At 38.6% G+C, this 234,288-nt stretch overlaps 1 protein-coding gene across 1 annotated transcript; it reads left to right on the forward strand.

The window, feature by feature from the left end:
- Positions 1–14,092: 14,092 nt before the first annotated feature.
- On the forward strand, positions 14,093–210,396 carry LOC122802347 (probable ATP-dependent RNA helicase DDX60). The gene is made up of 7 exons (XM_044071984.1): positions 14,093–14,224; positions 83,777–84,032; positions 103,350–103,516; positions 147,263–147,421; positions 147,532–147,681; positions 163,681–163,800; positions 210,268–210,396. Exons 1-7 carry the CDS (start codon positions 14,093–14,095, stop codon positions 210,394–210,396), a joined length of 1,113 nt encoding a protein of 370 aa, XP_043927919.1.
- The last annotated feature ends 23,892 nt before the right edge of the window (positions 210,397–234,288 follow it).

Raw genomic sequence — 234,288 nt, forward strand, 5'->3', positions numbered from 1 at the left:
TTAGTCTTAGGGCTTGGGTTAAGGATAGTGGATAGCTAATAGGGATATCCACTATCCTTAACCCAAGCCCTAACCCTAAGGTCCTTGACTACCACACCACAGTATAGGAAATAGGTCCATAACTACTGCTCAGTGGAGGAAATACAATTTCCTGCACTGTGGTGCTCTAGTCACGGACCTTAGGGTTAGGGCTTGGGTTAAGGATAGTGGATAGCCCTACTGGCTATCCACTATCCATTACCCAAGCACTAACCCTTCGTTCTAGTGACTTTCGCGAAAGTGCCCTTTCGTTGAAGTGCACTTCCGCTTTAGTGGGACACTACTATCGTATTTTGAAATAGTGTAATTTTGATCTATGGTAGTAGACCCATTGCTATATATCATATAACCTTAGCAACAATATATAAATTATCCAATGTCTGCCTTTTTTAAATAAGAAACATCTTTATTAAACCATCACTTACATCATAGGCAATCATACATTTATATAAACAAAAACAAACCACACCAACACAATCCTAGTTGCAAGCAATTTAAATCATAAACTATACTGATGCACTCTCACTTGGCAAACATTATACATCACTTATAATCTACCCAATCATTTACAGGCACACATTACATAGCTCATTTAAGTCCTGCCTTCTTTTAAACCTCATTCTTCCCCTGTATGTATTGTTCCTACAATTCCTATTTTTTCTTATGTAATTTACTCCTAACCTTTTCTAAAGATTTCAATTCCAGTTGTTTTATATCTGTTAGTATATTCAGTACTTATAGTACAGTTGGTTTAGATTTTGATTTCCACTTTCTAGTAATTGCTTTTTTGGCAGCCTTACCATGTCTAGGCAATTCCGATGCTGTGTCATAGCTCCGAAAAATAATTTCCCTTGTTACATCAATTCGCCCACCAAGCATCTTTGACAATGTAGTCTGCAGGTTATCCTTAAAGTCTGCCAACTCATTGCACTACTAAAAATATGTTCCCAATTACCTCTTTCCTCCTGTTATGCTTCCAACATTTGCTATCTACCTGAGGAATATTTCTCGGGAGTCTACTTGGGGTATAAAAATATCTATGTAAACATTTCCAAGCAAAAATCCTAACTCTTCTAGATTTTGTTGCATATTTGGGAGACATAGATATATCATCTCATTGTTTCTTTGTGAATTGCTTATCCAGTATCTCTTCCCAATATTTTCTAACCTCCTCTGATTGCATCTTATGTTTATCTTGCAATATTTTATATGACCTACAAATTACTTCTTTTTAATGACAGCTTCTGTTCTAGATTCTGCTAAAAACTCTACCAGTGATGATCTTTTGTTTAGCGCCACCTATTTCTTTCTCTTTGCCTATACTCTGATATCAATTCTTGATAGGGAAGGCAATCTCTAACCTACAGTCCAATAAATTCTTGGCAGCTTCCCATTCTCAGCTTAATGATTCTCTCCATGGCCTTGCAGATAAGGCTGGTCAGGCGTATGGGTCTATAGTTCCCAGGGTCCATAGATGCACTCTGTTTGTGCAAGGGGATGATGGTAACTGGTCTCCTGTCAACAGGGACAAAACCTGTGATTAAAAAGAATATACAGTGTTTCCAACTTTTATTTTAAGCCGTTTAGGATGGACTCAGGGTTGTTATCAGGTCCCATACAGACTGTGATTTTGGTCTTGGAAAGAATGGTTAACACATATTCTTTAGAGATACTAGGTGGAAAACAAGGTGGGAATGTATTGGGCTGTATGCAGTGGGGACATTGGAGAGAAGATTTCACTGAACCTGCCAGCTAGCAGATTGGCTGTTTCCACAGGATCAGTATAAGTGGTATCATTCACCACAAGTTCCATACAAATCAGCATTATCTTTAAGGTTTTGGATGTAGACAAAAAATGCCTTGTGGTTATCCTTAACTAGGGATGCTAATTTAGATTTGTAGTTAGCCTTAGAGGACTTAAGAAGATGCCTTATTTGCTTGTTCAAGCTGAAAATGGTGTGTTTCCATTTCTGAGCTCTTTCCTTACAGTTCTTAGATAGCAGTATTTTCCACTTATTGTTTAACCTGTTAATGACAGATGTTCACTAAGCAGGCTTGTTCTTTTTAGAGGATCTTGCTTTGGTCCTCTTAGGTATAAATGTTTGTGTAGAGCATTGGTGTATATCCCGGGAGAAATGTCCTTATCATCTGTGGGGACAGGGGCTTTGAAGCTATTAATGCCATCTCTTATGAGGCTGTAGTTGGCTTCAGAGAAGTTTTGTAGTCTAATTTCACTTGGGGGGGTCTGCTGCATGTGTCCCTCTTCATATAGTCCAGACAGTTATGCCTCAAGTCATTCATGTCAACATAGACTATGACTGAGTCATACTAGTACTTGCTGTTGAATGATTTAAGTGGATATGTGATGTGGTGGATCCTGTTGCCAGACAGACAGCTGAACATGACCTTTTCCATATCCAGTCTGGTGAGTGGGACATCTGTGTTTCTCACAATGGAGTCGGCTTTGATCAAAACATTTAATATGCTGTGCTGCCTTAGATGTTTGTGTGGTGAGACACTGGAATTTGTTGGAGTAATGGGTTGTCAGTGTACATGAAACAATTGCTACATTGCCTCAGGGATCCCCAAGCCAACCAGGTTGGCTGGAGAAATGGGAAAAAAATATCCATCCATAATGCCAGGCATAGGACAGCTAAGTGTAACAGGGACCAGAGTAGTATTACCAGGTACGACTGAAGGACTGTTGTAGTATTCTTCAGTGTGAGAAACTAGTGTGTGAGATTTGTGTTGGTGTGGTCATGTATGGAACACCAGCAGTAGATTAAGGGAAAATTTGTCGATCTAGTCCTTTGTGTCTATAATCGCCAATGGTATCACGTGAAAGTGCACAGCGCAAACATGCTTAATAAGAAGCTGCAAGTTTAAACATAATTTAAACATTATAACATTGTAACCAATAATAGCACACAAGGTTGGGCCTTTGGCCAACAATCAACACTCAGGTACGCACTTGCAGCAACTGGAGAGACCTCAAAGATTTCTCACAAAAAAAATTCAAGGTTGTCAACACGTCATACGCTGATAGACTGAAATCACTGTCCCTATACTCTGTGTCATATAGACTTCTCAGAGGTGACCTGTGCCTTACATACAGAGCAATCTCAGACCCTGCACTGATGATTTATGCTGCACATTTGCAAATCATACTGTACACAATTCACTCGCTCTAGGGACTGTAATCTGGCCTGTGAAATCAACAGGACTTGCTGGAGAGACAGATGTCTCTCAGAAGTTGCCACTCCTCTGAAATAAACCCCCAATCCAAATTAAACAGACCCCATCACTGACCCTATTCAAGCCTAAATTGGACAATCGGATGGGAAGCCGGAAATTCACTGCAGGGGTTTCACCTGTGTCCCTATTGGATAGGGGCAGTTGGTACTGATTCAGATTGATTTGTTAACATAAACCATATCTCTTGGCCAAATTGGGAACAAGGGCTGATTTTGCCTAGGAAGGGTTGAACTTGGCTAGGCTTGTAAAGGCTCTAGGGCCATTAGCCTAGTAACCTCCTATGATCCTAAATAACTTTTGCTAAAATCATGGACTGAAACTAAATGCCAGAAATGCATTATTGTATCCTTTGTGAAGCTGTCTTCCCCAGGGAACTACCACATAGACAATACAACCCTAAGATTTGACCTAGTTGTTTGGGATGTGAAGTTATGTAGCCAGTGAACTAACTTTTGACCATGTGTCCATTGTTCTACATTTAATAGCTTACCTAGATCTAGGGTCCCTTTCAGTTTCCTTGTGCCACAGTAAGAGAAGGATCTGTTTGAAGACTACTACTTTAGATACCTGCTGCTGAGCTCATATAAGAAACTCTTTGGGGTTTAAAAAACTCTTTTGGGCTTTTTATTTCCTCCCTTTGCTTTTTCTGTCAGTGCTCGAATACTGTATTCTGATGTATTCTGTTTTTTGTTCTGACTAGAAATGTTGTATATGCTTCTGTTTTGACTAGTACACTAAGGCCTATATTGTTGATTAAAAGCATTATTTGGAAGTTTGTACAGGAAAACTTGCCAATATTGCATTTCTTTCTTTGCGGTTATAATTATTTGAGGTGATTGAGCAGGATTACAGCATGTTAAATGATTTATTTTCATTTAAGTTCAGTTTGGGCATTATTGTTTATATTAAATATTTCTAACAGGAATTTTTCATCAGTTTATTATTTATTTCTTGTGTAATACTATTTTAGGCAGTATTCATTCATTTTGACCAAAACCAAGCTTTTTTAACAAATTAGGAGTTTGTATTTTGTGCTTGGAGCAGTGTTACTGAAACATCATTCATTTTATTTAGTGCATATAGTAGCCCTTACAGAAATAGACTTCTTATTGCTTTTGGCACCATTTTATAGGTTAAACATTTCTGAAAGGAGCTTTTTATCAGTTTAAAATTGATCCATTCATTTGGACTGAAACTGTCCTTTATTTATTTATTTATTTTACAAAATCAGGACTGAAACTGTTGTCGTTTTATTCACTGCACTGTTAAGAATATTTTCCCCTACAGAAATAGACTTCATGTTGCTATTTTGAGGAAGAATAATGAGATTTGTCCAGTTTTGAATGGTCTGATCATGTAGCCAGTATTTCATATTGATATGGAATTTTTTTTGTCCCCTAACCTGAAGGACTTAGATATGGTGCCCCCCACAACCACCATCTACCCCTTGTGCACCTAAAAACATAGAAATAAATCAAGAAATATGCCTCAGCAGTAGCCTTAGGCAGGCTATTAGACCACTAACCTTTTTTTGCCTCCAGGTCCCCAAGTGTGGTGCTAGTACCACAGCTGTGTGTGACATTAGGGTCAGACACATTCTCTGGGGATATACCAATGTCTGGATTGGGTACAGGAGAACCAATGCCTTTAGCTTCAGGGGAAGTCAGGAGTGAAGAATATATTGCCAGTGTTGATATGTCACCACCAAGGCATTTTCCTCACATTGCAAGGCAGAAGTCCTTGACGGTGTTTCCACCTGAGATGGTAATGATTACTAGATCCATTTTTCATGCAGTTGATTTTGGTGTAGAAACCTGTGTTATGAGTAACCACGGTAACCTTACCCCCATTCAACTACCCAGGGATCCTGATTTTGAAAGGGATCCAGAATCTAAGGTTTTGGAAGTGTCAGGATCTGATCATTCAGTTTCCTTTGAGGATGAAAAGGTTCAACAACCCAAATAGATGTTTTCTGTTTTCCAAATGCTGGCTAGATTTAAGGATGTATTCATTTGGAAGCAATCTTCTGCTGCACCCCCCCCCCCCCAGACCAGTAGGGTATATGGTCTTTTGTTGAATGTGGCCAAGGATGTGGCAACCTTCCCTTCATTCCAGTGTTGGAAGATGTTTATAATAAAGCTTGTAGTTCTGCTCTCCTGAATACATCTGTGCCAAAACAAAGTGTGTTTCAGACGAGAAAGCACAAAACATGTTGTAGAGATGTTTTTTAATGCAGATTGTTTAAACTTAGTGTATACTTAGTGTAGATGTTATTGAATCTGGTCTTATATCTTTATCAAAGCCAGTCCCTTCAGATAAGCTAAGCAAGTGTCTAGATTCTCAGGGAAAGAAGCTGGTGCATTCCAACACCACAGCTTTTACAGATTTAACTACCAGTGTTTTATGTGTAAGTTTGTGTTGAGATGGGTCTACTACAAATTAACAAATGGCATTTTAACTAACACTTGCATTACTGATAGCTTAAATAGGGAAAGGAGGTGGTCAACCCAGCTGTCATGGTGGGAAATCCTTACCTCATTTTTCACATGTATAGGATAGTGTTATGCACTAACCACTCTTTTATGCTGAATGTGGTCTCAGAATTCACTCTTAATCAGTCTGTTAAAAAGAAAAGAATCACAGAAACATTCCATTAAAACACCAAAAAGTCCTTGACAGAATTAACAATAGCAAAGATTTTGAGTTTCCTTTTCCTCAGTGCTCATTCAAATCAGTTAGAATACTCTCCATTTTAATTGATGAAACACTTAAAACATGTGACACAGCCAGACAATAAAAAATACATACATATAAAAAAATACCTTAGTTAAAATAATTAATGCAATTTCTGTTGGTTTTTTTTTTTTTTTTTTTTTTTTTTGCTTAATATTGGTTTCAAACTCATTGCATTATTTATGCCAGGATAGACATCTGCTTGCAACCTTTAAATCCAAGAAATCTTAAGCAGAGATTATGCTTTAAGGATTTGACATAAGAATATCAAAACCAATGTTTTTAGTAAGCAAGGAACTTTTCCTTGCTTTAATTGTAGTTGTTGAGTAGACAGATAGTTGTTGAGTAGACAGTGCTACTGATACTCAATTCACCCATCCCCTATGTATATAAATTTGAGTGTTATGCTAGTTGTAATACAGCACAGATAGTATATTTAGCTACGTGCATAAAATGCCCCTCATTTTATATAGGAAAAAGTAATAGGAGATTGAAGGACCGTATAACTGAGCATAAATTGTAAATTAGAAGGGGAATTCAATCTACTGCACTGGCTAAACATATAGATGAGAACAACACTGTGCATACATTTAGGTTTAGAGTTATTAAAGTGGTTAATAAGAACATCAGGGGGGTGATATGAATAACGCTCTTGAAAATGCTGTATATTCTTGGATTATAAGGTTGCAAGCAGATGTCTATCCTGGCAAAAATAATGCAGTGAGTTTGAAACCAGTATTATGTAAAAAACAACAGAAGTTGCATTCATTATTTTAACTAAGGTATTTTTTATATGTACATATTTTTTATTGGCTGGCTGTGTCACATGTTTTATGTGTTTCATCAATTTAAATGGAGAGTATTCTAACTGATTTGAATTAGCACTGAGGAAGGGGAAGCCTGAAAGCTTTGCTATTGCTAATTCTGTCAAGGATTTTGTTGGTGTTTTAATTAAAAGCATAGAACATGTCTGTGATTCTTTTCTTTTTGGTCATTGAAGTTGTTCTATTGAACACAGTTAGCTGCAGTGGATTCTTTTTATACTAACACAGTAATTGGTCAGTATGACTCCATGTTAAGTGGGTCCTTCATCTGTTTTGGTATTGCATTTAATACTGCTTTCTTCCATAATGCAGGGACATTCTTTTCCCTTAATATTCTGTTAAACATCTTAAACATATTTGAAGCACATTATCTTTACTCTCTCTCTCTCTCTCTCTCTCTCTACCGAGTTTTACTGGAAAACCATCTAAGTGCAGAAATGTCTTGCTGCTTGGCCTTTTAGCTTCTCTTCTTTTTTTCGTGGGAGGTATCAGCTGTTTCTCTTCCTTATCACTTATCTTGGAAATTTCTATCTCATGTATAAACCTTTCTAATTTCACTAACCAATTTCTTCTCTCCTTTTTGCAGTATATAACTTCTTACAAAATTCTGTGACTAGCTTTCTAGTCATTTTTGGGCTTTTATAAGTATTCTTATTTTAATAACAATCAGTTTGCTATATTCCTGTCCACCCTATGTTGTCTCAGTTTCTGAGCTAGCTGGTTTTGCATTTTAAGTGCAGTCTCAAAGTAAGGTAACAGTTTATTTTGTCACATTATGAGAAATTTTATAATTTTCATATTTTTTCAATATTGCAGGACAGTTACATGGTGCAATTCTGAATGACACTTTATTTTGAAGTTATCACCAAGATAACTCACATACATACAGTTTGTATCTACATGGTCTGATTATCAAGGTATTATCAATTGTTTCAAGAAATATACAAAACATCTGCAGAAAATACATGGTTATTTCCCAAATCTAAAATCTCAGTTCACAAGTAGTATAAATGTCTATGTGTGCTGAACAATTTTCATATTTTCACTTTTTGATGCTGTTACAGTTCAGTAGTTATGCACATTTATTTTAAATGTTAATTCAGAAATATAAAAGATTCAAAGTAGCTCAGGATGCACCATTATTTCTATGTGGTACGTTAATAGCCAGCATTCCAGGGCTGCCTTGTAATGAATACGTTAAAGTACATGATGCTATTATTGTGATACAGTTGAGAAGAGAAACATTTTAGAGAGGCTTTTGAATGTGCGTTGCTGGCTGAAAACGTTTTGGCTGCGTATGAAGGTAATACATAATTTTCCATGTAATTAATATGTAGTGATGCCAAGGATCTTTTAAAGTAAAAAAAAAGTTACATGTGCAGTTTGGAACAGCTGAAGTGCTAGATGAACATTTAAACAAGTTCTTTATTGAATATAAGGAAGATAAAACAACTCAATGAAAGACTTTTTTTAGAAGGCGTGGGTTTCAGTAAATACCGAACAAAGAAAACTATGTATCTGTCAACTGTTCTTATAATTAATAGAGCAGGAGGAAATGTGACATACTGCAGAAAACTAAAATCCTGTTACTTTATGGAAATTTTCAACATTTAATTAATGAATGTCAAAAAAATGTGTTTAAACTGAGGAAAAGGGTGATTCAAGCAAACAGTGTAAAATATATATATTGAAATTCAATACTGTTGGACATTTTTTTTGGTTTGCTTATCATAAGTCTATTTCATATGGGCAAAAAGCTGAAGATAGTGATACCATTGTACAAGGTAGTAATACTGTGTTAGATACAGATGTTCAAGAAGTGGAGAGTGAAGTTACTTAGATGGAGCAAATCATTAATCCACAAAATGATATCAGATATACTAAAGAAAATGCTGGTCTGGACTTCTTGAAAAAGTATAAACTGTTGGAAATAAACTGTTGGAAACAGATGAAAGTGAAGAAGGCAATAAAGTAAACAGAGGGCAAAAGTTAGAAAAAGGTGATAATTCCATCTGGAAAAATAGGAAGTATAAGAAAAAGAAAATCTTGGAGGGCTCATACACAAATGTTTACTGAATATAAAAAAATGAAAAGGCTAATTTTAATATTATAGTAGATAATATTAACAGCATTGAAAGGCTTTAAGAAGAATTACAGCTTTAAGATCGTGTTAGCAAGTAAAGATGCATACAAGTTGTTTCTTAGAAATAATAATTTTTGACACATGCACAAAGGGAACAAATTGAGTACTTTTGGGGAGGACAAAACAGAATTTTATTTCATTTATTTATTTTATTTGACATTTGTTGACCAGGATAGTCCAACTTGAGCAAAAGTCCTTTTCAGCGGAGGCCCAGGGAGAAAAACTCTGCAGTATAACTGATCAAGAAAAGTTACAAAACTGAAGTGGGATACAGTAAAAAATATACAATAAAACAGTAAAAACAGTTAAGAGAATGTCCATAAAGCTGCACAGTACAATAAATCAAGAACATTACAAGACTGAGGTAAGACTACAGTAAAGATAAACAAAAAAAAACAGTTAAGTAAATGTATTAACGGTTTACTAGGATAATAAGCAAAAGGGACATTTAATATGAGTAGTAGGTTTAATATTAGGCAGTGACTACATATGGCTTATAGTTGATGAATATTCATATAAGAAATTCTGATGGAAATAGTTTGTATTGATTTATTTAGAATGCTGTTAGGGTAGTACATTGATCAAAATAAGCCATTTGCAGGCACAGCCCATGTGAAGAAATTCACAACAAAATAAAACAGAACTGGATAAATTCAGTTGATGTGCTTATTATTATTATGCCATGACATTTAATGGAAGTAGACCTAATGAAAAATATTTTCCCCTTACGGTTATGGTATATGCTTGTACATGAATGACAGTTAGTTGGCAAGAGATTGAACATATGAGAAAATATGGTAGTATAAGTACCAATATTATGTCAGTAGGAGATTTTAATGGTAATTTAAGGGTGAAAGGAAAGTGATGCTCATTGGATGGTAGAGTAATAAGAAAGGTGATGCATAATGGGCAGTTGAGTCTAGGGAAATAAGAATGTTTTACATATGTGTGAGGTCAGATAAAGACTGCGATAGAGTCTGTGTTATATTCTGATGCTTTGAAAGAAATGGAAAGGAGAAATTACTAGTGGGCTATACAGATCATATATTAATATGGGCCAGATTTGCAGAAGATGGTGAAGTTATTGGATATTGGAAATCGTAAAGAGGTTAACAGGAGAATGTAGTAAGTCGACTAGATTGTTTAATTCTGTGATGCAGTTATGATTAATGCACATTTCATTGAGACCATTGTAAAAGTCATGAAGTGAATAGTAGGTAGCATTTAAGAAAAAGAAAAAAATATAATCAGGATTACAGAAACGTATAATTGTGGGTTAGAAGATTTTGAACAGTTACTAGGGCAAACTGTTTAGGTTGTTTGGAAAAAGAGAGGTACATCTATCAACAGAACAGAGAGACACAGTAAAAATTATTTTACAAAGGTTCAGTAATTTATAAGTGGAAGAAAGCAGTCTCTTCCTTTGTAGACACATAAGTAAAAGTCAAAGATGGTAGGATTGCATTACTTAGAAATTTGGAAAAAGTATTACAGAAAACACAAGAAGGTATTCACAAGCTGGGTGTAGATTTTTTGAAAATATATATATTATGGAGCAACAGCATTGCAGAAGATTCCATATTTCAATTTCTTCTTAAAATCTATCCACCAGTCAATCTAAGAGAGGATCAGGTTAGGAAAAAGTATTATGTTGAACGAGATGGATGCTGTTTTAGAAGCTATTTGAGATGATAGTTCACCTGGGATATTGTATTAAATGTATTCTTTACAGAATAATAAATGTGAATTCATTTTTTAAATAAATTGTAACTGTCTTGATTATGTCTACATTAATATCCCAGTGTCCTTCATGCTGTCGTCCTGCCTAACATCTCCTCCACCTTCCTTCTCTTATTCTAAGTCTACCTTGCTCTTTTGATTTTATACTGATTCCATCCCTTGCTGCTTCTTGCTTTTTCTTCTGTTTGTTTCTACATAGGTACTTCCCTGTTTTTTCTTCACATTTGCATATGTTTAGCCTTACAGCAGAATGCTCATCAATGCTGCATATATTGTACTAGCTGCATTTCCTGCAGTTAGATACATTTAAACAGTGTTTTATGCAAAAAGTGTCTTATTAGACATCCTTGATTTTTTTTTACACTGTAAACTACCTTAGAGACATATCCAGCATTCCAAAGGCTTTTATTATCACTGTCTAGCACTACACCCAAATTCCATCTGGGAACTTTATGATCATTTCTCGTAAGCAGGGTGAAGTTTAAGTTCATAATATTTTCATCTTTGGTTCACCTCGCATCAATGATACATTGGGCCAGAAGTTGACTCCACTGTGTCCTAGCAGCTGCTGCTTCTTTAGCTTCCTCTCAAGTGATATTCAGGAAATGGAAGTCTGTTGTTACAACTCCTTTCCAGTTTTCTTGAGGTCTGCCTGGTCTTCTCTTGTATCCAGCAAGTTTCCAGTTGAGGGATTGTATAGGAATCCTGCTAGTATCCATGCAGTTAACATGACCAAACCAATGTTGTCTCCTTTCCATAATGATATTTTCAAGTTTCCCTTGTTGCGTTCTTTCTCTGACACTCTTATTTTTTACTTTGTCCTTCTACGATATTCCCAAAATGCATCTTAACCATTTATGATGAGCAGCCTCAAGTTTTCTCATGGCTGATGATGTGATTGGCCATAGCTCAGTGCCACATAACAGTGTAGCAGCACCGGTGCTTGGTGTTGCTTCACCTTTGTGGACAGTGCAATGTTTTTTGATCTCCAGATTTTGGATAGTCTAGTGAATGTGTGCTGCACTTGCTTTCCAAGTCTAACCAGAACTTCCTTCTCGCAGTAACCTGTATGAGAGATGAAACTGCCCAGGTCGCAGAAGTTCTCTGTTGTATCTAATATTGAGCCTCAGCTGTTATGTCTTTGTTGTTATATGCTTCTCTGACCAACACTTTACATTTGTCAGGATTAATTTTGAGGCCTACTTTCTACCCTGTTTCTCCACTGATGTGGTCATTGTCTACATTCGACTCCATGTTGTATCAATAAGAGCTATGTCACCAACAAAGTGCAAGTCACATAGCTTGTTGTCATTGAACCATTCCAGTCCCACTATAGTAAATCCTCATTAGCCTAGACAAAAAAAAACATTATTATTGTACCAGCAAAAGCAACACTTCCTTTACTGCCCATAATGTGATATTTTGTGTGCTTACAAAGGCAGTTTGTGTGATGTACATCAGGATGGAGCTGCAGTAACATCCTTGGGGAAAAAATAACACTTAAAAGTGTGATGTGCACCAATATATCTTATTAGAATTCACCAAAATGTTTTATTATAAAGTGCCTTTGTAAAACTGGCATATGGTATCTTATATACAGCTATTGAATCCACTGTTTCAGAGGGCTTTTGTTGTCACAATCTCACGCTATACTTGGTTTCCACTTGCGGATATTTAATCTGCATAGAAAAGGCTGAGTAAAATCTATGCCAAGACTATATGTGTACTAAATAATCATTACAGCAGAAATAAAACGTGGTACCTTAAAGTTTTTATGTCAAGACTATATGTGGGCTAAATTATCATTACAGTGAAATAAAACCTGGTACCTTACAGTTTCACAACAAAATCTTGAAGAGAGTCCGTGATATAGCCATTCTCAGATGGGCACCAAGAGCTTTGAGGCATATGCCTTTACTGACACAGTCTGATATTTTGCTTTCTACTAGTTTCTAATATTGTTGTTATACTAAACTTCCTCTTAGTATGAGGTTATTTAAAAGACCTCAAAGATGGATTAAAATGCTTTTCTACTGAGCTGTCATTACAAAGAAGTAAAAATTCAGTATATTTTCCAAATTGATTTCCATTTCAGCATACCATAGCTAACAAACCAAATGTTTAGTTGCCTGACATGTTAGTCAAATATAGTGCAGTGGTACACTGGAACTCCCTAATGGTAGTATAGGAGTCTAATGCATTTTAATAGTTAACTGATCATCTTGTTGGTCACTGTAAGTTTCCTAATTAAGTCTTAAATGGGAATGATATATGGCCATTTACAGATAAGCACCATATAAGTATGTATAAAAGTGTTCTCTGTGACAATCTGACATTTTGCATTATACCTGGTTTACATTGAGACTGCAGTTTTGAACTTTTGCTCAGTGTGTAGAGCACAGTAATGGCCTAGAGTAGTACTTTACTTCATTTTCGTGAGATCAGATGTAAAACCCTATATATTTCTGTAGACAAAACCCAACATCTTTGCTGTTTAACTCTATAGATTTGTAATAGAAAGGCTTTTGAGAAGAACTGATGATTGATGCCACTTTATATAAAAATGCTTTAACTCTAGCAACTAGTGGAACTTGAGTAGCCTAGTTAGTTTAAGGAAATATAGATATGAGTTAGTCAACAAGAATTTGTGATGCTGCAGTCAAGATGGAATGGCTAGACAAAACTGCTGAAACATATATAGCTACATTTGCCTGGGTCAGTGAGGAGCAGCCAACATCATGGCACTTTTGAATCCTTGTCTTTGAGAAAGATATAGAACATGCCTTTGGGTCAAGTTTACATTAGTGTATCCTTTCTCTTGCCATTGGGAGAATACTTAAGGTGAAGTGTCCCCAAAGTTTGCTGTTTCTGGTTAAGAAGTAGACAGCAAAAGGACTCCAAACTGGACAACTCTATCACTTTTGCCAACAATGGCCTTAGGGATTACTCATAGGGAATCACTGAATATATTTTCAGCCTGCCTGCTAATCCATTGAATTCCTTGAAACATTAACTGTAGATAAGAATCTATTACTGTGAAAGACCCACTACCAGATTTTCCTGGTCTCTCTGCTGAGGTGCCACACTACTGCAATATTACCAAAATAAATGTAAATGCAATCTTGGGGAATCTAGTATATTTTATTTATTTTTCCTTTGTTGACCATTTTAGATCCACTAGGCTAGTGGCCTCATTTTAGGGGAGACCCAAAATGGTGTTTATACTACTAGATGAAATTTGGCCAGAGAATCAAGGAGCTTCCCCTACCCTTTGGCATAGAGGATTGCATTTGAGTGTTGTGCATCTTACTTCCTGTTTCCATTCCAGGCACATAGGTAGCCTGGAGAAACAGGAGGAATGGTGAGTGATAGTCAAGTTGAAAAAGCAACTAAAAATGAAATACTGAGTAAGGAGATTGTAGAGCTGGTATCGCAAAATCAAGTAAATGAAGTGGAGGTGGAAGATTTATTTGTTCCGGAGGAAAAGGAGGTAATGGAGTGGAAGAAATGAACTGGAGAGTGCAGCAGTAGCAGGGATGGATTGGACTGTTTCAGATTAAATTGTTCAATAGTGAAATGAGAAACCAGCAGGAATATAGTATTACAACCCTTCAGTCTGGAGGGCTGCTGGATAGTTATTTAAGAGACCTCATTAATCAGAGTAAACCAGAAAGTGACGTAGCAGCTTCCTGGCATGACATAATGGAAAAATACATCAAGAAGAGGAAATCAAGAAAACAACAGCAAACAGATCATATGCACAAACAGTGAAGGAGGGAGAAAGAAGGGCCAAAGAGATGAAGGAAGCAAAGAAAAAGTTTACTGTACAAATTAGCACTAAAAAAGAAAAAGGACTTGACAGGTATGAAGTGTAGGACTTGCTGATTGCACCTTTGGGTGTTCTAGCTAAAGAGGTAAGAGCCTTCATTCTTATTAATAAGGAAATATTTTGTGATATACTATTTGAGAGTGGTCAGACTATGGAAAATTTTCTGGAAAGATATGAACAAAAAAAGAATGAAAATCCGATTATGTGGTGCAGTCTTTCCATAGAGAAACAAAAAAGAGACTCGTGATTCAGTTTACAACTGAAATTGAGGCAAAAGACTTAGAAAAACAATTATTGAATTTCTGTGAAGATGTTATGGACACAACAAAAATTTATGATGAAAAAGGTTTATGGACTGTGGGATGGGAATATGGGGTTATATTAAGAATGAAAAATGACAATGTGCTATACATTCTTAGTGTTATTAATGTGAATGGTAATAGAAGTTTTGTGAAATATACAGAGCTTAAACTTATTTCTGTGGAAAAGATAATCATTTAGTTAGTGAATGTGACAAACAAAAATGTTTCATATCTGGTAAAACAGGACATGAAGCAAAAAACTTGCTTTGAAATGTAAGACATGTGGTAACATTGGACATGCACAGTTAGAATGTGAAGAATATGTAAAAAAGTATAGAAAAAGAAGATATACAAAAAGCAGATCATGCAAAAAAAAAATAAGGGCAGAATGAAATGGAAATAAATACAAAAGAAGGGGAGAAAGAAAGGAAAGAAGTGTCAATGGACACAAGTGAAGAAAAATATGTGAACTGGAAGGTAGTGAGAGGAAAGAAAACTTCTATAGGGAAAGAGTGAAAGAAATAAAAAGAATACATAAAAGTATAATCACAAAAGAAAGCAAAAAAAGGTAAAGGATGAGAAACATATCATATTAACTCCTGTTAAAAGATGAAGACAGTGTCTTTAAATGTTAATAGAATGAAAAATGTTAAGAGAAGAATAGGAATCTTAGAATGGTGTGTCGTAATAAATGCTCATATTATTATTTAGAGGATAATGGATTATCAATAAAGAAAGAAAGGGTACACACAGAAAAGTTATGGGATGAACCTATGATGTGAACTTGTTCAAGAATATGTATACTATGTCAAAAAGTATAAAAATATTCAATGTTACTATAGCTGAATTAGGGTGAATTACAGTATTAGATGGAAGATGGATGACAGATGTGTGCAGAATTATTGCTATATAATAATTTGTCACAAAGAAAGAAAGAGAGATATGTTTAAAAAGATCCTTAACTATGTTTGTGATGATATGTATATAATACTAGTAGAAGTCTTTAACTGTAATTTAAGAACAAGTAAGAAAAATAGTAGTGATATCAAAATAGTAAATGAAATAATGAAACATGGCAGATTTTATATATATATATATATATATATATATATATATATATATATATATATATATGTAATGTGTGTGTGTCTATATATATATATATATATATATATATATATATATATATATATATATACATACATACATATGTGGGGCAATATGTATATTGGACTTGTAGAAGAAGGGAGATTAAAACTGAAATCAATTATTTTTTAGTATCAGACAGTTTAAAAATCTTACAGAAAATGATAAAAAAGACAGGATTTTCAGACCATATAGTGATATGGATAAAAGTACATGAGAAAGAACAATATATAAAAATAGTATGAATAAAAATTATAAGTTTGAATGAAAAAGAGTTAAAACAAAATGGAAGGAAAGAAATAACTAAGTTATGGAAAGACAACATAAACATGAAAATGTTCTATGAAAGTTTGACAAGTTGGTGGATATGTCTGAAGGAAAAATATAAAAATGTTTTAGAAGGTATGGAGAATAAGTGAAACAAAAAGAAAAAGTAAAATATAAAACATTAAGTCAAGATGATTTTCAAGAATTGATATACAAAGAAAGACCTTTTTTATGAAAAAGAAAAATAAATATATGAAATTAATTAAGTAAGGATTAAGAATTTACTATATAAGCAAAAATATTGTTTACAAGGAAGAATAGACGTAGTGCATTATTTAAACAAGTTAGTGAAAAAAACATAAAAAAGTAATGTGAGTTAAAGGTTAAAGATGGAATTATTAAAGAATACATAAGACAATCATTTATTAAAAAAGAAACAAAACAAAAATAAAAGTATGAAGTTAAGAGATTAGTTAAAGAAGATAATAAAAGTTTGGAACAAAAAATAAGCCTGAAAGAGCTAAATGAAGTATTAAAGGACATTAACTTGAAAAAAGCGACAGGATTGGAAGGTATTGAGTACTATATATATATATATATATATATATATATATATATATATATATATATATATATATATATATATATATATATATATATATATATATATATATATATATATATATATATAGGTTCATAGGTTCATACTAGGCTATCTGCTATCTGCCCTAGGGCATTTATAAGCCTAGCCAGAATGTGTTTGGCTTTCACCACCCATTTTAAATTTATTTTGCTATGCCCTTTTTCGAGGTTAGTATACTGTGCCTCTGTCTAACAGTGACACAGAAGTGATACCCAGGGTAAACCTACGATCTCCCATCCACTCATCAAGATTCCTCTTGAAGAGAGTCAATGAGGGACTCTGCCTAACCTGGACTGGGATTTTATTCCAGAGTGAAGGGAGCCTCTGGGTTATGAATCTGTCCCTCCAGCATTTATTTATTTCAGTGCTGAGGTTCAAGTCTCTTCAGTGCGTAGCTCGATGGGATTTGGATTTTCTGAGGTGCAGCATGTCCATTAATTCCAGGTTGGACATGGCTTTATACGTCAGGCACAGATCGCCTCTGAACAGGCGGTATGCCACTGAGTAGAGCTGGAGTTTCTTTAACCGGGCAGCATGTGGCATCTGTTTGAGCCCTTTGATCCTCTTGGTGAGGTACTTTTGGGGTCTTTCCAGTTGCTGCAGATGTCTGGTAAGGTACATCCCAAAAGGGGCATTGTACTCAATTATGGGCCTGATGAGGCATGAGTAAAGAGGCACGATGACCTCCCCTGATCTAGATGTGAATCCCTTCATGATTAGGTGGGCTATATAGAATGTTTTGCTAACCACTTTGGCCATGTGGTTGTCAAGAGATTGCTATCAACTTGGGTCCCCAGGTCCCTAATTACTTCTTCTGTACATAATGGATTACCACCTATGTGGCAATTTGTGGGCACTTTGTTTTTGCCAAAGGGGATGACTATACACTTTTTGGCATTTAGCTTGAGGCCATGGCTCTGGCACAAGTTGTCTGTTTCTATGAGGCCCTTTTGGAGGATGCTTGTGTTGGCTGGAGAGTTGATTATGGCACCCAGTTTGCAGTCATCTGCGAACTTGGTCAGCCATAGTCCTTCCATGTTGGCCTGTACCTCCGAGAAATATATACCGAACAAGAGAGGTCCCAGGACTGAGCCTTGTGGGACACCACTTGTAACTGGTTTGGAATCTGACATGGCTCCAGCAATTCTAACTATGTGGGTTCTGTCCTTGAGCCAGTTTGCAATCCATCTAGTGACATAGGGGTTTATATTTAAGCTGGTGAGCTTATCTATAATGCCCGAGTGGGGTATTGTATCGAACGCTTTTGCGAGGTCCAGGTAGGCTGTGTGGACCACCTTCCCCTTGTCAATGGCCTTGGTGACTGTTTCAAAGAAATCAACCAGGTTTAAGAGGCAGGATATGCCCTTAACAAAGCCAAACTGGGTAGTATCCAGTGTCTGTAGGTCCCCAATATCTTTATTTATGCGGTCCATGATGATCCTTTCCATAGCTTTGCAGACCAAGCTAGTCAGGCTTATGGGGCGATAGTTTCCAGGATCCGTTGAGGCACCACCTTTATGGAGAGGGACCACTGTTGCTGTACGCCACTCTTTGGGCACATATCCTGTAGTAAGGCTGAGATTGAACAGTAGTTTTATGTTTGAGTTTAGCTCTTCTTGGAGTTCATGTAGGACGCAGCCCAGGACACCGTCTGGTCCCATTGATGCTGTGTTTTTTGCTTTGTAGAGGGCGGCTCTTACCTGAGCATCTGAGATGTCAGGAGGGAAGCGCTCTGCTGGGATAGATATTTGCCCTTTTGGTGGGGAGGGGGGGAGTTTGCGCTGAACCTGTCAGCTAGGATGTTGGCAATGTCTGTGGGTTCAGTGTATTTTTTGTCATTTTGGACTAATTCTGAGCATATCTGGGAATTACCACCCAGGTTCCTAACATAACTAAAGAAAGCCTTGTGATTATCCTTAGTGTCCTGTGCAATTTTTCTCTCAAAGCTGGCCTTAGACAATTTATGAGTGCCCGTAGTTTTTTGCTAATACTGATCAGTGACGCCTTCCCTTTTTGGGATTTTGCTCTATCATTTAGTAGCTTCCTCCTTCTATTGTATAGTTTTTTTATGGCTGGGGTCCACCAGACAGGACATTTGCCTTTGGAGGATTGGGTCTTGGTTTTATTTGGGATCGCATGGTCCATGCATTCCTGAAGGTGTTCATAGAATGCGTTTATAAAGGATTCTGCGGTCTGGGCCGTATTTTCCACAGGCCTGGGGACTTTGAAGGATTCCACCTTGGTTTTGAGGAGTGTGAAATTTGCTTTAGAGAAGTTTTTTACTGTGGTTTTCTGGGCAGGGGGTGGGGTCGGGATGTGAATATCCAGTGAGATTGGTTTATGGTCTGATCTTACCAGTGAGGGATACACTTCTGGTCTGGAGCATAGAGTCCCCATGTTGGTGATGATCAGGTTCAGTATGTTTTCCCTCTTGTAGGAGTGGTAACAAGTTGTTCCATAGCATTTGAGTTTATAAATTCTAGGAACCTTTGGGCTAGGGTGTTGGAGCTAGAGTAATGCTCCCAGTCTATGTTTGGGTAGTTGAAGTCGCCCAATATAATTGTGTTTGGAGAGACCTTCATATTTTCCAGTGTTCTCAGAAAGGCCGAGTGGGGTTCCTGGGTTTGGGAGGGTGGTCTGTAGCAGGCTATAAACTGTAAGGCAGTTTTACCAACTGTTAGTTGCACATGGATAGTCTCTGATGCTTCGTGCTTTGCCACCAACCTGGAAGTGTGGGTATCTTTGATGAATATCGATACTCCCCCTCCTTTTCTGGTTTGGTCCAAGTTTTGGGGCCGAAAAGCATGATATGAGGTATAACCTGGTAGTGCTGGAGTGCTCTCGGGAGCCCTGAACCAGGTTTCTGTTACTGCGCAGATATCGATGTTCTCCATGCGAAGGAGAGTTTCGAGTGCGTGCATCTTGAGGTTTAGACTTCTGGCATTGAGTAGCATTACTCTTAGTTTCTTATCCCTTCTGATACCTATGGAGGTGGGTTTGTCTTTTGAGCCTTGCCTAAAAAAGGCACTATGGGGGTAGCAAGAGCCTTTGCCAATATCCAAAAGCCCAGGGGTGACAGGTGCAAGCCGTCCCTAGGAAAGCATCGTGGCTTGTCGAGCATATTATCCCAAGCTGACAGGCATTGGATCCCCTTTGACTGACACCAGTACTTAAGCCAATTGTTGAAATTGATCATCTTGTCTTCATATTGTGGCATAATTCCTGGTGAGGGTAAGATGCTACTCAAGGTCAGGGTCATACCGGCCTGGGCTACATGCTCAGAGAGCTTTTTTATGTCTCTTTTCATGTAGTCCAAGGAGGTACGTCTCAGGTCATTCACACCAGCATTGACAATGACTGAGTCATATTTGTACTTGCCTTGGAGTGACCTGAGTGCTTGTGTTATGTGGCGGATCCTAGCGCCCGACAGGCTGCTCACTGTGACCTTCTCCTTGTTCAGTCTGGTGAGTGGGACGTCAGTGTGCCTGATGATAGAGTCACCTATTACAAGTGTATCAGGTGTGTTGTTTAGTCTTAAGGGCTGTGACTGTTCGGCCCACTGGCTTTGTGAGATATGTGTTGCACGTGTTTTGTTTTGGGGTAGCGGTTGCTTGGGTGTCTGCTTTGGAGGTCTCTGCTGCTTAGGCAGATCTTTATTTAGAGCCTCCAAGTATGTTTTTGTGAGATTATGTGTTTGGTTTGCTGTCGTGGTAGGTCTATGTGAGACTGGAATTGTAGTGAGTGTGGTTTCCTTCTCCTCCTGACTGGTTATGCCAGTACTGAGTTGAGAGAGCTTAGCCTCCAGTTTGGCTATATGGTTGCATCTCTCACATGTGTTGAAATTTGTTGGGAGGAGGAGAGGGTTGTCTTTGTACATGAGGCAGTTATAACATTGCCTCAAGATTCCCAGATTCACCAGCTGGACAGGAGAGGAGATTGACAACTGACCTTTGGACATCCTAGAATAATATTGGGAATTCCTTAATAATTGAAAACAAGGGCCAGTGGGGAGTGAGGGTGTAGTGCTTTTAATTTTTAATGCTGATTTGCTTTAGCGAGCAAGTGCCAGGTAACTTAAATGCAAAAACGACAAACAGTAACTTTCTTTCAAGTGAAACAAGGAAATAAGTACAGTAAGCAGTGCAGATATCACTAGTGATCCACAGAAGCGCTGAGAAGCCACGTATTAGGTGGAATTAGCGTTCCAGGGAAATAACAAGCAAACAAACAACAAGCATATAAACAAAGCTAGATTCAGCAGGCCTGGATCTAGTCTATGCTACAGCAAACAAGGTGTACCATTTTCAGTAAGATACAGTTCAAATATGCAGGCACTATAAACCTTTAGCCAGAAATTCTCAGCTCAGAAGGGCAGAGTCCAGCCTCTTCTCCCACAAGAGTGCAGACCATGAACCTTCTTAATGTAAAATAACTGCCTGAAGCCTAAGTGCTTAAACCAGAACTAATACACTTTAAGAATAACAGACACTGGACTCTCAATCAGCAGTTCCCAACTTAGAAGGATGAAAGCTACCTGTCCTGCCACCACAGTGCATGCCACAAACCTTCCTAATGTAAAACAACTGGTCTGAAGCCCAAGTGCTTAATCCAAAAGACTTAGAATGATAGCTACACTTTAATCAAGTTACTACCAAGCAGTAATAAATACAATTGAATACTTTAGAGAATGCCTGGATTAGTCCTCAAGCTACACAATCAAAGCTAGATCCAGCAGGCCCAAATCCAGTCTATGCCACAGCAAACAAGGCCCACCAACTTCAGTAAGAAGCAGTTCAGATATGCATGCACTATAAGCCTTTAACCAGAAATTCCCAGCTCAGAAGGGCAGAGTCCAGCGTCTCCTCCCACAAGAGTGTAGACCATGAACCCTCTTAATGTAAAATAACTGGACTGAAAGCCCAAGTGCTTAAACCAGAATTAATACACTTTTAGAATAACAGACACTGAGCCCTTAATCAGCAGTTCCCAACCTAGAAGGATGTAAGCTACTTGTTCTGCCACTATAGTGCAGACCACAAACCCTCTCAGTGCAAAACTACTGGTCCGAAGCCCAAGTGTTTAAACCAAAAGGCTTAGAATGAGTTACACCAAGCAGTAATAAATACAATTGAGTACTTTTAAGATGATGCAAAAGTAAAATAAAGTAGGTAGAAACACAAGTACAGTAAAAGCAGATGAAATTTTTTTTTTTCTGAACAAGTGCTGAGATCAAAGAAACAGATTTGAGTGCTGAAACTAGAAAACTGACTAGTTATAAGAAAAAAAAACTAAGCTATAAGGCTTCCCTCCAACACAGAAGGGCTTGGGGGGGTCAGAAGCCTACAAATAGTCTATACCACTTAACAGGAAAGGCAGGAAACAAGCTTAATTTTTTTTCTGTTTCCCAGATGCTCTCTTTGTGCACAGTAGGAGTGCCTGAAATCAGAATATGATCTCACTGCACTCAGTTGAGTGAGCAAATGAGATGGGCCCAAAAGGAGTATCCAAACACAAATTTACAAGAGGGGTGGGCAGTTTCAAGGCCACTAAGATTAACACCAAAACAAAAACAGGGAGGGTGGGTGGGACTAACTGAAGAGCAGAGTCAAAACTTCCAGTTCAGTTAATATTCCTGCAACACACAGTTAAAATCAATTTAAATACTGTATTTGTTTGAAAAAAGTGCAGATAAAGGTACTTAAATTCTCTTATATGTCCAGTTGAATACAGCAAGTTCTTAGCCGGCCAAAGCTGAGGTTTTTAAGCAGAAAATATTTCACACTGTACCACTTAAATAGGCAAGGACAGGAAATCAAAGAATGTGGCTACCCCCACACCTGTAATTACCAGCAAATAACAAAATGCAGCAAACACTGACTAACTTCCAGTTCAGTTAATATTCCTGCAACACACAGTTAAAATCAATTTAAATACTGTATTTTTTTGAAAAAAAAAGTGCAGATGAAGGTACTTAAATTCTCTTATACGTCCAGTTGAATACAGTAAGTTCTTAGCCGGCCAAAGCTAAGGATTTAAGCAGAAAATATTTCACATACTGTACTACTTAAATAGGCAAGGACAGGAAATCAAAGAATGTGGCTACCCCCACACCTGTAATTACTAGCAAATAACAAAATTCAGCAAACACTGACTATATATATATATATATATATATATATATAAAATGAAATGGCAATCTGGCAAAAAGTAATATTTGTAGAAGTATTCAATGAATGCTTGGAGTTGGGAATAGTAGATGAAGAAATATGTACCAAAGTAATAATATTCTTATGGAACAAAGGAGAATAGGATGATATAAAGAACTATGCCACTAAATAACACAGACTGTAAAATATTTATGAGATTAATAAAAAGATTAACAAATAAAATGGATAAGTTATTTGATCAAACAGTATTTGGTAGAAAGGGAAAAGGAAATCAAGATCTATTATGGATAGTAAAACAAGTAATAGATAATACTATAAACTGAAAAGTAGAAGCAAAGATCATGATAGCAGATCTAAGTAAGGCATTTAATAAGATACAGTATGATTCTGTATGGGAAATTTTAGATACATATACTATAAGTATGAAAACAATGCAGGTGATTAAATCAGCATATGAAAGGACTAATGTTAAAATAAACATAAATGGATAGATAACTGAAAAAATAAAAATAGAATGTGGAATAAGACAAGGATGTCCAGCTACCAGCATTATGTTTTCACCCTTTTTAATTTCTCCAAGTGTTTTGGGCTTCTAATACCATGACAGCAATGGACCTTATTCCTAAGTCAAAGTATGATTAAAGTTCATGAAATTAATACAGTTTCAGTCTTTGATATTAGCCAGAAGTGGTCTTCACAGCAACCACAATGTGGCCAGTGTGATTCCTTCTGCAATTCATATGGAGTTAAATCCATTTAGGTATGATTGTAAATTCTTTTTTATAAGACTCATTATTCCTACTACTACTACTGGAACTGTTTGAGTATCTTTGTTCCACATTGCCGTCATTTCTGCCTAAAAGTCCTGGTACTTGTGACTTTGTATCTCTCTGTACGTAAGACACTGTTGTCAGTAGGTGTAGCAATTTCAATAATCAATGCTAATTTTGTCTTCTTTTTATGGACTACTATATCTGGTTATCTTGCATCTACTTTTTGCAAATGTTGGTAGTGGATGATCCCATGTGATATAAACTTCATCTTTTTCTATGATACTGTGTGGCTTATGTTTCCAGTGGTTTTCAGTTCCTTCAATATTGTAATGTTTGCACAATCCCCAATGCAGCAGTCTTGTTGCATTATTATGCCTTTCAGTATAAAGTCCTTCTGCCATTAGTGTAGTCAATGTGCAACTGTTTCCAGTTCTGTTTTACAAAACCTACATTTGTCTGTTTCTCCCACATGTTCAATGGACTTTCCAAACCAACTTGTACGTAGTCCACTATCTCAGGCCACCAGCATTAACCTTTCATCTTTTGGTTTAAATTCACGTCTCCTTTACCATTTCTGCATTCGATCCTGAGCAACATGAGGTTGTTCCAACAGTTTTCTGTATTTGGAACTATATTTATGCATTTTCCACATTTCTTGCCATCTTATCTGATCCTTCACTTTATATTATTTCTTTTATATTTAGCACATTCAGTTGCTACCTGATTTTTATCTACTTCTGGTTTGATTTCCATTCCTGCTTGATAGGGATATGCTTCTGCTAAACTAAGCAGGGAAGTCATCTTAGACTTGTTCTCCTCATGTTTCAAAACATTCACTACATTTGGGTCTTGTGAAATCAGCAGATATGTATGCAGTCCCACTATCTCAGATCTATACATGTAATAAATTTTGAGGAGGCCCGTACCTCCTTCAGAATTGGGAATATATAGTCTTGGTATGCACTAATATTTACAAATCATTTGCTTAGCATGATCCTTCTTGTTTTCCTGTCCAAACTATCCACCACCTTTTGAGGCCAGTCATTCACTCCAAAACTGTATGTTAGGACAGGAAGGGCAAATTGGTTTAAAGCTTGGACTTTGTTCCTAGATAACAGTGCTGTTTTTAGTATTAATTTAAGCCTTCTAAAATATTCCTTACTGAGTTTTATTCACATTTGTTCATGTTTTATTGCTGATCCTTTATCAGTTCCCAAATAATTTTACACTCCCTATTGCTCAAGTTTTTTTATTTCACATTCCTGTCCCAAATTTATGTTTTCTGTGTGCTGCAGCTTTCCTGCTTTAAATGTTGCTTTTGCACATTTATCAAGACCAACTGACATTCCTATATCATCTGATAAAGTTTTGACCACTTGCAGTTGTACTTTCAGTTTTTCATCTGATGATGTATAAAGTTTTAAATCATCTACAAAAAGAAGATGAGATGTCTTTACACTTTGTTGTTTTCTGGGAGCCAAATTATAGCCATGACCTAATCTATTAAGTAGACAGCTTAATGGGTTAAGGGCATGAATGTTATAGTGAGCAAGATTAATAAAACGACATTGCAGGATATGAGAGAACTGCAGAATTGCAATTACCTATAATGTATACAAATGCAGATGATATCATATTAATCACTAGAAATAAAGAATGGATGAAAGAAATAAATGAAAAATTAAACAAGTCATTGAAGATGATTGATTTAGATATAAATAAAGAAAAAAGTAAAGGCTTTAAATATAAGGGAAATATAGGAAACAACATTTAATGAAGAAACAATAGATGTATAGGAATAGTATTTGGAGCAAACATTTACAAGAATAAGCAGTGAGAAAAGGTGTTTCAAGAAATAAAGGATATATGTACTTTCTAGAAAATATTTAGATTATCATACAGGAAGAAATTACATTTGATAAATTATATCCTGTTAGGTAAAATAACATATATAGCTAACACCTATATGTTACCAACACAATATGAAAAAAAATGTCTACTTATTTTCTTTATATGGGGGGGGGGTCAAGACTGAACCCAGTCAAGAGGGGAGTAGTGTACATAAATGAAGAGCTAGGAGGATCAGGATTAATAAATCCAGTTGTCTATGGAGCATAATTGAATTTATATAGAGCTTTGAAAGGTTATTCTAATAAAACTAAGAATTTGACAGAGCTTATTACATACCATAATTATAAATATTTCTAGGAAACAATGAAAATAAGGAAAGGGCTCAAAAATGTTATGAATGAAGATGTAAAAAGATATATATCAAAATAAAATTATATTAGTGAAATTAAAAGTGAACAATAATGAAAGGAACAGAAAAGAATGGTACTTATCAGAATGTACTATTTGGTTGATCCTTGGAAACACTTAAATATAAAAAAGAAAGCAATAACAATGAGATATAAATGGTATAAGATGGTATATGAATGTAAAGATTTTATGGAGGTTATATATAGGTAATTTGCTTGTTAAGGCAACTATGTCTAATAAAAGGAAACAAAATAGAATGTGTGTTAATTGTGGTGAATATGAAACAACAGAACATATGTTTTTGAATTATTTGAGGGTGAATAAATTATAGGAAGAATTATATAAAAACAAAATGTTGGACGGTTTTACAAAAATTGAACAACTAAATATGGACATGATTGAGTGAAAAGAAAAAAAAGAAGACATGAAGAAAATTGATAGAATAATATTTTTTGTTGTATGGACATTACGGACTGAAAGATTACATGACACTAAGTTCAATGGAAATGGATATTAGCAGAAAGTTTGAAGAATATCCATTTTTGGTTGTGGAGGAAGGGTGTGGGAAGTGTATGTTAATATAACTTTAAGTGACATTGTTAAAAGTGTAAATAATTGTCTTCTTTTTCTTTGGGTTACTCCCATTACGGGTTGCCACACTGGATCATCTGTTTCCATTTCTTCCTGTCATCTGCATCTTGCTGTGTCACACTAACCAACTGCATGTCCTCAGTCACCGCATCCATAAACCTTATCTTAGGCCTTCCTCTTTTCTTCTTACTTGGCAGCTACATCCTTTGCATCCTTCCCCGGGTATCCTTCTCCCAATATAGCTAGCATCCCTCCTCAGCACATGTCCTCTCTGGCTTTTACTCATAACCATCCAAGCTGAGTTGACCCTCTAATATACTCATTTCTAATCCTGAAATAATTGTAAATAATGTAAATATGTATATAGTAAGCACACAAACACACACACACACACACACACACACACACACACACACACACACACACACACACGTGATGCCACTCAATAAAAATATAACTTTTTTATGTATATATATATATATATATATATATATATATATATATATATATATTGCTGTTATTGCTTATATTGTGTTTAAAAACAAATATCAAACACTTTTTACCTCTTTTAGCACTAACTTACAATGTTATAGGGGTGGCTCATGTATACATTAAGCATTTTTGATGGCTTCATATTAAATGCTACTTTTGATTTTAAAATGAACACTTTTATTACATTTTTTCCTTTTAGGCAGTGAACATTTGATGGTGCATACAATGTGCATGGGCCTAGTCTTTTTCTTTCTCTGTTTTAAAGGTTGAAGTTACTCGAGTGCACTCTTGCACACTCAAACTAAGTATTTTCTTAGATGCCACACTTTAACAAATCCCCATGGCCTTAGTACTTTATTTTTATTCATTTTTAACATTTATCTTTGTATTTCCAGCTTAGCAATTATTTTTTATGTTTTTCATCCTACTTAGGTTTTCAGTTGTATATCTATACACATGTTTATTCATATTATGATTTATTTTTGACACACAAACCCAATGAAGTATTTCTTTGATATGAAAAGCAGCCTTTGTTGAAAGGTATATATTTATTAATATTTATTCTGATAGATGTCTATTAGCAGATCTTTTTGTTAGCCAGTCAGTCATTTTTAGTTTATTTTTTTAAACAGCTTTATTGGAATCAGTAAAGAAATAAACAAATATTACCTAAGAAAATGAACAATTTTCAAACTGAGTAAGAGACAATAACTAAAAGTCAAACATAGCTAAACTATTTACAAAGATGTTCTCAATATAGAACTTGAGTATTGATATATGTCAACTGTTTACAAAATTATCAATTTTTTTAATAATTCATATAATTAATTTTATATATATATATATATATATATATATATATATAGAGAGAGAGAGAGAGAGAGCATTTCAAGTAGATCATGAGTTAATAGTCAACTTTTCCAAATAACAGACGTCAATAAGAAGATTTTTAAATTCTTGAAATGAGGGTGAAGTATTAGATTTCCATATCCTTGTAATGAGTTTTCTGACAACAATGTAGACCACATCAAAGGGTATTTAGTTTTCTTAATACATTCAGGAACTTGTCTATTAATTAAAACAAGAGATTTAGAAAGTGCAAAGTTATCAGTAAAAATGCTTGTAAAACGATGTTAATATCTTCCCAATATTTTTTAAATCTACACAATCATAAAACACGTCAGACCAGTCAGCATTTGCTTCCTTCTTATACCCCCAACATATAACACTCTTCTTGCTAAATTCACTTATAGTATAAGGAGTAAGGAATGATCTCTACAAATACTTCCAAGTGAATAATCTCCATTTAGGCGATGATGTGGTCACAATAGCAGACTGTAATATATTTAGCTTATCTTGGTCTGTAGGAAGATAATTATTGTTTGAAGATAAATAATTCCAGTGGCTATCAGAATATATATCCAAATCAGACTTAATTGCCTTATATATGTGACAATTTATTTTTAATAGGGGATTTTTGTTGTATGGATGACATCAAATAAGATAATAGTTTTGGTATTGACTTTTTTGTTAATGTGGACATTGAGTCAAATTTATTTAAAATATAATGTCTACCTTCTTATAAGTCTATCCTTAAAAATGTATCAAATTTGAATTCAGCCTTTAGATAATTAATGGATTTCAAATCATCATTTGTCATCATCTGCTACCAGAATATTAAATGTTTTTGTTGAAGTAATGACATTTTTGCATAATCAGATGAGAACATGACTCCTTGTGTGTAAGCTATGGGGAAGAGAAGAAACAATCAATCTTTATATATACTAAGTTTAAATATATAATTTCTAAATATTTTTAAAAGAAGTATCATATAGTTAGATTTAAAAGTGTGAGAAGAATAGACCGAGAAATAATCTTTCACTATCCAGATAAATGAGTTATTCACCAATGTTAGTTTCTGAGAATTGTTATTACAATTTGTATCATCTGACAATATTTCAATTTTTTTCCATTTTTCAGTGTATTCAACATCTATAAGAAGGGAAATAGTTTTAATCATTGATGAAATTGAATAGATTTCCAAGTTTGGCAAACTTATACCTCCATTATCCCAGTTTCTCATATGATAAGCTAGTGCAATTCTAGGCTTATTTGGAAACCATAAGAACTTTTGAATCATTGAATTGAATTTCTTGATTATTGAATTTGGAGGGGATAAAGAAATTGATTGAATAATGTAAAGTATCCGTGGTGGTGCAGCAGTAGCATTGTTGCCTCACAGCAAGAGGTTCTCTTGTTCGATTCTCGGCTGGAGTGCAGGGAGTGCCTTCTGTGTGGAGTCTGCATGTCCCCCCAGTGGTTGGGTGGGCATTTGAAAGAAATGCATAAATGGGCATGCCTTCATTGAAGGTTGAACATTGAGTTGGCACCTTGGCGTTCGTGAAAATCTACTGCCAATCATTAGCGGACTGGAGTTCCACTGTGGTGACCCCTAACAGGGAAAAGCTGAAAGACAGCAACAATATTTTAGGACGTAAAATCATTTTTATAATTGAGAGTTTTTTTTCCATAGAAAATGTTCTTTTTTTTTTCCATTTATTTATACAGTTTTCATTTGCAATTAAACTATTGTTATAATTTATTTGAATAATATCTTTAATATTGTTAGTAATTATGATACCTAAATATATTATTTGCTCAGATTGTGTTAAATATTTTTTGTATTTATCATGTAAATTCAACTTATTTGGACCAATTAAAATAATTTGAGTTTTATTATTATTAAATGTTAGTCCAGATTTTTTGAAAATCTTCCATATTTTTAAAGAGTACAGAGATAGATGTGTTATTTCCCTCAAGGGGTATAAGTATGTCATCCACAAACTTTGTAATTTGGAAGACATATTAGAATTTATTATAACACCTTCAGTATGTCCAACCTTATTAAGTTTGCTAATGGTTCCATAATTAAAGTGAACAGTAATTGAGATAAGGGGCATCCTTGTTTAGTTGCTTTAATTATTGGTACATTTTGAGATACACTTGTACCAATTTTAATATAAGATTTATAAAAGTCTTAGTACAATTTAATTCTCCCAATAGAATAATTAAGTAATCACAATTAATTGAATCAAAAGCACAGTACAGTTTATATCAAGACTAATTGGTGTTAGACTATTATTTATATTTTTAAAATATTCAGTCAAAGTTATTGTTCTTTTTATATTGTCTTATGTGTTTCTGTTTACTATAAAACCCATTTGGTCTTTATCTTCTAGAATTGGGTGAAAATGTTTAAGCCTGTCTGCATATACAGACATAAACATTTTATAATTAATATTTAGTAAAGAAATTGGTCTATAAGTAGAACACTTAGTGGGGTCTTTATTATATTTCAATATGGGAGAAATAAAAGTATATTTCCATGCAGGTGGAATTATATTTTTGTTTTGTGAGATGTTAAAAATTTTATGGAGTAATGTTAATGCATTGTTAGGCAAGATCTTATCAATTTCTGGAAATGCCATCATTACCAGGTGCTTTATTTTGTTTTAGTTTGGTAATTTGAGTTTGAATGTGCGTAAAGTATATAGGTTTATCTATGATGGAAGCGTGTTCTTCTGAAAGTCTTTTTTTAGTGTATTTATTAATAAAAATTTTAATTCCTTCTTTAGAGTCAGTTACCCTGGGTTTCTGATTAATATTAAGAAAAAAATCTCTAAATTTTATTAGAATATTCTGTAAATCTGACACCATCTTTTTCTTTTGGGGGGATAATATCTCATTAATATGATTAAACTTGTTTAGTCTTTTTGTTTTATTAGCTAGTATGTTTAAAGATCTGGGGTTGGTGGAAATGTTTATACATTTAAGTTTCTCTAAGCTGATCAAGGTTTTATGGTTTAAAATCTCTAAGTATTTATTGTGCAATTAATTTATTTCTTTTTTTTACCATTTTTGTCTTTATCTCCCTTGTTAAATTTCAAAGTATCTAATTTACATTGTATAACTTGTAATTCTTTGTCTCACATTTCCTTTTACTTGTTATACCAATCAATGATTTTCCCATATAGTTAAGCTTTTAAAGCATCCCAAATGTAAATTTCAGAAATGTCATTTGTAGTGTTAAAGTTTATAAAGTTCAGAATTTCTGAAGAGATGAATTCTTTAAAACCTTTTAATTTTGTAATGTAAGCGGGTATTCTTTTAATTTGAATATTATAATTTGTGTTGATTAGTAACTCAAAACTTATAGAATTATGGTCCGATAAGGGACATGAAATTACCTTTATGTTAGACTATTAGTCAATTAATTAGAAATTAAAAATATGTCTAATCTTGAGTATGTATTGTGTCTATGAGAGTAGAAGGTGAAAAACAGAGAATTTGGATCTCCGAAATTATTCATGACTTTTATTAAATATGTATCTATAATTTTATTTAATAATTTAGCTGATGCTGAGGTTCTTCTTTTACCAATAGTGTTGGAGTCTTTATCATCTAAAATACAATTAAAATCTCCTGCTATAAAAATATTACTTTTAGAAAGTTGCACAATCTGATCTAGATGTTGTTTAACTGTATTATCCCAATTCCAGGTATCCAGTAAATGTTGACAAAACTATATATTTTACTATTCAATTCTATAGTAACTGAATAAAACATTCCCTAATTGTCTTTATATACATCAGTTATCTTAGGAAGAGGTACTGCATTGCTCCATAGAATAGCAACTCCTCTTTTCTTTTGAGAGTGTTCTGAACTTGCTAATACTGTACAAGATGTGGAATATCTTCCAATATTGTTTGTTTATTGCAAAAATATTAATTGAGATTTATGAAGTTTAAGATATTTAAATAGACTTCCCCTCTTGTATGGATTATTTAAACCATTAATATTAATTGAAATACCTTTTAATGAAGACATTTAAAATCATGTATGTGTGTTAGAAATGTGTTTTTACCATAAAACAATGTAAGGAATACTGTCTGTTAATTTACACCAAATGTGAAACAATAAAACAAATAATGAGTCATTTGAATTATTTTTCAATACATAAAAAATAGTGAACATCTGAAAGGTTAACAACAAACTAATATAACATAAATACATACCATTATATTCACCCAAAACCCTTCTGGAGTTTAAGACTCCTAATTTGAGTAGCATTTATCACTCAAATTAATCACCAATCTAGTAGCAACATCTAATCAGCATTTGTCTATGAGGTTTATAATCTTAAGTATAAATATATGGCTTCTAAATTAATTCTTATCAAATATATTATTATTCAACCACAAGCGATATTAATTTCCTAGGAAAACTGAAACAGACCTATAGATAAAAAACAAGAGTATAATGTATATAACATCAGCCTAGTATATTTCAGTGTTATTACAGTATTTAAATAGTTCAGATGTGAAAACCTTGTAAGTTTCCAATTCAGCGAGGACAATATTAGCAAATAGGGGTGCACATAATGCCCCCATGGCCACCCCTATCTTTTGTTTAAAATATTGCCCCTCAAAGAGAATGAAGTTATTGTTAAGTATCATATCCATAACTGTTTGGAACATCAATATTCTGGAATGTGTAAAACCAGAATGCTTGTAAAGAAAATCATAAAACATACTGATACCCTCCTCATGTGGAATAACTGTAAATAAGTCATGGACATCAATTATGGCAAATATAAGATGTTCGTTGTACATATCCTGTTGAATTTTCTTAAGACAGTCCCATGAGTCCTGTAATATATGTGGGAATTGTTTTAATAAATCCTTCAGGTTTAAGTCTATATACTTAACCATAGAAAATGTCTTAGATGCCTTGGCATCCCAAAAGTGCATATTTAACAAGTGGTTCAATGTGCTTTTTTGTATTTTGAAGAAGTCAATGCTAACAGCTGACAAAAGCGCTAAATAAAGGTTGCTGGTTTCTGTCTGTGAGCCATATTGCTCTTTCTTATTTTATTTATACTTCTAAGCAGCAACAACAGAGTAACTCTATGGCACATTATAGATCTTAGTAAAAAAGAAAGCTACATGTTATACAATCCATTAATTTTTGGATTATTGAACAGTGTATAATTGTAATCCTTTGCCAAATGTCTTCACAATATATATCGGTAATAGAAACACTTATTATATGTATCTATATGTATTTATATATACATGCATTGTTATAAACACTTCAAGCCTCATTTAGGCTAACATATACTAAAGAGTGGCTTATTCAATTCAAGAAAGAAACATAATTGAAAGTGATTTTATAGTTCTGTAACAATTTTCTTTTTTTCTGACAAAAATAACTGTTTTGGTGGTTGAATTCAATGACATGTCAGTTTATACTTGTACAGCCAGATAGTCTTTTTATAATTTTATCATAACTGTAACTCATTGATACAATGTGTTTTAAACATATGTCAACCATGATACATTTGGCTCACAAATTTAAATTCCTTTCCTAATTACATTTAGTTTATGTATGTTAAAGCCTAAGTACATATCCTTTTGATCAACTTCTCAACGAGAAGTACAGGATGTCCTATGAGTTCTACTGCATTATAATTATTATATCCTCACTGAAAAATTTAATTCGGCTACTAAAGCTGAATACAAATTATAACATTGAAATATACTAGGCTGATGTTATATACATTATACTCTTGTTTTTTTATCTATAGGTCTGTTTCCGTTTTCCTAGGAAATTAATATCACTTGTGGTTGAATAATAATATATTTGATAAGAATGTATTTAGAAGCCATATATTTATACTTAAGATTATAAACCTCATAGACAAATGCTGATTAGATGTTGCTACTAGATTGGTGATTAATTTGAGTGCTAAATGCTACTCAAATTAGTATTCCATGTAGCAGCACTTTTCCAATGCTCACCCAATGCACCAAAAGAGATCTCTGGTGAAGGGACTGGGAGTTAGGTTAGCAAGGATGGTCAGTGAAGAGGAATTATTTCTAAAGGAAATAGGAATTTTAGAGAATATGCTACTAGGAAGAGGGTATCCCATACACTTTCTAGAACCCATACTTCAGGAAGTCATCACAAAGAGAAAGCAAGGCCATTTTTTACCCATATTAGGAGGGTATATAACAAAAATAGTAGTGGTAGGGTAGTCATACCACATATTACCAAGAGTTCTTTTCAACACTCTATGGTTCTTACTTTTAATCCACTTTTTGGTAAAAGCAAAGACATTTTAAATCACAACTGGGTACTTTTTGACATGGAACAACAATTTAAAAATAAATTGGGTGACTATCTGGTAGTAGTATATAAAAAAGACAAGTCAATAAAAAAACTTGCTTGAAACTAATGTAACCAATGTGAACAAAGGCAAGATGGTGAAATGTGGACATTGTAATCAATGCCTATACATTTTGGAGAATGAGTCTCTGTACATCAGGGGTTTTGGTAGGGTAGTTCTGAAGCAAAGGCTTAATTGTCAAAGTAGATGTCTGATATATATAGTGATTTGCCAACAGTGCTATACTTTCTACATAGGGAAGACTATTAATAGCCTCAATAAGCAAGTTTACCAACATTTATATGATATTAAAAAGAACAATGTCAAGAATGCATTATACAAACACATAAAAGAACACCCTGGTCATCAGTTTAAATTCAGTGCCCTTGAACAGATAGGAAACAACAATGGGGGGGGGTCTTTCTGACATTTTTTAGAGTATCGAGAATTAATGTGGTAGCTTAAGTACAATGCAACATACCCCCCCCCCCGGGCTTAATGAAACTGTTTCCATTTCTAGCTTACTCAAGTTAAAAGCTGAATTTCATATGTAAATAAAAATGTGATTTTATTAAGGACATTTTAAGCTAATAGATTGTGAAAGAATTGAGAGGTTATTTATTGTTATTTGGTTCCGAGAATTTGATTATTAGCTTTGTACAGGTTTTTATATGTTTTATTATCCCAGTTTGCACAACGCAGCTCTGTCTGTTCCAAAAACTGCTTTCAGTGTTATGTATAGAAAATTATGTTTTTTCTGCTGCTACTATTATAGGGAATTTATCATTAATTTCAGTTTTTTAAATAATATGAACATACACCTTTTAAAAGTAATTAATTAGTGTAAGTCATGTGATAAAATTGCATATTTAACAAGTGGTTCAGTGTGCTTTTTTGTATTCTGAAGAAGTCAATGCTGACAGCTAACAAAAGCGCTAAATAAAGGTTTCTGGTTTCTCTCTGTGAGCCGTATTGCTCTTTCTTATTTTATTTATTCAGTTTATTGTTGTTTTGCTTGTGTCCTGCCTAGAAGTATATGTGACTGCACACCTTTATAACAATCTTGCCTAAGGTATATGAGGAAGAAATAGAATATACTGACTCTATTTATTAAAGCGTCCAGGACTAAAGTTAATGATTAAAATTAGTATGTATTAAGTAGACAGCCAGCTTATGATGCTTTTCTAAAAGCACCACCATTTTTCTGAACTTATCTCATATGTACAACATGATAGCTTCTATTAGAATCAAAAACCTTCAGTGTGATCCTTTTTATTTAAAATAACTGAGAGAATATGATATTGTTTGAGTATAGTAATTTCTTTAACACTCTGTCGTTAGTGCTAAATGTGTTTTCTTTGCGACTGTGGATGTAGTTACTTTAATTCAGGGATTTGCTTGTGATCATTTGTAAATAAAATTTACAAGACTTTCATTGAGTATGTATGTTTATTTCATCTTTCTTTAATATTGTTATGTACTGTGTGAGTGAATTCATGTAGTATTCCATGTAGCAGCATGTCTTGAGAGACCAAAAGTCCCTAAACATTTGTGTAGATAAATAAAAAGCTGTGTCAGGTAAAGACTTGGTCAGCTTAAAATGATTTTCTCTTTTTTAATAAGCTGCTTTCCAGCTTTATTATTATATTTTTAAACACTAAATTGCATTTCCTGAAACTTATTAAAAATCCCTAATTTTATGTATCTGTTAGACATAATGATAGAATATGCTGCAGTTTTGTTTTAGTGAGACACAGGAATGCATGTATGCAAACATATCTCGACTGAATAAAAAAAATATATTTTACCTAAATAAACACAGTATTGACTTTTCAATCCCTTTTCCCTCATCCCTTCTATAAAAGAACGAAAAATTGTATATTTATATTCTTTTTGAGTCATTTAAAGTCAATTAGTTGAATTAAGTTCCCTTGGTATTCTTCGATGCATTCAAATGTTCCATTCAGAAAATATGATGACTTAATAGGGTTTAAGGTTCACGTTATCTTGATCGCTTCATGATGATACTTATTAGTGGCCATCCAGCAACTTAGAAGCTCGAGAGGCTGAGTCCCATGCTTGTTTCAATGAAAATGTGAAAATTGAGTAGCCCCAGTGGGAGGCAGTAAGTAAACTTGACTATTTGGACACACTTAAAGTCTCGAGCCACAAAACGGGACTCTAAAGTAGTTTAAAGACAAAGCACCAGCAAACAACAGAAAAGGAAATAAAAGGCCCTCCAAACTACCACCCACCAACCAACACAGCAATCACAATCACACCCAGTAGTCCAAATCACAAAATCAAACCCATTAAAAGCCGATAGCTCCCACAATGCAAGCGTAACACCATGCAATCATCACACAACACAGAAAAGAAGTCAAAAAAGCATTGAGCTAAAATCCATTCGTGTCCCCTCTTTTTTTTTTTAACTTTAAAAATATCTGACAGTGTAAACAGCCACACAGTCTACCCCATATACATTTCAATCCCTCAAACACACGGATGCAACAACATGTCATAAAACAAATGATAACCAACAAGGACAATGAATTGTATATCTTGCCTTCTTCACACATATAAATTCAATTAAAAAAAGAAGAGTCAAGGCCTAGAACTCATTAATATGCTATTCTATGTCAGTGCCACAGTTATAAAACATATATAAAAATACAACAATACATCAGAAAATTCTCACCTGATATTCCGCTTTCTTATCCTTCTACTTGCATTTCATTTCCCTTTTACTTTTTTTTTAATAGATATAAACTATATATTTTATTTACTAAAAGGTAAGTTATAAGGAGAAGATGGGAAAACATTAGGAGGCACAAAAAGCATTTCAGGAGCTGAACATAGCCAGATAGGTTCAGTGCTAATGTTACCCCCCTCTCACCCCCTAAAGGGCTCATCTCTGTACCAGAAGAATGCAAAGTTCCTGTAATCACAGCTGCACAGGTGAACACCACACTCTCCAAAGCCAAGAACACAGCATCCATGGGACCTGACAACATCCCAAGCTGCATTCTACATGAACTGTAGAACAAACTGGCACCCCACCTAAGTACCATTTTCAATCATAGCCTCACCTCAGGCTTTGTGCCCACTGAATGTCTTACAGCGACGGTTATCCCACTCCACAAAGGGGCAGCCACCACGGACCCCGGGAACTACCACCTCATTAGCCTGATGAGCCTGGTCTGTAAGGCTATGGAATGTATCATCATGGAACTTATAAACAATGACACTGGTCATCTCCAAACTCTGGACCCCACCCAGTTCAGGTATGCAAAAGGCAGATCATGTCTCCTAAAACTGATAGACTTCTTTGAAGCGGTCACCAAAGCCATAGATGAGGGTAAGATGGTTCACAGAGCCCATCTAGATCTCGCCAAGGCTTTCGACACCATCCCCCACTCTGGAATTATAGATAAACTCACTAAACTAGGTATAAATCCCTATGTCACAAAATGGGTTGCCAACTGGCTCACTGACAGAACCCACACTGTGAAAGTAGCAGACTCCAAATCCGACTTCAAACCAGTGACAAGTGGAATACCACAGGGTTCAGTTCTGGGTACTCTCCTGTTTGATATCTCCTTCTAAGAAGTACAGGCTAACACAGAAGGTCTGTGGCTAATGAAGTTCGCAGATGACTGCAAACTAGGATCCATAATCAAAACTCCTAATGATATGGACATCCTACAAAAGGGTCTCACTGAGACAGATGCCTGGTGTCAAAGCCATGGCCTCAAACTCAATGCCAAAAAGTGCATTGTTATCCCTTTTGCTAAAAACTCTGTACCCATGAACTTCCACATAGTCGGTAGTTTACTTAACACCAAAAGTGCGATCAGAGACTTTGGGACATAGGTGGACAATAGTCTCTCCTTTGATAATCACATAGCCACAGTAGTCAGGAAATCCTTCTATGTGGCACACCTTATCACAAAAGGTTTGTCATCCAGAAAAAAAGAGGCCATTGTTCCTCTCTACCCGTCACTCATTAGACGTATTATACAGTACAATGCCCCTTTTGGTATGTACCTCACAAGACATCTACAGCAACTAGAAAGGCCGTAGAAATACCTCACAAAGAGGATTACTGGCCTCAAACAGATGCCCTATGCAGACCATCTCAAAAAACTCCAGCTTTACTCCGTTGCATATCGCCTAGTCAGAGGCGATCTTTGCCTAACATATAAAGATATGTCAAACCCAGAGCTGTTGGACATGCTCCACTTAAAGAAATCTCAGTCCCTCTTAGCTACATGCTCTAGGGACCTAAACCTTGTCACCGCAATAAACAGAATATGCTGGAGGGATAGATTCCTGTCCCAGAGACTTCTCATACTCTGGAACAAACTACCTATCTATATCAAACAAAGCTCCTTTTTAGCACTGTTCAAGAAAAGTCTTGATGATTGAATGGGAGATAGAAAATTCACCCCGGGGATCACTTCTGTGGCTCTGCTCAACAAGGGCACAGGAAAATAATTTTTTGGGTGGAAAAAGCCAGGCTACCTTTTTGGCTAAGCTTATATAGGTCCTAGGGCCAATAGCCTAGTACCTACCTATGAACCTATGAACGTAGGTATACAAGGGAACAAATAAGTATTCATTTTTTTAATTTCCTTTTTTGTTCAAACGTTTTTCATGCCCCATTGTCTGCTATTCTTTTAAGACTTGCATCTTCCCACTCCATTTCTTCAATTTTGTCCAGTATTTTATTAGTTTTGATAAATTTTTATTTATTTATTTTATATTTGTTGACTGGGCTAGTCTAATTGGATATACGTCCATTTTCAGTAGAGGCCTGGGGAGAAAAGCTCCACGTAAAATATACAGCACATTAATAATTCAGTTGCAAGACATTAAACTTCAATTAAAGATACTAGTCATACAAAACATATGCTACAAAGTAAATAAGCATATGTGATATAAGAACGTAGAACAAAATAAGATATCCCATAATTTTTATTTTTTGTTTCCCCCTGGCCAATCACTGTGGGAAGGAAGTATTTAGAAGGATGAGGAGATTCCAGAACAAAGTTATAAGTAAGAAGCAGCAGGAGAGACTAGTTTAAAAAGAACAGAGTAGGGAGAAATTTGGTTGAGGGGTAGATACTCAGAGCAACAGGGGAGAAGTTCATTATGTATATCTTGGGAAAGGAGAGAGCAGTATCCAAGACATCAAATATCTTCAGTCCATTCTGGAGGAAATTTTTCAGTCTAGCCAGGAATAATAAATGGGTTTTTATTTTAATTTTTTTTTAGTTCTCTGATTAAAGGCAAAACCAAATTTCTTTTAGAGATGACCATAGGGGAATAATCATTGTCAAAATGAATGATGTTATCCTTTATTTTAATTGGTGATTTTGCCCAGGCTGTTTTTAGAATAATTTCTTTGTCATGATAGGAAATAAACTTTACTGTCAGAGATTTTTGTAGAATTATTCTTGCTGTTTTTGGAAGATACCATAGATTTGTGGGCTCTTTCAATGCTATAAGATAATGCTTCCGGGAGTTCAAGAATTTCAGGCAGTCAAGAAGTCAGGAATTTTTCCCTGTTGTTTCCTTCAATGTTGTCAGGCAAATCAAATATTCTAATGTTTCTACGTGACCTGTTTTCCAGGTCATCCACTTTTGATTGAAGAATTATATTTTGATTTAATAAAAATTCTATATTATGTTCACCTTCTTGTAATCTGCTGTCCATGTCATTAAGTGTTGATTTAATCCCAGAGATTTGGTTTTTTTTTTTGTTGTTGAAGGTCTTCTTGTAAGTTCTCCATTTGATGAGTACATTTCTCTTTAAAATTTTCTAATTTCAAGTACATTTTGTCTATTTTATTGACATTTCCTGGATGTTAGATAACAAGGATTGTAAGTCCTTTTTGATAGATGTTTCTTGATGGTTAGATTTAGAGAAGCTCATTTTGAAGTCTGATGATGATAGAAGTATATCCAGTACTTTTGACAAGAAACAATTAAAATTTCAAAAGTATTTTTGTATACTATCCTAATATATATTTAGGAGAGTGTAATAGTAAAAAAATATCAACTCTTAGGTTAGTTATATTCAAAAAATCCTGTCAATGAAGAATTGAAGAGACAGAGCCGAAAAGAACTGTTGCTACTCAGTGCTCATCTTGGCCACACACCCTCATTTAGTTCATTTCTTAATTAATAAAGTTTTATTTAATTGGTTAGCCTATACAAATTGTTAATATACTGGTCTTAGACTGTAATTTGTGTCTAGCTTTCTAGATTCAGTTTTAGGTAGCACTGTCTCTGATTACAGTATGGTGTTAAGGGGGAAGGGGGACTTGGCTAAAGGAATGATTTTAATGCTTTTATTGCTCTTAACAGAATCACTCTCTGTAACTGCTCCCGTGCTCCAAACAACCTGATTATATCTAAATAAAGAATGATTTTGATGCTTTTTATTATACTCAACTAGGATCACTTATTTGTGTGTTTCAATAAGGAGATTCCATTTTTAACTCAACTGCAGACTACCTACTGTTTTTTTTATTTGATTATTTTGTAGCACATATTTTAAAGTTATATAGGTTCATAGGTAGGTACTAGGCTATTGGCCCTAGGGCCTATAATAGACTATTGGCCCTAGGGCCTATATAAGCCTAGCCAAAAGGTACCCTGGCTTTCGCCACCCAAGAAAATTATTTTCCTGTGCCACTGTCGAGCAGAGCCACAGAAGTGATCCCCAGGGTGAATTTCCTATCTTCCATCCAATCATCAAGATTTTTTTGAAGAGTGCTAATGAGGAGCTTTGTTTGATATAGATAGGTAGTTTGAAAACAACACAGCCAACTAGTACTCGTGAACACAAAAAGACAGTGAAACTTGCAGATGTTTTCCTTTTCCAAAACTTTATTCCTTAAGCACTTTCATAAGGACTAGTATCCAGACTTCCTCAGACAAAGTTACACAAGCAGTCAATGACTTATATACTTATACAATTAATAAATAAAACAATAAAGCAATTATATTTCTTATATAAAGTATTTCATTTATTCAATTATACCACAAATATATATATATATATATATATATATATATATATATATTTTTTTTTTCCTACTTAATACATTTGTATTTTATATTAATTCAAGTCACTAATTTAGTGTCTAGGTATTTAGTAATAAAATCATGAATTATATATGGAAATACAAAGTAAATAGTTTTCCATAGGAGGAAAGGAATTGAGTTGTTTAATTATTCGATTGTTTTTTTTATATAACTGCTTTATTGTTTTATTTATTAATTGTATAAGTATATAAGTCATTGACTGCTTGTGTAACTTTGTCTGAGGAAGTTTGGATACTAGTCCTTACGAAAGCACTTATAGAATAAATTTTTGGAAAAGGAGAACATCTGCAAGTTTCGCTGTCTTTTTGTGTTCGTAGATAGGTAGTTTGTTCCAGAGTATGGGAAGTCTCCAAGATAGGAATCTATCCCTCCAGCATGTTCTGTTTATTGTGGTGACAAGGTTTAGGTCCCTAGATCATGTAGCTCGGAGGAATTGGGATTTCTTTAAATGGAGCATGTCCAAGAGCTCTAGGTTTGACGTAGTTTTGTATGTTAGGCAGAGATTGCCTCTGAGTAGGCAATATGCGATGGAGTAAAGCTGCAGTTTTTTGAGATGGTCTGCATAGGGCATCTGTTTGAGGCCAGTGATCCTCTTTGTGAGGTATTTCTGTGGCCTTTCCAGTTGTAGATGTCGAGGTACATACCAAAAGGGGCATTGTACTCTATAATGGGTCTAATGAGTGACGAGTAGAGGGGAATAATGACCTCTTTTTTGCTGGATGAGAAACCTTTTGTGATGAGGTGTGCCACATAGAAGGATTTCCTGACTACTGTGGCGATGGGATTATCAAAGGAGAGACTACTGTCCACCTGTGTCCCAAGGTCTCTTATCACACTTTCGGTGTTAAGTAGACTACCGCCTATGTGGTAGTTCATGGGTACATAGTTTTTACCAAAAGGGATGACAATGCACTTTTTGGCATTGAGCTTGAGGCCATGGCTTTGACACCAGGCATCTATCTCAGTGAGGCCCTTTTGTAGGATGTCCACATCTTTTGGAGTTTTGGTTATGGCTCTTAGTTTGCAGTCATCTGCGAACTTCGTTAGCCAAAGACCTTCTGTTTTAGCCTGTACTTCAGAGAAGTGGATACCAAATAGGAGAGGACCCAGGACTGAACCCTGTAGTACTCCACTTGTCACTAGTCTGAAGTTGGATTTGGAGTCTGCTACTTTCACAGTGTGAGTTCTGTCAGTGAGCCAGTTGGCAATACATCTTGTGACATAGGGATTTATACCTAGTTTAGTGCATTTATCTATAATTCCGGAGTGGGGAATGGTATCGAAAGCCTTGGCAAAATCTAGATAGGCTGTGTGAACCACCTTACCCTCATCTACAGGCTTTGGTGACTGCTTCAAAGAAGTCTAGCAGGTTTAGGAGACATGATCTGCCTTTTACAAACCCGAACTGGGTGGGGTCCTGTGTTTGCAGATTACCAGTGTCATTGTTTATAAGTTCCATGATGATACATTCCATAGCCTTGCAGACCAGGCTCATTAGGCTAATGGGGTGGTAGTTTCCTGGGCCTGTGGTGGCTCCCCATTTGTGGAGTGGGATAACTGTTGCTGTGCGCCATTCAGTGGGCACATAACCTGAGGTGAGGCTATGATTGAACATGGTACTTATATGGGGTGCCAGTTTGTTCTGTAGTTTATGTAGAACACAGCCTGGGATGTTGTCAGGTCCCATGGATGCTGTGTTCTTGGCTTTGGATAGTGTGTTTTTTACCTGTGCAGCAGTGATTACAGGAACTTTGCATTCTTCTGGTATAGAGATGGGCCATTTAGGGGATGACAGGGGGATAAAGTTAGCACTGAACCTATCTGCCAGGATGTTGGCAATATCGGCTGGTTCTGTATATTTAGTGCCATTGTGCTGTAACTCAGAGTAGATCTGAGTGTTGCTATTGAGATTCTTGACATAGCTATAGAAAGCTTTGTGGTTGTCTTTAGAGTCAGTGACGATTTTGTTTTCTTAACTAGCTTTAGAGGATTTTATGAGGGATTTTAGTTTCTTACTGAGGCTGACCAGGAAGTTTCTCCAATCATGGGATTTTACTCTCTTTTGCAACAGTTTCTTTCTTCTGTTGTAGAGTTTGTTTATGGCAGGGGACCACCAGATTGGCTTCCTTTTTTTGGAGGATAGCATCTTGGTTCTGTTAGGGATTGCATGATCCATGCACTTGTATAAGTGCTTATAAATTGCATTTGTGTAGGATTCAGCAGTCGTATCTGTATTGTTTGTCAGCATGGATGTCGTGAAGTTTGCCACTTCTGTCTTAAGAAGCGTAAAGTTGGCTTTGGATAAATTTTTTACTGTGGTTTCTCTAATGGAGGGTGGGGGAGGGATTTGGATGTCTAGGGTGATTAGCTTGTGGTCGGTTCTGACCAACGAGGAATTGACTTCTGGTGTGGAACATCGGGTGCCCATGTTGGTAATAACCAGGTCTAGGATATTGCTGCCCCTTGTGGGGGTGTGGATAAATTGATCCAAGGCATTGGAATTTATGAATTTCAGAAAATGTTGAGCACAAGAGTTGGTACCTGAGTAGTTTTCCCAGTTAATGGTGGGGTAGTTGAAATCGCCCATTATTAGGGTGTTAGATTGTACCCTAACATTTTCCAGTGTATCAAGAAATGAGGAGTGGGAATCCTGGGGCATGGTGGGGGATCTGTAGCAAGCTACAATTTGGATTGCGGTCTTGCCCAGAGTAGTTGCACTTGGATAATCTCAGATGCATTATGTTGGGCAACTAGCCTGGAGGTGTGGATATCCTTAATGAATATGGGCACGCCTCCACTTTTAGTGTTTCAGTCCAGGTTAGGTGGCTGAAAGGTGTGGTTTGAATTATAGCCTGGTAATGCAGTGGTACTCTCTGGAGCCTTGAACCAGGTCTCTGTCACTGCACACATGTCGATGTTCTCCATTTTAAGGAGTACCAGAAGTGATTGCATATTAGGCTTTAGACTTCTAGCATTGAGTAGCAATACCCTCAGATTTTTCTTGCTTGTACCTGTTATGGTGGTGAATTTGTCATTTGAACCTTGCTTAAAAAATAGGGGTGGATAGAGCCTTAGCCAGTATCCAGAATCCCAGGGGCGACATGTGCAGGCCATCTCTGGCAAAGCATCATGGTTTGTCGATCATGTCATCCCAGGCAGACAGATACTGGATCCCCTTAGAATGACACCAGAAGCTTAGCCAATTGTTGAAGTCAATCATTTTGTCCTTGTACTGTGGTATCATTCTGGGTGATGGCAGGATGCTACTCAGGGCTAGGGTCATACCTGCCTAGGCTACAAGATCGGACAGCTCCTCCATGTCCCATTTCATGTAGTCCAGGGAGGTACATCTCAGGTCATTCACACCAACTTGGACAATGACAGAGTCATATTTGTACTTGTAAATTTATAGTATTTGTATATATTTTTATAGTATTTGTATTTGTATTTGTAAATGTATAGTCATACCCTTCGGAAAAAACAAGGTAACCCCAAGCTACCATATAGGTGGCAATCCACTAAGCACAGAAGAGGTTATCAGGGACCTGGGGACCCAGGTTGACAGTGGCCTTTCTTTTGACACTCACATTGCTAAAGTGGTTAGAAAGACCTTCTACATTGCCCACCTGATCATGAAGGGATTCACATCCAGATCTAGTGAGGTCATTGTTCCCCTGTACTCTTCACTTATCAGACCAATGATCGAGTACAATGCCCCATTCGGGATGTGTATCACCCGACATCTGCAGCAATTGGAGAGACCCCAAAAGTTCCTCACCAAAAGGATAAAGGGACTCCAAAATCTGTCATATGCTGCCAGATTGAAGAAACTCCAGCTCTATTCAGTCGCATACCGTCTGCTCAGAGGTGACATGTGCCTGACATACAAGGCCATGTCCAACCCGGAATTAATGGACATGCTCCACCTCAAAAAATCCAAGTCCACCAAAACCACTAGAGCAAGCGACTTAAACCTTAGCACGGATATTACTAGGTCATGCTGGAGGGATAGATTTATCACTCAGAGACTCCCTATGCTGTGGAATAAAATCCCGGTCCCTGTGAGGCAGAGCACCTCGCTGGCTCTGTTCAAGAGAAATCTTGACCTGTGGATGGGAGATCGTAGGTTGACCCCGGGAATCATCTCTGTGTCACTGCTGGACAGAGGCACAACAAACTAATGGGTACAGTATTTTTTTCATATAAGGGGTGGCGTAAGCCACAAAACTTTGGGCTAGGCTTATAAATGCCTTAGGGCAGATAGCCTAGTATAAACCTATGAACCTATGAACCTATGTTGTGGAGTGACCTGAGTGCATGCGTTATGTTGCGGATCCTGGCACCCGACAGGCAGCTGACAGTAACTTTCTCCTTGTTTAGCCTGGTGAGTGGAACATCAGTGTACCTGACTATAGAGTCACCTATGACTTGAGTGTTGGGTACGTTGTTATGCCTTATGGGCTGTGGTTGAGTGGCACACTGAGTTTGTGGGCTATGTGTCATTTGGGTTGTGTTGGGTGGTGGAGGTTGCTTGTGTTTCTGCTTTGGAGGTCCCTGTTGCTTGGGCACATTTTTACTGAGAGCCTCCATCAATGTAGGTGTGTGTTTTGTGTTTCTATGTGTGTTTTTTTAGTGGTATAGGTTTTGAAGGACTATGTGCTTAGTGTAGTGTGGTGCAAGTGTTTACCTTCTCCTCTTGACTGTCTAGTTCAGTCTTAGGTGATGAGAGCTTTGCTTCCAGTTTGGCTTTATAAGTGCATCTCTCACAGGTTGTAGTGCTGGGTGGTAGGAGGAGAGGGTTGTCTGTCTACATGAGGCAAATTGCTGCATTCCCCAAGATGCCCAGATTCATCAGGTAGACAGGAGAAAACACCAGGAGCCTTAGGCATGCCTGGATAGGTGCTTATTTGTTAAGTACTAGAAACTGTTTTCCTCTAGACAGTGAGGAAAGTTGAGTGCTGTAGTAATTTGTAGCTTATTTAGTGCTTACAATAAGTTCTGAACAAATGCTGAGCTCAAAGAAACAGACCTGAGTGCTGAAACTAAAAAACTGGCTAGTTCTAAGAAACAAAATTAAGCTAGAAGGCTTCCCTCCAACACAGAAAGGCTTGGGGGCTTAGAAGCCCACAAATAGTCCTGGACACAGCAAATCTGTGTCCAGACTAGACTACCCACAGGATAGGCAGGAAATAAGCTTAGAATTTTTTTTTTGTTTTGTTTTTTTTTTTAAGTGGAAAGAGAAAAAGGAGGAGCAGAAACTAAGCTGACTGGCCTTCTGAAATTTTCTCCCTGTATTAGGTAGAATGAGGTAATGACACTAGACTGGGAAGAGGGTCCCAGATTAAATTTATAGTAGGGGCAGGCAACTGCAAAGCCAACAACTATAAGAACAGCATACCAATAGGGAGGGAGAGTGGGAAACAAATTGCAGAAATGTTTCTCACAGCAGGAAAGCAGCAGTGAGCCTTCAGGGGTGTCCAACCTTTTGGCTTGCCGGGACCGCATTGAATGAACAGAAATTGTCTTGGGGCTGCATATAAAATATGTCATATGTTAACTCTTTCACTGCCACAGGTGACCAGAGTCGACCTCCTGGCTGTAATGTAGGTGCATTTGAACAATGAATAAATGTAATAAATGCCTAATATTTGCCTTAAAATTCTAATTTGAATTTTCTAATCTAACAGTTGACTCTAACATCTTAGTTAATATATATATATATATATATATATATATATATATATATATATATATATATATTTTTTTTTTTTTTTTTTAACAAATAAACAGATATCCACTACAGCACTAGCATTTCTCACTGGGAAAACCACTCCAGCAGTCCAGCTACATAAAATGTCAACCTTAGCAGTCCTACAATACTATAATCTACAAAAATAAGCCAATAAAGTTGCAATAAAGTAAAGAATTCACATTATTGAATTAATAAAACAATTCTAAATAAGCTACAAGAGGATCTCATTGAAAAGAATGACTGGTGTCAGAAACATAGCCACAAGCTAAATGCCAAAAATATATCATCTTCCCCTATGGGGAGAGTGATGTCCCCACAAATTATCACATTAATAACAATGTTGTAAGCACGCAATCAGTCATGAGGTGCTTGGGCACTCACGTTGATAGAAACCTGACTTTTGACCACCATGTTGTCTCTGTTGTATGGAAAGCTTTTTACATGGCCCACCTCATTAGTATGAGTATCATTCAGGGACAAAGAGGTCATAACATCCCTGTATTCTTCCTTTATACGAGCCATTACTAAGTGCAATGCCCCTTTTGGCATGTGCTTCAACAAAACACCCTGCCAAAAGAAAGACTACAACCATTTCTGACAAAAAAAGGTCAAAGGACTAAGTTCACTTAGTTATCCAAACAGACTTAAAAGCTTCTTGCTTTCCTCTGTCTCTCACTGGCTCCTATAAATTTCATCATTGGCTTGCTTTCCAGGCTAAGAAAGATCCTGCCTTAAGAGACTTCCTCCACCTCAGAAATACTGGTTGTACTTGAAATGCTCACTACAAAGACCACAGCCTTCACTGCAACATAAACAAACCTCTCTGTATGGACAGGTTCTTGACACAAAAACTTCAGCTTCTGTAAAAAGCTCCTCTCATTATCAAACAATGTAGTTCAGCAACACAACAACTGGATGGATAGCCATAAATGTACTCCTTGATTAAGTAGCATAGTCTTCATCATGCCGGATGAAAAATCCACATACTAAACTTTCCTAGCTGGATGGCCAAGATCTAATATTGGTTACTGAAGTCTACTTGCCCAAGAAGAGAGGCCTATTTAACTAAGAATTCCATTTACAAATATATATATATTATACATATTAAGTCTTTCTCTCTCTTTCACACACTCACAAAAGGAGCCCCTACTTCTAAAATACGCAACCTTAGTAATCACAGGACACACATTCACTGAATGAAATTGTCTGAAAGTAAAAATATCAGAAAATAAAAATCATAGAGGTGGACTCATCCATACAATTTCCCACCACCAAAAGTTCCATCAATAAATTAGCAAACAACTGCTCAGCAAAAAGTAAATCAATAAGAAATCCATAAACTCTCTAAGATCATACTACATACTGGAGTAAACATATAACTTCCCTCCAATCTAAAGCCATTTGACAGTCAGACATTTTAATTTGTGCAGAAGTTATTCACAGACTGACAGTTTACTGAGCTGTCACATTAGCACTCTATGCTTATATCTGAACCAATGAAGCATACTTGTCAATTCCAAAAGAGTTAAAGTAGCTTAATAAGAAGGTTATTTGCAAGGTTACATGGCAGTTTATATTGGAAATAATCAAAGATATCAAAAAGGCTCTGTTTCTCATATTTACGCTGAAAAGTCTTCCAAGGTAAATACAACCTTTTGATTTAGCATGGAACCCTACCTCTCAACCTTAGAGAAAGAAATCTGTTGAAAGAGAAAAGTAAAAGTGGGACACAGGCCCAAAAACAGTTATGCATCACAGACACCATTGAAACAACTGTAGCTGCAAATATTATACACCACTTATAATCTTTCTATCTCATCATTGTCAATTAAGCATTATATGGCTCATTCAATCCTGCCTTCTTTTCCAACAAAGAAAACCATGCTTTGAAATGACAAATGCATTAAAAATAGTAAATAAAACACATTGCATCCACGTCCTGCAACTTCCTACCTGCAAACAACCACAGAGCTTTTACTGAATCTAGGGCTGCTTATTTCCCAGGAATGATAACTCTCTCTAATTAAGTCTAATGGGATACAATCTACCAGGATCTGGACTACCTGAAATAAATTAAATTATGGCCTGCAAATTGCAAGTGCACTTTGTTTAATTAAACTATATTTCTACGCCCCCTTACTGTATTTTTTCAGTAACATCCCAATATCCGTTTCCAGGACAAGACATTGGCAATGGTAGACTTGGCATCCTCCAGATCCCTACGGGACCACACTCATAATGCTAGCATTGTCCATTAAGTATCCATCCACTGCAAATGGCAAGAAGCTATGTCTTAAAAAAAAAAATCTACTTTTGGCATACCTAGTACCCAAGTATCAGGTTTTGAAACAAAGAAGCGTATTCCACAGTCTGTAAGTCTCTGTCTTTAATAATCATCTACTGTTGCAGCCCTCCCAACACACAAACACACAAACATACACATACACACTAAAACCCACAACATTTAAAAAAATGACATTGTGCCCACCTGATTTGCCAGTATTGATGATCCACCAAAGCTGTACTTAATGTTGTCCAATCTGCCACTGCTTAGAACCCATCAATGACAAAACAGTACTGGGTACTTTTTTGTTTGTCAGAAAAAACAATTCAACTTTATATGCTGCATTCCCACAAAGTCAATCCACTACTGACCCATTAACCCTAGGCTGCTGTCTCATTCTTACTCCCTGGAACTGCATTACCTTGGATGACCAATTTTATATCCTAAGTAAAAGACACAAATTGGAAGATGAAGCGAAAATCCATACAGTTGAGAGGTATGATTTCATATTCAATAGAACACTCTCTCTGTTAGGAAAGCCACAATTTAATGAAAGTGTACTTTTAATGTACAATATATTTGTGAGCTAACTTATTTGTGTTCAGTAGGTAGATTGATCATCATTAGCCTGTTTTTGCATGCGTGTCTCTGTCTCTCTGTCATGCACACATACACACACACACACACACACACACACACACACACACACACACACACACACACACACACACACACACACTTTTCTTCTTTCCCATGCACAAACATTCTGCTTTCATGCATGTACTCACTCATTCACTCCCTCCGTACTTAACTATTAACACAGGTAAGTGCTGTCCCTTTCAAAGGCAATGATGGCAAATCCATACACGAGTCCCTCTTCAACGAGAACACACATGCACTGATTCTTTGCCACGAAATAATGGCGTGAACACACATATCCTTCTTTGGAACAAAAAAATCAAAACTAGAATGGTGCTTTTGTGCATGCACACACCAGCAGAGTTATAGGTCACGGGCGTGAAAAACACAAAACAAAAAAAAGTGTTTTGGAGCATGCGTATATCGATGTTGCAGTTAGAGGTTGGGGGCTGCATGGAAGAGCTCTGAGGGCAGCAGGTTGGACACGTCTAAATGAAAGTTTTAAACAGCTAAAGGAGCCTCTAGAGAAAGCGCTTAACTGCAAACAAGTTATCAGAATCAAACAACCCAACAGATGCTTAATAAAAGTGGACAATTTCCAGTTAAAACCTCACACACAGTGAAACTAGCTAGAAATATATACAGTAGACAAAAGTGCTATAAATAACTCGAAAAAATAAGCAAAAAACAGGATACTTAATGTTATATATTATAGATCCAAGTTTGCTCAGTATCCTTCCTTTGATTAGCTCAGTGTGAAATGGCAGAAGCACTCACAAACTTAACTTCTAAGGTAACAGAAAGTTGAAACCTGAGACAACTTAAAAAAAAAAAAAAAAAAAAAAAAGCTCAAAAGAACCAATGAGGTGCTTAGTCTAAGATGTAGTCTCAGTGACTTCAGTCAGCCAATGACCTTAAAGGACCACTACGTATTGTTTTCCTGGTTTTCTCATTTGCGAGGTCCTTTCTTCCCCCATATTTTGAATGTAGCACTCACCTACACATCTTCTGCTACCATTAATAAAGTTCTTGGCTATTTTTTTCAGTAGTCGTTCTTACAGCTCCGGTACTGTAAGCCATCTTTAGGCAGAAAACAGTCTCGCAGAGCTGTAGAGAATGTATGGGCGCTCTAAACATTTGATAATAACGCCCGTTGTTATTTTTCTTTTTTTCCTCACTTGCTGGCCAGGAACCACCTATGAACCGCCTCCCTGAAGTCCTTTTGCCCTGTAAACGCCCCTTCTATGAACTATACATGAGATCTTTTAGATATGGCTCCTGCACCCAATAAAATGTGATGCTGACTGACTGTAGGAACTAGTCTATTGAGTTAGTTTCTGGACGCGTCTGTTTTGTAGAGGGATTGCTACCTTACCTTCTTATGCCGCAAGTATTTTCAGTGAAGTTTTTTTTTTACGTTACAAGAGGTATGTGGTTATTTCAGCTCCTCCTGTCCTTGCAATTATTATTATTTTTTTTGGTCCAGAAATATGTTAAGCTCTGCACTGATCATGTCTGTGATCTTTTTATGTAGTCTGTAATGACTTAGTACAACCAAAGACTTATCAGCAGCTAGTATAACTGTTTCATTACTTCCCTACAGCACATTTTTTCATTCACCCGATACTGAGGCTGAGGGTCGCGCTTGCTCTTCTCAACACAAGCAGAAAATATTGCACCTGGTTGATATACTTGCCACAGTACAGCTGGCATTTTTATTTTATCTACTACATTACATTCTGTAATGCGATCACTTCAAACATGAGTGCTTATGCAGAGCAACATTTCTTGTTTATAAATCTGCCTGCCTTTTTAACACTGACCTCCACTTTGCCGAAATGTAATGTACCATTTTCGTTTTACATGCCAACTTGGTAATCAGCGTCATTCAGAACATGTGAATACCCTGCATTTTTCCTGTGTCTATAGTAGAGCTGTAAATAACTACATTAGTGAATTTAACATTTTGTTTAGTGAATGTGTTTAATGCAGTTAATAAAAATATCATAATGCAACCATATCTATGCAGAGCTACCAGTACAATAACTGTAAATCACTGTCTGTACACATGGTTATTTGCTAGTAAACACAAACACTGCACCAGGTGTGGGAAATGAGAAAGCCTGCACGATGAGACAACCAGTGTTTGTACAATGCACTGTTCCTTTATTAAAGTTTGTTTGTTTTATACATACAGATATAATTTAAAAGATATATATATCCAGCTGTGTACTTTTTATTTTGTTGGTGCAAGGCATATCATTGCACTCTTTCCGTAACTGCCAGCTTCCATTATTTTGCATGTTTTGGGTCACTGCCATCCAAACTAGTGTTATGCAGTACACAGCATGCTGCTTGACATATAATTGCCAGACTTTGTTTCTCTGGAGAAGTACTTTGTGACAGAACAGGGCTATAGCCAAGAAACTTTTCTGCAAATGTCACATCCAGCGTGCTTTTTACCAATAGAGTGCATGCTATCCTGGATAAAATTTGTAATATGGCATGTTCTGCGTCTCAAAGCTGATGTATGTAATGAAACACTGATCTTTTTTGTATCTCTTCATTTTTAGAAGTATCTTTGCTAATACAGAAATGCAAGCCAACAGCGAATTACAGTAAATGAATGAAGTCAAGTGCTGTCTGTGAGCTTGAAAGGGAGACTCTCATGTGATTATGAGGGGAAGGTTAGGGAAGCTTGTTGTGCCTAAAAAGTGCATTTAAAAAGGCAACTGCATCAGTACCTAGGTACAATTTGTATTTGGAAGGATATTTTCCTGCAGTGTTTTTTTTTTTTGTTTACATTGCTGTTTCACAGGTAGAACACTGCAGACCAGATGGGGGAAGCATTCTGTGTGACAGCTTATTGTGGGGCTGTCATGTCTTGTTGCGGTATCTGTGAATATGGAACCATAGTAGCTATGGCTTGCCTCACTATATCACAGTCTAGCCACCTGATTTTTGTTATTTTGGTGCAGTTTACTTTTGGGTCGCTTGCTGGCAGAGCAGAACACTGAGCAACTTGACTTCTTTTGATACTCCCTTATTTAGGTCTGGTTGGGGATACACAAGTGATTTCCATTTCCTTTTTTTCAGAAATTGATGCAAATTGGTAAAGGGATAATAATGTTTTATATTTACCTAACATGTTAAGGCTATTAGACATTTGGTATTTGTAAGGAGCGGTACTACCAGGTTGCAGAGGATGGACTTCTCAAACATTTTTGGGTCCTGAAGCCTTTTTTATTTCCCTAGAGAGCCCTCGGTTGGGCACTAACATGCTTCATTTTCAAGCTCCTTCATTCTGCAGCATTTGACCCTCGGGGTTGTGCACTTTCCCATTTGTGTGTGCATTGGCGCTTTTGTGATACACCTGGCTAGTACTTGGTCCTTTTCTCCCATTATTTGGAGCTTTTTCCAGATTTCTTGCTGTAAGAGATTGAGAAGTTTAATACACAAACTTGTGTGTGTATATTATGTGTGTGCATGTGTGTGTGCATGTGTGTGTGTGTGTGTGTGTGTGTGTGTGTGTGTGTGTGTGTGTGTGTGTGTGTGTGTGTGTGTGTGTGTGTAAACATGTATACGTATGTGTGTTTTCATATATGGAGTGTGTTTGTGTGTATAAATGTGGTTCTGTATGTATTTTTGTGTGCGAAAACTAACCTTGGGAAGAGAACCACTTGACCACCAGGACAAAAAAAAAAAACAAACAACGCAGGAAATAAAACCCGCCAAAGTGGGGGGCTTTGCCACCGCAACCTCCCTAAATAAGTATATAAACTCTGAGATCACACTACACTGGGGAAAGGACAAGGTTCATCATAGTGGCCAAGTGGTTCTATTCCTGGGGTTAGTTTTTGCAGTTCCTGGTGTTCGATGTTTTGAGAATTCATCAATGTTGCCTCGACAATATGGTCTTCAATGCAGTCTTTCAATACTTTGAAGTAAACTCATATATATTTTATATATATATATATATATATATATATATATATATGTGTGTGTGTGTGTGTAGGTGTTTGTATATATACATGAGTGTGTGTGTGTGTGTGTGTGTGTGTGTGTGTGTGTGTGTGTGTGTGTGTGCATATATTTATGCATGTGCACATGTGTGTGGGTGTCCGTGTGTATATATATATATATATATATATATATATATATATATATACACACACACACACACACACACACACATGTAGAATATGCTTATCTATACATCAAAAAAAAAAAAAAAAAAATATATATATATATATATATATATATATATATATTTATTTATTTATTTATTTTTGATGTATAGATATGCATATTGTTCAGGTGTATATGTATGTGTGCGTATGTATATGTGTGTGTGTGTGTGTGTGTGTGTGTGTGTGTGTGTGTGTGTGTGTGTGTGTGTGTGTGTGTATATATATAGATATATAGATATATATATATATATATATATATATATATATATATATATATATATATAGGTCTACTTTAGTACAACGACATGCCAAAACACTAATGACCAGAACACCGAGACCAGAAGATCGACAACTGAGATGACCGACAGTTTAAAAGCCCGACACTGAGAACACCAACATGTTAAGGTAAGTGTACGATAGTGACAGACTTTAAGGTTAGGGGCTGGTTAAGTGAGTTAGGGTTAGGGCGCAGGTTAGGTGAGTGTGCGATAGTGACGGACCTTAGGGTTAGGGTTTGCGTTAAGGTTAGTGCATAGATAGTTGTGTATGTAAGGTTTAGTGTAGGTTTGTAAGGTTTTCGGTGTGCTTGTCTGTGTGTTTTTTGGAAAAGGTATTTGTTTTGTTGATTGTCCGGATTGTGGTTTGTCGGGCATGTGAAGTTTTGTGCTTTTGAACTGTCGATGGCGTGTCGGTGTTCTAAAGTAGACCCATATGTATATATATATATATATATATATATATGTAGATATACATATATATAATGGAGTGACGGTGGCAGGTAGTGACCAATTCATTTGGTAGGGTATATCATTGAGCTATGCTGCAAAATTGAAATGGCAGCAGCATGGGGGTGAATTAATTTGTTCGCACCCAGAGGTCTGCCTGCCACAAGTGAAGGCAATCCTGGGCTTAGGTCATCAATAGCTGGATTGCCCATGGATGTCACTGTATTGGGAGTATAGGTTGGCTGAGGAACACTGGTAATGTGCTTTTAGGGAAGATGCAATGGGCTTTTTAGAAAAATATGTGTATTAATCGGCTGTAAAGAGACAGTGTTTGAGACGGTTTGCAAAACAGCCATTGTATACTGGTATACTGGGCAAGTGTCTGTATGTGTGTATTATGAAAGCTGCTGTGTTTAAGGGACAACTGGGTCTGAACTGGGCTGGCACCCAACATTTTAAACAGCAGCAGCTAGGGTCACCCATAGCTAAGTCTGCATTGCTTTGTGGAGAGGAGAGACATGAGTGAAATCCCAGGGGTCTATTTTGTTGTTTCCCACCCGGCTATCCATGCCGTACTTACAAAGGGGTAAACAGGTACTCTGCTTGATGTGGAGAGGGAGCCTCTTCCATAGTTGAGGGAGTCTCTGAAACACAATTCTGTCCCACCAACAAGCCTGGTTGATGTCTCAGACCATGTTGAGGCAGCATGTGCAGGTTACTCAAGTGGAGCTTGACTTGCGGATGTGCAGCAGTCACATCAAGGTGTGGTCCATGATCACCTAGTATGACAGACAGAGGTCACCTCTGAGGAATCTGTATGAACCTGAGTAGAGAGATATCTCTGTATGGTAGATCTTTTGAGGCCCTGGATACTGCCGGTGAGGAACCACTGTGGTCTCTCCAGCTGCTGCATGTGCTTTGCGAGGTACATGCTGAAAGGTGAGTTGTACTCCATAAGGGGCCATATAAGGGAAGAATGCAGGGATGCTATGACCTCCTTGTCCCTGGATGAGATAACCTTACTTATGAGGTGGGCCATGTAGAAGGCTTTTGGTACCACGAAAGCAACATGGTGGTCAAAAGTCAGGTTGCTATCAACCTGTGTGGCACAATCCCTCACGAATGATTGAGCACTTATGACATTGTTATCAATGTAATAATTTGTAGGGACATCACTCTCCATAAAGGGGATGATGTTGCTTTTTTTGGTATTGAGTTTGAGGCCATGTTTGTGGCAACACTCATTTGTCTGAGTGAGACCCTCTTGGAGTATGTCCACATCACTAGGGAAATTGATGACAGCACCCAACTTGCACTGCTATGCAAACTTGTGGCCCACTGGTTTTGGCCTTCACCTCATAAAAGTATATCCCAAATAACAGAGGCCCCATGACCAAACCCTGGGGTATGCCACTTGTTGCAGGTCTATGGCTTGAGGTGACTTCTCCTATTTTGACTCTGTGGTTCTGTCAGTGAGCCAGTTTGTTATCCATCAGGTAACATGTGGACTGATGCCTAGTTGAGTGAGTTTGTCTATTTTCCATGAGAGGGGAATAGTGTCAAAGGCTTTTGCCAGTTCAAGGTAGGTGGTATGCATCTTCTTCCCCTCATCCATGGCTTTGGTGACTGTCTCAAAGAAGTTGACAAAATTTAGCAAACATGGCCTACCCTTGACAAGGCCTATGTCCTTGTTAATGAGGTCCATGATAATCTGTTTCATGGCCTTGCAGATCTGGCTAATTAGGCTGATGGATCTCTCATTTCCCAGATCGGTGGATGTTCAACCTTTGTGTAAAGGGATAACACTGGCTGTCCTCCACTCACCTGGGGCGAAGCCAGTACTCAGGTTTGGTTGAATATGGTGCCTAATGGTGACACGAGTTCCTCTTTGACTTCATGTTGGATGCGGCCTGGGATGTTAGCAGGTGCCATGGAGGCTGTATTTTTTTCACTTTGAGAGGGCAGTGATAACTTGTTCTCTCGATTTAAGGGGAAGGGGGCAGACCCAAGGGATGTCCTGGTTTACTGAAATGGGGGAGCAGAGAGGTTCAGGTTTCACTGAATCTGTCAGCCAGCAAGTTTGCTATATCTATGCAATCTGTATATGTGTTTTCCTTGACCACCAGTTCTGAACAGATCTGGGTGCTTCCTTTGAGGTTGAGGACATATGTCAAGAAGGCCTTATGATTGACTCTAGCTGATGTGGCCGCCAGTTTGGACCCTACGTTTGCTTCGGGGGATATCATTACTGCTCTTATTTGCTTGTTCAAGCTAAGGAGACATTGCTTCCAATTGGGCACCTGCCCTTCTTGGTTTTGTACAGCAATTTTTTTCTCTTTGTTATAGCAATTATTTATTGCAGATGTCCATGAGACAGGTATAAGTGTGTAAAAATACTGTTACATTGCAAGTCTGCCTTTGTGAACATATATATGTGTGTGTGTGTGTGTGTGTGTGTGTGTGTGTGTGTGTGTGTGTGTGTGTGTGTGTGTGTGTGTGTGTAGTATATATTGTGTAAATTGAGTTAAACACATCAGAGCAACACTTGACTGTTAGTTTGTTCAAGGTGAGTCTGGTGTCAGTGGAGTGTGCTTACTGTGACAAAGGTTTATTTTCCTGAGGTAATATCAGCAGCAACAGTCAAGTGTAGCTGTTTGATTGCTGCTTAGTGGAAAAGTTGGCAAGGCAGCATGCTCTGCTGGTAGTGTGTGTGTTGGTGTGAGACTGTGTTGGTGTGTGACTGTGAGCGAGTGTGTTGGTGTGTGACTGTGAGTGAGTGTGTTGGTGTGTGACTGTGAGCGAGTGCAATGTTGAACAATGTAGTTGAGCTGCACTGGCACCAACCCTGTTTAGGGATGACACGATGTCAGTGCAGTGGGCTTGCTGCAACAAGTGTTGGGTGCCCTGAACTGACATAAACTGCAGATTGGGTGGCCCACAGTCGTTAAAGCACTGTTTTGTGGAGGTGTGGGCAATGCCGCATGGTTCACCACTATATTTTGTCTCAGTGTGTGTGTTTAGCATGGGTTGTGTCAAAGAGAATGACGTAGCATGGCATGGATGTGACCGGCCCACTTAAATGGAGTGACTGTGAGGTGCCCAGATCTCACATGGATGTGCGATTGTTGAAAGAGAAATATTTTCCAAATTATTCTAAATACACAGCAAATAGAAAATGCAATAATATTTATTTTTGAATGGGCAAGCTAATAGTGTTATTTTTATTGGGTGTCCCGGGTGAACAACACTAACAAATGGTTTATTGTTGCATCGCCAGATACATTACAATTTTTTGAATTCCACAGAGTTTGGCTGATATTCATCTGTGCTGGTCACCTGAAATTGTCTAGTTTAGTATCAGTAATTATAAGAATGGTGCACTGCAGTTTGCTGTCCATATTCTTATACAGAAATGTGTATATGTAGAAAGATATTGGGGAAGAATCCTTTTTGTTTTTTTATCTTAAGGATTTATGTACTTTCTAAAATACTGAATCTTGTTTCACATTCATTGACTTCATTAATTTGTTTTTAACGAATATATATTTCAGATTCTAATTAATCAGTTTATGTGCATTTATTTTAGGGCAGTACTTCCTCAGCTGATTTGCTGCTCTTGCAATGGCTGGAGTTCAGCCCCATTTGCTATCTGAGCAACACAGACTCACAAACCTCACCACAGTATTAGCTTTAGTGTCTTGGGTACTTTCAGTTCAGTTAATTTCTTTGATTTATTTTAGTAAATAATCCTGTCATGATCTGAGTAATGTGTAAATCCCTCTTGTTTACTTGCGTTACAATATTAAACTTATTTACTGTAAGACCTGGAGTTATTTTCCAATGAGTGTATAAACTGATGGTGAGTGCTGCAGACGGGTAGTGGGACTTGTGCGTTGGTGGACAGGTATTGGGAGTTGTGTGTTGGTGGACAGGTATTGTGAGTTGTGCACTGGTGGAGAGGTACTGGGAGTTGTGCATTGGTGGGCAGGTACTGGGAGTTGTGCGTTGACGGAGAGGTATTTGGACTTATGCATTGGGGTTAGGTATCGGGAGTTATGTGTTGCGGGTAGGTATTGGGACTTGTGTGCTGCAGGTACATATTGGGAGTTGAGTCGCTGCTTTTCACTGTATGTAGTGGTATGAAATGTGTAAGGTGGATGTGTTTTTGAGAGAGTGTATGTGTGTATGTGGCTGTATGGTTGTGGTAGTGAGATCAATTAGGGGAGAGGTAGGATATGTGTGTGAATATGGATGGATGAGGGGTGGGTGCATGCGTGAGAACAGGACAGGAAGGTGTTGGATGCTTATTGAATCCATGTGTGCATGTATTTGTGGGAATGTGTGTGTCACTGCCATACTTATACAGGTTGTGCAGCATGAAAGACTTATGGGGAACGCTAGTCACTGGGGGCACACTTAAGTAATATCATACTCCCTTAAAGATCATAGAGTGCAAACACACATCTTCACACTACACCAGCCATTACAGAAGAGACCAAACACATAGAGCTACATATTCTGAGGCTCTTTAAAGTAACTTATCTAAATCGCAAAGCCTTTCTAGGTGTAACACAAGTACCCTCATCAAATTCACAAACATACAATGCAGGCAGCAGTATCCATGAAACATAAATCTAAGAGACGCAGAGTTTAATTTCAACTGGTAGGTGGGCATAACTGGCTTAGACAGTATAACGTTAAGGTGACATGAATGGACAATGAACAAATATGTCAGTATTCTGTAGAGTATAAGGACTACTCCTCAGGGAACAGCACAGCCATTGCCACTTTATGTTAATATACAGCTAGGCTCTTCATGTTAAACTTCTTGCATTCATGAATAGCAAATAATCCCAGTATACTGCTGGTCACTGGTACAGGTTTTGTATAGGGTCAATAGAGGGCCTTTGTCAGCTGGTGTGGATGTTCAGAGCTGGGATGTAAGGCAGTACTTTCAAGAACTGTATTTCTATTGACACACAGTATGTGTAAATCATTCATAGTCGCAGATGTTGTTATACCATATGGTCTCGGTCATTTTCTCATGTTTGCCATTTTATTGCCAAGCTGCACTTTCATGGTGACTGCATGATATTCCTTGGATGGTCTTGAGAAGAAAGGTGTCAATCTCTTCACAACATAAATAAGACTATTAGAATGCATCTGCTGTATGTTGTGCTATCATCAACCAAGGCTGCATGCACAGAGGGATGTAAAACAAGGGCCTTGTACTCCACACCTCCCAGACATTCTGTAGATGTTTTGGGCAGCAGAGTGGTTCATTTCTATGGACTCAGCAGTACATTAAAGTTTAGAGGTTGACATAATGGTTAAGGTGTTTAGCTTACAGAGACAAGGTGCATGCAAGGTCTGATTCTCATATGGGATAATTGGCTTGGCTTAAAATTGCCCACAAGGGTAGTTAGCCTAGTACAAATGTATGACCCTATGAACCTAGAGTTCATTCTTCTGCAACATTCACTAACTGTCTAAAGTCTGCATATTCATCCAGTCTTTGTATTTCATGCCTCCTAGCTACCTTGTACATCTCCTTGGTAGCATGTTGAGTCATTGGTATGATCCACGAGTCACAGTTACAGGGTCTGTGGTTCAGTGCTGATATAACTACATGTCCATCCCGATGGCACTCTCTCTTTCTTCCATGCCCAGTGCTGGCTGCCTTGTGGAGGTAGATTCCCCTGTTAGAACTTCTTAGGTCCTTTGTTTAAGCCAGCTGGCTACCCAGTAGTTTATGTACAGGCTCATACTTAGTGTAGTTAGCCATTCTAAAATGCCCTAGTAGAATGTTGCGTCAAATGACTTGGCCAGGTCGAGGTATGCAGTATGCACCATTACACCCTCATCCATTGCTTTGCTGACCTGCTTGAAGTAAGCATCATCTACACTTGACAAACCCGAAATTATATGGGTCAATTGTTTATAGATTATCTATGTCATCATTCAGGCTAGCAATGATTATTCTCCTCATTTTGCACATCAGGCTATTTAGGCTTATGAGTCAATAATTCGCCAGGTTCTCAAATGGCCCATGTTTATGCACCAGGACAACTGTTGCAGTCCTCCATTCATTTAGCATGAATCCAGTTTGGAGTGTGTGGTTAAACAGTGATTATAGTCAGCCTAACAGGTCATGTTTCATGTTGTGATGGGTATTATTGGGACCCACAGATGCTGTGTTCTTGGCCTTGGAGAGCCATTTGAGTACTTGCTTTTTCTTTGATAGCTGATGGAGTTATGGATATTGGCATTTCCTGAGGGACATCAGGCAGTGAGGGGGGATTAAATCTGGAGCTGAATTTGTTGGCCAGGAGGTTCACTATATCATCTGGCTCTGTACAGGTGGCATGGCATCATTTACACATAATTCAGTACATTGCTTTGTATTGCCTTTGAGGTTGACATAGGTGAAGAAAGCTTTGTGATTGTCCTTGGCCTTGGATGCTAATTTTACTTCAAATATGCCTTTTTTAGATTTTACTAGCTCACCGACTTGCTTGTTTTGGTTGATAAGGGAGTTTTACCTTGCTGGACGTTGTGCCTATTACTTTTTGGCATGCATTTCTTCCTTTTGTTGTACACCTTATTGATGAGATTTTACTAGGATGGCTTATGTTTTGATCTTGCTTTTAATGCAAGTAGGTACAGCTGTCTCTGTGCACCTGTTAATATGATTATACAGGGTTTCTATGAATGATTCCTCATAGGCAGCAGTGTTTTCATAGTTTGTGGCAGCTTAAAATTTGGCCAGAGTGTCAGTTATTAGGAGAAAGTTTGCCCTAGAATAATTCCTAAAAGTTCCAGGGTTAGCTGGTGTGTTTGTTTTTACCCTTACTTCAAAGAAGACACCCTGACGGTCTGCCCAGAAAGAAAAGGAAGTATGGGGTGGACAGCATTTTAACTAATATTCAGAATCCCAGATGGGGCCAAGTGCAGACCATCCCTTGCAGCAGTGTGGTCTGTCAGCCATATCCTTTCATGCTGACAAATATTGTAGCCCATTCAAAAGATACTGTACTCAAATTTATGCCATTTATTAAAGTCAGTAATTTTCTTTTTATATTACTGCATTATCTTTGGAAAAGGCAGAATGCTAGGCTCACACTGGCATGGGGCACATAGCCCAAGATCTCCATAATGACTATCTTAATGTAGTCCAGGGAGGTACTTCTCAAGTTGTTTACTCCCACTTGGACTAAGAATGAGAGTGAGTCATAGCAGAACTTCTAGCTCAACTTACATATTTTTTTTAATTTTAGCGTAGCACTGTAAGTTATCAATGCTCCCAGTGCTGTTACAAGTGTTTTCTGGCAGCACCATAATGATGTGGTACATAAACTATGCAGGATCATACCCTCTGTCTATACTAGCCATGGTAGCCTCCGATATAAATTTTCAGCACAATTTCACTCTGCAGACATCTTATATACACTCAGTACAAAATCTTGTGGCAGAGAAGCTGGGCAGGACCAGGACAGACTCTCATGAATGGAAACTGAATCGGGATTTTCCTGGAATTAATTCATCTGTGAGGAACATCTCCAATAAATCATTTCACCACCACTAATAGCCAGTTTAAAAATTTCAGCCCCAGGACTTCATGCAAAAAGACAGGGAAACCAAATATTCATTTTCTTAGACAGGAACGATCCTTTTCTAACAATATCCAGAGCCATTTTGAAGATACATAAGGACTCTACAAATATCATCGTGGTGACTCTTCTCTCACCCAGGCAACAGCAGTTTTTGTTCAGTTGGAAATCCAGCCATCCAGAATCCCTGTTTCCTATTCTGCACATTGGGATCAGTGTGTCTTTTCAGCAGTGACAGTCTTCTAGAGGCAATGTTTGCACCACCTGGTAGATGGTCCTTTTGTAGTATTTCTTAACACACCACACTCACATTTATGGCCAGTTTAGAGTGTTCAGTCCACCTACAGCATGTATTTGTAATGTGAGAGGATACCAGAGCACCCAGAGGAAACCCACATGAACACAGAGAGGACATGTAGACTCTGTACAGAAGGCCCCCGCAGCCAAGAATCAAATGAGGGAATTTCTTGCTGTGAGGCAACAACACTATCCACTGTGCTACTTTTGATATCAATACCATGAGACTGCAGGACAATTACCACATGCCTCCTCACAGACCAGAAATATTCATACAAGACAAGAGATATTGGCTACATCCTAACCCCAAAAAACCCATGACTAACTGCATACATGATAGAATCTTAATACCTTTTAGGCACATAATGTCTGAAAATATGCTGCAGGCATTAAAGGAAGCTGGAAAACCTACATTATGATTATTCTTAGCTGTGATTGCTAATTTTTTCTCAAAGTTGCTCTTAGAGGATTTTATAAGTTGTCTTATTTGTTTATTTAGGCTTAGGAGGTGCTTTTCTAGTGCTGGGTTCTCCCTTTGGTATTCTTAGACAACAGCTTCTTAAGCTTGTTGTATAGTTTATCTATGTGAGCTGTCCACCAGGGTGGCTTGTTTTTCTTTGAGACTCTTTGGTGTCTCTGGTCTTATCCTGCACAACCGTGTCTATACTTTTGTATAAGTGTTGGTACAGGACATCAGAATATAGTTGCCAAGACCATCTGTGGGGACTGGGACTTGGAAATCACTTATGCCAACCGCTCTGAGGGTATAATTGCTTTGAAGTTTTTTAATCTGACTTCACCTCTGATGGGTTCTGGAGTTGCTGCTACTTCAAAAGTGACTGACTTATGAACAGATTTTACTAACAAGGATTCTACACTTATGGTAGTGCAAGGTCTCTCATGTTGGTGAAACACCAGGTCAAGTATATTTGTGCCACTTCTAGGGTTTTGTACAATTTGTTACAGGGCATTTGAGTTACCAAAGTCAAGGAACTTTTGTGCAAGTAAGGGTTCATGTAGGTTGCCCACTTGATGGTAGGATAATTAAAAATCCCCGTATGACAAGCGTGTTAGGTTACATTTTGATTGACCTCTGCCTCATCTGATGCTATTATTAAGATTACTGTGAATATGCTAAGCCATTGTCTCTGACTTAGGGTTCACAGGCATATGCATCACACCTCCTCCTTCATGTTCCGTTGTTGAACGGTCGATTGAATGTTATCAACTGACGAGTCATGATGTCTGCATAATTAATTCATCTCCTCGGCATGATACCTGTTAGCTCGTGTTGCCCCTTCCTGTACCGAAATCCATAGTCATTGTTATTCATCAGGCTTCACAAGTTACGCACTTGTAGCTGCTAAGATACATGAATGGTGTCTTATCTGCATAACTGCTCTGTTTTTAAACTTAGAGAAACTCTTATAATCTTTGCCTTTATGCAGTGTTATTGCCATGGGCTGTTTGTACATTTGCAGGCTTTCCTGTACTTTGATGGTACTGCTCAGTTGTTCAAAACCCAAACTTTGCCCTTTGCACCCTTTTCTTTTTCTGAAGCCATGGCCCATCCCTCTTGTACATATGAGTTGATGTCTGTGTATACTCCTAAGTATTGTCATCACAATTGCTTTGTTGATGTTCCTGTTCAAAATGATCTGTGCTGTAACAACTAAATGTGTATGCTAATAAAATTTCAGCACAGTCACAGTTACACAGTGCACACCTTTCTTCTCCAGTTTTGTCAAGCAAATCTGAGTAAGATAAACACTGACAGCCATTTCTGCCCCTAAGTACACGACATCTGTCTTGCTAAATGCACTAACCTGAGTTACTTATTCACTGATTTCCATACAGAGTTGCAGTTACTGTGCAGGGCCACTTCCCCATCTCATCCTAATGCTGAACTTCACTTTCTTTGTTTCTGTACAACTGTTTGTAGAGGGGCATACACAGATATCTTTTATTTACAATTAGCAATTTACTAAATTGAATAAGAAGCATACTCCTTATCTGAATCTCTTCATTTAAAAAAGGGCTTGAGACATTTTTCCTGCCTTTGCACCAAGTGATGCTGTTGATCTGGACAAGAGATGAAAGTGATGCTGATTTCTCATGTCTATGGCCTAACAGCTTTGCCACAATGATCAACATTATGATGATACAGTTTTATGTAATGTAATGTGATCGTGAATTGCATTGGTAGCTGAATATGACTTTCCAGGTGTCTAGTGATGCATGATAAAAGTGATTTGACAACAAAGGATTAACATGAACAGGTAAAGCAGAAGTGTAATGATGAAGTGGTGATGGGGAATATATGCTGTTTGTGGGATAGTTGTGTGATGTTACAAAGGGCTACTATGTGGAACTGTTTATTTTCTAAGGGTTACATAGATCCAGTGAAATTATGTCTCTCAGAACAGTTGTAGTATTGCAAGGTTACAGCAGGATGCCTTAATAGTTGAACTGGTGATACATGGAAGGTTCTGAGATGGGCTTATGCCATGCAGACATCCATAATCTTGTTTAACAATCATGTTCGTTTATCTGTTAATGCATTCCCTATGAGAGTGAAATCTGTTATTTCAGCCTTTTCCAGTAACTGATTTCTTATTTCATCTGAAGTAACTACCCTCAGCAGTTGACGTAAGTCTGTCAAAGTCGGATTGTAACATTCTGTTATAGTTTTTAATTCTTCTTTGAATTTTAATGGATTTTCTCTAATATTTGGAAAGTTTTTAGACATTGTATGCAAATCTGCACATGTCCAAGGATGATGAACAAGTTCCCTATTGTTAGCCCCCAAAATTTCCCTGAAAGGTGCCAATAGATCCCCTACCACAGGTTGTAATCTCTTGTGGTACTCTGTCATGTGAGCATGTATGGTAAGATACAGGAACGTCAAATACTAATGCCCCTGTTGGGGAAGTAGAAGCTATCTGAGAAGGACAGGAAGAAGAACCCCCCTCGACTGCAGATGCCTGTTCAGAAGATGTAGATTGAACAGGGGAACTAGTCTGAGATGTGCCAGTGTCACGTGAACTGTGTCCAATGGACAGTAGACAGAAAGGTAGGGGTCTGAGAAACAACAGAGTCTTCTACAGGAGGTACCCATACTGGTGCATATGGCAGTGGGGGTGCAGTAGCTACTGGAGGATTATCATCCTCTTAGTTTCTGCTTTTTGTCCATCGTCAGTTTGTTCCAATCCTGCTGCTAAGACAGGATATCCCTTTTTACTGGTCTGTACTGCCTTTTTAACCTCATACTTGTTGCAACAATTTCTTATTAACATCCTGCAATTCTCTTAATGCTGACTCCTTTTTAAGTGCTTCACTGTACCAAGAATAAAATGATGTCATTTGTTCCCCACTTCCCTTGCTTTTTTTCTTCCAAAATGCCTTTCAGTGTCAGCAATTTAGTCTTGTCATAAGTTCCATGTAATGGAAATACCCCACCAGAACAATTCTTAGTAAGCTGAAATCAGTCATGCATATATTTACAACTTTCCTTCCCATAATTAAAATACATAAAATATGCAGATATTCCCTTTTCAGGGATTTGATCTTGCTTACTTATCTTTGATCCCATTTTTTTATTTTTATAAATCAGTAATAAAAATGTTAGTATTATCTTACAACTCCTGGATCCTGGCAGTTCCGAAAAAAGAAAATAACTGTAGTAATCCACATACCATACGGGAGGGAAAGGTAGGAAGTCTGTCAGCATGCAGCAACAGAGTAGAGGTTTCGATCAGCCTTTTCCCACAGCACCCCCTTGCTTTTATCCCTGCGTGAGCTCAAAAGTTACTGCTCCAGAATTGTGGTTGGGATAACGGGGCAGATAGGTACTGTGTCCAGAACTGACCACTCTTTCGGACACTCTGAGGGTACTTTCACAGAATCACACTCTTAAGGCCCAGTGTGCTTTTGGGTTCATGAATTTATTTCAACAACACATATCTCTTCATCCTATCATGCGGTAGGCTCATGAATCTGTTTAAATAGTATATAGTCTACGTCCCAATCATGCTATGGGCTCATGAACTTGTATAGTCTACGTCCCAATCATGCAGTGGGTTCATGAACTTGTTTTAACTTTACAGTCTACATCCAAATCATGCGGTGGGCTCATGAACTTGTTTTAACTTTACAGTCTACATCCAAATAATGCGGTGGGCACATGAACTTGTTTTAACTTTATTCTTAGCTTTTAACTTTTCCTTTTCTTTCTCTCATACATTCATACATTGACAGAATAAAAACATCTCTCATACTTCTTGCCTTTCAATCCTGAAGGTACCGCCCTCGACACAAGGCGCCTCCTTGTGTTAATTTGTCCTTTACTGTATGTGCACATACATTTACTATACTCATTTACTGTGGGGTCCTCCCATTATCACTTATATATCTTACAACTAGTCAGTGAAACGGAAAACACAGTCATGCACTTATACTACAAACACAGGCATGCACTTATACTACATACACAGTCATTTACTTAGATTTGCTAAAATTTGTCTAAAAAAAAGAAATGCAAACCAACCCTTTTCCCCTTACAAAACAGTTTCCCTGCCAAGGCTAGTATGTTTGCACACCCTGAAGAGCTGTTTAGGAACCGAATCTAATAATGCTGCATCTAGTGCTTGAGCAGGTTCTGCCTTAGTAAGAAAAGAAAAAAGGACATCTTCATCCAATTGCTGTGGGACAACAAATGTTTGCATGGCTAGGGAGTTATCAGGTGCATTTAAATACACTCCCTCAGGTATACAAAATATTGTGCATTGCAGTTTAAAAAGGAGGTCAGTTCCTAACTGGTCATGGAGTGCAGAGGTCCCCACAAGAAAGGCATGCTTAGCTGCCAATTCCCCAAGTTGAATGGGGACTGAAACTGGCTCGGGATAGTCTAAAGGGACTCTTGATACCCCTACCCCACACACAAAAGTGGTAGAAAAAGGAAGATTTTGAGCAGCCGATGCATTTAGCAAGGATGTAGTAGTCCCAGTATCTATCAAAAAGGGGACATCAGTATCTTGAACTTTAATATTGATGAAAGGGCATTTTTGCTTAACTGGTACCAACAGAAATAGCTGTAATTCCTGTTCATGGCTGTCCTAGGCAGTTTGTTGTGAGGCTGGTCATTGCATTGGGGTAGTCCATGTAGGAGGTTGCTGCTGCTGTCTAGTATTCTGTGTACCAGGAGAGGCGGTTTCAAAAAGATTAGTAGCTTGTGGTGTTGCTGCTACTGGCCGCATAAAAGGACAATCATCTCTCCAACTTTACGCATAGTTAAAACAAAGGTTAGAGTTAGGACCCTGTGGGGTCTGCTTTTGATTATTATGGGTCTGGACATTTGGGAATTGTGGAGGGAGTACTGCCTGTGTTTGGAGAAATCTAGGTCTGTTCTGTTCCACCTTACTCCTCTATTTCTACCTCTTGAATGGGGGAGAACATTCAGCATTTGCAACTGTGCATTAACTAATTGCTCCTGCTGCTCCTTTTTTTCACTAGTAAGGATATCTGCTAAGTACTGAACTTGAGTCATGAGCTCATGGAGTCCTAGGCCTGGCCAATTTAAACAGACTTTCTTTAACTGATCAGGAATAGGGGAAGCAAGCCATCTACAAAGGCAGCTGACACATCACTCACCACTGGCCCTTCAGTGGGCTCAGAGTACCTGGAATATGCTTCAAACACCAAAGTCATACGGCTTAAGTAAGGAATCTACTGGTTCATCTTCCCATTATACGGCCACTTTTATACAAGACCAGTTAGGGACTGGGGGCACGCGGATGTTATGGCTTTGAGCAAGTGCTCCCTGGCATTCTTAAAAGCCCATTTATCTATGTGTTGGGGAAAAGATCAGGTATTTGTGCATGGTCCCAAATACGTTTAAGTAAATCTGGCAGGAGGGCATATTCCAAGACAGCCCTAATTTCTTCCAATGCAGGATTTTGCAATTTAACATTGTGGGGTTGGGAGATTAGCATAATGGTTAAGGTGTTTACCTTACAAACACAAGGTCCAGGGTTAGATTCTCAGATGTGGTAAATGGCTAGGCTTAAAACGGCCCACAAAGGCAGTTAGCCTAGTACTAACCTAAGAACCTATGAACGTACCCTGCAAGAAACTTTGCAAATTTAGCTGGGTTAGTATGAATAGGTGGAAGGGAGTCGACTATAGTTTGAAAATCTACAGCAGAACAAGTACGTACTACATGTGTAACAGGAGGTACTGCACTGTCTCTGCCATGTGCAGGATTAGGAACCTGTCTCAGAGGGTGCAGTTGAGTAGCTGAAGAATTTGTTCCAAGACCAGTTTCCTCCTCCAAGGAGGAATTATCATCATCTCTATCTGGATTAAACTTGTCAGGACCAACATAACCATCCACATCTGTAATGATAGGAAATTGGATAACAAAATGAAATGAACATAACTTATTTTGTCTAAAGAAAGGGAATTAATTTTTTTGTTTAGGCAATTTGGGAAAGCCGATATACATTAGGGAAGAATCTGCATCTCCTGTCTGCTTGTCACCAGAACTGGAGGCAGCTGTAGACATTTTAGATTGTTTAGAATGTTTATGATCTGACACAGGGGAGACAATAGAAGGGGGGAAAATAATCTGATAATGCCTTAGGAGTGTTGCTCGAAGAAGTGTGTGGCTGAGCAGTTGAGGAGGCAGCTGCAGAAGAAATGGCTCCCTCAGAGGGTGGTGAGGATGGTGGAGAAGGAGAAGAGACAGTGAAATCTGGCTGAAAAGGAGGTTCATGATATGATGGAGGTGGTGCAGTGGGTACTACTAAACTAAAGACACAGTTGTCCTCCAATGACTTATCCTGGCTAAGTTGCATTTTCTGAAGTTATTTGAAAGGATAAAGTCTAGAATCCCCTTGTCCCTTACAATCTACATGCTGAAGGCGATTGACTGTCTTATTTGCAGCTTGTAACTGAGACTTTAGCTTTGCAGTATTATGTTTTAAACTATGGACAATGGATTCCTTTTCCCTTTCTTTAGATTATATTTGCCAAGATTTAAAAACTGACCAGCAGCTAGCAGGAATGTTGTTACCCTTTTCTTTAAGTCATTTCTTCAAATTTAATAAAATATCTCTATCAAAAGTTCCTGCAGGAGGAAAGGTCAGTTTACCATAATTCTTTGTCAATTCATGCCACTTATCTAAGTACAAACAACTGTCTTTAGAGCATTTAAAATACATATGCCTCACAGGCATTCCATGCTCAGGTTCTTTTAAAAATCCCATATTTGCTCCCATTGCAAAAAGTTTTTACAATGCTAATACAAAAGTTTAAAAATATCCCACACACATACTGAACCCACAAGGATGCAGAAAAATAACACTTACCTTTGACTGTCTTTAAATCTGCCAAGAGAGAAAGCAAACAGAGAAAAAAGGGTGTGGTTGTGATCTAATTCCTCAGAAAACTGCACTTGACAGAAAAAAACTGTTGAAGTCCCCACTAAAGTCCTTTTTCTACAGAAGCAGCTCCCAAAAGTCCGAAAACATGAGTCACATCACCACCTGTTAAGGTAAACTTGTTAAATAAACTCTTTAGTCTTTTGGCAGTTTACTCTTTTATTAAAGTAGAAAAACACACGAGGGAGACAGCACTCAAAAAGTCATATCTCTCTGAATAAAGGATTTTTCACACAATATGTAGAAATTCTTATCATGATAATACATTTTATCTATGAAACCACTGTTTGCATCCAATAGAAATATAACAAGACAATACATTTCATCTATCATACCACTATCCTATAGCCAATAGGAAAATACCAAGTTAGTAGAAAATATATTTCATATTTGTTATCTATATTTTGTCCTAATAAGGAATACGTTTCCATTCTGCTGTGTGCCTGCAAGGAAAGCAGGGCCTTTGGCTAAGGTAGTAGAAACTATAAGAAGTTTCTTTCCAGTACGTTTCCATGACTTCAGGATATTTTTGCAGTCACATACACTAACCTGCTAACATACACATGCATTTAACCCTTTGCAACCTTTGCATATGTCTGTGCAATTCCAATTCTGTATTACAGCTCAGAAAATTATTTCCTTAATTACACCAGTTTTCTCACTCAGTATTTTGATTGAGTAGTCTGCAGGGAATATTTAAATTCTGCCAACTCATTATACTCCCAAAAATATGTTTTCAATTATCTCTCTTCCCCATCACACCTCCAACATTTGCATTTTGCCTGAGGAAAAAAAATCTTTGAAGTCTGCTTGTGGTAAAAAAAAAAATAGCTTTGCAAATACTTCCAAGAAAAGATCCTAAACCTTCGAGATGTTGCTGCATATTTGGGAGACATACATATATCCCCCCATTGCTCCTTTGTGAATTGCTTATCTAGTCTCTCTTCACAAGCCTCTGTAACCTCCTCTGATTGATTCCTATAGTTATCATGCAGTATTTTATATGTCCTACTGATTATCCCTTTTTTAATACTAGTTTCTGAAAAATGCTAGTATTTTGTTGAGGATCCCCTTACTTCATTCTCAATGCCTGTACTTTGATATCAATCCTAGACAGAGAAGGCAATCTCTAGCCTGTAGTCCAAATGGATTCTTGGCCTCTTTCCATTCTGTTACCTTTCCCTCTCTAATTATTTCATCCATATACCTTGGTTCCTGTGCTAGTTTTCTCCAATAAATTCCGGCCCTGTCTTGTCTATTCTCCATATCACTATTTGCAGTCATTCTTATTGTCAGAATCGCCTCTCACCATTGCTGTCTTGGTTTAGTTCCTAAAATATTTTCGGTTATTTTATGAATATAATATTCTGTATGGTTATTGTTACTCTCCTTAAGAATCTGCATCCAAAATCCCAGTATTGCCTTGTTTCTTTAGCTTCCCTCCTGTTTCATCATCATCAGTTTGGAAAATGTGCTGGTTGTATTTAAGTTTGCCATCTTGGAGTTCTTTAAGTAATTTGGCTTCTGTCACAGGTTCAGTTTTTGTATTGTCAGATGAGAAAATATGGAAATTTTGTTTCTGAGTAGTAAACACTTTTGGTAAAAAGAGCATTAGCGTAGTCTGTTTTGCATTTAGGAGTAAGTCTGTAGTACCTAGCCAGAATTCAACTGATTAGAAAGACTTTTGTGTTATTTCTTGGATGAGTTTTAGTACTGAAGCAGAGCAGATTAGGGTTGTATCATCTGCTTACTAAACTACATTTTCTCTTTTGTGGCATTATGGATTTTGCTTAGAAATATATTAAACAGAAGTGGGCCTATATTGATCCTTGTAGGACTCACAGGAAGGAAAGAGGAGAATGCTTGTTTCCATTTTACTGATTGCTGTCTGCTTGTGAATTAGCTATGAAACCAGGTGAGGGATGATTTATTTAGACCCAAGGAAGATAGTTCACTAAGCTTTTTAATGGAAAACTGTGTGAAAAGGCTTTAACAGATCCAAGAAGAGTGCTGATTATATGTTGCCATTATTTCTATTGTGATTGATGGCAATAGTAAAACTAATAAAAGCAGTAATTGTGCTATGACTATGACAGAAGCTGTGTTGGGTCTTGGAGAGAAGAATGGGTTCATATTAAAACACCAAACGCTGAAAACAGTGAACGGTGTTTCATCGACACGTATTCAATGAACACTGAAAATGTCGAAACCACAGAAAAGCGATTTCTTTCCTAGAGAAAGAAATCACTGTTCCAACCCCCCCCAAAAAAAACATTAAACACTTCCAAACACATACACACATACCATAAAAAGAAGTTATGTTCTTACCATAACGTTCCATGTGAATTGTTCATCTCGCCTTTGTTCTTACACACGGGTTTGGAGCCGGCCACATCACCAGATCAGCATCTTCGAGAAAGCTCGAGGCACAGTTCTATCCCATCATTCTCCTGTGCTAACCCTCAGATCTAGTTTGCTAACACCAGAAGAATCCCAGTAGTTACTGCGCCTTAAGTGCCTAGAAAAAAATGTAACCATACTGTCTGAAACTTTGTCACTAATAGAAGAAAAAAGATGCCATCCCTGATGTACACTAGGAAGCTCAAGAATAACAATATCTAGAGAAGACTGAACCCGAATGTAGTCTTACCCGTTCTTCGAGAATGCAGGATGGAGGATGGAGGGGGGGGGGGATGTAAGAACAAAGGCGAGATGAACAATTCACATGGAACATTATGGTAAGAACATAACTTCTTTATGTGAAATTGTTCGATCTCGCCGTTTGTTCTTACACACGGGTAGCGTCCCTAGCTCCTTTATCCTGGGTGGCTCACAGGAGAACATTCCTGAGAACAGTGGAACCAAACGTCGCCCTGTCTCTGGAGTTTTTGTCTAATTTGTAGTTAGCGATGAAAGTATGTGGTTTCGCATAAGTTGCCGCCACACAAACTGTATCTAATGGCAAGCGGGCGGCATGGGCTAAGGAAGTAGCAATTGCCCTCATAGAATGATCCTTGGGTTTAAAGGGGAGATGTTGCTTTGATTCTGAATACACGAAATTTATACAGTCTGAGAGCCATTTGGATAAAGTAACTTTTCTTACCGCCTTTCCTTTCCTTTGGTCAACATATGTTACAAACAGTTGGTCTGACTTTCTGTATTCCTTCGTCCTAAGTAAAATTTCAGCTGCCTGTGGACGTCTAGTTTGTACAACATGTATTCCAACTTATTGGAGTGATTTTTGAAGAAGGTGGGTAGTTCAATCGATTGTTTAATATTTTGGACTGAACAAACCTTTGGAACGAAGGACAGATTGGTGCGCAATGTTACCCTATCTGGATGAAATATCATATATGGGGGCCGAACGGATAACGCTTGCAACTCTGAAACCCTCTGGGCGGAAGTGATGGCAACCAGAAAAAGTGTCTTCCACAATAAGAATTTTAGAAGGGTTGTGGCGGCTGGTTCGAATGGGGGCAACATAAGCTGTGATAACATCAGGTTAAGATTTCATGGGGCCACTGGATTACAAAAGGGGGGATGGAGGTGAAAGGCACCTTTCATAAAGGCTTTGCAAAGTCTGTGAGACATGAGGGAACTATGTCCCTGGCCAACACGAAAATTAGATATAGCCGCAAGTTGTACCCTTATCGTGGAAGTCGATGCTCCTTCATGAAAAAATGTCAAAAGAAACTCTAATATCTTGTGTACTGGAGCCCCTGATGGATCTATACCCTGCTGCGAGACCCAGTACGCAAAACATTTCCATTTGCTGTTGTATAGCTTCCTTGTGGATGGCTTGTGGGAAGATACAATTATGTGTTGTACTACAGGGGACAATAAATCTGACCTGGCTAAGATGGGAAGCGGAGCAGCCAAGCTGTCAGTTTGAGGGACTTGAGAGATGTGTGAGGAACTCCCGACGAGTGCGTCAACAGATCTGGCACTGGGTCCAGAATCCACGGTTCCTCCACCTGATGGGTTTGAAGGAAGGAGAACCAGATTTGTCGAGGCCAGAATGGGGCTATCAGAATTATTGTCCTTTCCAGATTTTTGGCTTTCTGCAGGAATTTGGGAATTAGTGGAACAGGGGGAAAAGCATAAAGGAGACCTGGGGGGGCCAATCGTGCACAAGTGCGTCCCTGGGGGCACCCCCCAGGGGGGGTAGTAGGGCAAAGTAGCTTCTGCATTTGGCATTCACTGGGGATGCAAATAGGTTGCAGCAAGGCTGGCCCCATCTGTGGAAAATCTTTTCTGCGACTTGAGATTTGAGGGACCACTCATGGGGCAACAGGATGGCTCTGCTCAGCCTTACCGCAATGGCGTTGGATGTCCCCGGGATGTGCATTGCTATCAGAAAGTGTCCGGTAGACACAGCTTATTGCCAAATCCTGAGGGCCTCTCTGCACAATGGATAAGACCTGGTTCCTCCTTGTTTGTTTATGTACCAGCCTACTGACATGTTGTCCGTCTGAACTGTCACTGTTCCCAGAGGCAAAAACTTGTGAAAGTGTTGCAACGCAAGAAACACTGCCCTCAGCTCTAGGACATTGATGTGCAGGTTGTACTCCAAGTTGGACCATTGAACTTTGACTGTTCTGCCCTGAAAAAGTCCCCCCCACCCTATCAGGGAAGTGTCCGTGGTTACAGTAGCTATAGTACTGGGCAACACAAACAGTCGGCCTACTGTTAGGTCCTGACTGTGCATCCACCATAGGAGATCTCGTTTGCAGGAGTTCGTGATTAAGATCTCGTGAGATAGTGGAAGCTGTAGGTATGACCATTGAGTGAATAGCATCCATTGAAGGATCCTCATGTGCATCCTGCCTAGGGGAACTACGATAAGAGCGGCTGCCATCATTCCTACACTCTCAAGACTTGTTGAGCAGGGACTCTCTTGCTCTGAAGAAGGATAGAAATTTGATTTCTGAGAGCTGATACTCTTAGTGGGGGGAGATTGATTCGAGCCAGGGAAGTGTCTAACTCTGACCCTATAAATGAGATACGCTGTGAGGGCGATAAGACAGATTTTCCAAAATTGACTGTTATGCCCAGAGAGGAGCAAAGGTTGATGGTGTAATCCCTGGCTTGCACAAGACGATACTCGGTGGTGGCGGACAGGAGCCAGTCGTCTAGGTAAGGAAACACTCAGAATACCATTTGTCTCAGGTGAGACGCTACTACTGCCATGCATTTGGTGAACACCCTGGGGGCTGAGGTGAGGCCAAAGGGCAGAGCACAAAACTGGAAGTGACTGGCTCCCAGCCGGAAGCACAGGTGATCTCTAGACGCTCTGGCCATTTTGATATGGTAGTATGCATCTTTGAGATCTATACAGCACATCCAGTCACCATCCTGTAGGAAAGGAAGGATCGACTGTAGCGTGACCATCCGTAACTTTTCCTTTTTCACGAAAGTGTTGAGTCTGCTGAGGTCCAAAATTGGCCTCCAGTCCCCTGTTTTCTTTGGAACTAAAAAGAATCTTGAGTAAGTTCTGGATCCTTTCTGGTCTGCCGGGACTGGTTGGATGACTCTGTTTTCGAGCAGCCTTTTGATTTCTACAGCTGCCTGGTCTCGCAGACTGGGTAGAACATCTGGGAGCTTTTTGGGGGCAGGTAGAATTTTTATAAATGGAATAGTGTAGCCTCTGGTAACTATGCTTTTTATCCAGGAATCCGATGTAAGATTTAGCCAGGCCACTGGGTATTAAACCAAATGACCCCCGACTGCCTCCAGAGTAGGACAGCCGGGCATGCACGCAGGAGTGCTGAAAGGGCCTCCCAGAGAACGTATCTCTGTCACCCTGATTCTGCGGACCCCCTCTGCCGCCTGGACGGCATCTTGCATTTCTTCCCCCTCCTCTGCCTCTGGAGGGGGCATCACTCTGTGTGGGCTGAAAGGATCCCTGAGTCTTTCGGAACCACATTTTTCCGCCTCTTTGCCCTTCGGGGTATGGTCTAGATGGGGCGGAAAAATGGACCCCTACGGCAGACAGGGTCTTCCCTTCTTGCTCGCACCTAGTGAGAGTCTCCTTTACTTTGGGACCAAACAGTGAGGCACCATCAAAAGGGGCGTTAGCAAAGGAAGACTTGAAGGCTTCTGTAAAGGAGCATAGGCACAGCCAGGATTGTCTCCTCAGAGCAATTGCTGAGGCTACCGCCCTACTCAAACCTTCAGCTGCATATGAAATGAGCCTCATGGATGAGTTAACTATGGAGTTGAGGGTGTTAAGGTGTGCTGTCACTTTCTCGGAGACAGCAGCATCTGTATTGCCCTGGAGAGTATGTCCCAGTTCCTTGAAGAGATCTCTCTGTAGACGCATGAAGTGCGTAAGGTAGTTCAGTGATCGCATGGAAAATGTCGCGAAACTAAAGACACGCTTCCCATATCTGTCCATCATCCTAGAATCCTTATTAGGAGGATGGACAGAGGAAGATGATTCACACATTTCCTTTTTAGTGGCTGCCGCCACCACGATAGTATCCACTGGCACTCCTTTAGTTAGAAAGCTTTTATCTTGAGGGGCCATGATATACTTGTTGAGTCTGCGGGGGACCGGTTCCACTGTATCAGGTGTCTCCCATGTCCCTTCGCGCTATCAAGTCCATGAGTTCGTCAAAGGGAGGGGTCACCCAGGAGGTAGAAGGTTGAGCCCCAAATGCCTTCAGCAATACTGATTCGTCTACAGAAGGGGTAAGGGTCTGCCAGTTTCCCCTCTGTTTCAAGATTTCCAAGATGTCAGCAAAGGAGGCATCTTCAGAGGGGGACCGTGGGGACCCTTCTGCTTCATCCAAATTGGTATCAGAGGTCAGAGATTCCTGTGGGGAATCAATGTGCCTCCTCTTGCACAATCTTTTCTTCGGTACATCCTCAGAGGGGGCTTCTGGGGAGGCATCCAAGGAACCAGGGGTGCCCTCTGGGGCTGGCTGAGGCATTGGGTCTTGATGCTTGGTAGGAGCCGAAGATACAGAAGCAGAATGCGGACCCTTTGGGGGAGGAGAAGAAGATACCGATGACGTATGTGTCTGTTCAGACAAGACCTTCCTCATGATGTCGAAGGCACCGCTGCCCCGGCTTGAGGATCCCATAAGTTCCGAAGAAGCCGGTAGTTTCCCTGGAACTGGGACCATGGGCTCCGACCCTGAGGACAGATCCGAGCTGATCTGAGCCAAGGCCCCGAGGAGGAGAGTCGGAACCGATAGTTTGGTTCGACTGTCCGCCCCAGAACCTAGGAAAGATCGTCGGCTCCGAGACGCCCCGGCTGGTTCCAAAGGTGTCGAGGTCAATGGTGCCAATAGTGCTACTGGAGGCTTCGGCACCAAGGGCTCTACAATCATCAGCTCTTCGATCTCCGGCTCCGACGACTCAATGGGTCTCAGAGGAGGATTTGTCTCCAGGGCGGGAAGAGCCTCGAGTTTCGAAACCAATTGGGATGAAACTTCGATTAACTTGGTCAGAGCCAAGTTCTCCATTAGCTTCTGTACCACTCGGTCCATGTTGAGTCAGAAAGCGGCCTCGAAGAATGGGTCGAAGGGGCCGAAGCCGTCACCGAGCGAAGGATTGAAGGCGGTGGTACCTCCGATACTGGCTCCAATACCTGAGTCTCAGTCAGAGATAAGCATTCAACGCCCGACCCCGAGGTCTTTGGAGCCGGTGTCCGAATCTGAAAATAGGTGCTCGGAGCCGAGGACTTAGGCTCCGACACTCTTGAAGACTTGGACCCTTTCAAAGACTTGGACACTTGTTCAGCCTTGTTCAGGGCCTCCTAAAATTCGGGTTTTAATAACCCTCTGCCCACCAACTTCCTGCGCCTTTCTAGCATGACCCTCCCACTGAAGGAATGACAGATGGAACAGTCTTCCTGCAAGTGGGAGGGCCAAGGCAGTAGAAGCAGGAAGAATGGTTATCAGTAATGGACATCTTTTGTCCACACTGACACCTTTTAAAGCCTGACTTGGCTTTTTCAGACATAGTATCTAACCTAAATATACAAAATTCTAACAACACACTGATATATATATATATATATATATATATATATATATATAATATATAAAATAAGGTAAAAATTTACTAAACTACTATAAACTACTTAACTATAGAAAAAAAACATACTCTGTAATAAACTATTACACTAATAACTACTTTTTAACTAGTTTTTAACTATTTTTGACAACTACAACTTCAAAAAAGAATGAAAAAATACTGGCCCGAGCCTCTCACGATGCGATCTGCTGCTAGCGGCAAACTAGATCTGAGGGTTTGCACAGGAGGATCATGGGATAGAACTGTGCCTCGAGCTTTCTCGAAGATGCTGAGCTGGTGATGTGGCCGACTCAGAGCCGAGGATCGGCTCCAAACCCGTGTGTAAGAACAAACGGTGAGATCGAACAATTTCACATCCCTAATTGTACCCCCCCAAAAACCAGTAAACAACTAAATACACATATGCACATAACCCAGCCATACATCTAACGAAAAAAAAAATAGTAAACATTTTAAAACATATGCACTTACCTTAACCCGCACCCTAACCCTAAGGTCAGTAACTCCCACACATTTACATAAACAGTTCCAAACACATACACACCTACCTTAACCCTAATCCCACCCCCCCAAAACAAAAGTAAACAGCTGAAAACACATACACACGTAACTCAACAATACATCTAATGCAAAATAAAAAACAGTAAACACTTTCATACATATGCACTTACCTTAACCAGCACCCTAACCCTAAGGTCAGTAACTGTTGCACAATCACGCTCGGGAGCTATACTGGACAAGGGACCACACTACACTTCAGAACAGGTAAAGCAACAAAGTGATCAAGTGACTTCTTTCCCAGGGAAAGAATTCGCTGAACAGCTGCTTCGCTGTTTTGCCTGTTCGCCCTATATGTTTAGATGAAAACGCATTCCACAAAATGTGTTTTCGTTGTTCTAATAGGAACCTGAGAAGAATATATTGGATAAGATATTTGAGGAGCTGGGAGTGGATTTATTTTTCCAATATTTTTTGTAGTGGTGGTAGTATATCTATGGGTTTGTAGTTTGATAGGTCAGTTGAATTTCCACCTTTGTGGAGAACAATTATCAAAGTTTTTTTTTCAAATAACTGGGAGATATTTTTCTGTTATGGAACTGTTAATTAGTGTAGAAACAGGGAAGTGAGTTTTAGGTACTCTGTTGGTAGGTTGTCTGCTACTAAGGCTGTTGGTTTGAGTTTTTGTAGGTAGGTATTTTTTAAGGTGCTAGTTTGAACTGGTTGGAAAGAGAAGGATATAGTATTGTTATTAGATGTGGTTGGGGTGGGAGAGCTTTATTTAGTAAGAGAGTGTAATGAGTTTATAAAAGGGGGGGTGAACTGGGTGGCTGTATTGTTTGGGTTGTTACAGGTTGTATGTGTGAGAGTAGTAATTTGGCCAGGGGGTAGTAGTTTGTTTATAGAGAACCAAAATAGCTTGAAATTGTTTTGGTGTGTTGACTGAAGGTTACTGAAATAGGATTTTTTTGTCATTGTTTATTAACTTTCTTACAAGCTTTCTTAAGTATCTAAAGTGCTGGTACTTGGATTGGATTTTGTTTTTGACCATATTTACCATGCTTTGTCTCTTTAAAGAAGAATATTCCCAGTGCATTTTGTTAATCAAGCTGCAGCGTTGGCCATGACTGTCTTAATTCTGAGTGGTGTGTCGCTATTGACTATGTTTAGGAATGTAGGATTGAAACAGGTTGCAGCATCACCTAGTGGCATGGTCTTTAGGATATTCCAGTTGTAGAGCTTGATTGTGGAGATGAAGTCACTTGAAGCTCTGTGATATGGGAAACAAAAACAACTGTTACAATTACCTGAAGTATTTAGAGCAGTGAAGAGGCAGAGAGGGGTCAATTGCAGATGCCTTTGAATATTGGTGTGTAATGATTCCCCTTCACTGATGGGATTTTTCAGACTTTAAAGCAACTTCTCACCTACACTTGAAATTATCCTATTCTGTAGTATTATGGATGCCAACTATTACAATAATAGCAAAGGTTTTAAAATTGTATTATGCTGACCTAACAATGAATCCCTGCTCTTAATCACCTTTTCCAACCCCGACTGTCTAACGAAGAGAAAAAAATTACTAGGAAAGTAAAGGAGGTGAGCATAAAGGAGCATACTGACAGCAGGTAAAAAGGCCAAACATGTAAAAAAAATGTATTTAGTTGGATAATTTGTGTGTAAACATAATGAAAGTCTCTCTCTCTCTCTCTCTCAATACATATATATATATATTCATACACACACATATGCATGTGTGTGTGTGTGTGTGTGTGTGTGTGTGTGTATGCATATATATATATATATATATATATATATATATATATATATATATATATACATACATACACATATGTATCTATCTATATATATATATATATATATATATATATATATATATATATATATATATATATATATATAAATATATGTGTGTATGTGTGTGTGTGTGTGTGTGTGTGTGTGTGTGTGTGTGTAAACATTATTGTAGTAAACCAGGTAAAAATCCAAACTGAAGAAACAGATTAAAACACAAATGGAAGGCCCAATGAAACTGCGGCAGGTAAAATCCAAAAGAATTATTGTAGTAAAAATGGGTGAATACATTAGATAGCAGAAGGGAAGCAGGCAAAATGACAGTATGTTCCTTCAAAGGAAAATAAGAGATAAAGTTCTAGTGAAGAGTAGACTAGACAGGAAAAATCACAGCAAGAAAATCCCAACCAAGCAAGGGTTTTCACTGTGTGATTCCTTAAACCTCTGGTAGTGGAGGCCCATGGGATATATGGAAATGACCTCTTAAGGACATCAAGTGTTTCAGCTGCATGTCTTCTGAATGCAGTTCATACTGTATTGGTTGTCTGTGTCTCCTTTTTACCCTATGGTTAGGATATTAGTTGGGATATTTTGCTGGCACCTTATTCTTTGTGGGCATCAGCTGGGTTTAAACAGTCAGTGTTTCTGAAATGCAGTGACAACTTTCAATCATTTTGTTTTGATGAATGTCCACAGCTAGTGGGGTTTGGCTTTACTGGTCTGAATATAATCATAAAGACTTAAAATGTTAAAAAGTTATGGATGTTCAGAAGACATGTAGCTGAAACACGATGTTCTTAAGGGGTCATTTGCACATATTCCATGGGCCTCCACTGCAAGAGGTTTAAAGTGTCATACATTGAAAGCTCTAGCTTGGCTGGATTTTTCTTGCAGATTTTACTGAATGGTGTCCTTTTCATCCTTTGGTTTGGATGTTACTTGGGATATTTTGCAGGCACCTTAATATTTGTGGTCATCAGCTGTGTATAAAGACATTGTGTTTCTGAAGTGTAGCTAAACTATACTCATGTTTTGCTGATAACAATAATAGAAAGGCCAAAACAAGCATGTCTACAGATAGTGGGTTTTGCTTTATTGACCTGAATGTGACCATAAGGACTTTAAAAGTAAAAAAAAAAAAAAGCAAGAGAACTTTCAGAAGCCATGTAGATGAAACAATCAATATCCTTTAAGGGTCATTTTCATATATCCTATAGGCCTTCAATACAGGAGGTTTAGGGTGTCACACAGTGAATATGCTAGCTTGACTGGGTTTTTCTTGCAGTTTTTACTGAATGGTTTGTCTTTGTGTCTTTTTTACCCCTTGGTTTGGATACTTGTTCATATTTATGGATATAGTTTATCCTGGGACTGAGCAATAACAGAGACAGACTTTGGCTAGGAATTCTTTCTTTCAGAATGCTTTTGAAGGACTGGAGGGAGGGTATTGACCTGGTGGATATAAATAAGGAGTTTCATGCCTAAGCAACATGTTATGAATCCAAACCATGCCCAGCAGATTTGATAGGTTTGTGGACAGATGGAAGTTTTTGGTCAATGGATTGTAATTAATGAGTGAAAACATAGCTGTGTAGACTGATATTTAGTGCCAAATAAGCAGATGTATGGTGGATAACTTTATAGATAGTAAGAAGATGTGTATATTTTAGTTGTTGGGGTAATTCTAACCAATTTAGGCTTTTCTGTGCTATACAGTGGTGGGTTCTAAAAGGGGTGTTTGCTGCACATTTTGCCACTTTAGTATAGCACTGCTCAAGTTTTGTTTTGTGTTACGTGAAATTTGTTAAGACTAGGAGTGGCATAAAGTAGTGAGGAGAGGAGGTTAAGTAGTAGCAAGCATATTGACAATGTTCGCAAGAAGACATTGAACTGGACTTTTTTACCTTCTGTAAAATATGAGTTTTCATCTCCCCAACTCTTCTTATAGTTCACAAAGTAGTTAATCCACTTAAGCCTAAAAAAACAATGTTTGTTTTCTGTTGCAACATAGAATGTGTGTTTGTTTATTTTCACTCTGTTGACCAGGTTAGTCCTACTAGGTCATGGTCCACTTCTTAAGGGGGTCCTGAGGTGGTATTCATACTCACTAGGGGAAATTTGTACAGGTCAAGCAAGAATTTTCCCTACCCTTTTTTTGATAAGTGACACAAGACCTTTTGCATTTATCTGAGTTATCACTAACACAGGCAGATGGGATCTTGGTTTAACATCTCATCCGAACGACTACACACTCTGGAGTGCAGCATCTCCTTATGCTGAACAGCAGTGTTAGTAATGAAAATGAATCCAGTTACTTGCTGTGGGAATAGAACAGCCTTCTGATTTTCCAGCACTAAAAGCAAGTGTGCTACCTGTTGATCCACTGACACTGAAAAAAATCCTAAAAAGAAACAATAAGTAAATAATTTAAGATATCAATGCAAAAATATTAGGAACAGTCACACAGCAGTTTGCTCTAGTGAGAATGTCAAGAAATCCTTGAACTGTGTTTTTTTTTTTATATTAAATAAAGTAATAGATTCTGGCTGCTGCCACAATTTAAAGGCTAAACACATACCCTTTTATTGTAAATCCTGGGCCATATCTGAGATAAGAACCATGGAGAAAGTAGTTCGTAAAACAGTTCTCTTCCCAGGGAATGCAAGTATAAAGGAAGTACGGGATTCAAAAAAAATAAATAAATAAATAAAGATTCTACAACAGGAATTCTTTGTCAGAGAGTGGATATTTGTGGCCTGGGATGTAACTCATTAGACCAAAATGAAAGGGATAACTTAAAGCATATGGAAAAATCAGCATTGGTATTAAAGGTTATTTATTTTTGAAGTGCTGCAAATGGTGATGTGGTTCCTATAATGGAAATTCATTCTTTATTCACCTTTCCATCCTTTTTGTTTGTTTTGTTTTTACTAGCAGAAGAAAAAAGCTGAGATCATTGTAGAAACCAACATAAAGAAGAAACTGCTAGAAAAAGAGAAGAAGGAAATGGAGACTTTAGAACGTATATCAGGGAATATTGAAATGAAAATCAGGGAAAATATTAATGAAGGTATCCAACAACTGCAGGAGTTTTTGAAAACATGCAGCTGTGATTCAGTGAAGTTATCAGCAGAAGTGATGGCACTAGACACCTGCTTCTCAGTCTGGGTCAGTCTCTGTTCAGGTCCAGGTATGCAACCCACTTTTTATGCTGTTTGATTTAAAATCTTTATCATACTGTTTTAAGAGCTATTTAGATAGAATTAATCAAGATCTGAGAGATGCTTAACATGTTTGGGTGACTTTGGAGAAGTTTCAGAGCATAGTTACACTTTTAATTTTATTTGTTCTGGTCTGTGTGTTTTATGCAGCTTAAACATAATGCACTGGTATTGAGTATGGACCCAGTGTGTGATAAACCAAATCAGTGACATTTAGAAGTTTTTTACACTGTCATGTTCACATTACATCACTGTTATAACAACTATGTCCATTGGTTGTATGTTACACTTGAAATCTGTGGTCATTCATTGAAGGTTGAAAGTCATTAGATCCTGTACAGTATATACTTCTGGCAAATTTGTATGTCAAAAGATCTTTTTAAAACACTGTAGTATTACTACTCTGTTTGATTCATTGTTGTAGATTACTCCATAGCTAAGGAATTAAGTATCAGATGTGTCCCTTTGAAATTTATGATACATTTTTAGTTTCAAGTGCTGATTATCTGGTGCTCTAATAGCTGAGTGTGTATTATAGTCCAATCACAAGTAAACCTTTGGAGTCTGTAGAAAACTGAGAGTAAGGGCATTGTTTTAAACCTGTTTGCAGAGCCCATAACATTTATCTCAATCATACTTTTTGTGAAATATTTAGTTTATCTATTTTGTACCTCACAGTGACAAAAAAGTCATATTAGATTGTAGAAGTGGTATAACCAGCTCCATTGGCATAGGGAAATAAAGCTACGACTACAGCACAGGCAGCTGAGTTCAATAAGCAGCTGGCATGAGAGAATGTTTGCAGTCATCCTAGTGAGGGAGTGGAATGAAGCTTGCTGTGCACTGCCTTGATTCCTTGGAGGTAGGGCAGTGATAAACATGTGCAGCCTGTGGGTGTATATTAGGCTCATCAAGCTTTGGTCTCATAGTGGTATTCAGCACAAGGTTGCATAAGCATGCAGTCCAAAGGGAAGGCATTATGTGCCACCACTGTAACATGGATCACATGTTTCCCCCCACTCAGGGGAGGGATTTGGTTATAAAATAATGTCCTCATTACAGAATGTCAGAGAGAACACAAGCACCCCTCACAGCTGTCTGAATAATAACTGTAACATGGATTACATTTCCTCCCAGTTAGGGGAGAGGTTTGGTTATAAAGAACACCATCATTGCTGGGTGTCAGTGACAACGCAAGCACTCCTCACAGCTGAATGATAACCCCTCTGACTGACTCTGGCCCACCCATGCAGCTCTACTTTCTTTTAAAATTAACCTGCCATACTTCAAAAAATGAGTGTTGCTGGACATATGCCCTCTATACATGGGTATTTATCTGTTTGCATTATTTATTAGTGCGTTCTGAGACCTTAGTCTTTTTTTTATACACCTTTACTAAATAATCACTTGTGACACAAGCAAATTTGCATTTATATAAAAGTAATCAAACTGTATTAACAAGTTCACATTTACAAACATTATACTTCACATATATTGCTATACATCATATAACCTAAGCAACATTGCATAAATTATTCAATTTCTGTCGTTTCCTTTTTAAACAAGAAACATCTTTATTAAATTATCACGTGTAACATAGGCAATCATACATTTATATAAATGTTAACAAACTATACCAACACAGTCCTACTTACATACATTTTACAACACAAACCGTACTGACAGACTCCCAGCTGCAAACATTATACATCACTTACAATCTACCCAATCATTTTCGGTGAAAAATTACATAGTTCATTTAAGTCTTGCCGTCTTTTAAATCTCATTCCTCCCCTATATGTATTGTTCCCACAATTCCCATTTTTCCTATGTAATTTGCTCCTACCTTTTCTAAAGATCCCAATCCAAGTTGTTTTATCGGGTCTATATTACAACATCGAAATTTCAAAACTTTGAATGTTCTAATATCGAACCATATTCAGCAAAAGCTGAAAATATCGAAGCAACAGAAAACCAATTTTTTTTCCTAGGGAAAGAATTTGGTTGTCCATTTCTGTTGCTTCGGTATTTTCAGTGCTGTAGTGGAGAGTTACGGGTCGGGTTCAGGTAAATGTGCGATTGAGTGTGGGTTAGGGTAGTTAGGGTTAGGGTGCGGGTTAGGTATGTGTGCAATTGCGTGTATGTGAGGGTTAGGGCGGGTTAGGTGAGTTAGGGTTAGGGCGCGGGTTAGGTATGTGTGTAATTGTGTGGACTTGAAAGTTAGGGCAGGTTAGGTGAGTTAAGGTTAGAGCGCGGGTCAGGTAAGTGTGCGATTGCGTGGATTTGAGGGTTAGGGTGGGGTAGGTGAGTTAGGGTTAGGGCGAAGGTGAGGTGAGTGTGTGATAGTGACGGACATTAGGGTTAGGGTTTGGGTTAAGGTAAGTGGATAGTTAGTGGTGTGTGTATAGTTTAGTGTAAGGTTAGGTGTAAGATTTTAGGTGTATGTGTGTGGATTGCTGTTTGTTTGGTGTGCTTGTGTTGTATGTATGTGTTTTGGAACAGCAAATATTTTCCCTAGGAAAAAAGATGCTGTTCTGTATGTTCAATGTTTTCAGCTTTCGCTGAATTGGGTTCGATATTAGAACATTCAAAGTTTTGAAACTGCGATGTTCTAATATAGACCCATTTTATCTGTGTTACTATATTTACTACTTCTAGTACACTTGATTTAGATTTAGAGGTCCACTTTATAGTAATTGGTTTTTGGGCATCCACCATAATTAGACTCAGCAAGGCCTTACTATGTCTAGGCAATTCCAATTCTAAAAACATTTTTTGTCACACCAATCTGCTCACCCAGCATCTCTGACAGAGTAGTCTGCAGGGAATCCTTAAGGTCTGCTAACTCACTGCACTCCCAGATAATATTTTCCCAATTACCTCTTTCTTCACCATCACACCTCCAATATTTGCTGTCTACCTGAGGAAAAATCTTCTAAATTTTGCATATTTGGGAGGCATACATATATCCCCCCATTTTTTCTTTGTGAATTGCTTATCCAATCTCTCTTCCCAATCCTTTCTAACCTTCTCTGATTGATTCTTATAGATATCATGCAATATTTGGGACCTTCATTTTGTAGCTTCATTTGCAGCTGTGTGGAGATTGTGTAATACTGCAAGATTTTAGCACTGGCTAAACATTATGCACTTCTGTTTCCAAAAGTAGAATTACATGTAAGTTTGAATGCAGTCTGGGGCCTCAGCTTGTGGCTTCATTCACAGTTGTGGAAGAACTGTGATTTACTGTTTGATTTGAACCTCATGTAGTCAGATATTACAGTGTTACTGGTAAATTTCTGCATAGTATGGTGTCTCAGTCTGTGGAGGGATTGCAGTAGTGGCAGTATTACGAATTCCGTTCCAGGATTTGTGCTTCAGTGCATTTTATACCTGTTTACTCTGCTTTACCCTGTTCATTGAGTCTGATCCCCCTGCACTGAGACAGTAAACTAAAAGCTTCTGAAATTCTAGTCAAAAGGACTAGAGCTCCAGTGCCCTACACAAACTAAATTGGCTCAAACTTCCCAATCATCTTACCTACATTCAACTTACTCATGCCCATAAACTCATCTTTAATCCCCCCATCTGCCTCTCCCTTGCCTCCTCCTTCAAAATGCACCTACCCAACAGACTTCTAAGAAATAAAAACTAGAATTTGCTTGAACTGCACAAGCCTGCTCATCCTACAGGCAAACACCTACTATCCTTTCCCCTAGCTAGCATCTGGAACCCCCTGCCACTACTTATTGGTACTACAGACAACCACGCTACCTTTAAGAACCTGCTTCATTCCCATCTCAAAATCCTGTGGGAATGTTCCTGCTCTCATCCCACATAACTCACCTGATTTTTCCCCTTTTCTCACACTCCTTTACTTCTCCTATCATCATACTGAGCTTCCCTGACTACTACCATCTTCATTTTTCTTATTTACTTCTACCCTTGCTGTACTTTTTTCTCTTATTGTCCAACCCTTCTTAGATTCAACAATTAACACCTCTTATTCCCCTATTCTTCTTTAACTCTGCTAAGATTTCATGTAAAACTAAAAATGTCAACCCTGTGTTATTTCACTTTGTAACAAATCTAAAAGGAATATGCACCAATTGATTTTTCTTATTTTAATTGACTTATTTATGTGTGTGTGTGTGTGTGTGTGTGTGTGTATGTGTATGTAATTTTACCTTTTGCTTTTTTGACTGCATGTTCACTGCAATCATGGATTTTTTGTTATGTTGTGTAATACCATCATTCTTCAATATCATCATCTTCCTTCAGCTAATTCCCGTTAGGGGTCACCACAGCGGATCATCTGTTTCCATTTCTTCCCGTCCTCTGCATCTTGCTCTGCCACACCAACCACCTGCATGTCCTCTCTCACCACATCCATAAACCTTAACTTAGGCCTTCCTCTTTTCCTGTTACCTGGTAGCTTCATCCTTAGCATATGTTTCCCAATATACTCAGCATCCCTCCTCAGCACATTTCCAAACCAATGTAATCTTGCCTCTCTGGCTTTGTTTCCAAACCTTCCAACCTGGGATGACCCTCTAATATACTTCCTAATCCTGTCCACCTTCATCACTCCCAGTGCAAATCTTAACATCTTTAACTCTGCCACGTCCAGCTCAAACTCCTGCCTTTTTGTCAGTGCCACTGTTTCCAACCCATATAACATAGCTGTTCTCACTACCCTCTTGTAGACCTTCCCTTTCACTCTTACTGGTACCGGTCTGTCGCAAATCACTCCTGACACTCTTCTCCACCCACTTCATCCTGCCTGTACTCTCTTCTTCACCTCTCTTCCACACTCACCATTACTCTGAACTATTGATCACAAGTATTTAAACTCATCCACCTTCACCACCTCTACTCCTTGCATCCTCACCATTCCTCTATCCTCCCTTTCATTCACACACATATATTCTGTCTTAGTCTTGCTGACCTTAATTCCTCTTCTCTCTAGAGCATAGCTCCATCTCTCCAGGTTCTCCTCCACCTGTTCCCTACTCTCACTACAGATCACAATGTCATCTGCAAACATCATAGTCCATGGGGACTCCTTTCTGATCTCATCTGTTAACCTGTCCATCACCATTGCAAATAAGAAAGGGCTCAGAGCTGATCCTTGATGTAATCCCACCTCCACCTTAAATGCATCCATCACTCCCACCACAGACTTTACCACTGTCACACTACCCTCGTACATATCCTGTACCACTTTTACATACTTCTCTGACACTCCGAACCTCCTCATACAATACCACAACTCCTCTCTAGGCATCCTGTCATATGCTTTCTCTAAGTGTACAAAAACACAATGCAACTCCTTTTGACCTTCTCTGTACTTCTCTGTCAACACTCTCAGAGCAAACATCACATCTGTAGTGCTCTTTCCCAGCATGAAACCATACTGCTGATCACTAATCATCACGTCCCTTCTTAACCTAGCTTTCACTGCTCTTTCCCATAACTTCATGCTGTGACTGATCAGTTTAATCCATCTGTAGTTACTACAGCTCTGCACATCACCCTTATTCTTAAAAATTGGTACCAAAACACTTTTTCTCCATTCCTCAGGCATCCTCTCACTTTCCAAGATTTCATTAAACAATCTGGTTAAAAACCACACTGCCATTTCACCTAAACACCTCCATGCTTCCACAGGTATGTCATCTGCACCAACAGCCTTTCAATTCTTCATTCTCTTCGTAGCTATCCTTACTTCCTCCTTGCTAATCCATTGCACTTCATGATTCAGTATCCCCACATCATCCAACCTTCTTTCCCTCTCATTCTCTTCATTCATCAACCCCTCAAAGTACTCTTTCCATCTGCTCAACACACTCTCCTCACTTGTGAGTATGTTTCCCTCATTATCCTTTATCACCTTTACCTGCTGCACATCTTTCCTAGCTGGGTCTCTCTGTCTAGCCAATCAGTACAGGTCCTTTTCTCCCTCCTTAGTGTCCAACCTTTAATACGATTCTTCATATGCCTTATCCTTAGCCTTTGCCACCTCGCTCTTTGCCATGCACATTATCTCCTTGTACTCCTGTCTACTTTCTTCTTCTCTCTGACAATCCCACTTCTTCTTTGCCAACCTCTTTCTCTGTATACTCTCCTGTACTTCTTCATTCCACCACTATGTCTCCTTGTCACCCTTCCTCTGTCCAGATGTGATACCAAGCACCTTTCTAGCCGTCTTACTAGCTCTGTTGTATTACATAAATGTAAATGCATTGTCTTCATACTATATTGTTGTTCATAGAGCTTTTCTCCCTGGGACTCCATTGAAAGTGGGCTCTTCTTGGCCAAATGGACTATCCTGGTAAACAAACTGTAAAATAAAAAAATAAATATTTTATTGTTTTACACTTCAGTTAACTGTTTAGAGTGATAGTGCTTTATTCTTTTTGTGTTTTTGTTGATTTTGTTTTTAAATTATTCTAAAGTTCCCTAACAGTTGAAACTGCCTATAAAGGTAGTTTGATTACATTATTTTGTTGTAGTGTTGCATTTGCAAGCAATCTTTTTTGGTGTTATTACATCAAGAGGTTAGCAGTGGCCTGTATAGACAAACATACAGAAAGTACATTTTACTTATAAAACTTCTGTTAGAACTGAAACCTGTAACTTAGTGTGGCTAAAACAAAGCCAATGCATGGAGATAAGCTTAGAGCAGCTAGTTTGAACACTAAACAGCACTATTATCCAGTCTTTGCACAATCTAACCTAGTCTAGTGTCAAACCCCATAGATCTTCCAAACAGGCCTCTGTATAGCTTAGTCCATGACCTAAGGTATCCCATCCAAATAGAGGACAGACAACATGGATGTGCAGTTTTCAAATGTTAATGTAGCCAGCTTGATAGATTTGAGCATCCTGAGACAATGTAGCAATCATCTCATGTTCACAGACAACCATTTAATCCTTAAACAAACAAGCACATTATGTGAGAGTGGAACATATACAATTTCAGCAGAGACAAAAATCTTGCACACAAACAAGGTTGTCAAGAACACACAAACTGCACTCACCATACATAGTTACCAACACTCATAGAGACCAATCTATTCTGAGGCACTAAAACACAATCTTTCCAAACCTAAAATACCTCCTAAGCCAATAAACAACACCCCCTGTCCTCAGCAATCTCTAAATCAAAAATCATACACCACACATATGCCTACACTGAGTGGAGCCCCAGGAACAAAGCCCATAATGCAAACCAACACATTACCCAGGACTCTTGTCATAGGAGACTCCCATTGTATGACTTATAGATGCCCCACTTACCAGACTGAACAAGGAGAAGATAACAGATAGTTGCTTATCTGGAGCCAAGATCTGCCATGTTACACACGCACTGAGGACACCACACCACAGGTACCAGTATGATTCTGTCATACTTCATGTGGCCATTAACAATCTGAGATGTACTTCTCTGGACTACGTGAAGAACAACATTGTTGATCTCCTTGAATATGTGTCTTAGGCAGGTATGTGCCTTGCATTGAGCTGCATTCTACCTTCAACAAGGATGATGACACAGTACAAACAATGGATGATTGACTTCAATAATTGGTTTTATTTATGGTGTCTTTCCAGGGGGATTCAGTATTTGTCAGGATGAGAGGATATAGTTATCAAACCATGTTGCTTTGCAAAGGATGGTCTGTACCATTTCCCCTAGGTTTCTGAATATTTGCTAAAACTCTATCCAACCACTTAAAGCCTTTTGTAGGCAATGCCAAACTGACAAACCTACCAACACAGAAAATAAAAAAACAAAGAAACCTATAGGTGTTATTGCTCAGTGCTAGTAACCTAAAGAATAAACTCCACACCTTAGAAGATCTCCTCATTCTGGAGAATGTAGACATCTGTGCCACTACCAAGACGTGGGTTAAATCCACAGAAAAACATGTTAGATCTGCAAAAATTACTCCAGCAGTACAAGGTTCAGTGCCTTCCACAGATTTAAACCATCAGCCATACAGACAGAGACAAAAGAAGCAAGAGTCTCAGTCAATATTAACAACAAGCATTACTTTATTTTGGTTAAACAGAACAATGCCCTGGAATTTAGCAAGCTATAGATCATCCTGTATGTCCCTATAGTCCCATAGCTTGTACCTACACTTACTGGAGCAAATTATCATTAAGTTAAGTAGCCTATTCCTTGGTGACTTTAACTACCCCTTTGTAGGCTGGGAAACATAACATGCCTCATACTCACTGACACAACAATTCCTGGACCTTATTAACACAAACTCCCTTGAGCAGATAGTGCGTACACCCTTCAGAGCTTCAAACATACTGGACTTAGTACTCACCAATGTAAGAGAGCACTACACTCCCCACTCCATGTCCTCACTGGTGAGGTGGGACCAGAAAGCTGAGCAATTTAGTAACTATAGCAAACCCTGTAACAGTTAGGAACTGTTTCAATGCAAACTAATTCTGATTAAGCAATAGTTAGTCAAAATGTAATGCCTTTCCTAACCCTAAGTTCACAACAGCCTCTACAGAGTTGTTCATAGAGACCCTGTACAACCATGTAAATGGTTGTATATAAGCTATTAAGTATGGCATGGATTGACTACAAAAAAGCATTTGATAGTATCCCACATTCATGGAAAAAAGAGTGCTTAAAAATATATAACATACACCCTACACTGATCGACTACATTACAATGTCCATGAAACAGTGGCAGACTACTTTGCAATTAAGCCATGATAAAGGACATATTATTATTCCAGGGATAGAAGTTCAAAGAGGGATATTCCAGGGTGACTCCCTATCTCCGCTGCTGTCTTGCCCTTAAACCATTAAGCTGTCTACTTAACAGATTAGGCCATGGCTATAATTTGGCTCCTAGAAAACAACAAAGTGTAAAGACCTCTCATCTTATCTTTGTTGATGATTTAAAACTGTATAGCTCATCAGACGAGGAACTGAAAGCACAACTGCAAGTAGTCAAAACTTTCTCAGATGATAATAAGAATGTCATTTGGTCTTGATAAATGTGCAAAATCAACCTTTAAAGAAGGAAAACTTTAGCACCAAGAAAACTCCTGGAAGAACCTCATGTTGATCAGGATCAAATGCAGAAATGGTTAAGGAGAGACAAATTCAAACCAAAAGATGAAAGGTTAATATTGGCGGCCCAAGACAGTGGGCTATGTACACGTTGGTTTACAAAGTCCATTGAAGATGAGGGAGAAACTGACAAATGTAGGTTTTTTAAAACAGATTTGGAAATGGTCTCACACCTCATTGCTGGTTGTGATATACTAATGGCAGAAAGACTGTATACTGAAAGGCATAATAATGTGCAAACATTATATTATTGAAGTGGCAGAAAAGCGCTGGAAACATGAACCACAAAGCATCACAGAAAATGATGAAGTCTACATCAAATGGTATCACCCATTACCAACAGTTCAAAAGATAGATGCAATAAACACAGATATAGTAGTCCATTAAAAGAAGTCAGAAGTAGCAATGATCATTGAAATCGCTACACCCAGTGACTACAGTGTCTTGCATACAGAGATACACAAAGTTATAAAATATTAGGATTTGCAGGCAGAAATGAGAGCAATGTGGAAGAATGATAGCAGACAGTTCCAATAGTAGTAGGAGCAATGGGTCTTATAAAAAAAGAATCTACAATATTTACATATGTTACCAATACATGTAACTCGATACAAACTGCAGGAGTCATTACTGGGCACATTGCGGGTGCTGCAAAGAGCACTTGTGACTGACATCAAAGACTGAAACAATACTAATTTCTTGAACTTTAATCCATTCCCATCATGTTATTAGAAACCCAAAAGATTTGGAAAAATTAAAAAAATATGTTGTACCTACTAGAAATAAGCCCAAAACAAACTCTAAAAACACACCTCGCTGGAGGAATCCAAAGCTTAATAGGTTATATAACCAAAGGAGAAAAGTAATGGCTAAAATCTGGAATAACAACTCCCATAATGATAGGAACTGCCTAATTAAATTTAACAGGAAACTAAGAGGGCTAATTAAGTCCAACAAGGTGAAGTACAAGGCCAATGTAGCCTCACAGGGTAAGGACAACCACAAGGCCTTCTACAGCTATGTACAAAAACCTCAAAGGCAGCACACACGAGTATGTCAAACTGGTGGTGAGTGGTGCCACCTTCACTGAGAAGAGTGAGATACTGAATTTGCTGGTTGACAAATTCATCTGAAATTTCATCCCTCACCTCCTCTCTTGAAATACCCATTAGTATACCCCACAACTTTTAACAAGGAGAAGGTCCTCACTAAGGCCAAAAACACAGCCTCGGTGAACCCTAACAGTATCACAGGATGCCTCCTAAGTAGCTTGAAATATGACCTATCAGGACCACTAGAATCACCTTTAAACTGTAACCTCAAAACAGGTTTTGTGCCTTGAGAATGGAGAACTGCAGTGGTTATCCCACTTCACAAAGGTGAGCTAAAGCATTCGATACAATACCCCAGTCAGGGATAGTTGACAAACTTACCTAATGGGCATAAATTTCTAGGTAACTCGGTGGATTGCCAGCTGGCTCACAGACAGGACCAAGAAAGTTAGGATTTGTGATACCACCACCACTGAGACCAGTGGGGTAACTTAGGGTTATGCTGAGAGTTCTCCTATTTGGCATCTACTTTTGAGAGGTGAAGGCTAATGTCAAGGACCTTTGGCTGACCAATTTTGCAGATGACTGCAAATTGGGAGCTATCATAGATCCCCCCATGCCACAAATATCTTGCAAGAGGGTCTAATGCAGATACATGACCAGTACCAAAGCTTTGGAATAAAACTCAGTGCCAAGAAATACATGTGCCTTTTAGAAAAACTGCCACCCAGGCTAATTACCCCATTGATAAGATATCCCTGAGACTTGACCTGGTAGTCAGGGATCAGGAAACATATGTCGACACTAATGTGGTCTTTGCCCAACATGCAGCCAAGGCAGTAAGAAAATCACTGTATGCTGCCCATCTTATAAGTAAGGGCATGCCATCTAGGTCCAATGAAGACATAGTGCCACTTTATTTAGCTCTTTTCAAACCAGTCATTGAGAATAACACCCCCTTCGGCATGTACTGACCAGACATATGTAACAGCTGGATTGTCCACCAAGTTTTCTTACCAGGAGAATCCAGGGTATAAACACATTATTCTGTATGGATTGCCTTAAACCCTGTGTCCTACAGGCTACTGAGAGGCAATCTATGCCTGGCATACAGGACATCCTTGGATCCAGCTCTGGCAGACATTTTACATATTTGCAAATTGTACAGCATCAAATCCACTCACGCCAATGATTTAAATTTTGACCTACATAAGACATGTTGGTAAGTAGATATGTGTCTCAGAGAATCCCCATGCTCTGGAATAGACTCCTCATCTATGTGAAGCGAGTTCATCTCTAACCCTTTTTAAGTGTAATGTTGACCAATGAAATCGGAAATTTACCCTGGGTTTGGCACTCATGTCTCTGATAGACAGAGGCAGACAGTATTGCCCAAACTAACATACCACCCTCCCCGCATAACTTCTAGACTCTTCCTAACTAATATGCTCCCTCAATTATTTATCATGATACATAGGGATACAGTTGGGTTGGATTGCACAGCAAGGCTTATAACGGCCCCCTGGGCTCATTAGCCTAGTATATACCTATGAAGCTTTGAGGACAACATATGACAAGGTCCAAAGTAAGCTGATATGAGCTCTCTTGCAATGGTTTGAAGACTCTGAAGCACTGGCAGAATTTGTGAAAAGTATGAGCGGTTGCCCTCTGTACATGAGTATTTGCTGGTAATATGTGGATTAAGAATCTACTCATATGCCAGGGTCCCATGCTAATGCTGGGAGGGGTGTATGTGTCCCTATTGGTCAGTATGTGCCCACCATAAACAGTCCATCAGCCGTGGTCAGTAAACTATTGTCTGGCCAGTGTCCAATTGCTCAGCTTGAATTACCTGGGATAGCTCTGTTGATTGAAAGCCGTACATAAAACCAGTAAACCTGCTAAACATGAATTAAGTATTGCTGCACTCATTATAGGCTCACTGACAGGATGCAGCATAGAAGTGGGTAACATGATGGTATGGAGGAGGCTGGATATCTTCTGTATGCAGGAAGCAAGATAGGAAGGCAGTGCAGCAAAGCAATGGCATGGGATCTAGAGTCTACTTCTCAGTGAGAGGATAGGCTAGAAATGGTGTGGGATTTGTGGTGAGGGAGTGGCTTCAGTAGACAGTAAGTTATGTCATCAGAATTAGTGACAGACTTTTGGCAGTCAGATTCCAGAGTATGGTTAGGGCACTATTCATAATCTCAGCCTGTACTACAAAGCAAGGATGTAATAGTGAGGAAAGGAATTCACTTAGGCAACAGCTGCAGGACCTACTAGATAAAGCAAGACAACATAAGCTATTGTTGATAATGGGGGACCTGAATGCACATATTGAGACAGACAAAACAGTATATAAAGAATGTCTGGATCTACATGGGTGTAACAATAGCAGTAAAGAAGAAGTGGCCATATAGGAGTTGACAGAAAGGCGAGCATTCCATTTTCTTTTTAAGATGCTAGTAAGTCAAACTTGAAAACTAGATGCAGTTTCTGTTTCTTTTCCTGTCTATCTGCCTTATTGTTACTGACACTTGAGAACAACAAGGTTAAGCTTAACAGTGATTATCTTCATTCTGCTTTTTTGGTACTTCCTTGTTATAGAGGCCTTGTTATAGAGGCCTCCCCAAAACTGCTACAGCAAGGATACATTCTGCCTAACAGTAAACAAAATCTGCCAGTCAAAGCAATATTCAAAAATACAGACATCTAGCAATAGCCACATTTTAGGATTTATTTGTTTGTGTTATATATTTTTGTTTTAGAGACTATGTTAACCCTGCTGGCCCAGGCCTATTCTTAGATGGACCAATGAGATAGTATCATAAGTTGTACATTAAGTATCTACATGACCATATTATGGTAAGTTTTTATATATGCTAATAGCGCACAACATTCTGCAAGTAGTACATACTCTGTAAACACATAGATTGTGAAGAAGTTACATCAGTTTACAAATTACAGTTAGTACACATAGGCACAGAGATGATCATCTAGGTAGATATGTCTGAAGTAAGAGCTGTTATCTGAGTGTACAGCTACTGTTTACTGTTAGGTAGTACAGCATGTTAGTATTACAGTAATACTTTACAGCTTGATATATTTACAATTACATTTCTTAAGCAGTGACAGGTGATAATGGTACATCATTCAATGGACACCAATTAGAAAATTTTGCTTCCTGATTATAGCACCCTTGCCAAAATCGCTAAGGTGAAACTAGCGTAATCAAGCTGATCACTACTTATGTTACAATATTGGTGAGGCCGCTATAATAAGGAAATACCATTTTTTCATCAGGGATGACACAGAATTCAGAATGTTCTCACATGACTTTGCTTCCTCTGTGAGAACATGGAAATGTAAGTTTTTAGAAAAGTGCAATTGCTTTGATAATAGTCAACTCATTCCCGTCAATGGAGCTCTGGACGTTTGCACTGCAACTTCCAATGGGCAGACCCAAAGCTTTTTGCTGGAATCAAATTATGTTCTCACATTTCAAACAAATGTTCATATGTCTGGAGCCATAGGAGTAACTAGAAAGTATAAATGTCAAATTCTTCAGCACAAACTTTTTTATAGTGGCAGTATTTTTTAATTCTAAGTTTTAAAATAAATGTTATGTCTTAGTAAACACTCTAATTATTAAGTTTGTAATATTTTTAAGCAACTTAAAATATCTCAGCAACTACTCAAGTTTCATGCATGCTGTTGGCAGCATTTTGTTCATCAGCTGAGAGCTTTCATATGAGGCTATGCAGTTCTGTCTGGGTGACTTGGTTGTCAAGATGTTTAGAAAAACATGACATTTGTGACAATATAAATGAATATTTTATGAACAATAATTAATATTGCTTTACATGTATTAGACAGATGCCAGCTATCAATACAGTTGTATTTGCCATTGTATAAGCTTTAAGATTAATTCATTTTAATGCTTTATACATAGTATGGTTTTGGAATTATTGATGCAAATATGAACAAGCAATCGTTGATGCCTAGCGGCATTAGTAGGATTGAACTGCAGAGGCACCTGGAGTTGTCATTCATCTGTAATGAGTTATTTTTGACCTCTAGTAACTAAAGCTGGATCATGGTTAAATTGGATCCTAGACAGGATAATGGACTGCCCCTCCTTCTCCCCCTGTTGTCATACCCCATTATTCTATTGTCTCTCCCCAATTACAAGAAAATATGTTCAGGTCTAACAGTTTGCATAGTGCTTTCTTGTTTACATTTACAATAGTCACAAATTTGCATTTAATTTAAAACTTTTATTTCATATTTTAAACAAAAACAATGATAGACATTTGCTAAACAAAAAAATAGTCTCACATTGAAAACAAACTACATAAACAACAGTAAACATCTCAATATGAACAACACTAAACTTCTCTTCCCTAAAATGCACATTTATTGAAAATGCACCTAGTAGCCCTTTAGACTGCAAGAGTTATGTTGGGATTCATAGTCAAATGGCATATAATGAAGCACTAATTAATGGATATGTGAAAGGGTGCAGGAATTCAAAAGACAAATGTTTATTGAATTTGCTAACAGTATGGTGGACCCCACAGCATGCAAGTGTCAGTTTAAAGGGGCATTTCAGGAGCACTGTCTGGTGAAGTGACTTAGTCAGAGTGACACAGTAGACAAACAAAGGATGTAGGAATCAAACCATGCACTACAGAAGCAGCTTATTAACAGCTCATAGCCTTACTTATCTGAATTAAATACCAGACAAACTGTTGAAGCCCAACACTCTGCATTTCACACCTATGTGCCTGCAAAAAAACAAGCTAAGTTAAAATATTAACATTAAACTTGTAGATTTCATGCTAACCAGTTTGTTCACTGCCAAGTAATAAACACACTGTCAACAGTCAACAAAACAAGGAATCCAAGGACTGAACCCCCCAAAAAATGGTTCATATGATGATGCTTCTGTTACACCAGGCTGTTTTCAAACCATCGGTGCCCTATCCACATTTTTAGGATCATATATAAATGCAAGTGTTCCTTCATTCACCTTCCTGCTTGTTTTAACTTATTTCTTGCTTAATACAATAACACTTACTAGAGTGTGTTTTACATTTATAGTTTTGAACATGTTTCAGTAAGCAGTGAAACAAAATGTATGAACCAGTAATGACAAAGTATCCATTTCAAAACATTTCAGCCATAACAGGCTACTCAGACTTTATCATTATTACCCACTAATATCCATATTGAACAGTTACATCCACTATATCAGATGTGTACTCATCACATGTCTGATTGTGATAAAAATGATCATAATAAAGTATTTCAGTTTGCTTGTACAAATGCACAGTAGCCCTGCAAAGACAGGCTAATGAATTTTAAACTTTATCAGCTCAACAGGATCAGTCATTTTATCCACAAACATCCTGCAAAACAATTTGTAGCTACATTGTTGACTGCATCCTTCTCAGATGTCTGTGTCAAAAAAATAATAATGCTAATAATGACCAAATTCACATATTTCAAATTCATACACACACACACACACACACACACACACACACACACACACACACACACACACACACACATTAAACAAAAGTATTCTAATTTAATTCTCATACACAAACACATACACACACACATGCACACACCACATCATGCAAAGACAGATTAAATACTGTTTAAAAATGGTGAGATGAAAGCAAAAGGTGCTTTCATCCACAGATAGCCCCCACCCTCACCAGCAGTTATACCTACTTTGTTGACAGTATACACCCCTTATTTTTATGAAACAATTTCATGTACTTTCTTGGATGAACTATATGAAATTACATAAAGATCACTAGCATCATACCATAGGACTTAACCATGTGTAGGACAGTTTAAGTAGAAAAGTATTTATGAGGGCATAAGAAATATTAACCACCACTTTTCTGCAGAGGTAAAAGTCATCTGAATAATTCCACATTAAAGAGAACTATTATTAATGCAGAGGTTGCTGTTGGGAAACCACTTTTTATTTCAGTGTTTTATCTGCAACTGCTGTGCCGCCTGCTCTTGAAGAAGTAAATACCTATGTTGCATTAAAAGATGGTATGCTGGTGATATTGTCAAAACATTTCCTGAACTAGATCAGCTAAGCAATTTGGAATGGCTGGCAAACAACAAGTTCATAGTTACTATGTATACAGTCCAAGAGATTATTATGGAGCCTTGGCCAAATTCTGAATTGCTCCTAAACACAGCCTAGTTAAGTAACTTGTCCAGTGACATGCAGCAGGTAAATTAAGTGGAAACTTTCAAACCCTTACCATTGCCACAGGAGCTTCAGTCTTTTGCACTAATTGCCAGAGTAACAATTAACTAAATGCAGAAATCCTTTACAATCTGATCTTGTAGAGAGGAGTGCATCACAGTAATATGCAGCAATGACTACTCAATGGGTGCTGAAGATCAGAGAGTTCTGATCATCGCTTCTAATAATGTAGACTATATGACCTGATAAATGTCAACCCATTTGCAGTTGCTGGAGACTTAAAAGGAGGTACTGCAGAAAGATATAACTAAAGCGCAACACATTTAGACTATATTAAACAAACCACACCTTCCAATGAATCAATTTATTCTTTAGTGCAGTGAATAAAACAAAACAATTGAAGACACTATCAATACTGCAACAGATTTTGTTCATCAATCTACACATAATACAAAAATCAGAAATATTACTGTATACAATATACTGTTTTTTTTTGGCACGGGGGGCTTACATGCCTGCAGGATACCTGCATCTCATCTTTGATCTCTGTATGTCTTCTCTGTCATCAAAAATAGTTATCCCTTCTGACATAAATAGGTACAGGTTTGACCTACTGGAATGGCTGACATTGCCATACTATTGCAGCATACACTATCAGAGTCAGAGCGGGATTGTGGAAAATGTAGCCCTATGCAGGGTAATGAAGCCTGCCTATGCCAGTCATACCAATATCCCATTGCTTGTCTGTCTGTCTGCCCTCAGTTACCACAAACTCTTTCAAACCTGTTAGTATACATACAGGTTTCTTCTTCTCTTTTTTATAATTATTGCATAGATTTGAATTTTATTTAAATCCTTTATTCCAATATTCCAAATTTTAAAGAAAAACATTGACATTTTCTAAACAATACCCTCTCACACAGAAAACAGAATTACCATGAGAAACACTAAATTTCACTTCCCTTAAAACTTACATTTAGTGAAAATGCATCTGGCAACCCATTAAACTACAAGAGATGTGCTGGGATTCATACTCATATACCATATAGGGAAGTACTAATAAGTGGCTATGTGAAGGGTGCAGGAATTCAAAAGATTTCAAAAGAAAAATGTGTAACAGATTTGCTTACAGCGTGGGACTACCCACTGGATGCAAGTGTCCTTTATCAGGAGCAGCCTAGGAGTGCTTTAGTGACCTACTCAGAATCACAAAGACAAATGAAAGCTGAGAGAATCAAACCCTGTACTATAGGAAGCAGCACTTTAACAGCTAACAGTCTTACTCATCTGCACTAGTGCTTGACAAACAGTTGTAACCGATAGGCAGTACACTTCACATTTGTCTGCATGCCAAAATCAAGCTAAATTAAAGATGTTTTCATGATTATGAAGACGTATTGCTGTACACTTTATTCACAGTTAAATAATAAACACATTGAAATACATTTAGCAGAATAAGAAAACCTAGGATCACATCCAAAAAACATGGCTTATTTGACTATGCTCCTGTTTACTGTAACCAGTTTACTTCCTTTATACCATAACTGGCTTGCTGTCCAGGAAACCATTGAGGATCCTAGCCCAAAGTTCTAGTTGCCACAACATATTTTCTGATTAAGTGACTTGCTCAAAGGATTGGGCATAAATATGAAGCAAAAGCAGTTATGTTCAGCAAAATTGCAGAAAAAATAGGCAGAGAGGCAGTTTGTTGTAGATGACTAAGTTTAATGCTTCCTGTACCTAAGGTACACATTTGACTCTCTCAAGTCACTTAGGAGTATTACATCTACACACACACACACACACACACACACACACACACACACACACACACACACACACACACACACACACGCGCACATAAACTACCTGCTCATCTTTCAAAACCTCCAGTCCTATAAAGTTGCAGAAATGTCACACTCTACCTAGTCATCTTTCAATAGTTCAAATTCCATCAAGAAGGCAAAATGTCACACTCTACCTCCTGGTCTTTCAATAGTTACAGTTCTATAAAGAGACAGAAATGTCCAGTTACTTCCTGTTTGTTGCATGCATCCTTTACTATCATGGTCTACAAACAGCAAAATCAACTGCAAAAAACAGACCACTTTACTGCTTGTTTTGCAGACAAAATCTTAGGCAATGAGGGAGAGATTGGCTAACTACATACATAGAGATGAGAGGACCAGAGATGAATAGCACTTGTCCTCATAAGCAATTAGGTGTTTTATAGCATAGTTGAGAGAGAGCAGCAATTAGGTGTTTTATAGTGCAGGGAGTGGGAAAAATAATAAGGGTTTTTAAATATGCTGTGGCCAGGCCAGGCCCCTCAGTCAGCACTAGACCCTAAGCAGCTGCCTAGGTCACCTTGTGCTAGATCCAACCCTGCTAGTAGCTAGCTAATGTCTGCACAGGTTACCCCTTTCTTTTATTTCTATACTGAACTGGCACTTTTGTTTTGTTCTTGATGGTATCTAAAAACTGCTTCTTATCTCTTATTTAGTCTCTTGTAGTTCTCATTTCTGTGCATCTTCTACTGTTTTTAAACTGTAAACTACCTCTCAGTATTGTCATGTATCACTAATTGTGTCTCCCCTATGTTATTCTTTGTTGTTCTGCAAATGAATCAGTCAGATTATTTGAACTTTATAAATAACAAATAACTATAACTTTCTTTTGAAGCTTGTGAATGTCTAATTGGTCACAGCCATGGCTAAAAATGTTCTTAGTCCCTGCCTAGCAGCCCAGCCAACAAAGTTGCTAAATAAGTAAGCATGTTAAATGTCATATGACTTACTATGCCATAAAAGTCAAATGTTATGGTAAGAATATTTATTTTAAGCTAAAATCTAATTCCAGCATATCTTTTTTTTTCTAGGAAAAGAAAGATACTTCAACGTAGCCAGTACAGTTATGAGAAGAATTCATATTATTCTGGACAAATATGAAGAGTTACTACAGAAGTCTCATAGAGAAAAAATTGCTGGTTACCTTAAGGATATGGGCTTTCATAACTTAAACATGTCTGTTTTAGGACATAATAAGGTATGTAGGTATATGCCTCCTGTGTACTGCTGTGAGCAAGTAGTATTTAAAAACTATATATATATATATATATATATATATATATATATATATATATATATATATATATGTGTGTGTGTGTGTGTTTACTAGGGTAGTGCACTGATCAATACTGACCAATTTCTGGCTTAGCCTGGGTGAAATAAAAGACATTTAACAAACAAAAAATACAGAAATATTAGCAATGACAGAATAGTTCATACTAATTACATAGAAAAACTGTGTATAAGTATGCATATTGTGGTTTACAATAATTTTATATTGTCTGATTTCCTGCCTTCAAAATAAGTTTTGTGTTTTGGAGAGAAAAGACCAGTAGTCTTTAGACTTTGAAGCTGCTTTCATTAGATTAATTTACAGTGTGGCTATTTAAAATGACAATAGAACATTAGAAGACAATGGTTATTCATACGCATGGAGAATTGAATATAATTAGGGCTACATTTAAGTTCATCAAGGTTGCCTGATCTGCTCCCATATGATAAGAAACAGTTTTTTGAATCCTGTTAACTCCAAGAAGTCTGAACTTTAGGGTAAGGAATTTATTCCCTTACCTCTGAAGTTGAGAGCAGTTGGACTTGATACATATGTATACATATCTCTATATATTATAGCACAGAGTGGTGGTTTTTCACCAGAAAAGTTTCAGAATTGTGCTAGTATTAGTTGTAAGCTGAAAAACATGGAAAATTGTAAAGAAAATGCTGTTTAAGTTGTGTGTAAAATGTATCTTTTTAAGTGGATTAAGTGTGGTTGACAGTTAATTAGATCCAGGTGTCAGCAAAGATATATAAAAAGGGGGCTGTATGTAGTCTGAATCAGGAGACAATAAGAAAAGCCAGAGAAGTCTTCGAGAGTTAAGAGAAAGTTATCAACAAAGGAAAAATGGAATGGAGACCCACAGCAATGGCCTTGGAGACAATACATTTATCCACAGACAGTTTAGCAGTGAAGGAGACCTGGAATCTACCTGGAGAATGCCAGAGCTACAGACTTTCCTTTGAGTTGTGTTCATTACCTGTGTTTTCAACATTGATGAATGCAGTCAGTATATTTTCAGTTTAATCTTCTAGCATGAAGTTCTGGCTTAACCTTTTACTGCCAAACAAGCTGTTTTCCCCATAAAACAGTATTCTTTGCTCTTTTGGTGTTGAAAAACTTCTGTGGTGTTAAATGCTAAATTAAAGTACTCCACAACCTTTCCAAAATCAAACACATATGTCTTTATTTGTTGTTTTAGAAGTTTTGATTCTGTTTTTTGGAAGAGTATACCTGATTCAGAATCACTGGTATGTCCGTGCAAGAGTGTGTCTTGCTTCTACCTGCTGACAAGATGGCTGCCATGGAGCAGCTCTTTCAAACAGTAACTGCTACTGCCAAATGAAAAGTAGTGGTCAAGAAGTCTATTGCAGTGCCAAGAACCATGCCTTTGCTGAAGCTGCTGACCTGACAGGAGGATTTGGAGCCTTGTGTCATTGCCTTGGAGTAGATTGCCAGCAGGAGACTGAGTCTGAGATTATTAGGTTTGCATACCTACTGCACAGATGGCAGGGAATCCTAGACAGTCATAAACAAGAAAGGGGCCCATTATAAATACTGAATAATTAAAAAAAAGGTTTACTTGCATGAGCTGAGGGAACAGCCAAGACCTAATCTCAAATGTTTCATGAATGGACTTTTTTTCAAAATCAGAACAATAAGGTTTCATGTTTCTGAGGTAAAGCATGTAGTGTCTTTATGTCTGTACCATGAAAGTTTATTCTTAACCAAATTGAGACTTCTTCCATTGCTGCTGTACCCCCATGTTGATTTTAGTCATTAGTTACTGTGAATAAACAAACCATACCTCTCAACCTAGAAACATCAAAAATCTGGACAAGGCCCATGAAAAATAGGTACAAATCTGTACGCTGATTAACATCTAATTTGCATGCATAATTATGTAACCCTGCCCACTCTGATGATATTGCGGGATACCAACTTTCAAACACAAACTGAAGAACAGACAACCAAAATATGGCACCAGAGTCCTCCTGCAGCCATTTCAATGCCCCATTACCTCGCAGTTACTCCCCATTTACCATAAACACTAATGTGTGCATACTGCTTTACTTCTACAATGATTATTTGGATTTTATTTTTACATTTTGCAGCACAACAATGCAAACACTAACAGACACCTCCTAAATAAAGCAATACTGTCTCACAATGAAAATAGATATGGCATTAAAACTTCTCTCTTGAAACTCACATTCATTGAACTAGCATTGAAACCCACATACCACAGCCAAAGAAAATGCATCTGGCCAGTGGTGGATAAAGATTACCTTTGGGATGTTTTCAATTCATTGGGCCCTTGCACACAAAACAAGAAACATACATATGTTATTTTCTTTGATACACCTTTCTGACTTTGTGTTATACATTTAAAATGCCATAAGTACAGGACATTTATATAACGGAATCATGTTTGCATACTAATTTGGGATATATATTTTTTTACCAAGGGATAACTGACATAAATGGGTTGTTTTTCCATGGACCATTATTGGTATTCATTTGAGTCCTGTTAAGAGAAGAGGGTTATATCAACCACTGAGTTTCAATGGATTAGAAAGGACACATCTATTAGATATTAGGGCAGCTGCTTTTCATAAAATATTCCAGAGGGGATACAGCAAGATTACAACTGTTTATCAGGCCAATACCAACTGGAATATGACAGCTAGTTCAAAACTTTGGCAGACAATAAGAGCTGCCATGGCAAGCCTACACAGGATATTGAAAACAAGAAATCATGGAGGAAAATATGGAAGTGGACTTCACAATTACATGGCACTAAATGGAAAAAGAATGTTGTTACAATTGTCTCCTTGTTATTAATATGGCTATAAATATAATTGAGGATCACACTTGGAAGCATATCCATAACCAGTTAAAGGATATATGCACAGCAAATGCTTAAAGAACAGGAAGTGCAACTGTTCTTCAATTATTTGTGGAATCATCTATAGATTCATATGTTCATAGATTAGCACTAAGCTAACTGCCCTTGCGAGCCATTTTAAGCCCAGTCAATTATTCCTTGTGAGACTCAAGCCCCACACCTTGTGTTTGTAAGGCAAACACCTTAACCATTGGGCCACCCTCCCTAAACCACAGAAAAGTCTAGTGTGTGGCAGTAAGGGTGAAGTAATACTTTAGTATGAAAAATCTAGACACATTAGTGACAAATTAATACAATGAAATAATTACTGTACAGGTGTCAAAAAAAGTAGAAAGACCACCAAGCATTACTTCAAATTATTTAAACACAGAATATTAGATACTGTCAGTAAAGAAAGGAAAGACAATTCCACTGCACAGTTACAGTGACACCTGGAATACTGTGGACTGTTTGCAAGGCCCTATTTCTGCAAGTTTGCAATCTTAATACTTAACATATACATTATTAAACAAATTAGAAACATTAAACACACACCACAAACTAATATTTCAATTAAATAAAATGTTCAGAACAATCCATAGTGTCATTCAGAAACTGTACAGAAATAAAAGGCGACAGTCTGAGTAATGAAGAGTGGATGTTTTTATGAAGCAGTTTGCAAAGACTCAACCAAAGCAACAAGAAAAATGTCACCTCCACATACTGATGAAATAAACCCAAAACAGAAATCAATTAAGCTTCCAAAGTCAAACCTCTGGGGCTGTAACCCCACATTCCTATTAACCTCAAATGAGTTAAGGAGGGTGCTCCTAGGGCTTACCTACCTATTTACACCAAGTTGCCTATCCACCCATAACATATTTTGCAGAGGTGGGTTACATAATAGTTAGACGTAACTCAGAAACACAAGGTAAAGGGTTTGATTAGGACCTCTGTTACTAGCTAGGCTTGCAAGGTTTACAGAATGATAAGACAGTAAATACTGTCACCACTAACCAACACAGCAAGCACAGTTCTTAAATGCTCCGCTTAAATAAGCTAGATGTTCCAAACAAGTAACTCCAGAGTTGTTAATTTTCCTTCCATACCACTCCATGCGAGTGTCCAACTTAAAGAGGAACTTCCCTTACTCAAACATCACTACTGCACATATCCGTACGACTTCAGCTATCCCAGATTATTTGTAAATACAACCAAACATCAACAAATATCCCAATTACTAACTAGCCAGCCCAGTATACACACTCAGAGTAAAGCAGATCAACAACTGCTATTCATTATGTCAACAAACATCTCAGACTCAAAGTCATGCATGCATGCACAAAAAAAATCAGCCTCCAGTCCCAAGAGCTAACTAACACAGAAATACTCAAATCGGAATTTTTGTTTCCTTCCAGTGAATTACAGGAAGGTTGTTACATCTACAACGCAAATATCCAATTGAATAGGCTCGAGTCCAAACCTGCTAAGCTGCCTGTTGACTCCAGTCCTGCTGAGTGTACTGTAACTGCTGCTGAATAATACATCCAGACCAGTTCTGCTCGCGACGATGTCCTGCTGCATAATGCATCCACTCCTGCGATGTCCTGCTAAATAATACCCATTGCTTGCCCTAAACATGCGGCTGCTCTGCTCGCTGGAATAAATTTACTTATGCAATTGCAAAGATCCACTCCACTCCTTCTTGTGCATTGCCGGTTGCCCCAAAACATATCCGTCTGCTCGCTCTTGCAAAACAAGTACGTTTGCAGTTGGTAATAGGTATTCTAAATGTGTAACCCGGGCCTCCCGTAATAGAGCTAAACTGCTGCTAATACAATTCCAAATATTTCCCGCTCGCTGGAAATAATGACGTGAGCTAAAGGAGCTCAATTCCGACTGGCTAATAGCCCTGACGAGCTGACGTCATCACGCACGTGATGACGTCAGCGTCAACAGCGCGAACTTCGAAAAAAATGAAATACTATAAGAAAAAAATCGGAAATGAAGGGGTGCCACTCGGGAATCGTGGCACCCCTTCATTTAGACCCCAAAACTCGGTAAAAACCGAGTAAATCGGTATGGTTGAGAGGTCTGAAACAAACCTTTACCCTCGACTATTTTCTTTCCTCCATTAATTGCTCTGTGAATTGCTTTTGTATTAATAGACAATTTTCTACTTTTATTCATTGTTATAGGAGGAGATGGCAGTGCCTTGACTAATGGCCAGATTTGGATAGATTGCAAAAGCCTAGAAGAGAAAGTCTTTCCCAATATGCCCAGGGAGACATACTTACCTCAAAGCAGAGTGACACAGATCAGAGGAGGCTTAACACAACACAACACATAACATATTCTGTGGTTGCTATACATACATAGCTTTGTCAAAGCTCGTAAGTGTGATTCAGTAGCTGTATACGTTAATGAACTACATTATGTATGTATGGTAAAATATGGACACTTCACATACCCTGTGACTGAGCATGCGCAGTAAGGTATACAGAAAACATACAGACTGCTATAATGGTACAACAAAATAAAGACAGATACTACAAGAGAAACAGAAGTGGTATGGAAGGACTATGGCAACATTAACATGTATCACACTGTGAAGAAAGAGGGTGTGTTTAATGTCAGCAGTACAGGAAAGTGACACATAAGAAGCCAATATATAGGCCCAAGAATGTTCAGGATGAGCACAGAGACTGAATGGGGCCCCATGTATATGACTAGCTGTAGGAGCTCGAGTAGCAGGCATCAACCATTGGACAACGGTACAAATGGGATAAAAATCATACATAGGGAGAAAGCTTCACAGCTGTACATGTTCATCATTGGATTATTGTTGCAGCAGCATATAGCTATAGGGGATATTTCCTGGCAAGCATCAGATGTCCGGCCAGTATACAAAAGCTTTCTGGCACCTTCCACAATCACCATACATCTGACAAAGCATGAGCATGTGCATAAATTTATACATGATGGCACCAAAATTCAGAATTCTGTTGCTGTTGAAGATTTCAGTCAGACCTTTGTTTCTCTACATCTTGACTGCATCAGTGGTCAGCTTGTGTGATTTTTTTTGGAGTATATAATTACCCCTTAGGGGACTTTAATTCCATTTTTTTTCTGAGAAAGTAGCTATTATTCATACTTATGTCTATCAGAAATGGAAATATTCTCTTACAGCCTGCTTATTTTGTTTATGGGTGAGTCATAACATTAAGTTACATAATGTATGCCTTTCTTTCTACAAAAAGAATCTGGAGTAGGTTCAACACCCTTAATATTTACCTAGAAAAACAGCTAAGGACTTGACCTAATCAGCTATATATCATGAAGCTGTTATGTCAGATGCACCCCCTCCAGCTCCAAAAAACTTAAGACCATTAAAGAGGTGACTGAAGTGGGTGCTCCTTCACCCTCCGTCCCTGGCCCTTGATGGATGGTTCCACTGAAATCATTTCAGAGTCCTTGCACCTTCCAGCTCCTTCTCCTTGTAAACCATCTGGTGCTGATGCTGTAGATGCTGGCAAGGGTCAGGAGTCATCAGATCCTCTATGTGCAGATGTATGCCTTCCTCTGTGAAAGAACCATGTATATCAATCTCCAAGGGACTGGATAGCATCCTCCAAATGCTAGTGAGGGAAGAGGTACTGATTCCCACATGGAAGTCCATATATTTGATACAAGACAGATGCCAGCTTTGGAAGATTCTCTAAAACTCAGTCTTTTAGAAAATTGAAAGAAGATAGGGATTCCTTTGCCAATGATCTGTTTAAAGCACTGTGGTCTTTGCAGTTGACCTCTGCTTTTCCTTTTCAGAAAAGAGGTCTCCAACTTCAGACACTGACTTCCAGTCTGAAATAGAAGAGATTGGTTTGCATTACATTTCTCAGTTGTCTTCCCTTCACTCTTTTAAGACAAATTCTAAGAAAATATTTCTTCAGATTCACCTATGGACAACATTGGAAGGATAGTCTACTCCAGTGAGAAGAAATGGATAACTCTCTGACCCAGAAAAGATGTTATGAAATTTTGCAGATAGACTTCCCCATGCCTTTAGCAAGTCTACCGGTACTACCAGCATTAGACGATAACTTTGATGCAGCATGTATTTTGCCGGAGAATCAACAACCTGCATCAAAGAAAACCGGCAACCTTTAGAAATATTGCATAACCCTGAGGCTGATCCATCTGCTATATCCCCAGCAAATTATACTACATCCATATATCTTACTGCCACTGATCATGTATCTTCTAATAGGGATAGGAAAGCATTTGACAGATTTTGTGGAAAAAGTATATCCTTCCTGAATTCTGGCTTTTAGGACTGTAAGCTGTTAAGCACTTATAGCAAAGTATGTGCTAGCCATCTTTTCTGAAATGAATAAGGTTCCATCAGATTTACTTCTGACATTAAATTGTCCTTACTTAAAATGATTTATTCAGGAATACCTGTTACTAAACATTCTTTAAAATGTTATGATGTTGTGGGATGCAGTATCTCTAGCAGCAGTTACTGGGTCAGTTATGCATAGGTATGCATGGTTTAAGTCTCAGAATATGCTTGAGGATTCCAAGGTGCAAATTTCTAATGCCCCATTAGACAAATAAGTTATTTTTGGCACTTCCTCTGTAAAGCTGTTGAAGAAATTTGATGAGTGGAGTAAACTCATCAAAGGAGTCAAACATATTTCAATACTCATTTCCTAAATACCATAGGAATTGCCCCTACAGTCCTGGTCCATTTTATAGAAATCCATTTAAACAAGCCCAGCAAACATGAGTATAAAAAAATGTCAAGAAGATTCAAAGAAAAAAGGTGGCTCTGCGAAGAGCAGTCTGAGAAAAAATCTTATCTTTCCCTGTCTACTTCTTCCCTTCCCCACCCTTGGCATCCTTCTAAGCCTTGCTGGAAATATTTATCTTTTTCTTTCTCTCGAATCAAATCACAACAGACTCAAGGGAGCTGGACATTATGAAAAATAGATACAAATGATAATGGGACTCCCTTCTTGCACACCTAGGGATTCCTCTGCTCCCAGGAAAATTAAACTAATCACTTCCCTTCTCTCATTTCTCACATGCTAGCTGAAGGAGTCATAAATTTTGTTGCAGATTCTTGAAAAGGAAAAGAGGTTTATTCAGGAATTGTTGTAGTCCACAAGAAGGATGAAACCTAGTGCTGGATTTGACTGTCCTAAACCTTTATATAAAGGTTCCAAAGATCACAGTGATCACCCTGCAGTCTCTTTTTTGTCGTATTTCTTGTCTATACTTTTAATAACTCTGTACCTAAAAGATGTATACCACCACATTCCATTTCACAAACAATTCAGATGCTTTTTAAGGATATTGTTTCTAGTGCACATTTTCAATTCTCTTCTTTACCCTTTGGTCTTTCTATGGCTCCAAGGTAGTTCAAAAAATGTCTAGCACCAGTAATTGCTTTTTATAAACAGCAAATCATTCATATTTTTTTTTTACATTTACACAATTGCCCTACTTTTATAGACTGTTTTGATAAATGTCAAACATGTTTTCTGTTTTTCAGAACTCTATCTGAAATCTAGGCTTTCATAGATAAGTACTAAACACTGCTCTTGTGGGTCATTTTAAAGCTAGCCAGTTTTCTTCAAAGGTTATAATCAAATCCTGAACTCTTTACCCTGTGTTACTGAGATAAACACCTTAACTATTATGCCAATCCCCATCCTCCAAGACTTGGAGAAGTCTTCACTCTTTCCTTCTCACAGAATCATATTCCCTAGATTGTCAGTTGGATACTTCAGTAATGATGGCTTATCTTCCTCCAGAAAAGATTTTTTACCACTCTCAGTTCCTACAATTTTCCCACCAACCAAGGATGACTGTGACTTCCAAGATGGTTGCACATTGAGTAACAGTTTAATTCTAGCTCTCCCATTTTGAAAACAGAAACTCAGCAGAGAAAGCAAGTAGGTTTATATTTCTGGGTAAATTTCAGTGATGCCTAGTAAGTGCACTGTCTGGATGCCAGTAAAAAATACAGAGGACCCGAAAGAAAATCATCTGCAAAAGGTGAGAAAAAACACTGAGAGAACTGCAGCTGTTCAGCAAAAAGTAAGTGCAAGCTTAAAACATGACTTCTAATAACCTAAAGGAAAGTGTTAAGACAGCTGCACGCAGACGTGATTAAAATAAATGAAACACTGATGGAGTCATCAACTCAAATTGCAAAAGGCTAGAAAAAAATGGAAGCAGCTTTAAAAGGATATTCAGATGAGGTGATAAAACTGCAAAAATCAGAGGTTGAAATTAAGAAAAGGCTGGCTGAATATGAGACTGCTCAGGCAGAGATGTTTCAGAAAGTAATAGAAGACATAACAAGTAATGAAAACCTGAGAATTTCTGCTGTACCAAAGTAACTGGAAGGAACACACTGTATTAATTTTATAAAAGCACAAATAAGCAACTGGACTGGTATTCCACAGCAGGAGTTGTTAATTAAAAGGGCACATCATGTGTAAGCTTCAAACCTGGTTATGAAAAAGCAACCTAGACCTTTAATAGTAAAGATGCAATCCTACCAGCAGAAAGAGTTAATTCTGGCAAAACTGTGACAGAAGGACAAAGTACTAAAAGTAGGAGACAGCAGAGTGTTTGTGGAGAATGATTATTCACTGTTTATCAGGCAGAAGAGGAGTAATGTTTATCACTATTCAGTGAATGTTGAGAAGCAGGCATGAGATTCAAACTGCTGTACCTGGTTATCTTCAAAATATTCTTTCCTGGAGGGACAAAATAATTTTTTTGATGCAGTACATGCTAAGGAGTAAATACAAAAGTTTGTCCAACAAAAGTGAGATGTGAAACAGAAGAGACTGTGCCAGAGAGAACTTTATCGATGTTTCAACAGAAAATGCTTGAAACAGGAAAAAAGCACAAGAGTTGACTAGAAGAATCGAATGCACATTGAAAATGAAGCAGTGGCAGGATTTGGGAGATGGAGATAAACAGGAATAAAACCAGTAACTTAAAAATTGACAAACATGGGATTAAAAAGCAATAATTATATTTAAGAAACATAACAGAACATCAAAATCTGGAAATGTTGGACTTTTTTTACATTGTTAAACTTGTAGGGACTCTAAAGCATATGCTGTGCATTATGTCTTTAATGTTTAGAAAAATACTTAGGAGAGAGCAAGAGGAGGGAGAAAGTTAGCTGTAAGTAAAACAACGCTTCTGTCTTAATAGTAATATTTTTATAGTGCATGATTTTCTTTGCATGCTATAAAGTTTTTTCAGTTATTGTGTGTGTGTGTGTGTATGTGTGTGTGTGTGTGTGTATGTGTGTGTGTGATGGGGATACTAATGTAAATAGATGCTCCTGTTTTTTTTTCTTTTTTTCATTCTCTCTTTCTCCTTGTTCAGTTTTAAAAAATGTAGGTACTCTAATGTAAAAAAAGCAGTAAAATCTGGTTAAAAGAGCATGATAAAAGAACAATGTGTGTGCTTTTTCTCAGTCTTGCATAGGGGAATGACTGAGGTAAGGCCTTTAGCTTAATCTAGTAACAAGTTTTAAGAGACAGCAAGTAAATGAAAAATAATATTGAATAGTATACGTTTTTTGCTAGTAAACAAATGTGCTTGGCAGTTTTGTTTCTGGTTCTCATCTCTAGGAGACAATCTTATAAAGAAAAATGGCTTGGAGAAATTGTTTTCTGAAAGCATTCAAAAGTTTTCCCAACTGAGAGAGCTAGAAACATAAGACAAAACCAGACAGCACTTAGTAGAAGCACAGAATGTGCAATGCATCTTTACATGTATAACCTTTCTTTTAGGTTATCTCAAGTTTGTTGTTGTGGCTGTCACTTTGGAACATTTGTTCTTATTAGGGGGGTAAAACATATTTAAAGATGTACATAGTTTTGTGTGTTATTATTAAGTTTATACATTTTGGCGGGTATTTTGTTTTGTTTTTTTATTTGTTTTTTTTTTTTTTTTGAGGGCTTTCAATAAAACAAAACGTTTTGTAAGATATGACATAGGCTTAAGTGGATATGGTAAGAAACAAATGTATAACAGATCAACCTGCCAAACAGTATGTGCATGTAACACAAAAGCTGTAACTACATATTTAACAAAAAAGCTCTTATGCATAAAAGGTATGAATAATTTTAAGACAATGATGCTTTCTATAAAGTCTTTAAATGTCAATAGTCTCACAGATAAATACAAAAACAAAAGAGTTGTAAACTATATTAAAAATTGTAGAGTACAAATAACTATGCTACATGAGACACATTTGGAAAGAACTTAACATGTGAATTTGATAAAGAAAGTTTCTCAGGATCGTTATTCAGTAGAATACCTGGTGCAAAGGAAAAGAGGAGTACTTATATTAATTGCAAGATGAGTTCGAGTTCCAGTAGTGATAGAACAGGATAACAATGATAATAATGGAAGATTTGTAGTACTAAGGGGCTACTGGCAAGGGAGAAGGTAGATTTGTAGTACTGGCATAGGTTCATAGATTAGTAATAGGATAGCTGCACTTGTGGGCCATTTTAAGCCTAGCCAATTAACCCATGTGAAAATCAAAACATGCACCTTGTGATTGTAAGGTAAGTACTACAACCATTATGCCAGCATCCCTCCCTTGCGTTTACATTCCCCTTAAAACTGCTATAATGGAACTTAAGAAAATTCTGGGGGAAATAACCAGCTTTCAAGAAGGAATATTACTTGGAGGTAGACACTGGAATTTGATTTGCAGCAGTGAAGATGAGTTGGGGGGGTCGAGAAAGGAAAATGTAACAAAGGAGGGTGGATTTTTGAAGAAATTTTTAAAAATGTTTGGCATAGAAGATGTGAATTCAGTAATAGGACTTCTGAGTGAATTTACACATTATTCCCCATGATAGAAAAACTGGGCTAGGCTAGACAGAATTTACATTTCATAGGAACATGCGCATTTAATTGAAGTTCTTGATACATACCCACTAATTATTTTAGATCATGTGTCAATAATAAAATAAAAACACTAGGTAATGAAATAAAAATGAGACAGTGGCACTTTCACACCTATCTGTTGAAAAGAGAGGAATTTAAGGAATGGGTTGTGGAGATTATTCAGGAGCTATTAGAGAAGATAGAAATTTCTTCTGAAAATATGACTAAGGAGTGGAATAAAATTAAAGTGGAGTTTAAAAGTAGGGTGGAAATAAAACAAAGGGAAATATGGTTAAGAAGTAACAAGAATTATTTAGAGGACTGACAAATGTTAAAGTACTGCAAAATTCAGTGTCAACTCCCACTCTAAGAATCCATTGCATCTCTTTGTATTCAGTTTCATTGTACACGTCACCCATTCTTTGGCTTCTGTTTACAACAGATATAACCATAAAGGCAAATACATGATCACTATGCAATTCTATATGCTTGTACAGTGCATTATGTTCTTTTCTTAACCTTATATCTGATAGATGCTTAAAAATCTTGTCTGCAGTTTGTTTTTCCTACATAATATGCAGTGCACTGTTGACAGTTTGCAATATAGACATTTTGCGTATTACAGTCAGCATACATATTCAAAAAGTACTTATTGTTGGTCCTAGGGTATATGAAATAGTTTCCTTGTTAAATGTGCTTACAGCCTTTTCAATGTAGGCATGGATAAGTTCCCTTCTTCTTGATGCCTGGATTTTTAAAATGCATAGGTTCTTGACATAGAATATCTTTCAAATTTTTTATTTCTTTTAAAAATAAATCTAGGCTGTGTCCCTTATAACTCTGGTTATATTCTCATCTGTTAAAAGAATTCTCCAGTTGTCTCTAATTATATTACATATACCACCTATATCATTACTGTTTGCTAAACTGATTTTCAAACCTTCATTAGCTTTTTGAACCCATGTATCTACCTTATTAGGCCATGTTGTACCTCTATGTAACTATAGATTTGCACTTTGTTTTCTATAGCGACTGCTGTTTTCCATTTCCTTTTTCAGTAGATTTTTGCTATAACCTTGTGCTTGAAAATTGTTCTTTAAACAGTCCAATTGCTGTACAAAGGAATTTTCATTTGTACAAGGTCTGGATATTCTACAGACTTGTCCCTTGACTATGTGCTGGAATACATGTCTAGGGTGCATGCTGTCAAATCTAAGCATTCTGTTGGTCCAACAAGGCTTCCTATATAATGGTATCTCTACCTCCCCATGTTCTGTCTTAGTAATACTAACATCCAAGTATTCAATAAATGTACTGGAATAATTCAATGAGAATCTGAGGAATCTGGTAGTAGACTCTAAATACTTAACAAGGATGTTAATTCTGATGTGGTGCCCCACCACAAAAAGAAAACATCACCCACAAATGTATTGTATAAGAAACGTTTGTCTTCCAAATCATGTGCTGCCTCAGATGTCGCTATAGCTTCCCAGTATGCCAGGACTAGGTTGCATATGTGTTTGTACAAGGCATACCCATAGCTATTTCTTGTCTCTGGCAATAATACTTTATTTGACAAAGAAAATTTTTTTCTAATGTTAGCCTTAATTAGGACTATAACCGTATGTTTTCATCTGTATGTATATTCACCTTTTTGTTCAGTATTTCTTCTATGGCAGTAATACCATATTGATTTTCTGTGACAGTGAACAAATTCTTTACATCTAAGGTAACAAACATGTAGGAAATGTCACTGGTCTCTTGTAAATAAATACCCAATGATTCCAGAAATGTAGCAGTATCTTTCAAAATTCTAGGGAAGGTTTGTAGCATTGGTCTAAGAGTACATACTAACCAGATGGAAATATTTTCTGTTACCCAACCCCTACCCAATACTATAGGTCTCATGGCTGGTGTTTTGATATCCTTATGAATTTTAGGTAAGGCTTTAAAAACTGGGATAGTGGGATGTTGTATATATAAAAATGTCAGCAGCTCATGGTTTATCAAACCATTTTTTTCCATGTTAAATAAAGATTTGTGCATTTTTTGTATGTAAGAATTCGCCATTAGTGGTGACAGCTGAAGAAAAGTCAATTTATCAGTTAGCAGCAGATCTATTTGTGTGTTATAAAACTCCTAAGTACAACAACGGCACCACCCTTATCAGAAAATGTTATAACTAGATTGGTATTATTCTTTAGCTCTTGCATTGCATTTCTATGTAAATACTTAGATCTACGTGTGTTCTGTAGATACTGTTCAGTTTCACATTCACATGATTTAACAAACAGCAACAGTGTAGGATTTAAAGTAGGTGAAAAAGTGCTAGGTTGCTTCAAAGCATGAGGTGTTTGAACACTGTTAGTATCATTAAACATTTGCTTCAGCATTACATTCCATGCAAAGTATAGCAGCTCAGGTATTAGAGTACAAAAATCTGTCCCTGTACTCACTACAAAATTTAAACCCTTGCTTAACACTGATAGTTGTAATTCAGAAAGAGAAATTCCTGAAATAGGATTAAATGATGTTGTCCCTTTAAAACCAGCTCTAGCAAAAAGGAGGGTAAATCACTGATTTTCATTGGTTGTGTTGTACTATATTAGATACTATGGTTTTACAAGTGTTTTATCATCTGATGAAGGGATTTATCTGAAAGCACTTATGATACTGCTTTTATTGTTTTAATAAAGTGAAGTTGCTTATACACAGCGTGGTAGTACTTGTCTTACTTTTGGATTTACTATTTGGATTATTTTGGCAGTACTTTCAGTGAAGGGGTCCTTTACTTTTTGTTCTTTAAATATTAAAGAGAGGATGGCTTTGACAAATGCATTAAAATCTTGAATTATCGGTTGACTTCAGGACTTCTTCATGTGATCACAGACAATACAATTCATAATAGCCTGGGAAATTGCAACTCAGGATCATTTTCCCCTCAAGCTTCTTACATTCTCTCAGAGCAAAATACTATGACAGACACACTAAGCAGATCCAGGGCAAACTACCATAAATGGAAGTTATACCCAGGGGTCTCCCAGGAAATAATCCACCTGTGGGGAATCTCCCTTCTCAACAGACAACTGAAGAAGTTCTGCTCCAGAACACCTTGCAGATGTCTTTTTTCCCCAATGGAAAAGAATGTTCCTTTATGCCTGTGTCCCTTTTCCTATCATAACCAGGGTTCTTGCAAAGATCCAAAAGGCCTCCCCCCAGAAGTGATCTTGTAACTCCCTTTTGGCTTAGAAAAAAGTAGTTCTCCCTTTTCTTGAAAATGACAAAAGGCAATTTTCACAAACTCCCCCACAGAAGGGATCTCATCACACAGTACAAGGGATAACTGGTGCACCCCAACCTGAAGAATCTTCATCTGACTCCTTGGATGATCGAATTTGATGAGGATGTGCAGCAGGTGTTTAAGGAGGCTAGAAAACCTGCCAGTAGAAAATCTTGTCTCGCCAAGTGACATCATAAGAACAACCAGGTCCTTTGTCACATGGATGCTCCTCTGGTTCTACATTACCTGCATCAGTTTCAGAAGTCAAGCCTTTCTTACTTTTCTATTAAACATCACTTTTCAGCCTTTTCTGTATGTCTGCCTTTAGATCCCCCTTTTTTTATTCCCAGTGAAACCATTTCTAAAAGGGGTGTTACATATTAGAAAGCAAATGGCTCATCCATAGGATCTCAACTGTGTATTAGAAAAGTGTACATTACCACATTTTGAGCCAGCTCATCAGGCTGATCTGAAATTCTCGACCTAAAAACTGATTTACCTATTGCTCTGAGATCAGCTAGATAAGAATGTACGTTGCTGGCGTTAATGGTTAGACAGCCCTCCCTCATTTTTCATACAGACAGGATGTTCTTTAACATCTTTATTGAATTATCACTTGTGACATAGGCAGACTTACAGTTATATAAAAGTAATCAAACCACATTAACAAGTTCACATTTAAAAATATTAAACATCACATACTTTGTTATATACCCAATAATCTAGGCAACATTACATAAATTATTAATTCCTGCCTTCTCATAAACCCCATTCCTCCTCCAAAATTTCTTTGAAGTCTACTTGGCGTGTAGAAGTGTCTATGCAAAACTTCCAGGCAAAAATCCTAAATCTAAACCTTGATGCATTTTCGGGAGCCATACATATGTCCTCACATTGTGTCTTTGTGAAATGTATAGCTAATCTCTCTTTCTAGCCTTTCCTAACCTCTTCTGAGTTATTCCTATAGTTGTCATGCAATATTTTATATGCCCCATTAATTATGGCATTGTTAACAGCAGCTTTTGTTCTAGATTCAGTTAAAATGTCAACCAGCATAGGTCTTTCATTTAGGATTCCCCTATCGCTTTCTCTTCGTCTATACTCTAATATCAATCTCTGATTTGGGGAATGCATCACTAGCCAACAATCCAAATGTCTTCTTGGCCTCTTCCCATTCTGTTACCTTTCCTTCTCTAATTATTTGTTCCCAATACCTAAGTTTCTTTGCCAGCTTCTTCCAGTACATTCTAGCCCCCTGTTGTTTACTGTCTGTACCCCTATTTGCAGTCATCCCTATTGCCAGAATCTCCTTTCTCCATGTTGCTGGTCTTCTTCCTTTTCATCTCCCAACTTCAATTCCACTGTTTTCCAGATTTTTCTGGTCAACTCCTGTGCTTTTTTCTGTCTGTCAAGCATTTTTCTTTTGAACAATGGAAAAGGTTTCACTGGCAAATTCTCTTTATGTGCTTTATTATCAGAAGAATGAGAATCAGAATTCCCTTCTGCTTGATGGCTCATTTTTTCTTGGACAAACTTTTGTATTTTATCCTTAGCTTGTTGTGCAGTAAAAATGGCTATGATCCTCAAGGAAAAATATTCTAAAGACAGCTAGATACAGCAGCTTGAATGTCACATCTCCTCTCAACATTCACTGATTACTGGAATAAATTTGTTTTTCTTCTGCCTGATCTACAGCGAATAATCATTTCCGGCAAGCATTCTGCTGTCTCCAACCTTTAATTATTTGCCATTTTGCCACTGATTCATCAAGATCTACTCTTTATACTGGTAGATTTGCATCTGTACTAATAAAGGTCTTGGCTGGTTCCTTATGGCCATATTTGGAGCATACACATGATGCGCCCTTTCAACTAATAGTTCCTGCTATGAGATACCAATCCAGCTGCTTATTTGTGCCTTCAAAAGGTTAATACATCCTGTTCTTTATAGTTTCCCTGGTATGACAGAAAATTTCAGATTTTCCTTCTGTGCTTTGTTCTCTAACTCTACCATGTTTTGAAACTTCCCTTTTTGAACAATCTCATAGTCAGCCAGCCTTTTCTTCATTTTGACGTCTGATTTTTGCAGTTTTATCAGCTCATTTGAATATCTGTTTAAAGCTTCTTACATTTTTTCCAGCATTTTGTTATTTAAGTTGTTATACTTCTTTGTTGTTTTATTTATTTTAATTATCCTTGAGCAAATTAACTGATTTTTCCTCTAAATTACTGGAATGTTTAGTACAGATGACTACGTTCCTGCCTCAAGAGCTTATCTAAACAACCCTGCATTGCTTTGTAATTGACTGTGCAGTAGTTTGGCTAGACAAGGTTTTATTTGAATTACTATTTTATTTTTTACCATTGTTTTTCACTGCTCATTGGGAGGAAGGGGTAGTTTGTAGACAAGATTTACTTTGATTTATATGTTGTTGTTGCTTTACCTTTAATTATCACTGTTAGTTGTTAGAATGGACTAGTTTTTAGACAGGCAAACTCTAACTATTTAAGGGACCTAGTCAGCTATAAAGTCACACATACTGCAGAGAGAACAATCCAGAGCTTATATAAACAATTCTGTCTTGGTTTGTGATTTATTAATCCTTGGTGTTAAAAAGAGGTGTGACTATGAACGATAGTGAGCAGAAGCTACTGTGGATTCATCTGTACAATATCAAGGAGTTCCAGCTTTTGTCTGAAGTACTGAACTTGTACATTTAGAGCAACACTTATCAAGGGTATAAGCGCTCATCTTCCTTAATAAAAGATTTTTATTTCTTTTATACATCATGGTGGTCTACCTTTGGTTTGTTCTACATTGTGCTTTTCTGCTCTACGAAGTGGACCTTTGGGTAGCATTTTCTGTGTTTTTTGCTTCATCCTTCTATTTGTCTACGCTGCTTCCACATGATGGATAATCCAGGCATTGAACTTGATTATAATCCAGAGGGACAGGACCTGGAAAGGAGATGGAATACCCTTATTGAACAAAGAAGCAATCCGCTTCTCGACATGGATGTATTGCCATCAGTTTCCTTAGTTAATTCAGGTAACACGAGTGACTTTGCGGAGTTTAATACTGCTTATAAAGAATTAGAAAATGACATATAAATTATTCAGGCTCATATGGCAGAGACGCCATATGGAGGCTTGTCTGCACTTTAAATTAATTCCTCGTAGCATGAGAGTACTTTGCATGCCAACATTTGTGGATAGTCATCCCGACTTGTTAAAGAGCTGGCAGAAGCTAAATATCGAACTTAGTAATAAATACATTAAGCTGCTGATTGACTACTTTCTGCCTATTGAAAAGGAGCTGAATTTAAAAGTGGAGTCATTACATAAAGAAATGCATCTCAGATTTAAAGGGGCAATAGTTATGAAGAAACTTGAGAACTTATATGGCCAGGTCGCTGCCTATAGTGACAGATTACAGCAGACTAAACAACGCAAGCAGCAGCAAGATCATTTTGATTTCGCTAACGGACAGGTCTTTGTTTGGCCTAAAAATCAGATTCATCGTGATAATCAGGGGCAAAACCAGACTTCTGTCCCGATTGAACAGGTTGATACTGTTCAATCACAGAACAATGCCCTTTTAAGGGATACCATCTCTATGAGTAACTCAGAGTGTGCGACAACGTCACCACCGGAAGATCTTGAATTTCCAGCTAATATCAGGACTGATACACCTCCACCCAACCAGCAGGCTTTGGTAGAACATAATAACAAGAGCATGGGGGCTAAATTGAAATCGTCTTACGGCAACATTGAGCGTTTTTTTACCTCTACCTGTTCAGTTGCGCAAAAGCCCAAGAAACAGATCCAGCAGCCGAGGCAGAATGAAGAGAAAGTATTCAGGAGAATTTCCCGAACGGAACAGATGGATGAGAGACTAAATGGTTTAATATTCGATTACTCAAGATTTGAACTTTCTTCTACTGAATCTAGTCTGTTAAATAAGGGCCTGACTTACATCCCATCTCAAACTAGTAATTTGAGTGAAATTTTACTTGATTTAAGATTGTTTGCTCGTTCACTATCATTGAAATTAATGTTTGCTAAATATAATAGTACATCTTGTAATGTAGATGCATCCCACATCTTAAAAAGAAAAAGTAATTTTACACCTGTACCTCCAGCTAACGTAGAAAGTTTCATAAAAGTATGTGAAAGTGATTTCTGCTCTTATTTTCAGGGCCATAGAAGTAAATCTATATATTACAATATGGGTAAAGATGAATGGGATTCTGTACATGGTTTCATTCAGCAGCATAATATCATGATTAAGCCAGCTGACAAGGGGGGTGGGATTGTAGTGCTTAATACTGAAGATTATGTTAATACTATGAATGCTATGTTGGATGACACCGAAACCTGTAGACCTGTAAATTATGAAATTTTAGAGAGACTAATATATGAAGTACATAATGAATTATATGATTTCATGATGTGCAGACAATTGGATCATGAGTTTTATTTATATTTTTTGGTACAGCAACCTTGCATTCCCTACATTAAGGGTCTACAAAAAGTTCATAAAAATACTTTTCCGTTGCCCATGCATCCCATAGTGATGGGCAACGGATGGGTCACTGAAACTATCTCCCTCTTCTTAGAGAGAAAATTGAGCCCTTTGGTCCAAGAAATCCCTTCTATAGTAAGAGATACTTATCAGCTCTTGGAAGATTTGAATAAATTTAGTGGTGGGTTACCTGACAATTGTTTACTAGTTACCTTGGATGTTAAGAGTTTGTTTACCTCCATTCCGAATCAGTATGGATTAGATGCCATCAGGAACATTATGAACCACAATACAAGTTTTAGTGGTAATGAACAGACTTTGTATGTTGCGTTATTAGATCTAGTTTTGTCCAACAATGTGTTTTTGTTTAATAATAAACTCTATTTACAGAAGTGGGGGGTAGCTATGTGTACCCCCTGCGCTAATACCTATGCTAATTTGGTAGTACATCATTGGGAAACTACTTTCCTTTTTTATAGTGCTGAGTTTTCCAAGATATGTTTATACAGAAGGTTTGTAGATGATGTGCTATTATTTTGGAATCGAACCGTGGAAGAGATGATGACGTTTATTCAATACTTAGAATCCACTACTGACTTTCTTAGATTTACTGTTGAATACTCGTATACCAATGTAAACTTTCTTGACATAACAATTACAAAAAATACAGGAGGTATTTTAAGTACGTCCATCTATAGGAAACCTTGTTGGAAGAATACTCTTTTACATTTCAGTAGTATGCATCCAAGGTTTATTTTTCGGAATATAGTAAAAAGTCAATATATAAGGCTCAGTAGATTATGTCAAGACCCATCTATGCTACAACAACAAGGTGATGCACTAGAAATGTTATTTACAGAAAGAGGTTACAATCCTGATATAGTCAGAAGAGTTAGAAATTCATTAACAAGGAATGAGGCTGACAATGGCTATCATAATGGAAGATATCATAAACATAATTATAATGGGTCTAATAAATCAAAATTGAGCTTTATTACAAGATTCACCAATGACAACAAGGTCATAGCACAAATAATATCACATAATTGGCACATACTCACTGTGGACACTGACACATGTAATATAGTAGGAATGAGACCTACATTTACATATAAAAATAGCAAAAATCTTAAAAGATTACTCTGTGTTGAGCATGATTGTACAGAAGTTATATCTTGTATAGCCACCAAGAAGTTAGGTCCCTATCCTTGTAACAAATGTAAGATGTGCAATATGATATCTAAAGAACAAACATTTACACATCCTAATTTAAAATACAAGTTTGAACCGCAATTTTTTGACTCTTGTGACACAATGAATATTATATACTTAGCCAATTGTGAACAGTGTTTAGCCTTCTATGTGGGCATGACCACTAGGAGGCTTAAAGATAGGATTTATAACCACATGTATGATATAAAAAGATATGATGATAAGAATGCGTTAGCTAAGCATACGTTAGCTAAGCATATTGAAGGTAACTCAGGACATAATTTTAAATTTAAAGTACTCCAAGTAGTTGTTCCCAATAAGAGGAGGGGTAATAAATACAATGATCTTGAGAATATTGAATTGAACTGGATCTTGAAATTAAGAGCTCATCATGACCCTGGCCTCAATTAATATATTAGTATTAGATCTTTATTAGAGGCACGTAAATATTAATAATGAATTTTATGAGACATATACATATTTATTTTTATACAGATGTTATTTCATGTATTTTTTATATATACTGTATTATATATATATATATATATATATATATATATATATATATATGTATATTTTCTTCATTTGAATTTCGTTGGTTTGGTGTCAGGCCCACAAAGTACATACACTTATGGGTATTAAATGTTTAAATGAAATTAACTAAATAATACACAGTATTCTTATGAATTTACTATTTGTATAATAATGAATATTCTATTAGTTATTTCATGAAGTCATTGAATATAATATGATAGATACATCTCCTTTGTTGTTTTAATATGATTGCCTAACATTGAATTTATTCTTCAGGCATTTTGATATATGTTCAGTTTTTAGTATTTTTTCAGTCCTAGCATCTTAAAAAGTGACTAGGCTGTTTTAATTGTTTAATTGATTGATTAATTGAATGCATTTGAGTTAGAGCTCTTTGTAGAACACTATATAAGATCTGTTTTATTATGTTAGATTTAGATCTGATGAAGCGTGCCGTTGCAGCACGTGAAAGCGCTCATCTTCCTTAATAAAAGATTTTTATTTCTTTTATACATCGTGGTGGTCTACCTTTGGTTTGTTCTACATTGCATTTATCAAGGGTATCAGAATTCATCTGAGATTTGGGGTACATGGCTAGGCTTAAAAAGGCCCTTGTGGTCATTAGTCTAGTAAACACCTATGAACCTATGAACAACTTTACTGTACTGAATTTAGTATTTAGTTGTATTTTGTTTGTGTGATTTCTTTCTCATAGAAGTTGATTTAAGTTCTCTTTCAATTCTGTGGTAATTGATTTTGAGTATTCTTTTTTTTCCAGAATTTTTTTTTTTCATTTTCAGTCAGATGAGTATGGATTCCTTAAACGAGTATGCCATTAATGATTTGCTAAAGCACAAATATCTTGCACAGTGTAATAAATGCTGTGTATATTTAATGATAACAATGCCTGATAGCAGTGGTGGTCTGCGTTCCTCGAGTCAAAAGTTGGATAATTTGCTTACTGTTATTATTAGTAACTCTAGACTTACTAATGATGATTGCACTTGTGCAGTTGTCATGGCTTCTAGAACTCTTGTTATACATATTAATGACTGTACTGGTGAGATAAATAATGTTAGGCAAAGACCAAATAAAACACATTTAGGAAGGGATGTGTTTATTGTCTATAAAGATCCCTCAGCCCCTGTGAAAAAAAATAATGCCACTTACAACTCTGGAATTATGGATACAAGTATTCAGAAATCTGCAGAGTTAGAGCATTTAGAAGGAAATAAAAAAGAAAGAAACCAGTTCACAACAAATAAAAAGAAGGAACAAGAAACTGATAAATGTCTGAAAAGTAAAGAGATTACATACTAAAAAGGACACTACTTTGATATGTAGCACACAGATTACAGGGAATAATATTTTTCTATCAGACAAACTTTAACCTACAGAAAAAGGCAACATTTTTCTAAAAGATAATGTATAAAAATAGAGGTAAGGGGCAGGTAAAAAGGAAGAAATCAAAACTGAATGTGGAAGGACTGAAGAACATTACTGTAAGAAAAAAGATAAGAAAGATAGATGTTGACTACATGGCTCAAGGTGTGAATGTACAAAACCAGCTGGATGAGAATTGTATGCCTGCAAATGTAATACTCAATGAAAACAGTGGGATTAATAAGACTAATGGTGATGAAGATCATTTCTTTATGACAATTGATAGAGCAGATATTACTGTATTAAAAGTTGAAGATTCTTCAGATCTAGACAGAAAAGATTTTCTTGTAATTGGCGATTCAGTTATTAGAGGAAATGGTACATACACTTGCAGAGAAGATAATGAATGTTGGATAATGTTATGCTTGCCAGGAGCAAAAACAGAGGATGTGAGACAAGCCTTTGAGTGTTCTAATGTTAGGAAGTATGGATCTGTTTTTTTTTTTCATGTTGGTACAAATGATCTCATCTACAAGGTCTCTCTGACTGTTAATAAAGAGGTTACAGCCCTCTTAGCATAGCTTGCACGTGTTAGGACATATTTTTCACAGATCATGTATAGAAAGGAGAGTCAGGTCACTGTGAATGAAAACATTTTTTTTGGTAAATACCTACATGAAAAACATGTCCTGTTTTAAACACTGGAAATGTGTATAGGCATCTGAGCCTAATTTTGTGCACACGTGTTCAGACAGAACGTTGTGCATTTGTCAAGATCAGGGAAGAGTATTTTTACAGCAGATATTTTGCAATATTTGACAAACACAAGGCAGGATTTTTGCCTGGTCAAACATTTAACAGTTCACAGAAAGCAAAATGTGATGCATCTGTGATGGTTGTTAATGCTCGGAGCATTAATAATAATTTTTTATTGGAAAATTTCCTACATTCCCACAGTATTGAATATTTTTATTGCTTGTGAAACAGCGCTAAAGAATGACTGGAAACCAGTTCTGTCAATGTATAAACGTTTTTACTGTAACAGACATTCTAACAAAAAAAAATCAGGTGGAGGTGTTATAATAGGTAATAAAGATAGTTATGAGATAGGAGATTATTGCATGTTCAATGGTAACACCAGTACTATAGACTGTGCAACTTTGACAATAAAGACAACCCTGGAACAAATAACAGTTGTTGGAGTATATAGACCACCAAAGTCAAGTGCTAATGACGCAGAGGGATTCATACATTTCTTCTTTGAAACACATGTGGGAAAAATTATAGTGGCTGGAGACTTAAATTAACATGAGCGGACAAGGTGATCCGCTGTGGCGACCCCTAACCAGGAAAAGCCGAAAGAAGAAGAAGACTAGAATTATTGATTCAACAACATTTGTAAAGAGATCATTCATGTTATGTTCAGGAGCAAAAATTGCTTCAGATTGTAAAAAAAAAAAATTACCAGACAAAGGAACATGCTAGACATTGTTTGTTTTCCAAAAAAAAAAAAAATTGCTGTTACTTTGTGACGGGTTTTACCACCTTTGATGACACTGGGACAGATGTATTTAAACTGTTGATTGGTAAACACCCTTCTTGGAAATCCCCAGAGACAGGGTATTCTGAGAACTAGCCCTTCTTTTATATAAAAATTAGTTTCAGAATTATGTTCACTGACTTCCCCACTTCCTGGGGATTATGTATATCGATCCTCCAACTTTCTCATATGGTCCCTATGGACATTTGGACACTGTTTTTAAATCTGAAAGAACAGGAAAGTGATTGAGTGCCTTGCTTACTTTTTTTGTAGTAGGACACCGGATTCCTATCTCCTTCCACCACACAAGCTCCATCAACCCTTTCTTTTACTTAGACAAATAGATTAAAGGTGCACAGAGAATAAGCTGTGCATTTGTTCCATGTCCTACAAAAGATAGCCAGGTTATGAATCATGCTAATGTAAGCAGATAAGTCATCTGCAGTCAGCTGTGCAAATTAGCTTTGTGCAGAGGCTGAAATTCACCATTTGGTTTTGAAATTTAGGAGAAAGATATGCCTCTGTAATGGTAGCTGATACACTCAACACACACACACACACACACACACACACACACACACACACACAAGTATATATAGATATGTATGTGTATATATATATATATATATATATATATATATGTATGTATGTGTAGGCACATACACACGCACATGTATGTATATCTATATATGTCTTACATTTCAAAATACTACTTGTGGAACACACAGTATCAAAAATTGTTGATAATACTAAACCAGCGTGAAACACACTCCTAAGTAATTGCAAAAAGAAACCGATCAATTTTCTCTTCCAGTCGGTCAAAAAAAATCCTACCACCATCTCCAGACATAATTTGTCTGATTATAGTAATAGTGGTTTATCCTAAGATAATGTATGGGGTTGGCTTTAGCAGCAGGGGCTAGTTTAAGGTTAGCATGCATTAGTAAGTGAGATCCACAGTATAGTACATGCTAACCCGAACCCTATCAGAAACTCTGTCCCTAACCCCAGCTCCACATCTTACCTTAGAAAAACCCAGTTTATAAGACTACCACTACACAAGACATGTAGCTACTACCACATTTATGATCACACGTGTGCAACAGTAAGTTTATCATTTATCCTAGACCTTACTCTAACCCTTACCCACAAACAAGTAGACACACATTCCCAGTTATAATGCCTAACCTTTCTCATACTTTTGTTTCCCCTCACACAGTCCATCTAACACCATTCATTAGTTTCATGTACAAGGCACTCACTTGACAAAGTGATTTTTTGACCACATTAAGATAACCTATATACTTAGAAATATAATGGGATATAGGGCACATTTTGATTGTTCTGTATCTGACAGTAAAGCCAGAGAAACAATTTAATAGAAAATTGTTACATACCCTGCACTTGTCACTGACTTTCCTAGCAACCAGGTCACAATTCAAGAGACAAAAGATACTTCACATGAGGTAGAGCCCCAGTACCCTCATCCCTCCCCGAGGCATTCTGCCCCTATACCATCTACGTATTATTGTAATAAACTTTTAGATTTCTTTATTTTGGGTGCAGGTACATTTCGGCTATTACATTGACCATTACAATGAGTGTTTTCATTAACCTACAGATGCTGCAAAATGAACGAACACAGTGTTGATAAGTAACATTTGTGTTCACTGAGAGACAGAAACACTTGAAAATCATATTCATTCTGTACGCAATACTGCTTTTAATGATGATGTTGTTGTATGAATAACAGGTTGAATAAACAAGATAAAGACCTGTTAAACATTAAGGAGTTTGAGGCCTTGAATCTCTTGTTGGAGATTATAGGTGCGTTTCCTTTTTGAAGGTATGAGTGGATGGGCTGAGTTTACCTGAGTTAGGTAAATTATTCAGTAGGCATGAGTCTTTGAGATGTGAAGTTATTGTAAGGGTAGTATCTTTATTAAGGCTGAGTGGCCTCTTGTGCCCAGGTCACACAGGAAGTATTCTAAGCAAGGGGTTTACACTAGTAAGGGGTCTTGTAATGTTCCATAAGTTTCCTTTATGAAGGCAATTAAACTGTACAGAAGAGAGTTAGTTGCTGTAATCATTTGCTGGAAGACAAACCTTGAAGCCTTCTGTGATTTTTGTTTGTGAAGAATCTTTATACTTTCTCAGATTGCACCAAATAATACAACTGTGTACATAAATAAATAGCAGAAACCAAGCCCTCAGCTCAAACAGGGCAAACACCACTCTAACACAATGCACGATGTGAAGGAAAACTTCCACGAACCAAAAAGTAGATTATTGACACAAAAAGAAACTCTCCAGTGGTCGTCAGGTTTAGCGCTTTCATCTGACTAAATCAGACTTCATCAGAACCATTAATTAACAAGTGTTCAACCCTTTTAAAATCATTTTGGCGCCAAAAGCACTTAATTGAAAAATTTTTTGAAGATAATAAAACTTATAAACATATTAACTTACAAGTACATAAAAAATATATAAAATACATAGAAATACTTGATCATGGAAAAGCTTAACTGTTTCCCTTAAAAGGTATAAAATATATCCCATGGGGAGTGAAATGTGCACTTCAATCCATACAAATGAATACATACGACTAAACAATAAATTACCTATTAAATAATATATAGTTATGTTGTGATGTTATGTACCAACTTGATGCCAACCTAAAGTATATTACTGAAAAATGGCAAAGATGCCTCAATTCATCCACGATCCAAGAGTAAAAAAGGCTTAATACTTATACTATCATTAAGGCCGGGAGGTGAGGTGACATCACAGAGAATCTGCCACTCACTTTCTTTGTATGCCAAGTAAGTCTTCCAGTTACCACCATAAACTGATATATCTAATTGATCTACTATGGTAAATTTAAATACATGGTCCTGACCTTTTTCCATTACATGTCTACTAAGGGCATTTTTGGTGTATTTTTTCTTAATTCTGTATAGGTGTTCATAGATCCTTGTTTTTAGTCGTCTTTCTGTCTTGCCTACATAGTAGGCAGGACAGAGTACACATGTAGCAAGGTAAACTACCCTTTGACTATTACAATTCCCTTTTATACTCCAACAAACAGTATTCAGAAAGTTATCTAATTTGATAAAGTTAACCTCATTAATATTTTTACACTGGTTACAAGAACCACATCTTTTTGTTCCACTTCTGTTCTTTACAGGTTTAGTTTTGGAACAAACTTCTAATAACTTTTTTAAATTAGATGAAGTCTTGCACACACTTACAGGTTGATTACCTAAACAGGCACTAATACTTTCGGAAGTGTTCAACAGTTCCCAGTGTCTGTTCAAAATTTCTTTCACCAAATTGGTGTATGGGTTAAACATAATAATGCATACTGTCCTATTAAATCCAGTACTTATCTTTTTACTAGTCAGAAGTGGTTCTCCTAATAGAGACTTAAATTTAATACCCCAGTTGGCTTTAACATATCGTGCCACTTGGTCCACCATTGTTTTAGGGTATTTCCTATCCAAAAACATATGGGAAATACCCTCTATTTCTTTTTCCATGATGTCTTTGGTAGAAGACATCTTGGCTGCACGAATACATTGTCCCTTGAATACATTCCTAAAAATGTGTTGAATGTGACAACTACTGAATTCAATGTAGTCATTCGAGAAAGTTGACTTCCTAAATATTCTCGAAGCAAACCCATCAGAAGTATTGCTTATAAAGGTGTCCAGATATGCAATACCTAATTTCTCAGACTTAAAAGTAAATTTAAGAAAATCAGTACTAGTATTCAAGAAATTAATAAATATCTGTATATCCTCAGGTGGACCCTTCCAAATAATAAACAAATCATCCAAATATCGAGAATATAATGAAATGTTTCTATAATATTCACTAGGGAAGAGAAACTGATTTTCCCACTCAAGCATGACCAGGTTAGCAAAAATTGGGGCACAAGAGGCCCCCATGGCTACTCCTCTGGTCTGCCTGAAGTGTTCTCCCCGAAATTGAATATAATTGTGGTCAAGGATTAACCCCATCATGTCCAGGATTAAACTAATTCTGTCCCAACTAAGGCCTGAATATTTTTTGAGGCTATTTTCAAAAAATTCTAACCCTATAGAACAGGGGATGCAAGAAAATAAATCCTGGACATCTATTGTCAAGAAAATAATGTCCTCCGCCCATACTTCAGGAGTTAACCTACTCAAAAATTCCCAAGAATCTTTTATTAAGTGAGGGACAATGTTATAAACATGTTTAGTCCAATGGTCAATCGTGACTCCAATGTTGTAAGTTTTTGAATAAGAACCAGCTATAATCGGTCTAAATTGTGGGTTCTCCAGGGACTTATGAATTTTTGGGATTCCAAAAATGTTGGCCATCCTTGGAAATTCAGTTCTTAAAAAATTATAAACCTCATTGGAAATACGATTATCCAATAAGTACTCCTCTATTGCCAAATCTATCCTGCGATACCCAATGTTGATTTGGTTCAATGAAACCTCTTCATAATTCCCTGATGTAAAAAGTATGTCATGAATAACCTTGTTGTAATTAACTGTGTCAAATATAATGACACCCCCATGGGATATATTTTATACCTTTTAAGGGAAACAGTTAAGCTTTTTCATGATCAAGTATTTCTATGTATTTTATATATTTTTTATGTACTTGTAAGTTAATATGTTTACAAGTTTTATTATCTTCAAAAAATTTTTCAATTAAGTGCTTTTGGCGCCAAAATGATTTTAAAAGGGTTGAACACTTGTTAATTAATGGTTCTGATGAAGTCTGATTTAGTCAGATGAAAGCGCTAAACCTGACGACCACTGGAGAGTTTCTTTTTGTGTCAATAAATCTACTTTTTGGTTCGTGGAAGTTTTCCTTCACATCGTGCATTGTGTTATTAGAGTGGTGTTTGCCCTGTTCGAGCTGAGGGCTTGGTTTCTGCTATTTATTTATGTACACAGTTGTTTGGAGGTTTTTTATTTCTTAGTCGTGACTATGGCCGAAACTGGGTCTCCTCTTGCTTCATTGAGCAGGGACGATTACACCACTTTACGTGCGGAAGTTACGTCACTTCAGAGTGACGTTAGTAAACTGTTGGAGCTTGTGGGAAGGTTATCTGAAGCAGTCCAAAATGGAGTTACAACAGACCATGTCCAACGGTTAGCGCCACTGGATTCGCTGCCTTTGCGCATTTCATCTTCAGATAACGTTGGGAGTGATAACGTTGGGAGTGATGAGGATATCCAGAATGGACAAGCCACAGTTAAACCTACGGGAACATCAAAAGGAGACTTAGATTTAGAGATGAGGGATGCGGACATCAACCTCTCACAAACAGGTGACTTTACATTTGACTTTAGTCTCTTCCACAACAAAGAGACATACCGGCTGGGGGCTAAACCTAAAAGGAAGGACGAAGTGAAAACATACTCTGCCACAGTGAGTTTGGGTGGCAAGCGTACTAAAGGTACTGTTTATAAAGATAGTACTCCCAGCCCTTTGTTTAAGAATAAGTTTGCTTACAAACAGGGACATTTTTTTGGAGACGCCAACAAAAACAAAAACAAAAGCAACCATTCTAATGTAAACGATGTTTTGAATAATTTTTTAAGTGATGATTTTGACTATTTTTCCGAAGGTGTAAACCGAGATTCAAATAACAGGAATGTATCTGGTGGCAGTATTGAGCCCATTAAAGATAAGATTGGTTTAATGGGCAAAAAGTTAATTGTTTTAAAGAGTGCAAGAATTGACAACGCTTACCTAGAAAAATGTTTGAAGTTAGGTATTGTACCGAAAGGGTTATGATTTTTTAAATTGCCACTAGGTGTAGCTTACACTGAAGAAGTTATATGTGAATTTAATCACATATTTGATGATTTTGGTTTTAATTTTATTAAAAAACTAATGAAATTTAATGATGAAAAAATTTGTATATTACTAAATGAGGTTGAATTATTGAATGAGGAGATTGTGCACAGTACCAACTTTGATGCATGGCAAGATTTGTATTATAAACAGTTCAACACTGCTGACAACAAAGCTAAGAGTGTATATTACAGAAAGCTTAAGAAGCTAGATAGGGATTTGGACCTATATAGAAAACAAAGAGCCTATGTTTGGCCGCATTCTACTACAGGAAGGGACAATCAACGAGGGAATGAGTACACTGACAGGGACAATGTCAAAAGGAATTACAGGACAGATGATCATACGAATTTTCAAGGGGGGAGACACTACCTTGCACCCAAGCAACACAGGAAAAGATATTAGGATTAACAGGGAAGGCCTCCAATACAAGGGTTTCATCTGGGCCAAAACCTTTCCCTTTGTTAGAGGAAACTTCAGAAGTGGTAGTAACAGATAGTCCAGTCCACAACAAACAAGACATAAGAGGTGGGTTGGCACCACGTGTTTCAACTTGTGCCGGGTTTAAGGTTTACAACTATTCTGAATTGTTCGTTTCACATGAATTTTTTTCACTTTTCAGTAAAGGAATGAAATTCATTCCTACAGCTAAATTCAACTTAGTAGATGTGGTCAAGGAGATTAAACTCTATTGTCGCAGAATGAATCTAGCTCTACAATTTAGGGACAACTTAGGTAACAATGTTAGTGACCTACAGAATAGCAATCGGTTATGTAGGAAGAGTGCCTACACACCCACTCCTTTCCCCCAAGTGGCGTTATATGAAAAAATGGTTTGTAATGATGTGTATAGACTATACAAAAATATACACAACAAGAGCCACTTAATCCCACCTTTTGAGGACAATTTGACCCTTGGTGAGAGGAATTGTTTAAATGAAATTGTGACTAACAAAAATATTAGGATAATGAAGCCAGACAAAGGTGGGGGTGTCATTATATTTGACACAGTTAATTACAACAAGGTTATTCATGACATACTTTTTACATCAGGGAATTATGAAGAGGTTTCATTGAACCAAATCAATATTGGTTATCGTAGGATTGATTTGGCAATTGAGGAGTGCTTACTGGATAATCGTATTTCCAATGAGGTTTATCATTTTTTAAGAACTGAATTTCCAAGGATGGCCAACATTTTTGGAATCCCAAAAATTCATAAATCCCTGAAGAACCTGCCATTTAGACCGATTATAGCTGGTTCCCATTCCAAAACTTACAACATAGGAGTCACGATTGACCAATGGACTAAACATGTTTATAGTAGAGTCCCTCATTTAATTAAAGATTCCTGGGAATTCTTGAGTAGGCTAACCCCTGAAGTATGGACGGATGATCTTATTTTCTTGACAATAGATGTCCAAGATTTATTTTCTTGCATTCCTAGTTCCACAGGGTTAGAATTTTTTGAAAATAGTCTCAAGAAATACTCAGGCCTTAGTTGGGACAGAATTTGTCTAATATTGGACATGATGGGGTTAGTCCTCGACCATAATTATATTCAACTTCAAGGAGAGCACTTCAGGCAGACCAGGGGGGTAGCTATGGGGGCCTCCTGTGCCCCAATGTTTGCCAACCTGGTCATGCTTGAGTGGGAAAATCAGTTTCTTTTTCCTAGTGAATATTACAAGAACATTTCACTGTATTCCCGATACTTGGACGATTTGTTTATTATTTGGAAGGGTCCACTTGAGGACATACATAGATTTATTAACTACTTGAACACCAGTACTGATTTCCTTAAATTTACTTTTAGGTTTGAAAAACTAGGTATTGCATATCTGGACACCTTTATAAGCAATACTTCTGATGGGTTTGCTTCGAGAATATTTAGGAAGTCAACTTTCTCGAATGACTACATTGAATTCAGTAGTTGTCACCCCCAACACATTTTTAGGAATGTATTCAAGGGACAATGTATTCGTGCAGCCAGGATGTCTTCTACCAAAGACATCATGGAAAAAGAAATAGAGGGTATTTCTCATATGTTTTTGGATAGGAAATACCCTAAAACAATGGTGGACCAAGTGGCACGATATGTTAAAGCCAATTGGGGTATTAAATTTAAGTCTCTATTAGGAGAACCACTTCTGACTAGTAAAAAGATAAGTACTGGATTTAATAGGACAGTATGCATTATTATGTTTAACCCATACACCAATTTGGTAAAAGAAATTTTGAACAGACACTGGGAACTGTTGAACACTTCCGAAAGTATTAGTGCCTGTTTAGGTAATCAACCTGTAAGTGTGTGCAAGACTTCATCTAATTTAAAAAAAGTTATTAGAAGTTTGTTCCAAAACTAAACCTGTAAAGAACAGAAGTGGAACAAAAAGATGTGGTTCTTGTAACCAGTGTAAAAATATTAATGAGGTTAACTTTATCAAATTAGATAACTTTCTGAATACTGTTTGTTGGAGTATAAAAGGGAATTGTAATAGTCAAAGGGTAGTTTACCTTGCTACATGTGTACTCTGTCCTGCCTACTATGTAGGCAAGATAGAAAGACGACTAAAAACAAGGATCTATGAACACCTATATAGAATTAAGAAAAAAGACACCAAAAATGCCCTTAGTAGACATGTAATGGAAAAAGATGAGGACCATGTATTTAAATTTACCATAATAGATCAATTAGATATATCAGTTTATGGTGGCAACTGGAAGACTTACTTGGCATACAAAGAAAGTGAGTGGCAGATTCGCTGTGATGCCACCTCACCTCCCGGCCTTAACGATAGTATAAGTATTAAGCCTTTTTTACTCTTGGATCGTGGATGAATTGAGGCATCTTTGCCATTTTTCAGTAATATACTTTAGGTTGGCATCAAGTTGGTACATAACATCACAACATAACTATATATTATTTAATAGGTAATTTATTGTTTAGTCGTATGTATTCATTTGTATGGATTGAAGTGCACATTTCACTCCCCATGGGAAATATTTTATACCTTTTAAGGGAAACAGTTAAGCTTTTCCATGATCAAGTATTTCTATGTATTTTATATATTTTTTATGTACTTGTAAGTTAATATGTTTACGAGTTTTATTATCTTCAAAAAAATTTTCAGTTAAGTGCTTTTGGCGCCAAAATGATTTTAAAAGGGTTGAACACTTGTTAATTAATGGTTCTGATGAAGTCTGATTTAGTCAGATGAAAGCGTATAACCTGATGACCACTGGAGAGTTTATTTTTGTGTCAATAAATCTACTTTTTGGTTCGTGGAAGTTTTCCTTCACATCGTGCATTGTGTTAGAGTGGTGTTTGCCCTGTTCGAGCAGAGGGCTTGGTTTCTGCCAAATATTACAAAACAGGGTGCAATGTTCTTTAACTGGTCTGATAAAGGGTAGTGTTCCCTTTTTGTCATGACTCTTAACCCTATGAAGTATTAATTGGGTAACTCCATACGATTTGCAGGTGATAACAACTGTATGGGCATAAAAGGTCATCATCTCCAAGGACTCTAAGGTCTTTTTCCATTTTATAAACTTTTAGTTGTTGCCTGTCAAGTGAGTACTAATAATTTTATTTTCAATGCTGAGACACTATGTTTTGACACTACAGTGAGGGAAGGTAATTTGTGTAATATTAAGTGCTGTTTGAAGGGAAGTTGTGTCAGCAGAGTTAGCAACAACAGTCCCAAGTCTGCAGTTGTGTGAATATTTGTTGATCCAAATCCTTGAGTCAGTTGATGTGTGAGAAAAAGGAGACCAGAAAGGATTGCCCCCTGATACAACTGTGAGAGACTACACTGAAGGGTTGGTAAGGAGAGGAGTTCTCCCTTTTGTACTTGTCATGTATGACAATATAAGTGGTTGTGAGACTAAGTTGTTATGGATTCATTTACATTTAGATCCCTCAAAATATGTATAATTCTGTCATGGGATATAATATCAAATGCTTTAGCCAGATCACAGTAAGCTGCATGGGAAGCTAAACATTTATTTATTTATTTATATTTAAATTTTTTGATCCCTCCTCATAGTTGACTGTCAGCTACGTGCAGGAACTTCTCTTTGTTTACTGGATCTAAAAAATCCAATAAGCTTCCCTTAGACTAGTTTTGCCAAAGAGGAGTTTTTTTGTACTACTATTATTGTACCCTGCATTCGTTCATCTCACAAAGTAGTACTTTCCATGAATGGACATGCAGTAGGCATCCTGAGATATTATTCATACCTCTGTGGCGACGCAGCAAATACCCTGCCTTCCTGATACAGTAACCCCCCCCCCCCATCCGAGTTCCTGGCCTTGACTGGAGATTAAGCAAGAAAAAAGTAGTACTCCACACCGTCAAAAAACTTTTAATAAAATGACAAAGCTTTCAGATACAAACTATCCTTTTTCAGTGTCTTGCATAAAATAACTACAAAAGCAGCTTTTTTAAATATCACTAAAGCACATCACATGACACAACAACCTATCAGCAATATCAATTAAAAACAACAGTTAAGTTTTTAAAAGCACCGTAAAAATAACATGCATATATCTAATACATAATCACTTTTTCTTCACATTTTGTTGTTTAAATTTCAAAACAGGTTTCAGTGTAACCTCTTTGTTAAGACCTGGATATTTGTCTGCTTTCAAACGAATAATCCACTCATATTCTTTCATATCCACATTATTTATCAAATCCCCACGTCTAGTATTTGGGTATATTACATGTATAGCTCTAAAACTAAATTGATGTGTATCACCAGTTTCACTAATGTGTTTGGCCAGAGAGTTAGTTAATATTTTTCTTCGAATCTCAAACCTATGTTCTATTATCCTATCTTTTATCCTTCTAACCGATTTTCCAACATAGAACCCCTGACATTTGTTGCAAGTAGCAAGATATATAATAGATGGTGTATTACATGTTGCAGTACAAAGAAAAGTAAACTTTTTACTATTCACAGGATGCACAAACTCAGTAGATTGGTTTATATTCGAACAACAAGAACAGTTGTAACAAGGGAGAGTGCCCTTCTTATTAAAGACAGGAACAATATTATTATTTAAAGAAAAATCTTTATAGCATAAGATTTTTTTTAGATTAATACAGTTACGATAGGTAAACCTAGGTCTATCTGGAAGACAACTTTTGTGACCTGGTATAGCCTTCAGGATGTCCCAGTTGTTAATAATAACATCTTCTATTGTCTTACTAGCCCTGCTATAAGTCATAAGATATCTCAGGGGCTGTGATGGAACTACACCCAATTCAGAAACAGCACTTGTCTGAGTGGAAAAATAAGGTCTAGCTTTTGAATCCCATAGTTTTAAGACATCCCTTCTAGCTACGTCTATCTCTTCCTTATTATAGCCTCTTTCAATAAAGTTATTAGTCATTTCCTGCATCTGAGCATCACAAACTTCTGGCTGAGTGTTCAGCCTACTGGCTCATAAATATTGACTTTTAAGGACACTTTTAAAAGTCCTTTTGACATGCATGCTTTTCTTATGCAGGTACTTATTTACCTGTACATCTTTTTTTATATATACGTGTCCAAACCAGACCCTGTTGCTCCCAGGTTAACATCCAAAAAATTCATAGAGCCTTCTGAGAATGTCATTTCAAATTTAAGAAATTCAACAGTAATATTCAAATATTCAGAGAAGCTCTGCAGTTCTACAACAGTACCATGCCAAACCAAAAAAATATCGTCCACAAAGCGTTTATAGAACAAGACTTTGGATGCATATAGATAAGCCCTTCCATATAGGTTAATACTTTCCCATTTTTCCAGTGTTAAATTCGCATACATATGGGCTACAGCAGTGCCCATAGCCTTTCCAGACATCTGGTGATATATTTGTTTATTAAATGTAAAAACATTATTCTCCAGAACTAAAAATAAAAGTTCACAGATAGTTTCAATATTTCTAGCAGGAAGACACTCATGTTCTTGCAAAATCTTCCTAATACAATCAATTCCATAACTGTTTGGAATCACAGTAAAAAGGAATTTTATATCTATTGTCACCAAAAGTAAATAGTCATGGGCACAGCTATTATACCAAGCAAGTAGCTGTGTTAAAAAGTCACCTGTATCCTCAATATAACTCAGTATATATTTCCGATAATCCTTCAAAACTTCTTGTAGATAGACTGATATAGATTCAGTCATCCATCCCCTCCCCGATACTACTGGTCTCATTGGAGGTTTCATCAGAGACTTATGAATTTTGGGAAGTCCATAAAGCACAGGAATGGTTAGGTATGGTACACTTAAAAATGGAGGATGTCAATATCTATATCACACATCACCTGCAAATCATAAATACACATGTTTATTTTACTAAGCATGACATCTACTTCTTTACCACTAATGGGTCTGAATGTCTGCCTGTTTGATAGTAGTTCAGTCATAGATTGTACATACTGTTTCATATCCATTATTACAATGGCATCTCCTTTATCAGCTTCTTTAACTATTTGAGTATTATTCTGTAACAATTTCAATGCCTGGGATTTTTCGGCCGTTAGGTTATATATTTTTGTAAAACTTTTTCTATCGTAAAGGTCACAGATCTGCTTTTCACATATATTGTTAAAGACGCTAATAACAGGATTGCTAACAGGAATAAAAGCACTACTCCTTTTCAGATGACTACCTACAGAACTATTAGTGCCTTTAAAGATATTTGTAAGTTCAAATTCCTTGAAAACAAGTTCAAGTCCATAATTGCATTCACCAAATCATCAGTTCCTGCAGGGACAAATTTAGTTCCATGTGATAAGAGAGTCATCTCTGCCTCAGTTAACTCATAGTTAGAGAGGTTAAAAACAGAAGAATTCTCTGGGGTTTCTTTATCTGAGATTAATATAGTTTGGTTAATTAATACAGCATCAACTTGACCACTAGCCCCTATATTAAAATACACAGAAGGTACATCAGGTGAAACAAAGACATTCTCATCAACAGGCATTGCTACTTCATTATTAGCAGATTGCCTAATATTCAGGAGTCCTCCCACTCAAGTCGAACCATAATTAATGCATGGTTAGATGTTTGTATAGCAGCCCTTTTTTTCAGAAGTCAACCCAATCTGGCCATTCTTCTGACCAGTAGGTTGATTTACAAATTCTATAGGGCCATTACCAAATGTAGTCATGTCATGTCCATCATCAGTATCCTTGTATTCAAGGGGATTCCTGAGGCACCCATATTCTCAACTAGTAAGTCACAATCTCTTAGGTTATCAGCATTCTCTACTTCCCCATAAGATTGGTCAAACCTGTTCCCATCTGATATAGAGGGAAGGCTCTCTAGACAATTATTTATGTGAATATGACTGTTTTGAGCGGAAAATAAGACCCTATTACAACCATGACTTATTGAACAACTCAGTAATTCATTAGGTAGATTGTCTTCTACCTGCTGATATTTTGTAGATATTCTCTTAGTTGTTCGATTTTTAGCCACAATGTTAAGTTCATTCAAAGTAACATGAGCGCAGTTGGAATTTCCTAGCAGAGCTGCACTCTTATCACTGTTCACATTCAACAAAGGGTCCCCCATGATGGTATTCAGCATGGAATCCCCCAAAGCAGCTGCAACCATTCGCTCACAAGAGGCATTCCCACTAGACATCGCTATACTAAAATGGCCTTCCAAAGGCTGTATACAAGCACTTGACCACCGGCAGTATTTAAAACATGCCTTTCATGTGCATTCATGTTTCACTGTACACTTAGAGCATTCCCATCCGAAGATGGATTACGTAAAATGCTTTCTACACCGCAACCGTTTTGTAAGGCTTCATTAAAACTATGAGATTTACCCATAACAGAAACACATTCTGAAGACTCTATATAAATTTTTTGATTAGTGCAAGCATTAAAATCCGTTCTGTCAAGCATATTTGTACGTTGCTCTAAAGATGTAGCATTCTTAATTAAACAATTCAGAGAAATATCTGGAAAATTTGGAAAGTCGGTTAGAAGGCTAAAAGATAGGATAATAGAACATAGGTCTGAGATTCAAAGAAAAATATTAACTAACTCTCTGGCCAAACACATTAGTGAAACTGGTGATACACATCAATTTAGTTTTAGAGCTATACATGTAATATACCCAAATACTAGACGTGGGGATTTGATAAATAATGTGGATATGAAAGAATATGAGTGGATTATTCGTTTGGAAGCAGACAAATATCCAGGTCTTAACAAACAGGTTACATTGAAACCTGTTTTGAAATTTAAACAGCAAAATGTGAAGAAAAAGTGACTATGTATTAGATATATGTATGTTATTTTACGGTGCTTTTAAAAACTTAATTGCTGTTTTTAATTGATATTGCTGATAGGTTGTTGTGTCATGTGATGTGCTTTAGTGATATTTAAAAATGCTGCTTTTGTAGTTATTTTATGTACTTCTCCACTGGCTCACTTTTTTCTTGTGATATTCTTGACTGGAGATTAACCATGAAGTGCACCAAAATTCCTACCCCCCCCCCCCCCCCAGATGGGCACACACATTCTCCACTTGCTCTAGTGCCAAAGACTCCAAAGTGCCTAATCAAACATTAGATGGCTTATGCACAATCCAGGCTTTATCCCTCTATACCACAGTGCTAGCTGAGGGAAAATAAACCTTCAGCAAAGATGGCAGTCACATACTCAGAAATAGTTATGAGCTTAAGCATGCAATAAGTAACTTTGACAAAGCCATACAGAGTTAAGTCATAGATAAATGGTGTCCAGTCTGCTTGGCACCTTTCAGGATATGCTTGTGAGGCTGATCAGTTGGCAATTATTATGGTGTGTGAAAGGGAATCCCCTGTGAGTTGGGAGCAGTATAGCCCAACTCTAGATACCAATGACATAACCAGTTTTAATATGCTAAAAGAAATGCAGATAAGTGGTACACCAGGCTATTTTTGATTGCACAAATTAAGCTTCCTGCTACATCATCTCTTCCCAAGGAACTGATGTTTTTAACTTTACTGATGTACGTTTGGGAGGAAATGTGGTATATGAAAGAGGAGTTAGTAGGGTTGTCCTGTGTGGCCTGAACTTGGCTCCAAATCAGTATACTAGTGTGTTAGCAATCATTTGATTCTGTTAAGGTGTGTTTTTTTTTTCAGCAAACCGCATTCTTATTTCTCCCCATTCATTATTTTCAGCTGTGGTTATAGAAGACCTTGCAACTGTCACAAATCTTTTACTTCAACTTAACCTTTGATTTTGTTGATTATTTTATTTTATTTTATTTTGTGGATAGAGTTGACCTTATTCTTGTTGCATTGTTTTTTTTTCATTTTGTTTTCTTTTTGCTAATAATTTTTAGATGTGATAACTTCTTGACTGTTTAGGTTTATTACAGAATTTGTTACTATGTTTATGTTTCATTGGGATGCAGTTATTTAAAGTGTTACAATGGGCCATGAGTAATTCTACAGTATGTTAATTACTGCAATACATTCAAACTGTACTACTCAGTCTTTAATGTTATGAATGGCAAAGCATCCCTTCCACATTTAACACTGTTCTTGAATCTGACCCATTATAAATAAGTTGGAGCAATTGCAGGCTTAAATGATAATGGAATTGATAGACATTTTAAGGTACCATACATGGGAGCCAGGGTCTATAATGCAGTAACATTTTGACAAAAGCACAACATCAGCATTGTATATTTTGTCCTTATACATTTATTTATCTATCACTTGATCTAACATTACAACACTTTGTTACTGTAATCTGAAAATGCCGTAATGCAGGTTCTGCATCATGTGATGCCAGAAGTGAGCTGAGGGGTATATATATTGAAATAAGTTAGTTGTCACTATCTTCTTACTCTTGAGGGTATCACATCAAGAATGGTGTTTTTGTTTGATGAAATGATGTGTCCTGTAGAACTTGAGTTAAGTTCCTGTTATTAATATCACTACTGGTGGGAACCGACAGACTGGACTTTGCAGAAGCTGCTGCACATTGAAGCATGCAGTAGTTGCATTATTTATTGTGCAAGCATCAAGAATGTGATAAACAGGAACAATAATTATAAAATAATTCAATATCCCTAAATAATTCGGGTTATGTGATGCATATGTGAGTATTTATTTTATATGGTTGACCCACATTTTCAAGCTTTATATATGGTGGTGAGGAAATCCTTTTATGGTGCGCAACTTATAAGTAAGAGCATGGCATGTAGATCCAAAGAGGTCATTATCCCACTGTACTCTGTCCTTATCAGATCAACCATAGAGTACAGTGCTCCCTTTGGTATGTCAGGTCCAGGCATATGCAGCAACTAGCACAACCTCAGAAATTCCTTACAAAAAAAATATAAGGCGTAACAAACCTGCCTTATGCAGAGCACCTTAAAGCCATTTCCTTCTATTCAGTCTCCTATAGATTGCTGAGGGGTGATCTATGCCTAGTTTGCAAGGTATCTGCAAAACCTACACTTATAAATCTTCTACATATTTGTAAGTCAAAGAGTACCAGAAGTGCAAGGTCTAGGGACTTGAATTTTGTCTGTGACTTAAAACAGAAAATGCTAGAAAGACATATATGTGTCCCAGAGACTACCCCTCCTATAGAACAAGCTTCCTATCATGAGTTTGTCTATTACCTAGCACAAACTAGACCAGTGGAAGGGAATAGGAAATTTACACCAGGCCTGGCACCAATGTTCATAGGTTCATAGGTGTTTACTACGCTAACAACCACAAGGGACTTTTTAAGCCTAGCCATGCATCCCGAATCTCAGACAAGTTCTGATACCCTGGATAAGTGTGACCAAGGGCTTGGGAAATGAAATATTTGCAAGCTAGGGCCTTGGAGATGAACCATTTACAGGTTGCCCGTGTCCATTGGATACATAGGTGCCAAACCAATGATCAATTTCCTATTCCCCATCCAATTGCCCAGATTGCACTTAAATTGGGTTAGAGAAGAACTCTGCTTTACATGGTTGGGGAGCCTGTTCCAGAGATGGGGTAATCTCGGGGGCACATACCTATCTCGCCAGCAGATCCTATTTACATCACAGGCAAGGTTTAAGAATGGATAATTCTGGTGTAGTTGTTTTGCAGATATGGAGGAAATCTATCAGATTGGGGTCTGACAATGCCCTTTATGTCAGGTATAGATCTCCCCTCAAAAGCCTGTAGGAGACAGAATATAGGGATAGGGCCTTGAGCAGTCTGCACAGGACATATTACTTACTCCCTGTATTCTTCTAGTGAGGAGCCTCTGTGGACATTCCAGTTATTGGATATGCCTGGTTAGGTACATACCAAAAGGACCATTGTATGATAGGTCCGATGAATGCCAAATACAGTGCAACAGTGACTTCCTTGGACTTAGATGCCATACCTTTGTTTATAAGTTGCACAATATAGAAGGATTTCCTCACTACTATAGACACATGATGCTTAAAGGCCAGATTACTAGCTATGTGTGTCCCTAAGTCCCTCATTACTGGGTTAACTCTGATGGATGTTTTGTCAACATGATAGTTACCAGGGGTGGATAACTTCCTGAACAATACTATTATGCATTTCTTGGCATTTAGTTTTAGTCCATGGCTCTGACACCAGTTGTTTGTCTGTGTCAGCCCCTCCTAGAGAATGGTTGTGTCAGTGTGGGATTCAGTGACAGCTCGTAATTTGCAATCATCTCCAGATTTAGTCAGCCAGAGACCACTGATATTGGCTTTGACTTCAGAGAAGTAAATGCCAAAAAGGAGCGGTCCGAGGACTGATCCCTGAGGGACTCCACTTGTGACTGACATCTTTGTAGAGGTGGACTCCCCAGTTCTTACTAAATGTGTTGGCCAGGTCAAGTTAAGCAGTATGAACCATTTTACCTTCATCCATTGCTTTGGTGACCTTCTCATAGAAGTCCACCAGGTTGAGTAGGCATGATCTGCCCTTGATGAAACCAGACTTGGTTGGGTCCAGTGTCTGGAGGTTTACTATATCACTACTGATCCTTTCCATGATAATTCTTTCCATGGCTTACATATAAGACTAGTGAGACATGTGGGTCTGTGGTTTCCATGGTCTGTAGATGGCACACCTTTGTGCAGAGGGATGACTGTTGCTATTCTCCGTTCATGAGGCACAAAGCCTGTTTGGAGGCTGTAGTTAAGTAGTAATTTCAGAGGCCCTGATAGGTCATGTTTCATGCTATTTAGAAGGCATCCTGGGATATTGTCTGGGCCCATTGATGCAGTATTCTTGGTCTTAGATAGAGCATTAAGGACTTGTTTCTGAATTATAGCAGGGGGGAGTTATATTGATGGTATTTCCTGAGGGAAGGTTGAGGAGGAAAGAGGGGAAAAGTCAGAGATGAATTTATTGCTCAAAATGTTTGCTACATCTTCTGGCTCAGTATAGTTGAGTCCATTTACAATGAGCTCTGCACGCAACTGTGTATTGCCTTTGAGGTTTTGGGCATAGCTAAAGAATGCGTTATGATTGTTCTTGGCCTGGGAGACCAAATTCAACTCAAATTTGACTTTGATATACATTATTTATCCTCAGAGATGTTTGTTTAGTTTGATGAGAGTGCTTTTATCCTGCTGGATGCTGCACCTCCTAATTTTTGCAATGATTTTCTTCCTTCTTTTATACAGCCTGCTGATTTTGTGATTCCACCAGAGTGGCTTGTTTTTTGAGTTAGTGTTGTACTTCATCTGGTGGGTATAGCTGCCTCTATGCAGCTGTTAACATGCTTGTACAAGGTTTCTGTGAACAGTTCTGCATACACAGCAGTGTTCTCACTACTGTTCCTGAATATTCAAGATTTAGCTGGGGGTCCAGGTTTTATTTTTACTAGAAAGGAGACCATTTTGTGGTCTGACCTTACCAGGGAAGACATTATAGTAGGGGTGTGCAGCTCTCTCCCATATTAGTGAGGACTAGATCCAGTATGGCTGCACCCCTGGTTGGTGTATTGACTAGTTGGTTCAGGGCATTTGCATTTACAAAATCCCTAACTCTCTGTGCCTGTACATTTGGTGTTGTATAAGCTTCCTAGTTAATAGTGGGGTACTTAAAGTCAACCATGAATATGGTATTGGGTTGTATTGTTAGTGTTTCTAATAAGGTTAAATACATGGTATGAGTTTCCTGGGTCATAAAGGGAGACCTATAGCTGGCAAGGAAGTGATATTGGATTTTTCCCTATGGTGATTTGAACATGGAACAGCTTTTATGGACAGGGTAGCTTATAAATACATGGCCCTCAGTGTCCTATTTGAATGCAAGATATCATTATTCTTTCAGGAAAACCTGGCTAGGCTTAGAAAGACCCCCCCCCCCAACCTAGGTTGTTAGCACAGGTACAGTCTATGAATCTGCATTTATAATGGCAACTACTACCTTGTAGAAATTTGCAGATAATATTGCACAAGCTAATCCAGTACCAGATCCATAAAACATATTTGTGGCTTACATCTGTACATTTTTTTTTCATTTCATATTTGTAGGAACAAGGAATTAACACTAAAACAGTTACTTGCTCAAAGTACGCGGTTGGAATTGGATCTGCTCGTTTTCAGTTGCAGTACATGGGCCATTACCTTAAAAGAGAGGAGAGAAAAGATCCAGACCCCAGAATTCAGCACTTTATACCGGATACTTGGCAGGTAATTGTAAATAAATAACATTTCAAATTAAATCATCATAGCTTTAAATGGTTTGCTCTTGTTTATGTAGTTGCTTAGATGTGTATTAATACAATATCATGGCTTCACAGAGAGAACTTCTGGACATTGTAGACAACAATGAATCTGCCATTATAGTTGCTCCGACTTCATCTGGGAAAACATATGCATCATATTACTGCATGGAGAAAGTCCTAAGAGAAAGTGATGATGGAGTTCTGGTTTATGTTGCTCCAACAAAGGTAAAGTGTTTAGAATATGTTCTTTCTGCACATACATTTTATTTCTTCATAGTAAACAGGGAAGCTTATAGAATACAAAAGTTCTGATCTCATGGCATTTTACAAAGTGGTGAGATTCAAATATATTTTAAGGCTTTAGTTCAATGCCTTAATCTCAGTAGTACATTATCATTATTATAGAGCACTGTTTAAAAATGACCAATTGTAAACCACATCATAAAGTTTAATAGCTTTAAGATTAGGTGTTCTTAAATTAATAAACAAAAAAACACATGCAGAATGTAAAAACACCACTCAAGTTTAATTGAAGGATAAATTCAGTACCACAGAGCGCTTTTCGTCCAGCCAGTTGAACAGACTTCATCAGATAAAAACAATCAGCTTAATCCAACTTTTAAATAAAATATACTCCCCACCCCTAGTGTTTTGTTTATTGATTTGTTGGCTGTTTACCTTAGTCTGTAGGTGTTCTGGTACTTGGGCATTGTATCCAAGAGTCAATGTTTGCTCAATGGAACTATAGAGGGGGACATATGTATGGCTCCTAAGTATACAACAAAGTCTGGAAGGTTTAGAATTTTTGCTTAGAAGTGTTTGCATAAGTATTTTTTATGCCAAGAAGACACCAAATATTTTTTTCAAAGGTAGATAGAAAATGTTCCGGGTGTAATGGGAAAGAAAGAGGTAACTGGGAGCAAATATTTTGAAAGTGTAATGGGTTGGCATATTTTAAAATTTCCTTACAGAGTACTGTCAGAAATATTGTGTGACTAAATTAGTGTAACTAAGGAAATGGCCCTTTTGAGCTGGGACACAGGATCTAACTCACCTACAAATAGTAAGGCCTTGTTAATTTTAATTCTTGTGGCTGCCAAAAAAGCAATTACTAGAAAACAGAAATCAAAGGCTAAACCAACTGTACTGAATATTGTAACAAAGATTGAAGAACTGGAAGTGGGATCTTTAGAAAACTGAAGGAGCAAAGGAGCAAATTATATAGAAATAAATGGAAATTTTGGGAACAATCCATGCAGAATAGTGTTTTTGAGGACATGAGAATTAAGGTAAGGCAGGAACTGAGCAATTTATGTAATGTTAGACTAATGATATTTATAAAAACAACATGTGTGATGCATACTTATGTAATTGAAAATATGTTAATATGATTTTTTTTTTTTTTTTTTTTTATTAATGTGCGTTTGCCTATGTCTTAAGTGATAATTTAACAAAGGTTTTAAAAAAAGAGTAAATGTTTGCCAGCACAGTCAGGTGTAAGTACTCTTCCATGCCACTTTGTGCTGTACTTGTGTATGTATTTCAACAGTCTGCACACACATTTGCTTTAGACTGAGCTAAGCAGTCAGAAAATTATGTAAAATAAAATGTGAATACAATATGGCATTTGAAAGCTGAAAGCCTAATACCACACAAGCTACAGTCAGTGCTTTCGATAGGAAAGCACTTATGCAACTTCCCATTTCAAAGTTTAGCTGTTTACCTCACAAGAGGAATTTTTTTTAAAAAAATCATGTATTTTCTAGTCTGCAACAAGAACATCTTTGGATACTACTCAATGTAGCTTAAAGTTGAAACTGTGTAAATTGTTGTCTACGTTTCCCATGGTGCTTTGCATTACAATGTATATGTAAGTATGTTGTTTTTTGCATTTTAAAATAATTCTTTCTTAGAAGAAATCCTGCTGGTTGGGAGGGTGGCCTAATGGTTAAGGTGTTTGCCTTACAAACACAAGGTGCAGGGTTTGAGTCTCACAAGGGATAATTGGCTAGGCTTAAAATGGCTCGCAAGGGCAGTTAGCCTAGTACTAACCTATGCTGTTCAAACCTATGATTGTCTTCTAGAATAATTCAAAACTCATATGGGAGCATGTTCTTAAACCCTGCCTCTACTATGTCTTGCAGTTTTGCCAGGTTTTCTATCATTGCCTTTCTTTTGGTTCATGAGAGGTGATGTGCATCTGTGCAAAAGGTCAGGTGGGAGTAGAAGTCTGGGTGCAAATAGATGTTTTGTTGATCACTTTTCCAAATGGAGGTGATCTTTTAAATTTCCTATGTTCTCTAAGAAGGTAGGATATTTGTCTTAGATGATGCCCTGAAACATAGTGGCACTGGCTATAGATTTGGGATGGGTTGTACAGGAAAATATGATAGCTTGGTGGTCTTACCTGAAGAGATCAGATAGCAGTAATAGTGTTCATTGGTTCATAGGTATATACTAAGCTAACTACACTAGCTGCACACCCCAACCCAATTGCGTCCCCTTGAAACACATTTGTCTAAATTGGAGGGGTATGTTTGGAGGTATATGTTAGTTAGGGACTTGTTAAAAAGTTATATGGGAGATACGTTAGTTAGGGAATATTTACTGTTGACCTCTGTCTATAACAAACAACTTAGAGTTAAATTTATAACTTCCCATCCAATAGTCAAGGTTACGTTTGAATAGCATTTGGGACGGACTCTGCTTCACATGGATGAGAAGCCTATTTCAGAGCATGGAGATCGTTTGAGACACATATCTGTCTCACTAGTGTCTTCTGTTTATGTCACAAACAAAGTTTTAATCCCTGGATCTAGTGTGTCTGGTGCTGTTCATTTTGTGGATGTACAAAAGCTCTGTCTGGCCTATATGTACAAATGCCTTATATGCTAAGCACAGATTGCCTGTCAACAACCTGTAGGAAACTGAATGTAAAGACAGGGCAATCTGTATAGGACAATGTGTTACCCTGGATTGTCTTGGTGAGGAACCTCAGTGGGTATTCCAGCTGTTGCATATGCCTTGTCAGGTACATGCCAAAGGGGGCATTGTACTTAATGATGGGTCTGATAAAGGCCAAGTACTGTAACTTCCTTGGACCTGGACAACATACCCTTACTTATAAGTTGGGCAATGTAGAATGATATTTCTAACAACCTTGGCTACGTGTTGGTAAAAGGCAACATTACTATCTACATATGTTCTCATATCTCTAACTACTTGGTCAACTCTTAGAGGTGTCTTTTCAATGGAGTAATTTGCCTGGGTGTATGTTCTCCCTAGAGGCACTATAATATACTTCTTTGCATTGAGTTTTAATGTGTGGTTTTGGCACCTTTTATTTGTCAGCTTTAGACCAACTTGCAGGATGTTTGTGTCATGGAGGGAATGTATAATAACTCCCAATTTGCATTCATCTGTGAATTTGGTGAGCCAGAGGCCCTTAACATTAGCCTTGATATCCAAGAAGCAGATGCTAAACAGGAGTGGACACAGTGACCTGCATCTTGTTGGAGGTGGTCTCACCAATACTAACTTCTTGGGTCCAGTCTGTGAGCCAGCTGGCAGTCCAACAAGTTTTGTATGCATTTATGCCTAGTTCTGTGAGCTTTCCCACAATATCTGAGTGAGGTATTATATTGAACACATTAGCCATATCTAGGTCGGCGGTATGTACTGTTTTCCCTTAATCTGTTGGCTTGGTTACCGTCTTAATGAAGTCTTCAGGTTACGTAGGTATGACTTTCCCTTGACAAAACAGAACTGGGATGGATCTAGTGTCTGTAAGTTGTCATCGACTTTGTTGGTCATTTCCATTTCAATTTGTTCCTTGGCTTTGCGTATTAGACTAGTCAAACTAATGGGTCTTTTCATTCTGGGTTGGGTTAATGGTCCACCATTGGGAAAGGGGGATAACCTTTGCTGTCTTCAGTTCACTTGTTACATAGCCTGTTTTGAAGCTGTAGTTGAAAAGTGACTCAAGTGCTCCTGATAGGTCATGATTCAGGTTATTTAGAAGGCAACCAGGGATATTGTCTGGTCCCATTGAGGCTGTGTTTTGGCCTTAGTGAGCACCACTATGACCTGCTACCTGCTGATAGTTGGAGAGATTGTCCTGGTAGAATTTCAAGGGAGTGGCAAGGGGGAAATGGGGGCAGAAGTTTGAACTGAGTTTCTTGGATAAAAGATTCTCTATGGCACTCTGCTCAGTGAAGATGGTACCATTTACTACCAGTTCTGCATACTGTTCCTTCATACTGGTTGACATAGCTGTAGAAGGTCTTGTGGTTGTTTTAAGCCTAAGTCACTATCTTGACCTTGTAGTTGGCCTTATTTGATTTAATCAGTCCTCTTGGTTTCTTATTTAGCTTAATTAGTGAGATTTTGTCATAATGAGACTTGCTGTTTCTGATTTTGGCCATATTTCCATTTGATAAGTACCCTGTCAAGATTAGGAGTCCACCAATGTGGTTTATTTTTTGAATTTGTTTTGGGCTTACTTCTGGTAGGTATAGCAGTCTCTATGCAGACATTTACATGTTTGCACAGTGCTTCCATTGACAATTCTGCATAGTCTATTATGAATTCAGGGCTAACTGTCACTAACTAGGATGTAGTTTACTTTAGAATAATTCCTAACTGTATCAGGTTTTGCTGGGTTTTCCAAACTGAGGATAAGTTGAAAGAGATCTGTGTCCTGAGTGGGGGAAGATACTACATAATCCAGGCAATTTAAGTGTATAGTTTTATATGTGGGTAGTTGAATTAACCTAGGATGATTGTGTTTGGTTCAATGACTAAGGTCCTAAGTTGGTTTTGATAGGTTTCATTGATAGTGGGGAGTCCAGAGGGGTCTCTATAGCCTACAGTGATCTGGTAATTTGATTGATTTACTTACACTATGATGTCTTAGATTTAAAGGTCATCATCATGTTGGAGTTGTCATGAGGTGATGGGGTTTCAGATAGTTAGAGATACGGCCCTGCTTTCATGGGAAGGCCTGAACAAGTTTGAGATGCTAAACCCAGAGACTAAAATGGAGTATTTTCACATTATTGGAACCACGTTTTCATGACTAGACATATATGTGCATGGTTAAGAACCAGGAAGGCTTCCTGAGAAGGAAACATAGAAAAAGCTGTACAGATTGTCATCTTGCTTGCCATTTATTTTTGTATTTACATTTATATTCAGAAAATGTCCAGCTGGGAAGCTCTATTTTTAGTGGAACTCCAGGGACAAATATTCAAAGACAGTAAGACTAAATGCAGCATTAGAATAAGGAAAACATTATATTTAAATGGATCATGCACTGACAAAGTGAAATATTTTTGGAGGACATGACATGATTGTTCACATCCATAGTAAGGCATACAGTAGAAGAAAACAGTACAGTTAATAAGTAGACATAGAAAAAAGTAAACAACACTGTAACATGAACAGTGGAAATACAGTTGTCAAACAGAAGGAACAGATAAAAAAAAAATCCTGCAATTTTAGAATGTAGGAATACTCTTTTGCAAGACTTTATTCACTGACTAGTTTATTTGTTGATGGTCATTAGATTTACAATTAGAGTGCCTAGTTCATCTGTGTGGGCAATACCCAAAAAGTTAAAGTAAAATTAAAGAAATCAGCACAGCCCAAAATACTGCTATGAGAGAAACTATAGAAAACTACCTGGAATAGACTACCAAATTATATTAAAACAAACACTAGTGTTAGTTATTATTGAGAATAACTTGAGCACATTACAATAATAACCATTTTGATATAATGGCAGGCTGGAAGGGCACTGTTTACCATGCTTGAAACATTTGTATATATGTACTTATCAAGGTTACAAGTTGAAGTCGAAGTGAAAATACAGATGCCATGGTAAAGTCCACATCTAGAAGCTGAAATCACTGTAAAAGCCAAAACAAGATCCTGTGTAGTTCACATAGAAATTGAAAAGCTGTATAGCGGAAATCAGAGACATCTATGCAAGACAGACTGTCTTAGTTGAAATTACAGAAAGTTGATCAAAGGTGTCACAACCAGTCCCTTTGCAAGAAATTAATAGACTATACAACCCGACAGGCAAAAGTGGTAGAAAGACAATGCTGAAGTGACACACCCAAATAATGCTGTAGATGCTGTAGTGCAGCAAGAATGCTCTCAAAGTAAGACCCGATGTTTAGTGTAAACTCAAGTTATATTCTCCAGATATGTAAAACATTTGAAGCAACCAGAAACATATATGCACTATTCCATCCACCCATCCCTCCACAAACACTTTTTCCCATTTTTGCACATGGGGCGGAGTGTCACTTGACTATTCCTGAGTTAAAAATTATTCTAAAAACTGAAGTTTTGTTATTAAATTTATATTCTGAATATGCAAAAAATTGTGTTTGATGAAATTACTCAGGACATATTTCTTTAGAGTTAAGGGAACAGTGAAGTCATGTTTCCTCTCTCTCTCTCTCTCTGTTGCATGAGCATGTGTGTGTGTGTGTGTGTGCGTGTGTGTGTTCAGTCTAGTGACAGGGGTGAGACCAAATTGCATCAATGAAAGACCAGATCAGATTAGACTCCCCACTTTCACTAGTGTTGTTATGATCCTGGTGTAATTCATTTTGCAGGGATGTGTGACCCTGAATCCAAACCCCAATTACTGAACTATAACCACACCAAGGTCATACCAACTATGGGGATTAGGGAGAGGGAGAAGCTTTGATCAATTAGGAATTTCATTGAAGCATCTTCATAACAAAAGACATATCCTCTCTTTCTCATACAGGCATTTTGTATACAAGTTTAAGGCTAGTGTACTAGCTTTAGTCATTATCATGTGGTATTCATTTCATCTAGATTTCTTCTTTGAAAAAGAGACCTTATGTAGATTAGACAGCATGTACTGTGTTTTATATTAAGCTTTAAGCCTGTTGACATGACATTTTTAAGTTCATTACATTGCTAAGTTTTTGTTAAGTTTTTTTGTCAAACTGATGGTGTCTGGATTTGCTGAGCTTACTTTTGAAGAAGAGACATTTATCCACAATGCTGAGCATCAGCAGGCTGGATGAAAATGTATTTATTCAAATTTATTTACAACACTGTCCCCTACGGGTAACACATTTTCAGTGGAGTTGTAGAGAAAAAATTCCAGTTACAGATAATAACATAGTATAATAATGCCATGTTTAGTGAGATTTGGGGGGTGGGGTTAGTATGTAACTGGTAGGACACCATCTCCTGGTTTGGAGGTGGTAGTGTTAGGGAAAAAGCTGACATCTGGAATAGACATAGCTTTTTTATAACATCTATATTAAATCACAACTGAAAGAATGACATATGTGTACATACTTTAGCAGAAAAGAAAACAAACCATAGTGATATTTCTCATTGTTTTCATTCAGTAGCCATATGTGTTTTTTTTTCTTTTAATAGTTGTCATTCACTCCAATGTTAAATAAATTGCACAATTCCTGAAATTTAATAGACCACATTTCTTCTCCTGAAGATGTTTTATTTCCACATTTATTTTATTTAATTTACGTCCTCCCTTTTCTATAGCTCCTGCCTCAAGGTCTTTTATGTCCTTTACAATATGCAGTACTTCAGTTAAAGCTGGTTTTGATTCTAATTTCCATTTTCTGGTTATTTCTTTTTTGGTAGCCAATAACCTTAAATTTTGTTGTGGGTTACTATATCTAGGCAATTCAGTTTCTGTGTTCCAGGTCAAAAGAATAATTGCCTTAGTTAGAACAATTTGCTCTCCCACCATTTTAGACAAAGTGGTCTGCAGTGGGTTTTCAAAATCTTCTCACTCATTACACTCCCAAAAAACATGTATCTAATTACCATTTCTCTTTCCAACCACACCTCCATTATTAGCTATGGACTAGAAAACTTAATTCTCTGAAGTCTGCCTAAGGTATATAAATATCAATCCAAACACTTTCAAGCAAAATCCTAAGACTTCTGGCGTTTGTTGAATATTTGGGAGCCATACAGATGTCCTCCCATTGAACTTTGGTAAATTTCCTTTCGAGTCTCCTCTCAGTCTTTTCTGACCTCCAAGTGATTCCTAGTAGCTGTCATGCAGTATACCTATTATCCATTTTAACAGGGGCATCAACACCAGTCTCAACTAAAAAGACTACCAGAGCTAGTTTTTCACGTAGCACTCCCTTATCCCATTCTCTTTGCTAATATTCTAATATTAAACCCTGGTGAGGATGGCAGTCTCTAACCTGCAGTCGAAACATCTGCTTGGCTTCATCCTACTGTATTTCCTTTCCCTCTCTACTTATTTTCTCCTGGTATCATGTCTCCTTTGGTGATTCTGTTAAGTCAATTCCAGTCCCCTTATTTTACAAATCCCTATTTGCAGTCATCTTTATAAACAAAATCTCCTTTCTCCATTCTGATGTTGGCTTAGTTATTAGACTACTTTTTTTCTACTTCATGACTATAATATACTGTATGGTTGTTATTCGCCATAGCAACCTGCATCCAGAATCTATTCGCTCCTTATTTCTTGAACACCCACCCAATTTCATCATCATCTCTTTCCACTTTGATTTATAACCTTCTACTTCTGTTATGTATATGAGCCTCAACTGTGTAGTTTTAGAATATCTCTTCAAATCAGGTAATTGTAAAGTACCTTGTTCTATGGGGAGAATCAGCATGTCCCACTTTACTCTTGTTTTCTTCCCTCACAGATACACACATATATATATATATATATATATATATATATATATATATATATATATATATATATATATATATGTATATATATATATTAGCCAAAACTTCTTCTGTGGTTGGTAAAAATATGCCTGACCTGTGTATCAAATTATCGGGACTAAAACCATTTTCACTACTTGTATCTCACTATCCATATCCATAATGAAGATCTTCCTCTTTCTCACCGTTTGTATTATGTGTTGATTAGTCTCTTCCTTGGCTGCCATAACAGAATCCTTTTAAATCCATACTTCATTTTGTTATTCCCCATAAATATTGATATTGCTATTCTGTGCATTTAAAGTGTTTTTTGAGTGTATCTGCTTTATTTTCTGAAAAAAATAATAAAAAAAAATATATAAATATATATATATATATATATATATATATATATATATATATATATTGGTTTTCCGCCTTTCAGGTTAGTGCTGAATTCAGGGCTGTGTTACAAATCTGTGTTTTCCCATACCTTACTTGGATAGAAGGAAGTTCTCTGTTCACCTGTGAGAGAGGGAAGCTTTGAGCAGCCTGTCTGTCCCTGGAGGAGTGGTTTCAGCCCAGAAATTAGTAGTTTATTGGCCATTTTGGGCTAATTTCTATCTCTTTCATTTTCCCGGTATAAATACTGTATTTCCCCGGTTTTGCATGCCGGGCAGCACCGGTTAGCTAGGGTGAAACTATTCCCAGCTCCACAAAGTCTCCTCTTCAATTTTTCCCTTGGAACTAGACAAACTTTCAACTTAAGCACTCAAGCCACTTTTTTTCTCAGCCTGGCACTTCCTCAAAACTTATAGCAAGCACTTATAAACCCTAGCACTATACCCTCCTGTACGGTACAGAAGAACAAGGCTCTCTATTTGACCTTACCAGCCATCCAGTAAAACAGTTCACTGTACCTATCCAGGCATGTCCAAAGGGCAATGTCAGGTATACTCTCTAGTCCAATTGGTGAATCTGGGCATTTTGAGGCAATGTTACAACTGCCTCGTGTACACAGACAACCCCCTCCTCCTACCACCAAACACTAATACATGCGAGAGATGCAATTATACGGCCAAACTGGAGACTAAGCTCTCTCAACCCAAGACTGGATCAGACAGTCAAGAGGAGAAGGGAAATACTTGCATCACACCACCAGTCTCACATAAACCCATTAAAGCAGCACTGGAAAAAAATACACATAAATACATGAAAACATACTCGGAGGCACTAAATAAAAATCTGCAAAACCAACAGAGACCTCCAAAGCAAACATCCAAGCAACCTCCACCTCCCAACACAAACCATGAAACACATATTCCACAAAACCAGTGTGCCACGCAGTCACAGCCCTTAAGGCAAAATAACATACCCAACATACTAGTAATAGGTGACTCTATAGTTAGGCACACTGACGTCCCACTCACTAAGCTGAATAAGTAGAAGATTACTGTTAGCTGCCTGTCGGGTGCCAGAATCCGCCACATAACACAAGTACTCAGGTCACTACAGAACAAGTACAAATATGACTCTGTCATTGTCCACGTTGGTGTGAATGACCTGAGCTGTACCTCTCTGGACTACATGAAAAGAGACATGGAAGAGCTCTCTAATCACGTAGCCCATGCCGGTATGACCCTGACCCTGAGTAGCATCCTGCCCTCACCAAGAATGATACCACGGTATAAAGAAAAAAGTCTCAATTTCAACAATTGGCTAAGTTTCTGGTGTCATTCAAAGGGGATCCAGTGTCTGCCTGGGACGACATGCTCGACAAGCCACTCTGCTTCGCTAGAGACGGCTTGCACCTGTCACCCTTAGGCTTTCAAATACTGGCCAAGGCTCTTGCCACCCCCATAGTGCCTTTTTTAGGCAAGGCTCAAAAGATAAACCCACCGTCGTGAATAGCACAAGTAACAAAAAACGGAGGGTAATGCTACTCAGAGCCAGAAGTCTGAACCTCAAAATGCATGCACTCGAGGCACTCCTCAGTATGGATAAAATCAATATATGTACAGTAACAGAAACCTGGTTTAAGGCTCCAGAGAGCACCCCAGCACTACCAGGCTACAACTCATACCATACATTTCGGCCACAGAACCCAAACCGAAATACAAAAGGCGGGGGCGTATCTATATTCATCAAGGATACTCACACCTCCAGGTTAGTGGCACAGCACAATGCTTCAGAGATCATCCACGTGCAACTAACAATGGGCAAAACTGCAATTCAAATTGTAGCTTGCTACAGATCACCCACCATGTCCCAGGACCCCCATTCCACATTTCTGGAAACACTGGGAAACATAAAGGTCCTACCAAACACCCTAATATTGGGTGATTTCAATTACCCAAACATTAACTGGGAGAACTACTCAAAGACTAACTCCCTTGCACAACATTTCCAAGAATTTATAAACTCAAACGCCCTGGTTCAACTGGTCAGCACACCCACCAGAGGTGACCTGGTCATCACCAAAATGGGCGACCGGTGTTCCACACCGGAGGTCAACCCCTCGCTGGTTAGATCTGACCATAAACAAATCACTTTGGATATCCACATTCCGCCCCCACCCCCGGACAAAAAAAAAAACACCATGAAAAACTTTTCAAAAGCAAACTTCACGTTATTTAAGACCGAGGTGGAAAGTTTTAAGGCCCCCATGCTGAAGGATAGCACTGTCCAAGCTGCAAAATCCTTCACTAATGTATTCTATGGGCACCTACAAGAATGCATGGATCATGCCATCCCAAGCAAAACCAAGACTCACTCATCCAAGAAAAGGAAACCAGTCTGGTGGACTCCTGCCAAAAACAAGCTACACAATAAAAGGAGGAAAACAGTACAGAAAAGAGTAAAATCCCAAGAAGGGAAGACATCCCTGATCAGTATCAGCAAGAAACTTCGATCCCTCATAAAATCATCCAAGGCGAGCTTTGAAAGAAAAATTGCCAAGGACTCCAAAGATAACCACAAGGCATTCTTTAGCTATGTCAAGAATCTAAGTGGCAATGCTCAGATCTGCTCAGAGTTAGTGCAGAATGGCATAAAATACACTGAACCGACCGATATCGCCAATATACTGGCAGACAAGTTCAGCACGAACTTCACCCCGATCTCACCCCCAAGAGAGCCCATAACTATACCAGAAGAATGTAGAGTCCCTGAAATCACAGACACCCAGGTTATAACAGCCCTCTCCAAAGCCAAAAACACAGCATCAATGGGACCGGACGGTGTCCCAGGCTGCGTTCTACATGAGCTCAAAGACAAACTAACCCCTCACCTAAACACACTGTTCAAACTCAGCCTCTCCACAGGCTACGTACCCATAGAGTGGTGCACAGCAGTGGTTATTCTGCTTCACAAAGGTGGAGCCACAACAGACCCTGGTAACTATCGCCCTATAAGCCTGACTAGCTTGGTCTGCAAGGCTATGGAGCGCATTATCATGGAACTCATTAACAGAGACATTGGGAACCTCCAATCACTGGACCCTACCCAGTTCGGCTTTGTTAAGGGCAGATCATGCCTCCTAAACCTGGTGGACTTCTTTGAGACAGTTAACAAGGCTATAGATAAGGGAAAAGTGGTACACACAGCCTACCTAGACCTCGCAAAGGCCTTCGATACCATTCCCCATTCTGGTATTATAGACAAGCTTACCAGCCTGAACATAAATCCCTAGGTCACAAGGTGGGTTGCCAACTGGCTCATGGACAGAACCCACATGGTGAGAGTTGTGGGAGCTAGATCCGACTCTAAATTGGTTACAAGTGGAGTTCCCCAGGGCTCAGTCCTAGGACCACTTCTATTCGGCATATACTTCTCAGAGGTACAGGCAAGCACAGGAGGACTATGGCTGACCAAGTTTGCAGACCACTGCAAACTAGGGGCTATAATTGACTCTCTGGCTGACACAGACATCCTCCAAAAGGGTCTCACGGAGGCGGATACCTGGTGTCATAATCATGGCCTCAAGCTAAATGCCAAAAAGTGCATAGTCATCTCCTTTGGAAAAAACAAAATACCCACAAACTACTGCATAGGTGATAGTCCCCTAAATACGGAAGACGTGATAAGGGATCTGGGGACCCAAGTAGACAGTAATCTCACCTTTGATCATCACATTGCCAAAGTGGTTAGAAAATCCTTCTACATGGCCCACCTAATCACAAAAGGGTTCGCATCCAGATCAAAAGAGGTCATTGTGCCCCTCTACTCATCTCTCATCAGACCCATCATAGAGTACAACTCCCCATTTGGGATGTACCTAATAAGACACCAGAACAGCTGGAAAGACCTCAGAAGTACCTCACCAAGAGGATCACTGGCCTCAAACAGATGCCCTATGCAGCTCGACTGAAGAAATTACAGCTGTACTCGGTTGCATACCGCCTACTCAGAGGTGATCTCTGCCTGACATACAAGGCCATGTCCAACCCAGAAAGAATGGACATGCTCCACCTTGGATATTATCTGTACGCATTGATTTAGTGTTCTTAGCCTTAGAGTGTGCATTGAAGGCCTTTTCCCTAGTGATAGCATAATTCTCCTCTCCTGCTAATTGCGCCCTACTACTATGAATCTACCATTATTTTCTTTTCCCCTCTACTTTCACAATTGGAGCCCATCAAGCAATCAGTGTTAATACTCCATTTTTCTTTTCTCCATGATATTCTGCTAAATGTCCGTCATGAAATCCTTTCTTTGTCAAAGTCACATGCTCCTTTATACTTGTATGTGTCCTCTACATTACTGTTTGCAACCTACATTTATTAATATAATTGCATATTCTTTGATTTTGTCTAATGTAAGGCCTTTAACATTCCGTGATAATATGGACAGTGTAGCTGTTATGATAGAAAGATATTACACTTACCTATAATATACATTGCAGTTCTTTTGAATATGTATTTCCAGCTTTTGCCTTACATGAACTCACTGTTGTGTAGGCTGATTTCTTAAGTATGTGTTTCTCATCTCCATTCAAATCTATGTCACATTTTCAAAACATTTTGCTTCAATAACAACTTCAAACAAAAAATAAAATACATTTTCAGAACCGCCATCCCATTTTTAACTTTGAACAGATGCACACAGCTATTTATTATTCTCAACAAGTGAAGTTTATTCCTCCAAGTAGGAGCAGTTGCCCAAAATCAATGGTTGTACTCACAGTCATTACCTAATAAAACATTAAGATTATGAATACAACCTGTGTTCTCAATTACACTGTTTACTATCTATTCTTTTCTTATCTCTAGTCCCCTTAAAGTAGACATAGTTTTGTTAACAGCACCCATCTTCCTTAAATGATGTAATATTTCTATGATTGTACTTGTCCCCATGTCCCAGAAGAGAAATGTTGGCCTCTTGGTTCATAGGTTCATACTAGGCTGTCTGCCCTAGGGCATTTGTAAGCCTAGCCAGAGTGTGTTTGGCTTTCGCCGCATATTTTAATGAATTTTACTATGCCCTTTTTCGAGGTTTAGTTTACTGTGCCTCTGTCTAACAGTGACACAGAAGTGATACCCGGGGTAAACCTATGATCTCCCATCCACTCATCAAGATTCCTCTTGAAGAGAGTCATTGAGGGACTCTGCCTAACTTGGACTGGGATTTTATTCCAGAGTGAAGGGAGCCTATGGGTTATGAATCTGTCCCTCCAGCATGTCCTATTTATTTCTGTGCTGAGGTTCAAGTCCCTCGAGCGCGTAGCTTGATGGGATTTGGATTTTCTGAGGTGCAGCATGTCCATTAATTCTGGGTTGGACATGGCTTTATACGTCAGGCACAGATCGCCTCTAAGCAGACGGTATGCAACCAAGTAGAGCTGGAGTTTCTTTAACCGGGCAGCATATGGCATCTGTTTGAGCCCTTTGATCCTCTTGGTGAGGTACTTTTGGGGTTTTTCTAGTTGCTGCAGGTGTCTGGTAAGGTACATCCCAAAAGGGGAATTGTACTCAATTATGGGCCTGATGAGGGATGAGTAAAGAGGCACAATGACCTCCCCTGATCTAGATGTGAATCCCTTCATGATTAGGTGGGCTATATATAGAATGTTTTTCTAACCACTTTGGCCATGTGGTTGTCAAATGAGAGATTGCTATCAACTTGGGTCCCCAGGTCCCTAATTACTTCTTCCATACTTAATGGATTACCACCTATGTGGTAATTTGTGAGCACTTTGTTTTTGCCAAAGGGGATGACTATACACTTTTTGGCACTTTGCTTGAGGCCATGGCTCTGGCACCAGTTGTCTGTTTCTATGAGACCCCTTTGAAGGATGCTTGTGTCAGCTGGAGAGTTGATTATGGTGCCCAGTTTGCAGTCATCTGCGAACTTGGTCAGCTACAGTCCTTCCATGTTGGCCTGTACCTCCAAGAAATATATACCGAACAAGAGAGGTCCCAGGACTGAGCCTTGTGGGATGCCACTCGTAACTGGTTTGGAGTCTGACATGGCTCCAGCAATTCTAACCATGTGGGTTCTGTCCTTGAGCCAGTTTGCAACCCATCTAGTGACATAGGGGTTTATATTTAAGCTAGATAGATTATCTATGATGCCCGAGTAGGGTATAGTATCGAAGGCTTTTACGAGGTCCAGGTAGGCTGTGTGGACCACCTTCCCCTCGTCAGTGGCCTTGGTGACTGTTTCAAAGAAATCGACCAGGTTTAAGAGGCAGGATCTGCCCTTAGCAAAGCCAAACTGGGTAGGATCCAGTGTCTGTAGGTCCCCAATATCTTTATTTATGAGTTCCATGATAATCCTTTCCATAGCTTTGCAGACCAAGCTAGTCAGGCTTATGGGGCGATAGTTTCCAGGATCCGTTGAGGCACCACCTTTGTGGAGTGGGACCACTGTTGCTGTACGCCACTCTTTGGGTACATATCCTGTAGTAAGGCTGAGATTGAACAGTAGCTTTATGTTCGGGTTCAGCTCATCTTGGAGTTTGTGTAGGACGCAGCCCGGGATAGCATATCTTGGGATAACATATCAGTTGCACACACCTTTTAATGTATTTACTCAGTGTTGCTCACTTATGTCATTCAGAAAGGAGATCACATGCTTTTGAAAAAGTGGAAGAAAGAAATGACACTGTAAAATAAATTAAAAAAAGTAAGATAAGATGTTAAGAACACCTGGCCAGAATTTTAATGAAGTAAGCTCCTAGCATGCTTTATCCTATGGTCCTAGGTTTTATTCACTGAGTTACTATTCACATTCAATGAAGGAGATTACACAGAATATGATAGTTTGCAGTATCAGTACTCCTGGTGTAACCTTAAAAAGAGGAGTTACCCAAGTAACACACTGGCTGTAAAACAAGTAGTAAATGACCATACTAATGATTAATAATTTAATTCAGAACTTTAGTCTCCAGGTATTTTTGCAATATTCATTACTGAATGTATTAATGGTTTATGTTATATAGATATTACTTGTATTTCTCTTGATTAAAACGTAGTAATTAATATTTTTGTCAATGTTTAGGCTCTTGTAAACCAGATTGTAGCAACTGTTCATAACCGTTTTCTTAAGGAGTTACCTTCTGGAATGACTGTCTGTGGAGTTTTCACAAGAGATTATCGATATGATGCATTAAACTGCCAGGTATGTTTTTCTGTTTTACATATACTGTCTGGCAAGCCATCTCACCATCTGATGAAAGACAGATTGTATAGACAGATAAGCAGAAAGACAGATGAATTTCTGCTTGAGAATTCAGTTAACCTCATGACTGGAAATGCCACTTATCTGGTTGGAATGTTCTTTGGAAGTTAGACGAGAAATAGATTTCTACACAAATTATTTTTGTGTATTTCATTGGTGCAGCTGGCAGAGCCATAATAACATGATTGTAAAAAAATGTGCAACGTAAAAGTTGGTTTTATGGCACAGTGACCTGGCATTGACCCAGATACCCTTGGAAAAACTGGTCACCTAAGTAGGTTAGAGTTTGAGAAGTGAGGGCTCACCTTTTAGCATCAGTATTAGGAACTAAGCTAAAATACTTAGGGACATATGCCACAAAATCAGAGACATGTTTTAAATATTAGTACCACTCCTCTAATTTAGAAAGTTGTCAAAGTAAGAGTATATTAATTAACATGGAGTTTGTGAAGTACGTCCATACCCATAACAAATGTCAGATGTTCATCGTGCATACAGCTGCTTACATATGGGTTGTCCTGCCGTCAGGCGATCCCTCGGTCTGCCGAATTCCAAAGTCCTGGTCCGGCGTTGGTTGTCGTCGCTTCTTCCCTGATGTCAGTGTGCCAGGGGTATAAAGGAACCAGCCAACACCATTTTCTTCAGTCTTCCTTGCTGCGCGGTGCCCGAAGCAGAAGCAGTTCGCAAGTGCCGGTTGGCCAGCTCCTGAGATAACGAAATTTCAGATACCGAAGTCTTCAAAAAAGCTAAGTACCCCGTTGGGGAACCTTTTCTTGCCTCAGACCAATGTCAGTTAAAGCAGTTAAAGTTAATAATTGTATTTCTTGTGGGAAGCAAATACCTCATAGGGATTTCCATTCCCCTTGCATACCCTGCCTAGGCCCAGACCACAACGTCTCGGCCTGTCGCTTTTGTGCTTCTTTCAATAAGCGCACTATAAAGCATCGGGCGGAGTTTGCTGAAAACCTTTTTGGTGAAAAATTTAACTATACAATGTCGTCGGAGATACCGACAACACATTTACCGAAAAAACACAAGGACCGACACACGCGGTCCGCGGCCTCCACCGACACCACGGTAAAACCGGCCTCGAGTGTCCCGGTTCGCAGTGAGGCAACTACACAGCCCCTGCCTACCGACGACATCCCTTCAGCGGTACCTTTGGTACCTGAGGCTGGTGGTGTGTCGGCCCAAGATTTACCTGATGATACCGAAGCCTCCTTCGAAACCGACGCTCAGACAGTGGGAAAATCTCCCTCCTCTCGTGGGGTCTTCAGACCTCCATCAACCTTCTCTATTAAGGCTTTTACCAGGGCCAAGGCTGCCAAACACTCTAAAAAACAGCCATCCAAATAAAACACCCTCTCCGGGGCCCACTCCTAAAAAACAAATGCTAAAAATGGCGGAGGACCTAATTACTCTTATCAGGGGTTCTCACCCAGCACCAGATAAAAGGCCTAGAGTAGAGGAAGAATCCCTATCTTCAGACCAGGCCTCTGTTATTTCAGAGCATTCTGACTACCAGGAACAATCTTTCTCTCCTTATGAAGACTCGGATGCAGAGGAATCCATTCCTTCTGTCTCCCCTCCTGAAGATTACTCATTTGGGGAAACCTTACACACCCTGAGAGAACACTTCCATTGGGAAGGCCAAGACTATTCAGATTCTAAAAAGAGACTAAGGGAATTTCTTTTATTACCACAACACAGGCCTCTGGCTATACCCCCAGTTTTGGATATCCTAGATGATGTTTATTCTGAGTCTTGTCTCACCCCTGATTCCTTACCTCCAGCTCCTGTTAAACCTGATAGGTATTACAGGGTCCCTGACTCTCACCAGTTTCTTTACAAGGGCCATGCAGCTGACCCAGAAACCATTTCTCAAGGGCCAAAGGGGGTTAAGGCCTCTACTGCTAAGAACCCACTTCCATCAGAAAGGAATTCCAGGGCTTTAGAAAGGTGGGGTAAAAAAGTTTACACTTCTGCCACCCTGTCTATGAGAGCATTAAACTGCCAGTTTCACGTGTTAAAGTATCAGCAGTCACTTTTGTCTAATCTGAGAAGTAAATTATCATCCCCTGAACAACCTGATTTAAAAGAGTTGCAGGACCTGATACATAACACAGAACAAGTGAGTAAACATACTTTGCAATGTGGTTATGATGCATTGGAGGCCTCATGCAGAGCCGCTGTAACAGGGTCAGTAATACGTAGGCACGCTTGGCTAAAGGAGCAAACCTTGCCAGATCATGTCAAAGCTAAATTGTTGGATGCACCTTTGCAGAAGGATGTTTTGTTTGGTGCTAAGGCAGAGAAAGTATTAAAGAAAATGGAGGATAAGGCAAAATCTATGCAAACTGTTAAAGATTTTCTACAGGTACAACCTCCATGGTTTAGTAGGAATTGGCCATCTAAAAATTGGTCCTTTCCAGCCACAGACAGATACCAAAGGGGAAGGAACAGGTGCCCCAGAGGTAGAGGCCAGTCACAGGGGTCTTACAGAGGACGTCAATGGCAAACCCCCAATCAAAGAAGTGGTGATGAGGGTTCAAGTGCACCACAAAGACAAACACAATGACTTGCCACTTTATCCGCCAACCAGGGCTTAATTGGAAGCACCTCTGGGCGGCAAACTAGCTTTATTCTCAAAAAACTGGCATATTATCACAAAGGACAAATGGATACTGGACATTATAGACAGAGGCTACAGATTCCATTTTCACTGCCTGCCAAGAAGAAGAGGCATGCCAAACCTGCCACAAAATCAAAGGGCAGAGGCACAAAAACAGATCTCAAAGCTAATTAATATGAAAGCTATACAACAGGTACCTATGCTACAACAAGGTCAAGGTTTTTATTCAAGACTATTCCTGGTTCCAAGAAAGGACTGGACCTATCCATCCTGAATACCTTCCTGATTGTACCAAAATTGAAGATGCTAACCTTACAGCAGCTTCTTCCCATGCTGGGCAAGGAGTCTTGGCTGGTAACTTTGGACCTCAAGGAGGCATACCTCCATGTCCCTATCAGACAAGATTACAGAAGATACCTCAGATTTCTTGCAGGTTCATCACATTATCAATTCTCTGCATTGCCCTTTGGTTTATCTACTGCACCCAGAGTGTTCACAAAATGCCTGGCTTCAGTAATTGCATACTGCAGACTACAAGGGATACAAATTTACCCTTACTTGGATGACTGCCTGATTCAAACGGACAGCAAGCAAATCCTGTTGAAGCATCTGAAATATGTAATAAGACTATTAAATGCACTGGGATACACAGTCAACAAAAAGAAATCAAGACGAGCTTCATCCCAAGTAACTACCTTCCTGGGTGCCAATTTGGATACAAACACCCAGATGGCATATCTTATGCCAGACAAACAAGGGCAACTAACAAATTACTTCAAAAAACTGGCAATGTTCACCAGACTCACTGCAAGGAAAATCCTGCAGGCTCTGGGGTTCATGGCATCTTGCATTCTTTTAATCCCATGTGCAAAGTTGCATATGAGGAAGCTACAATGGTACCTAAAAAATCTATGGTCTCAACACAGCCACAGCCTGGAAACAATAATACCACTCATTCCATGTCTTCAAAAGGAATTCCTGTGGTGGGCTCAAGCATGCCAGACAAACACAGGCCTACCTTTTTGCAAGCCTCAAGCAAGTCAGACAATCACAACAGACGCCTCAGACCACGCCTGAGGGGCGCACATGGCAAATCGGTGCATTCAGGGCAAATGGTCTCAAAAAGAAAAGCACCTTCATATCAATCAAAAAGAAATGCTGGCAGTAATACATGCAGTCAAGGCCTTCAAGGAATTTTTACACCCAGGCCAGTTATTAATAAGGACAGACAACACCACGGTAATGTGGTACATAAACAAGCAGGGTGGAATGCATTCATACCCCCTATGCAGGCTGGATGACTCTTTGGAACATGACCTTGGAGCTAAAAATCGAATTACAAGCCCAGTTTGTATCAGGCAAGGACAATGCACTGGCAGACAGTCTAAGCAGAAACATGATAGATCCACACGAATGGAGACTACATCCATGGATTTTGCCACAATGGCCTCTTCTGTTGACCCAACACAACTTCAAAACTCCACACACTCAGCTGAAGTCACTGAAACTAGCAGCCTGGAACATTCCCTGAAAGCACAACGGGCCCTGCTCTCCAAGAAGGTCAGGGAGATTATTTTGGAGGCCAGAAGACCATCTACTAGAAAGGCCTACTCTGCCAAATGGAAATGGTTCTGTGTTTGGAATAAGAAAAAGGGTCAAGACCCAAAAATACTGAATATTTCACAAATACTAGAATATCTGGCTGAAATGCTCAACAGTGGCCTATCTTACTCTTCAGTCAAGATTCATGCTTCAGCAATCTCTGCAGAATATGACACTGATCCTCCTTTATTCTCGCACCCTTTACTAAAGCAGTTTCTCAGAGAGACAAAGAATATTAACCCTCCCAGAAAGCCACCAGTGCCTGCATGGGACCTTAACTTCATACTAGAAAAGTTGACCTTGCCTTCTTTTGAGCCAGCAGCCTCTTCAGAATTGCAGTACTTATCCTGGAAGACAGCCTTTTTACTAGCTATCACTTCAGCACGAAGGGTTTCTGAATTACAGGCCCTCATGGCTGTACAGCCTTTCCTCATCTTCCATCAGGACAGAGTGTCATTACGAACCAATCCGTCCTTCATGCCAAAGGTAGTATCCAGGGTATCTCTGAATCAAGCTATACACTTACCGACTTTCTATCCTAACCCTCAAAACAAAGGTGAGAGACTTCTGCACACTTTGGACATTCACAGGCAGCTGCGTTACTATTTGGACAGAACAAAGGCCTTCAGAAAAACCGAGCAACTCTTTGTGGCCTATGCAGCAGGGATTCAGGGCAAAGCCATCTCAAAGCAAACTATCTCTAAATGGATTGCCCATTGCATACGATTTTGCTACTCTTTTCATGGAAAATCTGTACCTACCAGCATCAGGTCTCAGTCTACCAGGGCCACAGCTACCTCTACAGCCTTTCTCAGGGGGATAGCCACAAAGGACATTTTAGAAGCTGCCACTTGGAGCTCTGTGCATACCTTCTCCAAACACTACCACCTGCCTTTATACTCCAGATCTAGAGCAGGTTTTGCCACTGCAGTTTTGCAGGGCATGTTAGCCGCTCCTTCATCCTCTTAGTACCTACCACCCCATGTTCAGCTATGGTATTCTACCCATATGTAAGGACTGCAGCTGTATGCACGATGAACATAGTACAGTTTTGTACCTACCATAAATATAGATGTTCGAGTGCTAATACAGCTGCAGTCAAGGTTTCCCTCCCACCTACCCCTCTGAGACAAGCATAATGTTTAGCACCACCACATACAACCTAACTGGGGTATTCTTTATGATGTATTTGCTTACTATTACTGTTGTTGTTTGGATTGTTATCCATGCTTTTAGGTTTAGCCTTCCTTCTGAGGGCACCTGACATCTGGGGCAAGAAACACTGAAGAAAATGGCGTTGGCTGGTTCCTTTATACCCCTGGCGCACTGACGTCAGGGAAGAAGCAACGACAACCGACGCCGGACCAGGACTTTGGAATATGGCTGACCGAGGGATCGCCTGACGGCAGGACAACCCATATGTAGGGACTGCAGCTGTATTAGCACTCGAACATCTACATTTATAGTAGGTACAAAACTGTACTTTTTGGTGACTATAACCTATCATCTTTCTTTTCTCAAAATATCACTGATTTTAAGAGGGATAAGTAAAATGTATGAGTTAAAAGCATCTAAACTTATGCACCCGTCCTAGTCTAACCAGCTGCTATACACATGCAGCCTGTGTGCCATGGGCATTGTTTTATATATTCATCTTGCATTTGTTTACCAGGATAGTCCAAAGGGGTGGCAAAGCCCCTTTTCAACTGAGGCCGATGGAGGCAGATCACAGCAGTAAGTCAGCTGAAAAAACTATCTAATTTAAGAAATCATAAAAATAGTATTGCAGTATGGTGAAGTGATCAATTTAATACATTATAAAAATAGTACTGCAGTATGGTAAAGTGATAAAATATAAAATAAAATATAATGTCTTAAGAGGAAGCAGGAAGTATAACAAGCAGAAAATGAAAAATGTGGAGGAGAATTCAGTATACGTAAGGTATGGGGAACTGGCATATCTAAACTAAGAATAAAGAAGAAATAGCTTATTTTGGGATAAAAGAAAAGGATATGAATTTACAGGAAAAGAGACAGGAATTATAGTACAGCATTAGAGAAAGGGAAAAGTGGTGATAACTTGAGGGAAATAGTCATAAAGGAGAAAAATAGATAGGGGAATACAAGTGAAGCTCAGGAAGGAATTGAGGAAAGTGGTTTCCGTTAATAAGAAGCTATTCTATTACGTATTCCAAGGTATAATTAAATAAAAAAAAACAATTGCTGTAGTCAGGTAATTTGGATAAATTAGGTTTAGCCAACAGAAAGGCAAGTCCAGAACCATGTGTTTGCTAGGTATTTTTTAATTGTGATTTAAATGTATTTATTTATTCATTTATTTATTTATTTGGCATTTGTTTACCAGGAAAGTCTGACTAGGACAAAAAGTGCCCATTTTCAGTCAATGCCCAGGGGAAAAAGCTCCACAATCAGAATCTTTCAAAAATGAATTATAGATATTTTAAATCACAAATTATCATGTAACACTGCAAAACACAAGAGTAAAAAAATGTTATAATGAGAAAAACATAGAACGTATGAATTCATAGTAGAATGCAATGAAAAATAATAACATGAGGTGGAGTCCAGTCTAAAGAGTAAATATGAGAATATAAAAACAAAGTTGATTTTAAACATATGGTATTGGAAAGGGAGAGGATGCCTGAGGAATGGAGAAAAAGTGTTTTGGTACCGATTTTTAAGAATAAGGGTGATGTGCAGAGGTGTAGTAACTAAACTGATCAGTCACAGCGTGAAGGTATGGCAAAGAGTAGTGGAAACTAGGTTAAGAAGGGAGGTGATGATTAGTGATCAGCAGTATGGTTTCATGCCAGGAAAGAGCACTACAGATGCGATGTTTGCTCTGAGAGTGTTGATGGAGAAGTACAGAGAAGGTCAGAAGGAGTTGCATTGTGTCTTTGTGGATTTAGAGAAAGCATATGACAGGGTGCCAAGAGAGGAGTTGTGGTATTGTATGAGGAAGTTGGGAGTGTCAGAGAAGTATGTAAGAGTGGTACAGGATATGTACAAGGGTAGTGTGACAGCAGTGAGGTCTGCGGTGGGAGTGACAGATGCGTTTAAGGTGGAGGTGGAATTACGTCAAGGATCAGCACGGAGCCCTTTCTTATTTGCAATGGTGTTGGGCAGGTTGACAGATGAGATCAGACAGGAGTCCCCATGGACTATGATGTTTGCAGATGACATTGTGCTCTGTAGTGAGAGTAGGGAACAGGTGGAGGAGACCCTGGAGAGGTGGAGATATGTTCTAGAGAGAAGACGAATGAAGGTCAGCAGGACTAAGACAGAATATATGTGTGTGAATGAGAGGGAGGATAGAGGAATGGTGAGGATGCATGGAGTAGAGATGGTGAAGGTGGATGAGTTTAAGTACTTGGGATCAACAGTTCAAAGTAATGGTGAGTGTGGAAGAGAGGTGAAGAAGAGAGTACAGGCAGGATGGAGTGGGTAGAAAAGAGTGTCAGGAGTGATTTGTGACAGACGAGTACCAGTAAGAGTGAAAGGGAAGGTCTGCAAGAGGGTAGTGAGGCCAGCTATGTTATATGGGTTGGAGACTGTGGCACTGAAAAAAAGGCAGGAGTCAGAGCTTGACGTGGTAGAGTTGAGGATGTTAAGATTTGAACTGGGTGTGACAAGGATGGACAGGATTAGGAATAAGTATATTAGGGGGTCAGCCCAGGTTGGAAGGTTTGGAGACAAAGCCAGAGAGGCAAGATTACATTGGTTTGGACATGCGCTGAGGAGGGATGCAGAGTATATTGGGAAAAAGATGCTAAGGATGAAGCTGCCAGGTAACAGGAAAAGAGGAAGGCATAAGATAAGGATTATGGATGTGATGTGAGAGGACATGCAGGTAGTTGGTGTGACAGAGCAAAATGCAGAAGACATGAAGAAATGGAAACAGTTGATCTGCTGTGGCGACCCCTAACGGGAGCAGCTGAAAGAAGAAGAAGAAGGTATCTGGGTAAAATACAAATAGCTGCAAGACATATGCTTGCAAGAATGATGGGCTTAGCTTCCTTCAGCCCCAACAGAGGGCAGAACGCTTAAAGCCCACCCTTAGTTATAATCTTTTCCAAGGTCATTGTATCTCAAGTTAAAGGATGCTGTGATGTAAGCGTATTTTGATTTCAAAATTCGGCCATGTCAAAATGGTAATTATGCGACTGATCAACCCTTTGATATTTCATAATCCTATTTAAAATTTTCAGAGAAGTTTAAACTCTTATCTTTCTTCATTTGTATTTTAGGACTTCTTAATGTCATTTTCAACCCACACACTGTACATGGAGACAGTGTTAATAGATACTAAATTTAGCATACTGAAAGGAGATTACACAGAGAAAAAATAGTCTTTCTATGCTAAATAAAAGTTAGGCAGTCTTTCCAGAAGCCTTCAGACTCTAACAGTGCATGACAGTGACATAATCATCTGGACAGAGAGCAAAATAATTTTTGACTTGCTGTTAAAAAGGTATAATTCAGTGAGTATGGTTTCCCAAAATATATTTGCTATCTTAAGACGTTAAAAGAATTCTGTGAAATGTAAAATGCTACTCTCTGTCTGTCTGTCCCACTGTACCTCTATTCCATAGACACTGCAGCTGTCACAAAAAAGTATAATGTGTATTGCAGCACAATATTATGTATAACATGTAGAAAATTATCTTTAACTGTTTATTTGCTAAACAGTCTTTGTACTGTAATAATTCAATGCTGGACTGATTTCATCATTTTATCTGTGTAGTTGTATGCTGTAATTTGTATCGGTATTCAGACAGTAACATGACTGCACGGAAATGTGAAATTAGTAAAAAAAATGGCATGTACCCGAGACTTGATTATATCATGTTTAGGATGCCTTGAGGAAAGCTTTCTGCAGTTGGGATTGCACAGAAAATATTACATTTGGTAACTATGTCAGTCAGCATTGCTTCCAGTCAGCATACTTTTTATTAAAATTATTTTGAGATTTATGGCAAGGAATTCAGTTTAGGATTATATTGACAACATAAAGTATATGGTATTACTTACTAGTGGTTTATGAATGTTGTGTTTTGATACACATTGTATACTTTATGAAAAGTGATATTATTATTATTATTTAGTTTTCATTCTTACTTTCTTTCTTTATTTCAGTTTGTTCACCAGGTTGGTGGGCTCAGGCTCCAGAGGAGAGTACAGTATGTACATTGTTATTATACCATGACCCCCCATTAATATTCCAAAACGTGCACGCTGATTGGCCAGTGCGTTGTATCGACTTATACTAATGGAAAAGGTCCGTCGCCGGACTTTTTCCATTAGTATAAGTCTGTTTTAAAAACACTGTCTCGCTATGTTAAATGGGTTTAACATAGCAAGACAGCTTTAAAATAAGCAACGGAGATCTCCGTTACTTATTTTAAAGCTGTCTCATATGCTAAACCCATTTAACATAGCGAGACAAGTTTAAAAAAGCAACGGAGAAAGCAAGATCTCCATTGCTTTTTGCTGTTCGCTATGTTAAATGGGTTTAACATGGCGAGAGTTAAAATAAACAGCGGACATCTCCGTTGCTTATTTTAAAGCTGTCTCGCTATGTTAAACCCATTTAACATAGCAACAGTAAAAGCAACGGAGATCTTGCTTTCTCCGTTGCTATACAACTCTGATGTACTGCAGTGCGCAGTACATCAGAACTGCCGGATGCCAGACATCTGCGGAAGGGCAGCAAACAGGAATTATACTATGCCATTATTTAAAAAGTAATAGTTTCTTTTCTTAAATAATGTCATATAATAGCAATAACCACTTCTGGGTGTGGGTAATGCTGGATTTACCCACGGTTGGCTTTGTTTGGTCCTCGGGCTTCGCCCTCGGGACCAAACCACGCCAACCGTGGGTAAATCCAGCATTACCCACACCCAGGCGTGGGTTATTGCTATAGTATATAGTTGCGAGAGTGGTACCAATTCAACAGGAAAACAGTGGAATTAGTTCAGAGATAATTATAGATCTATGAAAGGTATTTGCAGAGTTATCAGAACACATTCAGTCAGGCAATGTAGGTAATGTACAATATTTACATTTAAGAAATCGTGGTCAGTTATGCAAGTAATTAGACAATGTACATTTTCTTGGGTATTGCTATAAATAGATATGCAGAATCTAAAAACTTTATCCAAAAGTTTAAAACAATAAATTATTAACTTTAAGAAGTTAAATATCAGCAATGGAATCACTCACTAAGAACTTGTCTTTACTAGGTAACAGCAGCATGTTATTTACAAACAGTAACAGTATAATGTAATCTCGTAAGTAATCCAAGGCACCCAGGAAAGTAGCCAGCCACTGATAAAACAAATTCACAACTTTATTCAGCCAAAATAAGACAAAACATAAACGGTCTTTGTGAACAGTACATTTTCATTTCAACCTTCATCAGATGTGAACTGCTTCTCACAAGGACCCTTATATACCTTTCATTTGTATACTAAATTGCCAATTAATTTAAATAACATTTAGTAAAAACATTTAAAAGACCATTCTAAAAATACTATGCATTCTAGTAAAACCAATATTAAAATACATACAAAAACCTTCATTTCATCATAAAAAAATATATAAATATATTCTGTGTAAAATGCAATGAGAATTTGTCAAAACTTATAAACTGGTTTAAGAGATGAATAAAATATATTTCTGTTAAGACTGCATTTCTGTGAACTGGTGGAAAGCTGATAGATTTGTTGTGAGCAGAGTTGGAATCTATTCCAAACTGATAAGTACACTTTTTGCAACTTAATTTGCACTGTGCTGTATTTATACATTTGCTTATTATTTATAGTGGTGCTGTATTGTTTCTGTCGCTTGTTGTCTCCACTGTGTTTCCCACCCAACCTTCCTGTTCTTGTTTTGGTGGTAATTTTGGTGGCTTTGAAACTGCCCGCCCCTCTTATAAGTTTGTATTTGGATACTCCTTCTGGGCCCATCTCATCTGCTCACTCAACTGAGTGCAGTGAGATCATATTCTGATTTCAGGCACTCCTACTGTGTATAAAGAGAGCATTTTGGAAGGACAACCCCTGTAGCCTCTTAATCCTGCTCTGTTCCCTCCCTCAAAAAAACACACACACACACACACACACACACACACACACACACACACACACACACATATATATATATATATATATATATATATATATATATACACACACACACACACACACATATATATATATATATATATATATATATATATATATATATATATATATATCTATATACTTTATTCAGCGGTTCTTACTGTAACTGTCTTAGTTGCTGTTCTGCGTGCTATCTGTTCAGTCGCTCTTACTCTGCACTTATTACTGCTTGTTAGTAGCCTTCTAATTTAATACCTTCTGCACTTGTTTTTAGTCATTTGTTAATTTAATTGCATTTAGTTAAACTGTATTTGCCGTAATACTGATATACGTGTGCTAGCCTGCACTGCATTTGAATTGTATTTACTGCTGTTTTAGCTGCTTTTCTGTAAAAAAAAAATTCTAAGCTTGTTTCCTGCCTTTCCTGTAACTAGTCTAGTCCACCAGGACAGTTTGTAAGCTCCTGAGCCCCCCAAGCCTTTCTGTGTTGGAGGGAAGCCTTCTAGCTTATCAGTGGGAGTGGTAAGCAATAGGTAGCCTATCTACCACAGGAGGAGAGGTTTCTGGCCCAGAAATTATAGTTTTTTGGCTGTTTGGGAAGCTTTTCCATCTCTTTCAACCTTCTGATTTAAAAGCTTGTGTTTGCGCTGGTTTCCTGCCTTTCCTGTTACTAGTCTAGTCCATGTACAGATTTGCTGTATCCAGAACTCTTTCTAAGCTTCTGAGCCCCCCAGTCCTTTCTGTGTTGGAGGAAAGCCTCCCAGCTTATCAGTGGGAGTGGTAAGCATTAGGTAGCCTATCTACCACAAGAGGAGTGGTCCCTGGCCCAGAAATTGTAGCTATTGGCCATTTTGGGCAGTTTTCTTCCATCTCTTTCAACTTCCTGGTTTGAAAGCCGCACTTGCTCTTGTTTCCCGCCTTTCCTGTAACTAGCCTAGTCCAGATACAGAGTTGCTGTATCCAGGATTGTTGGTAAGCTTCTGAGCCCCGCAAGCCTTTCTGTGTTGGAGGAGCCATTAACAAACTTTACAATAAGCGGAGAAAGCTATTACATGATAGAACAAAATCCATAAAAGGGAATTCACCCCTGATCATTATTAGCAAAAAATTACGAGCACTCATAAAATCATCCAAGGCCAATTATGAGAGAAAAATTGCCATAGATTCAAAAGACAATCATAAGGCCTTTTTCAGCTATGCTAGAAACCTGGGTGGAAACTCCCAGATATGATCAGAATTAGTCCAAAATAATACAAAAATCACTGAACCCACAGACATTGCCAACATACTGGCAGACAGGTTCAGTGCAAACTTCACCCCCCTCTCCCCCCCAAAAGGAGAGATAACTATCCCAGCAGAGTGTAGCCTCCCAGACATCTCAAATGCACAGGTGAAAGCTGCTCTCTCTAAAGCTAAAAATACAGCATCAATGGGACCGGATGGCGTCCCCGGCTGTGTGCTACATGAGCTAAATGAGGAACTAAACCCGCACATAAGACAGCTGTTTAATCTCAGCCTTGCCACAGGATACGTGCCCAAGGAGTGGCGTACGGCAACTGTGGTCCCCACTCCACAAAGGCGGTGCCTCTACGGACCCTGGTAATTACCGCCCCATAAGCTTAACAAGTGTAGTCTGCAAAGCTATGGAGAGGATTATAATGGAGCTCATAAACAAAGATATAGGGGACTTGCAGATGTTGGACCCGACCCAGTTTGGCTTTGTCAAGGGCAGATCATGCCTTTTGAACTTGGTCGATTTCTTTGAAACAGTCACCAAGGCCATTGATGAGGGAAAGGCAGTCCATACAGCCTACCTTGACCTTGCAAAAGCTTTCGACACAATACCCCACTCGGGTATTATAGAAAAACTTACCAGTTTAAATGTAAACCCATATGTCTCAAGATGGGTTGCAAACTGGCTTAAGGACAGAACCCACAGGGTTAGAGTTGCTGGCGTTGGCTTGTTTTCCTAACTTTCCTGGCTAGTTGTTCCAGTGATCAGATTTTGCTGATCCCTGGGCTTTGTATTTGGTCCCTGTGCTTCTCCATTTTCTTGTTTGGTCAAAGGGAAGTTTCTTTACTCACCAGTGGGAGTGGGGAGTACTGAGCTGCCTGTTTGTCCTCAGAGGAGTGGTTTAAGACAGTAACTTGTAATTCATTGGCCATTTTGGGTCATTTCCTGCCTTTTCCAGCCCCCTGCTATAAAGCATGCTTTGGCGGGCTTTTCTGGCTGTAGAGAACTCAGCATAGCTCCTCGTGGTCCCCAGCAGAGTTCCTAGAGCAGCAGAGAGCAGAAAAAGCTACTTTCCTGATTTTAAGTATTTTTCTTGCATTTTTCGTCTATTTGTGCATTTCGACGACTGTTTCTGCCTATTTTATTGTGATATTACCTGCTTTTCCTGTTTTTATAAGCTTAAATTGTTGATTGCACTTCTTAGCTTAAGTTTTGCTTAAAAGTTAAACTACAGGCTAATACACTCAAGTGTACTAGCTTTTGATAGCATTTAGTCGAAAAACAAAGCATTTACTGTATTTTCTGTCTATCTGTGTAAAAAATTTGAAAAAAACAAAAAAAATACTCTTGTTTTCCTAACTTTCCTGGCTAGTTGTTCCAGTGATCAGATTTTGCTGATCCCTGGGCTTTGTATTTGGTTCCTGTGCTTCTCCATTTTCTTGTTTGGTCAAAGGGAAGTTTCTTTACTCACCAGTGGGAGTGGGGAGTACTGAGCTGCCTGTTTGTCCTCAGAGGAGTGGTTTAAGACAGTAACTTGTAATTCATTGGCCATTTTGGGTCATTTCCTGCCTTTTCCAGCCCCCTGCTATAAAGCATGCTTTGGCGGGCTTTTCTGGCTGTAGAGAACTCAGCATAGCTCCTCGTGGTCCCCAGCAGAGTTCCTAGAGCAGCAGAGAGCAGAAAAAGCTACTTTCCTGATTTTAAGTATTTTTTTCTTGCATTTTTCGTCTGTTTGTGCATTTCAACGACTGTTTCTGCCTATTTTATTGTGATATTACCTGCTTTTCCTGTTTTTATAAGCTTAAATTGTTGATTGCACTTCTTAGCTTAAGTTTTGCTTAAAAGTTAAACTACAGGCTAATACACTCAAGTGTACTAGCTTTTGATAGCATTTAGTCGAAAAACAAAGCATTTACTGTATTTTCTGTCTATCTGTGTAAAAAATTTGAAAAAAACAAAAAAAAAATACTCTTGTTTTCCTAACTTTCGTGGCTAGTGGTTCCAGTGATCAGATTTTGCTGATCCCTGGGCTTTGTATTTGGTTCCTGTGCTTCTCCATTTTCTTGTTTGGTCAAAGGGAAGTTTCTTTACTCACCAGTGGGAGTGGGGAGTACTGAGCTGCCTGTTTGTCCTCAGAGGAGTGGTTTGACAGTAACTTGTAATTCATTGGCCATTTTGAGTCATTTCCTGCCTTTTCCAGCCCCCTGCTATAAAGCACGCTTTGGCGGGCTTTTCTGGCTGTAGAGAACTCAGCATAGCTCCTCGTGGTCCCCAGCAGAGTTCCTAGAGCAGCAGAGAGCAGAAAAAGCTACTTTCCTGATTTTAAGTATTTTTTCTTGCATTTTTCGTCTGTTTATGCATTTCGACGACTGTTTCTGCCTATTTTAATGTGATATTACCTGCTTTTCCTGTTTTTATAAGCTTAAATTGTTGATTGCACTTCTTAGCTTAAGTTTTGCTTAAAAGTTAAACTACAGGCTAATACACTCAAGTGTACTAGCTTTTGATAGCATTTAGTCGAAAAACAAAGCATTTACTGTATTTTCTGTCTATCTGTGTAAAAAATTTGAAAAAAACAAAAAAAATACTCTTGTTTTCCTAACTTTCCTGGCTAGTTGTTCCAGTGATCAGATTTTGCTGATCCCTGGGCTTTGTGTTTGGTTCCTGTTCTTCTCCATTTTCTTGTTTGGTCAAAGGGAAGTTTCTTTACTCACCAGTGGGAGTGGGGAGTACTGAGCTGCCTGTTTGTCCTCAGAGGAGTGGTTTGACAGTAACTTGTAATTCATTGGCCATTTTGAGTCATTTCCTGCCTTTTCCAGCCCCCTGCTATAAAGCACGCTTTGGGCTTTTCTGGCTGTAGAGAACTCAGCATAGCTCCTCGTGGTCCCCAGCAGAGTTCCTAGAGCAGCAGAGAGCAGAAAAAGCTACTTTCCTGATTTTAAGTATTTTTCTTGCATTTTCGTCTGTTTATGCATTTCGTGACTGTTTCTGCCTATTTTAATGTGATATTACCTGCTTTTCCTGTTTTATAAGCTTAAATTGTTGATTGCACTTCTTAGCTTAAGTTTTGCTTAAAAGTTAAACTACAGGCTAATACACTCAAGTGTACTAGCCTTTGATAGCATTTAGTCGAAAAACCAAGCATTTACTGTATTTTCTGTCTATCTGTGTAAAATTGAAAACAAAAATACTCTTGCTTTCCTAACTTTCCTGGCTAGTTGTTCCAGTGATCAGATTTTGCTGATCCCTGGGCTTTGTGTTTGGTTCCTGTTCTTCTCCATTTTCTTGTTTGGTCAAAGGGAAGTTTCTTTACTCACCAGTGGGAGTGGGAGTACTGAGCTGCCTGTTTGTCCTCAGAGGAGTGGTTTAAGACAGAAACTTGTAATTCATTGGCCATTTTGAGTCATTTCCTGCCTTTTCCAGCCCCCTGCTATAAAGCACGCTTTGGCTTTTTCTGGCTAGAGAACTCAGCATAGCTCCTCGTGGTCCCCAGCAGAGTTCCTAGAGCAGCAGAGAGCAGAAAAAGCTACTTTCCTGATTTTAAGTATTTTCTTGCATTTTCGTCTATTTGTGCATTTCGACGACTGTTTCTGCCTATTTTATTGTGATATTACCTGCTTTTCCTGTTTTTATAAGCTTAAATTGTTGATTGCACTTCTTAGCTTAAGTTTTGCTTAAAAGTTAAACTACAGGCTAATACACTCAAGTGTACTAGCTTTTGATAGCATTTAGTCGAAAAACAAAGCATTTACTGTATTTTCTGTCTATTTGTGTAAAAAAATTGAAAAAAACAAAAATACTCTTGTTTTCCTAACTTTCCTGGCTAGTTGTTCCAGTGATCAGATTTTGCTGATCCCTGGGCTTTGTGTTTGGTTCCTGTTCTTCTCCATTTTCTTGTTTGGTCAAAGGGAAGTTTCTTTACTCACCAGTGGGAGTGGGGAGTACTGAGCTGCCTGTTTGTCCTCAGAGGAGTGGTTTAAGACAGTAACTTGTAATTCATTGGCCATTTTGGGTCATTTCCTGCCTTTTCCATCCCCCTGCTGTAAAGCACGCTAAAGCGTGCTTTAGCACGATTTAGCGCGGAGTTGCTACTAGAGCAGCATCGGGCAGCGCCGGTTTAACAAGGTTAAACTTTTTCTGGCTCCATAAAGTCTGTTCTTCGTTTTTTCCCTTAGAACTGCTCTACTTGTAACCTAAACAGTATATACCTTAACCAAAAAGCGCAGCACTTGTTCCTAATAGGTTTTCTTCTCAAAAAAAAAAAGCTCAGCACTTGTCTAAAAATCATATTCTTTGTCTTATAAGCATCTTCCTTGCAGGTCAAGCACTCCTATACTATACAGAGTCCCTCACTTGCGAAACCCCCCCAGGAGTACCCACTTCCCACTTCCTCCTTTTCAATCTCATACCAAACTCTTACTTTTTTCTGGCATGTCGAAGGGTCAGATGCTGGCGTCCTCTCCTGCCCAGTTGGTGAATCTGGGAATTTTAAAGCAATGTTACAACTGCCTCATGTACACGGACAACCCTCTCCTCCTCCCACATAACACAAATACTTGCGAGAGATGCAGCTATTTAGCCAAACTGGAGGCTGAGCTCTCTCAACTCAGGGCTGGCAAGACCAGACAGGAGGAGAAGGCAACTACACACACCACAAAACCAGTCTCACGTAATGCAACCACACCACTGAATCAAACACATAAGCACACCAAGACATACTCGGAGGCTCTGAGTAAAAATTTACCTAAACAGCAGAGGCCACCAAAGCAGACACCCAAGCAACTGCTACCCCAAGACACCCCACAGACAACACATAAACAACATAATCAGTGTGCAAAGCAGTCACAGCCCTTAAGGCCAAATACAACACCAAACATACTTGTCATAGGTGACTCCATAGTCAGACACACTGACGTCCCACTCACCAGGCTGAACAAGGAGAGGGTTACAGTAAGCTGCCTATCAGGCGTTAGAATCCGCCACATAACACAAGCACTCAGGTCACTCCACGGCAAGTACAAATCTGACACAGTCATTGTCCATGCTGGTGTGAACGACCTGAGACGTACCTCCCTGGACTACATGAAAAGAGACATAGAGGAGCTCTCTGATTATGTAGCCCAGGCAGGTATGACCCTGACCCTGAGCAGTATCCTTCCTTCACCAAGAATGATGCCACAATATAGTGAAAAGATGATTAGCTTTAACAATTGGCTTAATTTCTGGTGTCATTCAAAGGGGATCCAGTGTCTGTCTGCCTGGGATGACATGCTTGACAAGCCACGCTGCTTCGCAAGGGATGGCTTGCACCTGTCACCCCTGGGATTCCGGATATTGGCTAGGGCTCTTGCCACCCCCATAGTGCCTTTTTTAGGCAAGGCTCAAATTCTAAACCTACCACCCTAGAAAACAAAAATGGGAAGAAACTGAGGATAATGCTGCTCAATGCCAGAAGTCTAAATCTCAAAATGCATGCACTCGAGACCCTTCTCAGTATGGAGAACATCGATGTCTGTGCTGTAACTGAAACCTGGTTCAAAGCTCCTGAGAGCACCCCGGCACTATCAGGTTTTACCTCATATCATGCGTTCCGGCCCCAAAATCCGGACCACACCACAAAAGGAGGGGGTGTATCCATATTCGTCAAGGATACCCACACCTCCAGGTTGGTGGCAACGCACTAAGCATCGGAAACCATCCAGGTGCAACTAACCATTGGCAAAACTGCTCTACAATTTGTAGCATGCTACAGACCACCCTCTCAAACTCAGGAATGCCACACAGCCTTCCTGAAGACACTGGAGGGTATAAATGTATCCCCAAACACCATCATATTGGGTGACTTCAACTACCCGAATATAGACTGGGAACATTACTCAAGCCCTAACCTTCTAGCCCAATGGTTCCTGCAGTTCATAAATTCAAATGCCATGGAACAACTAGTCACTGTTCCCACGAGAGGAGAAAATATACTAGATCTCATTATCACAAACATGGGGACAAAATGCTCCACTCCAGAAGTATATCCCTCATTGGTGAGATCTGATCATAAACTAATCTCACTGGAAATCCACATCCTGCCCCCACCCCAAACAAAAAAGAATACAGTGAAGAACTTCTCTAAAGCAAACTTCACAATACTCAGGACTGGTGTGGTATCCTTCAAGGCCCCCGGACCAGTGGAAACCACATCCCAAGCTGCTGAAGCCCTTACAAATGCCTTCTATGAACACCTCCAGGACTGCATGGATCAGGCAATCCCAAATAAAACCAAGACTCTTTCCACCAAGGGCAAACGTCCAGTCTAGTGGACCCCAGCCATTAACAAACTTTACAATAAGCGGAGAAAGCTATTACATGATAGAACAAAATCCATAAAAGGGAATTCACCCCTGATCATTATTAGCAAAAAATTACGAGCACTCATAAAATCATCCAAGGCCAATTTTGAGAGAAAAATTGCCATAGATTCAAAAGACAATCATAAGGCCTTTTTCAGCTATGCTAGAAACCTGGGTGGAAACTCCCAGATATGCTCAGAATTAGTCCAAAATGATACAAAAATCACTGAACCCACAGACATTGCCAACATACTGGCAGACAGGTTCAGTGCAAATTTCACCCCCCTCTTCCCCCCAAAAGGAGAGATAACTATCCCAGCGGAGTGTAGCCTCCCAGACATCTCAAATGTGCAGGTGAAAGCTGCTCTCTCTAAAGCTAAAAATACAGCATCAATGGGACCGGATGGCGTCCCCGGCTGTGTGCTACACGAGCTAAATGAGGAACTAAACCCGCACATAAGACAGCTGTTTAATCTCTGCCTTGCCACAGGATACGTGCCCAAAGAGTGGCGTACGGCAACTGTGGTCCCACTCCACAAAGGCAGTGCCTCTACAGACCCTGGTAATTACCGCCCCATAAGCTTAACAAGTCTAGTCTGCAAAGTTATGGAGAGGATTATAATGGAGCTCATAAACAAAGATATAGGGGACTTGCAGATGTTGGACCCGACCCAGTTTGGCTTTGTCAAGGGCAGATCATGCCTTTTGAACTTGGTCGACTTCTTCGAAACAGTCACCAAGGCCGTTGATGAGGGAAAGGCAGTCCATACAGCCTACCTTGACCTTGCAAAAGCTTTCTACACAATACCCCACTCGGGTATTATAGAAAAACTTACCAGCTTAAATGTAAACCCATATGTCTCAAGATGGGTTGCAAACTGGCTTAAGGACAGAACCCACAGGGTTAGAGTTGCTGGCGCTATGTCAGACTCCAAGCCGGTCACAAGTGGTGTCCCACAGAACTCGGTCCTTGGCTCCCTATTGTTCGGCATCTACTTCTCAGAAGTACAGGCCAACATGGGAGGACTTTGGCTGACAAAGTTTGCAGACGACTGCAAACTGGGCGCCATAGTGGAAAGTGCATCGGACACGGATATCCTTCAGAGGGGACTCACGGAAACTTATGGCTGGTGCCAGAGCCATGGCCTGAAGTTAAACGCCAAAAAATGTATAGTCATATCCTTCAGGAAAAACAAGGTAACCCCAAGCTACCATATAGGTGGCAATCCACTAAGCACAGAAGAGGTTATCAGGGACCTAGGGACCCAGGTTGACAGCGGCCTTTTTTTTGACACTCACATTGCTACAGTGGTTAGAAAGACCTTCTACATTGCCCACCTGATCATGAAGGGATTCTCATCCAGATCTAGTGAGGTCATTGTTCCCTTGTACTCTTCACTTATCAGACCAATGATCGAGTACAATGCCCCATTCGGGATGTATCTCACCCGACACCTGCAGCAATTGGAGAGACCCCAAAAGTTCCTCACCAAAAGGATAAAGGGACTCCAAAATCTGTCATATGCTGCCAGATTGAAGAAACTCCAGCTCTATTCAGTCGCATACCGTCTGCTCAGAGGTGACCTGTGCCTGACATACAAGGCCATGTCCAACCCGGAATTAATGGACATGCTCCACCTCAAGAAGTCCAAATCCACCAGAACCACTAGACCAAGCGACTTAAACCTTAGCACGGATATAAATAGGACGTGCTGGAGGGATAGATTTATCACTCGGAGACTCCCTATGCTGTGGAATAGAATCCCGGTCCATGTGAGGCAGAGCACCTCGCTGGCTCTGTTCAAGAGAAATCTTGACCTGTGGATGGGAGATTGTAGGTTTACCCCGGGAATCATCTCTGTGTCACTGCTGGACAGAGGCACAACAAACTAATGGGCAGTATTTTTTCATATAAGGGGTGGCGTAAGCCACAAAACTTTGGGCTAGGCTTATAAATGCCTCAGGGCAGATAGCCTAGTATAAACCTATGAACCTATGAAAGCCGTCTAGCTTATCAGTGGGAGTGGTTAGTATTAGGTAGCCTATCTACCACAAGAGGAGTGGTTCCTGGCCCAGAAATTGTAGCTACTGGCCGTTTGGTCAGTTTTTTACCATCTCTTTCAACTTTCTGGTTTAAAAGCTGCACTTGCGCTTGTTTCCTGCCTTTCCTGTAACTGACCTAGTCCAGATACAGAGTTGCTGTATCCAGGACTGTTAGTAAGCTTCTAGCCCCACAAGCCTTTCTGTGTTGGAAGGAAGCCTTCTAGCTTATCAGTGGGAGTGGTAAGCACTAGGTAGCCTGTCTACCACAAGAGGAGTGGTTCTGGCCCAGAAACACAAGTTTATTGGCTGTTTGGGCAGTTTTTCCATCTCTCTCAACTGGTTTTAAAGCCCATGTTTGATCCCCACCTTTCCCATAACTAGTGTAGTCCAGGTACAGATTTGCTGTATCCAGGACTGTTTGTAAGCTTCTGAGCCCCCCCAAGCCTTTGTGCTGGAGTGGAGCCGTCTAGCTTATCAGTGGGACTGGTAAGTACTAGGTAACCTGTCTACCACAAGAGGAGTGGTTCTTGGCACAGGAATTGTAGTTTATTGATCATTTGGGAAGCTGTCCATCTCTTTCAACTTTCTGATTTAAAAGACCACATCTGCACTTGTTTCCCATCGTTCCTGTAACTAACCTACTGGAAAGCATTAGAAAGCCTTAAACTGATACAAACCTTCTAGCTTAAAAGAGAGTCTTTGGAGTGATTAAGTATCAGTTTTCTGTATTTTCTTGCTGTACTTAACTGTTTTCCGCCTAAACGCTGAATTTCCAGAGTTTATTGTGATTTAAAAGCTTGTTTTTTTCACATATTGTACTTATTTGACTGCCTGCACTTTTAAAAAGTCATTTTTTTGTTTAAATAATTTATTTAACTGTTGTAGGCTACACAGTAAAGTACGATAGCCTTTTCTGATCGCTTGTAGTCATTTAAAGCTGTTTAAAGTGTACTTTTTATTGCTTTTGCCTTATCTTTTCAAAAAAAACAAAAAAATAACAAAAATAAAAAACATTCCTTGTTTACCACCCTTCTAAGCTAGTATAGTCCAGTTTTCAGGCTAGAGTTGAATTCAGGGCTGTGTTACAAGTTTCCGAGTTGCCCATACCTTACTTGGATAGAGGGAAGTTTCTCTGTTCACCTGTGAGAGAGGGGAACTTTGAGCAGCCATCTGTCCCTGGACGAGTGATTCCAGCCCAGAAGTTAGTAGTTTAAAAACTGCGTTTGCACAGTTTTGCTTGCTGGGCAGCACCGGTTAGGCACAGTTAAATTATTCCCGGCTCCACTAAGTCTCCTCTTCAGTTTTTCCCTTGAAACTAGTCTCTCAACCTAAGCACTCAAAAAATATTCTACAGTCTAGCACTTGCTCAGACCTAATAGCAAGCACTAATATACCCTGACACTTGATTGCCCAGCAGGGCAAGGCTCTTTATCCACCCCTCACCAACCAAGTGACTAAGCAGCTCACCCTACTATTCAGGCATGACCAAAGGGTAACTTCAGATGTACTCTCCAGTCCAGCTGGTGAACCTGGGTATCCTGAGGCAATGTTACAACTGCCTCATGTACACAGACAACCCTCTCCTCCTACCACAAAACACTAACATATGCAAGAGATGCAATTATACAGCCAAACTGGAGGCTAAGGTCTCTCCACCCAAGACTGGAACAGACAGTCATGAGGAGAAGGTTAACACTTGCACCACACCTCCAGCCTCACATAGATCTATTAAACCAGAACTGGCAAAAAATACACATAAATACACTAAATCATACTAGGAAGCTTTAAATAAAAACCTGCAAAAGCATCCGAGAGCTCCAAAGCAGACACCCAAAAAACCTGCACCTTCTGTCACAAACCAGACAACACATAAAACACAAAATCAATGTGCCGCACAATCACAGCCCTTAAGGTGAAATAACATACCTAACACACTAGTAATAGGTGACTCTATAGTCAGGCACACTGACGTCCCACTCACTAGGCTGGGCAAGGAGAAGGTTACTGTTAGCTGCCTGTCGGGAGCCAGAATCCACCACATAACACAAGCATTCAGGTCACTCCAGAACAAGTACAAATATGACTCTGTCATTGTTCATGTTGGTGTGAATGACCTGAGATGTACCTCCCTGGACTACATGAAAAGAGACATGGAAGAGCTCTCTGATCAAGTAGCCCAGGCAGGTATGACCCTGACCCTGAGTAGCATCCTACCCTCACCAAGAATGATACCTCAGTATAAAGAAAAAATTATCAATTTCAACAATTGGCTAAGCTTCTGTTATCATTCAAAGGAGATCCAGTGTCTGTCAGCCTGGGACAACATGCTCTACAAGCCATGTTGCTTCACAAGAGATGGCTTGCACCTGTCACCCCTAGGCTTTCAAATACTGGCCAAGGCTCTTGCTGCCCCCATAGTGCCTTTTTTAGGCAAGGCTCAAAAGTCAAACCCACCTCCATAAACAGCACAAATAAAAAAATGAGGGTTATGCTACTCAACGCCAGGAGTTTAAATCTCAAAATGCATGCGCTCGAAGCACTCCTCAGTATGGAGAATGTCGACATCTGTGCAGTAACTGAAACCTGGTTCAAGGCTCCAGAGAACACTCCAGCACTACTGGGCTACAACTCATACCACACATTTCAGCCACAGAACACGGACCGAAACACAAAAGGAAGGGGTGTATCCATATTCCTCAAGCATACCTACACCTCCAGGTTAGTGGCGCAGCATGATACCACTGAGATCATCCATGTGGAACTAACATCGGGCAAATCTGCAATGCAAATTGTGGCCTGCTACAGATCACCCTTCATGACCCAGGACCACCACTCTGCCTTTCTGGAGACACTGGAAAACATGAAGGTCCTACCGAACACCCTGATATTGAGCAATTTCAATTACCCTACCATTAACTGGGAAAACTACTTGAGTACAAACTCCCCGGCTCAGTGCTTCCTGGAATTTATCGACTCAAATGCCCTGGATCAGCTGATAAACTCCCCTACCGGCGGTGAAAACATATTGGATATGGTCATCACCAACATGGGCGACAGGTGTTCCGCACCGGAGGTCAACCTGTTACTGGTTAGATCAGACCATAACCTAATTACTCTGGATGTCCACACCTCACCACCACCACCAACCAAGGAAACCACAGTGAAAAACTTTTCTAAAGCAAACTTCACCTTACTTAAGACAGAGGTGGTAAGTTTCACAGCCCCCATGCTAAAGGATAACGCTGCCCAAGATGCAGAATCCTTTACAAATGCACTCTGTGAGCACCTACAAGGATGCATGGATCGTGCTACCCCTAGCAAAACAAAGACTCACTCCCCTAAGAGAAGGAAACCAGTCTGGTGGACCCCTGCCATAAACAGGTTATACAATAAAAGGAGGAAACTTGTTCAGAAAAAAAGCAAATCCCAAAAAGGAAAGACATCCCTGATCAGTATCAGTAAGAAACTAAGGTCCCTCATAAAATCATCCAAGGCTAACTTCGAAAGAAAAATAGCCAAGGATTCGAAAGATAACCACAAAGCCTTCTTTAGGTATGTCAAGAATCTAAGTGGCAACTCACAGATATGCTCTGAGCTAGTGCAAAATAGCACAAAATATACTGAACCTACTGATATTGCCAACATCCTGGCAGATAGATTCAGTACAAACTTCACCCCCCCCTCACCTCCGAAAGGGCTCACAACAATACCGGAAAAGTGTAGTGTCCTGGAAATCACAGACGCACAGTTGAAAACAGCCCTTTCAAAAGCCAAAAGCACAGCATCAATGGGGCCAGATGGTGTCCCAGGATGCATCTTGCACAAACTGCAGAACAAAATAATCCCCCACCTAAACACACTGTTCAACCTCAGCCTCTCCACAGGCTACATGCCCACAGAATGGCGCACAGCAATGGTTATTCCGCTCCACAAAGGAGGGGCCACAAATTGACCCTGGTAACTATCGCCCCATAAGCCTGACTAGCCTGGTCTGCAAAGCTATGGAGCACATCATCATGGAACTCATTAACAAAGACATTGGGAACCTCCAAACACTTGACCCAAACCAGTTCAGCTTTATTAAGGGCAGATCATGCCTACTAAACCTGGTTGACTTCTTTGAGACAGTCACCAAGGAATTAGACGAGGGAAAGGTGGTTCACACAGCCTACCTTGACCTCGACAAGGTGTTCGACACCATTCCTCACTCAGGTATTATAGAAAAACTCACCAGCCTGAACATAAACTCCTACGTCACAAGATGGGTTGCCAACTGGCTTACACACAGAACTCACGCAGTAAGATTAGCAGGCTCAAGGTCCGACTCTAAACCAGTCACAAGTGGTGTCCCGCAAGGCTCAGTCCTGGGACCCCTACTGTTTGGCATATACTTCTCAGAAGTACAGGCAAACACAGGAGGACTATGGCTAACCAAGTTCACCAATGACTGCAAACTGGGAGCCATAATTTACTCTCAGGCTGACACGAACATCCTCCAAAAAGGCCTTACTGAGACGGACACCTGGTGTCAAAGTGATGGCCTCAAGCTAAATGCCAAAAAATGCAGTCATCCCATTTGGGAAAAACAAAATACCCACAGATTACCACATACATGGCAGCCCTCTTAATACAGAGGAGGTAATAAGAGATCTGGGGACCCAGGTAGATAGTAATCTCTCCATTGACAGTCATATTGCCAAAGTAGTTAGGAAATCCTTATATGTGGCCCATCTAATTACTAAAAGGTTCACATCTAGAAATAAAGAGGTTATAGTGCCCTTCTACTTGTCACTCATCAGATCCATCATAGAGTACAAAGACCCATTTGGGATGTACCTCACAAGACACTTCCAACAACTGGAAAGACCACAAAAGTACCTCCCCAAGAGGATTACTGGCCTCAAACATATGTCCTATGCAGACCAACTGAAAAACCTCCAGCTGTACTCAGTGGCATATCGCTTACTCAGAGGTGAGCTTTGCCTGACTTACAAAGCCATGTCCAACTCAGAATTGCATGCTCCACCTAAAGAAATCCAAGTCACTGCGAGCCACGCTCTCTAGTGAGCTAAACCTCGCCACAACAATAAATAGAACATGCTGGAGGGTAGATTCCTGTCACAGAGACTCCCCATGCTTTGGAACAAAATTCCTATCTATATTAGGCAGAGCCCCTCACTAACACTCTTCAAGAGAAACCTTGACGAGTGGAAGGGTAACAGAAAATACACCCCTGGGATCACTTCATTGGCTCTGCTTGACAGAGGCTCAGTTAATTAATCAATGGGGCGGCGAAAGCCGACACACTCTGGCTAGGCTTATAAACGCCCTTGGGCAGATAGCCAAGTACCTACCTATGAAACTATGAGCTATAAAAATGAATATAAATACTTGAATATTACATTTGCGCTCCCTCTAGTGGCTTTTCTTGGTATACAACAAAATTAAAACAAAGCATTTAAATACTGTGACAGTTAAGGAATATATGAAACATTTATTAAAATATTCCATATAAAATACCTTAAAAAATTTAAAAGTATAAATTATGACAATAAGTAAGAATGTATTATTATGGTAAAACAATACACAATGAAACCCAAGCATTGTTTATAATTTAGCGGATCTTATTTTCTTTAAGGGAACTATAGAAATATTTTTGTTTAGCCCTGGTGGAATATTTGCTTTCAAAGTGACTTGCCACTATAGTTCCCTATATTCGATCCTTTCTTCCCATCAACCTCCTCGTATGTCATTCTTTATACTTTCTAACACAAAAAACAAATAGTGATCTTTTATACATTCCTGTTGGTGCTTGAACAATGCATTAGTCTCCTTTTTTGTTTATATATCATACATGTAGTTCATGGATCCTTCTCTTTAATTTACGTTCAGTCTTTCCAACATAAAATGAATGACATACTTGGCACACTGCTAGATATACTAAACCACTGGAGTCAGTTACAATATTCTTTTCCACTCAACCAGGTATTTTACTTTCCAAGAACAATTTTTTTCTTTGTTCACTAAGTAACTGCATTGTATACAATGCCCACATTTATATGAAATGAAATTAATATAGCATACAAAATAATTGACATGGCTTTAGATGATTTGCTTTTGAGGGGGATTAATAGTTCAGAATACTCAACTATTTAAAGGTGGAGAAACCTAGAATACCCTCCATATTTGGAATCCCAAAGTTTCATAAGAATGGATTAAGGCCTATTGTTTCTGCCAAGGGTTTAAAAACATTTCCTCTGGCAAAATATGTGGATGTGAAGTTAAAAGGCCTGTGGTTAAGCAGAAAAAATATTTTAAGGGATTCCTGGGATTTTTTTGAGAAAATTAAAGCATAATATGTTTAAAGAAGAAATGTCATTCTTAACTATAGATGTACTTGACTTATTTTCCAGTATCCCACATCCACACACAGAGGGTATAAAATTATTGGAAGGAATTATTTTTGAGGATAAAGAGTTAACACATAATGAGTGTTTGGTATGCTTGGATTTAATAGAAATAATTTTGAAGTATAATTTTATATATTTTAAAGGTGAATTTATCACCAAATAAAAGGAGTGGCAATGGGGGTAACATGCACCCCCACATATGCAAACTCAGTCCTGGCTAAATGGGAAGACAAAATAGTTTGAATTTGATTTATAAAGATTGTTGGACAATGTATAAAAGGTTTTTGGATGGCATCTGCATTTTATAGGTGTCTCCCAAGGAAATGATGCATGATTTTATAAACTTTTTAAACAATAGTACTTCATTTTTAGAATTCACCTATAATGTCTCCCAAGACAAACTTCAGTATTTAGATGTTGGGATTCATAAGGAAAACAATGAATTTAACTCTAAAACATATAGAAAAAATACATTCTCAAACTTGTACCTTCATTTTAATAGCGCCCATCTAATGCAGTATAAAAACAATTATAGTAAAAGGACAATTTATCGGGTCATGTACGATGACTTCAGGTAATGAAGAGGTTGAAAAGGAGCTTGGTTTCCTTGAAAACATGTTTAAGACTAGGCTTTACCCAGACAGGATGATAGAGCAAGTAAAAAAAGAGGTTTGTGAGGGGAGACTGGGTAGATTCAAACCAATTCTAGGGTTGAATGCAGAAGAAGAAGGTACTACCCAGGGCAAAAATGAGGAAAATTTCAAAACAGCACTAGTGCTAGAATATAATGCAAGTGCCAATATGCCAAGAGAAATTATAGAGTTGGAATGGGACAAGTTTATTGGCTTTACAGATTTGGATAGAATACCCCCCAAAAAGTTAAAGATCGTATATAAGAATTCTCATAACTTAAAGAACCTGATGGAAATGATTTTGTACAAGAAAAGGTGAATAGGAAAACGTTAGGCACATACAAATGTGGGCATTGTACACAATGCAGTAACATAGTAAACAAAGAAAAATAGTTCTTGGAAAGTAGAAATACCTGGTTGAGTGGAAAAGAATATTGTAACTGACTCCAGTGGTTTAGTATATCTAGCAGTGTGCCAAGTATGTCATTCATTTTATGTTGGAAAGACTGAACGTAAATTAAAGAGAAGGATCTATGAACTACATGTATGATATATAAACAAAAAAGGAGACTAATGCATTGTTCAAGCACCAACAGGAATGTATAAAAGATCACTATTTGTTTTTTGTGTTAGAAAGTATAAAGAAAGATATACGAGGAGGTTTATGGGAAGAAAGGATCGAATATAGGGAACTATAGTGGCAAGTCACTTTGAAAGCAAATATTCCACCAGGGCTAAACAAAAATATTTCTATAGTTCCCTTAAAGAAAATAAGATCCGCTAAATTATAAACAATGCTTGGGGTTCATTGGGTATTGTTTTACCATAATAATATGTTCTTACTTCTATAAATTGTCATAATTTATGCTTTTAAAATTTTTAACGTATTTTATATGGAATATTTTAACAAAGGTTTCATATATTCCTTAACTGTCAAGATATTTAAATGCTTGGTTTTAATGTTGTTGTATACCAAAAAAAGCTACTAGAGGGAGGCCAAACGTAATATTCAAGCAGTATTTATATTCATTTTTATAGTTAACAGAAATATTTATTTTATTCATCTCTTAAACCAGTTTATAAGTTTTGACAAAGTCTCGTTGTATTTTGCACAGAATATATTTATATATTTTCTATGATAAAATGAAGGATGTTTATCGTGTTACACTTCTGCAGGCATTACACCTGGGTTATCCTGCCGTCAGGCGTTCCCGCAGTCGGCCAGAGCTCCAAAGTCTTGGTCCGGCGTCGGTTGCTGTCGCTTCTTTCCTGATGTCAGTGCACCAGGGATATATAAGATGCAGCTGGTGCCATTTTCTCCAGTCTTTCTTGTCGCACGGTGCCCGAAGCAGAAGCAGTTCACAAGTCCGGTCGGCCGACTCCTGAGATTTTCAATTCGAATTTCAGAACCGAAGTATTCTATAAAGCTAAGTACCCCATTGGGGAAACTTTTTCTTGCCTCAGACCGATGTCAGTAAAAGTTAATAAATGTATTTCTTGTGGGAAGCAAGTACCTCATAAGGATTTTCATTCTTACTGTATCCCATGCCTAGGCCCAGACCATGACAACACTGGTTGTTAGTTTTGTGCTAGGTTTAACAAGCGCACTATTAAATGTCGGTTTGATTTTGCCCAACATTATTTTGACAGAAAATTCAATTATACCATGCCGTCAGAGCAACCGACAACCAGGATACACAAAGAGTGCAAAGACAAGGACAGGCATCCAAGGCCCAAACCTGACGACGAGGCCTCTTCTAGGCCAGTCACCGGTTCTCCGGTTTTCAGCGAGGAGCTTTCGCAGCCCCTGACGACCACTGCTTTAGAACCACAGGCTGCCACCGACTCCCATGTGGAGATGGCTGGGCCTCCGGATACTCAAGATTTAAACCCTACCGAGACTATCCCTTCAGAGGGATCTGGAGCAGCTGAACAGCCCTCAGCTACAGAGGGTGTATTCAGACCTACTACACTAACCATCAAATCTTCTGCCAAGTCTAAAACCCCTTTAAAAATAAAGAAGCAAGTTCAGCATTCACCAGGACAGGCCCCCATGCCTAAGAAACAGATGCTCAAAATGGCCAAAGACTTAATTACTCTGATCAGGGGTTCCCATCCCCCTCCTGATAAAAGGCCTAGACAGGATGCAGATTATGACTCATCTGACCAAGTTTCCATTTCTTCGGATTCCTTATCAGATCAGGGATACTCTTTACCCCCATATGAGGATTCTGATGCTGAAGAATCAATCCCTTCAGCCTCTCCTCTAGAGGACTAGTCTTTCGGGGAAACTTTACATACTATGAGGGAGCATTTCCACTGGGTGGGCCAGGATTACTCAGAATCCAAGAAAAGGCTCAGAGAGTTCCTTTTATTGCCTTAACACAGACCCCTTGCTATTCCGCCAGTGTTAGACATTGTGGATGACGTGTACTCTGAATCCAGTTTAAATCCTGATTCTTTACCTCCAGCTCCAGTCAAACCAGACAGATACTACAGAGTCCTTGACTCTCACAAATTTCTTTACAAAAGCCCTGTTGCTGACCCTGAAACTATTTCCCAGGGTCCCAAAGGGGTTAAGCCCTCTACAGCTAAAAATCCAGTTCACTCTGATAGGGATTCTAGAGCATTAGACAGATGGGGGAAGAAAGTATACACTTCTGCAACTTTAGCAATGAGGGCCTTAAATTGCCAGTTTCACATGCTGAAATATCAGCAATACTTAATGTCTCAATTAAAACAAAAAATGCTTCCAAATTCAGAATTTCCTGACTATAAGGAAATGCAGGATTTATTGCATGCAGCAGAACAAGTGGGGAAACGTACTTTGCAATGTGGTTTTGATTCATTAGAGGCCTCTTGCAGAGCAGCAGTTACAGGGTCTGTCATTCGAAGGCATGCTTGGTTAAAAGAACAAAGTTTACCTGATCATGTTAAAGCAAAATTATTGGATGCACCTTTGCAGCAGGATGTTTTATTTGGAGTTAAGGCAGAAGAGGTATTAAAGAAAATGGAGGATAAGGCAAAATCTATGCAAATGGTGAAGGATATCTTACAGGTTCAGCCCCCTTGTTTTAGCAGAAATTGTCCAACAAAAAATTGGTCATTTCCAACTACAGACAGACCTCAAAGGGGCAGATACAGACATCCTAGAGGCAGAGGTCAGCCACAAGGTTTTTACAAGCCTCGACAATGGGGTACATCAACCCAGAAAGGAGGGGAAGACAGGCCACAGCCTTATAGGAAACAGTCCCAATGACTTCCCCCTCCAGCTGCCAAGCACTTCTCTCTTGGCAGCTCCCTTGGGGGGAAAACTAGCACTTTTTTCACACAATTGGCATATGATCACCCAAGACAAATGGATTCTAAATATTGTATCTCAAGGTTACAGATTCCACTTTCACACTTTGCCAAGACTAAAAGGAATGCCAAACCTGCCACCAAATCAATGGGCAGAGGCTCAAAAACAAATTACAGCACTCATGGACATGAGAGCTATTCAAAAGGTACCAACACAGGAGCAAGGACAAGGATTTTACTCAAGACTCTTTCTGGTCCCCCGAAAGGGCAAAGCCTGGAGGCCCATTCTGGAACTTTCTTCTCTAAATACTTACCTGGATGTTCCCAAATTCAAAATGTTGACACTACAGCAGCTTCTTCCCATGCTGGGCAAGAAGGCTTGGCTCATAACGTTGGACCTAAAGGAGGCATACCTGCATGTCCCTATCAGACAAAATTGCAGAAGATACCTCAAATTCTTAGCAGGTTCAACGCATTACCAATTCTCTGCACTGCCCTTTGGCTTATCTACTGCGCCCAGGGTCTTCACAAAATGCCTGGCACCAGTAATTGCTTTTTGCAGACAAAAGGGGATTCAAATATACCCATACTTGGACGACTGCCTTATTCAAGCAGAAAGCAAGGACATTCTTCTACAGCATATGGCGTTTGTAAAAAGCTTGCTAATTTGCCTAGCGTACTCAGTAAATGAAAAGAAGTCAAAACTAGTGCCCGCACAAGAGATAATATTCCTGGATGCCAGCTTAAATACAAAGGCCCAGATGGCTTCTCTCATGCCAGACAAACAACGACAACTGACTCAATGCTTTCAATTGATGGCAACAAAAACCCAACTCCTTGCAAGAAAAATTCTGCAGGCCTCAGGATTCATGGCATCTTGCATATTACTAATTCTATGTGCCAGACTGCATATGAGGAAGTTACAATGGTATCTGAAAAGTGTATGGACTCAGCACTGCCACAGTTTGGAAGCAATAATACCACTCACCCCCTGCCTTCAACAGGAGTTTCAATGGTGGTCACAGGCATGTCACCTCAACAAGGTACAGCCTTTTACTTTACCCACAGCCAGGCAGACAATGACAATAGATGCATCGGATTACGCCTGGGGAGCACACATGGCAGGACAATGTATTCCAGGGCAAGTGGACCACAGACCAAATGCATCTCCACATCAATCAAAAAGAGATGCGTGCTGTACAAAATGCCCTGACAGCTTTCAAGGACCTTCTACAGCCAGGACAATTGCTATTAAAGACGGACAACACCACAGTTATGTGGTACATAAACAAGCAAGGGGGCACACATTCCTACCCCCTATGCAGACAAGCCATGACTTTGTGGAATACAGCACTGACCTATCAAGTTCATCTGCAAGCACAATTCCTGCCAGGAAAGAAAAATACACTGGCAGGCGACTTAAGCAGAAACATCACGGATCCTCACGAGTGGAAACTAAATCCACAAGTATTCAGTATGATAACTCAGAAATGGGGGAACCCAGACATAGATCTCTTTGCCTCCCCTCTGAACTACCAACTACAAAAATTCTGCACAAGGACTTACCACACACAAGCATGGAAAGTGGACGTTCTATCATTCAGTTGGAAAACACTAAAAGTTTATGCCTTCCCACCACTGCCTCTCCTTGCAAAGGTACTCCTAAAAGCCAGACTAGAGAGGCCACAAATGATCCTCATTGCTCTGGACTGGCCACGCCAGCACTGGTATCCAGTATTAAGGAACATGGCTCAAGGTCCAGCATGGATTTTACCTCAAGTACCTCATCTTCTGACTCAGCAAAATAATCAGATCCTTCACAGCCAGCTCAAAACCTTAAATCTGGCTGCATGGCAGATTACTTAACCAAACAGTCAACACCCCTCTCTAAAGCTGTTATGGATGTCATTTTGGAGACCAGGAGGCCCAGCACCAGGAAATCTTATTCAGAAAAATGGAAAATATTCTGCGCCTGCCTTGACCCTCATGTCCCACATATTCCTCAGATATTACAATACTTAACTGAGATGCTGGACAAAGGCCTTTCCTTTTCATCTATTAAGATCTATGCCTCAGCTATTTCAGCTCATTACAACACGGATCCTCCTATTTTTTCACACCCATTACTAAGACAATACCTCAGAGGGGCTAAAAACATAAGACCGCCCTAGAGAGTACCAACACCAACTTGGGACCTCAACTTTGTTTTGGAAAAACTTACTCTACCACCTTTTGAGCCAGCCATTTCAGCAGAATTAAAATTTTTGTCATGGAAAACTGCTCTGCTGCTGGCAATAACTTCAGCATGGAGAGTCTCAGAGTTACAGGCACTAATGGCAGTGGAACCATTCATCATTTTTCATCAAGACAGGGTTTCCTTAAGAACAAACTCTACCTTTATGCCAAAGGTGGTATCCAGTGTGGCTCTTAACCAAACCATTCACTTGCCCACTTTTTATCCAAATCCCCAGAATAAAGGGGAGAGGCTTCTTCATTCATTGGACATACACAGGCGGTTACATTTCTACTTGGACAAAACAAAAGCTTTCAGAAAAACTGAGCAACTGTTTGTATCATATGCTGCAGGATCACAGTTAAAGGCTATTTCAAAACAGACAATTTCAAAGTGGATAGGACACTGTATCCGTTTCTGCTACACACAACATGGAAAAACTGTGCCTAGTAATATTAGGCCTCATTCTACCAGGGCGACAGCCACTTCAGCAGCCTTTCTTAGAGGAGTACCAACCAAGGATATTTTGGAAGCTGCAACTTGGAGTTCAGTGCACACCTTTACCAAGCATTACCACTTAACTGTATACTCCAAATCCAGAGCTGGCTTTGCCACTGTGGTGCTGCAGGACCTCATAGACACTCCTAATCCTATATAGACCCAGCCACCCAACCTCAACTTTGGGATTCAACACAAGTGTAATGACTGTAGCAGTGTAACACGATGAACATAGTACAGTTTTGTACCTACTATAAATGTAGATGTTCGAGTGTATACACTGCTGCAGTCCAGGTTACTCTCCCTTCAACCCCATTTTCTTAGCTGGGACTTATCTATACCTCTTTATCCTTTACAACCTATGTGGTGTATTTGCTTATAGCTAAAGGTATTGTTTCATATTTTTTCATGTATGTGTTATTAGCAATATGTATTGCCTACCTATTTGGGGGCACCTGACATCTGGGGAAAGAAAAACTGAAGAAAATAGCATCGGCTACATCTTATATACCCCTGGCGCACTGATGTCAGGGAAGAAGTGACAGCAACTGACGCCGGACCAAGAATTTGGAACTCTGGCCGACTGCGGGACCACCTGATGGCAGGATAACCCAAGTGTAATGACTGCAGCAGTGTATACACTTGAACATCTACATTTATGGTAGGTACAAAACTGTACTTTTTTAGTATGTTTTGTAATACTGGTTTTACTGGAATGCATATTATTTTTTAGAATGGTCTTTTAAATGTTTTACTAAATGTTATTTAAATTAATTGGCAATTTAGTATGCAAATGGAAGTTATATAGGGGTCCTTGTGAGAAGCAGTCCACATCTAATGAAGGTTGAAATGAAAACGTATTCTTCAAAGAGAGTGTTTATGTTTTGTCTTATTCTGGCTGAATAAAGTTGTGAATTTGGTTTATCAGTGTCTGGCTATGTTTCCTGGGTACCTTGGATTACTTAGTAGACTATTTGGTACCTTTGGTGTTTTTATTTTGATTTTGTATAATGCAGCCTTGTTTCACTTGTTCCATAGCATGCTCAACCCCTGAATGCTAACTGAAGGCCTGTCTACACTTGCCAGGCTGGTGCTTCTTAATTATCGAACTTATGTTGGTCAATAACTGATGCACATAGTTAAACTTTCACAGTGGACATGAATCGTATAAGTTATTCCTTTATACTGTTAATCTAGAACTTGTTGGGTGGGCCATTCCTGTTAAGAAAAACAGTTTAATATGACTCTTTACTGTTTGCTAGTACTTAATAGCTACCTGTCTAACTAGTACTAACTTATATTTTGTTTACCCCTATTGGGGTGGTAGCTGAAGGAAGGTGTTACTGATGATATCTATATCTAAAATGACTGTAGTCCTTTTTATTTCTCCTACCAGGGAGAAATCACTATCGGGGTGTCTAAAGGTATGCTAACACTGCTTTCTGTGTTTTTATATAAACATAGCCAAAACTGTAGGGAAATGTATACATTTGATGTCTCTCAGTTTTGCATAAAGTTAAATTGAGTTTATCATTGTTTGCTGTTTGTCAAAAGCAGCATCTATTGCCAATGTGTGACTGATGAATCACAGATAGTAATGTTCATTTCTAAATACAAAAAAACTAAAACATGGGAACATTTACAATGTCATTTGTACATATGGCATGTTGGGGAAGGGACCTGTCACCATCCCTTCCTTTTTCTATTCATGACATTAAAGCCCTAGACAAGAAGACTTAAGCAACATCATAATCTCGTGCCAAATAAAGTTTGTTGGGCAGTGAAAAAAAAGGAATAGATTGATATTCAGAAACATTAGGAGTATCAGGATTTTTTTAATTACAAGCATGGCTGTATAGATGCAATACTGATGTACTTCTTCTGTCCAAACCCAGACTATTTATGTAAGACAGTCACATATATAAAAAGATGGTTCTCACTGTACAGACTGACATAAAGTTAAAGGTGCAGAGGCTGTGGATATCTGAGTTGTTTGTTACTAAAAATGTTCTCTGGTTATGACAGAGAGTAATGAATGTGAATGATTACTGTCATGACTAAACTCACAAAAGGAAGAAAAGTATAATTTGGCTGCATGTACATGTAGTCTTATGAATCATCTGCTGTACTAATCATCATCACAGAATGGTCCATGTTCAAAAGCAACTCCAAAACCTTAACCGCTTTATGACTTTTCAAAAAACTGTCAGTGCCAAGATGTGGACCTTGTGACAACAAATTATTTGGATCTGTCCTAATAATGACACTTCCCACATTAATCATTTTTGAAATAGGTGCTAAGACACCTGAAATGGAAATTCAGCATGTTTGTGTTCACAGCCCCCAGTAACCATTCTCTGTATTTGCCATCTGGACACAAGATAAAACTGAGACTGGCTCCAAAATACGGCTACTTCAGAGTTACAAAATAGCTGCTCTTAGGGCAATTATAGGAAGTTGTTAAGAAGGCTAAATGGTCTTCCATACCATTTCAACAATCTATACATTAAACTTGTCCGTACTTCACTGATCATTTCCTCAATATACTTAATAGATATGTCCCTACAATAATATGTATGATTAAATATAAATCCATGAATGACTAGTGAACATATGACTGGGCTAATGACAGACAGGGACAGAAGGAAAACTACAAAACATTCTTGTCAACAAAGACCCACCTACCTGCGGACAAAGAAAAAATTATATTGCTATCCTGAGAAAATATTACAAATATGCAACCTTCAAAATATATGTCACACTAAGTTCCTCAACTCTTCTAGACTTGAATAACAGGGTAACTGAAAACAGTATGTCTTAGCTGTTGGTCTGTTTACCAACATCAGTTTTGCAGCCTGTTTGCCTTCTTGAACAATGACTAAAGCTATGAACAGCAGCCTACAGCATTCTTTCAAGAATCTTTCTTCCATCTTCCAAAACTTTAGTTTCACTTTAGTCCCAGGCTTTTCAAAAAAGTAATTGCTAAAGGTAAGAGAAATGGCTTTACACCTTGTGGGGTCTTATCTTCATGGCATATCTACCTGACAGGCAGTATACACGGCTGTGCTAATATGCTGGCTCATAAACCAAAACTCAGTCAAGGGTCTGTTGTAAGTAAGCATTATTATTCCCATGCTCATTGGAGGTAGACAGAACTGTACTACTTAGTGTAAATTCCTGTTACTACTCAGTCCTTTAACCAAGCATTAAAGAAATAAGTATTGTCATGCACTCAACAGGGTTTTAAAGCTGAATATGACATTAAAAATATGGAGTACTATGAGTGAAAGCAAGTAACAGTTTCAGTCTCCATAGATTAACTCCATCACATGGCTTATCTGGCTGTATCACTGTCAGCTGCAAAAGGCTGAACCATGTATGATGGCTACCTGAATGATGTCCTCCACTGGCCGACTGTTATGACAGTGATGAGTAGCAAATGGGTCTATTGGTGAAGATGAGGGGCTGATGATCAGCAGTAAGGAGGGGCAAAAAAGGAAGAAAAAAGATATGTAAATGCTTTGAACTGTAAATGTTATTGACCCGACTGGAGTATAATTGCCTACATCTTGTTGTATCATCTTTTGCCAAAATATAATGTGCAAGAGTGTCTTCATAGCATTTTGCTCAGCTGTGATAGTTATGTTAGGTGAAATCTCTAATATACTACGACACAGTGAAGGAAAAGGATCTTCATTGATGCAGGAATGAGTGACTGAACAAAGTACAGGAAGCAATCAAAGCTGCACATTAACAGCTTACAGAGACCGCGAGAGAGGGAAATACAGATTGTTCAATATCATATACTCTATATATACATTCTAAAGACATGCTTCTGGAGCATTTCTCCCCGGGCCTCCACTGAAAACAGGATCTGTGGAAGCTAGTCGGACTTTCCCGGTCAGCAAATGTTAAATAAATAAATAAAATAAATAAATAAATAAATAAATAAATAAATAAATATACCCGTAGCCGGCCTTAGGCATAGGCCAACTAGGCGGCCACCTAGGGCACTGCTGTAGTAAGGGCACTTTTCCAGTATTTTTTTGGTGTAGGTAGACTAGAATGGGGGGCACCGGGTGGTGTGGTGGGGGGCACCGTGGAGCCCTTTTGCTTAGGGCACCAGTTGACCTAAGGCCGCTCCTTTATACCTTGTAAGTGCACATGCATGTATGTATACACTTGCTGACTTACACACCCACACACTAGTTTTATATCTTCTTCAGTCTTTCCATTTATAGAGTGTCATATGACTAGAGATGTCTTTTTGTGATCTCCCAAGTGGAACATTTCTTACTCAAGCTTAACATTTTTGTGGAACAATCTACATTTCAGCCAATCCCAAAACTTATTTTGATTCTCTTTTTTTAAACAAAAGGTAAAAAAAAAATTGCAGCCATGGCATTTCGGTTATATACATTGTTTTATATCATGCTACAGTCCAAATAGCATCATAGTTTTCTAATGTATGTAGAGGAAACTTATTTTTTTCTTCTGAGACATCAAGATCTTTGCTTTTACTCATGCTGCTTTTCCATAGTATACTACTGCCCAAAACATCTTCCGCGGTGGCGCAGCGGTGGCATTGTTGCCTCACAGCAAGAGGTTCTCTCATTCGATTCTCGGCTTGGGTTGGGAGTGCCTTCTGTGTGGAGTCTGCATGTCCTCCCCGTGGTCGAGTGTGTGTTCGAAAGACATGCGTTGAATGGGCATGCCTTCGTTGAAGCTTGGGCATCGGGCTGGCAACTTGGCACCATAAAAAACAACTGCCAATCATTAACGGACCGGAGTTCAGCTGTGGCAACCCCTAACTGGGAAAAGCTGAAAGACAAATAACAACAAACTACTGCCCAAAACATGAGAGCTCTGTGAAAAGAGGGACAGGAAATAGCCCTATCCTTGGCTCCTGATATGGTATTGAAACTCTTGTGATGTGTCAGTTAAATGCTGATTTGTGTGTATAATTTATTTTACATAACTAGAATGAGCTGAAAGAGGATAGTTAGACATGTTTATATCTTGCTAGCTATGTGTAGCTAGACAAAATTCCAATGCTTAGATGTCTGTAGCTTGCCCAAATAATGCCAAGATGAATGTACAGAAAATCCAAAAAATGTACCAATTTAAGAAATAATCTCCACATAACTTGCAGTAATTGTGGTAAAGTTTATTCTAGTTCAAAATTGCAGACAGAAATAGTATGAAGTTCCCTACCACTTCAGGACTCAGCTCTACATATCTTCTGGTTGCAGTTTATTTCCTGTGTTGCTGATTTTTTATATTATTTTTAGTCATGTAGCTAGTCAGCTGTCAGTTTCCTTTCTGTCTCACTTTAATAGATTTGTATTTTCTTTGTATGACTGTTCTAAGATTTACTCAGTAAATCATTGGACCATGCTTAAATTAAAACAATGTCCTTCACATTTTGGTGCTATTTACCACTTAATGGATGAATATTATTCCCTAGTGGAAAGACTGCAGGTAGTTTCACAGTATGATGTAATTACTGCTTAGCAATTTGTTGTACATTCAGTCAGTGAATAAATATATACTGGATGTCTAGGTTAGTCTTAGGAAATGGTAGCAAACCTTGTCACTGATGGTGAATTTTTTAACACTTTTATTGAATTATTGTGACATAGACAAACTTAAATTTATATAAAAGTAATGAAAGCATATTAACAAGTTCACATTTCCAAACATTATACCTCACATATATTGCTCTAAATCATATAATCAAAACAACATTACATAAATTATTAGATTCCTTCCTTTTCTTAAACATCATTCTTCCTCCAAACCTTTTTTCTTCATGCATTGTTCCCATAATTTCCATTTTTTTCCATGTAATTTATTCCTACCCTTTTCTAAAGCTCCCATTTCCTGTTCTTTTATCTTTGTTACAGTATTCACTACTTAAAGCATAGATGGTTTGAACTTCAATTTCCATTTACTACTATTTTTTTTTTGGTAGCCACTTAACAAGACCTTAGTATGACAAAGCAATTTGCACCCATTTGCTTGATCAGTATTCCTGACAGAGTATTCTGTAGGGAATTTTTAAAGTCTGCCAACTTATTACACTCCAAAAATATGTGCTTCCAGGTACCTCTGTCTTCCTCATTACACCTCTAACATTTGCCATCTACCTGAGAAAAGTTCTTTGGAGTCTGTTTGGAGTATAAAAGTAACTGTGCAAAAGCTACCATGGAAACATCCTAAATCTTCCACATTTTGCTGCATATTTGGAAGGCATACATGTATCCTGTCATTGTTTCTTTGTGAATTGCTTATCTAATTTCTCTTCCCAATCTTTTCTGACTTCCTCTGATTGATTCCTGCAGTTAACCAATACCAAAAACGCTTGTATAGTGGAATCTCAACAAGGATTATACATGGCAGTATTTTTTAAGAGCTTTCATTCTTTTTAATGCATAGAACTTCTTCAGAAAATTTCAACCATGCTATTTCATTGCATAAATACATGACTTAATTGTTACATGATTTAGGTTGCCCACCGAAAATCCACCTTCAAATGAAGCTATTAAAAGCATCCACTTTTTAAAGATACAGTATGTTTGAAAAACCAATACATATTCTGACGTCACTCTCTAAACCTCTAGTTAAACAATATCCTATAAAAATGTCTATTTAAATATTCTTAATACTATGAAATAAATGTACAATTTTTGCATAACATTTAACTGTTTAAACATAAACTGTTTAACATTTATAATCTCTGAGCAATAAAAAGCAGTTAATACTGATGTGTTTGTTTAAGCCAGGAGCTTTGTCTGTGGATAACCTTATCTCCCCCCCTCTGCTTAGTTACACTCAAGGTGCACATTACTGTTCCCCCACAAAAACTCCACAATGTTTACATAATCAGTAATATAAAACCCATATTTCTTAAAATCTTTAAAAATCTTTGAATGTTTGTGAAGGAATTGCTTAAATCTGCTTTTTTGATTGCCAGTATAGGTTTTTAGATTCTTTTCCACAACTTTCTAATAGTTTTCCCCCCACATAATAACGTTCACATATTTCACAGGTCGCTATGTAAACTACTCCACTGGAATTACAATCAATATTGCCATTTGCCCAAATCTGTTCATTTATACCTGTAACAAAAATGTTTGAAGAATTGCTTATAAAACTGCAATATTTATACTTATTGCATTTATAACTCCCTAATAATGTATTGCTTCCATGTCCTATAATCCTTTTATTTTTAAATATCTCCTTAGTTACACTCACTTGCTCTGTATTCTGTAGTCTGACAACTCATTACACTCTAAGAACATAAACTCCCAGGTATCTCTGTCTTCCCCATTATACCTGCAACATTTGCCATCTACCTGAGAAAAAATCTTTGGAGTCTGTTTGGGGTATAAAAGTATCTGTGCAAATGCTACCAGGCAAAAATCCTAAATCTTCCAGATTTTGTTGCATATTTGGGAACTATACATATATGCTCTCATTGTATCTTTTTGAATTGTTTATCTAATTAATCTTCCCAATCTTTTCTGACTTCCTCTGATTGATTCCTTTAGCTATTACGCAGTATCTTATATGCCCTACTAATTATTGTTTTTTTTTTTTAACAGCAGCTTCCATTGTAGATTTAGTTAAAAATGCAAACAATGCAGGTCTTCCACTTAGCATCCCCTTTCCTGTTCTCTTTGTCTGTACTGTGATATCAGTCCCTCTTAGGGTAGTCAATCTCTAGAATGCAATCAGAATGTATTCTTGGCCTCTTCCTATTCTGTTACCTTTTCGGCTCTAATCATTTGTTCTTAATACCTTGGTTCCTTTACCAGCTTCCTCCAGTAAGTTCCAACCCCCAGTTGTCTACCCTCTGTGCCCCTAATTGCAGTCATCCCTATTGGCATAAACTCCTTTCTCCATTCACGTGTTAGCTTAGTTATTAGTATACTTTCTGCTACTTTATGAATGTAATATTTGTATGACTGTTATTTTCCTTAAGGATCTATAGCCAAAATTCCATTAGTTCCTTATTTCTTGAATTATCTCCCCCCACTTCATCATCATCATTATCACTTTCTACTTTTAATTGTAGCTTTCTACTTGAGTTATGTATAAGAGCTTTAACAGTGAAAGATCCCTTCAAATGAGGTAATCCTAAACCTCCTTGTTCTATTTGGAGAATCAACTTATCCCACTTGACTCTTGCCCTCTTCCCCCATAAAATCCTTCAGTTCTTTATTAATTACTTTCCACAACTTGTCCTCTGGTGATAAAAATGTGACAGACCTGTGTATAAAACTAAAGGGACTAAGAACATTTTTACTGTTTGTATCTTGCTATCCATATGCATATGCAAGAGCTTCCAGTTTCTCAATTTTTATATTGTCTCTTCCCACATTTAGTTGTCATAATTTTATCATGTCCCCATAAATATGGGTACCAGTGAACCAATTTAATGTGGGTACATAGTTTACAGCTATAACCTTTGTTTTATCTTCATTTATATTATGTCCCCCCAAAAAACTTGAATTGTCTCAGAATGTTCCACAACACTGAGATGTCCTTTTCTGCTTTCATCAGGTACAAAATAATATTATTTGTAAATAAAGCCAGCTTTTCTTCAACAACATACCAAGTATATTCTTGAATTTCTGAGTGCCTTCTTTTATTTGCCAATGGTTCTAAATATAACAGAAATAACAAAGGCGAAAGAGGACACCCCTGCCTGGTTCCTGTCTGTAGACACAACTTATCAGATAGGAACCTTCCTGCCCTACTCATAAAATCCCAGCCTACTCTGTCAAATGCTTTCTCAGCATTAAGACCCACCAACAGTAGTAGTATTTCCTTACATCTAGTTACTTCTCTGGATCATCATTATTTTGTTAATGTTGTCAAATGTTTGCCTCCCCTCCACAAAACCACGTTAATCCATATCTGTCAAATCTGGCATCATCTTTGCCATTCTGTTAGTCTTTATAGACATAAACACTTTCTAATCTTGGTTTAAAACTGAAATGGGCATATATGAAGCTAGATCTTATAGGTCTTTAACCATTATTATGTATTACAGCCACCATTGCTTTTTTCCAGGATGTTAATGCCTCCGCTCCTTTAAAATACTATTAAAAATAATTTCCATGTCTTTATCATTTTCTTCCCTCCTAACTTACAAACTTCCACTAGAACACCATTTATGTCTGGAGACTTTCCTGCAGATTGTTTATACATTACCACTTTTAGCTCATTTCCAACTATAGTAACTGTTAACTGTTGAGCCTCATCTACCTCTAACCTTGGCATATATATGTCTTCTATAAATATTTCCATTTGTGTTTTTCCTTGATTTCCCCACTTCTCTGCTTTATTCAAATGTTCATAAAATTTCCAGAATATCATTAATATCTCTACAGGATCTCTGGTTATTCTTCTTGTTGCAGGCCCCCTAAGTCTGATGACAGCTCATTCTACTTTCTGTTGCCTAAGTTGTACCAGAAGTTTTTGTGCTGTGAAATTACTATCAAAAACTGCTTAATAGCAGTCTTTCAAAACTCATGCATATTAGCTAGGTACTCCCTTATTTTTAGCACTCTGAAAAATTGTTTCTTCTTGTTCTGGGATAGTCTTCTTATTCTGTAAAACTTTAACCTTTGTCAGCCCTTCTAAATAATTCTTGTTACTTCTTAACCAGATCTCTTTTTCTGTTATTTCTACCCTATTTTTAAGCTCCACTTTCATTTCATCCCACTTACTGCATATAATTTCACGCATATTTTCTAACTTCCCTAATAACTTCCAAATAATTTCCACTACCCTTTCCTTAAATTCTTATCTTTTTAACAGGTAAGTGGGGAAGTGGCAGCATCTCATATTTACTTCAACACCCTGAATTTTTATCTTAGTAGTTATTGGCACATAATCTGATGTAGTTGTTGGATGTGTGTCAAAGTTCGTAATTAAATGCACATGTTCCTGTGAAATATAATTTATGTCTAGTCTAGCCCAATTATTGTACTTTGAGGACTGTTGGTTTATTGTTGATATAAAGTTGGGAATTTGTGAGAAGTACTTCCATAGATAAAATGTTTAGAAGCATTCGCAAGCTGCACTTTGCATGAAACTTACTTAGCCATGTTGCTTAGGTTACTTGTGATTTTAATGAAGTGATTTTTATCAGTAGTTGTTCTTGCAAAGCTGACTTGCTTTAAACAACATTCTCAACAGAAAACTAATTTCACTATGTGTGAAACATGAGGTACTTTCTGAAAGTTTAGAGTTCTCAGCACATCCCATGCAGCTAGCTATGTCTTCTGCAGCCCAATCTTAATATATTTCGGCTCTGAAGTTTTTAATGGACACTTCATCATTTCTGTGGTTGGAGAGTACTGGGACATTTACCGCAAAACATATTTACAGTGAATATAAAAAGTTTACACACCCTTTTTAAAATACAAGGTTTTTGTGATATAAAAAATGAGACCACAATAAATCATTTCAAAACTTATCTGACCTTTAATGTGACCTACAGCCTATACAAATCTGTTAGGAGAAAAATATAAAAAATAAAAAATGTACAATAAGCTGGTTGCATAAATGTGCACACCTTTAAACTAATACTTTGTTGAAGCACCTTTGGATTTAATTACAGCATTCAGTCTTCTAGGGTAAGAGTCTATCAGCATGGCACATCTTGACTTGGCAATATTTGCCCACTCTTCCTTGCAAAAGTGCTCCAAATCTGTCAGATTGCAAGGGCATCTCTTGTGTACAGTCCTCTTTAGTTCACCCCACAGATTTTTTATTGGATTTAGGTCTGGGCTCTGGCCGGGCCATTCCAAAACTTTTAATTTTCTTCTGGTGAAGCCAGTCATTTGCTAATTTTGATGTATGCTTGGGGTCAGTGTCATGTTGAAAGGTGAAATGTCTCTTCATCTTCAGCTTTCTAGGAGATGCCTGAAGGTTTTGGGACAAAAGTGACTGGTATTTGTAACTGTTCATAATTCCCTCCATCTTGACTAAAGCCCCAGTTCCAGCTGAAGAAAAGTAACCCCAAAGCAAGATACTGCTACCACCATGCTTCATCGTGGAGCTGGTGTTCTTTTGGTGATGTGAAGTGGTGTTTTTGCACCAAACGTACATTTTGTAATTGTAGCCAAAAAATTCAACCTTGGTCTCATCAGATCATAACACATTTTCCAACATGCTTTTTGGAGATTTGATGTATTGTTTTGCAAATTTTAGCTGGGCCTCAATGTTTTTCTGTGCAAGAAAAAGCTTCCATCTTGCAACTCTACCCCATAGCCTAGACATATGGAAAATACAGGAGATTGTTGTTGTGTAGTACACAACCAGTACTTGCCAGAAATTCCTGCAGCTACTTCAGTGTTGCTGTAGGTCTCTTGGCAGTCTTCCTAACCAGTTTTCATCTTGTCTTTTCATCAATTTTGGAGGTAAGTCCAGTTCTTTGCAACGTAACTGTTGCCCCATATTTTCTCCACTTTTTTGATTACTGTCTTCACTGTGTTCCATGCTATATCCAATGCTGTGGAAGTTTTTTTGTACCCTTCTCCTGACTGATACCTTTCAACAATGAGATTCATTTGATGCTTTGTAAGCTCTTTGCGAACCATAGCTTTTGCTGTAGCAGGCAACTGAGTAAATGTCAAGAAAATCCTACTAGGACAGCTGAACTTTATTTGGGGTTAATCAGAGTCTCTTTACTTGTGGGCAGGTGTGTATCCAAGAAGACTGAATGTTGTAATTAAATCAAAAGGTGCTTCAGCAAAGTATTAGTTTAAGGACGTGCACACTTATGCAACCAGCTTATTGTACATTTTTTTATTTTTTATATTTTTCCCCAAATAGATTTGTTTGTTTTTCAATTGAATTGTATAGGTTATAGGTCACATTAAAGGTGGGAAAAGTTTTGAAATGATTTATTGTGGTCTTATTTTTTATATCACAAAAACCTGGCATTTTAACAGGGGTGCGTAAACTTTTTATATCCACTGTACATGTACATGTGCACACACACACACACACACACACACACACACACACACACACACACACACACACACACAGAAATACACAGGCTCATTGCCAAACATCAGCCACACTCATAAAGGAAGACTGCATTTTCTGACAATCTTTAAAGTTGAAACCACAGATTACTTCAACTTACTGGAAGTGTCTGTGATTAAAAATACCACTTTCACTTATTCGAGGTTTTGGCATGAGATTTTATAAATTTGCTTCATTGGTGTGATAATTTCCACTTTCTGTTCATATGTAGTATTTATAAACAATTGTGCAAATCATTACTTATAATTTGTTTTGTTTTCAGGTCCTTGTGACTGTTCCTCAGTGTCTGGAAATTCTGCTTCTTTGTCCTCATCGGCAGAATTGGGTAAAAAGAATTAAATATGTTGTTTTTGATGAGGTATGCCATTTTAATATAAAGTTTATTGAATGAAGGTAGAAATGTGATGATCAGTTAAAATTACTTGTCTAAAAATAATGGCAATTTAGAGCAGTCTAAAGTTTAGCAGAAGTACAGAAGGCAGAAAAAGTAAGATTGCCACACATGATTATGGAGAAATGTACTTATACTGCTTGCTGATAAAATGACATCATAATCATGTAGTACTGCAACTACAAACTTGCTACATTTGATCTTAGCCAAAAAGCTGAGAAGCAACAGATTATAAAAGCATAAACTTAATATACAGATAGTAAAGTTACTTCTTAAACTGAAATTTATTTAACTATCTCAAGGATAATCTGTATCAAAAATTAGCTTTGATCCATGCTGCTTTGGGTTTCATGGCCTGTTCAGTTCTTACAACTCTACTGGCTAGACTTCTCACAAGAAAAATTCAGTGGTTCCTCAAACTTGTTTGGTCCCAGCACCATCACATGATGTATTTTCAGATCCCAATGTTTTGGTCTGTCGAAATGAAATACTTTGTTGAGCGGGCCAGATATCTCTCAGCCCAGGTCTTCCCCTCTCCATTTGCTTGGGGAGCTGTTTCTAAGGGGTGAAAATTCAGGGTCTGTTAACAAGCAGGACAGACTAAAACACATAAATGTCAAAGAAATGATGGTAATAAAAAAAATGTTCTCAAATCTTTAAACCATCTTTGGACTCTAGGTCCTCTGCTAATCATCACAGACAACACCACAGTGATAGGTTATATAAGCAAACTTTGCAGGCTAGCTATGGTAGCTTGGTACCTATCAAATCATCACAATCTTTCTCTTGAGGCTAGCTACTTTCCAACAGAGCAAAACATTTCTGCAGATAACCTAACTAAGCAGGACCAGAACAGATCCAGACCCTCACAAATGGCAGCTGAACTCTGGCGTCTTCTGGGAATTTATACAGTTGTGGGGAACTCCTCAAACAGATCTGTTTGTCTCCATTTGCAAGCAGGTTTGGATGACAGATGCTTTCCCATTCTCATGAACAGGAATGTTTCTGTATGCCTTTTTCACCCATCACACTGATAGCCAGGGTCACTCTAAAGATTAATAAGAACTCCCCAAGGATAATTTTGAAAATTGCCAAGGACAATTGCCACAAACTTCCTCACAGAATAGACTTATTCACATAAGACAAGAGGATGTTTGATAAACACAACTTTCAACTTCTTCAGCTGACTGATAGCCAGGGTCACTCTAAAGATTAATAAGAACTCCCCAAGGATAATTTTGAAAATTGCCAAGGACAATTGCCACAAACTTCCTCATAGAATAGACTTATTCACATAAGACAAGAGGATGTTTGATAAACACAACTTTCAACTTCTTCAGCTGACTGCCAGGATAAGTGCTTTGATGTCTTTTGGGCACCTGTTTTTCTGATTAAGTGCAGCAGGATTAAAGAAGGCTAAGAAATCTGCTACTAGAAAATCACTTATGCATAAGTGGAAAAGTTTTTTAGTTTATTTATGGTTCTGCAATATTTGTGTGGGCTATTATCTTCTGGCCCTTCTTATTCTTGTATCAAGAGCCATCTCTGCTTGTCTACGCATAAGCCTCCCTCCCTTTTTACCCAGCCTGAAGTCAAACAGTTTTGAAAGGGGTTCTACATAGTCATCCACCTGGAAAACAGGTGACTCCTTCTTCAGATCTCAATTTTTTCTAGAAAAACTTACAAATTTTCTACTTGAACAAGCTGATAATGCCGAATTGAAGTTGTTAACTTGGAGAACAATGTTAGTGATTGTGCTGAATTTTTGCCAAGTAGAATATCTGAGTTACAAGCTTATGGTAAGTCATCCTTATCTCATTTTCATAAGAATAGGTTGTTTTTGAAAACAAATCTTTCATTTATCCCTAAAGTGGTTTCAGAGTTTACTTTAAGTCAAGCTATTCCTTTCTTTGTCTTCTTTACAGATCTAAAAATAGGAAAGAAAGAATTTCACATGCTCTAGATGTCCATAGGCAACTCAGATACTATATTGACAAGAGTAAAACCTTCAGGAGTTCAGGTCAACTATTTATTTCCAATGAAGGAAACTAAAAGGGAAAATCATTGTTAAAACAGGCAGTTTCCAAATGGTTGTCTCATATTATTATTTTTGTTACTCTCACCATACCAAGTAATTTCCAGGCGAGGTCGTGGTCCATTCTACCAGGGCTTTTGTTCCTTCTGTGGTTTTTCAGAAAGGGGTGGGACCTAGAAGTATTCTAGAGGTAGCGGTTTGGTTCTTTGTGCATACTTTTACAAAACATTACAAATTAGATTATTTTCCAGGTTTTCTCTGTGATAGTCTACCTATATAGCTTATGTTACTGCAGTAGTGAAGTAGTAATACAAATACCTTAAGAGTAGATGTTCCAGTAAGTCACTGTTGCATTTGGGAACTCTCCCCACATCCCCCTTTTTATTTATATTTTTGCCAGGATGTGGATATTTGTATTTATCATGTTCTAACTAACTGTAAAATAGATTTCATCCTAAATTCTATTTTTGATTACTTGAAGTTTTTCTCTCTTTTTATCCGCCTTTCTTTCTTGCTCTTCTAACACTCCAGTTTATAGTTCTTGTTAATATTCCTACTCAAGGTTTATCCTGCTGCTATTGTATTGGATTTTTTGAAACTTATATATAAATATTTTCTCTTTGATTTAATTTTATGTAAATGTTTCTTGTCATTATTACTATTGTAATTTTTAGTCTTTATATTAGTAACTGTTTTTGTTTTGAAAGTCTGTAAGTGGAATCGGAGCTATTCTCCTCGGGTCTCCACTGAAAGTTGACCTTAGGCTCAGTTAGACCAACCCAGTTAACAAATGATAATAAATAAATAAATAAAATAAATAAATGGTCCTAAGATATACCTAAAATACAAGGGTTGTAGCCTCCCATACTGTAAGACAAGAAAGCTCCGAAGGTTTGGTGCATTAAACACTGGGTCCTCAAGCTGCTCTGCAGTTAGAGCTCATGGAAGGTGTCCTACAATTTTGAATGCTGTCCAGTTGTCAAAACCATGACACAATGTAACCCATATAGCTTTGGCTACTGTAACAATTATATGTTTAAACATCTACTGCGGAGGTAAGTTAGCTTACACATCTATACTTCCATATCCCTAGGTCTCACCACGATGCAGAAAAAATCAGGATACTTGTAAAATCCAAACAGAATTCATTTATTCAGGAAAACAGCAATGGAAAATGAGCGCTTTCACGTAGAAACCTCTACGCTTCTTCAGATGTAAAGAACATTCATAGCCTAAAGCATTATATACAAATTTTGGCGCTAAAATTAATCAATTAAACAATCAATTAAATAATTAAACAATTAATTAAAAATACATTAAACAATTGGCTTTTTAGTTATGTAAACATTACAGATAGCTAACTGGTGAAAGCACATAACATATAGTTTTAATAAACCCCACTTCTTACACAGAATTCTTACTGTTCCATAACGTTCACATGGTGCATTCGACATTTCATCTTACTTTATTTCAATGTTACTTCATTTTAATGCTGCCTTCTAAGTGCTTTTTATGCGCCTTTTATATGCACTTTATTTGATAGCATTTTTAGAAATATTAGAATTATTAATTGAGTTTTTGAGAGCATTTAACTGAAGTGATTAGGTTAAATTTAGATTTATAAGGAGGCTTGGAGTGACTTTTACTTACTCATATAGAGTATATGTAATACAAAATTCACTTAAAATGTTTTTTAGCGTTGACAGCCAACGCGATGGTTCTGTGTAAGAAGTGGGGTTTATTAAAACTACATTTGTTTTATTTCATTTTATTTCATTTAGTAGTAGTTTCAGATGAGAACTTGAACTCTTATTATGTTAAAATAGTAACTTACAGATGTATATCACTATCGGTGTTTTTGTACAGTGAAGGAGTTTCAGCTAAAGTATTAACATGCTGAACGCCAATTTTCTTCAGCTATGAGCTGGAGTGAGCAGGTATATCATGTGCTTTCACCAGTTAGCTATCTGTAATGTTTACATAACTAAAAAGCCAATTGTTTAATGTATTTTTTAATTGATTGTTTAATTATTTAATTGATTGTTTAATTGATTAATTTTAGCGCCAAAATTTGTATATAATGCTTTAGGCTATGAATGTTATTTACATCTGAAGAAGCATAGAGGTTTCTATGAGAAAGTGCTCATTTTCCATTGCTGTTTTCCTGAATAAATGAATTCTGTTTGGATTTTACAAGTATTCTGATTTTTTCTGCATCGTGGTGAGTCCATCTGTATACGTTTCCACTTGATCCTGCTCTTACTTGACGGGTGGTCTCTTTGGATGTACAGCGGCGACTTTTTGGTTTTTTTGTAATTTTGGGTACTTGTTGCCGCTGTTTTCACATGATGGAACAAGCCAGTATAGAGTTGGATTATCATCCGGAGACGAGGGACAGTTCATCTAAATGGAATTATTTGTTGCATCAGCGTGATAACCCTTTATTGACTCTGGATTTATCTACTAGTAACTGTATAAACCACACGCAAGCAAATGGTGAGAATTTAATTGAATTCAATAGACTGTCAAAAGAGTTAGAAGATGATTTATTTAAGTTACAGCGGTATGCATGGCAAAGACAGCATCTTGAAGCCTGCCTGCACTTCCGAATAGTACCTAGAGGCATGCGGGTTTTCTGCATGCCGACCTATGGAGAGAGCCATCCAACTCTCCTGAAAAAGTGGCAAGATCTTAATATAGAATTGGGCTTCAGTTATATGAAGCTATTGATTGAATATTTTTCTCCATTGGAAATTGATCTACGTAGTAAGGTAGACGCTAATTACACAGATCTGTGTGGACGTTTCATTTCAGAACATTGCACCAAGAGACTCGACAGCATTCGAATGCAGGTTAATTTATTTAGTGAAAAGTTGAAACACACTAAACAATGAAAATTGCAGAGGGACCATAATGATTTTGCTCTCGGCCAAGTTTTTGTTTGGCCGAGAACACAAACAAACCATCGTACTGTTACCAACATGACCAACGAGTTCACCTTAAGAGAAAATAAGTCTTTAGAGGATGGCGTTTGCCACCCTCAGAATTCATCCTCTTTATCAGTTGTTGGCAATGTAGGGTGTCGAGAGAAGTTACCAACACTGTCTTTAGATAACACTGATAATTTTAATGCTTCTGTTATTGACACGCCTCCTCCGAATCAACAAGCCCTTATGAGAAGTCAGGCAGAACTATCACTTGGAGCAAGACCTAAACTTCCTGTTCAGGATAATGCACGTTTTTTTACCGTACCCTGTGAAACAGTCCCTAAGTACAAGAGGTCGCTCGAACAGCAGGGGACCGAGAAAAAGAAAGTACTCAGGAGAAAGATACAGTCAAACAAGGAAGACAAGAAACTGAATGACATTGTTTAATTTTTCTAATTATACTTTAGTTGACTCTGATATCACCCTGTTAAACAGAGGATTGAACTTTGTTCCGTCTCAACTTAGCAATTTAAGTGAGACCTTGATTGATTTGAGACTATTTGGTCGTACAGTAGCTTTAAAGCTACTTTTTAAAGATCAGGTTTGTTTGAATGGTGATTCTATACAGTCAACTTGTTTTAAACGTAAAAGCAGTTTTGTACCTATGATGCCTTCTAATGTAGAGTGTTTTATGAAATTATGTGAAAGGGATTTTTTATTCCCTTTTTTCAAGTAATCATAGGAGGAATCTCTATTATAATCTTACACTGAATGAAGTTGAATCCTTAAACAAACTAAGGCATTTGAGTCATCTGATGATAAAACCTGCAGATAAAGGGGGGGGGGGGGTGTAGTCCTTTTGGACACTTCTGATTATATTATGAATATGTTAACACTTCTTGCAGATAATAGTACATATAAAGAAATTACACCTAGAGAAGTAACTAAGATTGTTAAAAATATACATGAAGACCTTTATGATCTGCTTATGTGCAGACAGATTAGTAAAGAAATGTATGAATATTTTCATATTGAATTTCCAGTAACACCTATCATCAAAGGACTACCGAAAACTCACAAAAATGTAATTCCTATACCTATGAGGCCTATAGTCTCTGGTGAGAGATGGGCTACATCCACTATTTCCTCTTTTATTGAACATCTATTGAGACCAATTGTAGACAATATACCCTCCATTCTCAAAGACACCTATCAATTGTTAGAGAGTATAGATAATTTGTGCCTCAGTGCGACTACTTCTGACCATTTACTTGTGACCTTAGATGTCAAGAACTTGTTTACATCCATACCCAATGAGTATGGTGTACAAGCGATAAGAGAGATACTGGCCAGTGACACAAATTTTAGTGGCGATAGGCAATTGTTAGTCTGCCAACTACTGGAAACAGTGTTACATAACAATGTGTTTATGTTTAGAGACCAATGCTATTTACAACAGTGGGGGGTTGCCATGGGCACCCCCTGTGCCAACACTTACGCTAACTTAGTAGTTTTCCATTGGGAAAAGAGTTATTTATTTAACAACTATATGTTTAAGAAGGTCAAGCTCTATAAGAGGTTTGTCGATGATATTCTCATCGTATGGGAGGGCACTCTAACTGAGTTTGACCATTTTCTTACTTACTTGGAATCTACTACAGCATTTTTAAGAATCACCAAGGAAGCTTCCAATGAGTTTATCCATTTTTTAGATGTCACACTAATGATTTCTGCTACTGGTGAAATAACATCATCCCTATACAGGAAACCCAGTTGGAAGAATACACTACTGAGTTATGACAGTTTGCATTCTAGGTACATATTCCCAGGTGTTGTCAAAAGTCAATTTGTGAGACTCACAAGGATATGTAAAGAGCGTAACACACTGTTAACAGAGGCTGATCGGATGGAGTTGTTATTTGTAGAAAGGGGCTATGATTACAGAATGGTCAGAGATATGAAAACCACAGTATTGGGCACTAGGGAGCTAGAGAGGAGTGAGGATAATGCAGGCACATATAGGTTCATAGGTTCATAGGTTCATACTAGGCTATCTGCCCTAGGGCATTTATAAGCCTAGCCAGAGTGTGTGTGTGTGGCTTTCACCACCCCTTAGGATGAGAATACTATACCCATTAGTTTGCTGTGCCTCTGTCCAGCAGTGACACAGATATGATTCCCGGGGTAAACCTGCGATCTCCCATCCACTCGTCAAGATTTCTCTTGAACAGAGTCAGTGAGGGGCTCTGCCTCACATGGACTGGGATTCTGTTCCATAGTGTAGGGAGTCTCTGGGTGATGAATCTGTCCCTCCAGCATGTCCTATTTATATCCGTGTTGAGGTTTAAGTCTCTTGCTCTCATGGCTCTGGTGGATTTGGATTTTTTGAGGTGAGCATGTCCATTAATTCCGGGTTGGACATGGCCTTGTATGTCAGGCACAGATCACCTCTGAGCAGACGGTATGCGACTGAATAGAGCTGGAGTTTCTTCAGTCGGGCAGCATATGGCATATGTTTGAGCCCCTTTATCCTTTTGGTGAGGAACTTTTGGGGTCTTTCCAACTGCTGCAGGTGTCGGGTAAGGTACATTCCGAATGGGGCATTGTACTCAATCATTGGTCTGATAAGTGAAGAGTACAGGGGTAAAATGACCTCTCCTGATCTGGATGTGAATCCCTTCATGATCAGGTGGGCAATGTAGAAGGTCTTCCTAACCACTTTGGCAATGTGAGTGTCAAAAGAGAGGTTACTGTCAACTTGGGTCCCCAGGTCCCTGATAACTTCTTCCGTGTTTAATGGATTACCACCTATGTGGTAATTAGGGGTTACCTTGTTTTTCCCAAAGGGTATGACTATACATTTTTGGCATTTAGCTTAAGGCCATGGCTCTGGCACCAGTTATCCATTTCTATGAGACCTCTCTGGAGGATGTCTGTGTCTGATGGAGTGTCATTTATGGCGCCCAGTTTGCAGTCATCTGCAAATTTTGTCAGCCACAATCCCCCTATGTTTGCCTGCACTTCAGAAAAATAAATGCTGAACAAGAGGGGGCCCAGGACTGAGCCCTGTGGGACACCGCTTGTGACCGGCTTATAGTCTGACATGGCACCAGCAACTCTAACCCTGTGGGTTCTGTCCTTGAGCCAGTTTGCAACCCATCTTGTGACATATGGGTTTACATCTAAGCTGGTGAGCTTTTCTATGATGCCCGAGTGGGGTATTGTGTCAAACGCTTTTGCTAGGTCAAGGTAGGCTGTGTGAACTGCCTTACTCTCATCAATGGCCTTAGTGACTGTGTCGAAAAAGTCGACCAAGTTCAAGAGGCAGGATCTGCCCTTGACAAAGCCAAATTGGGTAGGATCCAGTGTCTGTAGGTCCCCAATGTCTTTATTTATGAGTTCCATTATGATCCTCTCCATAGCTTTGCAGACAAGGCTCGTCAAGCTTATGGGGCGGTAATTTCCAGGGTTCGTAGAAGCACCGCCTTTGTGGAGTGGGACCACAGTTGCCGTACGCCATTCTTTGGGTACGTATCCTGTAGTAAGGCTAAGATTAAACAGCAGCCTTATGTGTGGGTTTAGTTCCTCATTGAGTTTGTGTAGCACACAGCCGGGGACACCATCTGGTCCCATTGATGCTGTGTTTTTTGCTTTAGAGAGAGCAGCTCTCAACTGGGCATCTGAGATGTTTGGGAGGCTAGACTCTGGTGGGATAGATATTTCTCCTTTTGGGGGGGAGGGAGGGGAGAAATTTGCACTGAACCTGTCTGCCAGTATGTTGGCAATGTCTGTGGGTTCAGTGATTTTTGTATCATTTTGGACTAATTCTGAGCATATCTGGGAGTTTCCACCCAGGTTTCTAACATAGCTAAAGAAGGCCGTATGATTGTCTTTTGTGTCTTTAGCGATTTTTCTCTCAAAGTTGGCCTTGGATGATTTTATGAGTGATCGTAGTTTTTTTCTAGTATTGATCAGAGATGCCTTCCCTTTTAGGGATTTTGATCTGTCATGTAGTAGCTTTCTCCTCTTGTTGTAGAGTTTGTTTATGGCTGGGGTCCACCAGACCGGGTGCCTGCCTTTGGTGGAAAGGGTCTTGATTTTATTAGGGATTGCTTGATCCATACATTCCTGGTGGTGCTCGTAGAAGGCATTTGTAAGGGTTTCAGCAGCATGGGTTGTGGTTTCCACTGGCTCGGGGGCCTTGAAGGATACCACTCCAGTCTTTAGAAGTGTGAAGTTTGCTTTTGAGAAGTTCTTCACTGTGGTCTTTTTTGCTGGGGTTGGGGGCGGGATGTGGATCTCCAGTGAGATTAATTTATGGTCTGATCTCACCAATGAGGGATATACTTCCAGTGTGGAGCATTTTGTCCCCATGTTTGTGATGATCAGGTCTAGTATATTTTCTCCTCTTGTGGGAATGGTGACTAGTTGTTCCATAGCATTTGAGTTTATGAACTCCAGGAACCTTTGGGCTAGGGTGTTGGGGCTTGAGTAATGTTCCCAGTCTATGTTTGGGTAGTTGAAGTCACCCAATATGATGGTGTTGGAGAGACATTCATACTCTCCAGTGTCTTCAGGAAGGCTGTGTGGGTTTCCTGAGTTTGAGAGGGTGGTCTGTAGCATGCTACAAACTGTAGGGCAGTTTTACCTATGGTTAATTGCACCTGGATGGTCTCCGATGCATTGTGCGTTGCCACTAACCTGGAGGTGTGGGTATCCTTTATGAATATGGATACTCCCCCTCCTTTTGTGGTTCGGTCCGGATTTTGGGGCCGGAACGCATGATATGAGGTATAACCTGATAGTGCTGGGGTGCTCTCAGGAGCCTTGAACCAGGTTTCAGTCACAGCACAGACATCATTGTTCTCCATACTGAGGAGGGCTTCGAGGGCGTGCATCTTGAGGTTTAGACTTCTGGCATTGAGCAGTATTACCCTTAGTTTTTTTCCATTTTTGTTTTCTAGGGCGGTAGGTTTATCATTTGAGCCTTGCCTAAAAAAGGCACTATGGGGGTGGCAAGAGCCTTTGCCAATATCCGGAAGCCCAGGGGTGACAGGTGCAAGCTATCCCTTGTGAAGCAGCGTGGCTTGTCAAGCATTTCATCCCAGGCAGACAGACGTTGGATCCCCTTAGAATGACACCAGTAATTAAGCCAATTATTAAAGCTGATCATTTTGTCTCTGTATTGTGGCATCATTCTTGGTGAGGGTAGGATACTGCTCAGGGTCAGGGTCATACCGGCCTGGGCTACATAATCTGAGAGCTCCTCTATGTCTCTTTTCATGTAGTCTAGGGAGGTACATCTCAGGTCGTTCACACCGGCATGGACAATGACTGAGTCATACTTGTACTTGCTGTGGAGTGACCTGAGTGCTTGTGTTATGTGGCGGATTCTAGCGCCCGACAGGCAGCTTACTGTGATCTTTTCCTTGTTCAGTCTGGTGAGTGGGACGTCAGTGTGTCTGACTATGGAGTCACCTATAACAAGTGTGTCTGGCATTGTGTTTGGCCTTAAGGGCTGTGACTGTTTAGCACACTGACTTTGAGAACTATGTGTTGCATGTCTTATGTCTTGAGGTGGCAGTTGCTTGGGTGTCTGCTTTGGAAGCCTCTGTAGCTTTGGTAGATTTTTGATCAGTGCCTCCGAGTATGTCTTTGTGTGTTTATGTGTTTGTTTTGCAGTTGTGATAGTTCTATGTGAAACTGGGTTTGTGGTGTGCGTGGTTTCCTTCTCCTCCTGTCTGGTCTTGCCAGATATAGAAACATCAGTCACGTTAGATTTAATGGAAAGGTCACAACAAAGAAAATACCTTATACTATGAAATATACTAGTGATGTGAAGATTCTAAAAAATGTGATCTTCAAAAATTGGAGCGTTTTGACTATGGATAAGTCTACTAAAGATCTAGTAGGAGACACCCCTAGATTTATGTTTAAAAACTGCGAGAATTTGAAACAGATTCCTTGCCATGACCATGATGTCATCAGTAAGTCTAGCTCTCTAAAAAGCATTAAAGTAGGTACTTTTCCGTGTGGCAATTGTAACATGTGTGCTCACATTACCACCACACAAGTTTATCGACATCCCTCAGCTATGTATACTTTTAAACCAAGGTTACATGCCACTTGTGATACTAAGAATCTAATATATTTAGCAACGTGCATGAAGTGCGATGCCTTCTATGTAGGTTTGACCAAGAGAAGGCTGAAGGATAGGGTCTATAATCACATCTATGATATAAGGAAGGGTAATGAACTCAGTGCCTTAGCTAAGCATGTTTTGGAGAATATTAATCATGGCTTTTGTTTCAGAACTCTGCAAATTGTAGCAGAGAATATAAGGGGTGGTGATACCATGAATCATCTTGCAAATGTTGAATTAAAATGGATCCTTAGGCTAGGTGCTCATATAGCCCCAGGATTGAATCATCACATCACAGTCAAACCGGTTTTGGATAATAGGTGGCCGTGACATTTGTCCATGCTTCCTGTTATCATGTTTCAGCAACTTTTCACCATGCTCATGTTTTCTGTTAGAAGTGTTTCCCACCTTTTCTGCTTTTGCTCATACCCATTTCTGCACATTTTTGTACCTGTGATTCTTTTACATGTCCATTCACTCCATGAGATAGATATATATTTTTTCAGTTATCACTTGTTTACCATGACTTTGTTTATGTGCAGAGAGCCCACTCTGCAGATATACTTCGTTTTTTTGTATTTCATGGGGCAATGCAGTCCTTGATACTTTTGCGTCCCTTAATCATTCGTGCAAGGAGGTTTAAGCTGTGCAGGCAAGTCTATTAAGTTTTAGCCTGATTTACATTGTATTTTATTTTTCAACATATTTATAATATTTGATAACATTCTTACTGTTCCATAATGTTCACATGGTGCATTCGACATTTCATCTTACTTTATTTCAATGTTACTTCATTTTAATGCTGCCTTCTAAGCGCTTTTTATGCGCCTTTTATATGCGCTTTATTTGATAGCATTTTTAGAAATATTAGAATTATTAATTGAGTTTTTGAGAGCATTTAACTGAAGTGATTAAGTTAAATTTAGATTTATAAGGAGGCTTGGAGTGACTCTTACTTACTCATATAGAGTATATATCATACAAAATGCACTTAAAATGTTTTTTAGCGTTGACAGCCAACGGGATGGTTCTGTGTAAGAAGTGGGCTTTATTAAAACTACATTTGTTTTATTTCATTTTATTTCATTTAGTAGTAGTTTCAGATGAGAACTTGGACTCTTATTATGTTAAAGTGGTGACTTACAGATGTATATCACTATCGGTGTTTTTGTACAGTGAAGGAGTTTCAGCTAAAGTATTAACATGCTGAACGCCAATTTTCTTCAGCTATGAGCTGGAGTGAGCAGGTATATTATGTGCTTTCACCAGTTAGCTATCTGTAATGTTTACATAACTAAAAAGCCGATTGTTTAATGTATTTTTTAATCGATTTTTTAATTATTTAATTGATTGTTTAATTGATTAATTTTAGCGCCAAAATTTGTATATAATGCTTTAGGCTATGAATGTCATTTACATCTGAAGAAGCGTAGAGGTTTCTACGTGAAAGTGCTCATTTTCCATTGCTGTTTTCCTGAATAAATGAATTCTGTTTGGATTTTACAAGTATCCTGATTTTTTCTGCATCGTGGTGAGTCCATCTGTATACGTTTCCACTTGATCCTGCTCTTACTTGACGGGTGGTCTCTTTGGATATACAGCGGCGACTTTTTGTTTTTTTTGTAATATCCCTATGTCTGTAAGTGTTGCTAAAGAAGTGTAAAATGGCAAACGTTCAAAACAAACTAATCTTCACAGTGGTGATATTTATTGGATTGTAGGTCTTGAACTGGATTTTGTAAGTCACAGTAAAGACAGGAAGCAGGCCTCAGGATTCACAAAGCTTGTGCCAGGTGCAGGCGTAGCATTGGCATCCAACACCAAATATGGCTGGCGAGCGGTCCAGGTATGAGCTGTTTCCATGTGCACTATCTGCGTATGCTACGCCAGCACAACTCCCGGCACCTGTATACTAATTACCCCATTTGCAGCAGTGTAGCATGAAACTAAAGGTATTTAGTGATCCAGGAAGTGGTGCAGGCATAGTGTAAGCATGCAGAAATGTAAACCGTAAAACCCGGTTTACATTTTTGCAAACATAAAATCGGAGCAATGACAGCTGGCCAAACACATGCATTATATTGTTAATATATGCCAATGGCTAAATATTTAGCCATTGGCATAAAAAAATGTACAAAATATAAAAATAACATTTAATTTTTTTTTTTTGCACTATCACAAAGTTTAAGTGTAGGGCAGCGGCGCGCATATGGGATCGCAAGGAACATAAAAAATATAGAATAAAACTACAATGTAACACATATCATGATGTCCTCATAATAGTCAATGGCAGGCATGTTGCACTACGACATGGTGCAAGGGTTGCTAAAGGGCTGTGTCAGTGTTATGCGCGGTATCTAGGAATTAGTAGGCAATCTCATGCAAATGAGAGGAGTTATAGTGAATCACAGATTTCCGGCTGGTGTAAGGATGCACCTCACAGCGTAGTGTTATAACTCCAAGGTGTGCCATGAGATAAAGATGACATGAAGAGAGGGGTGTGTCACCTTTGTTCTAAGCACATTGGTGCATTGCTAATCCAGTTTGCCTGTAGCTAAGCAAAGCTGCAGGAAAGGGGTGTGTTGAACTGGCTTTAGCTTTGCTTAGCTGAGAGCACACAAGGTAACCGAGTATGCATGTGATCGGAAATTAAAATGCGCTTAAACTTGGTAAATGGGTTTGTGCTGCGCACACTGGAGCTGAAACAGGATGGATATAGGAAAAAATAAGGAAAGCTGCAGCAGGGAAATTTGAGTACAAATAACTAATTAACACCTAGAAACCTACAGTGGGCCATTGACAACTGCTAACAAGGCTGTAAGCAGCTACCTGCAGAACAGGAAAGGGGAGGGGCTGTACTGCAAAGAAAACAGTAAAGTGTCACAGCAGAAGAAAGCAGAATTGCATTATAGCACCTACAAAACACATTTTGCAAGACATGACTGGGAAGGGAAAGTACAAAACAAGAAATTTTGTAGGTGGGTGCATGCCTGACAATGGGAGGGGATCCAGGTTTAAAAGTAAATTAAAGGGCAACAGATTAATTAAGGCAGGCAAGCATAACTCCACACTACAGGCCCCACACTCGCAGTACTCACTGTAAAACCCATAATTAAGATATCCTGCAGCTGGAATTGCTCATACACAGCCAATGACATCAGCAGCATCCATAGCACAATAGTATAAAGTGTGAAAGCACCTCACACACACGTGTGTATTCCCATACACTCTGCACCATTGGTGTATACATACGGGGAACTTTTAATATGTACATGTTAGGGGCCAACATAGCTTTGATCCACCGGCATGTGTTGGAGACTAAAGGTGGTGTGGAAGGTGAGGCTGGCAACCACCTCAGGCACCAGAGGAGGAGAAGAGTGTTCAGACCCAGGGTAACCTACCAGGGGCTACATGATCTGGAGATAGTAGAGTGTTACAGGGTGGACAGGGACACCCTACAGCAACTTGTAGAGCTGTGCTGGACATGCCTCAGAACCAGAGCAAACAGAGGGGAACCCATCCCAGTGGATACAAAGGTATTTGTAAGCCTGAGAATACTAGCCACAGGTACCTTTCAAAGGCCAACTGGGGATATAATGGGGATCTCACATGCATCAGCATCCAGGGTACTTCACCAGTTCCTGGATGCCATGTTAACACATGCCAATGAGCACATATACTTCCCCTGAATGCAGGAGGAGTTGGCCAGCAATATGTGTCTCTTTGACCATGTGGCAGAATACCTGGAGGTACTGGGTGCAATAGACTGCATGCACATACACATCACGTCACCACCCGGTGAGCAGAGTAGGCACTACATAAACCGCAAGGGATACCCCTCCATCAACTGCCATGTTGTGTGCAATGCCCAGGGCATTATCATGGATGTGTGTGCTGGCAGCCATGGAAACTATCATGAATCCCACATCTGGCATGCCTCACAGCTGTATCAGGTATTTGCTGGGGGGACATACCATATGGCCACCTGGTGGGGGATGCTGGCTATGCACTGGAACTGTTGTTGATGACTCCAATCAGAAATGCACACATACCCATGCAAAAACGCCATAATGAGGCACACACACAAACCAGAATCATTATAGAGCATGTGTTTGGGATGCTTAAATCACTATTCCATTGCTTGGACATGTCTGGTGGAGCCTTGCAGTACTCTCCAGGCATGTGTGCCCACATCTTCATAGTATGTGCCATGCTACACAATATGATCCTGCGAAAACAGCTGCAGCAGGGACAGAATGGTGAAGGCCCTCACAGCCCACCACCATTGCTAAGGGCCCCACAGGCACAGAGGTACTCAAACCACGAACACCCTGAGCCAGCCCCAGTAGGCAGATGGAGGCATGCCCAGTCTTGGCAAGGAGGGAATGTATAGCACACACACTGACAGTGTAGGCACATAGGGACTGACACCTTTCTCCACCTGCACACACAGTAAAAATGGATGGTACACACACAAGACTACCTGTAAATTGTCATGTATAGGCAGTCTAATGTTTGCATCCAACACAGGCAGCCCTCAACTATTGCACACAGACCTGCTGTTGGCACAAGGTAAGTCAAAACCTGAACAGTAAATTAAGCTAGCAGCATGTGCTGATACTGCATGTATAGGTTCATAGGTTCGTACTCGGCTAACTGCCTGAAGGCATTCATAAGCCTAGCCAAAATGTGTCAGCTTTTGCCACCGCATTGATTAATTAACTGTCCCTCTGTGGAGCAGAGCCAATGGTGGGATCCCTAGGGTGTATCTACTGTCCCACATCTATTGAAGAGTGTTAGTGAGGGGCTCTGTATAATGTAATTAGGGATGTTGTTCCAAAGCATGGGGAGTTTCTGTGACAGGAATCTGTCCCTCCAGCATGTTCTAGTTATTGTTGTGGCAAGGTTTAGCTCACTACAGTGTGTGGCTCTCTGTGACATGGATTCCCATAGGTGGGTCATATCCATTAAGCCTGAGTTAGACATGGCTTTGCAGGCCAGCAGAGATCATCTCTGAGTAAACAGGATGCCACTGAGTAAAGCAGGAGTTTATTCAGTCTAGCTGCATAGGGCATATGTTTGAGGCCAGTAATCCTCTTGGCAAGGTACGTTTGTGGTCCTTCCAGCTGTTGGAAGTGTCTTCTGAGGTACATCCCAAATGGGTTATTATACTCTATGATGGGACTGATGAATGACGAGTAAAGGGGAACTATAATCTCAGTATGTCTAGATGTGAATCCTTTAGTAATCAGATGGCCTACATAGAAGGAAGTCCTAACTACTTTGGAGATATGATTGTCAAAGTAGAGATCACTATCTACCTTAGTCCCCAGATCCCCATTACATCATCTGTATTAAGGTGGCTGCCACTTATGTGTTAATATGTGGGTGTTTATTTTTTCCCAAATGGAATGACCATACAGTTTGTGGCAATTAGCTTGAGGCCATGACTTTGACACCCTGTGTCGGTCTCTGTGAGGCCCTTTGTAGGATGTCTGTATTAGCTGGACTGTCAATTATGGCTCCCAGTTTGCAGTCATTGCCAAACATGGTCTGCCGTAGTCCACTTGTGTTTGCCTGTACTTCTGAGAAGTATATGCCAAACAGTAGGGGTCCCAGGACTGAGTCACGTGGGACACCAGTTGTGACTGGTTAAGAGTTGGACCTGGAGGCTGCTAGTCTTACCATGTGGGTTCTGCATGTAAACCTGTTGGCAACCCATCCTGTGATGTATGGGCTTATGTAGAGGTTGGTGAGTTTATCAATAATACCCGAGTGGGGAATGGTGTCAAAAACCTTGGTAAGGTCCAGGTAGTATGTGTGAACCACCTCTCCCCTCATCTAATGCCTTGGTGACTGTCTGTAAGACATCAAACAGGTTCAGTAGGTATGATCTGCACTCAACTAAGCTGACCTGGGTTGGGTCAAGTGTTTGGAGGTTACCAATGCCTTTGTTAATGACTGCCATGAGGATGTGCTCCATAGCTTTGCAGACCAGGCTAATCAGGCTTATGGGGTGGCAATTACCATGGTCAGTTGTGTTTCTACCTTGGTGGAGTGGAATAACCATTGCTATGTGCCATTGTATGGGCATGTAGCCTGTGTAGAGGCTGAGGTTGAAAAGCTTAATTAGGTGGGGGGTTAGTTTGTCTTGTAATGTTTGCAAAATGCAGTCTGGGACACCATCTCCCTTCATTGATGCTGTGTTTTGCCATTTGAGAGGGCTATTTCCACCTGTGTGTCTCTGATGTCTGGGATACTGTACTTTTCGGGTATTGTTGTGGGCTATTTAGGGAGTGAAGTTTGCACTAAATGTATTTGCAAGGATGTTGGCGATCTCAGTACGTTCAGTACATTTTGTGCTACATTTCACTGGCACAGCACAAATCTGTGTGTTACCACTTAGATCCTTGACATAGCCAAAGAAGGCTTTGTGGTTATCTTTTGAATCCTTGCCTATTTTCATGTTGAAGTTAGCCTTGGACGATTTCTTGAGAGACCTAAGTTTCTTACTAATACTGGTCATGGATGGCTGTCCTTGGGATTTGCTGTTTTTCTGGACTAGGTCCTACTTCTGTTGTATAGCCTGTTTATTGCAGGGGTCCACCAGACTGGTGTCCTTGTCTTGGAGGAGCGAGTCTTGGTTTACCAGTGATGGCATGATCCATACATCCTTGTAGGTGCTTATAGAGTGCATTTGTAAATCTTTCTGTGTCTTGAGCAGTGTTTTCCCCTTAGTGTGGGGGCTGTGAAACCTCCCACCTCTGTCTTTAGTAGTGTGAAGTTAGCTGTAGGAAAGGTATTCACTGTGGTTTCCTTGGGTGGGGGAGATGGTTGGGTGTGGAAATCATCAGAGAATAGTTCATGCTCAGATCTAACCAGTGACCGGTTTACCTCTGCTGTGGTGCACCTGTTTCCCATGTTGGTGATTACCACTTCTAGTAGGTTTCATAGGTTCCTAGGTAGGTTCTAGGCTATCGGTCCTGGGGCCTATACAAGCCTAGCCAAAAAGGTACCCTGGCTTTTGCCACCCAAGAAAATTATTTTCCTGTGCCACTGTTGAGCAGAGCCACAGAGGTGATCCCTGGGGTAAATTTCCTATTTCCCATCCAGTCATCAAGATTTTTCTTGAAGAGTGCTAATGAGGAGCTTTGTTTGATATAGATAGGTAGTTTATTCCAGAGTATGGGAAGTCTCTGGGACAGGAATCTATCCCTCCAGCATGTTCTGTTTATTGTGGTGACAAGGTTTAGGTCCCTAGAGCGTGTAGCTCAGAGGGATTGGTATTTCCTTAAGTGGAGCATGTCCAACAGCTCTGAGTTTGACATAGCTTTGTATATTAGGCAGAAATCACCTCTGAGTAGGCGATATGCGACGGAGTAAAGCTGGAGTTTTTTGAGGTGGTCTGCGTAGGGCATCTGTTTGAAACCGATAATCCTCTTTGTGAGGTATTTATGCGGCCTTTCCAGTTGTTGTAGATGTCTTGTGAGGTACATACCAAAAGGGGCGTTGTACTCTATAATGGGTCTAATGAGTGATGAGTAGAGGGGAACAATGACCCCTTTTTTTCTGGATGAGAAACATTTTGTGGTGAGGTGTGCCACGTAGAAGGATTTCTTGACTACTGTGGCGATGTGATTATCAAAGGAGAGAGTACTGTCCACCTGTGTCCCAGTGTCTCATATCACACTTTTGGTGTTAAGTATACTACCGCATATGTTGTAGTTCATGGGTACAGACTTTTTACCAAAGGGGATGACAATGCACTTTTTGCCACTGAGCTTGAGGCCATGGATTTGACACTAGACATCTGTCTCAGTGAGGCCTTTTTGTAGGATGTCCACATCGTTAGGAGTTTCGATTATGGCTCCTAGTTTGCAGTCATCCGCGAATGTTGTTAGCCAAAGACCTTCTGTGTTAGCCTGTACTTCAGAGCAGTAGATGCCAAACAGGAGAGGACCCAGGACTGAACCCTGTGGTACTCCACTTGTCACTGGTCTGAAGTCGGATTTGGAGTCTGCTACTTTCACAGTGTGGGTTTTGTCAGTGAGCCAGTTGGCAACTCATCTTGTGACATAGGGATTTATACCTAGTTTAGTGAGTTTATCTATAATTCCAGAGTGGGGGATGGTGTTGAAAGTCTTGGCAAGATCTAGATAGGCTGTGTGAACCACCTTACCCTTGTCTACGGCTTTGGTGACTGCTTCAAAGACGTCTATCAGGTTTAGGAGACATGATCTGCCTTTTACAAACCCGAACTGGGTGGGGTCCAGAGTTTGGAGATTGCCAATGTCTTTGTTTATAAGTTCCATGATGATATGTTCCATGGCCTTGCAGACCAGGCTCGTCAGGCTAATGGGGCGGTAGTTCCCGGGGTCCATGGTGGCTCCCCCCTTGTGGAGTGGGATAACCATTGCTGTGCGCCATTCATCAGGCACAAAGCCTGAGGTGAGGCTATGATTGAACATGGTACTTAGGTGGGGTGCCAGTTCGTTCTGTAGTTCATGTAGAACACAGCCTGGGATGTTGTCTGGTCCCATGGATGCTGTGTTCTTGACTTTGGAGAGTGTGTTTTTTTACCTGTGCAGCCATGATTACAGGAACTTTGCATTCTTCTGGTATAGAGATTGGCTGTTTAGGGGGTGAGGGGGGGGTAAAGTTAGCAGTGAACCTATCTGCCAGGATGTTGGCAATATCAGTTGGGTCTGTATAATTAGTGCCATTGTGCTATAACTCAAAGCAGATCTGAGTGTTGCCATTGAGATTCTTGACATAGCTATAGAATGCTTTGAGGTTGTCTTTAGAATCAGTGGTGATTTTGTTTTCGTAACTAGCTTTGGAGGATATTATTAGGGATCGCAGCTTCTTACTGAGGCTGACCAGGAAGCTTCTCCACTCATGGGATTTTACTCTCTTTTGCAACAGTTTCTTCCTGCTGTTGTAGAGTTTGTTTATGGCAGGGACCACTATATTGGCTTCCTTTTTTTGGAGGATAGCGTCTTGGTTCTGTTTGGGACAGCGTGATCCATGCACTCATGTAAATGCTTATAAAGTGCAATTGTGTAGGATTCAGTAGTCATAATTGTATTGTCCATCTGCATGGGTGTCATGAAGTTAACCGCTTCTGTCTTAAGAAGCATGAAGTTGGCTTTGGAGAATTTTTTTACCATGGTTTCCTTAATGGGGGGTGGGGGCAGGATGTGGATATCTAAGGTAATTAGCTTATGGTTGGATCGGACCAATGAGGTGTCGACTTCAGGTGTGGACCACCGGTCACTCATGTTGGTAATGACTAGATCTAGGATATTGTTGCCCCTGGTGGGGGTGTGGATAAGTTGATCCAGGGCATTGGAGTTTATGAATTCCAGAAAGCGTTGAGCGAAGGAGTTGGTACATGAGTAGTTTTCCCAGTTAATGGTGGGGTAGTTGAATCCGCCCATTATTGGGGTGTTTGGTTGAACCCTAATATTTTCCAGTACATCAAGAAAAGATGAGTGGGAATCCTAGAGCATGGTGGGTGATCTGTAGCAAGCTACAATTTGTATTGCAGTTTTGCCCAGAGTTAGTTGCACTTGGATCACCTTGGCTACATTATGCTGAGCAACTAGCCTGGAGGTGTGGATATCCTTAATGAATATGGACACACCTCCACCTTTGGTGTTCCGGTCCAGGTTACATGGCCGAAAAGTGTGGTATGAGTTATAGCCTGGTAGTGCAGGGGTGCTCTCTGGAGCATTGAACCAGGTCTCAGTCACTGCACAGATATCGATGTTCTCCATTTTAAGAGGTGCCTCGAACCAGGTCTCAGTCACTGCACAGATATCGATGTTCTCCATTTTAAGCGGTGCCTCAAGTGTGTGCATTTTGAGATTTAGACTTCTAGCATTGAGTAGCATCACCTGCAGTTTTTGGTTGCCTGTTCCTGTTACGGTTGTGAATTTCTCATTTGAACCTTGCCTAAAAAAGGCACTACAGGAACGGCAGGAGCCTTAGCCAGTATCTGGAATCCCAGGGGTGACAGCTGCAGGCCATCTCTGGCAAAGCATCATGGTCTGTCGACCATGTCATCCCAGGCATACAGGTACTGGATCCCTTTAGAATGGTACCAGAAGCTTAACCGATTGTTGAAGTCAATCATTTTGTCCTTGTACTGCGGCATCATTCTGGGTGATGACAGAATGCTACTCAGGGCTAAGGTTATACCTGCCTGGGCTACAAGATTGGATCACTCCTCCATGTCTCTTTTCATGTAGTCCAGGGAGGTATGTCTCAGGTTGTTCACACCAACATGGACAATGACAAAGTCATATTTGTACTTGTTGTGGAGTGACCTGAGTGCATTGGTTATGTGGCGGATCCTGTCACTCTGACAGTAACCTTCTCCTTGTTTAGCCTGGTGAGTGGGACATCAGTGTGCCTGACTATAGAGTCACCTATGACTAGTGTGTTGGGTACGTTGTTTTGCCTTATTGGCTGTGGTTGAGTGGCACACTGAGTCTGCGGGCTATGTGTCATTTAGGTTGTGTTGGGGGGGTGGAGGTTGCTTGCATTTCTGTTTTGGAGGGCTCTGTTGCTTGAGCAGATTATTATTGAGAGCCTCCATGAATGTTTTTGTGTTACTATGTGTGGATTTTGGTGGTCTAGATTTCGTGAGACTATGTGATGAGTGTGGTGTGGTGCAAGTGTTTACCTTCTCCTCTTGACTGTCAAGTTCAGTCTTGATTAGAGAGAGATTTACCTCCAGTTTGGCTAGATAAGTGCATCTCTCACAGGTTGTAGTGTTGGGTGGTAGGAGGAGAGGGTTGTCTGTGTACATGAGGCAATTTCTACATTGCCCCAAGATGCCCAGATTCATCAGATAGACAGGAGAGAACACTGGGAGCTGACCCTTAGAAATGCCTGAATAAAAAACTATGTTCCTCTAGATAAGTGAGGAAAGTGAGTACAAGAACTGTTTTTCTCTAAGCAAGTAAGGAAAGTAAGTACCAAAACTGTTTTCTCTAGGTAATGAGGAAGGTTAAGTGCTGTAGTAATTAGTAGGTTATTTAATGCTTACAAGTTCTGAACAAGTGCCAATCACAAATAAGCAAATTCAAATGCTAAAACTAAGAATCTCTATCTGGACTAAACTAGTTACAGGAAATTGGGGAAACAAGTGCAAATGCGGGATTTTAAATCAGAAAGTTGAGAGAAATGGAAAAACTGCCCAAACGGCCAATAACTACAATTTCTGGGCCAGAACCACTCCTTATGTGTTAGATAGGTAGTGCATACCACTCCCACTGATAGGCTAGAAGGCTTCCCTCCAACACAGAAAGCTTGGGGGGGCTCAGAATCTTACATACAGTCCTGGATACAGCAAATCTGAATCTGGACTACACTAGTTACAGGAAAGTTTTTTTTTTTTTAATATATATATATACAGGAAAGTAGCTACCTTAGCTTAACCTTTCCACCTCTGGTTAGGGAGTTTACCATCTGATACAGGGCATTTGAGGTGATAAATTCTAGAAAGTGCTGGACCTGGAAGTGAGTACTCGAGTAAGTTTCCCAGTTAATGGTAGGGTAGTTGAAATTGACCAATACTAAGGTATTCAGTAGGACTGTCATGTTTTCCACTGTCTCCAGATAGGTTGAGTGCTGGTCCTGGGTCATGGAGGGTGATCTGTAGCAGACCACAGTTTGCATTGAAGTTGTGGCTGATGTTTGCTGCACATGGTCAATCTCAGAAGTATCATGCTGCCCTACTAACTTGGAGGTGTAGGCATCCCTGGTGACTATGGATAGCCCCTCTCCATGTCTGTGTCAGTCCATGTTCTGTGGCCGAAATGTGTGGTATGGGTTGTAGTCCGGTAGTGCTGGTCTGCTCTCAGGAGCCTTAAAATAGGTCTCAGTTACAGCACAGATGTTGACGTTGTCCATACTGAGGAGTGCTGTGAGTGCGTGCATTTTGTGATTACAACTCTTGGCATTGAGTAGCATAACCCTCATTGATTTTGCTTATTGTGCTGTTTACGGAGGTGAGATTCACCTGTGAGACTTGCCTAAAAAAGGCACCATGGGGACGCCAAGAGCCTTGACCGGTATTTGAAAATCTAAGGCTGACACATGCAAGCCAGTATGGTATTGTTGCATGCATGTTTCCCATCTGTGCTTGTTTCTCATCTTTCCTGTAGGTAACCTACTGGTAAGTAATAGAAAGCCTTAAATTGATACAAGTCTTCTAGCTTCCAAGATAGGCTTTTGGAGTAATTAAGTGTCAGTGTTCTGTATTTTCTTGCTCTACTTAACTGTTTTCTGACTACATGGTGATTTCTCACCACTGTAATATTGTTATCTGAAAGCTGTTTATTCACATATTATTTCTGTGATGGCCTGCACTTTAGAGGTTCACAGATAAATAGTAGGCTATCTGCCCAAGGGCATTTAGAAGCATAGCTACAGTGTGTTGGCTTTCTCCGTACCATTGATGAAATAACTGAGCCTCTGTCAAGGATAGCCAATGAAGTGATTCCAGGCAGAGTTGCTGGAAGTTGTTGAAGACTGGGGTGGCGGAGGATGATAGGGGCAATTAGTGATCTAAAAAGGGCATGTTAATGTGAAAATTCAACACCATTCAAATTCCCCAACAGGTCTTGCAGCTAAAAAACTGGAGGAGCTCCCCCTCCCCCTGGGTGTATGGTTCTGGGACACATGATCCCAGGGGTGTATATTCTGTTACCCATTCACACATCAAGGTTTCTCTTTTTAGTGAGTCCCCCTTTAGTGGGTTCTGGGCCTGTCCCTGT

Source organism: Protopterus annectens, chromosome 5.part0, assembly GCF_019279795.1.
Source record: "Protopterus annectens isolate FY-2018-M chromosome 5.part0, PAN1.0, whole genome shotgun sequence".
Taxonomy (NCBI): domain Eukaryota; kingdom Metazoa; phylum Chordata; order Ceratodontiformes; family Protopteridae; genus Protopterus; species Protopterus annectens.

Bases quoted from the DNA above. Each gene is read 5' to 3' on its own strand.
- LOC122802347 (XM_044071984.1), top strand. From the start codon at position 14,093: ATGGTGAGTGATAGTCAAGTTGAAAAAGCAACTAAAAATGAAATACTG. The intron at 147,422-147,531 runs GTAATTGTAAAT...ATGGCTTCACAG, and splicing joins TTATACCGGATACTTGGCAG to AGAGAACTTCTGGACATTGT. The intron at 163,801-210,267 runs GTATGTTTTTCT...TTTTGTTTTCAG, and splicing joins ATGATGCATTAAACTGCCAG to GTCCTTGTGACTGTTCCTCA.